This window comes from Oncorhynchus mykiss, chromosome 16 (assembly GCF_057628025.1).
Source record: "Oncorhynchus mykiss isolate SJ-2025 chromosome 16, ASM5762802v1, whole genome shotgun sequence".
Lineage (NCBI taxonomy): Eukaryota > Metazoa > Chordata > Actinopteri > Salmoniformes > Salmonidae > Oncorhynchus > Oncorhynchus mykiss.
This window is the reverse complement of record NC_143037.1, coordinates 866,503-1,154,860: the sequence shown is the minus strand read 5'-3', so window position 1 is coordinate 1,154,860 and position 288,358 is coordinate 866,503. Positions and strand designations below refer to the sequence as shown.

The 288,358-nt window shown below is 43.4% G+C and overlaps 2 protein-coding genes and 1 long non-coding RNA gene across 6 annotated transcripts; 2 read left to right on the top strand and 1 right to left on the bottom strand.

Annotated features, from left to right (window-relative positions):
• Positions 1-11,554: 11,554 nt before the first annotated feature.
• Positions 11,555-39,569, top strand: gpr137ba (G protein-coupled receptor 137Ba). Its single transcript, XM_021564564.3, has 7 exons — positions 11,555-12,790; positions 17,743-17,792; positions 25,407-25,629; positions 28,549-28,698; positions 31,571-31,699; positions 32,989-33,110; positions 38,850-39,569. Exons 1-7 carry the CDS (start codon positions 12,401-12,403, stop codon positions 38,917-38,919), a joined length of 1,134 nt encoding a protein of 377 aa, XP_021420239.1. The 5' UTR covers positions 11,555-12,400; the 3' UTR covers positions 38,920-39,569.
• A 13,546-nt stretch (positions 39,570-53,115) lies between these two features.
• On the bottom strand, positions 53,116-90,675 carry egln1a (egl-9 family hypoxia-inducible factor 1a). Of its 4 annotated transcripts, XR_016487075.1 has the most exons (6): positions 88,287-90,675; positions 60,186-60,305; positions 57,697-57,833; positions 55,950-56,017; positions 54,006-55,206; positions 53,116-53,200 (listed from the first exon to the last, which is right to left on the bottom strand). XR_016487075.1 is itself a non-coding variant. In XM_090201704.1 (5 exons), the coding sequence occupies exons 1-5, from the start codon at positions 89,040-89,042 to the stop codon at positions 55,151-55,153; spliced, it is 1,137 nt and encodes a 378-aa protein (XP_090057830.1). In that variant the 5' UTR covers positions 89,043-90,675; the 3' UTR covers positions 53,901-55,150. The 4 variants fall into 4 exon arrangements, 3 of the variants coding, with proteins under 3 accessions (XP_090057830.1, XP_090057831.1, XP_090057832.1); XM_090201704.1 differs by lacking the exon at positions 53,116-53,200 and having other exon boundaries at positions 53,901-55,206; XM_090201705.1 differs by lacking the exons at positions 53,116-53,200; positions 54,006-55,206; positions 55,950-56,017; positions 57,697-57,833 and adding an exon at positions 57,840-58,083.
• A 2,483-nt stretch (positions 90,676-93,158) lies between these two features.
• Positions 93,159-188,632, top strand: LOC149976523 (uncharacterized). Its single transcript, XR_016487074.1, has 3 exons — positions 93,159-93,661; positions 163,654-163,902; positions 186,241-188,632. It is a non-coding gene; the product is annotated as an uncharacterized LOC149976523 (long non-coding RNA).
• The last annotated feature ends 99,726 nt before the right edge of the window (positions 188,633-288,358 follow it).

Genomic DNA, 288,358 nt, shown 5'->3' with positions numbered 1-288,358 from the left:
CAGGCAGGCTCGAGGTTAGGCAGGCTACAGGTCAGGCAGGCTCGAGGTCAGGCAGGCTCGAGGTCAGGACAGCCTGAATGGTCAGGCAGGCTCGAGGTCAGGCAGGTTCGAGGTCAGGCAGGCTCGAGGTCAGGCAGGCTGAATGGTCAGGCAGGCTTGAGGTCAGGCAGGCTCGAGGTCAGGCAGGCTGAATGGTCAGGCAGGTTCGAGGTCACTCAGGGTCGAGGTCAGGCAGGCTGAATGGTCAGACAGTCTCGAGGTCAGGCAGGCTGAATGGTCAGGCAGGCTTGAGGTCAGGCAGGCTCGAGGTCAGGCAGGCTCGAGGTCAGGCAGGCTGAATGGTCAGGCAGGTTCGAGGTCACTCAGGCTCGAGGTCAGGCAGGCTGAATGGTCAGACAGTCTCGAGGTCAGGCAGGCTGAATGGTCAGGCAGGCTCGAGGTCAGGCAGGCTCGAGGTCAGGCAGGCTCGAGGTCAGGCAGGCTACAGGTCAGGCAGGCTACAGGTCAGGCAGGCTCGAGATCAGGCAGGCTCGAGGTCAGGACAGGCTGAATGGTCAGGCAGGCTCGAGGTCAGGCAGGCTCGAGGTCAGGCTGGCTTGAGGTCAGGCAGGCTCGATGTCAGGCAGGCTGAATGGTCAGGCAGGCTTGAGGTCAGGCACGCTCGAGGTCAGGCAGGCTGAATGGTCAGGCAGGTTCGAGGTCACTCAGGGTCGAGGTCAGGCAGGCTGAATGGTCAGACAGTCTCGAGGTCAGGCAGGCTGAATGGTCAGGCAGGCTTGAGGTCAGGCAGGCTCGAGGTCAGACAGTCTCGAGGTCAGGCAGGCTCGAGGTCAGGCAGGCTGAATGGTCAGGCAGGTTCGAGGTCACTCAGGCTCAAGTTCAGGCAGGCTGAATGGTCAGACAGTCTTGAGGTCAGGCAGGCTGAATGGTCAGGCAGGCTCGATTTCAGGCAGGCTACAGGTCAGGCAGGCTCGAGGTCAGGCAGGCTCGAGGTCAGGACAGGCTGAATGGTCAGGCAGGCTCGAGGTCAGGCAGGCTCGAGGTCAGGCAGGCTGAATGGTCAGGCAGGCTTGAGGTCAGGCATGCTCGAGGTCAGGCAGGTTCGAGGTCAGGCAGGCTGAATGGTCAGACAGTCTCGAGGTCAGGCAGGCTGAATGGTCAGGCAGGCTCGAGGTCAGGCAGGCTGAATGGTCAGGCAGGCTCAAGGTCAGGCAGGCTCAAGGTCAGGCAGGCTCAAGGTCAGGATAGGCTCAAGGTCAGGATAGGCTGAATGGTCAGGCAGGCTGAATGGTCAGGCAGGCTCGAGGTCAGGCAGGCTCGAGGTCAGGCAGGCTGAATGGTCAGGAAAGGCTGAATGGTCAGGATAGGCTGAATTGTCAGGCAGGCTGAATGGTCAGGCAGGCTCGAGGTCAGGCAGGCTCGAGGTCGGGCAGGCTCAAGGTCAGGCAGGCTTGAGGTCAGGCAGGCTAAAGGTCAGGCAGGCTCGAGGTCAGGCAGGCTCGAGGTCAGGCAGGCTCGAGGTCAGGACAGGCTGAATGGTCAGGCAGGCTTGAGGTCAGGCAGGCTGAATGGTAATGCTGGCTCGAGGTCAGGCAGGCTCGAGGTCAGGCAGGCTCGAGGTCAGGCAGGCTCGAGGTCAGGACAGGCTGAATGGTCAGGCAGGCTCGAGGTCAGGCAGGCTGAATGGTCAGGCAGGCTCGAGGTCAGGACAGGGTGAATGGTCACGCAGGCTTGAGGTCAGGCAGGCTCGAGGTCAGGCAGGCTGAATGGTCAGACAGGCTCGAGGTCAGGCAGGCTGAATGGTCAAGCAGGCTCGAGGTCAGGACAGGCTGAATGGTCAGGCAGGCTCGAGATCAGGCAGGCTGAATGGTCAGGCAGGCTCATGGTCAGGACAGGTTGAATGGTCAGGCAGGCTCGAGGTCCGGACAGGGTGAATGGTCAGGCAGGCTGAATGGTCAGGCAGGCACGAGATCAGGACAGGGTGAATGGTCAGGCAGGCTCGAGATCAGGACAGGGTGAATGGTCAGGCAGGCTCGAGGTCAGGACAGGGTGAATGGTCAGGCAGGCTGAATGGTCAGACAGTCTCGAGGTCAGGCAGGCTGAATGGTCAGGCAGGCTTGAGGTCAGGCAGGCTGAATGGTCAGGCAGGCTTGAGGTCAGGCAGGCTTGAGGTCAGGCCAGGCTGAATGGTCAGGCAGGCTCGAGGTCAGGCAGGCTCGAGGTCAGGCAGGCTCGAGGTCAGGCAGGCTCGAGGTCAGGCAGGCTCGAGGTCAGGCAGGCTGAATGGCCAGGCAGGCTCGAGGTCAGGCAGACTCAAGGTCAGGCAGGCTCGAGGTCAGGCAGGCTGAATGGTCAGGCATGCTCGAGATCAGGCAGGCTGAACGGTCAGACTGGCTCGAGGTCTGGAAGTCTGAATGGTCAGGCAGGCTCGAGGTCAGGACAGGGTGAATGGTCAGGCAGGCTTGAGGTCAGGACAGGATGAATGGTCAGGCAGGCACGAGATCAGGACAGGGTGAATGGTCAGGCAGGCTTGAGGTCAGGCAGGCTCGAGGGGTTATCAGTACAGAGTCAATGTGCAGGGTCACGAGGTAATTGATAACCAGGCTATGTACAAGGGGTTATCAGTACAGAGTCAATGTGCAGGGTCACGAGGTAATTGATAACTATGAATAAAGTGACAGACAGGTAACAGTAGCATCAGTGTATGTGAATGTGGTTCAAAGTTAGTGCAAATAGGATGAATAGAGATCATCCGGATAGCTATTTGGTTAACTATTTAACTAACTATTTAACTAACTATTTAACTAACGATTTAACTAACTATTTAACTAACGATTTAACTAACGATTTAACTAACTATTTAACTAACGATTTAACTAACTATTTAACTAACTATTTAACTAACGATTTAACTAACGATTTAACTAACTATTTAACTAACGATTTAACTAACGATTTAACTAACGATTTAACTAACGATTTAACTAACTATTTAACTAACTATTTAACTAATGATTTAACTAGGGGGGGGGGGGTTGACACTTCACACCCTGTCATAAATTACAGAAGGAGACTTTATCTCCCCCTCCAGTATTTGACTCAAGGAATGTTCTTTGTTTCACAGACAGTTTTCCCAGCAAAGCTCTAACGGTCAAACGTGAATACCGGAACAATAATTCTAACATAAGAATGTGGGGTATTGTCAGTGGGGAGCAAATGTTATGCTGGGTTTTATTTTGTGATGTCATTAAAAAGGTTCTCAAGGAAATACTGTAACTTGAAAAGTATGTACACTACAGGTATGAAGTCTCCATCCTTAACGTTGTGCATATAATATGAAGAATTCTGACATTCTTTTTTAAAGATAGGAATGTGATTTTAGGAGGTATAAGATAATCTATCTCTTATAAATTGTGCCACGCCCCGAACAGGTGTCAGACTGACGAGGTGAAGAAATAAACTAAGAAGAATCTCAAATATAAAATATATTGTGATTTGTTTAACCGTTTTTTGGTTCCTACATGACTCCATATGTGTTATTTCATTGTTTTGATGTCATCGCTATTATTCCACAATGTAGAACATAGTCAAAATAAAGTAAAACCCTGGAATGAGTAGGTTTGTCCAAACTTTTGACTGGTATTGTATATATTATGCATGCTAACATATTTGGCAATAATTATATCCAGCGTTTTACCATTGCACCATTTGATGTACAGTCACTTTCACTGTGGTTTGGAAGTGTGATAGAGTTCACAGCTGCTGATGTCTCATCATGATTGGTTAATCCCCATCATTTTCAACATTGTCAATGAGCGTCATCATCTTTCCTTTGTGGTACCTCAAACTGTCTTGACTACCAGCTGAGATAAACTTTCAGGAGCTGATTTCACTCCTGGCGCAGACTTCGTCTGGACAGTGTTTTAACATCAACCTACTCTGAGCTGGGAAGCCTTTGTTGTTGTTTTAAAGCAGGTTTTAACAGGATTCCTAGAGCCTTTTCCGAGGTGGTTTGTAGGATATGTTTTTAAATAACGTCAATCAAAGCCAAGATGCTGAGATTGTTTACAATCACTGTGGCTAAATAGTGAAGTTACACTGAAACGTTATGGTGACGTTGGAACCCCTCTGATTGAGTTGACATCATTCTGAGGTCAGTAATGTCCTGTAACGGTCAGACTGTTATTTATGAGTCGCCAAGGCACCACAGGGCTGCCATGTTGCCTGGGAACCAGTCCACTCCCACTGGGCAATTTTTTGTTGGTGAATCAACGTTGTTTCCACGTCATTTCAACAACAACAAAATCTATGTGATGGCGTAAACGTTTAAAACTGATAGGATTTTCAAAAAATGGATCGAAAACCGTGGACACAAGGGCAAAATCTCTCCCTCCCTCTCTGTCTCACTCTCTCTCTCCCGTTCTCTCTCTCTCTCTCTCCCGTTCTCTCTGTCTCTCTCTCTCCCGTTCTCTCTCTCTCTCCTCTCTCCCTCCCTCTCTCCCGTTCTCTCTGTCTCTCTCTCTCCCGTTCTCTCTCTCTCTCCTCTCTCCCTCCCTCTCTCTCTCCTCTCTCTCCCGTTCTCTCGGTGGCTCTCTCTCTGTCTCCCCTCATGTTTTTGTTGGACCACAGCCGTTGTCTTGTTTATAAATGCAACATTAAAGAGGAAGGGTGCAGATAAACACCCCCTCATTGTCCCAAATGGCAACCTATTCCCTATATAGTCCTTTTGGGCTCTGGTCTAAAGTAGTGCTTTAGATAGGGAATATGGTGAGGGCCCTGGTCTGAAGTAGTGCACTAGATAGGGAATATGGTGAGGGCCCTGGTCAAAGTACTGCTTTAGATAGGGAATATGGTGAGGGCCCTGGTCTAAAGTAGTGCACTAGATAGGGAATATGGTGCCATTTGGGACATATGGTTTCAAAACACATCTTCCTGTCAACACAGTTAGTAGACAGTAGAGACACATGATTTTGTACAGTATGAATCACATCCGCTGTGTAAATCTAAGAGATGTCGCAATTCTTCAGTGAACAACTGGAAAATACTTGATAAATATAGTGTATGTGATTCTTTATTAACCTGCATAGAGCCAATCAGAACAGAACTGCTCTCTTTACAGTTCTGGATGTCCTAACAGTATGTAAATAAAATGGGTAATCCCTCTTAACAGAAACTATCGATGGCAAATGCTATTCCCTATATAGTGCACTACTTTTGACCAAAGCCCAAAGGGCCAGCACCTAAAATGAACGCCTGCCACCTTCCAAATGTGTGTAGTAGATCTTGGCATTGGCTTCTACAGTGTGAGCGTTTCATACAATAGTCACGTCAAGTATGGCCACATGTACGCGTTGTGATTTATAGGTAAATAAATGCTGCATTAGCTGTTTTCTCAGTATTTGTGTCGTTTTGTTTCATGCTGGTAACGAACAAAGAATGTGAATCCTAACGTTATAGGTATCCCGCATCGCGCACCAACACTGTGAGTTACGTGTTGAAAGACTCGTTTTTAGAAGCAATGTGTGCAGGCATAAAAGTTGGTCTAATTTACTCGAAACTCTACTTAAGTGAGACTTTGTCCCTGTGTTTCTATTTACATAGTCTTCTTCATAAGCTAGGTTGCTGTTCGCCGTTTAGGTTTCCTTCCACTGCTAGCGAAGAGATAATGTCGCACACTTGAGGACAACACAGTCAATCTGCAAGGTCACCTTAAAGGGGCAGCTGAGCATCTTCCTCTGGGATATTTTGGTTAAAACACTAAGGTACATAATATTCAATTACATTGAAAAAAATACCACATTACTTCTTATTAGTAATACATTTATTGTATTAGAAACATTACTAAGCATGCTCATCATCATCCTATAATTTAACCCAAACAACTACCTCTTTCCCTACTGTATTTAATTAATTTATTTATTTTGCTCCTTTGCACCCCATTATTTTTATTTCTACTTTGCACATTCTTCCATTGCAAATCTACCATTCCAGTGTTTTACTTGCTATATTGTATTTACTTTGACACCATGGCCTTTTTTTGCCTTTACCTCCCTTATCTCACCTCATTTGCTCACATTGTATATAGACTTGTTTATACTGTATTATTGACTGTATGTTTGTTTTACTCCATGTGTAACTCTGTGTCGTTGTATGTGTCGAACTGCTTTGCTTTATCTTGGCCAGGTCGCAATTGTAAATGAGAACTTGTTCTCAACTTGCGTACCTGGTTAAATAAAGGTGAAATAAAATAAAAATAAATACATCTGTTTATTTGTATTTCTTTGTGTAATTACAGCGAAATATATATTTTGGCTGGTAAAAACATGGCTGTTATATATCTTATATCTAACTGCCCCAGTGGCTGGTATATATCTTATATCTAACTGCCCCAGTGGCTGGTATATATCTTATATCTAACTGCCCCAGTGGCTGGTATATATCTTATATCTAACTGCCCCAGTGGCTGGTATATGTTTTTTAATCTAACTGCCCCAGTGGCTGGTATATGTTTTTTAATCTAACTGCCCCAGTGGCTGGTATATATTTTTTAATCTAACTGCCCCAGTAGCTGGTATACTAAACAGTTTGTTTTAGGCTGTGCATAGGGCCCTTTTATAGTACTGCACATGCATACACACATGATAACATACGCACTATACACACACATACACATGGATTATGTGTTGTAAAAATGTAGAGTAGGGGCCTGAGGGCACACACTTAATGTGTTGATAAATATGTTGTGAATGTATTGTAAAGTTTTTTTTAATTGTATAACAGACTTAATTTTGCCGGACCCCAGGAAGAGTAGCTGCTGCCTTGACAGGAACTAATGGGGATCCATAATAAACCCCAGGAAGAGTAGCTGCTGCCTTGGCAGGAACTAATGGGGATCCATAATAAACCCCAGGAAGAGTAGCTGCTGTCTTGAAAGGAACTAATGGGGATCCATAATAAACCCCAGGAAGAGTAGCTGCTGCCTTGGCAGGAACTAATGGGGATCCATAATAAACCCCAGGAAGAGTAGCTGCTGTCTTGAAAGGAACTAATGGGGATCCATAATAAACCCCGGGAAGAGTAGCTGCTGCCTTGGCAGGAACTAATGGGGATCCATAATAAACCCCAGGAAGAGTAGCTGCTGCCTTGACAGGAACTAATGGGGATCCATAATAAACCCCAGGAAGAGTAGCTGCTGCCTTGACAGGAACTAATGGGGATCCATAATAAACCCCAGGAAGAGTAGCTGCTGCCTTGGCAGGAACTAATGGGGATCCATAATAAACCCCAGGAAGAGTAGCTGCTGTCTTGAAAGGAACTAATGGGGATTCATAATAAACCCCAGGAAGAGTAGCTGCTGCCTTGGCAGGAACTAATGGGGATCCATAATAAACCCCAGGAAGAGTAGCTGCTGTCTTGAAAGGAACTAATGGGGATCCATAATAAACCCCGGGAAGAGTAGCTGCTGCCTTGGCAGGAACTAATGGGGATCCATAATAAACCCCAGGAAGAGTAGCTGCTGCCTTGACAGGAACTAATGGGGATCCATAATAAACCCCAGGAAGAGTAGCTGCTGCCTTGACAGGAACTAATGGGGATCCATAATAAACCCCAGGAAGAGTAGCTGCTGCCTTGGCAGGAACTAATGGGGATCCATAATAAACCCCAGGAAGAGTAGCTGCTGCCTTGGCAGGAACTAATGGGGATCCATAATAAACCCTAGGAAGAGTAGCTGCTGTCTTGAAAGGAACTAATGGGGATCCATAATAAACCCCAGGAAGAGTAGCTGCTGTCTTGACAGGAACTAATGGGGATCCATAATAAACCCCAGGAAGAGTAGCTGCTGCTTTGGCAGGAACTAATGGGGATCCATAATAAACCCCAGGAAGAGTAGCTGCTGTCTTGAAAGGAACTAATGGGGATCCATAATAAACCCCGGGAAGAGTAGCTGCTGCCTTGGCAGGAACTAATGGGGATCCATAATAAACCCTGGGAAGAGTAGCTGCTGCCTTGGCAGGAACTAATGGGGATCCATAATAAACCCCAGGAAGAGTAGCTGCTGTCTTGAAAGGAACTAATGGGGATCCATAATAAACCCCGGGAAGAGTAGCTGCTGCCTTGGCAGGAACTAATGGGGATCCATAATAAACCCCAGGAAGAGTAGCTGCTGCCTTGACAGGAACTAATGGGGATCCATAATAAACCCCAGGAAGAGTAGCTGCTGCCTTGACAGGAACTAATGGGGATCCATAATAAACCCCAGGAAGAGTAGCTGCTGCCTTGGCAGGAACTAATGGGGATCCATAATAAACCCCAGGAAGAGTAGCTGCTGCCTTGGCAGGAACTAATGGGGATCCATAATAAACCCTAGGAAGAGTAGCTGCTGTCTTGAAAGGAACTAATGGGGATCCATAATAAACCCCAGGAAGAGTAGCTGCTGTCTTGACAGGAACTAATGGGGATCCATAATAAACCCCAGGAAGAGTAGCTGCTGCTTTGGCAGGAACTAATGGGGATCCATAATAAACCCCAGGAAGAGTAGCTGCTGTCTTGAAAGGAACTAATGGGGATCCATAATAAACCCCGGGAAGAGTAGCTGCTGCCTTGGCAGGAACTAATGGGGATCCATAATAAACCCTGGGAAGAGTAGCTGCTGCCTTGGCAGGAACTAATGGGGATCCATAATAAACCCCAGGAAGAGTAGCTGCTGCCTTGGTAGGAACTAATGGGGATCCATAATAAACCCTGGGAAGAGTAGCTGCTGCCTTGGCAGGAACTAATGGGGATCCATAATAAACCCCAGGAAGAGTAGCTGCTGCCTTGGCAGGAACTAATGGGGATCCATAATAAACCCCAGGAAGAGTAGCTGCTGCCTTGGCAGGAACTAATGGGGATCCATAAAAAACCCCAGGAAGAGTAGCTGCTGCCTTGGCAGGAACTAATGGGGATCCATAATAAACCCCAGGAAGAGTAGCTGCTGCCTTGGCAGGAACTAATGGGGATCCATAATAAACCCCAGGAAGAGTAGCTGCTGCCTTGGCAGGAACTAATGGGGATACATAACAAACCCCAGGAAGAGTAGCTGCTGTCTTGACAGGAACTAATGGGGATCCATAATAAACCCTGGGAAGAGTAGCTGCTGCCTTGGCAGGAACTAATGGGGATCCATAATAAACCCCAGGAAGAGTAGCTGCTGCCTTGGCAGAAACTAATGGGGATCCATAATAAACCCCAGGAAGAGTAGCTGCTGCCTTGGCAGGAACTAATGGGGATCCATAATAAACCCCAGGAAGAATAGCTGCTGCCTTGGCAGGAACTAATGGGGATACATAACAAACCCCAGAAAGAGTAGCTGCTGCCTTGGCAGGAACTAACGGGGATCCATAATAAATACAATTACAAAAAATACGAAGGGAAGAAAGTGCCAATTGGTAGGGAGACCTTGAGTGTCTATACGAGCGCAGGAAAATGAATGACCAGGGCCTCATTCCTGCTGTCTGTCGTCTGAGCAATGAACGTTTCTGAGACAGTAAACATTTACTGACCGAGTCAAAGGTCATTTGAACTGACCTGTAGACCATGACTGTCCTGACATTCACATGCCCCTGTCGTCCTGTGACACGAAAATATACCAACCATAACAAACCCTGCTCCTGCTAGCGTTCTGTACTCTCTGGACAGCCCAAAGCACTCTGGGTTGGAGAGAGACCCTCCCGCTAACACAGTCCCCTGGTCCGAGTTCCCCTGCTCCTGGTCATGCCTCTGTAATTCATCTGGCCGGTTTCCCGGACACATTAAGTCTAGTCCTGGAGAGTAGTTTAGACTGAGTCAGTACAGAACCCTGAAAGCAAAGTAGGTTCTATGTAATGAATGTTCTACTGCAACCACAATAGAACCGGAATCACACAAAGAGAGAGACATAAGAGCACAACAAATACATGTTTGGTTGGCTTTGTGAAACAAAATATTATCTTCATGATAATAAAGCCATCCGATCTGGGGCGGCTCCGAGTTCAGTCAGTCAGTGGTGGGAAGCTCCAGTCCCAGGGGACTTCAGTCAGTGGTGGGAAGCTCCAGTCCCACGGGAGTTCAGTCAGTCAGTGTGGGAAGCTCCAGTCCCAGGGGAGTTCAGTCAGTGGTGGGAAGCTCCAGTCCCAGGGGACTTCAGTCAGTCAGTGGTGGGAAGCTCCAGTCCCAGGGGAGTTCAGTCAGTCAGTGGTGGGAAGCTCCAGTCCCAGGGGAGTTCAGTCAGTCAGTGGTGGGAAGCTCCAGTCCCAGAGGAGTTCAGTCAGTCAGTGGTGGGAAGCTCCAGTCCCAGGGGTGTTCAGTCAGTCAGTGGTGGGAAGCTCCAGTCCCAGGGGAGTTCAGTCAGTCAGTGGTTGGAAGCTCCAGTCCCAGGGGTGTTCAGTCAGTCAGTGGTGGGAAGCTCCAGTCCCAGGGGAGTTCAGTCAGTGGTGGGAAGCTCCAATCCCAGGGGAGTTCAGTCAGTCAGTGGCAGGAAGCTCCAGTCCCAGGGGAGTTCAGTCAGTCAGTGGTGGGAAGCTCCAGTCCCAGGGGAGTTCAGGCAGTCAGTGGTGGGAAGCTCCAGTCCCAGGGGAGTTCAAGCAGTCAGTGGTGGGAAGCACCAGTCCCAGAGGGGTTCAGTCAGTCAGTGGTGGGAAGCTCCAGTCCCAGGGGTGTTCAGTCAGTCAGTGGCAGGAAGCTCCAGTCCCAGGGGACTTCAGTCAGTCAGTGGTTGGAAGCTCCAGTCCCAGCGGAGTTCAGTCAGTCAGTGGTGGGAGCTCCAGTCCCAGAGGAGTTCAGTCAGTAGTGGGAAGCTCCAGTCCCAGGGGAGTTCAGTCAGTCAGTGGTGGGAAACTCCAGTCCCAGGGAGTTCAGTCGGTTAGTGGTGGGACGCTCCAGTCCCAGGGGTGTTCAGTCAGTCAGTGGTGGGAAGCTCCAGTCCCAGGGGAGTTCAGTCAGTGGTGGGAAGCTCCAATCCCAGGGGAGTTCAGTCAGTGGTGGGAAGCTCCAGTCCCAGGGGAGTTCAGTCAGTCAGTGGCAGGAAGCTCCAGTCCCAGGGGAGTTCAGTCAGTCAGTGGTGGGAAGCTCCAGTCCCAGGGGAGTTCAGGTAGTCAGTGGTGGGAAGCTCCAGTCCCAGGGGAGTTCAGGCAGTCAGTGGTGGGAAGCTCCAGTCCCAGGGGTGTTCAGTCAGTCAGTGGCAGGAAGCTCCAGTCCCAGGGGACTTCAGTCAGTCAGTGGTTGGAAGCTCCAGTCCCAGGGGAGTTCAGTCAGTCAGTGGTGGGAGCTCCAGTCCCAGAGGAGTTCAGTCAGTAGTGGGAAGCTCCAGTCCCAGGGGAGTTCAGTCAGTCAGTGGTGGGAAACTCCAGTCCCAGGGAGTTCAGTCGGTTAGTGGTGGGAAGCTCCAGTCCCAGAGGAGTTCAGTCAGTAGTGGGAAGCTCCAGTCCCAGGGGAGTTCAGTCAGTCAGTGGTGGGAAGCTCCAGTCCCAGAGGGGTTCAGTCAGTCAGTGGTGGGAAGCTCCAGTCCCAGGGGAGTTCAGTCGGTTAGTGGTGGGAAGCTCCAGTCCAGGGTTAAAGGTACAGTAGCCTGCGTCAGCTGAGTACGTAGCGTATAGCGTAATGAACCAGGGAATGGATTGCCCTCTTCCTCTCTCCCCACTTCTCTTCTCTCTCTAAACTCAAAGTCCAGCACAGCCTACTGTACTGTAACTGTAGCTTCCTGCCCACAGACCCAGCCTCCAGCCTGTCGCCTGACAAACACCTCATTCTCGACACAGATCATGTGCCTCAGCGTTCAGCCACTGGCTTGGCTCTCCTCTCCCTGCTGCAGGAAGTCTAGCTTGTTATTCTTTATACCCCCTCCTCCACCTCTCCTCTTCTCCTCCATTCGCCCTCCATTCTTTTCTTTCCTCTTAGAGCCTGACACCCCCATTCACTCACACCATTTCTCTCTGCGCATTCGCTCTCTCTGCCTCCTGCTCTGTTAGGCGAAAGAGAGAGAGCTGTGTCTGTGTTGTCGTGCTGTAGAAGACGGCTCGTGAGAGGAGGAACCGTCACAACAGTGCACCGAAGGAGAGGAAGAGAAGGAAGAAAGAAGAGGAGGAAAGGAGAGGCCCCCACTGCGGCTAGGAGATCCAGGGGCAGCCAAGTGAGAACCAGCCAGGGAAGGAAGAAGAGGCCCCCACTGTACCTAGGAGATCCAGGGAAAACCCTGGTAAAACCAGCCAGGGAGAGAAGAAGAGGCCCCCACTGTACCTAGGAGATCCAGGGGCAGCCAAGTGAGAACCAGCCAGGGAGGGAAGAAGAGGCCCCCACTGTACCTAGGAGATCCAGGGAAAACCCTGGTAAAACCAGCCAGGGAGAGAAGAAGAGGCCCCCACTGTACCTAGGAGATCCAGGGGCCATGGAGGCCCAGGTGAGGGATCTATCCCTCCTGTCTCCCCTGGGTACCAACGAGTCCCTCCCTCCCCCCACCTTGACCCCGGCTGTACCCCCTTACGTGAAGCTAGGTCTCACTGTGGTCTACACTGTCTTCTACTCCCTGCTGTTCCTCTTCATCTATGTACAGCTGTGGATGGTGCTGCGCTACAAACACAAGAGGTTCAGCTACCAGACAGTGTTTCTCTTCCTGTGTCTGCTGTGGGCTGCGTTGAGGGCCGTCCTCTTCTCCTTCTACTTCAGAAACTTTGTGACAGCCAACACTCTGGGACCATTCCCCTTCTGGCTGCTCTACTGTTACCCTGTATGCCTGCAGTTCTTCACCCTCAGCCTCATGAACCTCTATTTCGCACAGGTGAGTTTAGCACAGTTGAGTCAGTACACCCGTCTCTGTGTTGATCCTGCCTCTGTTTTAGCACATGTGAATGTAGTCCATGTGAAATAGCTAGCTAGTTAACTATGGCGCACTGGTAGCAAATCTATCGATATTTCAAGTCAACTGTGACTCAAGAATGGGTGGTGAGTGTTGTTGTGTGCCGACGGTCTCTGTTTTCGGCCCAGCTCTGGGCAGACAGGAAGCAACACTGTTACAAGTGGAGCAGATCCACATGTATGTGACCAGTCAAGTTGTAGGTTGTTGAGGCCAGAGATGAGACCATAGCTGTGTTCCAAAACCCATACCAACATACTGTATACGACATACTATATACTTTTAGCAGTGGCGACCCACAGTTTTGCATGTTATTCTAGCATTAATACGTGTCACATATCAGTTTGCAAACAATGTAAAAAAATCATCAACATAATTGAGTCAATAAAGCCACCTGCAGACTTGGTCTCTTCTCTGCTTTCCTGACTGAGGCAGCTCCAAAATGCAGGTGTTTCAGCCTAGATTAGTGCTTTCCTGACTGAGGCAGCTCCAAAATGCAGGCGTTTCAGCCTAGATCAGTGCTTTCCTGACTGAGGCAGCTCCAAAATGCAGGTGTTTCAGCCTAGATTAGTGCTTTCCTGACTGAGGCAGCTCCAAAATGCAGGTGTTTCAGCCTAGATCTGCTTTCTGTGGTGGTGGGACAGCCAGTGGAAAATACTGAGCGTAGGGGTTGGTAATGTTCTCTAGTTGCGCTGTGATTGGCTCAGCGTTCTGTCACTCATGGGGACACCATGTCACCGCAAAATCTAAGGGTAGAGCTCGAAAATTCAAGCGCCTTGGGTGCTGCCATAGAGTTGTATTAGGCGTGCCCATCCACGGAGGCTCAAGGTCATTGGCCACAGATACATTTACATCAAATCACATTATCTCCACAGCAGCTTTGATTGGACTGATCATGTCAACACCATACTTTCAAAATCTTAGCTAGTAAGCTAGCAGTCATCATCATGAATCAAGTCGACAATCTGCTGGAAAATCCTTGTCATATGAAGATAAATAATTAAGAGAAATTATAGATAAAACGTATTGGTGCTCATCAACTATTGGACATAAACATTACACAACAAGTTGGAAATCGCAACAATGAGTGGTTTGGAAGGAATCAGTGGCTTACTGCAAGCATTGCAAAGCAATCACTAGCCTGCTATTCAGTGGAGTGGGTGTGTGGTCCCAAGTCTGGGTTTAAGGGTCTCTTTTCCAAGGTTAAAGAAGATAAACATTCAACATTGGCCTTGCTGTCAATCCAGCATGACTTCTGCCGTGTCCAAAACAACTGGAAACTCAGAACTGGAAAATAAGACTTCGGTGAGTTCAAGACAACTGGGAACTTTGAAAGAAAAACAGCTCCGACTGGGAAAATTCATTTTGAACAGTCATCCAACTCGGAATTGCAAGTAGGGGACTCAAGCCTCTTTCTAGAGTGCTGACCTTAAGATCACTGAAGTCATGATTCGACCTTGTTTTCTTCAGTTCCCAGTTGTCTTGAAAGCACCATAAATCCAGAGAATGACAGACTTTGACAACAAAATTTGCCCACAAAGGACCGCCGCGCCACCTTCCTGTACAAAGTGAGTCCAAAAATGTATTGTAAGCTGCTGCATAAATGATGTAATATCCCAGGGATATATGTATACTGTCTGTAGCTAAGAAAGTAATACTAAGTGTATGTTGTGTAGTAAGCCCATGTGCCTCACCCTAATAATTCGGTCCCTTTTCCCCCTCATAGTTTCACCTACTGTTCTGACTTGGTTGTGCACATGTAGCCTATAGCCTGTTTTAGAGAAATGTAATCATTGAATATTGTAAGAGCTTTCATTGTCTGTTTATATGCCCCCTTTATTTATCCTATGGTTCTGACTTGGTGTACAGGAAGAATACTGTAAGAACAGCCCAGGTTCTGAATTCTGTCGCTGTACATTTCAAAAGTGCTGAACAAATAGTTATATTGACTACGTCCGTCCTGGCTCGCTCATTAATGTCTTAATCTAAATTACGGATTGCCTCTTATCCGCTTGCCGTTCCCTTATGCCATAGTTTGTACATCTCAATTGTCAGTAGAAACCACATTTGTTTAAGCAAGTCAGCCATATCAACTATGTTTTTTTGAAGGCAGTAAATGAGGCTGAATGAACTGTTTCGCTGCCAGACAAGGTTCCGCTGATAGTGTAGCAGTGGTAAGGTGTTGGGACTCTGCTGATAGCCAGGTGTGGCAGTGGTAAGGTGTTGGGACTCTGCTGTTGGGACTCTGCTGTTGGGACAGCTTTATGTAGGTCCTAACAGTTTGTGGGCACCGTTTGTCACCGTTATAGTGCAATTAATGTATTGTTTAGTGTTGTGTTGTGTAGTGGCTTTGTTGGCATAAAAATACAAATAAAGTGTTTGCCTCACCAAGATTTACATGCTAAAATCGTCCCCTGACTATTAGTTAATTTTAGTATACTGTAAATGAACGGTATTCTTTCAGCTGAGCGTACCAGCTTCACCTGTCTACCTGAAGTTGATGCTGTTGCTAAGCAACCTCTTGCTAGTTTGTTAGCATAACAAATTACTAGCTAGACATTTTACGACTTGGGGTATGTTCGTAAATTCACTCTGGATTGTCAGAATGCGCTCTGGGCGTTTGTAAATTCAAAGCGTTGTCAGATTGCCCTTAGGTAAATTCAGAGCGTTCAGAACGCACACTGGACACTCTGGCCAAGGAGTAGGGTTGATCTGAGCATTCTGACCTCACAACTGCAGTCAAGCACCCAAGCTAACTGGCTAACCTGCTAACTACTTCCAGACACAAATGAGAGAACACTTCACTCTGACCATTTTACTCGCCCTAGCAGAGCTGGCTAGGCTGTTTTCATGTTATCCAGAGCGTTGGTGACTGTAACTGTAATGCTGGCAAGAATTGACTTAATATTTTTTGCAGACCTTTACTGACACCGGCCATATTCATCCGGTGTTGAGCATTCATGAATTCATCCGTTGTTCTGCGCTCTGGCACACTCAGACAAGAGTGCTCTGACATCAGAGTAGATAGCCAGAGTGAATTTACAAACACACCCGAATGTCCATTGAGAACGCACAACAAACTATACCACTTAGCTAAGAATGACGTAAATAATCATGTCAATAAACGTTGGGTAGTTAGTTAGATAGCATATAGTTAATATACTGGCAAGTTCAATGTATTAGTAGCCAACTAGCGTTAGGTAGCTAGCTAACATACCAGTAATATACATACTGATTACTGCTGTAATGATATGCTTTGCAGTTCATAAGGACAGCGTAGCTAACAAACTGTCAGCCAACAAAATAATGTTTAACTTATTTGAAAAGTCATTACAGTATTACATTACTCAACATTTTGTTAACATTTGTAATAATTAGCTCTCGTTGCATATTTTCCGCCATTTTCTTCAAATCTGAAAATGTTGTGAAGCCACACCCATTTTCTGAAGAATTGCATTATGGGCCATAAAAGCAAGGAAATGTGTCCAATGCTTGTATACTTCGTATTTTGACAGATGTAGTACAACATCCGGGAACCTTTAGCATACTAATTACATCCATACTATGACTAATAAGCATACGACATAGTACATACTCATTTTACATCACAAATAGTACGGTTAGTGCATTACTATGCGTATTTGAACACAGCTCATGTCTCTCTGAGAGGTAAGGGGTCAGAGGTCAGGTGGCGAAGGCCACCATTTGGCACAGCAGTCAGACACAGACGCCGGAGCAAAGAGCTGCAACATAGTTTTGTCTAGTTTAGGATTTGTTCAAAGCTTGGCTTGTGAAATGCTCCATAAACTGAATTAGACTACAGAACACTTTACGATTCATCATTGTGCTGCTCAGACTGGAGTCCTATTGTGGCTAAAGGACCTGCTCAGACTGGAGTCCTATTGTGGCTAAAGGACCTGCTCAGACTGGAGTCCTATTGTGGCTAAAGGACCTGCTCAGACTGGAGTCCTATTGTGGCTAAAGGACCTGCTCAGACTGGAGTCCTATTGTGGCTATAGGACCTGCTCAGACTGGAGTCCTATTGTGGCTAAAGGACCTGCTCAGACTGGAGTCCTATTGTGGCTAAAGGACCTGCTCAGACTGGAGTTCTATTGTGGCTAAAGGACCTGCTCAGACTGGAGTCCTATTGTGGCTAAAGGACCTGCTCAGACTGGAGATGTTTGGTGGGAGAGAAAGAGTTGGGATGAGATGTTTGGTGGGAGAGAAAGAGAGTTGGGATGAGATGTTTGGTAGGAGAGAAAGAGAGTTGGGATGAGGTGTTTGGTGGGAGAGAGAGAGTTGGGATGAGATGTTTGGTGGGAGAGAAAGAGAGTTGGGATGACATGTTTGGTAGGAGAGAAAGAGAGTTGGGATGAGATGTTTGGTGGGAGAGAAAGAGAGTTGGGATGAGATGTTTGGTGGGAGAGAAAGAGAGTTGGGATGAGATGTTTGGTAGGAGAGAAAGAGAGTTAGTTTGAAGACTAGGAACATGTCTCACTCCTACAACAGAAGCATTACTTGTATCAGTCAGTGGCTCTAGCAGATGTTAGTGGCTCTAGCAGATGTTAGTGGCTCTAGCAGATGTTAGTTGCTCTAGCAGATGTCAGTGGCTCTAGCAGGGTCAAGAGACACTCCAACTGGTACTGCTGTGATGCCTAGCAACTGTAACTGAGCAACTGTAGCTTAAGGCCGTTCTACTTCTTTGAACTCAGCTATTCTGAACCCAGAGGTTTCAAAGGAATGTTTGGTGTCTTTAGGACAGAGAGAAAGCAGAAGTGAGAAAGCCTTGTTTTTTTCGTCCCTTTCAACAGAGAAACACAGAACATGCGATACAGTAGAATATATATGAGGTTTAAAGGACATTTGTCTTTCTACAGGTTGTGTTCAAGGCAAAATCGAAACATGCACCAGAGCTTCTGAAATACAGGTACGATTTAATAAACACTAAGCACCATTCAACATACAATAATGTTCCATCCTACCGACACTATGCATACTGAAGTATGTGGACACCCCCTGTAAATTACTGTATTCGGCTATTTCAGCCACACCAGTTGCTCACAGGTGTATAATATCGAGCACCCAGCCATGCAATCTCCATAGACAAACGTTGGCAGTATAATGGCCTTACTGAAGAGCTCAGTGACTTTCAACATGGCACCATCATAGGATGCCACCTTTCCAACAAGTCAGCTTGTCAAATTTCTACCCTGCTAGTGCTGTAAGTGCTGCTTTGTGAAGTGGAAACATCTAGGAGCAACAACGGCTCAGCCGCGAAATGGTAGGCCACACAAGCTCACAGAACGGGACCACCGAGTGCTGAAGTACGTAGCCCGTATAAATCGTCTGTCCTCGGTTGCAACACTCACTACTGAGTTCCAAACTGCCTCTGGAAGCTTCATGAAATGGGTTTCCGTGGCCGAGCAGCCGCACACAAGCCTAAGATCACCATGTGCAATACCAAGCATTAGCTGGAGTGGTGTAAAGCTCACCGCCATTGGACTCTGGAGCAGAGGAAACACGTTCTCTGGAGTGATGAATCACGCTTCACCCTCAGGCAGTCAGACAGACAAATCTGGGTTTAGCAGATGCCAGGAGAACGCTATCTGCCCCAATGCATAGTACCAACTGTAAAATTTGATGGAGGAGGAATAATGGTCTGGGTCTGTTTTTAATGGTTCAGGCCCCTTAATTCCAGTGAAGGGAAATCTTACCGCTACAGCATACAATGACATTCTAGATGATTCTGTTGCAACAGTTTGGGGAAGGCCCTTTCCTGTTTCAGCATGACAATGCCCCCCGTGCACAAAGCGAGGTCTATAAGGAAATGGTTAGTTGAGATCAGTGTAGAAGAACTTGACTGGCCTGCACAGAGTCCTGACCTCAACCCTATTGAACACCTTTGGTAAGAATTGGAACGCTGACTGCAAGCCAGACCTAATCGCCCAACATCAGTGCCCTAATATTCTTGTGCACTAATGCTCTTGTGGCTGAAACGAAGAAAGTCCCCGCAGCAATTTTCCAACATCTAGTGGAAAGCCTTCCCAGAAGAGTGGAGGCTGTCATAGCAGCAATGTTCCTACATCTAGTGGAAAGCCTTCCCAGAAGAGTGGAGGCTGTTATAGCAGCAATGTTCCTACATCTAGTGGAAAACCTTCCCAGAAGAGTGGAGGCTGTTATAGCAGCAATGTTCCAACATCTAGTGGAAAGCCTTCCCAGAAGAGTGGAGGCTGTTATAGCAGCAATGTTCCTACATCTAGTGGAAAGCCTTCCCAGAAGAGTGCAAGCTGTTATAGCAGCAATGTTCCTACATCTAGTGGAAAGTCTTCCCAGAAGAGTGGAGGCTGTTATAGCAGCCATGGGGGGCAGCCAACTCCATATTAATGCCTATGATTTTGGAACGAGACGTTCGACAGGCAGGTGTCCACATACTTTTGGTCATGTAGTGTACTGTTCTCTACTCTATAGTCCCTCTGTCCTCTGTCCTCTGTCCTCTGAACCTTACTGTTCTATACTCTATAGTCCCTCTGTCCTCTGAACCGTACTGTTCTATACTCTATAGTCCCTCTGTCCTCTGTCTTCTGACCCTTACTGTTCTATACTCTATAGTCCCTCTGTCCTCTGTCTTCTGAACCTTACTGTTCTATACTCTATAGTCCCTCTGTCCTCTGAACCGTACTGTTCTATACTCTATAGTCCCTCTGTCCTCTGTCCTCTGAACCTTACTGTTCTATACTCTATAGTCCCTCTGTCCTCTGAACCTTACTGTTCTATACTCTATAGTCCCTCTGTCCTCTGAACCTTACTGTTCTATACTCTATAGTCCCTCTGTCCTCTGAACCTTACTGTTCTATACTCTATAGTCCCTCTGTCCTCTGTCTTCTGAACCTTACTGTTCTATACTCTATAGTCCCTCTGTCCTCTGAACCTTACTGTTCTATACTCTATAGTCCCTCTGTCCTCTGAACCTTACTGTTCTATACTCTATAGTCCCTCTGTCCTCTGTCTTCTGAACCTTACTGCTCTATACTCTATAGTCCCTCTGTCCTCTGAACCTTACTGTTCTATACTCTATAGTCCCTCTGTCCTCTGAACCTTACTGTTCTATACTCTATAGTCCCTCTGTCCTCTGAACCTTACTGTTCTATACTCTATAGTCCCTCTGTCCTCTGTCTTCTGAACCTTACTGCTCTATACTCTATAGTCCCTCTGTCCTCTGAACCTTACTGTTCTATACTCTATAGTCCCTCTGTCCTCTGACCCTTACTGTTCTATACTCTATAGTCCCTCTGTCCTCTGAACCGTACTGTTCTATACTCTATAGTCCCTCTGTCCTCTGAACCGTACTGTTCTATACTCTATAGTCCCTCTGTCCTCTGAACCGTACTGTTCTATACTCTATAGTCCCTCTGTCCTCTGAACCTTACTGTTCTATACTCTATAGTCCCTCTGTCCTCTGTCTTCTGAACCTTACTGTTCTATACTCTATAGTCCCTCTGTCTTCTGAACCTTACTGTTCTATACTCTATAGTCCCTCTGTCCTCTGAACCGTACTGTTCTATACTCTATAGTCCCTCTGTCCTCTGAACCGTACTGTTCTATACTCTATAGTCCCTCTGTCCTCTGACCCTTACTGTTCTATACTCTATAGTCCCTCTGTCCTCTGAACCGTACTGTTCTATACTCTATAGTCCCTCTGTCCTCTGAACCGTACTGTTCTATACTCTATAGTCCCTCTGTCCTCTGAACCGTACTGTTCTATACTCTATAGTCCCTCTGTCCTCTGACCCTTACTGTTCTATACTCTATAGTCCCTCTGTCCTCTGAACCGTACTGTTCTATACTCTATAGTCCCTCTGTCCTCTGAACCGTACTGTTCTATACTCTATAGTCCCTCTGTCCTCTGAACCGTACTGTTCTATACTCTATAGTCCCTCTGTCCTCTGAACCTTACTGTTCTATACTCTATAGTCCCTCTGTCCTCTGTCTTCTGAACCTTACTGTTCTATACTCTATAGTCCCTCTGTCTTCTGAACCTTACTGTTCTATACTCTATAGTCCCTCTGTCCTCTGAACCGTACTGTTCTATACTCTATAGTCCCTCTGTCCTCTGAACCGTACTGTTCTATACTCTATAGTCCCTCTGTCCTCTGACCCTTACTGTTCTATACTCTATAGTCCCTCTGTCCTCTGAACCGTACTGTTCTATACTCTATAGTCCCTCTGTCCTCTGAACCGTACTGTTCTATACTCTATAGTCCCTCTGTCCTCTGAACCTTACTGCTCTATACTCTAAATCAAAAATCAAATCAAAATCAAATCCAATTTTTATTTGTCACATACACATGGTTAGCAGATGTTAATGCGAGTGTAGCGAAATGCTTGTGCTTCTAGTTCCGACAATGCAGTAATAACAAGTAATCTAACTAACAATTCCAAAACTACTGTCTTGTACACAGTGTAAGGGGATAAAGAATATGTACATAAGGATATATGAATGAGTGATGGTACAGAGCAGCATAGGCAAGATACAGTAGATGGTATCGGGTACAGTATATACAAATGAGATGAGTATGTAAACAAAGTGGCATAGTATAGTATAAAGTGGCTAGTGATACATGTATTACATAAGGATACCGTCGATGATATAGAGTACAGTATATACGTATGCATATGAGATGAATAATGTAGGGTAAGTAACATTTATATAAGGTAGCATTGTTTAAAGTGGCTAGTGATATATTTACATCATTTCCCATCAATTCCCATTATTAAAGTGGCTGGAGTTGAGTCAGTGTCAGTGTTAGTGGTGGCTGTTTAACAGTCTGATGGCCTTGAGATAGAAGCTGTTTTTCAGTCTCTCGGTCCCAGCTTTGATGCACCTGTACCTGTATAGTCCCTCTGTCCTCTGTCCTCTGAACCTTACTGTTCTATACTCTATAGTCCCTCTGTCTTCTGAACCTTACTGTTCTATACTCTATAGTCCCTCTGTCCTCTGAACCGTACTGTTCTATACTCTATAGTCCCTCTGTCCTCTGACCCTTACTGTTCTATACTCTATAGTCCCTCTGTCCTCTGAACCTTACTGTTCTATACTCTATAGTCCCTCTGTCCTCTGAACCTTACTGCTCTATACTCTATAGTCCCTCTGTTCTCTGTCCTCTGAACCTTACTGTTCTATACTCTATAGTCCCTCTGTCCTCTGAACCTTACTGTTCTATATTCTATAGTCCCTCTGTCTTCTGAACCTTACTGTTCTATACTCTATAGTCCCTCTGTCCTCTGAACCTTACTGTTCTATACTCTATAGTCCCTCTGTCCTCTGAACCTTACTGTTCTATACTCTATAGTCCCTCTGTCCTCTGACCCTTACTGTTCTATACTCTATAGTCCCTCTGTCCTCTGACCCTTACTGTTCTATACTCTATAGTCCCTCTGTCCTCTGTCTTCTGAACCTTACTGTTCTATACTCTATAGTCCCTCTGTCCTCTGAACCTTACTGTTCTATACTCTATAGTCCCTCTGTCCTCTGAACCTTACTGCTCTATACTCTATAGTCCCTCTGTCCTCTGAACCTTACTGTTCTATACTCTATAGTCCCTCTGTCCTCTGAACCTTACTGTTCTATACTCTATAGTCCCTCTGTCTTCTGAACCTTACTGTTCTATACTCTATAGTCCCTCTGTCCTCTGTCTTCTGAACCTTACTGTTCTATACTCTATAGTCCCTCTGTCCTCTGAACCTTACTGTTCTATACTCTATAGTCCCTCTGTCCTCTGAACCTTACTGTTCTATACTCTATAGTCCCTCTGTCTTCTGAACCTTACTGTTCTATACTCTATAGTCCCTCTGTCTTCTGAACCTTACTGTTCTATACTCTATAGTCCCTCTGTCTTCTGAACCTTACTGTTCTATACTCTATAGTCCCTCTGTCTTCTGAACCTTACTGTTCTATACTCTATAGTCCCTCTGTCTTCTGAACCTTACTGTTCTATACTCTATAGTCCCTCTGTCCTCTGAACCTTACTGTTCTATACTCTATAGTCCCTCTGTCCTCTGTCCTCTGAACCTTACTGTTCTATACTCTATAGTCCCTCTGTCTTCTGTCTTCTGAACCTTACTGTTCTATACTCTATAGTCCCTCTGTCTTCTGAACCTTACTGTTCTATACTCTATAGTCCCTCTGTCCTCTGAACCTTACTGTTCTATACTCTATAGTCCCTCTGTCCTCTGAACCTTACTGTTCTATACTCTATAGTCCCTCTGTCCTCTGAACCTTACTGTTCTATACTCTATAGTCCCTCTGTCTTCTGAACCTTACTGTTCTATACTCTATAGTCCCTCTGTCCTCTGAACCTTACTGTTCTATACTCTATAGTCCCTCTGTCCTCTGTCCTCTGTCCTCTGAACCTTACTGTTCTATACTCTATAGTCCCTCTGTCCTCTGAACCGTACTGTTCTATACTCTATAGTCCCTCTGTCCTCTGTCTTCTGAACCTTACTGTTCTATACTCTATAGTCCCTCTGTCCTCTGAACCTTACTGTTCTATACTCTATAGTCCCTCTGTCCTCTGTCCTCTGAACCTTACTGTTCTATACTCTATAGTCCCTCTGTCCTCTGAACCTTACTGTTCTATACTCTATAGTCCCTCTGTCCTCTGAACCTTACTGTTCTATACTCTATAGTCCCTCTGTCCTCTGTCTTCTGAACCTTACTGTTCTATACTCTATAGTCCCTCTGTCCTCTGAACCTTACTGTTCTATACTCTATAGTCCCTCTGTCCTCTGAACCGTACTGTTCTATACTCTATAGTCCCTCTGTCTTCTGAACCTTACTGTTCTATACTCTATAGTCCATCTGTCTTCTGAACCTTACTGTTCTATACTCTATAGTCCCTCTGTCCTCTGAACCTTACTGTTCTATACTCTATAGTTCCTCTGTCCTCTGTCTTCTGAACCTTACTGTTCTATACTCTATAGTCCCTCTGTCCTCTGAACCTTACTGTTCTATACTCTATAGTCCCTCTGTCTTCTGAACCTTACTGTTCTATACTCTATAGTCCCTCTGTCCTCTGTCCTCTGAACCTTGCTGTTCTATACTCTATAGTCCCTCTGTCTTCTGAACCTTACTGTTCTATACTCTATAGTCCCTCTGTCCTCTGAACCTTACTGTTCTATACTCTATAGTCCCTCTGTCTTCTGAACCTTACTGTTCTATACTCTATAGTCCCTCTGTCTTCTGAACCTTACTGTTCTATACTCTATAGTCCCTCTGTCTTCTGAACCTTACTGTTCTATACTCTATAGTCCCTCTGTCTTCTGAACCTTACTGTTCTATACTCTATAGTCCCTCTGTCTTCTGAACCTTACTGTTCTATACTCTATAGTCCCTCTGTCCTCTGAACCTTACTGTTCTATACTCTATAGTCCCTCTGTCCTCTGTCCTCTGAACCTTACTGTTCTATACTCTATAGTCCCTCTGTCTTCTGTCTTCTGAACCTTACTGTTCTATACTCTATAGTCCCTCTGTCTTCTGAACCTTACTGTTCTATACTCTATAGTCCCTCTGTCCTCTGAACCTTACTGTTCTATACTCTATAGTCCCTCTGTCCTCTGAACCTTACTGTTCTATACTCTATAGTCCCTCTGTCCTCTGAACCTTACTGTTCTATACTCTATAGTCCCTCTGTCTTCTGAACCTTACTGTTCTATACTCTATAGTCCCTCTGTCCTCTGAACCTTACTGTTCTATACTCTATAGTCCCTCTGTCCTCTGTCTTCTGAACCGTACTGTTCTATACTCTATAGTCCCTCTGTCCTCTGTCCTCTGTCCTCTGAACCTTACTGTTCTATACTCTATAGTCCCTCTGTCCTCTGAACCGTACTGTTCTATACTCTATAGTCCCTCTGTCCTCTGTCTTCTGAACCTTACTGTTCTATACTCTATAGTCCCTCTGTCCTCTGAACCTTACTGTTCTATACTCTATAGTCCCTCTGTCCTCTGTCCTCTGAACCTTACTGTTCTATACTCTATAGTCCCTCTGTCCTCTGAACCTTACTGTTCTATACTCTATAGTCCCTCTGTCCTCTGAACCTTACTGTTCTATACTCTATAGTCCCTCTGTCCTCTGTCTTCTGAACCTTACTGTTCTATACTCTATAGTCCCTCTGTCCTCTGAACCTTACTGTTCTATACTCTATAGTCCCTCTGTCCTCTGAACCGTACTGTTCTATACTCTATAGTCCCTCTGTCTTCTGAACCTTACTGTTCTATACTCTATAGTCCCTCTGTCTTCTGAACCTTACTGTTCTATACTCTATAGTCCCTCTGTCCTCTGAACCTTACTGTTCTATACTCTATAGTCCCTCTGTCCTCTGTCTTCTGCTCTGCTTCATCTTTGGAGTGTAGGCTGGGTTACTGTAAAGCGTTTGGTGACAACTGCTGATGTAAAAGGGCATTATCAATCAATCAATTTGACCTCTACACCCATCGTTCAGCTTTGACCTCAGACCTCTAACAATGTTACTTCCTGTCCCCCAGGTTACCCCTGTACCTCCTCTTCCTGTCCATCAGTATGGTCTTCCTGGTAGTAAACCTGACCTGTGCCCTGCTAGTGAGGATGAGCACCACAGAGACCCAGACCATTGTACTGATCAGAGTAGCCATCAACGATACACTGTTTGTCCTGTGTGCCATCTCCCTCTCCCTCTGCCTCTACAAGATCGCCAAGATGTCCCTGGCTAATATCTACCTGGAGTCCAAGGTAAGAGATGTACACACACACCAATCCTTGGTTGAAATGCATGTGGATTTGAGTATCTGGTAATCATAATACTTGTTTAGTGTGTATCTGGTAATCATAGTACTTGTTTAGTGTGTATTTGAGTATCTGGTAATCATAATACTTGTTTAGTGTGTATTTGAGTATCTGGTAATCATAATACTTGTTTAGTGTGTATTTGAGTATCTGGTAATCACAATACTTGTTTAGTGTGTATCTGGTAATCATAATACTTGTTTAGTGTGTATTTGAGTATCTGGGAATCATAATACTTGTTTAGTGTGTATCTGAGTATCTGGTAATCATAATACTTGTTTAGTGTGTATTTGAGTATCTGGTAATCATAATACTTGTTTAGTGTGTATTTGAGTATCTGGTAATCATAATACTTGTTTAGTGTGTATTTGAGTGTCTGGTAATCATAATACTTGTTTAGTGTGTATTTGAGTATCTGGTAATCATAATACTTGTTTAGTGTGTATTTGAGTATCTGGTAATCATAGTACTTGTTTAGTGTGTATTTGAGTATCTGGTAATCATATCACTTGTTTAGTGTGTATTTGGTAATCATAATACTTGTTCAGTGTGTATTTGAGTATCTGGTTAGCACTTGTTTAGTGTGTATTTGAGTATCTGGTAATAATAATACTTGTTTAGTGTGTATCTGAGTATCTGGTAATCATGATACTTGTTTAGTGTGTATTTGAGTATCTGGTAATCATAATACTTGTTTAGTGTGTATCTGAGTATCTGGTAATCATAATACTTGTTTAGTGTGTATTTGAGTATCTGGTAATCATAATACTTGTTTAGTGTGTATCTGGTAATAATAATACTTGTTTAGTGTGTATCTGAGTATCTGGTAATAATAATACTTGTTTAGTGTGTATCTGAGTATCTGGTAATCATAATACTTGTTTAGTGTGTATTTGAGTATCTGGTAATCATAATACTTGTTTAGTGTGTATTTGAGTATCTGGTAATCATAATACTAGTTTAGTGTGTATCTGAGTATCTGGTAATCATAATACTAGTTTAGTGTGTATCTGGTAATAATAATACTTGTTTAGTGTGTATCTGAGTATCTGGTAATAATAATACTTGTTTAGTGTGTATCTGAGTATCTGGTAATCATAATAGCTGTTTAGTGTGTATCTGAGTATCTGGTAATCATAATACTTGTTTAGTGTGTATCTGAGTATCTGGTAATCATAATACTTGTTTAGTGTGTATCTGGTAATAATAATACTTGTTTAGTGTGTATCTGAGTATCTGGTAATAATAATACTTGTTTAGTGTGTATCTGAGTATCTGGTAATCATAATACTTGTTTAGTGTGTATCTGAGTATCTGGTAATCATAATACTTGTTTAGTGTGTATCTGAGTATCTGGTAATCATAATACTTGTTTAGTGTGTATTTGAGTATCTGGTAATCATAATACTTGTTTAGTGTGTATTTGAGTATCTGGTAATCATAATACTTGTTTAGTGTGTATTTGGTAATCATAACACTAGTTTAGTGTGTATCTGAGTGTCTGGTAATCATAATACTAGTTTAGTGTGTATTTGAGTATCTGGTAATCATAATACTTGTTTAGTGTGTATCTGGTTATCATAATACTTGTTTAGTGTGTATTTGAGTATCTGGTAATCATAATACTTGTTTAGTGTGTATCTGGTAATCATAATACTTGTTTAGTGTGTATTTGAGTATCTGGTAATCATAATACTTGTTTAGTGTGTATTTGAGTATCTGGTAATAATAATACTTGTTTAGTGTGGATTTGAGTATCTGGTAATAATAATACTTGTTTAGTGTGTATCTGAGTATCTGGTAATCATAATACTTGTTTAGTGTGTATTTGAGTATCTGGTAATCATAATACTTGTTTAGTGTGTATTTGAGTATCTGGTAATCATAATACTTGTTTAGTGTGTATTTGAGTATCTGGTAATCATAATACTTGTTTAGTGTGTATTTGAGTATCTGGTAATCATAATACTTGTTTAGTGTGTATTTGGTAATCATAACACTAGTTTAGTGTGTATCTGAGTGTCTGGTAATCATAATACTAGTTTAGTGTGTATTTGAGTATCTGGTAATCATAATACTTGTTTAGTGTGTATCTGGTTATCATAATACTTGTTTAGTGTGTATTTGAGTATCTGGTAATCATAATACTTGTTTAGTGTGTATCTGGTAATCATAATACTTGTTTAGTGTGTATTTGAGTATCTGGTAATCATAATACTTGTTTAGTGTGTATCTGAGTATCTGGTAATCATAATACTTGTTTAGTGTGTATTTGAGTATCTGGTAATAATAATACTTGTTTAGTGTGTATTTGAGTATCTGGTAATCATAATACTTGTTTAGTGTGTATTTGAGTATCTGGTAATCATAATACTTGTTTAGTGTGTATTTGAGTATCTTTGTACTTTTTAAGCATTTGTACATCGTTATGACATTTCTAATGTCTTTATTGTTTTGAAGCTTCTGTACGTTTCATGTTTACTGTTAATTTTTATTGTTTATTTAACTTTTGTATATCATCTACCTCACTTGCTTTGGCAATGTTAACACATGTTTCCCATGTCAATAAAGCTCCTTGGGTTGAATTGAGTGAGTGCACTTGCTTACACATGACGAGAGCCTGCCCTGCGCCCTGCTGAGTGTGCTGCTGTAGGCACGGCTGTGTGAGCATCGAGAATCAAATGGCACAGTTGGGTAGTTGACGTGTACCAGCTTCTCTAACCTGGTCCCAGATTCGTTGGTATTGTCTGGCCTACTCGTTGAGGACCATAGGAGATGTCAGGACAAACAGATCTGGGACCAGGTTCTATGATTCACACAAAGCTAAAACTATTGCTATCTGAGACAGTGTGTTTTATTTCCCAGGGAACCTCATTGTGCCAGGTGACAGCTATAGGAGCCACAGTCACCCTGCTGTACACATCCAGAGCCTGTTACAACCTGCTGGTTCTGGCCCTCACCAACGTTAAGAGCATCAACTCCTTCGACTACGACTGGTACAATGTATCTGACCAGGTAATACTGTACGACAGTGTCTTTTCTGGGCCTCGGGACCAAAAAGATGCACGTTTTTGTCACGACACACATAATTCCTCTAATCAAGGTTGAAGGAAGTCTAGTGGTTAATAACTGAAAGGACGTTGGTTCGAATCCGCGAGCAGACTACATGAAAAATCTGTTGATGTGCCCTTGAGCAAGGCACTTAACCCTAGTTGCTCATGTAAGTCGCTCTGGATAAGAGGTGACTAAGTCATTTAAGCGTGCCGGCCCAGTATCGTCCTCAGAACAGGTGCAGAGCAGCTTTACGGACAGATTTACATCTCTCCCTGTCCCAGTCTGATCTCCCCACATCCTTCAACATCTCTCCCTGTCCCAGTCTGCTCTCCCCACATCCTTCAACATCTCTCCCTGTCCCAGTCTGCTCTCCCCACATCCTTCAACATCTCTCCCTGTCCCAGTCTGCTCTCCCCACATCCTTCAACATCTCTCCCTGTCCCAGTCTGCTGTCCCCACATCCTTCAACATCTCTCCCTGTCCCAGTCTGCTTTCCCCACATCCTTCAACATCTCTCCCTGTCCCAGTCTGCTCTCCCCACATCCTTCAACATCTCTCCCTGTCCCAGTCTGCTGTCCCCACATCCTTCAACATCTCTCCCTGTCCCAGTCTGCTTTCCCCACATCCTTCAACATCTCTCCCTGTCCCAGTCTGCTCTCCCCACATCCTTCAACATCTCTCCCTGTCCCAGTCTGCTGTCCCCACATCCTTCAACATCTCTCCCTGTCCCAGTCTGCTCTCCCCACATCCTTCAACATCTCTCCCTGTCCCAGTCTGCTGTCCCCACATCCTTCAACATCTCTCCCTGTCCCAGTCTGCTCTCCCCACATAGACATGGTCTAGGATCAGGTCTTAAAGCCTCTCTGAGTAGGAGTGCTGGTCTAGGATCAGGTCTTAAAGCCTCTCAGTGTTCGGGTACTGGTCTAGGATCAGGTCTTAAAGCCTCTCAGTGTAGGGGTACTGGTCTAGGATCAGGTCTTAAAGCCTCTCAGTGTAGGGGTACTGGTCTAGGATCAGGTCTTAAAGCCTCTCAGTGTAGGGGTACTGGTCTAGGATCAGGTCTTAAAGCCTCTCTGAGTAGGAGTGCTGGTCTAGGATCAGGTCTTAAAGCCTCTCAGTGTTCGGGTACTGGTCTAGGATCAGGTCTTAAAGCCTCTCAGTGTAGGGGTACTGGTCTAGGATCAGGTCTTAAAGCCTCTCAGTGTAGGGGTACTGGTCTAGGATCAGGTCTTAAAGCCTCTCAGTGTAGGGGTACTGGTCTAGGATCAGGTCTTAAAGCCTCTCAGTGTAGGGGTACTGGTCTAGGATCAGGTCTTCCCTGGCCATAATCCTATTCATTATGATCTAAAAGGGAAAACTGGTCCTAGATCAGCACTCCTATATTCTGAAGCTCAATTCAATCCGTATTTCGGACGTTCAGCATTACAGTCTGATTGAAATGTAAAGGCAGTGTTCCCAGCATCAGCGGTGACTGGATTCATGTTAAATGCTGCATATGTAATTCATGTTAAATGCTGAATATATTAAATGCTGCATATGTAATTCATGTTAAATGCTGAATATATTAAATGCTGCATATGTAATTCATGTTAAACGCTGAATATATTAAATGCTGCGTATGTAATTCATGTTAAACGCTGCATATGTAATTCATGTTAAACGCTGCATATGTAATTCATGTTAAATGCTGCATATGTAATTCATGTTAAACGCTGCATATGTAATTCATGTTAAATGCTGCGTATGTAATTCATGTTAAATGCTGCATATGTAATTCATGTTAAACGCTGCATATGTAATTCATGTTAAATGCTGCATATGTAATTCATGTTAAACGCTGCATATGTAATTCATGTTAAACGCTGAATATATTAAACGCTGCATATGTAATTCATGTTAAATGCTGAATATATTAAATGCTGCATATGTAATTCATGTTAAATGCTGAATATATTAAACGCTGCATATGTAATTCATGTTAAATGCTGAATATATTAAATGCTGCATATGTAATTCATGTTAAATGCTGAATATATTAAACGCTGCATATGTAATTCATGTTAAATGCTGAATATATTAAACGCTGCATATGTAATTCATGTTAAATGCTGAATATATTAAATGCTGCATATGTAATTCATGTTAAATGCTGAATATATTAAACGCTGCATATGTAATTCATGTTAAATGCTGAATATATTAAACGCTGCATATGTAATTCATGTTAAATGCTGAATATATTAAATGCTGCATATGTAATTCATGTTAAATGCTGAATATATTAAACGCTGCATATGTAATTCATGTTAAATGCTGAATATATTAAATGCTGCATATGTAATTCATGTTAAATGCTGAATATATTAAACGCTGCATATGTAATTCATGTTAAATGCTGAATATATTAAACGCTGCATATGTAATTCATGTTAAATGCTGAATATATTAAATGCTGCATATGTAATTCATGTTAAATGCTGAATATATTAAATGCTGCATATGTAATTCATGTTAAATGCTGAATATATTAAATGCTGCATATGTAATTCATGTTAAATGCTGAATATATTAAACGCTGCATATGTAATTCATGTTAAACGCTGAATATATTAAATGCTGCATATGTAATTCATGTTAAATGCTGAATATATTAAATGCTGCATAAGTAATTCATGTTAAATGCTGAATGTAATTCAAGCCCTTAGTTTATATAGGATCCAGACTGAATAGAGGAAGCCCTTAGTTTATACAGGATGTTGTGGTTGACTGTGTTTATACTGAGCTTATCTGACTTCAGACTCTAACATTACATCCTGTCTGTGTGGTGTCTCAGGCAGACCTGCAGTCGACCCTGGGAGACGCGGGGTACATTGTGTTTGGGGTGATTCTGTTTGTCTGGGAGCTGCTGCCAACCTCTCTGGTCGTCTACTTCTTCAGGGTCCGACAGCCTCACCAGGACAAGGTGAGGAGTGTGTGTGTGTGCGTGCCAATGACATGGACGTTGATTAGGCAGATCCCCGTTGGGTTAAATGTGGAAGACACGTATGGGTTCAACTAAGTAGGTTTCCCCTTTCCCGATACACTGTACTGTTCATTGGTTAAAACGTGTTTTGTCTTTCCCGATACACTGTACTGTTCATTGGTTAAAACGTGTTTTGTCTTTCCCGATACACTGTACTGTTCATTGGTTAAAACGTGTTTGTCTTTCCCGATACACTGTACTGTTCATTGGTTAAAACGTGTTTTGTCTTTTCCCAATACACTGTACTGTTCATTGGTTAAAACGTGTTCTGTCTTTCCTAATACACACACACACACACACACACACACACACACACACACACACACACACACACACACACACACACACACACACACACACACACACACACACACACACACACACACACACACACACAGAGGACCAGGATAAGCAGCAGTGTAAGGCCCCTGGATGGACAGCAATTCTCTTCTTGCAACTGCTCAAAATCTCCTTGCAACTGCTTTGCTCAAGGGCACGATGGCAGGAGAGGGTTTACTGTGAACTGTTCTATACAGGGTCAAGTACAGCTGAATGCCAGTCAGGAAGCACACTGAAACTCTCCTTCCAATGTTCTTCAATGCTTTTCAATAAGGGAAATGTGGAATTGTAATAGGTTTACTTGACCCCTAACCCTGGTACTATCCACTGACCCAAAAGGCTGGTTTCCTGGACACAGATAAGGGAAATGTGGAATTGGAATAGGTTTACTTGACCCCTAACCCTGGTACTATCCACTGACCCAAAAGGCTGGTTTCCTGGACACAGATAAGGGAAATGTGGAATTGGAATAGGTTTACTTGACCCCTAACCCTGGTACTATCCACTGACCCAAAAGGCTGGTTTCCTGGACACAGATAAGGGAAATGTGGAATTGGAATAGGTTTACTTGACCCCTAACCCTGGTACTATCCACTGGTTTCCTGGACACAGATTAATCCTAGTTAGACTAAAAAGCATGTTCAATGGAAATTCTTCATTTAGTGTGATTTTAGTCTAATACTAGGGGTGATTTGTGTCTGGGACAGAGTGGGTTTAGTATCATAGAAATCTTGAACTAGAACACCCCCTAGCCATACCCTGACCTACGACACCATAGAGAACCAAGGGCTCTCATTGGTCAGGGCGTGACAAGGTGTGATTTGTGTCTGGGACAGAATGGGTTTAGTATGATAGGAATTTGACGGATATCTGGTTTTGTTGTTCTCCAGAGTGGGACGGGACTCCCAGGACACGTCTTCTCGTCCAGGGCCTATTTCTTTGACAACCCTCGACGTTATGACAGTGATGACGACCTGGTATGGAGCATCATCCCTCAGGATGTACAGGCCAGGTACATGAACAACAGACAATCAATCAAATTGTATTTGTCACATGCGCCGAATACAACAGGTGTAGTAGACTTCGCAGTGAAATGCTGAATACAACAGGTGTAGTAGACCTTATAGTGAAATGCTGAATACAGCAGGTGTAGTAGACCTTACAGTGAAATGCTGAATACAACAGGTGTAGTAGACCTTACAGTGAAATGCTGAATACAACAGGTGTAGTAGACTTCGCAGTGAAATGCTGAATACAACAGGTGTAGTAGACCTCACAGTGAAATGCTGAATACAACAGGTGTAGTAGACCTTACAATGAAATGCTGAATACAACAGGTGTAGTAGACCTTACAGTGAAATGCTGAATACAACATGTGTAGTAGACCTCACAGTGAAATGCTGAATACAACATGTGTAGTAGACCTCACAGTGAAATGCTGAATACAACAGGTGTAGTAGACCTTACAGTGAAATGCTGAATACAACAGGTGTAGTAGACCTCCCAGTGAAATGCTGAATACAACAGGTGTAGTAGACTTCGCAGTGAAATGCTGAATACAACAGGTGTAGTAGACCTTATAGTGAAATGCTGAATACAGCAGGTGTAGTAGACCTTACAGTGAAATGCTGAATACAACAGGTGTAGTAGACCTTACAGTGAAATGCTGAATACAACAGGTGTAGTAGACCTTACAGTGAAATGCTGAATACAACAGGTGTAGTAGACCTCACAGTGAAATGCTGAATACAACAGGTGTAGTAGACCTTACAGTGAAATACTGAATACAACAGGTGTAGTAGACCTTACAGTGAAATGCTGAATACAACAAGTGTCGTAGACCTCACAGTGAAATGCTGAATACAACAGGTGTAGTAGACCTCACAGTGAAATGCTGAATATAACAGGTGTAGTAGACCTCACAGTGAAATGCTGAATACAACAGGTGTAGTAGACCTCACATTGAAATGCTGAATACAACAGGTGTAGTAGACCTCACAGTGAAATGCTGAATACAACAGGTGTAGTAGACCTCACAGTGAAATGCTGAATACAACAGGTGTAGTAGACCTCACAGTGAAATGCTGAATACAACAGGTGTAGTAGACCTTACAGTGAAATGCTGAATACAACAGGTGTAGTAGACTTCGCAGTGAAATGCTGAATACAACAGGTGTAGTAGACCTTACAGTGAAATGCTGAATACAACAGGTGTAGTAGACCTTACAGTGAAATGCTGAATACAACAGGTGTAGTAGACTTCGCAGTGAAATGCTGAATACAACAGGTGTAGTAGACCTTACAGTGAAATGCTGAATACAACAGGTGTAGTAGACCTTACAGTGAAATGCTGAATACAACAGGTGTAGTAGACCTTACAGTGAAATGCTGAATACAACAGGTGTAGTAGACCCCACAGTGAAATGCCGAATACAACAGGTGTAGTAGACCTTACAGCGAAATGCTGAATACAACAGGTGTAGTAGACCTCCCAGTGAAATGCTGAATACAACAGGTGTAGTAGACCTTACAGTGAAATGCTGAATACAACAGGTGTAGTAGACCTTACAGTGAAATGCTGAATACAACAGGTGTAGTAGACCTCACAGTGAAATGCTGAATACAACAGGTGTAGTAGACTTCGCAGTGAAATGCTGAATACAACAGGTGTAGTAGACCTTACAGTGAAATGCTGAATACAACAGGTGTAGTAGACCTTACAGTGAAATGCTGAATACAACAGGTGTAGTAGACTTCACAGTGAAATGCTGAATACAACAGGTGTAGTAGACCTTACAGTGAAATGCTGAATACAACAGGTGTAGTAGACCTTACAGTGAAATGCTGAATACAACAGGTGTAGTAGACCTCCCAGTGAAATGCTGAATACAACAGGTGTAGTAGACCTTACAGTGAAATGCTGAATACAACAGGTGTAGTAGACCTTACAGTGAAATGCTGAATACAACAGGTGTAGTAGACCTCACACTGAAATGCTGAATACAACAGGTGTAGTAGACCTCACAGTGAAATGCTGAATACAACAGGTGTAGTAGACCTCACAGTGAAATGATGAATACAACAGGTGTAGTAGACCTCCCAGTGAAATGCTGAATACAACAGGTGTAGTAGACCTCACAGTGAAATGCTGAATACAGCAGGTGTAGTAGACCTCACAGTGAAATGCTGAATACAACAGGTGTAGTAGACCTTACAGTGAAATGCTGAATACAACAGGTGTAGTAGACCTCACAGTGAAATGCTGAATACAACAGGTGTAGTAGACCTTACAGTGAAATGCTGGACATTTTCACTTAGGGGTGTACTCACTTTTGTTGCCAGCGGTTTAGACATTAATGGCTGTGTGTTGAGTTATTTTGAGGGGATAGCAAATTTACACTGTTATACAAGCTGTACACTCACTACTTTGCATTGTTGCAAAGTGTCATTTCTTCAGTGTTGTCACATGAAAAGATGTACTCAAATATTGACAAAAATGTGAGGGGTGTACTCACTTTTGTGATATACTGTATATATAGATAATTTGTTAGTCCAAAAATGGATGCCGACAGCAGTCGCACCATTGGAAGACATAGCTTGGACTGTAGCCTACAGTGGTTAGAGTGTTGTGCGGTAGGTAGCCTAGTGGTTAGAGCGTTGGGCGGCAGGTAGCCTAGTGGTTAGAGTGTAGGGGCGGCAGGTAGCCTGGTGGTTAGAGCGTTGTGCGGTAGGTAGCCTAGTGGTTAGAGCGTTGGGCGGCAGGTAGCCTAGTGGTTAGAGTGTAGGGACGGCAGGTTGCCTGGTGGTTAGAGTGTAGGGTCAGCAGGTAGCCTAGTAGTTAGAGCGTTGGGCGGCAGGTAGCCTAGTGGTTAGAGCGTTGGGCGGCAGGTAGCCTAGTAGTTAGAGCGTTGGGCGGCAGGTAGCCTAGTGGTTAGAGTGTAGGGGCGGCAGGTACCCTAGTGGTTAGAGCGTTGGGCGGCAGGTAGCCTAGTGGTTAGAGCGTTGGGCGGCAGGTAGCCTAGTGGTTAGAGCGTTGGGCGGCAGGTAGCCTAGTAGTTAGAGCGTTGGGCGGCAGGTAGCCTAGTGGTTAGAGTGTAGGGGCGGCAGGTACCCTAGTGGTTAGAGCGTTGGGCGGCAGGTAGCCTAGTGGTTAGAGCGTTGGGCGGCAGGTAGCCTAGTGGTTAGAGCGTTGGGCGGCAGGTAGCCTAGTGGTTAGAGTGTAGGGTCAGCAGGTAGCCTAGTGGTTAGAGTGTAGGGTCAGCAGGTATCCTGGTGGTTAGAGTGTAGGGTCAGCAGGTAGCCTAGTGGTTAGAGTGTAGGGTCAGCAGGTATCCTGGTGGTTAGAGTGTAGGGTCAGCAGGTAGCCTAGTGGTTAGAGTGTAGGGTCAGCAGGTAGCCTAGTGGTTAGAGTGTAGGGTCAGCAGGTAGCCTAGTGGTTAGAGTGTAGGGTCAGCAGGTATCCTGGTGGTTAGAGTGTAGGGTCAGCAGGTAGCCTAGTGGTTAGAGCGTTGGGCGGCAGGTAGCCTAGTGGTTAGAGCGTTGGGCGGCAGGTAGCCTAGTAGTTAGAGCGTTGGGCGGCAGGTAGCCTAGTGGTTAGAGTGTAGGGGCGGCAGGTACCCTAGTGGTTAGAGCGTTGGGCGGCAGGTAGCCTAGTGGTTAGAGCGTTGGGCGGCAGGTAGCCTAGTGGTTAGAGCGTTGGGCGGCAGGTAGCCTAGTGGTTAGAGTGTAGGGTCAGCAGGTAGCCTAGTGGTTAGAGTGTAGGGTCAGCAGGTATCCTGGTGGTTAGAGTGTAGGGTCAGCAGGTAGCCTAGTGGTTAGAGTGTAGGGTCAGCAGGTATCCTGGTGGTTAGAGTGTAGGGTCAGCAGGTAGCCTAGTGGTTAGAGTGTAGGGTCAGCAGGTAGCCTAGTGGTTAGAGTGTAGGGTCAGCAGGTAGCCTAGTGGTTAGAGTGTAGGGTCAGCAGGTATCCTGGTGGTTAGAGTGTAGGGTCAGCAGGTAGCCTAGTGGTTAGAGCGTTGGGCGGCAGGTAGCCTAGTGGTTAGAGCGTTGGGCGGCAGGTAGCCTAGTGGTTAGAGCGTTGGGCGGCAGGTAGCCTAGTAGTTAGAGCGTTGGGCGGCAGGTAGCCTAGTGGTTAGAGTGTAGGGGCGGCAGGTACCCTAGTGGTTAGAGCGTTGGGCGGCAGGTAGCCTAGTGGTTAGAGCGTTGGGCGGCAGGTAGCCTAGTGGTTAGAGCGTTGGGCGGCAGGTAGCCTAGTGGTTAGAGTGTAGGGTCAGCAGGTAGCCTAGTGGTTAGAGTGTAGGGTCAGCAGGTATCCTGGTGGTTAGAGTGTAGGGTCAGCAGGTAGCCTAGTGGTTAGAGTGTAGGGTCAGCAGGTATCCTGGTGGTTAGAGTGTAGGGTCAGCAGGTAGCCTAGTGGTTAGAGTGTAGGGTCAGCAGGTAGCCTAGTGGTTAGAGTGTAGGGTCAGCAGGTAGCCTAGTGGTTAGAGTGTAGGGTCAGCAGGTATCCTGGTGGTTAGAGTGTAGGGTCAGCAGGTAGCCTAGTGGTTAGAGCGTTGGGCGGCAGGTAGCCTAGTGGTTAGAGCGTTGGGCGGCAGGTAGCCTAGTGGTTAGAGCGTTGGGCGGCAGGTAGCCTAGTGGTTAGAGCGTTGGGCGGCAGGTAGCCTAGTGGTTAGAGTGTAGGGTCAGCAGGTAGCCTAGTGGTTAGAGCGTTGGGCGGCAGGTAGCCTAGTGGTTAGAGTGTAGGGTCAGCAGGTAGCCTAGTGGTTAGAGTGTAGGGTCAGCAGGTAGCCTAGTGGTTAGAGTGTAGGGTCAGCAGGTAGCCTAGTGGTTAGAGTGTAGGGTCAGCAGGTAGCCTAGTGGTTAGAGTGTAGGGTCAGCGGGTATCCCAGTAGTTTTGGAATTGTTAGTTAGATTACTTGTTATTACTGCATTGTCGGAACTAGAAGCACAAGCATTTCGCTACACTCGCATTAACATCTGCTAACCATGTGTATGTGACAAATAAAATGTGATTTGATTTGTGATTTGATTTGATTAGAGTGTAGGGTCAGCAGGTAGCCTAGTGGTTAGAGCGTTGGGCGGCAGGTAGCCTAGTGGTTAGAGCGTTGGGCGGCAGGTAGCCTAGTGGTTAGAGCGTTGGGAGTGAGTCTGGGGTTTCTGGGATAATGCCATGAGCCATGACCAGCCTTTCAAAGGACTTCATGGCTACAGATGTGAGTGCTACCGGTCGGTAGTCATTTAGGCAGGTTACCTTAGTGTTCTTGGGCACAGGGACTATGGTGGTCTACTTGAAACATGTAGGAATTACAGACTCGGTCAGCCAGTTGATCAGCACATGCTCTGAGTACACATCCTGGTAATCCGTCTGACTCTGTGGCCTAGTGAATGTTTAAAGGTCTTACTCACATTGGCTATGGAGCGCGTGATCACACAGTCACACACCAGGGACATAAAAACACAGACAACCAGGTGAACACAAATACACACATGCTGCTGTCAGGTATTACACGTTTTAATATCGAAGTGAGGACCGTGACATGCCTGTGGAGAAGCAAGGACCGGGCTTTCCAATAGAGCTTAGATACATACTGACACCGCATCTCAATTAGTAGAAGTTCTGATCTAGGATCAGATCTCCCCCGTCCATCTTTTTCATCTTACAGGGCAAAACTGATCCTAGATCAGAACTCCTACCGTGAGACTTTGTGAATATGGGCCCAGGAATGTAATGTTTGTTTTGTCTTTGTCCTCAGTTTGACAGCAGACAGCTATGATTGCAGCAGCAGCACAGCCCTGCCCCCAGAGGAGCTCAACCCTTATTGAAGACTTTCTATTGGCCCTGAACCTTATTTAAGAGCTCTGATTGGTCCGGAACTTTTACAAGAGCTCCTATTGGTCCGGAGCTCTTTTTGAAGTCTTCCTGCTGGCCCTGTCTCTTTTTTTGCACACGCCTACACTGATGACCTCACACCCGAGGGCCTCGGATCGAGACACGGGGGTGAATATCATCAAGGACTTTATTCATTCTATTTTCTACTATTTTGATAAATAAAGTCAACATATTTTCTAAAGGGCAGTAAGTATTGAGATGATGGTCTTAGGGGGCATACATAACTTGCACAAACAAATATGAATATGTAAAAAGGTTTATTATCAAGGTGTACAACATTGGCAGCTATGAGCTGAATTGCACTGTACAGCCCATCTGAATATGCATTACCTGAATTCACTATTTTAAAAACATGTTTACTGTATGCAATTATTCATTTACAGGTATTTCCTAATCTTGTATGTAAAATGTATCCATTTATATTCTCAATGTCTCCTTTTCATGTTTTTAACACAAGCAGCTAAAATTGTTCATAGGCATTAGTTATCTTTGTTGAGGGAGGAGATGTACTGTACATGTGTTCTGGTCTTTACAATCCTCTCTCACATTGCAGTCTCCATAATAAAACAACTATTTTATAAAACACCTTGATTGTGCTTTAGGACAGTGTGGTGGAACATTCTAATTCTATAGGTGGAACATTCTAATTCTATAGGTGGAACATTCTAATTCTATAGGTGGAACACATTCTAATTCTATAGGTGTAACACATTCTAATTCTAGAGGTTGAACAATCTAATTCTATAGGTTATAGGTGGAACAATCTAATTCTATAGGTTATAGGTGGAACAATCCAATTCTATAGGTGGAACAATCTAATTCTATAGGTTATAGGTGGAACAATCTAATTCTATAGGTTATAGGTGGAACAATCTAATTCTATAGGTGGAACATTCTAATTCTATAGGTGGAACACATTCTAATTCTATAGGTGGAACACATTCTAATTCTATAGGTGTAACACATTCTAATTCTAGAGGTGGAACAATCTAATTCTATAGGTTATAGGTGGAACAATCTAATTCTATAGGTGGAACATTCTAATTATATAGGTGGAACATTCTAATTCTATAGGTGGAACACATTCTAATTCTAGAGGTGGAACACATTATAATTCTATAGGTGGAACACATTCTAATTCTATAGGTGGAACATTCTAATTCTATAGGTGGAACATTCTAATTCTATAGGTGGAACACATTCTAATTCTATAGGTGGAACACATTCTAATTCTATAGGTGGAACACATCCTAATTCTATAGGTGGAACATTCTAATTATATAGGTGGAACACATTCTAATTCTATAGGTGGAACATTCTAATTCTACAGGTGGAACACATTCTAATTCTATAGGTGGAAAACATTCTAATTCTAAAGGTGGAACACATTCTAATTCTATAGGTGGAACACATTCTAATCCTATAGGTGGAAAACATTCTAATTCTATAGATGGAACACATTACATGGGTGGAACAAATTCTGATTCTATAGATGGAACACATTACATGGGTGGAACAAATTCTGATTCTATAGGTTGAAGATGTTTTTTTCTGTCTTCAAGACCCTACCAGCAACAGTCTGTGATAGTCACTGCTGGGAACCTGCACTCTGAGAACCACTCGTAAAGAAAACCACTGAATACAGTCCATACATGTGGTCAGACAGGAATCTGTCTCTTCAGCCCTTTCCCAAGGATCATAGTCTGTTTAAAAAGACATTTAGTTCTGACAGAGTCAGCATACTGTCGCCACATTTCTGCTTGATGTCTGAGCAATGAATCAACAGAAACATGGATCAAGTGTAACGGACAATCAATCCAGCAAGTCCTTTACAGAAGTACAACATTCATACTAGTCTGGAATTGTGATTGGCATTAACAATATAGTTGTAATTGGCATTAACAATACAGATGTAATTGGCATTAACAATACAGATGTAATTGGCATTAACAATACAGATGTAATTGGCATTAACAATCCAGATGTAATTGGCATTAACAATACAGATGTAATTGGCATTAACAATACAGATGTAATTGGCATTAACAATACAGATGTAATTGGCATTAACAATACAGATGTAATTGGCATTAACAATACAGATGTAATTGGCATTAACAATCCAGATGTAATTGGCATTAACAATACAGATGTAATTGGCATTAACAATACAGATGTAATTGGCATTAACAATACAGATGTAATTGGCATTAACAATCCAGATGTAATTGGCATTAACAATACAGATGTAATTGGCATTAACAATACAGATGTAATTGGCATTAACAATCCAGATGTAATTGGCATTAACAATACAGATGTAATTGGCATTAACAATACAGATGTAATTGGCATTAACAATCCAGATGTAATTGGCATTAACAATCCAGATGTAATTGGCATTAACAATACAGATGTAATTGGCATTAACAATACAGATGTAATTGGCATTAACAATACAGATGTAATTGGCATTAACAATCCAGATGTAATTGGCATTAACAATACAGATGTAATTGGCATTAACAATACAGATGTAATTGGCATTAACAATCCAGATGTAATTGGCATTAACAATACAGATGTAATTGGCATTAACAATACAGATGTAATTGGCATTAACAATACAGATGTAATTGGCATTAACAATACAGATGTAATTGGCATTAACAATACAGATGTAATTGGCATTAACAATACAGATGTAATTGGCATTAACAATACAGATGTAATTGGCATTAACAATACAGATGTAATTGGCATTAACAATACAGATGTAATTGGCATTAACAATACAGATGTAATTGGCATTAACAATACATGAAAAGTTCAGATTGAGAATACGTTGAATGGTTGTAGTAAATAGTGCTTGCAGTAATGACATTGACCGTAATGTGTGAGATGGTTAACTGTTAAGTCTGGTGGATAAATAGAGTATTATTGTTTCACCTAGCAACAACCCTGAACAACAAGCCTGATGTGGAATACGAAAGCACATGTCTCCACTGTGAAGAGCCTGCAGTTAGATGACAGACCAACACAGAGGACTGGCTGCACACAGATAACAACAGTAACAGTATACAACAGCTCCCTGTTGACTAAGTTAGCCCAGAGCAGTGCTGCCATCTGCAGGCTGGAGTTGATCAGTCAGTTAAAGATGACTATGTCAGCCCAGAGCAGTGCTGCCATCTGCAGGCTGGAGTCCATCAGTCAGTTAAAGATGACTATGTCAGCCCAGAGTCCATCAGTCAGTTAAAGATGACTATGTCAGCCCAGAGTCCATCAGTCAGTTAAAGATGACTATGTCAGCCCAGAGTCTATCAGTCAGTTAAAGATGACTATGTCAGCCCAGAGTCTATCAGTCAGTTAAAGATGACTATGTCAGCCCAGAGCAGTGCTGCCATCTGCAGGCTGGAGTCCATCAGTCAGTTAAAGATGACTATGTCAGCCCAGAGCAGTGCTGCCATCTGCAGGCTGGAGTCCATCAGTCAGTTAAAGATGACTATGTCAGTCCAGAGCAGTGCTGCCATCTGCAGGCTGGTGTCGATCAGTCAGTTAAAGTTGACTATGTCAGCCCAGAGCAGTGCTGCCATCTGCAGGCTGGAGTCCATCAGTCAGTTAAAGATGACTATGTCAGTCCAGAGCAGTGCTGCCATCTGCAGGCTGGTGTCGATCAGTCAGTTAAAGATGACTATGTCAGCCCAGAGCAGTGCTGATCAGTCAGTTAAAGATGACCATGTCAGCCCAGAGCAGTGCTGCCATCTGCAGGCTGGAGTCCATCAGTCAGTTAAAGATGACTATGTCAGCCCAGAGCAGTGCTGCCATCTGCAGGCTGGAGTCCATCAGTCAGTTAAAGATGACTATGTCAGTCCAGAGCAGTGCTGCCATCTGCAGGCTAGAGTCTATCAGTCAAATTCAAAATATGTTTCATAAAATGTCTCATAATCATTTAATATTTATTGTACTTTGATATTGTACAAACAATTATTGTAAATCCTGGCAAGAAGGGAGGGGTAGAGAGAGGGAAGAAGGAGGAGGGATAGAGAGAGGGAGGGATAGAGAGAGGGAGGGGAGGGATAGAGAGAGGGAAGAAGGGAGAGGGAGGGAGAGAGAGAGGGAAGAAGGGGAGGGAGGGAGAGAGAGAAGGAAGAAGGGAGAGGGAGGGAGGGAGAGGGATAGGGATGGAGGGAGAGAGGGAGGGATATGGAGAGGGAGGGATAGAGAGAGGGAAGAAGGGGGAGGGAGGGAGAGAGGGAGGGATAGAGAGAGGGAAGAAGGGGGTGGGAGGGAGAGGGGGAGGGATAGAGAGAGGGAGGGGGAGGGATAGAGAGAGTGAGGAGGAGGAGTGAAAGAAAGAGGGAGTGGGTAGGGAGAGGGAGGGGGTAGGGAGGAATAGAGAGAAGGGGTGAGAGGGAGAGAAAGAGAAGGAAGGAGGGACTGAGAGAGGGAAGGAGGGGGAGGGATGGATAGAGAGAGGGAGGTGGGAGGGATAGAGAGAGAGAAAGAGGGGACAGGGAGGGATAGAGAGAGGGAGGTGGGAGGGATAGAGAGAGGGAAGAGTGAAGGATAGAGAGAAGGAAGGGGAGGGATGGAGAGGGGGGTAGGGTGAGGAGGGAGGGAGGCAGGGATAGAGAGAGGGAGGGATAGAGAGTGGGAGGGAGGGATAGAGGGAGGGGCAGGGAGGGATAGATGGAGGGGGGAGGGATAGGGAGAGAGAGGGAAGAGTTGCCCTCTAGTACATATTAAGATAAACTGAAGGGAAGAGGTGACCTCTAGTACATATTAAGATAAGTATGTTAACTGGGATATTCGGGACGGTAGCGTCCCACCACGCCAACAGCCAGTGAAAGTGCAGGGCGCCAAATTCAAAACAACAAAAATCTCATAATTAAAATTCCTCAAGCATACAAGTATTTTACACCATTTTTAAGATACAATTCTCGTTAATCCAGCCACAGTATCTGATTTCAAAAAGGCTTTCCAGCGAAAGCACCTCAAACGATTATGTTAGGTCACCACCAAGTCATAGAAAAACACAGCCATTTTTCCAGCCAAAGAGAGGAGTCACAAAAAGCAGAAATCTAGATACAATGAATCACTAACCTTTGATGATCTTCATCAGATGACACTCATAGGACTTCATGTTACACAATACATGTATGTTTTGTTCGATAATGTGCATATTTATGTCCAAAAATCAAATTTTACATTGGCGTGTTATGTTCAGTAGTTCCAAAACATGCAGTGATTTTGCAGAGAGCCACATCAATTCACAGAAATACTAAAAATAAACATTGATAAAAGATACAACTATTATACATGGAACTTTAGATAAACTTCTCCTTAATGCAACCGCTGTGTCAGATTTGAAAAAACTTTACGGAAAAAGCAAACCATGCAATAATCTGAGTACGGCGCTCAGAGCCCAAACCAGCCAAAGAAATATCCGCCATGTTGTGTAGTCAACATTAGTCAGAAATAGCATTATAAATATTCACTTACCTTTGATGATCTTCATCAGAATGCACTCCCAGGAATCCCAGTTCCACAATAACTGACTCAAAGAGCCCTTATGAGCCCCTCCTTTACAGTAGAAGCCTCAAACAAGTTTCTAAAGACTGTTGACATCTAGTGGAAGCCTTAGGAAGTGACCAATGACCAATATCCCACTGTATCTTCAATAGGGAATGAGTTGAAAAACGACCAACCTCACATTTTCCTGGTTGGATTTTTTCTCAGGTTTTCGCCTGCCATATGAGTTCTGTTTTACTCACAGACATCATTCAAACAGGTTTAGATGCATATTCCAGATTTAACGGCTGAGTAGCAGGCAGTTTACTCTGGGCACCTTATTCATCCAAGCTACTCAATACAGCCCCCCAGTCACCAAGAAGGTAAGAAGTCCATGGGCACACGTGATCATTAACAATACAGGGGCAGCAGAAGACCCCAAAGAGGTGGAATTAACGGAGGATGCAGTAAGACATGTGGATAGAGAAATACATCTACATTCTGGTCATTTGGCAGACGCTCTTATCCAGAGCGTATCACAGTCATTATATTCAACTACGGTAGGTAAGACAACCACATATCAGTCATTACATTACAACTAAGGTAGGATAGACAACCACATATGTCATTACATTACAACTAAGGTAGGATAGACAACCACATATCAGTCATTACATTACAACTAAGGTAGGATAGACAACCACATATCAGTCATTACATTACAACTAAGGTAACGTACATTACATCTAAAGTAATTACATCGGACTCCTCTTCACAACGAGATCCTCTTCAACATGACTCTGTGTCTCCGGTTCTTCTCTGACCTCAGTAAGACCCAGTCCCTCTTCTTTATGGCTACCAGAGCCCACAGTGATGACTTCATCCAGTATACGCCCAGAGTGGGAGACTAACAGGTAATATAATTATAATAATATATAATTATAATAATAGATAATAATAGTAATAATATATCATATAAATAATATATAAATAATATATAATATAAATAATAGTCATTATAGTAATCATTATCATAATAATATAATAATAATAGTAACCATTACCATAATAATAATATAAAATTAATAATAATAATAATGGTAATAATAATAATAATTATATGGTAATGCATATAATAAAATAATAGTAATAATAATACTTAATATAATATAAATAATGATAATAGTAATCATTATAATAATATAAATAATAATAATTGTAATCATTATCATAGTAATAAAATAATAAGAATAGTAATACTAATAATTATAATATATAATGTATTAATAATACTGCATAGAATATATAACAATAATAATAGTATAATACACTGAGTATACAAAACATTAGGAACACCTTAATATTGAGTTGCACCCCCTTTTGCCCTTAGAACAGCCTCAATTCACCAGGGCATGGACTCCACAAGGTGTCAAAAGCGTTCCACATGAATGCTGGCCCAAGTTGACAACAATGCTTCCCACTGCAGCGTTGCAGTTCTTGACACACTCTAACACAAAGCACCTACTACCATACCCTGTTCAAAGGCACTGAAATCTTTTTTCTTGACAGGTAATATAATAATAATAATAATATACTAATATATAATTATAATAATTGTTAATAATAGTAATAATGTATAATACAACTAATTATAAATGGCACACATACACAATCCAGGCCTCTCTTGTCTCAATGCTTAAAAATCCTTCTTTAAACCTCTATGGGATCGGTGTCCCCCCCGCGGGACGGTTGAGCTAACGTAGGCTAATGTGATTAGCATGAGGTTGTAAGTAACAAGAACATTTCTCAGGACATAGACATGTCTTATATGGGCTGAAAGCTTACATTCTTGTTAATCTAACTACACTGTCCAATTTATAGTAGCTATTACAGTGAAAAAATACCATGCTATTTGAGGAGAGTGCACGACAACAAAAACCTTTATCATGGCAACTGGTTTGATACATTCACCTCTGAAGGTAAATAATTTACTTACATTCAGTAATCTTGCTCTGATTTGTCATCCTTCAGGTCTCAGAGATAAATAGTAGCATAGTTTTGTTTAATAAAATCATTTTTTATATTAAAATGTATGAACTGGGTTCTACAGTTTGAACACCTGCTGTGTCATATATGTACAATCATGCATGCGTACATTTCTGGACACAGGGCACCAGGGAGCTGACTTCTGGGGCCTGCCTGACCCCCTGGCTTGCTGGACCTGGGACTCCTCCACGGGGCTGACCCAGCTGGTGTTATTTTTAGGGGTCAGCTTTAATATTGCAGCTAGATTGTGGCTTCTATCAATGTAAATGTCTGCATCATTTCCAAACTCCTGTATGTATTTTTTGTAAGTATTTGTAATATTATTTTTAATATATATATATATATATTTAAATATATTTTCCTTCTTTATTATTTTCCCCTATCCTACCACCTCTACCCTACCACCCCTATCCTACCACCCCTATCCTAATTGGAGTAAACTAATTAAATATATTTCTCTTATTTATTATTTTCCCATATCCTACCACCCCTATCCTAATTGGAGTAAACTAATTAAATATATTTCTCTTATTTATTATTTTCCCCTATCCTACCACCCCTATACTACCACCCCTATACTACCACCCCTATACTACCACCCCTAACCTACCACCCCTATCCTACCACCCCTATCCCTACCACCCCTATTCTACCACCCATCCCTTAATTTGGTTAAACTAACGGCCAACAATACTTAGGTTTCTACTTCCAGTTTATACATACATTTTACAGATAGTTTAACATTAGTTATCTGTTTTTTCTTTTTAGTCCCAGCCTTCAGCTACCCTCAACCATTGTTCCCTCAAATTGTTTTCCGTCACTGAGCAAATTTCAGGTCTGCTGAGCACAAACTTGAACGTTGTTTCCAGCATTTACTGTGAAGTTTTAACTACAGTTTTAACTATGGCCAAGTAGGCTACTGTGACTATTTGATCATAATGCCTACCATCAAAAACAATGGAGAAAATGCATTACATAACATGGTAATTTTAACATGGTAATAGCTGTTCTATCATTCAGCCTACATCAGCAGCCAATGTGTGGTGTTCAACATTCCATGAGACTTTTGGAAAAAACATGCATGGCTTGACATTAACCTGTTTATCCACTTGTAAGGAGGTGACTTAAAATGTGTTTGATGCAAGAAACCACTTTACAAAATAAAATGCATTATTATTCCCATACCATTATTACAGAAAATCAGACAAATTATGCTACCCTCTGCCTATTAGCTACTTATCTTACTCAAGCCTGTCTCAAAATACAACACTGCCCCTTTAAGAGAAAAAAAGCTTCTGTCGAAAAGATCTCAGTTTGTCTCTGTGAATGGTTTGTCCTTTGACAAATCAACTGTAAATGTAGGTGTTCCTCAAGGTTCCGTTTTAGGACCACTATTGTTACATTCAGTAATCAGGGGGTTCTGCCAGCCTGTCCTTAATCCAACAGCCAGAAGGAGCGAGCCAATCAAGATATGGAGACGGCACTCCGGTGTCTGGTTTCCAGTAATTCCACCACCTGGAGTCAGCAACTGGTCTGGTTGGAATATACACTCTCCCCTGCTCAGCTACTGGACTCTCCCCCTTCGTATGCCCCATGGGGTATTAGCCTCCGCTCTTCCCAGAGCAAGAAGTTGAGGTCAACATACCTTCAGCCCATATGTTCGTCCGCCGCTGTCGGCGTACCTGGAAAAGAGCTCGGTCGGCTCTTCGACAAGCGGATGACCACCGGACTTCGGCTCCCTGCTATCGTATCGGGCAGAGGGTATGGTTGTCCACTCGGGACCTTCCCCATTTCTAGAGTCCTTAGTCCCACTGCTGTTATACTGTACCCTCCGTGTTCACCCTACTTTTCACGTGTCCAGGATTAAGTTCTTGTCTCACATTCATGTGTCTTCTGTTTCTAGGCCCATCCCTCCCCCGGTGTCATTGATGGCCAGCCAGCGTACACGGTGAGATGCCTCCTGAGGGTTCGACCACAGGGCAGTGGTTTCCAGTACCTGGTTGACTGGGAGTGTTATGGCCCGAAGGAGAGGTGCTGGGTTCCCGCTAAAGACATCCTGGACCCGGACCTCATAGCTGATTTTCACCACCGACACCCCAGTCACCCTGATCTATTTCACCAGTCTTCGTGATTGTCTCAACCCACCTCCAGGTGTCACCTGTTTCCTCATTAGCCCCTGGGTATTTATTCCTGTGTTCCCTGTTTGTCTGTCTAGTTTTGTCAAGTCAACCAGCGTGTGATGTCCGTGCTCCTGCTTTTTCTTATCTCTCTTTTGCTAGTTCTCCCAGTTTTGACCCTTGCCTGCCTTGACTTTGTACCCACCTGCCTGACCATTCTGCCTGCCTTGACTCTGAACCCACCTGCCTGACCATACTGCCTGCCTTGACTCTGAACCCACCTGCCTGACCATTCTGCCTGCCTTGACTCTGAACCCACCTGCCTGACCATTCTGCCTGCCTTGACTCTGAACCCACCTGCCTGACCATACTGCCTGCCCTGACCTCGAGCCTGCCTGCCACTCTATCTCCTGGACTCTGACCTTGTTATGATAATTTTGCCTGTCCACGACCAATCTCTTGCCTGCCCCTTGGATTATAATAAATATCAGAGACTCGAACCATCTACCTTCCATGTCTGTATCTGGGTCCCGCCCTGTGCAGTTATAATTATACTGTGTTACGCACGCCTCTATGAAGAGGGAACGCAACACCCTGCTACAACTAAACTCTCCGTGAAGTGAAAAATGTATGGACTGTATGTGCGAGTAAGGATGACAACAGGCAGAATGTGGTAACGTTTACAAGGACTTTATTCCTTTACACGGTAATATGGGGAAAAGGGGCTGGACGGAACCAAAGCAAAGAAAGTAAATCTCAAAGCCCCCCCTCTCCTTATCTTACCTGCCTACCCACCTAATTTAGCACCACCTGGTGCCCTAACCAAAATACAGGGGGTGGTCCGCCCAGGTCTTACCTAGTGTGCCTAGACAGTGAATATACTACGGGTATATGTATGCCTGCGGGCCTCTTGCCTAAGCACTCCCAAGGTGCCTTCCCCTTTCCCCCTGGGAACAAATTAAACAGAATATTAAACAATTTCACAAACAAACTAAAAAACAAAGGACATCACATAAGCTCTACCTGAGCAACAAACTCACAGAACATACCAACTTCCCAGCAATGAACTCCCATCAAAATCAACCTCTAGCAAAATCTCTCTATCACAATCAATCGCTCTGCAATGACCTCCCAGCAAATCGCACTGCAATGACCTCCCAGCAAATCTCACTGCAATCCCTACCTCCAAAATCTCTCTAGCAAAATCTCTCTATGCAATGACCTCCCAGCAATGACCTCCCAGCAATGACCTCCCAGCAATGACCTCCCAGCAATGACCTCCCAGCAAATCTCTCCCAGCAATCCCTACCTCCAAAATCTCTCTCTCCTGAACAGACCACTGGCTTTTATATAGCTTCAGAATGAACTGGAGACAGCTGTGTCTTGACGAGGGGGCGGGGTCAGCTCTCCAATTAGCCCTGGAGTCGACCAATCAGCTGCTTGAGGGATTTCAGGAAGCCATTTCCTGAAATAAAACACATGCAAATACACAAACTACAACACATAAACTGGGGAACGTAACATACTGTATTAACTATACTAGAAATGAGATATGGACAGAACATGTATTATATTAAGTGCTTCTTTTTGACTTTAAAAATCACTTTTTTGTGCTTTATAAAAATATAGTTTTTGTTGTTGTTGAGTAATTTGATGTAAAATGTATTGTATAATATTAAAGTACTTATTTTACACTATTTGACTGTGCGTCTCTGGAACTCAAAATGGTTTCACATTTGTAATTAATATATACTTTGTAATTAATATATACTTTGTAATTGTATTTATTAAGATCCCCATTAGTTCCTGCCAAGGCAGCAGCTTCTCTTCCTGGGTTTATTATGGTTCCCCATTAGTTCCTGTCAAGGCAGCAGCTACTCTTCCTGGGTTTATTATGGATCCCCATTAGTTTCTGCCAAGGCAGCAGCTAATCTTCCTGGGGTTTATTATGGATCCCCATTAGTTCCTGCCAAGGCAGCAGCTACTCTTCCTGGGTTTATTATGGATCCCCATTAGTTCCTGCCAAGGCAGCAACTACTCTTCCTGGGGTTTATTATGGATCCCCATTAGTTCCTGCCAAGGCAGCAGCTACTCTTCCTGGGTTTATTATGGATCCCCATTAGTTCCTGCCAAGGCAGCAGCTACTCTTCCTGGGTTTATTATGGATCCCCATTAGTTCCTGCCAAGGCAGCAACTACTCTTCCTGGGGTTTATTATGGATCCCCATTAGTTTCTGCCAAGGCAGCAGCTAATCTTCCTGGGGTTTATTATGGATCCCCATTAGTTCCTGCCAAGGCAGCAGCTACTCTTCCTGGGGTTTATTATGGATCCCCATTAGTTCCTGCCAAGGCAGAAGCTGCTCTTCCTGGGGTTTATTATGGATCCCCATTAGTTCCTGCCAAGGCAGCAGCTACTCTTCCTGGGGTTTATTATGGATCCCCATTAGTTCCTGCCAAGGCAGCAGCTACTCTTCCTGGGGTTTATTATGGATCCCCATTAGTTCCTGCCAAGGCATCAGCTACTCTTCCTGGGTTTATTATGGATCCCCATTAGTTCCTGCCGAGGCAGTAGCTTCTCTTCCTGGGGTCCGACAAAATTAAGTCAGGTACACAATTTAAAAAACATTCATAACAGATTTCACAACATACTAAATGTGTGCCCTGATGTCCCTACTCCACTACCACATATCTACAACACAAAATCCATGTGTACGTATGTGTATAGTGTGTATGTTATCATGTGTGTATGCATGTGTCTGTGTCTATGTTTGTGTCTCTTCACAGTCCCCGCTGTTCCATAAGGTGTATTTTTATGTTTTTTAAATCTGATTCTACTTCTGCATCAGTTACCTGATGTGGAATATAGTTCCATGTAGTCATGGCTCTATGTAGTACTGTGGAATAGAGTTCCATGTAGTCATGGCTCTATGTAGCACTGTGGAATAGAGTTCCATGTAGTCATGGCTCTATGTAGTACTGTGGAATAGAGTTCCATGTAGTCATGGCTCTATGTAGTACTGTGTGCCTCCCATCGTCTCTTCTGGACTTGGGGACTGTGAAGAGACCTCTGGTGGCATGTCTTGTGGGGTATGCATGGGTGTCCGAGCTGTGTGCTAGTAGTTTAAACAGGCAGCTTGGTTCATTCAACATGTCAATACCTCTCACAAATACCAGTAGTTATGAAGTCAATCTCTCCTAAAGATGGGAAAAAAGGAAGGGGCCTAGACAGCTGCCCTGGGGAATTCCTGATTTTACCGGTTATGTTGGAGGCTTCCATTAAAGAACACCCTCTGTGTTCTGTTAGACAGGTAACTCTTTATCCACATTATAGCGGGGGGTGTAAAGCCATAACACACACGTTTTTCCAGCAGTAGACTGATTAATAATGTCAAAAGCCGCACTGAAGTCTAACAAGACAGCCCCCACAATAATTGTCAAAAGGGGCTCCTGAGTGGCGCAGCGGTCTAAGGCACTGCATCGCAGTGCTAGAGGCGTCACTACAGATCCTGGTTCGATTCCAGGCTGTATCACAACCGTCCGTGATTGGGAGTCCCATAGGAGGGCACAGCATGGTTAGGGTTTGGCTGAGGTCGGCCGTCATTGTAAATAAGATATTTTTTCTAACTGACTTGCATGGTTAAATAAAGATAAAAAAAAAAAAGCTGCACTGAAGTAATTTGTGTAGGTACTTGTTGAGTGTCCTTCCCTATAAGCGTGCTGAAAGTTTGTTAATTTGTTTACTGTAAAATAGCATTGTATCTGGTCAAACACTATTTTTTCCAAAAGTTTACTAAGGGTTGGTAACAGGCTGATTGGTTGGCTATTTGAGCCAGTAAAGGGGGCTTTACTATTCTCAGGTAGCAGAATTAAGTTTGCTTCCCTCCAGGCCTGAGGGGACACACTTTTTGGTAGGCTTAAATTGAAAATATGGCAAATAGGAGTGGCAATATCGTCCGCTATTATCCTCAGTACATTAAAACTGTTAGTTGGTATTGGTGAACTCGATTAGTTCACATGAACACAATCATAATTTCATTCCTCTAAACAAATGACATCTTTCATTCCATGATTGTGATGGAGCTGACTACAGTATGTTCCCAGAAAGTCAGTGAGCTCAAGTCTTGATTCTACCTTTAGTTGGCAGAATGGGACAACTAAAGGAACTCCTACTGGTACAGTATGTCATCAACCAAGCATCATTTGTTGCACATCAAAAGAGAGAAAGAGAGTGAGAGAGGAGGGAGAGAGCGAGAGAGCGAGAGAGGAGGAAGAGAGCGAGAGAGGAGGGAGAGAGCGAGAGAGGAGGGAGAGGAGGGAGAGAGCGAGAGAGGAGGGGGGTAGAGCGAGAGAAGAGGGAGAGAGCGAGAGAGGAGGGAGAGAGGGAGAGAGCGAGAGAGGAGCGAGAGAGGCACTTCACTGTGCAGTGACTGAAGATACATAAAACATGAGACAAAAATACGGTCAAATTTTTTTTTTATTGAGGTCTCTTCTCATGTTATCAAAAACCTTTAAAAATAGGATCTCTTCATGTTATCAAAAACCTTTAAAAATAGGATCTCTTCATGTTATCAAAAACCTTTAAAAATAGGATCTCTTCATGTTATCAAAAACCTTTAAAAATAGGATCTCTTCATGTTATCAAAAACCTTTAAAAATAGGATCTCTTCATGTTATCAAAAACCTTTAAAAATAGGATCTCTTCATGTTATCAAAAACCTTTAAAAATAGGATCTCTTCATGTTATCAAAAACCTTTAAAAATAGGATCTCTTCATGTTATCAAAAACCTTTAAAAATAGGATCTCTTCATGTTATCAAAAACCTTTAAAAATAGGATCTCTTCATGTTATCAAAAACCTTTAAAAATAGGATCTCTTCATGTTATCAAAAACCTTTAAAAATAGGATCTCTTCATGTTATCAAAAACCTTTAAAAATAGGATCTCTTCATGTTATCAAAAACCTTTAAAAATAGGATCTCTTCATGTTATCAAAAACCTTTAAAAATAGGATCTCTTCATGTTATCAAAAACCTTTAAAAATAGGATCTCTTCATGTTATCAAAAACCTTTAAAAATAGGATCTCTTCATGTTATCAAAAACCTTTAAAAATAGGATCTCTTCATGTTATCAAAAACCTTTAAAAATAGGATCTCTTCATGTTATCAAAAACCTTTAAAAATAGGATCTCTTCATGTTATCAAAAACCTTTAAAAATAGGATCTCTTCATGTTATCAAAAACCTTTAAAAATAGGATCTCTTCATGTTATCAAAAACCTTTAAAAATAGGATCTCTTCATGTTATCAAAAACCTTTAAAAATAGGATCTCTTCATGTTATCAAAAACTAGTTTAATTGAGATCTCTCCTCATTTAATTAAAAAACCTCCACAAGCTCTTTGAACAAAAAGCTTAAAACAGCTTATTCCTTGTAAACAGCATCAACACAACAAGCAAAACACCGTGGGTCCATACTTACGAACTCTGAATGAACCCTTAAACCTTTTTATAAACTAAGTTAGCTGTCCCAATTAGAAGCCTTGCTTCCGAGACGCACTCGCAATACGGTTAACTCAGAGTTCGTCAGTATGGACTCTGTACCTTTAAGGAATCAACCACAAAACCAGAACATGGTAAAATACAACAGAATGACAGTCTCTCAGGGGTCGGTTGGTTCCTGAAGCTCAATACCAGGACATGGTAAAGACTACAGAATGACAGTCTCTCAGGGGTCGGTTGGATCCCGAAGCTCAATACCAGAACATGGTAAAATACAACAGAATGACAGTCTCTCAGGGGTCGGTTGGTTCCTGAAGCTCAATACCAGGACATGGTAAAGACTACAGAATGACAGTCTCTCAGGGGTCGGTTGGTTCCTGAAGCTCAATACCAGGACATGGTAAAGACTACAGAATGAGTCTCTCAGGGGTCGGTTGGTTCCTGAAGCTCAAAGCTTTCTCTAAATGGCAGCTTCTTTTTTCTCAGCATTGTCTTCACCAAAAAGCCACAGACTTTGTCCCAAATGGAACCGTTTTCCCTACAGAGTGCACTACATTTGACCAGGACCCATAGCTTAGTCCTGGAATAAAAAGCTAGTTCAATGGATATTCTCCATTAAGCATCTATTTTTTGGTCACTAGTGCACTATGTAGGAAATAGGGTCCCTTTTGGGCCACAAGCAGAGAAGGGACAGTCTCTCCTTGCAGTACTGTGACATCATGACATTCAAGGTCAGTTGTGGAATCAGTCCACCCGTAGAGCTCCAGAAAACTTAAAGAAATACTCTCTCTCTCTCTTACGCTTACACCCTCTCTCTTGGTTTAGGCCTCTCCCTTTCTCATGGATTAGCACTTCATGGCTGGAGGGGGGGGGGGGGGTCTTGGCTGGTAGATTGGGTGTCTCCTCTCCCCTCTCTGCTCCGCTCCGGTCTCCTCCTCTCTCTCCCCTCCCTCCTCCCCTCCCCTTCTCTCTTTTTCTCCGCTCTCCTCTCTCACTAGCTGGGGTCTGATGGTTTGTTCAGTTCCACCTTCACTCCTTTCTCTCCAGCTCCTGGAAACACACAGAGACAGACAGACAGACAGACAGACAGACAGACAGACAGACAGACAGACAGACAGACAGACAGACAGACAGACAGACAGACAGACAGACAGACAGACAGACAGACAGACAGAGGTCAGAGGCTGACAGTGAGATGATTCTCCTAGGTTTGTGGAAAGGTGTTTAACATAAAACTTGAATTAAACGCAGAGTCTCAAACAGCCGCCTGTCCCTTTTAAAAGCTGGGCATCGGCACAGATTTCAGCAATAAACAACTGTTTAAAATAAACACCGGGTCGAAGTAACGTGTTTACCAGGTTACCATGGACACAACTATTATATTTCCACAGGCATGTGCATTAAAAACATTTGTAAAAAAAATTCTGTCGTTGTTGCTAGCCATGGCGCCACCAAAAACAAAACAGCCCGTCTCTAAATAGAAGCCCGTCTCTAAATAGAAGCCAGTCTCTAAATAGAAGCCAGTCTCTAAATAGAAGCCCGTCTCTAAATAGAAGCCCGTCTCTAAATAGAAGCCCGTCTCAAATAGAAGCCCGTCTCTAAATAGAAGCCCGTCTCTAAATAGAAGCCTGTCTCTAAATAGAAGCCTGTCTCTAAATAGAAGCCTGTCTCTAAATAGAAGCCTGTCTCAAATAAGCGCCTGTTGTGTTCAATCATTGACTTAAATAAATGCCTGGGCAATTAATGAAAGTTTTACAGTACATACAGTGATATCCTCATAGTAAGAGGTTTACCTGTTAAGTATTTCTCTTTAGCCCTGGCTCGCTCATCAGCATCAAAATACCACACTGTGATGGCATACCTGGAGAGGAAGAGGTCAGAATTTACATCTCTGGGAGGGAGACACCAGAGATAATAGACCAAGTTCTGGACAGGTGAGACAGGTGATATAGGTTATACAGGTGAGGGTGTGTTATAAAGGTGTTTTAAGAAAAGTTAAAGGTGTGTTATACAGGTGTGTTTTAAGAAAAGTTATAAAGGTGAGTTATAAAGGTGTGTTATAAGAAAAGTTAAAGGTGTGTTATAAGGTGTGTTATAAAGGTGTGTTATAAAGGTGTGTTATAAAGGTGCGTTATAAAGGTGTGTTATAAAGGTGTGTTATTAGAAAAGTTAAAGGTGTGTTATAAAGGTGTGTTATAAAGGTGTGTTAAGAAAAGTTAAAGGTGTGTTATTAGAAAAATTAAAGGTGTATTATAAGATGTTATACGATGCGTTATACGGGTGTTATTAAGGTGCGTTATAAAGGTGTGTTAAGAAAAGTTAAAGGTGTGTTATTAGAAAAGTTAAAGGTGTGTTATAAAGGTGTGTTATAAAGGTGTGTTATAAGAAAAGTTAACGGTGTGTTATAAGGTGTGTTATAAAGGTGTGTTAAAAAAGTTAAAGGTGTGTTATTAGAAAAATTAAAGGTGTGTTATAAGGTGTGTTATAAGATGAGTTATACGGGTGTTATAAAGGTTAGTTATACAGGTGAGTTATACAGGTGCGTTATAAAGGTGTGTTATAAGATGAGTTATAAAGATGTGTTAAGAAAAGTTAAAGGTGTGTTATAAGATGAGTTAAAGGTGTGTTATAAGATGAGATAAAGGTGTGTTATAAGATGAGATAAAAGTGTGTTATAAGATGAGTTATAAAGGTGTGTTATAAGATGAGTTATAAAGGTGTGTTATAAGATGTGTTATAAAGGTGTGTTATAAGATGAGTTAAAGGTGTGTTATAAGATGAGTTATAAAGGTGCGTTATAAGATGAGTTATAAAGGTGCGTTATAAGATGAGTTATAAAGGTGTGTTATAAGATGTGTTATAAAGGTGTGTTATAAGATGAGTTAAAGGTGTGTTATAAGATGAGTTATAAAGGTGTGTTATAAGATGTGTTATAAAGGTGTGTTATAAGATGAGTTAAAGGTGTGTTATAAGATGAGTTATAAAGGTGTGTTATAAGATGAGTTAAAGGTGTGTTATAAGATGAGTTAAAGGTGTGTTATAAGATGTGTTATAAGATGAGTTATAAAGGTGTGTTATAAGATGTGTTATAAAGGTGTGTTATAAGATGAGTTAAAGGTGTGTTATAAGATGAGTTATAAAGGTGTGTTATAAGATGAGTTAAAGGTGTGTTATAAGATGAGATAAAGGTGTGTTATAAGATGAGTTATAAAGGTGTGTTATAAGATGTGTTATAAAGGTGTGTTATAAGATGAGTTAAAGGTGTGTTATAAGATGAGTTAAAGGTGTGTTATAAGGTGTGTTATAAGATGTGTTATAAAGGTGTGTTATAAGATGAGTTAAAGGTGTTTTATAAGATGTGTTATAAAGGTGTTATAAGATGAGTTAAAGGTGTGTTATAAGATGAGTTATAAAGGTGTGTTATAAGATGAGTTAAAGGTGTGTTATAAGGTGTGTTAAAGGTGTGTTATAAGATGAGTCAGTTTAACTTGACCAGGTTGTTATTTTAGTTAGTTTAACTTGACCAGGTAAGGTACTAACCTGATAGCGTGGGCGGGCTGGACCTCGTGTGGGTTCCGTCTGTCTGACCAGAAAAACAGCAACCGGTCAAACTTAGGCTCGATGTCGGCGAACTGAGCTTTACCCTCTGGGAAGATACGCAGAACACCCCCATGTTCCTGGAACAGAACATATCAATCAAATAATCAATCAGAACACCCCCATGTTCCTGGAACAGAACATATCAATCAAATAATCAATCAGAACACCCCCATGTTCCTGGAACAGAACATATCAATCAAATAATCAATCAGAACACCCCCATGTTCCTGGAACAGAACATATCAATCAAATAATCAATCAGAACACCCCCATGTTCCTGGAACAGAACATATCAATCAAATAATCAATCAGAACACCCCCATGTTCCTGGAACAGAACAGATGTGAGAACAGACCACAACAATAGAATGACAGATGACACATGTATTTAGTACTCTGCTATAGAAAGAAATGGGTTTGACTACAAGGTCAACAGACAGATCATAGCAGCACTAAGAGCAACAAACTGTTTGAAAGGATGAGAAGGCCATTTAAAGGACCTACGGCTGAATCAGTTACAAACATGGAACTAGAAAAGAGAAGAAAAAGACCGTTCCACCTTCTGGGTCTGTGTTCCAAATGGCTCCCTAGTCCCTTAAGAATGAACTACTGTTGACCAGGAAGTGACAGTCTAGGGAATAGGGTGCCATTTGGGACACTCAGGTGGAGGAGGACTTAGGGAGGAGAGCTGTGGATAGGAAGCGGTGTGGGAACGGTCTTTCCTGCTGAGCAATCAGAAGAATAATCTAACAGGAAAAGAGTTAGTTTGGATATTTAATACCTTGGTATCTCAGTCTCTGTGCTAGAGGGTTAATTTCAGTATAACTGTAGACAGTAATATTTAATACCTTGGTATCTCAGTCTCTGTGCTAGAGGGTTCATTTCAGTATAACTGTAGACAGTAATATTTAATACCTTGGTATCTCAGTCTCTGTGCTAGAGGGTTCATTTCAGTATAAATGGAGACAGTAATATTTAATACCTTGGTATCTCAGTCTCTGTGCTAGAGGGTTCATTTCAGTATAATGGTAGACAGTAATATTTAATACCTTGGTATCTCAGTCTCTGTGCTAGAGGGTTCATTTCAGTATAACTGTAGACAGTAATATTTAATACCTTGGTATCTCAGTCTCTGTGCTAGAGGGTTCATTTCAGTATAATGGTAGACAGTAATATTTAATACCTTGGTATCTCAGTCTCTGTGCTAGAGGGTTTATTTCAGTATAATGGTAGACAGTAATATTTAATACCTTGGTATCTCAGTCTCTGTGCTAGAGGGTTCATTTCAGTATAACTGTAGACAGTAATATACCTTGGTGTCCCAGTCTCTGTGCTAGAGGGTTCATTTCAGTATAAATGGAGACAGTAATATTTAATACCTTGGTATCTCAGTCTCTGTGCTAGAGGGTTCATTTCAGTATAATGGTAGACAGTAATATTTAATACCTTGGTATCTCAGTGCTAGAGGGTTCATTTCAGTATAATGGTAGACAGTAATATTTAATACCTTGGTATCTCAGTCTCTGTGCTAGAGGGTTCATTTCAGTATAACGGTAGACAGTAATATGTAATACCTTGGTATCTCAGTCTCTGTGCTAGAGGGTTCATTTCAGTATAACTGGAGACAGTAATATTTAATACCTTGGTATCTCAGTCTCTGTGCTAGAGGGTTCATTTCAGTATAACTGGAGACAGTAATATTTAATACCTTGGTATCTCAGTCTCTGTGCTAGAGGGTTCATTTCAGTATAACTGGAGACAGTAATATTTAATACCTTGGTATCTCAGTCTCTGTGCTAGAGGGTTCATTTCAGTATAACGGTAGACAGTAATACTTAATACCTTGGTATCTCAGTCTCTGTGCTAGAGGGTTCATTTCAGTATAACTGGAGACAGTAATATTTAATACCTTGGTATCTCAGTCTCTGTGCTAGAGGGTTCATTTCAGTATAACGGTAGACAGTAATACTTAATACCTTGGTATCTCAGTCTCTGTGCTAGAGGGTTCATTTCAGTATAACTGGAGACAGTAATATTTAATACCTTGGTATCTCAGTCTCTGTGCTAGAGGGTTCATTGCAGTATAACTGGAGACAGTAATATACCTTGGTATCTCAGTCTCTGTGCTAGAGGGTTCATTGCAGTATAACTGGAGACAGTAATATACCTTGGTATCTCAGTCTCTGTGCTAGAGGGTTCATTTCAGTATAACTGTAGACAGTAATACTTAATACCTTGGTATCTCAGTCTCTGTGCTAGAGGGTTCATTTCAGTATAACGGTAGACAGTAATACCTAATACCTTGGTATCTCAGTCTCTGTGCTAGAGGGTTCATTTCAGTATAACGGTAGACAGTAATACTTAATACCTTGGTATCTCAGTCTCTGTGCTAGAGGGTTCATTTCAGTATAACTGGAGACAGTAATATACCTTGGTGTCCCAGTCTTTATTTAGGTAGTATATACAGGTGACACATCGCCCGTCTCCGTTCGGATTGTCCACATGGCGTACGTATCCGGTCCCGTTGCCTGGGTAACACGCCACCATCGCCTAGACAACAGAACAGAAACATTATGATGATTGCCTTGGAAGGAGATGATTAGTCCTGACACTCTTAAGAACGTGATACCATTACTCATGCCAACATTAACTGTCCCTCACGATTAGACCTAGGAAGGTGACCCACACACACTCCCGCTATGAATGTTACACCCTCCGTTATTGATGTTACAGTCTAAAATAGACATTCAAATAAAAATAATTTGGAATGTTTAAAAAAAAATGTCAACGGAAGTTGCAGAACCTTAGAATTGCATAATTATAGGTAGACACCACCCCCTGACAGGTAGACACCACCCCCTGACAGGTAGACACCACCCCCTGACAGGTAGACACCACCCCCTGACAGGTAGACACCACCCCCTGACAGGAAGCCTGAATAGTAGACAAGCCAGACACCACACCCTGACAGGTAGACACCATCCCCTGACAGGTAGACACCACACCCTGACAGGTAGACACCACACCCTAACAGGAAGCCTGAATAGTAGACAAGCCAGACACCACACCCTGACAGGTAGACACCACCCCCTGACAGGTAGACACCACCCCCTGACAGGAAGCCTGAATAGTAGACAAGCCAGACACCACACCCTGACAGGTAGACACCATCCCCTGACAGGTAGACACCACACCCTGACAGGTAGACACCACACCCTAACAGGAAGCCTGAATAGTAGACAAGCCAGACACCACACCCTAAATGAACCTATTGATGCACAAATATGTTTTTCTAGTACATGCCCCCATGCAGTCTTTTAATTGTAGATTTAAAAGCTCACTGTGTGAAAATAACTCCAAATATATGTTGTATCATTTATTTTCCCTGAGCCTCCTTTGGCCATGCTCAGTCTGATCATGTGGGCTTGATGATACACATTTAAATATATTTACATACACAGCCCTGATGGCAGATAGGATCATCTAGACCAGGGGTCCAGAGCCTGCTGCTCTTCTGTTCTACCTGGTAATTCATTGCACCTACCTGGTGTCCCAGGTCTAAATGAGTCCCTGATTAAAGGGGAATCACCTGCCTGGTGTCCCAGGTCTAAATGAGTCCCTGATTAAAGGGGAATCACCTGCCTGGTGTCCCAGGTCTAAATGAGTCCCTGATTAAAGGGGAATCACCTGCCTGGTGTCCCAGGTCTAAATGAGTCCCTGATTAAAGGGGAATCACCTACCTGGTGTCCCAGGTCTAAATGAGTCCCTTGATTAAAGGGGAATCACCTACCTGGTGTCCCAGGTCTAAATGAGTCCCTGATTAAAGGGGAATCACCTACCTGGTGTCCCAGGTCTAAATGAGTCCCTGATTAAAGGGGAATCACCTACCTGGTGTCCCAGGTCTAAATGAGTCCCTGATTAAAGGGGAATCACCTACCTGGTGTCCCAGGTCTAAATGAGTCCCTGATTAAAGGGGAATCACCTACCTGGTGTCCCAGGTCTAAATGAGTCCCTGATTAAAGGAGAATCACCTACCTGGTGTCCCAGGTCTAAATGAGTCCCTGATTAAAGGGGAATCACCTGCCTGGTCCGTAAATGCTAACTTTGAGACATGTATGCATAAATATGATGTTTTAACCTTCTTTTAAACACTTAAACCAGTATTTTTACACAAGATATGAGCCTTGTGAAATGTCCTAGGCTACATCAACAGATGGAATCGCTTTACATATACGGAAAAGAAAGATTTGACATGATTAGTCTCGGTGTGTTACGAGCCCAGGGAGGCTAGTCTGCTATAATGCCATGGTAATAATACTGTTTCTATGATGTTGGTGTAACCGGATAGAGGAACATGGACTAACACGCAGACAGGCGAGGTGCTTCATGACGACTGAACAAGTCTCTGTTCCAGGAACATCCTGAGCTCCTCTGTCTGCGTTGTGCACGTGGCTTCTTCTGGGTTAAACTAGGTGCATATACAATTTCATGCAAACCTCCAAGATTTATGGGTGAAGTCACATCCAAATCCTACAATATCGTGTTTGTTTTGAAACACACTGCAGTTGCTCTCTAAACGTAACCAATGTTGTACTAAAGATACACTATATCTACAGCAGTATGTGAAGACCCCTTCACACGAGTGGAGCCACACTACATCAGCCACAGCCGTTGCTGACAGGTGTATAATATCGAGCACAGAGCCATGTAATCTCCATAGACAAATATGGGATTGGCGGATGCCAGGAGAACTACCTATCCGAAATGCATAGTGCCAACTGTAAAGTTTGGTGGAGGAGGAATAATGGTCTGGGTCTGTTTTTAATGGTTCGGGCTAGGCCTCCTTCAGCATGACATCGCCCCCGTGCACAAAAGCGAGGGCCTTACAGAAAAGGTTTGTCGAGATCGGTGTGGAAGAACTTGACTGGCCTGCTGAGAGTGACCTAAGCCCCATCAAACACCTTAAGTATGAATTGGAACGCTGACTACGAGCCAGGCCCAATCGCTCAACATCAGTACCCGGCCTCACTGATGCTCTTGTGACTGAATGGAAGCAAGTCCCCACAGCAATGTTCCTACATCTAGTGGAAAGCCTTCCCAGAAGACTGGAGGCTGTTATAGCAGCAATGTTCCAACATCTAGTGGAAAGCCTTCCCAGAAGAGTGGAGGCTGTTATAGCAGCAATGTTCCAACATCTAGTGGAAAGCCTTCCCAGAAGAGTGGAGGCTGTTATAGCAGCAATGTTCCAACATCTAGTGGAAAGCCTTCCCAGAAGAGTGGAGGCTGTTGTAGCAGCAATGTTCCAACATCTAGTGGAAAGCCTTCCCAGAAGAGTGGAGGCTGTTATAGCAGCAAAGGGGGGACCAACTCCATATTAACACCCATGATTTTAGAATGAGATGTCCGACGAGCATGTGTCCACATACTTTTAAAGGTTAGATGCTCTGTCTCAAGAGTTAAATGTCTAATGATTAGTAGCTCTGTCTCAGAGTTAAATGTGTTTAATGGTTAGTAGCTCTGTGTCAGAGTTAAATGTCTAATGATTAGTAGCTCTGTCTCAGAGTTAAATGTCTAATGATTAGTAGCTCTGTGTCAGAGTTAAATGTCTAATGATTAGTAGCTCTGTCTCAGAGTTAAATGTCTAATGATTAGTAGCTCTGTGTCAGAGTTAAATGTCTAATGATTAGTAGCTCTGTGTCAGAGTTAAATGTCTAATGATTAGTAGCTCTGTCTCAGAGTTAAATGTGTTTAATGGTTAGTAGCTCTGTGTCAGAGTTAAATGTCTAATGATTAGTAGCTCTGTCTCAGAGTTAAATGTCTAATGATTAGTAGCTCTGTGTCAGAGTTAAATGTCTAATGATTAGTAGCTCTGTGTCAGAGTTATATGTCTAATGATTAGTAGCTCTGTCTCAGAGTTATATGTCTAATGGTTAGTAGCTCTGTCTCAGAGTTATATGTCTAATGATTAGTAGCTCTGTGTCAGAGTTATATGTCTAATGATTAGTAGCTCTGTGTCAGAGTTATATGTGTTTAATGATTAGTAGCTCTGTGTCAGAGTTAAATGTCTAATGATTAGTAGCTCTGTCTCAGAGTTATATGTCTAATGATTAGTAGCTCTGTGTCAGAGTTATATGTCTAATGATTAGTAGCTCTGTCTCAGAGTTATATGTCTAATGATTAGTAGCTCTGTGTCAGAGTTATATGTGTTTAATGATTAGTAGCTCTGTCTCAGAGTTATATGTGTTTAACAACCTCTTCCTCAACAGACGAAGAAGCTGATGAGGACTACAGGAAACAGAACAGACCCCATTCACATCGACGGGGCTGTAGTGGATTGGGTCGAGAGCTTCAAGTTTCTCGGTGTCCACATCACTTTTTTCCATTTCACCTTTATTTAACCAGGTAGGCTAGTTGAGAACAAGTTCTCATTTACAACTGCGACGTGGCCAAGATAAAGCGTAGCAGTGTGAACAGACAACACAGAGTACTTCCGGATTGGATTTTTCTCAGGCTTTCACCTGCAACATTTTTCTGTTATACTCACAGACAATATTTTTCAGTTTTGGAAACTTAAGCTGTCAATCATATGCATATTCTAGCATCTTGTCCTGACAAAATATCCCGTTAACTACGGGAATGTTTTTTTTCTCAAAAAATGAAAATACTGCCCCCTAGTCACAAAAGGTTTTAATAGACCAGGTCATATTCACTGAGTGGTTTAATAGACCAGGTCATATTCACTGAGTGGTTTAATAGACCAGGTCATATCCACTGAGAGGTTTAATAGACCAGGTCATATCCACTGAGGGGTTTAATAGACCAGGTCATATTCATATCCACTGCGGGGTTTAATAGACCAGGTCATATTCATATCCACTGAGGGGTTTAATAGACCAGGTCATATCCACTGAGAGGTTTAATAGACCAGGTCATATTCACTGAGGGGTTTAATAGACCAGGTCATATTCATATCCACTGAGTGGTTTAATAGACCAGGTCATATTCACTGAGTGGTTTAATAGACCAGGTCATATTCATATTCACTGAGGGGTTTAATAGACCAGGTCATATCCACTGAGAGGTTTAATAGACCAGGTCATATTCACTGAGGGGTTTAATAGACCAGGTCATATTCATATCCACTGAGTGGTTTAATAGACCAGGTCATATTCACTGAGTGGTTTAATAGACCAGGTCATATTCACTGAGGGGTTTAATAGACCAGGTCATATTCATATCCACTGCGGGGTTTAATAGACCAGGTCATATTCATATCCACTGAGGGGTTTAATAGACCAGGTCATATTCATATCCACTGAGGGGTTTAATAGACCAGGTCATATTCACTGAGGGGTTTAATAGACCAGGTCATATACATATCCACTGAGGGGTTTAATAGACCAGGTCATATTCACTGAGGGGTTTAATAGACCAGGTCATATCCACTGAGGGGTTTAATAGACCAGGTCATATTCATATCCACTGAGGGGTTTAATAGACCAGGTCATATTCATATCCACTGAGGGGTTTAATAGACCAGGTCATATTCATATCCACTGAGGGGTTTAATAGACCAGGTCATATTCACTGAGGGGTTTAATAGACCAGGTCATATTCATATCCACTGAGTGGTTTAATAGACCAGGTCATATTCACTGAGGGGTTTAATAGACCAGGTCATATTCACTGAGGGGTTTAATAGACCAGGTCATATTCACTGAGTGGTTTAATAGACCAGGTCATATTCACTGAGGGGTTTAATAGACCAGGTCATATTCACTGAGGGGTTTAATAGACCAGGTCATATCCACTGAGTGGTTTAATAGACCAGGTCATATTCATATCCACTGAGGGGTTTAATAGACCAGGTCATATTCACTGAGGGGTTTAATAGACCAGGTCATATTCACTGAGGGGTTTAATAGACCAGGTCATATTCAATGAGTGGTTTAATAGACCAGGTCATATTCACTGAGGGGTTTAATAGACCAGGTCATATACACTGAGGGGTTTAATAGACCAGGTCATATCCACTGAGGGGTTTAATAGACCAGGTCATATTCATATCCACTGAGTGGTTTAATAGACCAGGTCATATTCACTGAGGGGTTTAATAGACCAGGTCATATTCATATCCACTGAGGGGTTTAATAGACCAGGTCATATTCACTGAGGGGTTTAATAGACCAGGTCATATTCACTGAGGGGTTTAATAGACCAGGTCATATTCATATCCACTGAGTGGTTTAATAGACCAGGTCATATTCACTGAGGGGTTTAATAGACCAGGTCATATCCACTGAGTGGTTTAATAGACCAGGTCATATTCACTGAGGGGTTTAATAGACCAGGTCATATTCACTGAGGGGTTTAATAGACCAGGTCATATTCACTGAGGGGTTTAATAGACCAGGTCATATTCATATCCACTGAGGGGTTTAATAGACCAGGTCATATTCATATCCACTGAGTGGTTTAACAGACCAGGTCATATTCACTGAGGGGTTTAATAGACCAGGTCATATTCACTGAGTGGTTTAATAGACCAGGTCATATTCACTGAGTGGTTTAATAGACCAGGTCATATTCACTGAGGGGTTTAATAGACCAGGTCATATTCACTGAGGGGTTTAATAGACCAGGTCATATTCACTGAGTGGTTTAATAGACCAGGTCATATTCACTGAGGGGTTTAATAGACCAGGTCATATTCATATTCACTGAGGGGTTTAATAGACCAGGTCATATTCACTGAGGGGTTTAATAGACCAGGTCATATTCACTGAGGGGTTTAATAGACCAGGTCATATTCATATCCACTGAGTGGTTTAATAGACCAGGTCATATTCACTGAGGGGTTTAATAGACCAGGTCATATCCACTGAGTGGTTTAATAGACCAGGTCATATTCACTGAGGGGTTTAATAGACCAGGTCATATTCACTGAGGGGTTTAATAGACCAGGTCATATTCACTGAGGGGTTTAATAGACCAGGTCATATTCATATCCACTGAGGGGTTTAATAGACCAGGTCATATTCATATCCACTGAGTGGTTTAACAGACCAGGTCATATTCATATCCACTGAGAGGTTTAATAGACCAGGTCATATCCACTGAGTGGTTTAATAGACCAGGTCATATCCACTGAGGGGTTAAATAGACCAGGTCATATCCACTGAGTGGTTTAATAGACCAGGTCATATTCACTGAGTGGTTTAATAGACCAGGTCATATTCATATCCACTGAGAGGTTTAATAGACCAGGTCATATCCACTGAGTGGTTTAATAGACCAGGTCATATCCACTGAGGGGTTAAATAGACCAGGTCATATCCACTGAGTGGTTTAATAGACCAGGTCATATTCACTGAGTGGTTAAATAGACCAGGTCATATCCACTGAGTGGTTTAATAGACCAGGTCATATCCACTGAGGGGTTTAATAGACCAGGTCATATCCACTGAGTGGTTTAATAGACCAGGTCATATTCACTGAGTGGTTTAATAGACCAGGTCATATACACTGAGGGGTTAAATAGACCAGGTCATATTAATATTCACTGAGGGGTTTAATAGACCAGGTCATATTCACTGAGGGGTTTAATAGACCAGGTCATATTCACTGAGGGGTTTAATAGACCAGTTCATATTCACTGAGGGGTTTAATAGACCAGGTCATATTCATATCCACTGAGGGGTTTAATAGACCAGGTCATATCCACTGAGTGGTTTAATAGACCAGGTCATATTCACTGAGGGGTTTAATAGACCAGGTCATATTCACTGAGGGGTTTAATAGACCAGGTCATATTCACTGAGGGGTTTAATAGACCAGGTCATATTCATATCCACTGAGTGGTTTAATAGACCAGGTCATATCCACTGAGGGGTTTAATAGACCAGGTCATATTCATATCCACTGAGGGGTTTAATAGACCAGGTCATATTCATATCCACTGAGGGGTTTAATAGACCAGGTCATATTCATATTCACTGAGTAGTTTAATAGACCAGGTCATATTCATATCCACTGAGGGGTTTAATAGACCAGGTCATATCCACTGAGGGGTTTAATAGACCAGGTCATATCCACTGAGGGGTTTAATAGACCAGGTCATATCCACTGAGGGGTTTAATAGACCAGGTCATATTCATATTCACTGAGGGGTTTAATAGACCAGGTCATATCCACTGAGGGGTTTAATAGACCAGGTCATATTCACTGAGGGGTTTAATAGACCAGGTCATATCCACTGAGTGGTTTAATAGACCAGGTCATATCCACTGAGGGGTTTAATAGACCAGGTCATATCCACTGAGTGGTTTAATAGACCAGGTCATATTCACTGAGTGGTTTAATAGACCAGGTCATATACACTGAGGGGTTTAATAGACCAGGTCATATCCACTGAGGGGTTAAATAGACCAGGTCATATTAATATTCACTGAGTGGTTTAATAGACCAGGTCATATCCACTGAGGGGTTTAATAGACCAGGTCATATACACTGAGGGGTTTAATAGACCAGGTCATATTCACTGAGGGGTTTAATAGACCAGGTCATATTCACTGAGGGGTTTAATAGACCAGTTCATATTCACTGAGGGGTTTAATAGACCAGGTCATATTCATATCCACTGAGGGGTTTAATAGACCAGGTCATATCCACTGAGTGGTTTAATAGACCAGGTCATATTCACTGAGGGGTTTAATAGACCAGGTCATATTCACTGAGGGGTTTAATAGACCAGGTCATATTCACTGAGGGGTTTAATAGACCAGGTCATATTCATATCCACTGAGTGGTTTAATAGACCAGGTCATATCCACTGAGGGGTTTAATAGACCAGGTCATATTCATATCCACTGAGGGGTTTAATAGACCAGGTCATATTCATATCCACTGAGGGGTTTAATAGACCAGGTCATATTCATATTCACTGAGTAGTTTAATAGACCAGGTCATATTCACTGAGGGGTTTAATAGACCAGGTCAAATCCACTGAGGGGTTTAATAGACCAGGTCATATCCACTGAGTGGTTTAATAGACCAGGTCATATTCATATCCACTGAGGGGTTTAACAGACCAGGTCATATTCACTGAGGGGTTTAATAGACCAGGTCATATTCATATCCACTGAGGGGTTTAATAGACCAGGTCATATTCACTGAGGGGTTTAATAGACCAGGTCATATTCATATCCACTGAGGGGTTTAATAGACCAGGTCATATCCACTGAGGGGTTTAATAGACCAGGTCATATTCACTGAGGGGTTTAATAGACCAGGTCATATCCACTGAGGGGTTTAATAGACCAGGTCATATCCACTGAGGGGTTTAATAGACCAGGTCATATCCACTGAGGGGTTTAATAGACCAGGTCATATCCACTGAGGGGTTTAATAGACCAGGTCATATTCACTGAGTGGTTTAATAGACCAGGTCATATTCATATTCACTGAGTGGTTTAATAGACCAGGTCATATTCACTGAGGGGTTTAATAGACCAGGTCATATTCACTGAGGGGTTTAATAGACCAGGTCATATTCACTGAGGGGTTTAATAGACCAGGTCATATTCACTGAGGGGTTTAATAGACCAGGTCATATTCATATCCACTGAGTGGTTTAATAGACCAGGTCATATTCACTGAGGGGTTTAATAGACCAGGTCATATCCACTGAGTGGTTTAATAGACCAGGTCATATTCACTGAGGGGTTTAATAGACCAGGTCATATTCACTGAGGGGTTTAATAGACCAGGTCATATTCACTGAGGGGTTTAATAGACCAGGTCATATTCATATCCACTGAGGGGTTTAATAGACCAGGTCATATTCATATCCACTGAGTGGTTTAATAGACCAGGTCATATTCACTGAGGGGTTTAATAGACCAGGTCATATTCATATCCATTGAGTGGTTTAATAGACCAGGTCATATCCACTGAGGGATTTAATAGACCAGGTCATATTCATTTCCACTGAGGGGTTTAATAGACCAGGTCATATTCACTGAGGGGTTTAATAGACCAGGTCATATCCACTGAGGGATTTAATAGACCAGGTCATATTTATTTCCACTGAGGGGTTTAATAGACCAGGTCATATTCACTGAGGGGTTTAATAGACCAGGTCATATTCATATCCACTGAGTGGTTTAATAGACCAGGTCATATTCACTGAGTGGTTTAATAGACCAGGTCATATTCATATCCACTGAGTGGTTTAATAGACCAGGTCATATTCATATCCACTGAGTGGTTTAATAGACCAGGTCATATTCACTGAGTGGTTTAATAGACCAGGTCATATTCACTGAGGGGTTTAATAGACCAGGTCATATTCATATCCACTGAGTGGTTTAATAGACCAGGTCAAATCCACTGAGGGGTTTAATAGACCAGGTCATATCCACTGAGTGGTTTAATAGACCAGGTCATATTCATATCCACTGAGTGGTTTAATAGACCAGGTCAAATCCACTGAGGGGTTTAATAGACCAGGTCATATCCACTGAGTGGTTTAATAGACCAGGTCAAATCCACTGAGGGGTTTAATAGACCAGGTGATATCCACTGAGTGGTTTAATAGACCAGGTCAAATTCACTGAGGGGGTTTAATAGACCAGGTCATATTCATATCCACTGAGTGGTTTAATAGACCAGGTCATATCCACTGAGTGGTTTAATAGACCAGGTCATATTCATATCCACTGAGGGGTTTAATAGACCAGGTCATATTCACTGAGGGGTTTAATAGACCAGGTCATATTCATATCCACTGAGTGGTTTAATAGACCAGGTCATATTCAATGAGGGATTTAATAGACCAGGTCATATCCACTGAGTGGTTTAATAGACCAGGTCATATTCACTGAGGGGGTTTAATAGACCAGGTCATATCCACTGAGGGGGTTTAATAGACCAGGTCATATCCACTGAGTGGTTTAATAGACCAGGTCATATCCACTGAGTGGTTTAATAGACCAGGTCATATCCACTGAGGGGTTTAATAGACCAGGTCATATTCATATCCACTGAGGGGTTTAATAGACCAGGTCATATTCACTGAGTGGTTTAATAGACCAGGTCATATTCATATCCACTGAGTGGTTTAATAGACCAGGTCATATTCACTGAGTGGTTTAATAGACCAGGTTATATTCACTGAGGGGTTTAATAGACCAGGTCATATTCATATCCACTGAGGGGTTTAATAGACCAGGTCATATTCACTGAGGGGTTTAATAGACCAGGTCATATTCATATCCACTGAGGGGTTTAATAGACCAGGTCATATCCACTGAGGGGTTTAATAGACCAGGTCATATTCATATCCACTGAGTGGTTTAATAGACCAGGTCATATTCACTGAGTGGTTTAATAGACCAGGTCATATTCATATCCACTGAGGGGTTTAATAGACCAGGTCATATTCATATCCACTGAGTGGTTTAACAGATCAGGTCATATCCACTGAGAGGTTTAATAGACCAGGTCATATTCATATCCACTGAGTGGTTTAATAGACCAGGTCATATCCACTGAGGGGTTTAATAGACCAGGTCATATCCACTGAGTGGTTTAATAGACCAGGTCATATTCATATCCACTGAGTGGTTTAATAGACCAGGTCATATTCATATCCACTGAGTGGTTTAACAGATCAGGTCATATCCACTGAGAGGTTTAATAGACCAGGTCATATACACTGAGGGGTTTAATAGACCAGGTCATATCCACTGAGGGGTTTAATAGACCAGGTCATATACACTGAGGGGTTTAATAGACCAGGTCATATCCACTGAGGGGTTAAATAGACCAGGTCATATCCACTGAGGGGTTTAATAGACCAGGTCATATACACTGAGGGGTTTAATAGACCAGGTCATATTAATATTCACTGAGGGGTTTAATAGACCAGGTCATATTGACTGAGGGGTTTAATAGACCAGGTCATATTCACTGAGGGGTTTAATAGACCAGGTCATATTCATATTCACTGAGGGGTTTAATAGACCAGGTCATATTCATATCCACTGAGGGGTTTAATAGACCAGGTCATATTCACTGAGGGGTTTAATAGACCAGGTCATATTCACTGAGGGGTTTAATAGACCAGGTCATATTCACTGAGGGGTTTAATAGACCAGGTCATATTCATATTCACTGAGGGGTTTAATAGACCAGGTCATATTCGCTGAGGGGTTTAATAGACCAGGTCATATTCATATCCACTGAGGGGTTTAATAGACCAGGTCATATTCACTGAGGGGTTTAATAGACCAGGTCATATTCACCGAGGGGTTTAATAGACCAGGTCATATTCACTGAGGGGTTTAATAGACCAGGTCATATCCACTGAGTGGTTTAATAGACCAGGTCATATCCACTGAGGGGTTTAATAGACCAAGTCATATTCATATCCACTGAGTGGTTTAATAGACCAGGTCATATTCACTGAGTGGTTTAATAGACCAGGTCATATCCACTGAGTGGTTTAATAGACCAGGTCATATCCACTGAGGGGTTTAATAGACCAGGTCATATCCACTGAGGGGTTTAATAGACCAGGTCATATCCACTGAGTGGTTTAATAGACCAGGTCATATCCACTGAGTGGTTTAATAGACCAGGTCATATTCATATCCACTGAGGGGTTTAATAGACCAGGTCATATTCATATTCACTGAGGGGTTTAATAGACCAGGTCATATCCACTGAGTGGTTTAATAGACCAGGTCATATTCATATCCACTGAGGGGTTTAATAGACCAGGTCATATTCATATTCACTGAGGGGTTTAATAGACCAGGTCATATCCACTGAGGGGTTTAATAGACCAGGTCATATTCACTGAGGGGTTTAATAGACCAGGTCATATACACTGAGGGGTTTAATAGACCAGGTCATATCCACTGAGTGGTTTAATAGACCAGGTCATATTCATATCCACTGAGGGGTTTAATAGACCAGGTCATATTCATATCCACTGAGGGGTTTAATAGACCAGGTCATACTCATATCCACTGAGTGGTTTAATAGACCAGGTCATATCCAATGAGTGGTTTAATAGACCAGGTCATATCCACTGAGGGGTTTAATACACCAGGTCATATTCATATTCACTGAGGGGTTTAATAGACCAGGTCATATTCACTGAGTGGTTTAATAGACCAGGTCATATTCACTGAGGGGTTTAATAGACCAGGTCATATCCACTGAGGGGTTTAATAGACCAGGTCATATTCACTGAGGGGTTTAATAGACCAGGTCATATTCACTGAGGGGTTTAATAGACCAGGTCATATCCACTGAGTGGTTTAATAGACCAGGTCATATTCACTGAGGGGTTTAATAGACCAGGTCATATTCACTGAGGGGTTTAATAGACCAGGTCATATTCATATTCACTGAGGGGTTTAATAGACCAGGTCATATCCATATCCACTGAGGGGTTTAATAGACCAGGTCATATTCATATTCACTGAGGGGTTTAATAGACCAGGTCATATTCATATTCACTGAGTGGTTTAATAGACCAGGTCATATTCATATCCACTGAGGGGTTTAATAGACCAGGTCATATTCACTGAGGGGTTTAATAGACCAGGTCATATTCATATTCACTGAGGGGTTTAATAGACCAGGTCATATTCACTGAGGGGTTTAATAGACCAGGTCATATTCACTGAGGGGTTTAATAGACCAGGTCATATTCATATTCACTGAGGGGTTTAATAGACCAGGTCATATCCATATTCACTGAGGGGTTTAATAGACCAGGTCATATTCATATTCACTGAGGGGTTTAATAGACCAGGTCATATTCATATTCACTGAGTGGTTTAATAGACCAGGTCATATTCATATCCACTGAGGGGTTTAATAGACCAGGTCATATTCACTGAGGGGTTTAATAGACCAGGTCATATTCATATTCACTGAGGGGTTTAATAGACCAGGTCATATTCACTGAGGGGTTTAATAGACCAGGTCATATTCACTGAGGGGTTTAATAGACCAGGTCATATTCATATTCACTGAGGGGTTTAATAGACCAGGTCATATCCACTGAGGGGTTTAATAGACCAGGTCATATTCACTGAGGGGTTTAATAGACCAGGTCATATTCATATTCACTGAGGGGTTTAATAGACCAGGTCATATCCACTGAGGGGTTTAATAGACCAGGTCATATTCATATCCACTGAGTGGTTTAATAGACCAGGTCAAATCCACTGAGGGGTTTAATAGACCAGGTCATATTCATATCCACTGAGTGGTTTAATAGACCAGGTCATATCCACTGAGGGGTTTAATAGACCAGGTCATATTCACTGAGGGGTTTAATAGACCAGGTCATATTCATATCCACTGAGTGGTTTAATAGACCAGGTCATATTCACTGAGGGGTTTAATAGACCAGGTCATATTCATATCCACTGAGTGGTTTAATAGACCAGGTCATATTCATATCCACTGAGGGGTTTAATAGACCAGGTCATATCCACTGAGTGGTTTAATAGACCAGGTCATATTCACTGAGGGGTTTAATAGACCAGGTCATATCCACTGAGGGGTTTAATAGACCAGGTCATATTCATATTCACTGAGTGGTTTAATAGACCAGGTCAAATCCACTGAGGGGTTTAATAGACCAGGTCATATACACTGAGGGGTTTAATAGACCAGGTCATATCCACTGAGTGGTTTAATAGACCAGGTCATATTCACTGAGGGGTTTAATAGACCAGGTCATATTCACTGAGGGGTTTAATAGACCAGGTCATATTCATATTCACTGAGTGGTTTAATAGACCAGGTCAAATCCACTGAGGGGTTTAATAGACCAGGTCATATACACTGAGGGGTTTAATAGACCAGGTCATATCCACTGAGGGGTTTAATAGACCAGGTCATATTCATATCCACTGAGTGGTTTAATAGACCAGGTCATATTCACTGAGGGGTTTAATAGACCAGGTCATATTCACTGAGGGGTTTAATAGACCAGGTCATATTCATATCCACTGAGTGGTTTAATAGACCAGGTCATATTCACTGAGGGGTTTAATAGACCAGGTTATATCCACTGAGGGGTTTAATAGACCAGGTCATATTCATATCCACTGAGTGGTTTAATAGACCAGGTCATATCCACTTAGGGGTTTAATAGACCAGGTCATATCCACTGAGGGGTTTAATAGACCAGGTCATATTCACTGAGGGGTTTAATAGACCAGGTCATATTCATATCCACTGAGGGGTTTAATAGACCAGGTCATATTAACTGAGGGGTTTAATAGACCAGGTCATATCCACTGAGGGGTTTAATAGACCAGGTCATATTCACTGAGGGGTTTAATAGACCAGGTCATATCCACTGAGGGGTTTAATAGACCAGGTCATATTCACTGAGGGGTTTAATAGACCAGGTCATATCCACTGAGGGGTTTAATAGACCAGGTCATATTCACTGAGGGGTTTAATAGACCAGGTCATATTCACTGAGGGGTTTAATAGACCAGGTCATATCCACTGAGGGGTTTAATAGACCAGGTCATATTCACTGAGGGGTTTAATAGACCAGGTCATATCCACTGAGGGGTTTAATAGACCAGGTCATATCCACTGAGGGGTTTAATAGACCAGGTCATATCCACTTAGTGGTTTAATAGACCAGGTCATATTCACTGAGGGGTTTAATAGACCAGGTCATATACACTGAGGGGTTTAATAGACCAGGTCATATTCACTGAGGGGTTTAATAGACCAGGTCATATTCACTGAGGGGTTTAATAGACCAGGTCATATCCACTGAGGGGTTTAATAGACCAGGTCATATCCACTGAGGGGTTTAATAGACCAGGTCATATTCATATCCACTGAGGGGTTTAATAGACCAGGTCATATCCACTGAGTGGTTTAATAGACCAGGTCATATTCATATCCACTGAGGGGTTTAATAGACCAGGTCATATCCACTGAGGGGTTTAATAGACCAGGTCATATCCACTGAGTGGTTTAATAGACCAGGTCATATTCATATTCACTGAGTGGTTTAATAGACCAGGTCATATCCACTGAGGGGTTTAATAGACCAGGTCATATTCATATCCACTGAGTGGTTTAATAGACCAGGTCATATTCACTGAGGGGTTTAATAGACCAGGTCATATTCACTGAGTGGTTTAATAGACCAGGTCATATTCATATCCACTGAGTGGTTTAATAGACCAGTTCATATCCACTGAGGGGTTTAATAGACCAGGTCATATTCATATCCACTGAGGGGTTTAATAGACCAGGTCATATTCACTGAGGGGTTTAATAGACCAGGTCATATCCACTGAGGGGTTTAATAGACCAGGTCATATCCACTGAGGGGTTTAATAGACCAGGTCATATCCACTGAGGGGTTTAATAGACCAGGTCATATTCATATCCACTGAGGGGTTTAATAGACCAGGTCATATCCACTGAGGGGTTTAATAGACCAGGTCATATCCACTGAGGGGTTTAATAGACCAGGTCATATTCACTGAGGGGTTTAATAGACCAGGTCAAATCCACTGAGGGGTTTAATAGACCAGGTCAAAACCACTGAGGGGTTTAATAGACCAGGTCATATTCACTGAGGGGTTTAATAGACCAGGTCATATACACTGAGGGGTTTAATAGACCAGGTCATATTCATATCCACTGAGGGGTTTAATAGACCAGGTCATATTAACTGAGGGGTTTAATAGACCAGGTCATATCCACTGAGGGGTTTAATAGACCAGGTCATATCCACTGAGGGGTTTAATAGACCAGGTCATATTCACTGAGGGGTTTAATAGACCAGGTCATATCCACTGAGGGGTTTAATAGACCAGGTCATATTCACTGAGGGGTTTAATAGACCAGGTCATATCCACTGAGGGGTTTAATAGACCAGGTCATATTCACTGAGGGGTTTAATAGACCAGGTCATATTCACTGAGGGGTTTAATAGACCAGGTCATATCCACTGAGGGGTTTAATAGACCAGGTCATATTCACTGAGGGGTTTAATAGACCAGGTCATATCCACTGAGGGGTTTAATAGACCAGGTCATATCCACTGAGGGGTTTAATAGACCAGGTCATATCCACTTAGTGGTTTAATAGACCAGGTCATATTCACTGAGGGGTTTAATAGACCAGGTCATATACACTGAGGGGTTTAATAGACCAGGTCATATTCACTGAGGGGTTTAATAGACCAGGTCATATTCACTGAGGGGTTTAATAGACCAGGTCATATCCACTGAGGGGTTTAATAGACCAGGTCATATCCACTGAGGGGTTTAATAGACCAGGTCATATTCATATCCACTGAGGGGTTTAATAGACCAGGTCATATCCACTGAGTGGTTTAATAGACCAGGTCATATTCATATCCACTGAGGGGTTTAATAGACCAGGTCATATCCACTGAGGGGTTTAATAGACCAGGTCATATCCACTGAGTGGTTTAATAGACCAGGTCATATTCATATTCACTGAGTGGTTTAATAGACCAGGTCATATCCACTGAGGGGTTTAATAGACCAGGTCATATTCATATCCACTGAGTGGTTTAATAGACCAGGTCATATTCACTGAGGGGTTTAATAGACCAGGTCATATTCACTGAGTGGTTTAATAGACCAGGTCATATTCATATCCACTGAGTGGTTTAATAGACCAGTTCATATCCACTGAGGGGTTTAATAGACCAGGTCATATTCATATCCACTGAGGGGTTTAATAGACCAGGTCATATTCACTGAGGGGTTTAATAGACCAGGTCATATCCACTGAGGGGTTTAATAGACCAGGTCATATCCACTGAGGGGTTTAATAGACCAGGTCATATCCACTGAGGGGTTTAATAGACCAGGTCATATTCATATCCACTGAGGGGTTTAATAGACCAGGTCATATCCACTGAGGGGTTTAATAGACCAGGTCATATCCACTGAGGGGTTTAATAGACCAGGTCATATTCACTGAGGGGTTTAATAGACCAGGTCAAATCCACTGAGGGGTTTAATAGACCAGGTCATATTCACTGAGGGGTTTAATAGACCAGGTCATATCCACTGAGGGGTTTAATAGACCAGGTCATATCCACTGAGGGGTTTAATAGACCAGGTCATATTCACTGAGGGGTTTAATAGACCAGGTCATATTCACTGAGGGGTTTAATAGACCAGGTCATATTCACTGAGGGGTTTAATAGACCAGGTCATATACACTGAGTGGTTTAATAGACCAGGTCATATTCATATCCACTGAGTGGTTTAATAGACCAGGTCATATTCATATTCACTGAGTGGTTTAATAGACCAGGTCATATCCACTGAGGGGTTTAATAGACCAGGTCATATTCATATCCACTGAGTGGTTTAATAGACCAGGTCATATTCACTGAGGGGTTTAATAGACCAGGTCATATCCACTGAGTGGTTTAATAGACCAGGTCATATTCATATTCACTGAGTGGTTTAATAGACCAGGTCATATCCACTGAGGGGTTTAATAGACCAGGTCATATTCATATCCACTGAGTGGTTTAATAGACCAGGTCATATTCACTGAGGGGTTTAATAGACCAGGTCATATTCATATCCACTGAGGGGTTTAATAGACCAGGTCATATTCACTGAGGGGTTTAATAGACCAGGTCATATCCACTGAGTGGTTTAATAGACCAGGTCATATTCATATCCACTGAGGGGTTTAATAGACCAGGTCATATTCATATCCACTGAGTGGTTTAATAGACCAGGTCATATTCATATCCACTGAGTGGTTTAATAGACCAGGTCATATTCATATCCACTGAGGGGTTTAATAGACCAGGTCATATTCACTGAGGGGTTTAATAGACCAGGTCATATTCATATCCACTGAGGGGTTTAATAGACCAGGTCATATTCATATCCACTGAGGGGTTTAATAGACCAGGTCATATCCACTGAGGGGTTTAATAGACCAGGTCATATTCACTGAGGGGTTTAATAGACCAGGTCATATTCATATCCACTGAGGGGTTTAATAGACCAGGTCATATTCACTGAGGGGTTTAATAGACCAGGTCATATTCATATTAACTGAGGGGTTTAATAGACCAGGTCATATTCACTGAGGGGTTTAAAAGACCAGGTCATATTCATATCCACTGAGTGGTTTAATAGACCAGGTCATATTCACTGAGGGGTTTAATAGACCAGGTCATATTCATATTAACTGAGGGGTTTAATAGACCAGGTCATATCCACTGAGGGGTTTAATAGACCAGGTCATATTCATATCCACTGAGGGGTTTAATAGACAAGGTCATATCCACTGAGGGGTTTAATAGACCAGGTCATATTCATATCCACTGAGGGGTTTAATAGACCAGGTCATATTCATATCCACTGAGTGGTTTAATAGACCAGGTCATATCCACTGAGTGGTTTAATAGACCAGGTCATATCCACTGAGGGGTTTAATAGACCAGGTCATATTCATATCCACTCAGGGGTTTAATAGACCAGGTCATATTCATATCCACTGAGGGGTTTAATAGACCAGGTCATATTCACTGAGGGGTTTAATAGACCAGGTCATATTCATATCCACTGAGGGGTTTAATAGACCAGGTCATATCCACTGAGGGGTTTAATAGACCAGGTCATATTCATATCCACTCAGGGGTTTAATAGACCAGGTCATATTCATATCCACTGAGGGGTTTAATAGACCAGGTCATATTCACTGAGGGGTTTAATAGACCAGGTCATATTCATATCCACTGAGGGGTTTAATAGACCAGGTCATATTCACAGAGGGGTTTAATAGACCAGGTAATATTCATATCCACTGAGGGGTTTAATAGACCAGGTCATATCCACTGAGGGGTTTAATAGACCAGGTCATATCCACTGAGTGGTTTAATAGACCAGGTCATATTCATATCCACTGAGGGGTTTAATAGACCAGGTCATATCCACTGAGGGGTTTAATAGACCAGGTCATATTCACTGAGGGGTTTAATAGACCAGGTCATATACACTGAGGGGTTTAATAGACCAGGTCATATCCACTGAGGGGTTTAATAGACCAGGTCATATCCACTTAGTGGTTTAATAGACCAGGTCATATTCACTGAGGGGTTTAATAGACCAGGTCATATACACTGAGGGGTTTAATAGACCAGGTCATATTCACTGAGGGGTTTAATAGACCAGGTCATATTCACTGAGGGGTTTAATAGACCAGGTCATATCCACTGAGGGGTTTAATAGACCAGGTCATATTCACTGAGGGGTTTAATAGACCAGGTCATATCCACTGAGGGGTTTAATAGACCAGGTCATATTCATATCCACTGAGGGGTTTAATAGACCAGGTCATATTCACTGAGGGGTTTAATAGACCAGGTCATATCCACTGAGGGGTTTAATAGACCAGGTCATATTCATATTCACTGAGGGGTTTAATAGACCAGGTCATATTCACTGAGGGGTTTAATAGACCAGGTCATATCCACTGAGGGGTTTAATAGACCAGGTCATATCCACTGAGGGGTTTAATAGACCAGGTCATATTCATATCCACTGAGGGGTTTAATAGACCAGGTCATATTCATATCCACTGAGGGGTTTAATAGACCAGGTCATATTCACTGAGGGGTTTAATAGACCAGGTCATATCCACTGAGTGGTTTAATAGACCAGGTTATATTCACTGAGGGGTTTAATAGACCAGGTCATATCCACTGAGTGGTTTAATAGACCAGGTCATATTCATATCCACTGAGTGGTTTAATAGACCAGGTCATATTCATATCCACTGAGTGGTTTAATAGACCAGGTCATATCCACTGAGTGGTTTAATAGACCAGGTCATATTCATATTCACTGAGTGGTTTAATAGACCAGGTCATATTCATATCCACTGAGTGGTTTAATAGACCAGGTCAAATTCACTGAGGGGTTTAATAGACCAGGTCATATCCACTGAGGGGTTTAATAGACCAGGTCATATCCACTGAGGGGTTTAATAGACCAGGTCATATCCACTGAGGGGTTTAATAGACCAGGTCATATTCATATTCACTGAGTGGTTTAATAGACCAGGTCAAATCCACTGAGGGGTTTAATAGACCAGGTCATATACACTGAGGGGTTTAATAGACCAGGTCATATCCACTGAGTGGTTTAATAGACCAGGTCATATTCACTGAGGGGTTTAATAGACCAGGTCATATTCACTGAGGGGTTTAATAGACCAGGTCATATTCACTGAGGGGTTTAATAGACCAGGTCATATCCACTGAGGGGTTTAATAGACCAGGTCATATTCACTGAGGGGTTTAATAGACCAGGTCATATCCACTGAGGGGTTTAATAGACCAGGTCATATTCATATCCACTGAGGGGTTTAATAGACCAGGTCATATTCACTGAGGGGTTTAATAGACCAGGTCATATCCACTGAGGGGTTTAATAGACCAGGTCATATCCACTGAGGGGTTTAATAGACCAGGTCATATTCATATCCACTGAGGGGTTTAATAGACCAGGTCATATTCATATCCACTGAGGGGTTTAATAGACCAGGTCATATTCACTGAGGGGTTTAATAGACCAGGTCATATCCACTGAGTGGTTTAATAGACCAGGTTATATTCACTGAGGGGTTTAATAGACCAGGTCATATCCACTGAGTGGTTTAATAGACCAGGTCATATTCATATCCACTGAGTGGTTTAATAGACCAGGTCATATTCATATCCACTGAGTGGTTTAATAGACCAGGTCATATCCACTGAGTGGTTTAATAGACCAGGTCATATTCATATTCACTGAGTGGTTTAATAGACCAGGTCATATTCATATCCACTGAGTGGTTTAATAGACCAGGTCAAATTCACTGAGGGGTTTAATAGACCAGGTCATATCCACTGAGGGGTTTAATAGACCAGGTCATATCCACTGAGGGGTTTAATAGACCAGGTCATATCCACTGAGGGGTTTAATAGACCAGGTCATATTCATATTCACTGAGTGGTTTAATAGACCAGGTCAAATCCACTGAGGGGTTTAATAGACCAGGTCATATACACTGAGGGGTTTAATAGACCAGGTCATATCCACTGAGTGGTTTAATAGACCAGGTCATATTCACTGAGGGGTTTAATAGACCAGGTCATATTCACTGAGGGGTTTAATAGACCAGGTCATATTCATATTCACTGAGTGGTTTAATAGACCAGGTCAAATCCACTGAGGGGTTTAATAGACCAGGTCATATACACTGAGGGGTTTAATAGACCAGGTCATATCCACTGAGGGGTTTAATAGACCAGGTCATATTCATATCCACTGAGTGGTTTAATAGACCAGGTCATATTCACTGAGGGGTTTAATAGACCAGGTCATATTCACTGAGGGGTTTAATAGACCAGGTCATATTCATATCCACTGAGTGGTTTAATAGACCAGGTCATATTCACTGAGGGGTTTAATAGACCAGGTCATATCCACTGAGGGGTTTAATAGACCAGGTCATATTCATATCCACTGAGTGGTTTAATAGACCAGGTCATATCCACTTAGGGGTTTAATAGACCAGGTCATATCCACTGAGGGGTTTAATAGACCAGGTCATATTCACTGAGGGGTTTAATAGACCAGGTCATATTCATATCCACTGAGGGGTTTAATAGACCAGGTCATATTAACTGAGGGGTTTAATAGACCAGGTCATATCCACTGAGGGGTTTAATAGACCAGGTCATATCCACTGAGGGGTTTAATAGACCAGGTCATATTCACTGAGGGGTTTAATAGACCAGGTCATATCCACTGAGGGGTTTAATAGACCAGGTCATATTCACTGAGGGGTTTAATAGACCAGGTCATATCCACTGAGGGGTTTAATAGACCAGGTCATATTCACTGAGGGGTTTAATAGACCAGGTCATATTCACTGAGGGGTTTAATAGACCAGGTCATATCCACTGAGGGGTTTAATAGACCAGGTCATATTCACTGAGGGGTTTAATAGACCAGGTCATATCCACTGAGGGGTTTAATAGACCAGGTCATATCCACTGAGGGGTTTAATAGACCAGGTCATATCCACTTAGTGGTTTAATAGACCAGGTCATATTCACTGAGGGGTTTAATAGACCAGGTCATATACACTGAGGGGTTTAATAGACCAGGTCATATTCACTGAGGGGTTTAATAGACCAGGTCATATTCACTGAGGGGTTTAATAGACCAGGTCATATCCACTGAGGGGTTTAATAAACCAGGTCATATCCACTGAGGGGTTTAATAGACCAGGTCATATTCATATCCACTGAGGGGTTTAATAGACCAGGTCATATCCACTGAGTGGTTTAATAGACCAGGTCATATTCATATCCACTGAGGGGTTTAATAGACCAGGTCATATCCACTGAGGGGTTTAATAGACCAGGTCATATCCACTGAGTGGTTTAATAGACCAGGTCATATTCATATTCACTGAGTGGTTTAATAGACCAGGTCATATCCACTGAGGGGTTTAATAGACCAGGTCATATTCATATCCACTGAGTGGTTTAATAGACCAGGTCATATTCACTGAGGGGTTTAATAGACCAGGTCATATTCACTGAGTGGTTTAATAGACCAGGTCATATCCACTGAGTGGTTTAATAGACCAGTTCATATCCACTGAGGGGTTTAATAGACCAGGTCATATTCATATCCACTGAGGGGTTTAATAGACCAGGTCATATTCACTGAGGGGTTTAATAGACCAGGTCATATCCACTGAGGGGTTTAATAGACCAGGTCATATCCACTGAGGGGTTTAATAGACCAGGTCATATCCACTGAGGGGTTTAATAGACCAGGTCATATTCATATCCACTGAGGGGTTTAATAGACCAGGTCATATCCACTGAGGGGTTTAATAGACCAGGTCATATCCACTGAGGGGTTTAATAGACCAGGTCATATTCACTGAGGGGTTTAATAGACCAGGTCAAATCCACTGAGGGGTTTAATAGACCAGGTCAAAACCACTGAGGGGTTTAATAGACCAGGTCATATTCACTGAGGGGTTTAATAGACCAGGTCATATACACTGAGTGGTTTAATAGACCAGGTCATATTCATATCCACTGAGTGGTTTAATAGACCAGGTCATATTCACTGAGGGGTTTAATAGACCAGGTCATATCCACTGAGGGGTTTAATAGACCAGGTCATATTCACTGAGGGGTTTAATAGACCAGGTCATATCCACTGAGGGGTTTAATAGACCAGGTCATATCCACTGAGGGGTTTAATAGACCAGGTCATATCCACTTAGTGGTTTAATAGACCAGGTCATATTCACTGAGGGGTTTAATAGACCAGGTCATATACACTGAGGGGTTTAATAGACCAGGTCATATTCACTGAGGGGTTTAATAGACCAGGTCATATTCACTGAGGGGTTTAATAGACCAGGTCATATCCACTGAGGGGTTTAATAAACCAGGTCATATCCACTGAGGGGTTTAATAGACCAGGTCATATTCATATCCACTGAGGGGTTTAATAGACCAGGTCATATCCACTGAGTGGTTTAATAGACCAGGTCATATTCATATCCACTGAGGGGTTTAATAGACCAGGTCATATCCACTGAGGGGTTTAATAGACCAGGTCATATCCACTGAGTGGTTTAATAGACCAGGTCATATTCATATTCACTGAGTGGTTTAATAGACCAGGTCATATCCACTGAGGGGTTTAATAGACCAGGTCATATTCATATCCACTGAGTGGTTTAATAGACCAGGTCATATTCACTGAGGGGTTTAATAGACCAGGTCATATTCACTGAGTGGTTTAATAGACCAGGTCATATCCACTGAGTGGTTTAATAGACCAGTTCATATCCACTGAGGGGTTTAATAGACCAGGTCATATTCATATCCACTGAGGGGTTTAATAGACCAGGTCATATTCACTGAGGGGTTTAATAGACCAGGTCATATCCACTGAGGGGTTTAATAGACCAGGTCATATCCACTGAGGGGTTTAATAGACCAGGTCATATCCACTGAGGGGTTTAATAGACCAGGTCATATTCATATCCACTGAGGGGTTTAATAGACCAGGTCATATCCACTGAGGGGTTTAATAGACCAGGTCATATCCACTGAGGGGTTTAATAGACCAGGTCATATTCACTGAGGGGTTTAATAGACCAGGTCAAATCCACTGAGGGGTTTAATAGACCAGGTCAAAACCACTGAGGGGTTTAATAGACCAGGTCATATTCACTGAGGGGTTTAATAGACCAGGTCATATACACTGAGTGGTTTAATAGACCAGGTCATATTCATATCCACTGAGTGGTTTAATAGACCAGGTCATATTCATATTCACTGAGTGGTTTAATAGACCAGGTCATATCCACTGAGGGGTTTAATAGACCAGGTCATATTCATATCCACTGAGTGGTTTAATAGACCAGGTCATATTCACTGAGGGGTTTAATAGACCAGGTCATATCCACTGAGTGGTTTAATAGACCAGGTCATATTCATATTCACTGAGTGGTTTAATAGACCAGGTCATATCCACTGAGGGGTTTAATAGACCAGGTCATATTCATATCCACTGAGTGGTTTAATAGACCAGGTCATATTCACTGAGGGGTTTAATAGACCAGGTCATATTCATATCCACTGAGGGGTTTAATAGACCAGGTCATATTCATATCCACTGAGGGGTTTAATAGACCAGGTCATATCCACTGAGTGGTTTAATAGACCAGGTCATATTCATATCCACTGAGGGGTTTAATAGACCAGGTCATATTCATATCCACTGAGTGGTTTAATAGACCAGGTCATATTCATATCCACTGAGTGGTTTAATAGACCAGGTCATATTCATATCCACTGAGGGGTTTAATAGACCAGGTCATATTCACTGAGGGGTTTAATAGACCAGGTCATATTCATATCCACTGAGGGGTTTAATAGACCAGGTCATATTCATATCCACTGAGGGGTTTAATAGACCAGGTCATATCCACTGAGGGGTTTAATAGACCAGGTCATATTCACTGAGGGGTTTAATAGACCAGGTCATATTCATATTAACTGAGGGGTTTAATAGACCAGGTCATATTCACTGAGGGGTTTAAAAGACCAGGTCATATTCATATCCACTGAGTGGTTTAATAGACCAGGTCATATTCACTGAGGGGTTTAATAGACCAGGTCATATTCATATTAACTGAGGGGTTTAATAGACCAGGTCATATCCACTGAGGGGTTTAATAGACCAGGTCATATTCATATCCACTGAGGGGTTTAATAGACAAGGTCATATCCACTGAGGGGTTTAATAGACCAGGTCATATTCATATCCACTGAGGGGTTTAATAGACCAGGTCATATTCATATCCACTGAGTGGTTTAATAGACCAGGTCATATCCACTGAGTGGTTTAATAGACCAGGTCATATCCACTGAGGGGTTTAATAGACCAGGTCATATTCATATCCACTCAGGGGTTTAATAGACCAGGTCATATTCATATCCACTGAGGGGTTTAATAGACCAGGTCATATTCACTGAGGGGTTTAATAGACCAGGTCATATTCATATCCACTGAGGGGTTTAATAGACCAGGTCATATCCACTGAGGGGTTTAATAGACCAGGTCATATTCATATCCACTCAGGGGTTTAATAGACCAGGTCATATTCATATCCACTGAGGGGTTTAATAGACCAGGTCATATTCACTGAGGGGTTTAATAGACCAGGTCATATTCATATCCACTGAGGGGTTTAATAGACCAGGTCATATTCACTGAGGGGTTTAATAGACCAGGTCATATTCATATCCACTGAGGGGTTTAATAGACCAGGTCATATCCACTGAGGGGTTTAATAGACCAGGTCATATCCACTGAGTGGTTTAATAGACCAGGTCATATTCATATCCACTGAGGGGTTTAATAGACCAGGTCATATCCATTGAGGGGTTTAATAGACCAGGTCATATTCACTGAGGGGTTTAATAGACCAGGTCATATACACTGAGGGGTTTAATAGACCAGGTCATATCCACTGAGGGGTTTAATAGACCAGGTCATATCCACTTAGTGGTTTAATAGACCAGGTCATATTCACTGAGGGGTTTAATAGACCAGGTCATATACACTGAGGGGTTTAATAGACCAGGTCATATTCACTGAGGGGTTTAATAGACCAGGTCATATCCACTGAGGGGTTTAATAGACCAGGTCATATTCATATCCACTGAGGGGTTTAATAGACCAGGTCATATTCATATCCACTGAGGGGTTTAATAGACCAGGTCATATTCACTGAGGGGTTTAATAGACCAGGTCATATCCACTGAGTGGTTTAATAGACCAGGTTATATTCACTGAGGGGTTTAATAGACCAGGTCATATCCACTGAGTGGTTTAATAGACCAGGTCATATTCATATCCACTGAGTGGTTTAATAGACCAGGTCATATTCATATCCACTGAGTGGTTTAATAGACCAGGTCATATCCACTGAGTGGTTTAATAGACCAGGTTATATTCACTGAGGGGTTTAATAGACCAGGTCATATCCACTGAGTGGTTTAATAGACCAGGTCATATTCATATCCACTGAGTGGTTTAATAGACCAGGTCATATTCATATCCACTGAGGGGTTTAATAGACCAGGTCATATCTACTATTGTAACCACACCGTGTGTGCATACCAAACGGTCATGCTATTGTAACCACACCGTGTGTGCATACCAAACGGTCATTCTATTGCAACCACACCGTGTGTGCATACCAAACGGCACCCCATATTGTGGATTACATTTGACCAGGGTCTATAGGGCTCTACGGCGGCAGGGAGCATAGCAGGTAAGAGCGTTGGGCCAGTTGATGGTTCGAATCCCTTAATGGACTAGGTGAAGAATCTGCCGATGTGCCCATGACCAAGGTACCTAAACCTAAACGGTAATGGATACGAGCACCATTATAATGTAAAGGGCCAGAGTGCCATTTGGGAAACAGCCTCGGCTATTGCATGACATATGGGCCAAGATAACGATTATAAATACCCAGGTTTGAAATCACTCTGCCATTTCCTGGTTGTTAAAATTCTAATAGTTCGACTAATTTCAGTTTGTGTGACAAAACAAGCAAGTATAGGGAAGAGAATCATTGTACCATCTAAACAAAAACACTGTGAAATAAATTGAACATATGCAAAAACATATTTTCAGCTGTATTGTCGGTGGGGTACAAAACCGAAAGTAGAAGACACAAAAACTACACGTAATGGTGTGCATAGAAATTACACACACATAAACAGAGCTACAGCATCTTAAACTTGCTTTCAATGAGAATGACAGATCTATAACTTACTAGTCTATGTGAATTTGATCGGGTTTGACAAAACGTTTCATAGTGCAGCTTTAACTTAACCTGGCTACTTACTTTAGTCCTTCCATTTATTGTAAAGTTTCCCAGCTGACCATTACAATGTCTGACCAGATCATCCATCCGGCTCATGAGGAAGCAGATCTTCTCACATCCGGTCTCTCGGCCCTCGATCCATGTGATCTTATCTCCCCTAATGTCTTTAGTGGAGTCCGTTTTCTGACTGACCAACTGACCGTCGGTAAACTTCCCGGTTTTATGCAACAATTTGACGTCTTCCAAGATGGCCAGCCCCGTTTCACCGCCTAGGAAATTGTCAACAACACATATCCCATGCTTTATCATACACGGGACGATGTACTCAATGGCGAGATTCTGAGGCGTGGACCGGGTGGTGGTCTGTCCGTTGGGTTTGGTGTTCGACCCGCCCGGTTTCCCGACCGAGGAGCCAGCGCACTCTGCGTTAGTTATAAAACCTTTCATTCTTGTCTCTCCGCTCGGAGATGCGGTGTTGTCGGGTTGGACGCGTGTCTTTAGTTGTGGTGACGGTAGTGTCTGTCCCTCTATCCCCCCTGACGGTGCCTGAGGTTCAGCAGACTTCTGTTTTGAAACCTGTGGTTTTACCTCGGATTCTTTACAATTCACCTTGTGCATTTTCCAGTGCTGCTTCTGGTGCTCCTTGCTGCAGTAAAACGAGTTTCGACACCGGCCGCACTTCAGGAGATTCTCCATTTTCCCACAAAGTTCACAATACTGTCTTTCTCGCTCCAAGTCCAGAGCAGTCTGAGCTGCAGTCTTAAGTTTAGTCTCCATGTTTGCAGTTAGAAGTAACGTTAGCTAACCTGTGTGTTACGGTCTTTAAATCCAATCATTTACACGCGTCCTGTTACTGATTTAGTTTGGGAGTGATCCACACACAGATCGAGCCCAGCCTGCCACGCCACACCGAGTGAAACGGATAATTTCATCACACGTATTCCGTTGTTTACTTTATTTTACACGGTAATAAGAGTTTAGGTGCGTTCGAGCCCAACATTTGGATAATTCCAGTGTTCGGGACGTTTTGTAGCACGGAGCCATCGATCAGACTGTGTCGCAAACCGCCGTCAGTGTTACGACGCCTTATCTCTCTCGGAGCGTATTATTTACGCAGATTCTGTTACAAAACCTTTCTTAAACGGAAGCGAACAAAACGGGGCGGGATATACCTGCATTTGTCCAATAGAAACTCTAGTTTTAGTTGCAACTCGGAATGATAACGATTACGCCTCTGGGCTGCGTTTCGTATGTTTTTACGTTCTGAAACGGTGCTGTACTGAACGACCAGTTGAAAAAAGGGTCGGGGAACACAGTCGACATCGCCACTTCCCTTTAAATACGTTACTCCTTGCTTCAAGTCACGCCTCGCCACACCCACCAAATGGCAGCAAACCTACCACAAAGTATGTTCAAGAACGTACAAGAACGTTTTGGAGAAACGTCGTTAAATACAAACAGTTGCACAACGTAGCAAACGTTCCAGCGAACTGAACGCACCCATGATGTCAACAACGAAACCTGCCCGCTGGTCCAATGTCAGCAGCTGGTCCTCCTCCATTTAAACCTGCAGTGTGGAACTTTTTGGGAGACGACCAAATTCACATAGAAATGCGAGTTACAGATGTGTCATTCATTGAAAGCAAGTCTAAGAAGCGGTGTATTTGTTCTATGTGCTCTATTTCTATAATTCCATTTCTTAAGTTTCGTTTTTTGCATCGTTTACTTTTGATTCTGGACAAGAGCTTCAAAAAGCTGAAAATACAATCTTTTTGGTTATGGAAAATATATTTCACCACGGTTTAGATGGTTCAATGATTCTCTACACTAGACTTGCTTGTTTTGTCAGATAAACTGAAATTAGACTATTAGAATTTTAGCCGAAAAGGTGCCAAGATGGCGGCTTGAACAGATGCTTTTATACCGAGATCCGTACCAAACTTCAGAAAGATTGTGAATAAAACAAGTTTACAGTCATTACTATTTTTATTTGTTCAAGATATAAGACCTTTCCTGTTACCGGAATAATAATTGGATCATTTATTTCAGCATGTCTATGCAAAGTCATGACAAAAGAAGAAAGGAAGAAGTTAGCCGTTCTATTGCTAAACAACAAGAGAGAAACGTGCTTATAGACAACTGCCACAACTACGCTTGGCCTATGGATAATATCATGCTTTCGAATGCTGAAGATGACGAATTCCCCTCTTTACCGGTTACTCCGTGCAAACCTCCACCCTCCAAAAAACCCAACATGAACTCTGACATCGTGGCTACCCTCTCCTTACTCATCAACTCCAGGTGTGACGCCATTGAGAAAATGGTAGGCGCGAACACCATGGTTATCGAAGGCTTGAAAAAGACTGTGGAGTTTGCATGTGGTGAAATCAAGGATGTGAAAACGAGAGTGGCAAAAGTTGAAAAAAGTGTGGAAAAGGTGGAAAAGAATGACAATGTCTACCATAGACGTCTCACTGATCTGGAACAATACACAAGAAAATGGAACCTGAGACGCTACGGCTTGCCAGAGGTGGAGAATGAAGATGGAACCTGAGACTACGGCTTGCCAGAGGTGGAGAATGAAGATGGAACCTGAGACTACGGCTTGCAAGAGGTGGAGAATGAAGATGGAACCTGAGACTCTACGGCTTGCCAGAGGTGGAGAATGAAGATGGAACCTGAGACTACGGCTTGCCAGAGATGGAGAATGAAGATGGAACCTGAGACTCTATGGCTTGCCAGAGGTGGAGAATGAAGATGGAACCTGAGACTCTACGGCTTGCCAGAGGTGGAGAATGAAGATGGAACCTGAGACTCGACGGCTTGCCAGAGGTGGAGAATGAAGATGGAACCTGAGACTACGGCTTGCCAGAGGTGGAGAATGAAGATGGAACCTGAGACTCTATGGCTTGCCAGAGGTGGAGAATGAAGATGGAACCTGAGACTCTACGGCTTGCCAGAGGTGGAGAATGAAGATGGAACCTGAGACTCTACGGTTTGCCAGAGGTGGAGAATGAAGATGGAACCTGAGACTCTACGGCTTGCCAGAGGTGGAGAATGAAGATGGAACCTGAGACTCTACGGCTTGCCAGAGGTGGAGAATGAAGATGGAACCTGAGACTCTATGGCTTGCCAGAGGTGGAGAATGAAGATGGAACCTGAGACTCTACGGCTTGCCAGAGGTGGAGAATGAAGATGGAACCTGAGACTCTATGGCTTGCCAGAGATGGAGAATGAAGATGGAACCTGAGACTCTATGGCTTGCCAGAGGTGGAGAATGAAGATGGAACCTGAGACTCTACGGCTTGCCAGAGGTGGAGAATGAAGATGGAACCTGAGACTCTATGGCTTGCCAGAGGTGGAGAATGAAGATGGAACCTGAGACTCTACGGCTTGACAGAGGTGGAGAATGAAGATGGAACCTGAGACTACGGCTTGCCAGAGGTGGAGAATGAAGATGGAACCTGAGACTCTACGGCTTGCCAGAGGTGGAGAATGAAAATGGAACCTGAGACTACGGCTTGCCAGAGGTGGAGAATGAAGATGGAACCTGAGACTCTACGGCTTGCCAGAGGTGGAGAATGAAGATGGAACCTGAGACTACGGCTTGCCAGAGGTGGAGAATGAAGATGGAACCTGAGACTCTATGGCTTGCCAGAGGTGGAGAATGAAGATGGAACCTGAGACTCTACGGCTTGCCAGAGGTGGAGAATGAAGATGGAACCTGAGACTCTATGGCTTGCCAGAGGTGGAGAATGAAGATGGAACCTGAGACTCTACGGCTTGCCAGAGGTGGAGAATGAAGATGGAACCTGAGACTCGACGGCTTGCCAGAGGTGGAGAATGAAGATGGAACCTGAGACTCTACGGCTTGCCAGAGGTGGAGAATGAAGATGGAACCTGAGACTCTACGGCTTGCCAGAGGTGCAGAATGAAGATGGAACCTGAGACTCTACGGTTTGCCAGAGGTGGAGAATGAAGATGGAACCTGAGACTCTACGGCTTGCCAGAGGTGGAGAATGAAGATGGAACCTGAGACTCTACGGCTTGCCAGAGGTGGAGAATGAAGATGGAACCTGAGACTCTACGGCTTGCCAGAGGTGGAGAATGAAGATGGAACCTGAGACTCTATGGCTTGCCAGAGGTGGAGAATGAAGATGGAACCTGAGACTCTACGGCTTGCCAGAGGTGGAGAATGAAGATGGAACCTGAGACTCTACGGCTTGCCAGAGGTGGAGAATGAAGATGGAACCTGAGACTCTATGGCTTGCCAGAGGTGGAGAATGAAGATGGAACCTGAGACTCTACGGCTTGCCAGAGGTGGAGAATGAAGATGGAACCTGAGACTACGGCTTGCCAGAGGTGGAGAATGAAGATGGAACCTGAGACTCTACGGCTTGCCAGAGGTGGAGAATGAAAATGGAACCTGAGACTACGGCTTGCCAGAGGTGGAGAATGAAGATGGAACCTGAGACTCTACGGCTTGCCAGAGGTGGAGAATGAAGATGGAACCTGAGACTACGGCTTGCCAGAGGTGGAGAATGAAGATGGAACCTGAGACTCTATGGCTTGCCAGAGGTGGAGAATGAAGATGGAACCTGAGACTCTACGGCTTGCCAGAGGTGGAGAATGAAGATGGAACCTGAGACTCTATGGCTTGCCAGAGGTGGAGAATGAAGATGGAACCTGAGACTCTACGGCTTGCCAGAGGTGGAGAATGAAGATGGAACCTGAGACTCGACGGCTTGCCAGAGGTGGAGAATGAAGATGGAACCTGAGACTCTACGGCTTGCCAGAGGTGGAGAATGAAGATGGAACCTGAGACTCTACGGCTTGCCAGAGGTGCAGAATGAAGATGGAACCTGAGACTCTACGGTTTGCCAGAGGTGGAGAATGAAGATGGAACCTGAGACTCTACGGCTTGCCAGAGGTGGAGAATGAAGATGGAACCTGAGACTCTACGGCTTGCCAGAGGTGGAGAATGAAGATGGAACCTGAGACTCTACGGCTTGCCAGAGGTGGAGAATGAAGATGGAACCTGAGACTCTATGGCTTGCCAGAGGTGGAGAATGAAGATGGAACCTGAGACTCTACGGCTTGCCAGAGGTGGAGAATGAAGATGGAACCTGAGACTACGGCTTGCCAGAGGTGGAGAATGAAGATGGAACCTGAGACTCTACGGCTTGCCAGAGGTGGAGAATGAAGATGGAACCTGAGACTCTACGGCTTGCCAGAGGTGGAGAATGAAGATGTGCGAGGAGAGGCTATCCGTTTCTGCCAAGAAGTTTTGCCTGCAGAGAAGAACAAAGTTGGTGATACCATCGACGTTGTGCATCGCCTCGGCAAGAAGCAACAACAAAACGATTCAAGACCACTCTGTATCATCATCATTGGTGGTAATATTCTACACTCTGTGACCCCTTTGGTGGTAATATTCTACACTCTGTGACCCCTTTGGTGGTAATATTCTACACTCTGTGACCCCTTTGGTGGTAATATTCTACACTCTGTGACCCCTTTGGTGGTAATATTCTACACTCTGTGACCCCTTTTGTGGTAATATTCTACACTCTGTGACCCCTTTGGTGGTAATATTCTACACTCTGTGACCCCTTTGGTGGTAATATTCTACACTCGGAATGTGACCCCTTTGGTCACTTTATTTGTCTTGTGATCAATTACAATGACATTACACTCATTACTGTAAACTTCTACAGGTACAATACCAAACATGAGAATGATCAGTTACAATGACATTACGCTCATTACTGTAAACTTCTACGGGTACAACACCAAACATGAGAATGATCAGTTACAATAATATTACACTCAGTACTGTAAACTTCTACGGGTACAATACCAAACATGAGAATGATCAGCTACAATGACATTACACTCATTACTGTAAACTTCTATGGGTACAATACCAAACATGAGAATGATCAGTTACAATGATATTACACTCATTACTGTAAACTTCTACGGGTACAATACCAAACATGAAAATGATCAGTTACAATGATATTACACTCATTACTGTAAACTTCTATGGGTACAATACCAAACATGAGAATGATCAGTTACAATGATATTACACTCATTACTGTAAACTTCTACGGGTACAACACCAAACATGAGAATGATCAGCTACAATGATATTACACTCATTACTGTAAACTTCTACGGGTACAATACCAAACATGAGAATGATCAGTTACAATGACATTACACTCATTACTGTAAACTTCTACGGGTACAACACCAAACATGAGAATGATCAGCTACAATGATATTACGCTCATTACTGTAAACCTCTACGGGTACAACACCAAACATTTTTTATGTATTTTATTTGACCTTTATTTAACCAGGCAAGTCAGTTAAGTTAAGTTTAAAAATTCTTATTTTCAATGACGGCCTAGGAACAGTGGGTTAACTGCCTGTTCAGGGGCAGAACGACAGATTTGTACCTTGTCAGCTCGGGGACTTGCAACCTTCCGGTTACTAGTCCAACGCTCTAACCACTAGGCTACCCTGCCACCCCTACACTCTAACCACTAGGCTACCCTGCCGCCCATACTGTCTAACCACTAGGCTACCCTGCCACCCATACTGTCTAACCACTAGGCTACCCTGCCGCCCATACTGTCTAACCACTAGGCTACCCTGCCACCCCAGGGTAGGGGAGAATGATGTGAATGATGAGTTGCTTGAATCTATAGAGAAACATATGCTTCATTGGTTATCTACATTTCCCAATTTGTTATTATTGATAGGAGGGGACTTGAACATTACAATAGATAATTCAACTGATAGATGGCCCCCAGGTAGGCCAACCAATCAGAATTTGGGTTTAATACTTTTCATGGAAAAGCTTGATATATGGAGAGAGAGGTTTCTGGCCAACAGATCATTCACTTGGAGTAACAAAACAGGTTCCAGACAATCGAGAATAGATTTTGGGCTCATATCCAAATGTATTGATGGTGAGTGTGTTACTACACATATTTGTACTACTCCCCTCACAGACCATAGGGCCATTTACATTGATATCAAAATATTTACCCCTGATACTAACCTTGGCAGAGCATCCTACTGGAAGCTAAATAGCTCATTATTAAATAATGATATAGTTAAGTTTGAGGTTAAAGATCTGCTCTCACACTTTTGGGAAAGGGCTTGTGAAGAAAAATCTTATTGCAAGAACTGGGAGCTCTTTAAATTTGAGGTGTCTAAATATCTTAGAAAATATGCTAGTAATCTTGCTAAGACCAGAAGAGCTGAGAAGGAAAAGGTGATAATTAAGGTAACTTCAATTTCTCAGAGGTCCCCAGCCGACCTCTCGTGGGAGGAGAAGATGGAACTAATTGAGTTACAAAATAAACTGGATAATATATATAGATTAAAAGCAGAAGGAGCCTTTATTAGATCTAGGAAAAAATGGATTGAGGAGGGAGATCAGAATTCATCCTATTTCTTTAGACTTGAGAAATTCCACTCTACAAATAACACTATCCATAAGTTAAACATTGATGGTGTTATTACAGATGACCAAAAATTAATCACTAAATACTGTAGCAATTTTAGCAAAAGAAAATTGTATAGCTCAACTTACTGTCAGAATCCACAGATATGTTTTTTAACTCACTGAACTTCCTGAATAATGTTCACTATCAGTGATACAGAATCTAAACAGTGTGATGAACCCATCAAAGTTGAAGAGATTTTAGAGTCTATCAAACATCTAAAGAACAATAAATCAGCAGGTGTTGATGGAATTACATCAGAATTTTACAAATTATTTTCTGAACAAGTAGCTCCCTTCCTATTTGAAGTCTTTTTAGAGAGTATTAAAAACAATGTTCTCCCTCCTACAATGACCCAGGGGTTAATAACACTGATACCTAAACCTAAAAAATAAGTGCTGCTCATCGATAACTGGCGTCCAATTTGTCTTCTTAATAATGACTATAAGATATTAGCCTTACTACTTGAAAAAATAATTAAACAAGTCCTGGATGAAATCATTGATGAAACGCAGTCTGGCTTCATGAGGAACAGACATATTTCTAACAATGTCAGACTAGTATTAGACATACTTGACTACTCAGACCTAGGACTGAGGATAGCTTCATATTATTTTTTAGATTTTTATAAAGCATTTGACACAGTAGAGCATCAGTTTCTCTTCCACTCCCTTGAGAGACTTGGCTTTGGGGATTTTGTCTGTAAGGCAATTAAGACTCTCTTTGCAAATGGTCTATCAAATTGAAATATGGCAGCTCACCTAGATTTGAGTAAAAGAGAGGAATTAGGCAAGGTTGTCCTATCTCTCCTTACCTGTTTTTATTAATCACCCAACTTCTTGCAAATTCTTTAAATAATAGTCCTGTACAAGGTATTTTCATAGCTGGTAGAGAAATTATTATAAGCCAGCTGGCTGATGATACTACACTTTTTCTGAAAGACGCTAACCAAATTCCCATATCAATCAATGTGATACAATCCTTTTCCAAAGCGTCTGGTCTGTATCTTAGCATTAATAAATGTGAACTCATAGCTGTCAAAGATTGTGTGACACCTTCATATTATGGTATTCCAGTAAAAGAAGAACTTACATATTTAGGCAGAACCATTACAAAGGATCAGAAGTCTAAAGGCTTACTACATTTTAACCCTCTTATTAAAAATACCCAGAAGAAGCTAAATCAATGGCTACAGATATATTGAATATTGACAAAATTCCAGTGAAACTTTCTGCTTTTCATCAGTAGGTTTTCTTGTCATGGTCCTTAATTTATAAACACAATTTTTCTCCACACAGATATTATATATGGAATGATCGGCATATATTGTATAAAAATACTTCTATGTTTTTAGAATATTGGTTCCGAAATAATATCCTATTGGTGAGCCAACTGGTAAATGCAGAGGGTCTTTTACTCAGTTATAAAGAATTCGTATCCCTTTACAAGGTCCCTGTAACACCTAAAGATTTTGCAATTGTTTTAGATGCCATTCCCTCAGGTGTTGCTCTGTTATTCAGGAACGTGTCAAGACCTGACCCTCAGAGCCTACCTTCTATTGACCCTGTTGACTCATCAGTAGGAAAGATTTGTTTATCTTTTGGTCCATTCAACAACAGAGCGATACGATCCTTGTTTCAGCAGGATGTTGTATCTATCTATACCTTATGTCATGCCTTATTGGAATGGATTTATTGACAATATATGTTGGAAAGAAGTTTGGATGTTGCCACACACATACCTACTTGTTAACAAAATGAAGGAAGTTCCCTTTAAAATTATTCATCAATATTATCCTGCCAACCACTATATGAAGAAGTTTAAGGAAAACATCAACTCAAATTGCTCATTTTGTAATGACCACCCAGAAACAGTGTTGCATCTTTTTTGACATTGTGTTCATGTAAGAAAACTGTGGCAAGACATCAGTAGATTTATAATTGAACACGTTTATGAAGATTTTACACTATTGTGGAGAGATGTACTGCTTGGATTATTTACCTACGATATAAATAAGCTGAAACATTATGTAATTAATTTCATTATTCTTTTGGCCAAATTTCATATACACAAATGTAAATTTACAAACAAAAAAAATACATTTTCTTACCCTACAAAAAGAAATGGAACTGTATTTTAAGACAGTTAAATACTCTACTAACAAAACAACTGTTAGAATTGTAAGTCATGTCCCTAAAGGTCCTTGTGTAATTGTAATGTGATATTGTACCCCCTAGCTCGATTGTCCATTGTTTAAAATCTATATATACTTGTGTTCTGTATTGATTTGTTGTTAATAAAATATATATATATTAGAATTGTAATGTTGGTGTGAGGTAGTCAACCTGTAATGTTGGTGCTCTGTAGTCAACCTGTAATGCTCTGTAGTCAACCTGTAATTTTGGTGCTCTGTAGTCAACCTGTAATGTTGGTGTGTGGTAGTCAACCTGTAATGTTGGTGCTCTGTAGTCAACCTGTAATGTTGGTGCTCTGTAGTCAACCTGTAATGTTGGTGTTCTGTAGTCAACCTGTAATGTTGGTGTTCTGTAGTCAACCTGTAATGTTGGTGTTCTGTAGACAACCTGTAATGTTGATGCTCTGTAGTCAACCTTTAATGTTGGTGTTCTGTAGTCAACCTGTAATGTTGGTGCTCTGTAGTCAACCTGTAATGTTGGTGCTCTGTAGTCAACCTGTAATGCTCTGTAGTCAACCTGTAATGTTGGTCTCTGTCGTCAACTTGTAATGTTGGTGTTCTGTACTCAACCTGTAATGTTGGTGTTTTGTAGTCAACCTGTAATGTTGGTGCTCTGTAGTCAACCTGTAATGTTGGTGTTCTGTAGTCAACCTTTAATGTTGGTGTTCTGTAGTCAACCTGTAATGTTGGTGCTCTGTAGTCAACCTGTAATGTTGGTGCTCTGTAGTCAACCTGTAATGTTGGTGTTCTGTAGTCAACCTGTAATGTTGGTGTTCTGTAGTCAACCTGTAATGCTCTGTAGTCAACCTGTAATGTTGGTGCTCTGTAGTCAACCTGTAATGTTGGTGTTCTGTAGTCAACCTTTAATGTTGGTGCTCTGTAGTCAACCTGTAATGTTGGTGCTCTGTAGTCAACCTGTAATGTTGGTGTTCTGTAGTCAACCTGTAATGTTGGTGCTCTGTAGTCAACCTGTAATGTTGGTGCTCTGTAGTCAACCTGTAATGTTGGTGTTCTGTAGTCAACCTGTAATATTGGTGCTCTGTAGTCAACCTGTAATGTTGGTGCTCTGTAGTCAACCTGTAATGTTGGTGCTCTGTAGTCAACCTGTAATGTTGGTGCTCTGTAGTCAACCTGTAATGTTGGTGCTCTGTAGTCAACCTGTAATGTTGGTGCTCTGTAGTCAACCTGTAATGTTGGTGCTCTGTAGTCAACCTGTAATGTTGGTGTTCTGTAGTCAACCTGTAATATTGGTGCTCTGTAGTCAACCTGTAATGTTGGTGCTCTGTAGTCAACCTGTAATGTTGGTGCTCTGTAGTCAACCTGTAATGTTGGTGCTCTGTAGTCAACCTGTAATGTTGGTGCTCTGTAGTCAACCTGTAATGTTGGTGCTCTGTAGTCAACCTGTAATGTTGGTGCTCTGTAGTCAACCTGTAATGTTGGTGCTCAGTCGTCTGAACAGAGGTTTTATTATATAGGTTATATAGGTGAACAGATATTTTATTATATAGGTGAAATATAGGCACTGATACTTTTGTAATCTATTTTGAAAGTCACCAAAAGTTGCCAGATACATTTTTCATTGGACACCAGGATATACACCATAAACTTAACAACTATAAACATATAATTAATTATTTTAATGTTTATCACAATTATAAATCTTATCAAACCTGACAATTTCTATTGTACCAAAACTACTTTCCCCAAAATGCATCTATGTATGTATGTATGTAAGTTGTACAAAAGCCCCAAAAGAACGGGTTGCCCCTAGGAATGCCGGAAAATTAGAATACACCAAAGCTTCTTGTTTACTATTCGATATTATATAATACTGTAACGACCCTGGGTTCAGCGTGGAAATCGAAATGCGGCAGAGTCGATAGCGCTCCGGACCCCGGGCTAGAAGGTCGAGGGTTCGAGACCTGCTCCCTGCCTGTTTCATTGCAATACTATACACATTATATGAAGGTGTTACATACGCCTCTTGGAGGGGGGAACGCCCCACCCCACTACATCTCAACTTCAGTGTTGCCAATTTAGCGACTTTGTCGCTATATTTAGCGAGTATTTAGACCCCTCTATTAACAAATTTTTTAAAAAAGCGACTAGTGACCTTTTCTGGTGTTATTGGAGACTCTGACGTGAAAGCACGTATCGTTTTTACTCTTCTCAACGAGCAGCCCGTCCCAAAGCACTCACAGGCGACCAAGTCCTCACACAGCAGTCAGAGCAGGAGATCTTCACCCCTCCGTGTCCAGACTGCAAATGAATCGCGCATGCGGGAAGCCACCGCTGGCTGATCCCGCCCTGGCTTACATTCAAGGCAGGATGAAAATGTAAAAACAAAAAAATTAAATAAAAAACGAAGTAGCTCTGCCCGAGTGTCTCTTTTGGGTCACTTTTGCCGGACCCAAGCCCGGATAAATGAGGAGGGTTGGAATTGTGAGGTAAAAAAAACCAAGAATCGACAGAAAGTTCATTTGTAGTTCTAAACATATTTATGGTGTTTTTTTTCCTAACTTTTTGTCTCTCCCATGACGTTATTCCTCTCTCCCATGACGTTATTCCTCTCTCCCATGACGTTATTCCTCTCTCCCACGACGTTATTAGTCTCTCCCACGACGTTATTCGTCTCTCCCACGACGTTATTCGTCTCTCCCACGACGTTATTCCTCTCTCCCACGACGTTATTCCTCTCTCCCATGACGTTATTCCTCTCTCCCATGACGTTATTCCTCTCTCCCATGACGTTATTCCTCTCTCCCACGACGTTATTCCTCTCTCCCACGACGTTATTCCTCTCTCCCATGACGTTATTCCTCTCTCCCATGACGTTATTCCTCTCTCCCACGACGTTATTCCTCTCTCCCACGACGTTATTCCTCTCTCCCACGACGTTATTCCTCTCTCCCATGACGTTATTCCTCTCTCCCATGACGTTATTCCTCTCTCCCACGACATTATTCCTCTCTCCCACGACGTTATTCCTCTCTCCCACGACGTTATTCCTCTCTCCCACGACGTTATTCCTCTCTCCCACGACGTTATTCCTCTCTCCCACGACGTTATTCCTCTCTCCCATGACGTTATTCCTCTCTCCCATGACGTTATTCGTCTCTCCCACGACGTTATTCCTCTCTCCCATGACGTTATTCCTCTCTCCCACGACGTTATTCCTCTCTCCCACGACGTTATTCCTCTCTCCCATGACGTTATTCCTCTCTCCCATGACGTTATTCCTCTCTCCCATGACGTTATTCCTCTCTCCCACGACGTTATTCGTCTCTCCCACGACGTTATTCCTCTCTCCCATGACGTTATTCCTCTCTCCCACGACGTTATTCCTCTCTCCCACGACGTTATTCCTCTCTCCCACGACGTTATTCCTCTCTCCCATGACGTTATTCCTCTCTCCCATGACGTTATCCCACGACGTTATTCGTCTCTCCCACGACGTTATTCCTCTCTCCCATGACGTTATTCGTCTCTCCCATGACGTTATTCCTCTCTCCCACGACGTTATTCCTCTCTCCCATGACGTTATTCCTCTCTCCCACGACGTTATTCCTCTCTCCCACGACGTTATTCCTCTCTCCCATGACGTTATTCCTCTCTCCCATGACGTTATCCCTCTCTCCCACGACGTTATTCCTCTCTCCCACGACGTTATTCCTCTCTCCCACGACGTTATTCCTCTCTCCCATGACGTTATTCCTCTCTCCCACGACGTTATTCCTCTCTCCCACGACGTTATTCCTCTCTCCCACGACGTTATCCCACAACGTTATTCCTCTCTCCCATGACGTTATTCCTCTCTCCCACGACGTTATTCCTCTCTCCCACGACGTTATTCCTCTCTCCCATGACGTTATTCCTCTCTCCCACGACGTTATTCCTCTCTCCCATGACGTTATTCCTCTCTCCCACGACGTTATTCCTCTCTCCCACGACGTTATTCCTCTCTCCCACGACGTTATTCCTCTCTCCCACGACGTTATTCCTCTCTCCCACGACGTTATTCCTCTCTCCCACGACGTTATTCCTCTCTCCCATGACGTTATTCCTCTCTCCCACGACGTTATTCCTCTCTCCCACGACGTTATTCCTCTCTCCCACGACGTTATTCCTCTCTCCCACGACGTTATTCCTCTCTCCCACGACGTTATTCCTCTCTCCCACGACGTTATTCCTCTCTCCCACGACGTTATTCCTCTCTCCCACGACGTTATTCCTCTCTCCCACGACGTTATTCCTCTCTCCCACGACGTTATTCGTCTCTCCCACGACGTTATTCCTCTCTCCCATGACGTTATTCCTCTCTCCCACGACGTTATTCCTCTCTCCCACGACGTTATTCCTCTCTCCCATGACGTTATTCCTCTCTCCCACGACGTTATTCCTCTCTCCCACGACGTTATTCCTCTCTCCCATGACGTTATTCGTCTCTCCCACGACGTTATTCCTCTCTCCCACGACGTTATCCCTCTCTCCCATGACGTTATTCCTCTCTCCCATGACGTTATTCCTCTCTCCCACGACGTTATTCCTCTCTCCCACGACGTTATTCCTCTCTCCCATGACGTTATTCCTCTCTCCCACGACGTTATTCGTCTCTCCCACGACGTTATTCCTCTCTCCCATGACGTTATTCCTCTCTCCCACGACGTTATTCCTCTCTCCCACGACGTTATTCCTCTCTCCCACGACGTTATTCCTCTCTCCCACGACGTTATTCCTCTCTCCCACGACGTTATTCGTCTCTCCCACGACGTTATTCCTCTCTCCCACGACGTTATTCCTCTCTCCCACGACGTTATTCCTCTCTCCCATGACGTTATTCCTCTCTCCCACGACGTTATTCCTCTCTCCCACGATGTTATTCCTCTCTCCCACGACGTTATTCCTCTCTCCCATGACGTTATTCCTCTCTCCCACGACGTTATTCCTCTCTCCCACGACGTTATTCCTCTCTCCCACGACGTTATTCCTCTCTCCCACGACGTTATTCCTCTCTCCCACGACGTTATTCCTCTCTCCCACGACGTTATTCCTCTCTCCCATGACGTTATTCCTCTCTCCCACGACGTTATTCCTCTCTCCCATGACGTTATTCCTCTCTCCCACGACGTTATTCCTCTCTCCCATGACGTTATTCGTCTCTCCCATGACGTTATTCCTCTCTCCCACGACGTTATTCCTCTCTCCCACGACGTTATTCCTCTCTCCCATGACGTTATTCCTCTCTCCCACGACGTTATTCGTCTCTCCCACGACGTTATTCCTCTCTCCCACGACGTTATTCCTCTCTCCCACGACGTTATTCCTCTCTCCCATGACGTTATTCCTCTCTCCCATGACGTTATTCCTCTCTCCCACGACGTTATTCCTCTCTCCCATGACGTTATTCCTCTCTCCCATGACGTTATTCCTCTCTCCCACGACGTTATTCCTCTCTCCCACGACGTTATTCCTCTCTCCCACGACGTTATTCCTCTCTCCCATGACGTTATTCCTCTCTCCCATGACGTTATTCCTCTCTCCCACGACGTTATTCCTCTCTCCCATGACGTTATTCCTCTCTCCCACGACGTTATTCCTCTCTCCCACGACGTTATTCCTCTCTCCCACGACGTTATTCCTCTCTCCCACGACGTTATTCCTCTCTCCCACGACGTTATTCCTCTCTCCCACGACGTTATTCCTCTCTCCCACGACGTTATTCCTCTCTCCCACGACGTTATTCCTCTCTCCCACGACGTTATTCCTCTCTCCCACAGCGTCCATCACAATTACATGCACATGGCCAATTATGCAAATTAGGTGATGCTGTCATTTAGCGACTTTTAGGACAGCCAATAGCTACTTTCCTTACTGAGGAGTTAGCTACATTGCTCAACTCCCCGTGGAGTGAAAAAAGGTATGTGATCGTAGGTGCGGGGAAGGACGACAGAAGCAAAGAAAAATACCTTTTACAGGGAATTTATTATTCCTACACGCGGTAAGGTAAAAGGGGCTGGACGGAAACAAAGCAAAGAAAGTAAAAGTTAGAGTCCCCTCTCCTACCTTCCCACTACTTACCTAACCTACCCTCTCCTACCTTCCCACTACTTACCTAACCTACCCTCTCCTACCTTCCCACTACTTACCTAACCTACCCTCTCCTACCTTCCCACTACTTACCTAACCTACCCTCTCCTACCTTCCCACTACTTACCTAACCTACCCTCTCCTACCTTCCCACTACTTACCTAACCTACCCTCTCCTACCTTCCCACTACTTACCTAACCTTTAGCACCACCTGGCGCCCTAACCAAAATACAGGGGGTGGTCCGCCCAGGTCTTACCTAGTGTGCAGAGACAGTAAATACTACGGGTAATGTATGCCCGCAGGCCACTTGCCTAAACACTCCCAAGGTGCCTTCCCCCCGGGAACAAATTAAACAGAATAATTTACCAATACTTATATGAACAAATTCAATAACCCAAAACACTAAGTCCTATGGGCATACACCTCCCTCTGAAGAAGCGGCTACAAAATAATTTCCACAAAACTTTACTGACCGCCGCAACAATCAACACAGGACATAACAGGAAGCTCTCTCGCCTGGGGAAGGAACACTGGCTTTTATCAAGCTGGAGAAGGAGTTGGTAATTGTCACGGCCGTTGAAAGAACTCGACCAAGGTGCAGCGTGGTGAGCGTACATTTTATTTATTAGAATGAAAAGACGCCGAACAAAAACAATAAACACTACAAAACCAACCGTGAAGCTAAGGGCTATGTGCCATAAACAAAGTCACCTACCCACCAAGACAGGTGGAAAAAGGGCTTCCTAAGTATGGTTCCCAATCAGAGACAACGATAGATCCCTGATTGAGAACCGTACCCGGCCAAAACAAAGAAATACAAAACATAGAAAAATGAACATAGAATGCCCACCCAAATCACACCCTGTCTAAACCAAAATAGAGACATAAAAAGCTCTCTAAGGTCAGGGCGTGACAGTAATTGCAGAGACAAGCTGTATCCCCTGACGAGAGGGAGGGGTCAGAGCGCCAATCAGCGATGGGGTTGACCAATCAGCTGCTTAGAATCCAGGAAGTTATCCTGAAATACACACATACAAACCCCACAACAACACAGAAACTGGAGAATGTAACATAAGGTTATTCAGGAATCTTCTTGTAGCCTTCTGTGCTTCTGAAAATATATTTTATGACTCAATAACTCAATGTTATTTTTGTTCAACGTTCCTGTCCGATAATATTATTATATAGAAGTTATGAGCTCGAAGGTAAACACATTAATTCTTAACAGTATGATGTGTAATTTCGCTATGGTTTGGATTTGATGCGGGGCATAAACTGCAGACGATTCCTAATTTCTCATCAATCCAGTGCCACGTGAAATTCACATAGCTAGCTAGCTCGCTTACTATTTTTGTTCCATAACGCCTTGCTATATTGCCAAATAAAACAGGAATATTTAATCTCCCTGTCTCTCTCAGGTGAACGGTGTCCTCGGATGAGGAAGACTGATGAAACTCAGAAAACAAAAGAAAGTGACACTGGCGCTAACCTGACCTCAACCGACCTGCATTCACCTGATTAGATACCTTTCTGTCTTACCTTGGGCTGCACTGATTGATGTGAGAAATCATTTTAGATTCAGCCCAGAGTTCACTCCTCCTCTCATCCCCTCTCATTCAGAATAATGTATTAACTTAACCCTTACCTAAACCATTCAGAATTAATGTCTTAACTTAACCCTTACCTAAACCATTCAGAATTAATGTCTTAACTTAACCCTTACCTTAACTATTCAGAATTAATGTCTTAACATAACCCTTACCAAACCTATTCAGAATTAATGTCTTAACTTAACCCTTACCTAAACCATTCAGAATTAATGTCTTAACTTAACCCTTACCTAAACCATTCAGAATTAATGTCTTAACTTAACCCTTACCTAAACCATTCAGAATTAATGTCTTAACTTAACCCTTACCTTAACTATTCAGAATTAATGTCTTAACTAACTTAACCCTTACCTAAACTATTCAGAATTAATGTCTTAACTTAACCCTTACCTTAACTATTCAGAATTACTGTCTTAACTTAACCCTTAACTTAACCATTCAGAAGTAATGTCTTAACATAACCCTTACCAAACCTATTCAGAATAATGTCTTAACTTAACCCTTACCTTAACCCTTACCTAACCTATTCAGAATAATATCTTAACTTAACCCTTACCTTAACTATTCAGAATTAATGTCTTAACTTAACCCTTACCAAACCTATTCAGAATAATGTCTTAACTTAACCCTTACCTTAACCCTTACCTAACCTATTCAGAATAATGTCTTAACTTAACCCTTACCTTAACCCTTACCTAACCTATTCAGAATAATATCTTAACTTAACCCTTACCTTAACCATTCAGAATTAATGTCTTAACTTAACCCTTACCTTAACCATTCAGAATTAATGTCTTAACTTAACCCTTACCTAAACTATTCATAATTAATGTCTTAACTTAACCCTTACCTTAACTATTCAGAAGTAATGTCTTAACTTAACCCTTACCTTAACCATTCAGAAGTAATGTCTTAACTTAACCCTTACCTAAACTATTCAGAATTAATGTCTTAACTTAACTACCAAAATGTGATTTTTATCCCCCCAAACGTTTAATACTGAAGTCAAACCTTGAGATCTTGTTGTAATAACAGGAAGTTAGTCAGGTGGGGCTGAAACCCTGTGTATTGCTACTGGAAGGGTTTAGCTGAATAACACAGACCTCCAGGATGACAGTTTAGCTGAATAACACAGACCTACAGGATGACAGTTTAGCTGAATAACTCAGACCTCCGGGATGACAGTTTAGCTGAATAACACAGACCACCAGGATGACAGTTTAGCTGAATAACGCAGACCTCCAGGATGACAGTTTAGCTGAATAACGCAGACCTCCAGGATGACAGTTTAGCTGAATAACACAGACCTCCAGGATGACAGTTTTGCTGAATAACACAGATCTCCAGGATGACAGTTTAGCTGAATAACACAGACCTCCAGGATGACAGTTTAGCTGAATAACTGAACAGCGCTGCCAGGATCCTAACATAACATAATTATCTTTTATTTCTTATGTTTTTGTCCTGTTACAGGGATGTTGTGAAGAGTGACAGAGGGAAGGAAACCTTCCAGGTCCACTGCAAATGAAATAGCGTCTGCTGCAGGCGAAACTTACGTAGAGATACCAGGTCTACCTGGTAGAGGGGCGTAGAGATACCAGGCCTACCTGGTAGAGGGGCGTAGAGATACCAGGCCTACCTGGTAGAGGGGCATAGAGATACCAGGCCTACCTGGTAGAGGGGCATAGAAATACCAGGCCTACCTGGTAGAGAGGCGTAGAGATACCAGGTCTACCTGGTAGAGGGGCGTAGAGATACCAGGTCTACCTGGTAGAGGGGCGTAGAGATACCAGGCCTACCTGGTAGAGAGGCGTAGAGATACCAGGCCTACTTGGTAGAGGGGCGTAGAGATACCAGGCCTACCTGGTAGAGGGGCGTAGAGATACCAGGCCTACCTGGTAGAGTGGCGTAGAGATACCAGGCCTACCTGGTAGAGGGGCGTAGAGATACCAGGCCTACCTGGTAGAGGTAGATCAATATAAATCATAAAGGTACCTAATATTTCATCATATACATTAATATTGAATATATTTACACAAACGTACATGGAGCTCTGTATGTTCTGTCTTTTACACAAATATGTCCAAATTGGCTCTAACAGCAGTATCTGTGTAACTGGAGGCATGAGGAAGTTTAGTGATTCTGCGCCACGCCTTGCTATACACTATTTCCACCTCTTCTGCCCACTGCCTTCTCTCTTCTCTGTCTGACAGCTGCAGTACACACAGTCACCACATGGGGCTGCTAGAGAGCCTTCTCTGTCTGACAGCTGCAGTACACACAGTCACCACATGGGGCTGCTAGAGAGCCTTCTCTGTCTGACAGCTGCAGTACACACAGTCACCACAAGGGGCTGCTAGAGAGCCTTCTCTGTCTGACAGCTGCAGTACACACAGTCACCACATGGGGATGCTAGAGAGCCTTCTCTGTCTGACAGCTGCAGTACACAGTCACCACACGGGGCACATGACACGTGAAAGAGAGGTTTTGTATTATAGTAGTTATTTAAGAAGAAACGTATTCTTGCTTGTGAAATGGGCTGATTCGTTTAGATTTGGTTCAGTCTGGTTATTATCAAACGCTTTCTCAGAGGTTCTACAGGAATACTAGGCTGGTCCCAAATGGCACCCTATTCCCGATGAAGTGGACTCTTGATCACAACCCTGGTCTAAAGTAGTGCACTACTACCCTATAGGCCCTGGTCTAAAGTAGTGCACTACTACCCTATAGGTCCTGGTCTGAAGTAGTGCACTTCTACCCTATAGGCCCTGGTCTAAAGTAGAGAACTACTATGGAATAGGGTGCCATTTGGGACTAAATCTCTCTTTGGAGTCTCTTTCCACAGACACCTGTTGTGTTCTTAACCTTTTACTCAGAGTCCCATTCTTCTACTGTCAAATAGTGACATTTAAAACCAATCCCACTCTGGTATCCTGCTGCTATTCTGGCTTCTGGTAGAAGAATATAGTGCTTTGGTCTCTGGTCACACACATGTCTAATGGCCTCTGTTCTGACAGAGAAAGCTGCTGCTGCTGTACTGACTTCTGATATAACACACTGCTTTGATGGAACAAGGAGAAATGGTCCTTTTCTGTTGAAATGCCACGTTGAATAATAGATCATATTAATAGACAGACAGGAGTTTATAATAGATGATAGAAACAGACAGACAGGAGTTTATAATAGATGATAGAAACAGACAGACAGGAGTTTATAATAGATGATAGAAACAGACAGACAGGAGTTTATAATAGATGATAGAAACAGACAGACAGGAGTTTATAATAGATGATAGAAACAGACAGACAGGAGTTTATAATAGATGATAGAAACAGACAGACAGGAGTTTATAATAGATGATAGAAACAGACAGACAGGAGTTTATAATAGATGATAGAAACAGATAGACAGGAGTTTCTAATAGATGATAGAAACAGACAGACAGGAGTTTATAATAGATGATAGAAACAGACAGACAGAAGGCAGGAGGGGATCATTGGGAAACACAGGCGTCGTCACTGAGTTAGTTACTACAAAGACAGAGCAGTCGTTGTGAAGAATAGAAGCCTTCAGTATAATGGTGACAGTCTCATGGACCTACTGTAATAAAAAGCAAGGTTGTTGGCTTTGTCCCCTGCTAGTATAAATCCTCTTTGTCCCCTGCTAGTATAAGTCCTCTTTGTCCCCTGCTAGTATAAGTCCTCTTTGTCCCCTGCTAGTATAAGTCCTCTTTGTCCCCTGCTAGTATAAGTCCTCTTTGTCCCCTGCTAGTATAAATTCTCTTTGTCCCCTGCTAGTATAAGTCCTCTTTGTCCCCTGCTAGTATAAATCCTCTTTGTCCCCTGCTAGTATAAGTCCTCTTTGTCCCCTGCTAGTATAAGTCCTCTTTGTCCCCTGCTAGTATAAGTCCTCTTTGTCCCCTGCTAGAATAAATCCTCTTTGTCCCCTGCTAGTATAAGTCCTCTTTGTCCCCTGCTAGTATAAATCCTCTTTGTCCCCTGCTAGTATAAGTCCTCTTTGTCCCCTGCTAGTATAAGTCCTCTTTGTCCCCTGCTAGTATAATACCAGCATAAACAGAAACATAACCCTAACCTTAACCCTAACCTTAACCCTAACCTTAACCTTAACCTTAACCCTAACCTTAACCTTAACCCTAACCCTAACCTTAACCCTAACCGTAACCTTAACCTTAACCTTAACCCTAACCTTAACCTTAACCTTAACCCTTACCTTAACCTCCATAACTCTCCCGGTAGAACTCTGGACCAGGTACTGACTCCTGACCTTGGCAAACAGCCCACACATATCCTTATCACTTTCCCGATCCTGTGTCCGTATCCCAATCCCCCCCATCCTAACCCTCAGACCTTCCCCTGTTCCTATTCCCCCAACAGACACAGAACCCCAGATTATACCCATTATCAGCACCTTCTCAGACATAAACAGACTCCTTCATTCCAGACTCAAAGTCTCTTTCACCCAAACACAACGCACATTCCCCCCACTTCAGGAATTCATACCCATATCAGCTTTCCCCCCACTTCAGGAATTCAGACCCATATCAGCATTCTCCCCACTTCAGGAATTCAGACCCATATCAGCTTAAGGGATCTCTTAATTTTTGCTAAATTTTCCAATAAACCCACTCCTAAACTACCCATTGAACAACGATATTATAGACAACTTTCACACATTCAAAACCCACAACCTCTAGTCCTATCTCACAACTCATGACCATTCAAAGCACCAATATTGTCTACGCCATAACATGCACATTATGCCTCAACATTTATATAGGAGAAACCGGTCACAGTCTTGACACGCCTCAAACAGCACCTCTACACAATTGGAAAAAACATATTACAAACACACCTGGTCAAACATGTTCAAATCCACCCTCCCTCCTCCCTCCACATTACCGGTCTGGAGACTAAATCCACCCTGCCACCTCCCTCCACATTAACGGTCTGGAGACTAAATCCACCATGCCACCTCCCTCCACGTTACCGGTCTGGAGACTAAATCCACCCTCCCACCTCCCTCCGCGTTACCGGTCTGGAGACTAAATCCACCCTCCCACCTCCCTCCACATTACCGGTCTGGAGACTAAATCCACCATGCCACCTCCCTCCACGTTACCGGTCTGGAGACTAAATCCACCCTCCCACCTCCCTCCGCGTTACGGTCTGGAGACTAAATCCACCCTCCCACCTCCCTCCGCGTTACGGTCTGGAGACTAAATCCACCCTCCCACCTCCCTCCACATTACCGGTCTGGAGACTAAATCCACCCTCCCACCTCCCTCCACATTACCGGTCTGGAGACGAAATCCACCCTGCCATCTCCCTCCACATTACCGGTCTGGAGACTAAATCCACCCTGTCACCTCCCTCCACATTACCGGTCTGGAGACTAAATCCACCCTGCCACCTCCCTCCACATTACCGGTCTGGAGACTAAATCCACCCTCCCACCTCCATCCGCGTTACCGGTCTGGAGACCAAATCCACCCTCCCACCTCCCTCCACGTTACCGGTCTGGAGACTAAATTCACCCTGCCACCTCCCTCCACGTTACCGATCTGGAGACTAAATCCACCCTCCCACCTCCCTCCACATTACCGGTCTGGAGACTAAATCCACCCTGCCACCTCCCTCCACGTTACCGGTCTGGAGACTAAATCCACCCTCCCTCCTCCCTCCACATTACCGGTCTGGAGACTAAATCCACCCTCCCTCCTCCCTCCACATTACCGATCTGGAGACTAAATCCACCCTCCCTCCTCCCTCCACATTACCGGTCTGGAGACTAAATCCAACCTCCCTCCTCCCTCCACATTACCGGTCTGGAGACTAAATCCACCCTCCCTCCTCCCTCCACATTACCGGTCTGGAGACTAAATCCACCCTCCCTCCTCCCTCCGCGTTACCGGTCTGGAGACTAAATCCACCCTCCCACCTCCCTCCGCGTTACGGTCTGGAGACTAAATCCACCCTCCCACCTCCCTCCGCGTTACGGTCTGGAGACTAAATCCACCCTCCCACCTCCCTCCACATTACCGGTCTGGAGACTAAATCCACCCTCCCACCTCCCTCCACATTACCGGTCTGGAGACGAAATCCACCCTGCCATCTCCCTCCACATTACCGGTCTGGAGACTAAATCCACCCTGTCACCTCCCTCCACATTACCGGTCTGGAGACTAAATCCACCCTGCCACCTCCCTCCACATTACCGGTCTGGAGACTAAATCCACCCTCCCACCTCCATCCGCGTTACCGGTCTGGAGACCAAATCCACCCTCCCACCTCCCTCCACGTTACCGGTCTGGAGACTAAATTCACCCTGCCACCTCCCTCCACGTTACCGATCTGGAGACTAAATCCACCCTCCCACCTCCCTCCACATTACCGGTCTGGAGACTAAATCCACCCTGCCACCTCCCTCCACGTTACCGGTCTGGAGACTAAATCCACCCTCCCTCCTCCCTCCACATTACCGGTCTGGAGACTAAATCCACCCTCCCTCCTCCCTCCACATTACCGATCTGGAGACTAAATCCACCCTCCCTCCTCCCTCCACATTACCGGTCTGGAGACTAAATCCACCCTGCCACCTCCCTCCACATTACCGGTCTGGAGACTAAATCCACCCTGCCACCTCCCTCCACATTACCGGTCTGGAGACTAAATCCACCCTGCCACCTCCCTCCACATTACCGGTCTGGAGACTAAATCCACCCTGCCACCTCCCTCCACATTACCGGTCTGGAGACTAAATCCACCCTGCCACCTCCCTCCACATTACCGGTCTGGAGACTAAATCCACCCTGCCACCTCCCTCCACATTACCGGTCTGGAGACTAAATCCACCCTGCCACCTCCCTCCACATTACCGGTCTGGAGACTAAATCCACCCTGCCACCTCCCTCCACATTACCGGTCTGGAGACTAAATCCACCCTGCCACCTCCCTCCACATTACCGGTTTGGAGACTAAATCCACCCTGTCACCTCCCTCCACATTACCGGTCTGGAGACTAAATCCACCCTGCCACCTCCCTCCACATTACCGGTCTGGAGACTAAATCCACCCTGCCACCTCCCTCCACATTACCGGTCTGGAGACTAAATCCACCCTGCCACCTCCCTCCACATTACCGGTCTGGAGAATAAATCCACCCTGCCACCTCCCTCCACGTTACCTGTCTGGAGACTAAATCCACCCTGCCACCTCCCTCCACATTACCGGTCTGGAGACTAAATCCATCCTGCCACCTCCCTCCACATTACCGGTCTGGAGACTAAATCCACCCTGCCACCTCCCTCCACATTACCGGTCTGGAGACTAAATCCACCCTCCCACCTCCCTCCGCTTTACCAGTCTGGAGACTAAATCCACCCTCCCACCTCCCTCCACATTACCGGTCTGGAGACTAAATCCACCCTGCCACCTCCCTCCACATTACCGGTCTGGAGACTAAATCCACCCTGCCACCTCCCTCCACATTACTGGTCTGGAGACGAAATCCACCCTCCCTCCTCCCTCCACATTACCGGTCTGGAGACCAACGTAAGACCTTGCCTTCACTGGGAATGAATACTAAGGAGTAGTATAAAGCACTGACAGTGGGAGGGGGTGAGGGCCCAACTAAGAGAGCTGGAGGAGGAGGAGCCACGACACGAGGAGGAGCTTCAATAAAAAAGATTATATTTGATTGCTCAATCTTGTCTTTTTTTATGATTTTATTATATACTTTAAACATTTTTTTTTTATTAAACTTGTTTACCCTCAAGTACTTTATTGACATTTGTCTTCCTCCTGTTGTTGAACTGTGATGGCTGACTCCTCAAAGCTTTCGGTCTCTCATGTTCTCTCACCCTCTCCAGACCGGTCTGATGTAAAATATAGAAACAGGGCAGGAAGTTGCAATAGGCCCATGCAAACCAAGGTTTGATACCAGCATAAACAGAAACCCTCTTATATCTAACACTAATTCTAACCTTAACCCTAAACTCACTAGAATTAGCATTTGACCTCATGGGGACCAACAACATGTCCCCAGTTGGTCAAATTTTTGTTTGTTTAATTTTCTTGTGAGGATTTCTGGTCCCCACAAATATAGTTAAACACGTCCACACACACACACACACATACACACACACACACACACACACACACACACACACACACACACACACACACACACACACACACACACACACACACACACACACACACACACACACACACACTCCCCCTGGAGCTTGCTTGTGTGATCCTGTTTTGAATATTTGTAATTTTTCTCAGATGAAAATGATTCCTTACCATCAAATGGCTAATGGTTTCAGAGGGGGTATTATGGAAAGACCTTATCTGGTTATAGAACAACAATAAGGTGTTCTGGAAAGACCTTATCTTATTATAGAACAACAATAAGGTGTTCTGGAAAGACCTTATCTGGTTATAGAACAACAATAAGGTGTTCTGGAAAGACCTTATCTGGTTATAGAACAACAATAAGGTGTTCTGGAAAGGCCTTGTCTGGTTATAGAACGACGATAAGGTGTTCTGGAAAGACCTTATCTGGTTATAGAACAACAATAAGGTGTTCTGGAAAGACCTTATCTGGTTATAGAACAACAATAAGGTGTTCTGGAAAGACCTTATCTGGTTATAGAACAACAATAAGGTGTTCTGGAAAGACCTTATCTGGTTATAGAACAACGATGTTCTGGAAAGACCTTATCTGGTTATAGAACAACAATAAGGTGTTCTGGAAAGGCCTTATCTGGTTATAGAACAACAATAAGGTGTTCTGGAAAGGCCTTATCTGGTTATAGAACGACGATAAGGTGTTCTGGAAAGACCTTATCTGGTTATAGAACGACGATAAGGTGTTCTGGAAAGGCCTTATCTGGTTATAGAACGACGATAAGGTGTTCTGGAAAGACCTTATCTGGTTATAGAACAACAATAAGGTGTTCTGGAAAGGCCTTATCTGGTTATAGAACAACAATAAGGTGTTCTGGAAAGACCTTATCTGGTTATAGAACAACAATAAGGTGTTCTGGAAAGGCCTTATCTGGTTATAGAACGACGATAAGGTGTTCTGGAAAGACCTTATCTGGTTATAGAACGACGATAAGGTGTTCTGGAAAGGCCTTATCTGGTTATAGAACGACGATAAGGTGTTCTGGAAAGACCTTATCTGGTTATAGAACAACAATAAGGTGTTCTGGAATGGCCTTATTTGGTTATAGAACGACGATAAGGTGTTCTGGAAAGACCTTATCTGGTTATAGAACAACAATAAGGTGTTCTGGAAAGACCTTATCTGGTTATAGAACAACAATAAGGTGTTCTGGAAAGACCTTATCTGGTTATAGAACAACAATAAGGTGTTCTGGAAAGACCTTATCTGGTTATAGAACGACGATAAGGTGTTCTGGAAAGGCCTTGTCTGGTTATAGAACAACAATAAGGTGTTCTGGAAAGACCTTGTCTGGTTATAGAACAACAATAAGGTGTTCTGGAAAGACCTTATCTGGTTATATAACAACAATAAGGTGTTCTGGAAAGGCCTTATCTGGTTATAGAACAACAATAAGGTGTTCTGGAAAGGCCTTATCTGGTTATAGAACAACAATAAGGTGTTCTGGAAAGACCTTATCTGGTTATAGAACAACAATAAGGTGTTCTGGAAAGGCCTTGTCTGGTTATAGAACAACAATAAGGTGTTCTGGAAAGACCTTATCTGGTTATAGAACAACAATAAGGTGTTCTGGAAAGACCTTATCTGGTTATATAACAACAATAAGGTGTTCTGGAAAGGCCTTATCTGGTTATAGAACAACAATAAGGTGTTCTGGAAAGGCCTTATCTGGTTATAGAACAACAATAAGGTGTTCTGGAAAGACCTTATCTGGTTATAGAACAACAATAAGGTGTTCTGGAAAGACCTTATCTGGTTATAGAACAACAATAAGGTGTTCTGGAAAGGCCTTATCTGGTTATAGAACAACAATAAGGTGTTCTGGAAAGACCTTATCTGGTTATAGAACGACGATAAGGTGTTCTGGAAAGACCTTATCTGGTTATAGAACAACAATAAGGTGTTCTGGAAAGGCCTTATCTGGTTATAGAACAACAATAAGGTGTTCTGGAAAGGCCTTATCTGGTTATAGAACAACAATAAGGTGTTCTGGAAAGACCTTATCTGGTTATAGAACGACGATAAGGTGTTCTGGAAAGACCTTGTCTGGTTATAGAACGACGATAAGGTGTTCTGGAAAGGCCTTATCTGGTTATAGAACAACAATAAGGTGTTCTGGAAAGACCTTATCTGGTTATAGAACGACGATAAGGTGTTCTGGAAAGACCTTGTCTGGTTATAGAACGACGATAAGGTGTTCTGGAATGGCCTTGTCCTGTTCTCTCTGGGTAAAGATGTTATGTATCTCCGTCTGAGTGGCGTGACCTGCAACCTACCGTCTGCCTGATCATTTTACATCTGACAAATCTCCTCAACTTCAAGTGCAACGATAACAACTCCCTCTGATTGAAATGATAGGTCTCAGACTGGAGAGACTTGACAGATCACAGACTGGAGAGACTTGACAGATCACAGACTGGAGAGACGTGACAGATCACAGACTGGAGAGACGTGACAGATCACAGACTGGAGAGACGTGACAGATCACAGACTGGAGAGACTTGACAGATCACAGACTGGAGAGACTTGTCCAGTCTGAGATCTAGGGTCATGTCTGGTGACCTTGGGTCATGTCTGGTTATATAGGGTCATGTCTGGTGATCTAGGGTCATGTCTGGTGATCTAGGGTCATGTCTGGTGATCTTGGATCATGTCTGGTTATATAGGGTCATGTCTGGTGATCTAGGGTTATGTCTGGTGATCTAGGGTCATGTCTCGTGATCTTGGGTCATGTCTGGTTATATAGGGTCATGTCTGGTGATCTAGGGTTATGTCTGGTGATCTAGGGTCATGTCTGGTGATCTTGGGTCATGTCTGATTATATAGGGTCTAGAGGTCGATGAAAGCTGGTGGTTCCTTTAAACATGAGACTTCAATATTCCCAGGTAAGAGGTTTTAGGTTGTAGTTATTATAGGAATTATAGGACTATTTCCCTCTATACCATTTGTATTTCATTAATATTTGACTATTGGATGTTCTTATAAGAACTTTAGTATTGCCAGTGTAACAGTATAGCGTCCGTCCCTCTCCTCGCTCCTCCCTGGGCTCGAACCAGCAACACAACGATAACAGCCACCATCGAAGCAGCGTTACCCATGCAGAGCAAGGGGAACAACCACTCCAAGGCTCAGAGCGTGTGACATTTGAAACGCTATTAGCACACACCCCGCTTAACTAGCTAGCCATTTCACATCGGTTACACCAGCCTAATCTCGGGAGTTGATAGGCTTGAAGTCATAAACAGCTGCTGGCAAACGCACAAAAGTGCTGTTTGAATGAATGCTTACGAGCCTGCTGCTGCCTACCACCGCTCAGTCAGACTGCTCTATCAAATCATAGACATAGTTATAACATAATAACACACAGAAATATGAGCCTTAGGCCATTAATATGGTTGAATCAGGAAACTATCATCTCGAAAACAAGATCTTTATTCTTTCAGTGAAATACGGAACCGTTCCGTATTTTATTGTAATGGGTGGCATTCATAAGTCTAAATATTCCTGTTACATTGCACAACCTTCAATGTTATGTCATAATTACGTACAATTCTGGCAAATAGGTAGGTAGACCAAACTGTTGCATATACACTGACTCTGCGTGCAATGAACACAAGTTTAAGTTTAAGATAAGTTTAAGATAAGTTTAATGCTAGCTAGCAACTTACCTTGGCTTACTGCATTCGTGTAACAAGCAGTCTCCTTGTGGAGTGCAACGAGAGGCAGGTGGTTAGAGCGTTGGACTAGTTAACTGTAAGGTTGCAAGATTGAATCCCCGAGCTGACAAGGTGAAAATCTGTCGTTCTGCCTCGTTCCTAGGCGGTCATTGAAAATAAGAATGTGTTCTTAACTGACTTGCCTAGTTAAATAAAGATTAAATAAAGATGTAAAAAAATATATTAAGAAAAGGCCAAATTGGTGTCCAAAAATACAGATTTCCGGGTGGTGTAGGTGTCCTGGAGGGCAGGTAGTTTGCCCCCGGTGATGCGTTGTGCAGACCTCACTAACCTCTGGAGAGCCTTACGGTTGTGGGCGGAGCAGTTGCCGTACCAGGCGGTGATACAGCCCGAAAGGATGCTCTCAATTGTGCATCTGTAGAAGTTTGTGAGTGCTTTTGGTGACAAGCCAAATTTCTTCAGCCTCCTGAGGTTGAAGAAGCGCTGCTGCGCGTGTGAGGTGAGGTTATTTTCCTGACACCACACTCCGAGGGCCCTCACCACCTCCCTGTAGGCCGTCTCGTCGTTGTTGGTAATCAAGCCTACCACTGTTGTGTCGTCCGCAAACTTGATTATTGAGTTGGAGGCGTGCGTGGCCACGCAGTCGTGGGTGAACAGGGAGTACAGGAGAGGGCTCAGAACGCACCCTTGTGGGGCCCCAGTGTTGAGGATCAGCGGGGTGGAAATGTTGTTGCCTACCCTCACCACCTGGGGGCGGCCCGTCAGGAAGTCCAGTACCCAGTAGCACAGGGCGGGGTCGAGACCCACTGTCTCGAGCTTGATGACGAGCTTGGAGGGTACTATGGTGTTAAATGCCGAGCTGTAGTCGATGAACAGCATTCTCACATAGGTATTCCTCTTGTCCAGATGGGTTAGGGCAGTGTGCAGTGTGGTTGAGATTGCATCGTCTGTGGACCTATTTGGGCGGTAAGCAAATTGGAGTGGGTCTAGGGTGTCAGGTAGGGTGGAGGTGATATGGTCCTTGACTAGTCTCTCAAAGCACTTCATGATGACGGAAGTGAGTGCTACGGGGCGGTAGTCGTTTAGCTCAGTTACCTTAGCTTTCTTGGGAACAGGAACAATGGTGGCCCTCTTGAAGCATGTGGGAACAACAGACTGGGATAGGGATTGATTGAATATGTCCGTAAACACACCAGCCAGCTGGTCTGCGCATGCTCTGAGGGCGCGGCTGGGGATGTCGTCTGGGCCTGCAGCCTTGCGAGGGTTGACACGTTTGACACGGGAGCAAGACATCCTGGTCCGTGACGGGGCTGGTTTTCTTTTTGTAATCCGTGATTGACTGTAGACCCTGCCACATACCTCTTGTGTCTGAGCCGTTGAATTGAGATTCTACTTTGTCTCTATACTGACGCTTAGCTTGTTTGATTGCCTTGCGGAGGGAATAGTTACACTGTTTGTATTTGGTCATGTTTCCGGTCACCTTGCCCTGATTAAAAGCAGTGGTTCGGGCTTTCAGTTTCACGCGAATGCTGCCATCAATCGACGGTTTCTGGTTTGGGAATGATTTAATCGTTGCTATGGGAACGACATCTTCAACGAACGTTCTAATGAACTCGCTCACCGAATCAGCGTATTCGTCAATGTTGTTGTCTGACGCAATACGAAACATATCCCAGTCCACGTGATGGAAGCAGTCTTGGAGTGTGGAATCAGATTGGTCGGGACCAGCGTTGAACGGACCTCAGCGCGGGAGCTTCTTTTTTTAGTTTCTGTCTGTAGGCAGGGATCAACAAAATGGAGTCGTGGTCAGCTTTTCCGAAAGGAGGGCGGGGCAGGGCCTTATATGCGTCGCGGAAGTTAGAATAGCAATGATCCAAGGTTTTTCCAGTCCTGGTTGCGCAATCGATATGCTGATAAAATTTAGGGAGTCTTGTTTTCAGATTAGCCTTGTTAAAATCCCCAGCTACAATGAATGCAGCCTCCGGATAAATGGATTCCAGTTTGCAAAGAGTCAAATAAAGTTTGTTCAGAGCCATCGATGTGTCTGCTTGGGGGGGAATATATACGACTGTGATTATAATCGAAGAGAATTCCCTTGGTAGATAATGCGGTCGACATTTGATTGTGAGGAATTCTAAATCAGGTCAACAGAAGGACTTGAGTTCCTGTATGTTGTTATGATCACACCACGTCACGTTAACCATGAAGCATACGCCCCCGCCCCTCTTCTTACCAGAAAGATGTTTGTTTCTGTCTGCGCGATGCGTGGAGAAACCAGCTGGCTGCACCGACTCCGATAGCGTCTCTCCAGTGAGCCATGTTTCCGTGAAGCAAAGAACGTTACAGTCTCTGATGTCCCTCTGGAATGCTACCCTTGCTCGGATTTCATCAACCTTGTTGTCAAGAGACTGGACATTGGCGAGAAGAATGCTAGGGAGTGGTGCACGATGTGCCCGTCTCCGGAGTCTGACCAGAAGACCGCTCCGTTTCCCCCTTTTACGAAGTCGTTTTTTTGGGTCGCCGGCTGGGATCCATTCCGTTGTCCTGGGTGAAAGGCAGAACACAGGATCCGCTTCGCGAAAGTCATATTCTTGGTCGTACTGATGGTGAGTTGACGCTGCTCTTATGTTCAGTAGTTCTTCTCGACTGTATGTAATGAAACCTAAGATGACCTAGGGTACCAATGTAAGAAATAACACGTAAAAAAACAAAAAACTGCATAGTTTCCTAGGAACGCGAAGCGAGGCGGCCATCTCTGTCGGCGCCGGAAGTACTATCATGTCTACATCATGTCATGTCCACGTCATGTCTACATCATGTCTACATCATGTCATGTCCACGTCATGTCTACATCATGTTATGTCTACGTCATGTCTACATCATGTTATGTCTACGTCATGTCTACATCATGTTATGTCTACGTCATGTCTACATCATGTCTACATCATGTCATGTCCACGTCATGTCTACATCATGTTATGTCTACATCATGTCTACATCATGTCTACATCATGTCATGTCCACGTCATGTCTACATCATGTTATGTCTCTGTCATGTCTACGTCATGTCTACGTCATGTCTACATCATGTCTACGTCATGTCTACATCATGTCCACGTCATGTCTACATCATGTCTACATCATGTCATGTCTACATCATGTCTACATCATGTCTACATCATGTCATGTCTACGTCATGTCATGTCTGCACCATGTCATGTCTACATCATGTCTACGTCATGTCTACATCATGTCCACGTCATGTCTACATCATGTCATGTCTACATCATGTCTACGTCATGTCTACATCATGTCTACATCATGTCCACGTCATGTCTACATCATGTCTACATCATGTCATTTCTACATCATGTCTACATCATGTCTACATCATGTCATGTCTACGTCATGTCATGTCTACATCATGTCATGTCTACATCATGTCTACGTCATGTCTACATCATGTCCACGTCATGTCTACGTCATGTCTACGTCATGTTACTCATATGCCTGACTCTGATGTTGATGGACCATTGTTAGATACACTAGCTTCATAACATTCCTCCTGTCTTCCTCTTCCCTTGTAGGAACACTGAGTCTGTCCATAACATTCCTCCTGTCTTCATCTTCCCTTGTAGGAACACTGAGTCTGTCCATAACATTCCTCCTGTCTTCCTCTTCCCTTGTAGGAGCACTGAGTCTGTCCATAACATTCCTCCAGTCTTCCTCTTCCCTTGTAGGAACACTGAGTTTGTCCATAACATTCCTCCTGTCTTCCTCTTCCCTTGTAGGAACACTGAGTCTGTCCATAACATTCCTCCAGTCTTCATCTTCCCTTGTAGGAACACTGAGTCTGTCCATAACATTCCTCCTGTCTTCCTCTTCCCTTGTAGGAACACTGAGTCTGTCCATAACATTCCTCCTGTCTTCCTCTTCCCTTGTAGGAACACTGAGTCTGTCCATAACATTCCTCCTGTCTTCCTCTTCCCTTGCAGGAACACTGAGTCTGTCCATAACATTCCTCCCGTCTTCCTCTTCCCTTGTAGGAACACTGAGTTTGTCCATAACATTCCTCCTGTCTTCCTCTTCCCTTGTAGGAACACTGAGTCTGTCCATAACATTCCTCCTGTCTTCCTCTTCCCTTGTAGGAACACTGAGTTTGTCCATAACATTCCTCCTGTTTTCCTCTTCCATTCTAGGAACACTGAGTTTGTCCATAACATTCCTCATGTCTTCCTCTTCCCTTGTAGGAACACTGAGTCTGTCCATAACATTCCTCCTGTCTTCATCTTCCCTTGTAGCAACACTGAGTCTGTCCATAACATTCCTCCAGTCTTCCTCTTCCCTTGTAGGAACACTGAGTTTGTCCATAACATTCCTCCTGTCTTCATCTTCCCTTGTAGGAACACTGAGTCTGTCCATAACATTCCTCCTGTCTTCCTCTTCCCTTGTAGGAACACTGAGTCTGTCCATAACATTCCTCCAGTCTTCATCTTCCCTTGTAGGAACACTGAGTTTGTCCATAACATTCCTCCTGTCTTCATCTTCCCTTGTAGGAACACTGAGTCTGTCCATAACATTCCTCCAGTCTTCCTCTTCCCTTGTAGGAACACTGAGTCTGTCCATAACATTCCCCCTGTCTTCCTCTTCCCTTGTAGGAACACTGAGTCTGTCCATAACATTCCTCCCGTCTTCATCTTCCCTTGTAGGAACACTGAGTCTGTCCATAACATTCCTCCAGTCTTCATCTTCCCTTGTAGGAACACTGAGTTTGTCCATAACATTCCTCCTGTCTTCATCTTCCCTTGTAGGAACACTGAGTCTGTCCATAACATTCCTCCTGTCTTCATCTTCCCTTGTAGCAACACTGAGTCTGTCCATAACATTCCTCCAGTCTTCCTCTTCCCTTGTAGGAACACTGAGTTTGTCCATAACATTCCTCCTGTCTTCATCTTCCCTTGTAGGAACACTGAGTCTGTCCATAACATTCCTCCTGTCTTCCTCTTCCCTTGTAGGAACACTGAGTTTGTCCATAACATTCCTCCTGTCTTCATCTTCCCTTGTAGGAACACTGAGTCTGTCCATAACATTCCTCCAGTCTTCCTCTTCCCTTGTAGGAACACTGAGTTTGTCCATAACATTCCTCCTGTCTTCATCTTCCCTTGTAGGAACACTGAGTCTGTCCATAACATTCCTCCTGTCTTCTTCTTCCCTTGTAGGAACACTGAGTCTGTCCATAACATTCCTCCTGTCTTCATCTTCCCTTGTAGGAACACTGAGTTTGTCCATAACATTCCTCCTGTCTTCATCTTCCCTTGTAGGAACACTGAGTCTGTCCATAACATTCCTCCTGTCTTCCTCTTCCCTTGTAGGAACACTGAGTCTGTCCATAACATTCCTCCTGTCTTCCTCTTCCCTTGTAGGAACACTGAGTCTGTCCATAACATTCCTCCTGTCTTCATTTTCCCTTGTAGGAACACTGAGTTTGTCCATAACATTCCTCCTGTCTTCATCTTCCCTTGTAGGAACACTGAGTCTGTCCATAACATTCCTCCTGTCTTCCTCTTCCCTTGTAGGAACACTGAGTTTGTCCATAACATTCCTCCTGTCTTCATCTTCCCTTGTAGGAACACTGAGTCTGTCCATAACATTCCTCCTGTCTTCATCTTCCCTTGTAGGAACACTAAGTCTGTCCATAACATTCCTCCAGTCTTCCTCTTCCCTTGTAGGAACACTAAGTCTGTCCATTAAAGATGCTGCGACTAAAGTACGGCTCAGTTTACGTTAGCATTTTACTCATTTATCAGATTCTGTATTGGTCACCATGACGCTATTCTGTGCTATGAGGGAAACTCCCATTTTACAGAATGCTTTATGAGCGCTGTGTGAGCGTGTGAGCGCTGTGTGAGCGTGTTTGAGCGCTGTGTGAGCGCTGTGTGAACGCTGTGTGAGCGCTGTGTGAACGCTGTGTGAGCTCTGTGTGACCGCTGTGTGAGCGCTGTGTGAACGCTGTGTGAGCTCTGTGTGAACGCTGTGTGAGCGCTGTGTGAACGCTGTGTGAGCGCTGTGTGAACGCTGTGTGAGCGCTGTGTGAATGTGAGTTGTTTATGAACAGAGTACTAGGGAGGCTTGATGCTAGATACAGTACAGTAACACTACAGTACTAATGTGTCTGTCAGTCTCTGTTTCTCAGCCAGATACAGTACATTAAGACTACAGTACTAATGGGTCTGTCAGTCTCTGTTACTCAGCTAGATACAGTACAGTAACACTACAGTACTAATGGGAATGTCAGTCTCTGTTTCTCAGCTAGATACAGTACAGTAACATTACAGTACTAATGTGTCTGTCAGTCTCTGTTTCTCAGCTAGATACAGTACATTAAGACTACAGTACTAATGGGTCTGTCAGTCTCTGTTTCTCAGCCAGATACAGTACATTAAGACTACAGTACTAATGTGTCTGTCAGTCTCTGTTTCTCAGCCAGATACAGTACATTAAGAGTACAGTACTAATGGGTCTGTCAGTCTCTGTTTCTCAGCCAGTTACAGTACAGTAACACTACAGTATTAATGGGTCTGTCAGTCTCTGTTTCTCAGCTAAATACAGTACATTAAGACTACAGTACTAATGGGTCTGTCAGTCTCTGTTTCTCAGCTAGATACAGTACATTAAGACTACAGTACTAATGGGTCTGCCAGTCTCTGTTTCTCAGCCAGATACAGTACATTAAGACTACTGTATTAATGGGTCTGTCAGTCTCTGTTTCTCAGCCAGATACAGTACAGTAACACTACAGTATTAATGGGTCTGTCAGTCTATGTTTCTCAGCTAAATACAGTACATTAAGACTACAGTACTAATGGGTCTGTCAGTCTCTGTTTCTCAGCCAGATACAGTACATTAAGACTACTGTATTAATGGGTCTGTCAGTCTCTGTTACTCAGCTAGATACAGTACATTAAGACTACAGTACTAATGGGTCTGTCAGTCTCTGTTTCTCAGCCAGATACAGTACATTAAGACTACTGTATTAATGGGTCTGTCAGTCTCTGTTACTCAGCTAGATACAGTACATTAAGACTACTGTATTAATGGGTCTGTCAGTCTCTGTTACCCAGCTAGATACAGTACATTAAGACTACAGTACCAATGGGAATGTCAGTCTCTGTTTCTCAGCTAGATACAGTACATTAAGACTACAGTATTAATGTGGGAGGGTATGTGTGTGTCACCTTGACTGCTCTCTGTGTGTTAGATCCTCCTTCCTCTCTCTCCTCTCTGTCTCAGGAGAAGTCTCAGCTATATTAGATCGCCCAGAGCTGTGTAAGCATCATGAAATTGCCACTTTGGCCGTCATGCCCCCAGGCACTCTCTCTCACGCAGTGTGTGTGTTGGGGGTGGGGACGGGGGGTGCTGTATGTGTCCATTTCTGCCTGCTTCTGCCTGCTTGTATGGCTGTTCTACTGTGTGTCTATGGTGGTGTGAGTTGTGTTCTTCTCTCTGTGTGTGTCGATGGTGGTGTGAGTTGTGTTCTCTCTGTGTATGCTGTCTGCCTGTTATAGTGGGGTGAGCAGTTTCCCCTCAGACACAAATCTGTGTTAGAAGCAGCAGAAAGCTGTCAGTGCTTGTGAAGGAGGGGAGGGAAGGAGGGAGGAGGGAAGGAGGGAAGGAGGGAGGGAGGGAGGGAAGGAGGGAGGAGGGAGGGAGGGAGGGAAGGACGGAAGGAAGGAGGAGGGAGGGAAGAGCAAGGAGGGAGGGAAGGAGGGAAGAAGGGAAGAGCGAGGAGGGAGGGAGGGAAGGAGGGAGGAGGGAAGGAGGGAAGGAGGAGGAGGGAAGGAGGGGAGGAGGGAAGGAGGAAAGGAGGGAGGAGGGAGGAGGGAGGGAAGGAGCGAGGGAAGGAGGGAGGGAGGAGGGAAGGAGGAGGGATGGAGGAGGAGGGAGGAGGGAGGGAGGAGGGAAGGAGGGAGGAGGACAGTAGGAGAGAGGTCCTCAATGTCAGGTTGCCCTCCAGATGGCTTTGCGTCCCAAATGGCACCCTATTCCCTATATAGTACACTACTTTAGACAGTTGTCCCAATCAGCCTTAGCACTACATAGGTAATAGGGTGCTATTTGGGAAGCTGAGAGTTTTTAGTTCTTTTGCTATAGTAAATGTTTGGAGGCCAAATGGTATCTATGATCGTATGCTATCCATTCATGTTTTTGGTATGATATTGTTATATCTGAGATTTAACCAATGATATCAGGCCACAGGCCGTGATTACAGACACCTGTGTGTGTCTTTTGACACGATATAAACTAGTCACCCCGCAGTGTTTGTCATCATACCCTGATGAAGACATCTTGTCTGTCGAAAGGTTGGATATTAGGTTATTAAATTATTACATCTGAGCTCCTAGAGTGTGAGGCTCTCCTTTAATCTGTCAATAGTTCTCTATATATGTCTTGGAAACATGTTCAGGTCCTATGAGGCAGGCTGTGGTAGAGATTATTCAGGCTGTGGTAGTGTTCATTCAGGCTGTGGTAGTGTTCATTCAGGCTGTGGTAGTGTTCATTCAGGCTGTGGTAGTGTTCATTCAGGCTGTGGTAGTGTTTATTCAGGCTGTGGTAGTGTTCATTCAGGCTGTGGTAGTGTTCATTCAGGCTGTGGCAGTGTTTATTCAGGCTGTGGCAGTGTTCATTCAGGCTGGGGTAGTGTTCATTCAGGCTGTGGTAGTGTTTATTCAGGCTGTGGTAGTGTTCATTCAGGCTGTGGTAGTGTTCATTCAGGCTGTGGTAGTGTTTATTCAGGCTGTGGTAGTGTTTATTCAGGCTGTGGTAGTGTTCATTCAGGCTGTGGTAGTGTTCATTCAGGCTGTGGGAGTGTTTATTCAGGTTGTGGTAGTGTTCATTCAGGCTGTGGTAGTGTTCATTCAGGCAGTGGCAGTGTTCATTCAGGCTGGGGTAGTGTTCATTCAGGCTGTGGTAGTGTTCATTCAGGTTGTGGTTGTGTTCATTCAGGCTGTGGTAGTGTTCATTCAGGCTGTGGTAGTGTTTATTCAGGCTGTGGTAGTGTTTATTCAGGCTGTGGTAGTGTTCATTCAGGCTGTGGTAGTGTTCATTCAGGCTGTGGGAGTGTTCATTCAGGTTGTGGTAGTGTTCATTCAGGCTGTGGTAGTGTTCATTCAGGCAGTGGTAGTGTTCATTCAGGCTGTGGTAGTGTTCATTCAGGCTGTGGTAGTGTTCATTCAGGTTGTGGTTGTGTTCATTCAGGCTGTGGTAGTGTTCATTCAGGTTGTGGTTGTGTTCATTCAGGCTGTGGTAGTGTTAGTGAGGGAGATATGAGTCTCCAGCTTCAGAGATTTTTGCAGTTCGTTCCAGTCATTGGCAGCAGAGAACTGGAAGGAAAGATGACCAAAGGAGGAATTGGCTTTGGGGGTGACCAGTGAGATCTACCTGCTGGAGCGAGTGCTACGAGTGGGTGCTGCTATGGTGACCAGTGAGCTGAGATACGGTGGGGCTTTACCTAGCAGAGACTTGTGGATGACCTGTAGCCAGTGGGTTTGGCGACGAGTATGAAGCGAGGGCCAACCAACGAGAGCGTACAGGTTGCAATGGTGGGTAGTGTATGGGGCTTTGGTAACAAAATGGATGGAACTGTGATAGATTGCATCCAGTTTGTTGAGTACAGTGTTGGAGTCTATTTTATTGATGACATCACCGAAGTCGAGGATCGGTAGGATAGTCAGTTTTACGAGGGTATGTTTGGCAGCATGAGTGAAGGATGCTTTGTTGCGATATAGGAAGCCAATTCTAGATTTAATTTTGGATTGGAGATGCTTAATGCGAGTCTGGAAGGAGAGTATACAGTCTAACCAGACTCCTAGGTATTTGTAGTTGTCCACGTATTCTAAGTCAGAGCTGTCCAGAGTAGTGATGCTGGACAGGCGAGCAGGTGCGGGCAGTGATTGGTTGAATAGCATGCATTTAGTTTTACTTGCGTTTAAGAGCTGTTGGAGGCCATGGAAGGAGAGTTGTATGGCATTGAAGCTCGTTTGGAGGTTAGTTAACACAGTGTCCAAAGAGGGGCCAGAAGTATACAGAGTGGTGTCGTCTGCGTAGAGGTGTACCTGAGAATCACCAGCAGCAAGAGCAACATCATTGATGTATACAGAGAAGAGAGTCGGCCCGAGAATTTAACCCTGTGGCACCCCTATAGAGACTGCCAGGTCCGGACCACAGGCCCTCCGATTTGACACACTGAACTCTATCAGAGAAGTAGTTGGTAAACAAGGCGAGGCAATCATTTGAGAAACCAATGCTGTTGAGTCTGCCAATAAGAATGTTGTGATTGTCGAAAGCCTTGGCCAGGTCGATGAATATGAATATGAATATGAAAAGACAGGTTGAACAGGCTAGTAATAGGCGTTGCAACAATTTCGGCAGATAATTTTAGAAAGAGAGGGTCCAGATTGTCTAGCCCGGCTGATTTGTAGGGTCCAGATTTTGTAGCTCTTTCAGAACATCAGCTATCTGGATTTGGGTAAGAAGAAATTGTGGGGGCTTTGGCGGGTTGCTGTGGCAGTTGACCGGAGTAGGGATAGCCAGGTGGAAAGCATGGCTAGCCGTAGAAAAATGCTTATTGAAATTCTCAATTATAGTGGATTTATCGGTGATGACAGTGTCTCCTAGCCTCAGAGCAGTGGGCAGCTGGGAGGAGATGCTCTTATTCTCCATGGACTGTACAGTATCCCAGAACTTTTTGGAGTTAGTACTACAGGATGCAAATTTCTGTTTGAAAAATCGAGCCTTAGCTTTCCTAACTGCCTGTGTATATTTGTTCCTAACTTCCCTGAAAAGTTGCATATCACGGGGGCTATTCGATGCTAATGCAGAACGCCACAGGATGTTTTTGTGCTGGTCAAGGGCAGACAGGTCTGGAGTGAACCAAGGACTTTATCTATTCCTAGTTCTACATTTTTAGAATGTGGCATGCTTATTTAAGATGGTGAGGAAGGCACTTTTAAAGAATAGCCAGGCATCATCTACTGTTGTTGCTCTTTTGCACCCCCAGTATCTCTACTTGCACATCATCATCTGCACATCTATCACTCCAGTGTTAATGCTACATTGTAATTATTTCACCACTATAGCCTATTTATTGCCTTACCTCCCTAATCGTACTACATTTGCACACACTGTATACAGATTTTTCTATTGTTTTATTGACTGTACATTTGCTTATCCCATTTGTAACTCTGTGTTGTTGTTTTTGTCACACTGCTTTGCTTTATCTTGTTCTCAACTAGCCTACCTGGTTAAATAAAGGTGAAATATTGGGATACAATCTTGAAACCTCTGATCATGACTATGGAGGGAAACTCCTAGTTGTTGTGATTCTCCATTCCATATTGTCCATTTGACTTTGACCTGTCCTGTTTTTAGGATATTTTGCTTTGCTAACACGACAGCTCATTTGTTCTTTTTTGATGGAGCACCTTTCAGGCTATTTGATTGGTGAAACCTGCGTGATGTAAAAAAAGTGTCAGTCTCGTTACTGTCCTACATTTTATCTCCAGCCTGTAGTCTACAGAAAAGGATCCTCTTTCTACCACATCTGCTACATGATTTATTCTAGATCATTCTTTTTGACGGAATGTTGGTGGAGCGCTGCAGCGATGCCTCTCTCCAATAGCTGAGACATGGAAAATATGTTGAGCCCCTGCCTTTGACAAAGCGGCCCTGCTTATCAAAGAGCGGCATCAGCACTCACCTAAAAAGCCCATATGCCACTGGTTGAGAGAAATTGTCATTGTTTTTGGCCAAAATTATGTGAAATTGTATGTGTTGTTCTTGGAGGTGACTCTTGGTCAGTTTAGCTCAGAAAATTCCTCCCTGGTCAATCTGATACCATAAGCGGCCGCCTAATCCTGCCTGATGATCGAGCCATGCCTCTATATCATATCATAATCACATCAATAAATTGGTTATAACACACTCTGAACACCGTAACACATGACAGCAAAGTGGATGCAGAGGACGTGACAAATAAACTCAAAACAGGGAATGTTTACTGGTTGCTCAGGAGGTAAAGGGGAAGTCAGATGTGTGGAATACATTTGACTAGTTGTGGAAAATACTGGAGATCAAGAAAAAGAAGGTGAGGAGCAAGTACTGTGTACAATTATGTGTATTATGTCAAACATGTGCGGTTAGATTACAATATACATTTTCGGACTGTTTGGAACAATGTAAACAACACTAAATAAAGTATAGAAGCGTACCAGAGAGTCTGTTCTAATGTTTTTTTTTGCTCAGCCTTTATTAGAGCAAAGACTAAAGACAGTCACATACCATTTGTTCATGCAATTTCCTAAATGGAACGGTTTATTTATTGTTTAAGCTAATTATTCAAGGCTCGTTTTATTTTATTTAAAACAAAAATGCTTCATTGAATTTCAAATCATGAATGACTCATATGCTGTGTGATGACATAAATTAATGATAATGACATGGTGCTTCTATACAGAGTCTACTAATTAATTATTGATTGATACAGTAGCCTATGTAAGTATTGAAATTTAGGCCTCAGTTTCAGTATTAAGACTAAACAAGATGTGCTCTAAGGTCTACAGCTCCAAGATGGTTCTACCAGGCTGCTATACTAAGTCTACTAATGATACTGACATGGTGGTTCTACCAGGCTGCTATACTAAGTCTACTAATGATAATGACATGGTGGTTCTATACTAAGTCTACTAATGATAATGACATGGTGGTTCTATACTAAGTCTACTAATGATAATGACATGATGGTTCTATACTAAGTCTACTAATGATAATGACATGGTGGTTCTATACTAAGTCTACTAATGATAATGACATGGTGGTTCTATACTAAGTCTAATGATAATGATGTGGTTCTATACTAACTCTACTAATGATAATGACATGGTGGTTCTATACTAAGTCTACTAATGATAATGACATGGTGGTTCTATACTAAGTCTAATGATAATGATGTGGTTCTATACTAAGTCTACTAATGATACTGACATGGTGGTTCTATACTAAGTCTACTAATGATAATGACATGGTGGTTCTATACTAAGTCTACTAATGATAATGACATGGTGGTTCTATACTAAGTCTACTAATGATAATGACATGGTGGTTCTATACTAAGTCTACTAATGATAATGACATGGTGGTTCTATACTAAGTCTACTAATGATAATGACATGGTGGTTCTATACTAAGTCTACTAATGATAATGACATGGTGGTTCTATACTAAGTCTACTAATGATACTGACATGGTGGTTCTATACTAAGTCTACTAATGATAATGACATGGTGGTTCTATACTAAGTCTACTAATGATAATGACATGGTGGTTCTATACTAAGTCTACTAATGATAATGATGTGGTTCTATACTAAGTCTACTAATGATAATGACATGGTGGTTCTATACTAAGTCTACTAATGATAATTACATGGTGGTTCTATACAGAGTCTACTAATAATAATGACATGGTGGTTCTATACTAAGTCTACTAATGATAATGGCATGGTGGTTCTATACTACTAATGATAATGACATGGTGGTTCTATACTAAGTCTACTAATGATAATGACATAGTGGTCCTATACTAAGTCTACTAATGATAATGACATGGTGGTTCTATAATAAGTCTACTAATGATAATGATGTGGTTCTATACTAAGTCTACTAATGATAATGACATGGTGGTTCTATACTAAGTCTACTAATGATAATGACATGGTGGTTCTATACTAAGTCTACTAATGATAATGACATGGTGGTTCTATACTAAGTCTACTAATGATAATGACATGGTGGTTCTATACTAAGTCTACTAATGATAATGACATGGTGGTTCTATACTAAGTCTACTAATGATAATGACATGGTGGTTCTATACTAAGTCTACTAATGATAATGACATGGTGGTTCTATACTAAGTCTAATGATAATGATGTGGTTCTATACTAAGTCTACTAATGATAATGGCATGGTGGTTCTATACTAACTCTACTAATGATAATGACATGGTGGTTCTATACTAAGTCTAATGATAATGATGTGGTTCTATACTAACTCTACTAATGATAATGACATGGTGGTTCTATACTAAGTCTAATGATAATGATGTGGTTCTATACTAAGTCTACTAATGATACTGACATGGTGGTTCTATACTAAGTCTACTAATGATAATGACATGGTGGTTCTATACTAAGTCTACTAATGATAATTACATGGTGGTTCTATACAGAGTCTACTAATGATAGTGATGTGGTTCTATACTAAGTCTACTAATGATAATGACATGGTGGTTCTATACTAAGTCTACTAATGATAATGCAATGATGGTTCTATACTAAGTCTACTAATGATAATGACATGGTGGTTCTATACGAAGTCTACTAATGATAATTACATGGTGGTTCTATACAGAGTCTACTAATAATAATGACATGGTGGTTCTATACTAAGTCTACTAATGATAATGGCATGGTGGTTCTATACTACTAATGATAATGACATGGTGGTTCTATACTAAGTCTACTAATGATAATGACATAGTGGTCCTATACTAAGTCTACTAATGATAATGACATGGTGGTTCTATACTAAGTCTACTAATGATAATGATGTGGTTCTATACTAAGTCTACTAATGATAATGACATGGTGGTTCTATACTAAGTCTACTAATGATAATGACATGGGGGTTCTATACGAAGTCTACTAATGATAATGACATGGTGGTTCTATACTAAGTCTACTAATGATAATGACATGGTGGTTCTATACTAAGTCTACTAATGATAATGACATGGTGGTTCTATACTAAGTCTACTAATGATAATGATGTGGTTCTATACTAAGTCTACTAATGATAATGATGTGGTTCTATACTAAGTCTACTAATGATAATGATGTGGTTCTATACTAAGTCTACTAATGATAATGACATGGGGGTTCTATACTAAGTCTACTAATGATAATGACATGGTGGTTCTATACTAAGTTTACTAATGATAATGACATGGTGGTTCTAGACTAAGTCTACTAATGATAATGACATGGTGGTTCTATACTAAGTTTACTAATGATAATGACATGGTGGTTCTATACTAAGTCTACTAATGATAATGACATGGTGGTTCTATACTAAGTCTACTAATGATAATGACATGGTGGTTCTATACTAAGTCTACTAATGATAATGACATAGTGGTCCTATACTAAGTCTACTAATGATAATGACATGGTGGTTCTATACTAAGTCTACTAATGATAATGACATGGTGGTTCTATACTAAGTCTACTAATGATAATGACATGGTGGTTCTATACTAAGTCTACTAATGATAATGACATGGTGGTTCTATACTAAGTCTACTAATGATAATGACATGGTGGTTCTATACTAAGTCTACTAATGATAATGACATGGTGGTTCTATACTAAGTCTACTAATGATAATGACATGGTGGTTCTATACTAAGTCTACTAATGATAATGACATGGTGGTTCTATACTAAGTCTACTAATGATAATGACATGGTGGTTCTATACTAAGTCTAATGATAATGATGTGGTTCTATACTAAGTCTACTAATGATAATGACATGGTGGTTCTATACTAACTCTACTAATGATAATGACATGGTGGTTCTATACTAAGTCTAATGATAATGATGTGGTTCTATACTAACTCTACTAATGATAATGACATGGTGGTTCTATACTAAGTCTAATGATAATGATGTGGTTCTATACTAAGTCTACTAATGATACTGACATGGTGGTTCTATACTAAGTCTACTAATGATAATGACATGGTGGTTCTATACTAAGTCTACTAATGATAATGACATGGTGGTTCTATACTAAGTCTACTAATGATAATGCAATGATGGTTCTATACTAAGTCTACTAATGATAATGACATGGTGGTTCTATACTAAGTCTACTAATGATAATTACATGGTGGTTCTATACAGAGTCTACTAAGAATAATGACATGGTGGTTCTATACTACTAATGATAATGACATGGTGGTTCTATACTAAGTCTACTAATGATAATGACATAGTGGTCCTATACTAAGTCTACTAATGATAATGACATGGTGGTTCTATACTAAGTCTACTAATGATAATGATGTGGTTCTATACTAAGTCTACTAATGATAATGACATGGTGGTTCTATACTAAGTCTACTAATGATAATGACATGGGGGTTCTATACGAAGTCTACTAATGATAATGACATGGTGGTTCTATACTAAGTCTACTAATGATAATGACATGGTGGTTCTATACTAAGTCTACTAATGATAATGACATGGTGGTTCTATACTAAGTCTACTAATGATAATGATGTGGTTCTATACTAAGTCTACTAATGATAATGATGTGGTTCTATACTAAGTCTACTAATGATAATGATGTGGTTCTATACTAAGTCTACTAATGATAATGACATGGGGGTTCTATACTAAGTCTACTAATGATAATGACATGGTGGTTCTATACTAAGTTTACTAATGATAATGACATGGTGGTTCTAGACTAAGTCTACTAATGATAATGACATGGTGGTTCTATACTAAGTTTACTAATGATAATGACATGGTGGTTCTATACTAAGTCTACTAATGATAATGACATGGTGGTTCTATACTAAGTCTACTAATGATAATGACATGGTGGTTCTATACTAAGTCTACTAATGATAATGACATGGTGGTTCTATACTAAGTCTACTAATGATAATGACATAGTGGTCCTATACTAAGTCTACTAATGATAATGACATGGTGGTTCTATACTAAGTCTACTAATGATAATGACATGGTGGTTCTATACTAAGTCTACTAATGATAATGACATGGTGGTTCTATACTAAGTCTACTAATGATAATGACATGGTGGTTCTATACTAAGTCTACTAATGATAATGACATGGTGGTTCTATACTAAGTCTACTAATGATAATGACATGGTGGTTCTATACTAAGTCTACTAATGATAATGACATGGTGGTTCTATACTAAGTCTACTAGTGATAATGACATGGTGGTTCTATACTAAGTCTACTAATGATAATGACATGGTGGTTCTATACTAAGTCTAATGATAATGATGTGGTTCTATACTAAGTCTACTAATGATAATGACATGGTGGTTCTATACTAACTCTACTAATGATAATGACATGGTGGTTCTATACTAAGTCTAATGATAATGATGTGGTTCTATACTAACTCTACTAATGATAATGACATGGTGGTTCTATACTAAGTCTAATGATAATGATGTGGTTCTATACTAAGTCTACTAATGATACTGACATGGTGGTTCTATACTAAGTCTACTAATGATAATGACATGGTGGTTCTATACTAAGTCTACTAATGATAATTACATGGTGGTTCTATACAGAGTCTACTAATGATAGTGATGTGGTTCTATACTAAGTCTACTAATGATAATGACATGGTGGTTCTATACTAAGTCTACTAATGATAATGCAATGATGGTTCTATACTAAGTCTACTAATGATAATGACATGGTGGTTCTATACTAAGTCTACTAATGATAATTACATGGTGGTTCTATACAGAGTCTACTAATAATAATGACATGGTGGTTCTATACTAAGTCTACTAATGATAATGACATGGTGGTTCTATACTACTAATGATAATGACATGGTGGTTCTATACTAAGTCTACTAATGATAATGACATGGGGGTTCTATACTAAGTCTACTAATGATAATGACATGGTGGTTCTATACTAAGTCTACTAATGATAATGACATGGTGGTTCTATACTAAGTCTACTAATGATAATGACATGGTGGTTCTATACTAAGTCTACTAATGATAATGATGTGGTTCTATACTAAGTCTACTAATGATAATGATGTGGTTCTATACTAAGTCTACTAATGATAATGATGTGGTTCTATACTAAGTCTACTAATGATAATGACATGGGGGTTCTATACTAAGTCTACTAATGATAATGACATGGTGGTTCTATACTAAGTTTACTAATGATAATGACATGGTGGTTCTAGACTAAGTCTACTAATGATAATGACATGGTGGTTCTATACTAAGTTTACTAATGATAATGACATGGTGGTTCTATACTAAGTCTACTAATGATAATGACATGGTGGTTCTATACTAAGTCTACTAATGATAATGACATGGTGGTTCTATACTAAGTCTACTAATGATAATGACATGGTGGTTCTATACTAAGTCTACTAATGACAATGACATGGTGGTTCTATACTAAGTCTACTAATGATAATGACATGGTGGTTCTATACTAAGTCTACTAATGATAATGACATGGTGGTTCTAGACTAAGTCTACTAATGATAATGACATGGTGGTTCTATACTAAGTCTACTAATGATAATGACATGGTGGTTCTAGACTAAGTCTACTAATGATAATGACATGGTGGTTCTATACTAAGTCTACTAATGATAATGACATGGTGGTTCTAGACTAAGTCTACTAATCATAATGACATGGTGGTTCTATACTAAGTCTACTAATGATACTGACATGGTGGTTCTATACTAAGTCTACTAATGATAATGACATGGTGGTTCTATACTAAGTCTACTAATGATAATGACATGGTGGTTCTATACTAAGTCTACTAATGATAATGACATAGTGGTCCTATACTAAGTCTACTAATGATAATGACATGGTGGTTCTATACTAAGTCTACTAATGATAATGACATGGTGGTTCTATACTAAGTCTACTAATGATAATGACATGGTGGTTCTATACTAAGTCTACTAATGATAATGACATGGTGGTTCTATACTAAGTCTACTAATGATAATGACATGGTGGTTCTATACTAAGTCTACTAATGATAATGACATGGTGGTTCTATACTAAGTCTACTAATGATAATGACATGGTGGTTCTATACTAAGTCTACTAGTGATAATGACATGGTGGTTCTATACTAAGTCTACTAATGATAATGACATGGTGGTTCTATACTAAGTCTAATGATAATGATGTGGTTCTATACTAAGTCTACTAATGATAATGACATGGTGGTTCTATACTAACTCTACTAATGATAATGACATGGTGGTTCTATACTAAGTCTAATGATAATGATGTGGTTCTATACTAACTCTACTAATGATAATGACATGGTGGTTCTATACTAAGTCTAATGATAATGATGTGGTTCTATACTAAGTCTACTAATGATACTGACATGGTGGTTCTATACTAAGTCTACTAATGATAATGACATGGTGGTTCTATACTAAGTCTACTAATGATAATTACATGGTGGTTCTATACAGAGTCTACTAATGATAGTGATGTGGTTCTATACTAAGTCTACTAATGATAATGACATGGTGGTTCTATACTAAGTCTACTAATGATAATGCAATGATGGTTCTATACTAAGTCTACTAATGATAATGACATGGTGGTTCTATACTAAGTCTACTAATGATAATTACATGGTGGTTCTATACAGAGTCTACTAATAATAATGACATGGTGGTTCTATACTAAGTCTACTAATGATAATGACATGGTGGTTCTATACTACTAATGATAATGACATGGTGGTTCTATACTAAGTCTACTAATGATAATGACATGGGGGTTCTATACTAAGTCTACTAATGATAATGACATGGTGGTTCTATACTAAGTCTACTAATGATAATGACATGGTGGTTCTATACTAAGTCTACTAATGATAATGACATGGTGGTTCTATACTAAGTCTACTAATGATAATGATGTGGTTCTATACTAAGTCTACTAATGATAATGATGTGGTTCTATACTAAGTCTACTAATGATAATGATGTGGTTCTATACTAAGTCTACTAATGATAATGACATGGGGGTTCTATACTAAGTCTACTAATGATAATGACATGGTGGTTCTATACTAAGTTTACTAATGATAATGACATGGTGGTTCTAGACTAAGTCTACTAATGATAATGACATGGTGGTTCTATACTAAGTTTACTAATGATAATGACATGGTGGTTCTATACTAAGTCTACTAATGATAATGACATGGTGGTTCTATACTAAGTCTACTAATGATAATGACATGGTGGTTCTATACTAAGTCTACTAATGATAATGACATGGTGGTTCTATACTAAGTCTACTAATGACAATGACATGGTGGTTCTATACTAAGTCTACTAATGATAATGACATGGTGGTTCTATACTAAGTCTACTAATGATAATGACATGGTGGTTCTAGACTAAGTCTACTAATGATAATGACATGGTGGTTCTATACTAAGTCTACTAATGATAATGACATGGTGGTTCTAGACTAAGTCTACTAATGATAATGACATGGTGGTTCTATACTAAGTCTACTAATGATAATGACATGGTGGTTCTAGACTAAGTCTACTAATCATAATGACATGGTGGTTCTATACTAAGTCTACTAATGATACTGACATGGTGGTTCTGTACTAAGTCTACTAATGATAATGACATGGTGGTTCTATACTAAGTCTACTAATGATACTGACATGGTGGTTCTGTACTAAGTCTACTAATGATAATGACATGACTTATTATAATAGTAGCAGTAAAAATTATTATTATTATTATTATACATATGCTTCCAACTGCTGCCTCCGCCATATTGAAATCCTTAGATCAGAGAAAGCCTGCATGTCCTGATCTTCTTGATCCCTGCTTTTTAAATCCGGCAGCTGATTTCATAGCTGAACCACTTACATATCTGTTCAATCTAAACCTGGAATGTAATGAAATTCCAAAGATCTGGAAATCAGCATTTGTCCTACCACTTTTAAAAGGTGTAGAGCCAACTTTTTTGAATCATTATAGGCCAATCTCAAAGCTGTCTCCCCTGGCGAAAATACTTGAAACCCTTGTGAGTGAACAACTAAACTAGCTTTTATGTACTAATTCTATTTTATCAATGTACCAATCGGGCTTCAGGAAGAAGCATAGCACAATTACAGCAGCCATGAAGGTTTTAAATGATACCACTGAAGCCCTTGACAAAAAACAGCACTGTGTCTCACTTTTTGTTGATCACTCTAAGGCTTTAGATACAATTGATCATGCTATACTGAGGCAGAGATGTAGGTATTTCGGAGCATGAAGTTGCATGGTTTGCTAACTATCTGTCTGATATAACTCAGTGCACTCAATTTTATGGGCTCATGTCTGTTAAATTGTCTGTAATGGTGTGCCCCAAGGCTCTGGACTTGGTCCTCTCTTATTCACTATTTATATAAATGATGTGCAAAATGCGCAACTCCACTTTTATGCTGATGATACTGTTATTTATTGTTGTGCCTCGTCTCTTACAAAAGCTTTCCAGAACTTGCAAACTGCTTTTTATACTGTTCAACATACCTTGTGTCAATTGAAGCTTATCCTCAATACTGACAAAACTAAACTAATGGTGTTTTCTAAAGCAAGAAATAGACCTCTGAACCTTTCACCTATTACTACCTGCCAGGACAATGAAATTGAGACTGTAACCTCATATAAATATCTTGGAATTTTAATTGATGACTTTATTTTTCTTTTAAATGGTATATTCAATCATTTACAAATTAATTTAAACTGAAGTTGGGATTTATTTTTTTCTCTGTTGAGTTCTTAATTATTTTAGAAATGACTGACTGATGTGGATATGCAATCAGAGGTGTACAGTTATTTTATAGAAGTGGGAGAATCTTCGATTCATTAATTTGGGTTCTGATAGGAATTCCCCTGTTTCAGATTCAATAGATACTATATCAGTGTAACGGTTTTCTTCCGCTGAAGGAGAGGAGGACCAAAATGCAGCGTGATTAGAGTTCAACATATTTAATAAAGACCATACACCAGAACACTACAAGAATACAAAACAACACATTTGAAAACCGAAACAGTCCTATCTGGTGCAATGACACAAAGACAGAAGACAATCACCCACAAAATACCCAAAGAACATGGCTGCCTAAATATGGTTCTCAATCAGAGACAACGATAAACACATGCCTCTAATGAGACCCAATCTAGGCAACCATAGACTTCCATAAACAACTAGACCAGAAAACACCCCATACAAAACCCCTAGACCAGGGAAAACACATAAATCCCCCATGTCACACCCTGATCTAACCAAAATAATAAAGAAAACAAAGATAACTAAGGCCAGGGCGTGACAATCAGCAAATTGATCATTACTGCGTAGCTTGTTGGCCAGTAAACGACTGGGACGATTACCATGGAAGTAATGGTTGAGTCTAACTCGATGGATGGCAAATTCTGCTCTCTGTCTTATCAATAAATGGTGTTCTGTTTTATAATTAGAAAGAGTAACAGCTACCTGGTATGAAAATAGTGTTTTGTTGAGATAGCTCTAACACAGTTAACAACATTTCCATCTTCTTTAACTGTGTTTGTATCTGTTGTTAACTGTCGTGTCTTTGGCATCATTACAAGTGAACACTGTTATTTTATCAAATCAATTCTCTGTAATTATTTTTTATTTTTTTATTTCACCTTTATTTAACCAGGTAAGCCAGTTGAGAACAAGTTCTCATTTACAACTCCAACCTGGCCAAGATAAAGCAAAGCAGTGCGACAAAAACAACAACACAGAGTTACACATAAACAAACGTACATTCAGTAACACAAACGAAAATCAGAAAGATCTATATACAGTGTGTTCAAATGTAGAATGGTAGGGAGGTAGGCAATAAATAGGCCCTAAAGGCAAAAAATTATTACAATTTAGCATTAACACTGGAGTGATATATGTGCAGATGATGATGTGCAAGTAGAGATACTGGGGTGCAAAAGACCAAGAGGGTAAGTAATAATATGGGGATGAGGTAGTTGGGTGGGCTATTTACAGATTGGCTGTGTACAGATACAGTGATCGGTAAGCTGCTCTGACAACTGATGCTGAAAGTTAGAGGGGGAGATATAAGACTCCAGCTTCAGTGATTTTTGAAATTCGTTCCAGTCATTGGCAGTCAATGGCGGACAAAGGAAGTGTTGGCTTTGGGGATGACCAGTGAAATATACCTGCTGGAGCGCGTGCTACGGGTGGGTGTTGCTATGGTGACCAGTGAGCTGAGATAAGGCGGGGCTTATTATTACGTGATCAAACTAATCATGTAAATGTAATTAACTAGGACATCGGGGCATCAAGGAAATTTCTTCTGATTACAAAGTTAGAATTTTCCGAATATAACTCTTCAGAAATTTTAATATCTGATCAATTGGTCTTCTATTAATGATTTATTCTGTCTCATTCCAAACGTTGTAAATTGTTGGTTATCTGCACGAACCCAGCCTAAACTATGAATCATCCATACACCAATTGGCTAAATAATTTATTTACTAACTTAATATTCACAGAAATGTACAAACAAACAAACAGTATATATGGTTACAAGGATAGGGAAGATCCCCCAGTGGGCTAAGCCGATATGACGGCTTGGTGGACAAAGGGTCGTGGGTGTGGACTGGGAAGGGGGTGTGGACTGGGAAGTGGGTGTGGACTGGGAAGTGGGTGTGGACTGGGAAGTGGGTGTGGACTGGGAAGGGGGTGTGGACTGGGAAGGGGGTGTGGACTGGGAAGGGTGGGAAAGACAAAAGGGCTCACAACACACAGTTGATAATTATATTAATTGAAATGCTAATCCTTTGCACATGAACGTTCACTCATTCGGGAATAATTGCAATCAATATTTACGCTCAGGTGTCGTGACCTTCTCTGTTGGATTCCAGTCCGTCTGCTGGAGAGTTCGTCTCTCTTTCTGTTTCCCTGAAGATCAGGGTCTTTTGTGATTAGAATGGACACTTCAGAGTACCATTCAGAAATTTTCTCATAGAATATATGTTTTGGTGATTGTCGGTATTCGCGTCCCAGGTTTACATAAATTCTAGCTGCAGACTAGTAATTAGTGTCTAAGATTTGCTCTTATTCTGTTGGGATCGATAGTCTCAGAGTTCAACCATTTCCCGCCGTGTAGCCAATGCTCCATGTGGTGTGGTTAGGAATTTAATAACTATTCGCAATCACAGCTCACACTGTGGGTTTGCTTAGTCAGCTTACACCGAGGTATGCGTCATCTGAAGAGGATTACCTCAGGAGGCGATTATATTCGTAACAATAGGAAAGGGCTGTTCCATGACGCCAGATCATGTCTGTGCTCACGGGCCAATGACTTAGTGAAACTTTAAAGGGAATACAATTATCTCACTTAAAGGTTTAACATCACATCACATCATTTCACAAATAGTTGCATCTTTACTCATTAATTTTATACAATAATTAGATGCAACCCCATAAAGGAGAAATGTACACATTCAGAGATATAGTTATGTGTATTTCCTGTCCTCTCTGAGGTCACAAAATGAAACACACTTGTCACACTCGTCCCTTAAGTGTCAATGGACCATTCCCACCTTCTCACAAATGGACATATCATTTCAAATTCCCATTTTGGTGATTTAGGAGTTCGGCCACGTGAAATCCTTTTCTCTCTCTGTGTCTCTCTCTCTGCATGACCAGGGGGAGAGAGTTTCCGCCAGGAATTTATGGCCTGAGATAACAGAACCTGGGTGTAGGAGAGAATGAGAGAGGGGGGAAGCCACGATCTATAACCAGAAAGGGCCACGATATGACATAACTGTGTTAGAGCATTCTCAACAAACACTCTTCAGACCAGGTAGCTATTACTCTCTCCAAAGTCAAGACAGAACTCCATTTATTGACATTGTTTGTGCATCAGGTGTGTTTCTTGAAGCATTGCTACAGTATATCATTATGGTTCCTAGGGTATTAACACAGCTGGAACATGTAATAGGTGAGTTTAGGCCTTTCAACTTCCAAGAGAATAGCTAGCATTGCCATTGTTTTAAAGAAAATAATGTATTATTAATGATGTAATTATCTTTAGTGTTAACCCCCCCCAGATTCTATTTGGGATGTCGAGTCTTATGTTCCTTTTGATGGCATTGAAGGCCCTTCTTGCCTTGTCTCTTAGATCGTTCACAGCCTTGTGGAAGTTACCTGTGGTGTTGATTTTTAGGCTGAGGTAGGAATAATTATTTGTGTGCTCTAGGGCAATGGTGTCTAGATATAATTAGTATTTGTTGTCCTGGCAGCTGGACCTTGTTTTGGAACACTGTTATTTTTGTCTTACTGAGATTTACTGTCAGGGCCCAGGTCTGACATAATCTTTGCAGAATATCTAGATGCTGCTGTAGTTTTGTACATTTTGTGCCACTGGGGAATTATGTTTTTTTTAAAACAGTTACAGAGTTTAATTCGGTGTGATAGGAGAAATCTGACACTGTAGTTATTCCACAATACTAACCTGAGAGTGAAAAGAAGGAAGCCTGTAGTTACTCCACAATACTAACCTGATTGACAGAGTGAAAAGAAGGAAGCCTGTACAGAATAACACTTGCATCCTGTTTCACAAGGCATTAAAGTAAAACTGCAAAGTATGGGACAAAGTGTTATGTTTAGGGCAAATCAAATACAACACATTACTGAGTACCACTCTCCATATTTTCAACCATAGTGGTGGCTGCATCATGTTATGGTTATTCTTGTAATCGTTAAGGACTGGGGAGATTTTCAGGATAAAAAACTTGGAGCTAAGCACAAGTAAAATCCTAGAGGAAAACCTGGTTCAGTTTCCTTTCCACGAGACACTGGGAAATTAATTCACCTGTCAGCAGGGAAATAACCTAAAACACAAGGCCAAATCTACACTGGGAGATGAATTCACCTGTCAGTAGAACAATAACCGAAAACACAAGGTCAAATCTACACGAGAGTTGCTTACCAAGAAGACAGTTAATGTTCCTGATAGAGAGAGTTACAGTTTTGACTTAAATCTACTGTTTTTACTTAAATGGTTGTCTAGCAATGATCAATAACCAATTTGAGAGAGCTTGAACAACTTAGAAAATAATAATTGGCAAGTGTTGCACAATCCAGGTGTGGAAAGCTTTTAGGTCGTGTCTACACTTGACACTTACATGCTACTTCTGCTATCAGAATACGGAGATCGCATTGAAAAGACCGGTCTAGACGCACAAAAGGTAGCTCTGTGGTCTGATTGTGTTCAGATCTGTCTGTCCACTTCAGGAGCTGGTCAGGGATGCATTGTGTGAGGATTTCTCCTCAGTCTGGATGCAATCAGGCTGCCGAAAGTGCCTACATAAGGGGACATCATCAGCACTCCTCCCACAAGTCTCCAGAAAACATGTGTTTTGGGACCAAGAGGCACCTTTTCATAATAACGTTGAAGGAAATGTGTTCCTAGCGTGTCAGGAACGTGTTTTGCTCTCTCATCATCTCTCTCTCTAGATATAGAGGCACTAAGGGAGCAATGTTCTCTCTCTCTCTCTCTCTCTCTCTCTCTCTCTCTCTCTCTCTCTCTCCCGATATAGAGGCACTAGGGGAGCAATGTTCTCTCTCTCTCTCTCTCTCTCTCTCTCTCTCTCGATATAGAAGCACTAGGGGAGCAATGTTCTCTCTCTCTCTCGATAAAGAAGCACTAGGGGAGCAATGTTCCCTCTCTCTCTCTCTCTCTCTCTCTCTCTTGATATAGAAGCACTAGGGGGCAATGTTCCACCATTACTGTAGGAATTAATCGTCTGATTTTGTGTGTGTGTGTGTGTGTGTGTGTGTGTGTGTGTGGTGGGGTGGGGTGGGGGGGGGGCAGCAAATAGGCATCCAAGTGATTTTCCCACTTCACTTTAAAGAGAGAGAGAGACAGACAGACACTCTGAGCCTGGGGGAGAGAACAATCTCTAATGGTTGGGCCATTACTGTCACCAGCTGGCAGAGGGGGGGTAAAGGGAGAGGAGAGAGAGGGAGAGGAATGAAGGGAGTAGGGAGACAGAGAGCAGGGTGAGAGGAAAGAGAGGGAGAGGAATGAAGGGAGTAGGGAGACAGAGAGCAGGGGGAGAGGAGAGAGGGGAGGGGGGGGGAGGAATGATAGGAGTAGAGAGATAGAGAGCAGGGATAGATAGGAGAGAGGGCAGGGGAGGAATGAAGGGAGTAGAGAGATAGAAAGCAGGGATAGATAGGAGAGAGGGCAGGGGAGGAATGAAGGGAGTAGATAGATAGAGAGCAGGGATAGAGAGGAGAGAGGGCAGGGGAGGAATGAAGGTAGTAGAGAGATAGAGAGCGATGATAAAGAGCGGAGGGAGAGGAGAGAGGGGAGGAGAGGAATGAAGGGAGTAGAGAGATAGAGAGCAGGGGTAGATAGGAGAGAGGGGAGGGGAGGAATGAAGGGAGTAGAGAGATAGAGAGCAGGGATAGAGAGGAGAGAGGGCAGGGGAGGAATGAAGGTAGTAGAGAGATAGAGAGCGAGGATAAAGAGCGGAGGGAGAGGAGAGAGGGGAGGGGAGGAATGAAGGTAGTAGAGAGATAGAGAGCGGGGGTAGAGAGGAGAGAGGGGAGGGGAGGGGAGGGGAGGGGAGGAATGAAGGGAGTGGAGAGATAGAGAGCGGGGGGAGAGGAGAGAGACAGGGGAGGATGGGAGTAGAGAGATAGAGAGCGGGGGTAGAGAGGAGAGAGGGGAGAGGAGGGGAGGGGAGGAATGATAGGAGTAGAGAGATAGAGAGCGGGGGTAGAGAGGAGAGAGGGGAGAGGAGGGGAGGGGAGGAATGATAGGAGTAGAGAGATAGAGAGCGGGGGGAGAGGAGAGAGACAGGGGAGGATGGGAGTAGAGAGAGAGATCCACCCACTGTGTTATAATAGGACAGACACACTCTCTCCTCAATCAAATGGACTGAATGTGAAGTCAAGATATGGTTATCCTGTCATGTTGTTAAAGAACATTAGTGTATGGTAAGATTGGGTTAACTGCGTTAATGTTCTTTAACATGGTAGGATAACCAGGTCTTACCATACACTAATGTTCTTTAACATGGTAGGATACCAGGTCTTACCATACACTAATGTTCTTTAACATGGTAGGATACCCAGGTCTTACCATTTCACTACCACTGTAGTGAAAATATCAATCGTCTTGCTGTCAGTTCGACACACTTATTATGGTGTTGAAGTAGAGAGATGGTTAGAAGACTGTGTAGTGATGATTCCAAACCGGTTCACATCCAAGATGGTTAGAAGACTATGTGATGATGATTCCAAACCGGTTCACATCCAAGATGGTTAGAAGACTATGTAGTGATGATTCCAAACCGGTTCACATCCAAGATGGTTAGAAGACTGTGTAGTGATGATTCCAAACCTCTCTGTGTGTCACCCTGGGGATCAGTATGCTGATGATGGATGCCATCCCATAATAGGGCTTAAATCCTAGTACACATCTGGACCCCAGCGGCGTATCCATGGAGACTAAACACACAAATAAATAATTGAAATATGAAAAATCTGACAAAACAACCCCAGCATGAGTCTGAAAGACCTCAAGGGCTTTAAAACAGATTTAACCTAGTGTTAATGTGAATCAGGCCTCAAGGTCTTCAAGCCAGATATAACCTAGTGTTAATTTGAATCCGGCCTAATTTGAATCAGGCCTTAAAGCCAGATATAACCTAATGTTAATTTGAATCAGGCCTAATTTGAATCAGGCCTTAAAGACAGATTTCACCTAGTGTTAATGTGAAGCTATGGATCTGTCCAGTTAGTTATCAGCTGTCTATTTTACATGTTAATGCTGACTGATCTGGCACTGATTCTGGTCTAATCTATATTTCAATGCTGACTGATCTGGCTCTGATTCTGCTCTAGCCTATATTTCAATGCTGACTCATCTGGCTCTGATTCTGCTCTAGCCTATATTTCAATGCTGACTGATCTGGCTCTGATTCTGCTCTAGCCTATATTTCAATGCTGACTGATCTGGCTCTGATTCTGCTCTAGCCTATATTTCAATACTAACTGATCTGACTCGGATTCTGCTCTAATCTTTGGAGACATTTAGTGTCTGACTTATATGGATTGTCTTCCTGGCTGTTCCAGCATCCAACCCCTTCCTCCCCCACGCCTCCTCTTTATAAATAGATTATATCTTCCTGGCTGTTCCAGCATCCCTCCTCTTCCTTCCCTCCCCCTCCTCTGTATAAGTTGATTATATCTTCATGGCAGTTCCAGCATCCCTCCCCTTCCTTCCCTACCCCTCCTCTATATAAATATAACTTGAAAATAAGCACAACAATATTTTTTCTCTAAAATGTTGCGCACAAATGTGTTTACATCCCTGTTAGTGAGCATTTCTCCTTTGCCAAGATAATCCATCCACCTGACAGGTGTGGCATATCAAGAAGCTAACTCAACAGTATGATTATTACACAGGTGCACCTTGTGCTGAGGACAATAAAAGGCCACTCTGAAATGTTTTGTCACACAACACAATGCCACAGATGTCTCAAGTTTTAAGGGGGCGTGCAATTGGCATGCTGACTGTTGGAATGTCAATCAGAGCTGTTGCCAGATAATTTAATGTTATTTTCTCAACGATAAGCCGCCTCCAACATGGTTTCAGAGAAGTTGGCAGTACGTCCAACTGGCCTCACAACCGCAGACCACGTGTATGGCGTTGTGTGGGCGAGCGGTTTGCTGATGTCCATGTTGTGAACAGAGTGCCCCATGGTGGCAGAGGGGTTATGGTATGGGCAGGCAGGCATAAGCTACAGACAACGATGGCAATACTGCAATACTGGCCCACTGTCGTGACAGTTCCCTCCAATATCCAGCTACTTCGCACAGCCATTGAAGAGGAGTGGGACAACATTACACAGGCCACAATCAACAGCCTGATCAACTCTATGTGAAGGAGATGTGTCACGTTGCATGAGGAAAAAAGTGGCCACACCAGATACTGACTGGTTTTCTGATCCACACCCCTACATATCTGTATTCCCAGTTATGTGAAATGCATAGATTAAGGCCTAATACCTCTAGAGGACCGGCATGTTGAGCTCAGAAAAAAACAAACTAAATGGAATTTAAGTAATTTGTGGTTTAAAAAAAGCTCTTTGGGCTAGGCGTCCCACCTCGACAACATCCGGTGAAATTGCAGAGCGCGAAATTTCAAAATATAAAAAACGTAATATTAAACATTCATGAAAATGCATGTGTCTTACATCGTTTAATAGCTTAACGCCTTGTTAATCCAACCTCATTGTCAGATTTTAAAAATACTTTATGGCGAAAGCATGCCATGCGATTATCTGAGGACAGCGCCCCACAGACACCAGCATTAAAAGCATTTTTCAAACCAGCAGAGGCGTCACAAAAATCAGAAATAGCGATAAAATAAATCACTTACCTTTGAAGATCTTCCTCTGTTTTCAATCACAAGGGTCCCAGCTACACAACAAATGGGGGTTTTGTTCGATAAAGTCCTTCTTTACTTTTTCCGGTAAACTTCATCCAAACAAGTCAAACAATGTTTCTAATCAATCTTCAGGTACCCTAATATGTAAATAAATGATACAATTGAAGACAGAATGTAGTATGTTCAATACCGGAGATAAATAACGAAGTGCGCGCCCTCATCCACGCGCGCCACAAGACTACAGTCCTAATGAGAGACACCTTGAAAAACTACAACTACTAGTTCATTTAAAAAAAAAGAAGCTTAAAACCCTTTCTAAAGACTGTTGACTCCCAGTGGAAGCCATAGGAACTGCAATGTGGGAGGAATTCCTTTAATTATCCCATAGACAAGCATTGGAATGGCCTGTGACCTCAAAAAAAAATTTCCAGATGGATTCTCCTTGGGTTTTTGCCTGCGTATCAGTTCTGTTATACTCACAGACATTATAGTTTTAGAAACTTCAGAGTGTTTTACATCTAATGCTACCAATTATATACATATCCTAGCTTCTGGGCCTGAGTAACAGGCAGTTTACTTTGGGCACGTCAGTCAGACAGGAAGTGGAGAACAATAGACCCTAGCCTGAATAAGTTTCAATCGGGGCCTGTTCGGCCCTCCTTTTCCTATAGTCCACGATCAGTTACTTTGTCTTCATCACGTTGAAGGAGAGGTTGTTGTCCTGGCACCACACTGCCAGGTCTCTGACCTCCTCCCTATAGGCTGTCTCATCGTTGTCAGTGATCAGACCTACCACTGTTGTGTCATCAGCAAACTTAATGATGGTGTTTGAGTCATGTTTAGCCACACGGTCGTGGGTGAACAGGGAGTACAGGAGGGGACTAACCACACACCCCTGAGGGGTCCCCGTGTTGAGGATCAGTGTGGCAGATGTGTTGTTGCCTACCCTTACCAACTGGGGGAGGCCTGTCAGGAAGGCCAGGATCCAGTTGCAGAGGGAGGTGTTTAGTTCCAGGGTCCTTAGCTTTTTGGGCACTATGGTGTTGAACGCTGAGCTGTGGTCAATGAACAGCATTCTCACATTGGTGTTCATTTTGTCCAGGTGGGAAAGGGCAGTGTGGAGTGTGATTGAGATTGTGTCATTTGTGGATCTGTTGGGGCGGTATGCAAATTGGAGTGGGTCTAGGGTTTCCGTGATGATGGTGTTGATGTGAGCCATGACCAGCCTTTCAAAGCACTTCATCGCTACCGACGTGAGTGCTACAGGGCGGTAATTATTTAGGCAGGTTACCTTCGCTTTCTTGAGCACAGGGACTATGGTGGTCTGCTTGAAACATGTAGGTATTACATACTCGGTCAGGGAGATGTTGAAAATGTCAGTGAAGACACTTGCCAGTTGGTCCGTCTATGCTTTGCGTACACGCCCTGGTAATCCGTCTGGCCCTGCGGCTTTGTGAATGTTGACCTGTTTGAAGGTATTGCTCACATCGGCTATGGAGAACGTGATCAGGCAGTCATCTGGAATTAGCTGTTGCCCTCATGCATGCTTCAGTGTTGCTTGCCTCGAAGCGAGCATTAAAGGCATTTAGCTCATCTGGTAGGCTCGTGTTACTGGGCAGCTCAGGACTGGGTTTCCCTTTGTAGTCTGTTATAGTTTGCAAGCCCTGCCACATCCGACAAGTGCCAGAGCCGGTGTAGCAGGATTCAATCTTGGTCCTGTATTGACACTTTGCCTGTTTGATGGCTCGTCTAAGGGCATAGCAGGATTTCTTATTAGTGTCTGGATTAGTGAAAGTGGCAGCTCTAGCCTTTAGCTTGGTGCGGATGTTGCCTGTAATCCATGGCTTCTGGTTGGGATATGTACGTACGGTCACCGTGGGGACAATGTCGCCGATGCACTTATTGATGAAGCCGGTCACTGAGGTGGTGAACACCGCATGAATCCCGGAACATATTACAGTCTGTGCTGCAAAACAGTCCTGTAGCGTAGCATCCGGGGTCATTTGACCACTACAATATTGAGTGAGTCACTGGTACTTCCTGCTTTAGTTTTTGAATGTAAGCAGGAATCAGGAGGATAGTATTACAGTCAGATTTCCCAAATGAAGGGTGAGGGATAGCTTTTTTTCTGTGTGGAGTAAAGGTGGTCTAGAGTTTTTTCCCTGTGGTTGCACATTTAACATGCTGGTTGAAATTAGGTAAAACTGATTTAAGTTTCCCTGCATTATATTCCCCGGCCACTAGGAGCACCGCCTCTGGATGAGCATTCTGTTGTTTGCTTATGGCCTTCCTGAGTGCGGTCTTAGTGCCAGCATCGGTTTGTGGTGGTAAATAGACTGCTACGAATAATATAGATGAGAAATCTCTGGGTAGATGTTGTGATCTACAGCTTATTGTGAGGTACTCCACCTTTGGTGAGCAATACCTCGAGACTTCTTTAATATTAGGCATCATCTGTTTTTGATAGATAGACACACACCCCCTCCCCCATCTTACCAGATGTAGATGTCCTGCCGATGTGTTAGTGTTGTTGAGTAGCATCAGCCTCGTATAGCTGGTAATGTGTTTGTGTTTTTGAGTTGCATCAGCCTCGTATAGCTGGTAATGTGTTTGTGTTGTTGTGTAGCATCAGCCTCATATAGCTGGTAATGTGTTTGTGTTGTTGAGTAGCATCAGCCTCGTATAGCTGGTGATGTGTTTGTGTTGTTGAGTAGCATCAGCCTCGTATAGCTGGCAAGGTGTTAGGGTTGTTGAGTAGCATCAGCCTCGTATAGCTGGCAATGTGTTTGTGTTGTTGAGTAGCATCAGCCTCGTATAGCTGGCAATGTGTTTGTGTTGTTGAGTAGCATCAGCCTCGTATAGCTGGCAATGTGTTTGTGTTGTTGAGTAGCATCAGCCTCGTATAGCTGGTAATGTGTTTGTGTTGTTGAGTTGGGTTAGGTTTTATGACTTTGCGGCTGTGCATATCTGCCTCCAGTACAAGATTAATGATAAAAAACACTGACCTGAATAGCTGTAGCTGGTAATGTGTTATGGCTTGTGAGGTATTAGCTGTTAGCTGTGAGGGTGACATGCCCCAGACTTGTTGCTGATGTCTGTTCTGAGAATAGACCTAGTGAATGTTAGTTACAACGTGTTAGGGTTGTTGGTGACTTCTTAATCATGAATACTAACTACATTATCCTGATGGTAGTTGTAATGTGTTAGGGTTGTTGATGACTTCTTAATCATGAATACTAACCACATTATCCTGATGGTAGTTACAACGTGTTAGGGTTGTTGATGACTTCTTAATCATGAATACTAACCACATTATCCTGATGGTAGTTACAACGTGTTAGGGTTGTTGGTGACTTCTTAATCATGAATACTAACTACATTATCCTGATGGTAGTTGTAATGTGTTAGGGTTGTTGATGACTTCTTAATCATGAATACTAACCACATTATCCTGATGGTAGTTACAACGTGTTAGGGTTGTTGATGACTTCTTAATCATGAATACTAACCACATTATCCTGATGGTAGTTACAACGTGTTAGGGTTGTTGATGACTTCTTAATTAAACGTGAATACTAACCACATTATCCTGATGGTAGTTATAATGTGTTAGGGTTGTTGATGACTTCTTAAACGTGAATACTAACTACATTATCCTGATGGTAGTTATAATGTGTTAGGGTTGTTGAGTAGCATCAGCCTCGTATAGCTGGTGATGTGTTTGTGTTGTTGAGTAGCATCAGCCTCGTATAGCTGGCAAGGTGTTAGGGTTGTTGAGTAGCATCAGCCTCGTATAGCTGGTAATGTGTTTGTGTTGTTGAGTAGCATCAGCCTCATATAGCTGGTAATGTGTTTGTGTTGTTGAGTAGCATCAGCCTCGTATAGCTGGTAATGTGTTTGTGTTGTTGAGTTGGGTTAGGTTTTATGACTTTGCGGCTGTGCATATCTGCCTCCAGTACAAGATTAATGATAAAAAACACTGACCTGAATAGCTGTAGCTGGTAATGTGTTATGGCTTGTGAGGTATTAGCTGTTAGCTGTGAGGGTGACATGCCCCAGACTTGTTGCTGATGTCTGTTCTGAGAATAGACCTAGTGAATGTTAGTTACAACGTGTTAGGGTTGTTGGTGACTTCTTAATCATGAATACTAACCACATTATCCTGATGGTAGTTACAACGTGTTAGGGTTGTTGATGACTTCTTAAATGTGAATACTAACCACATTATCCTGATGGTAGTTATAATGTGTTAGGGTTGTTGATGACTTCTTAATTAAATGTGAATACTAACCACATTATCCTGATGGTAGTTATAATTTGTTAGGGTTGTTGATGACTTCTTAAACGTGAATACTAACTACATTATCCTGATGGTAGTTACAACGTGTTAGGGTTGTTGATGACTTCTTAATCATGAATACTAACCACATTATCCTGATGGTAGTTGTAATGTGTTAGGGTTGTTGGTGACTTCTTAATCATGAATACTAACTACATTATCCTGATGGTAGTTGTAATGTGTTAGGGTTGTTGATGACTTTTTAAACGTGAATACTAACTACATTATCCTGATGGTAGTTGTAATGTGTTAGGGTTGTTGATGACTTCTTAATCATGAATACTAACCACATTATCCTGATGGTAGTTACAACGTGTTAGGGTTGTTGATGACTTCTTAATCATGAATACTAACCACATTATCCTGATGGTAGTTACAACGTGTTAGGGTTGTTGATGACTTCTTAATCATGAATACTAACCACATTATCCTGATGGTAGTTATGTGTTAGGGTTGTTGATGACTTCTTAAACGTGAATACTAACTACATTATCCTGATGGTAGTTATAATGTGTTAGGGTTGTTGATGACTTCTTAAACGTGAATACTAACTACATTATCCTGATGGTAGTTATAATGTGTTAGGGTTGTTGATGACTTCTTAAACGTGAATACTAACTACATTATCCTGATGGTAGTTACAACGTGATAGGGTTGTTGGTGACTTCTTAAACGTGAATACTAACCACATTATCCTGATGGTAGTTATAATGTGTTAGGGTTGTTGATGACTTCTTAATTAAACGTGAATACTAACTACATTATCCTGATGGTAGTTATAATGTGTTAGGGTTGTTGATGACTTCCTAAACGTGAATACTAACTACATTATCCTGATGGTAGTTATAATGTGTTAGGGTTGTTGATGACTTCCTAAACGTGAATACTAACTACATTATCCTGATGGTAGTTATAATGTGTTAGGGTTGTTGATGACTTCTTAATTAAACGTGAATACTAACCACATTATCCTGATGGTAGTTACAACGTGTTAGGGTTGTTGATGACTTCTTAATTAAACGTGAATACTAACCACATTATCCTGATGGTAGTTACAACGTGTTAGGGTTGTTGATGACTTCTTAATTAAACGTGAATACTAACCACATTATCCTGATGGTAGTTACAACGTGTTAGGGTTGTTGATGACTTCTTAATTAAACGTGAATACTAACCACATTATCCTGATGGTAGTTATAATGTGTTAGGGTTGTTGATGACTTCTTAAACGTGAATACTAACTACATTATCCTGATGGTAGTTATAATGTGTTAGGGTTGTTGATGACTTCTTAATTAAACGTGAATACTAACCACATTATCCTGATGGTAGTTATAATGTGTTAGGGTTGTTGATGACTTCTTAAACGTGAATACTAACTACATTATCCTGATGGTAGTTATAATGTGTTAGGGTTGTTGATGACTTCTTAATTAAACGTGAATACTAACCACATTATCCTGATGGTAGTTACAACGTGTTAGGGTTGTTGATGACTTCTTAATTAAACGTGAATACTAACCACATTATCCTGATGGTAGTTACAACGTGTTAGGGTTGTTGATGACTTCTTAATTAAACGTGAATACTAACCACATTATCCTGATGGTAGTTACAACGTGTTAGGGTTGTTGATGACTTCTTAATTAAACGTGAATACTAACCACATTATCCTGATGGTAGTTATAATGTGTTAGGGTTGTTGATGACTTCTTAAACGTGAATACTAACTACATTATCCTGATGGTAGTTATAATGTGTTAGGGTTGTTGATGACTTCTTAATTAAACGTGAATACTAACCACATTATCCTGATGGTAGTTATAATGTGTTAGGGTTGTTGATGACTTCTTAAACGTGAATACTAACTACATTATCCTGATGGTAGTTATAATGTGTTAGGGTTGTTGATGACTTCTTAATTAAACGTGAATACTAACCACATTATCCTGATGGTAGTTATAATGTGTTAGGGTTGTTGATGACTTCTTAAACGTGAATACTAACTACATTATCCTGATGGTAGTTACAACGTGTTAGGGTTGTTGATGACTTCTTAATTAAACGTGAATACTAACCACATTATCCTGATGGTAGTTATAATGTGTTAGGGTTGTTGATGACTTCTTAAACGTGAATACTAACTACATTATCCTGATGGTAGTTATAATGTGTTAGGGTTGTTGATGACTTCTTAATTAAACGTGAATACTAACCACATTATCCTGATGGTAGTTATAATGTGTTAGGGTTGTTGATGACTTCTTAAACGTGAATACTAACCACATTATCCTGATGGTAGTTACAACGTGATAGGGTTGTTGGTGATTTACGAGCTGCATCTTGCGGTAGTTTTCCACAGTATCCAGAGGTTATAATTGGATGGGAGGTAAATGAATCAGAGAAAATGAGAGGAGACTCAGCAGGTGATGTGACAGAAGGAGAGGAGTGTTGAAGAGGGGCTTTTAGGACTGTGAGAGCTCTGCTCTGTTCCTCGTCTACCAAGATTCAATCATCAGGAAACCCAATGTTCTAATGCATCCTTTAGCTAAGAAATGATCTGCTTTTTGAAAGAACATCCCATCTATTTCTAACATAACTAACACCATCAGAGTGTCATCTCAGCTAGGGCATTGGAAAGATCCAGAAAGTACTGTGTCTTTTGTTACACTACATGACCAAAAGTATGTGGACACGTGCTCTTCAAACATCTCATTCCAAAATCATGGCCATTAATATGGAGTGGCTGCTATAACGTCCTCCACTATTCTGGGAAGGCTTTCCACTAGATGTTGGAGTATTGGGGCAGCAGTGTAGCCTAGTGGTTAGAGTGTTGTACTAGTAACCGGAAGGTTGCAAGATCGAATCCCCGAGCTGACAAGGTAAAAGTCTACCCCTGTTCTACCCCTGAACATGGCAGTTAACCCACTGTTCCTAGGATGTAATTGAAAATAAGATGTTTTTCTTAACGGACTTGCCTAGTTAAATAAAGGTAAAATATTGCTACTGGGACTTTCTTCCATTCAGCCACATGATCATTAGTGAGGTCGGACTCTGATGTTGGGCGATTAGGCCTGGCTCACAGTTGACGTTCCAATTCATTTCAAAGTTGTTCGATGGGGTTGAGTTCAGGGCTCTGCGAAGGCCAGTTAAGTTTTTCCACACCAATCTCGACAGAATATTTCTGTATGGACCTCGCTTTGTGCACGGGGGCATTGTCATTCTGAAACAAGAAAGGGCCTTTCCTAAACTTTTGCCACAAATTTGGAAGGACAGAACGGTCTAGAATGTCATTGTATGCTGTAGCGTTAAGATTTCCCTTCACTGGAACTAAGGGGCTTGGCCCGAACCACGAAAAACAGCCCCAGACCACCAAACTTTCAGTTGGCACTATGCTTTAGGGCAGGGAGAGTTCTGGAAAGATAGAGGGAGAAAAAGATAGGGGAGAGAGAGCGGTTGAAAGAGTGATAGAGATGGGAGAGATACAGAGAGAGAGAGAGAGAGAGAGAGAAAGATAGGGGAGAAAGTTAGAAGAGATGGAGGGGGAGAAAAATAGGGTGAGAGCGGTAGAGGAAGATGAGAGAGAGAGAGAGAAAGTGGAGAGAAATATAGGAGAGAGAGAGAAAGTGGAGGGAAATATAGGAGAGAGAAATATAGGAGAGAGAGAGAGAGAGAGAGAGAGAGAGAGAGAGAGAGAGAGAGAGAGAGAGAGAGAGAGAGAGGGAGAAAGATGGCTGAAATAGCTGAATCCACTCATTTGAAGGGTTGTCCACATACGTAGTCTATATTACAGTGACCTCATGTAATGTATATTACTGTGACCTCATGTAGTGTATATTACTGTGACCTCATGTAGTGTATATTACTGTGACCTCATGTAGTGTATATTACTGTGACCTCATGTAGTGTATATTACTGTGACCTCATGTAGTGTATATTACTGTGACCTCATGTAGTGTATATTACTGTGACCTCATGTAGTGTATATTACTGTGACCTCATGTAGTGTATATTACTGTGACCTCTTGTAGTGTATATTACTGTGACCTCATGCAGTGTATATTACTGTGACCTCATGTAATGTATATTACTGTGACCTCATGTAGTGTATATTACTGTGACCTCATGTAGTGTATATTACAAGGCTTATAAACCAGAACAAAACCTTAAGTTATATAAGCATTATTTCAGGAGTACAATTTTCAGGTTCCCAATTTGTAATGTCATTTTCAAACATGCACTTTTACAGCTCTGTGAATCCTTTGGGAAGCAGTGGTCTGGCTGTTTTTAGAGCTGTGTGGATCCTTTGGGAAGCACTGGTCTGGCTGTTTTTAGAGCTCTGTGAATCCTTTGGGAAGCAGTGGTCTGGCTGTTTTTAGAGCTGTGTGGATCCTTTGGGAAGCAGTGGTCTGGCTGTTTTTAGACCTCTGTGAATCCTTTGGGAAGCAGTGGTCTGGCTGTTTTTAGACCTCTGTGAATCCTTTGGGAAGCACTGGTCTAGCTGTTTTAAGTTGTACACAAAGGATATTTTTTTCTTTATGCAGAGTCTCAATTTGGTGTTTGTCCCATTTTGTAAATTCTTGGTTGGTGAGTGGACTCAAGCCCTCACAACCATAAAGGGCAATGGGTTCTATAACTGATTCAAGTATTTTTAGCCAGATCCTTCTTGATATGTAAAATTGTATGTTCCTTTTGACAGCATGGAAGCCCCTTCTTGCCTTGTCTCTCAGCTTTTTCACAGCTTTGTTGAAGTTACCTGTGGAGTTGATGTTGAGGTTGAGGTATATGTTAGTTTTTTGTGTACTCTAGAGCAACGGTGTCTAGATGGAATTTGTTTTAGTGGTCCTGGCAACTGGATTTGTTTTGGAACACAGTTATTTTTGTCTTACTGAGATTTACTGTCAGGGCCCACGTCTGACAGAATCTGAGCAGAATATCTAGATGCTGCTGTAGGCCCTCCTTGGTTGGGGACAGAAGCACCAGATCATCAGCAAATAGCAGACATTTGACTTCAGATTCTAGTAGGGCGAGGCCGGGTGCTGCAGACTATTCTAGTGCCCTCGCCAATTCGCTGATTATATATGTTTAATAGGGTGGGGCTTAAGCTGCATCCCTGTCTCATCCCCATGGCCTTGTGGAAAGAAATGTGTGTGTTTTTTGCCAGTTTTAACCGCACACTTGATGTTTATGTAAATTAATTTTATAATGTTGTTTGTTTTTCCCCAACACTACTTTCCCTGAATTTGTATAGCAGACCCTCATGCCAAATTGAGTTGAAAGCTGTTTTGAAATCAACAAAGCATGAGAATACTTTGCCTTTGATTTGGTTTGTTTGTTTGTCAATTAGGGAGTGCAAGGTGAATACATGGTCTGTCATACGGTGATTTGGCAAAACGCCAATTTGACATTTGCTCAGTACATTGTTTTCACTAAGGAAACGTAAGGACATCTCTCTCAGCAGACAAAACATTGCAAACTGCTAGCAGCAAAGTAGATTGATCACGAAAGTCAGAAAAGCAATAAAATGAATCGCTTACCTTTGATGATCTTCGGATGTTTGCACTCACGAGACTCCCAGTTAAAAGCAGAAATATAGATACAATTAATCACTAACCTTTGATGATCTTCATCAGATGACACTCATAGGACATCATGTTACACAATACATGAATGTTTTGTTCGATAATGTGCATATTTATATCCCAAAATCTCTGTTTACATTGGCGTGTTACGTGCAGTAATGTTTTGATTCCAAAACATCTGGTGATTTTGCAGAAATACTCATAATAAACATTGATAAAAGATACAAGTGTTATTCACAGAATTAAAGATAGACTTATCCTTAACTTCTTATGGTATAGGGGATGCTGACGTCCCACTTGGGCAAAAAAACAGGGAAAATGCAGCGCGGCAAATAAGAAAAAAATGATATAAAAATCTAACTTTCATTAAATCACACATGTAAGATACTACATTAAAGCTACACTCATTGTGAATCCAGCCAACATGTCAGATTTTTAAAAGGCTTTTCGGCGAAAGCATAAGAAGCTATTATCTGATGATAGTACAACAGTAAACAAAGAGAGTAGCATATTTCAACCCTGCAAGCGCTACACAAAACGCAGAAATAAAATATAAAACATGCCTTACCTATGACGAGCTTCTTTTGTCGGCACTCCAATATGTCCCATAAACATCACAATTGGTCCTTTTGTTCGATTAATTCCATCCATATATATATCCAAAATGTCAATTTATTTGGCGCGTTTGATCCAGAAAAAAACAGCTTCCAAATTGCGCAACGTCACTACAAAATATTTCAAAAGTTGCCAATAAACTTTGCCAAAATATTTCAAACTACTTTTGTAATACAACTTTAGGTATTTTTAAACGTTAATAATCGATCAAATTGAAGACGGGTCTATCTGTGTTCAATACAGGAACACAACAAACCAAGCTACTTTTCAAGTCTTGTGCAACTCTCAACAGTGTTACGCAGTTCCCAGATGGCCGTACTTCTTCATTGCACAAAGAAATAACCTCAACCAAATTCCAAAGACTGGTGACATCCAGTGGAAGCGGTAGGAACTGAAAACAAGTTCCTAAGAAATATTGTTTGCCGATGAGACCTCACTGAACAAACAGAGACCTCAAAAAATAAAAAATAAACAATCTGAACGGTTAGTCCTGAGGGTTTTGCCTGCTACATAAGTTCTGTTATACTCACAGACATGATTCAAACACTTTAAGAAACTTCAGAGTGTTTGCTATCCAAATCTAATAATATGCATATCTTATATTTTTGGCATGAGTAGTAGGAAGTTGAAATTGGTTACGCTATTTATCCAAAAGTGAAAATGCTGCCCCCTATACCTTAAGAAGTTAATGCAACCGCTGTGTCAGATTTCAAAAAAACTTTACGGAAAAAGCATCATTTGAGAACTGCGCTCAGAGCCCCAATCTAGCCAAAGAAATACCCGCCATGTTGGAGTCAACAGAAGTATAAATATAAGTATAAATATTCACTTACCTTTGATGATCTTCATCAGAAGGCACTCCCAGGAATCCCAGTTCGACAATAAATTATTTGTTCCATAAAGTCCATCATTTATGTCTAAATAGCCACTTGTTGTTAGCGTATTCAGAACCAGTAATCCATCTTCATGAGCATTTCATCCAGACAAAAACTCAAAAAGTTCCGTTACAGGTCGTAGAAACAAGTCAAACGATGTATGGAATCAATCTTTAGGACGTTTTTAACATAAATCATCTAAGGTTCCAACTGGAGAATTTCATTGTCTGAAGAAAAGTACTGGAACGAGAGCATACTCTGTCGGGAGCGCGTGTCATGAGACCACTCACTAAAAGAGTTCTTATGAGCCCCTCCTTTATAGTAGAAACCTAAAACTAGGATCTAAAGACTGCAACATCGAGTGGAAGCCCTAGGAAGTTATCTACAGACTGTACATCTCTCTTTCTTTCTGTCTTTCTCTCAGTTTAATTCAATTTCAGGGCTTTATTGTCATGGGAAACGTATGTTTACATTGCCAAAGCAAGTTAAGTAGATAATAAACAATAGCGGACTAAACAATAAAAACGAACAGTAAATATTACACTCATAGAAGAATAATGACATTTCAAGTATCATATTATAGCTACAGTTGAAGTCTGAAGTTTACATACACTTAGGTTGAAGACTAGTTTTTCAACCACTCCACAAATGTTTTGTTAACAAACTATACTTTTGGCAAGTCGGTTAGGACACCTACTTTGTGCATGACACAAGTAATTTTTCCAACAATTGTTTACAGACAGATTATTTCACTTATAATTCAATGTATCACAATTCCAGTGGGTCAGACGTTTACCTACACTAGGTTGACTGTGCCTTTAAACAGCTTGGAAAATTCCAGAAAATTGTGTCATGGCTTTAGAAGCTTCTGATATGAGTCAGTCGTCATACCGCTCAGGAAGGAGACGCATTCTGTCTCCTAGAGATGAATTTACATTGGTGCGAAAAGTGCAAATCAATCACAGAACAACAGCAAAGGACCTTGTGAAGATGCTGGAGGAAACAGGTACAAAAGTATCTATATCCACAGTAAAACAAGTCCTATATCGACATAACCTGAAAGGCCGCACAGCAAGGAAGAAGCCACTGCTCCGAAACCACCATAAAAAAAGCCAGACCACGGTTTGCAACTGCACATGGGGACAGTGTAATTAATATCAAAGACTTGTTCTTATTCTGTCGGTATCGATAGTCTAAGAGTATAACCACGTGGTATGGTTAAACAATTCTACAACCTTTAGCCATCTCATAATTGAGGTAAGCTTGATCTACAACCTTAGTCCTCCCCTAATGGAGAAAAACATGGTCTACTGATAATTTCTCAAAGTTGGGTTTTATTCAGAATGGCAGAAGAGGGCTGTCCCAGGATGTCTGACCCTAACTGGGCTCAGGGGCGGTCCAGGAGGTCTGACCCTAACTGGGCTCAGGGGCGGTCCCAGGATGTCTGACCCTAACTGGGCTCAGGGGCGGTCCAGGAGGTCTGACCTTAACTGGACTCAGGGGCGGTCCCAGGATGTCTGACCCTAACTGGGCTCAGGGGCGGTCCAGGATGTCTGACCCTAACTGGGCTCAGGGGCGGTCCAGGATGTCTGACCCTAACTGGGATCAGGGGCGGTCCCAGGATGTCTGACCCTAACTGGGCTCAGGGGCGGTCCCAGGATGTCTGACCCTAACTGGGCTCAGGGGCGGTCCAGGAGGTCTGACCCTAACTGGGCTCAGGGGCGGTCCCAGGATGTCTGACCCTAACTGGGCTCAGGGGCGGTCCAGGATGTCTGACCCTAACTGGGCTCAGGGGCGGTCCCAGGATGTCTGACCCTAACTGGGCTCAGGGGCGGTCCCAGGATGTCTGACCCTAACTGGGCTCAGGGGCGGTCCAGGAGGTCTGACCCTAACTGGGCTCAGGGGCGGTCCCAGGATGTCTGACCCTAACTGGGCTCAGGGGCGGTCCCAGGATGTCTGACCCTAACTGGGCTCAGGGGCTGTCCCAGGAGGCCTGACCCTAACTGGGCTCAGGGGCGGTCCCAGGATGTCTGACCCTAACTGGGCTCAGGGGCGGTCCCAGGATGTCTGACCCTAACTGGGCTCAGGGGCGGTCCAGGATGTCTGACCCTAACTGGGCTCAGGGGCGGTCCAGGATGTCTGACCCTAACTCGGCTCAGGGGCGGTCCAGGAGGTCTGACCCTAACTGGGCTCAGGGGCGGTCCAGGAGGTCTGACCCTAACTGGGCTCAGGGGCGGTCCAGGAGGTCTGACCCTAACTGGGCTCAGGGGCGGTCCAGGAGGTCTGACCCTAACTGGGCTCAGGGGCGGTCCCAGGATGTCTGGCCCTAACTGGGCTCAGGGCTGTCCCAGGAGGCCTGACCCTAACTGGGCTCAGGGGCGGTCCCAGGATGTCTGACCCTAACTGGGCTCAGGGCTGTCCCAGGATGCCTGACCCTAACTGGGCTCAGGGGCGGTGCTCTGATTTAGTTCAAATCTAAAGGGAATTGTATTTTTCATCATTAAACAGTCCAACATCATATTACACCATTATACAAACAGTATCATCCTCACTCATTCATCTTATACAACAATTAGATGTAAACCTCATATCTGAGGCTATTATACAAACAGTATCATACTCACTCATTCATCTAATACAACAATTAGATGTAAACCTCATATCTGAGGTTATTATATAAACAGCGTTATGGTAATATGGCCGCACCGTCTCCTATGAGCTTCCCCAAGTTGTAACAAACGGACCAGTTCGTAGCTGGATTCTTCACCCATCTTTTACACTTTCTCTGGAACATGACATTTGTTCGTACCTCAAGTTCTGTGAGGTGGAAGGATTTCCCTTTGTCCTCTGTGAAAAGTTTACCCTCTCTCTATAACTGTGTGTCCATGAGGCAATTTTTTCCTTAGGAATTTACGACCTCACTCTGCCCACAGCAGTCTGGTTGTAGAAGCAGAGAGCGGGGGATGGTGCTCGCTGTACTCAAAGAGGGCAACGTCATGACAGGAGTCTATCAAAATGGAAATAGTTTTCGAATTCTTTGTGGGTCTGTGTAATCTGAGGAAAATATGTTACTCTAATATGGTTAGGCATTTGGCAGGAGGTTGGGACATGCAGGTCAGTTTCCACCAGAAAGATGACCGATGAATGTTAGAACAGACAGAGGACAGATAAGTGTTGAATAAATGAATGTTAGAACAGACAGAGGACAGAGAAGTGTTGAATAGATTTATGTTAGAACAGACAGAGGACAGAGAAGTGTTGAATAAATGAATGTTAGAATGGACAGAGGACAGAGAAGTGTTGAATAGATTTATGTTAGAACAGACAGAGGACAGATAAGTGTTGAATAAATGAATGTTAGAACAGACAGAGGACAGAGAAGTGTTGAATAGATTTATGTTAGAACAGAGAGAGGACAGAGAAGTGTTGAATAAATGAATGTTAGAATGGACAGAGGACAGAGAAGTGTTGAATAAATGAATGTTAGAACAGACAGAGGACAGAGAAGTGTTGAATAGATTTATGTTAGAATGGACAGAGGACAGAGAAGTGTTGGTGCCGTGGTAGTGGTAGTGATAGTGTTATCACCAGGGAGGGATGATGAGAGGAGAGGAGAGGAGAGGAGAGGAGAAGAGAGGAGAGGAGAGGAGAGGAGAGGAGAGGAGAGAAGAGAAGAGAAGAGAAGAGAAGAGAGGAGAGGAGAGGAGAGGAGAGGAGAGGAGAGGAGAGGAGAGGAGAGGAGAGGAGAGGGGGGAGATGAGGGGAGAGGAGAGAGAGAGGGACCAGTCTAGCTCCTCCATGTGCTGCTGGTGTTATGTCGGGTCTCCTTAGAGACGGACGGATGGTGTTATTTCTGGTCTCCTTGGAGACGGACAGAGGGTGTTAGAAAAGCAATTATCTCGGTCTTTAGCCTCCACCAGGATGTGGTTTACACCGTAGCAGGTTTGTTGGTGTTTCCACTGGTAATGTATGTGAATATAATCAACACATAATGACACCTGGAAACAGAATATGACTCATATTTAACATCAACTTGTTGTGAGCATCTTTCAAATAACTCACATAGCCGTTTTTGGAGAGCTTTTTACCTCCAATTTTTGATGACTTGGGGGAATGCTTACCATTTCTTATTTAGCGTGTTTGGAGACCCCCAGTCACCATCTGACAAGGCGGAGAAAATAACTCAGGATGTCAGTGTTTTATTCTATTCTTTTCTATTTGTGGCCGTGTGATGATTTGTTTGTCTCTCTTTGTATGTGTCTCTCTCTCTAGTTGTGACTGTCCCCCCTGGAGCGTGTCTGGGAGGCTGATCTAGAAGCCTGTCACCTCCTCCTGCGAGGCCTCCAGCTGCGTACACCTTTTTGGAATGGTCCGGACCTTGAGGACCCCACGACACTGGTACGACCCAGTGCACAGCGAGCCACTAAACAGGAAGCAGACCTGCAAGAGTGTGCCATGTTGACAGCTGTGGGGGGTTGCTGGTCCCACGAGGCCAACCTACAGAACTCAGAGGTCACCAAGGTAACGAACGCAGCGACCTATTCGCCCCCTGAGTTCTGGTCAGAAGCAGCACTGTATAATGAATGTATTATTGAGGTTCATCTCCTGGCTGCATACCAATATAACGTTTAAGGGGAGGTTTACTTACAGTGGTAGCAGTGACTGCATTTCAATGGAAAGAAATATATGTTTTTATGAAGTGTAATGTTGAGGTGTGGTTATCAACTTTGGGGTTTTATTTATTCGTAGAGCTATACAATACTGTAAATACATGTAGCCATATTTATCCAGGAAGATGAGAGTAACATCTGGTCTGCTATACATGTAACCTGACCTTTAAGTACCTTTGCAAAACATTGCAAGTATAGTAATTAAGTCATGTTCGTATTTATACAGATAGTGGTTATATACATTCCGACTATCATGTAATTATCCAGGAGGAGGAGATGAGGGAAACTTGTGGTCTGGAACCTCTGACTCACAGTCCTCTAACTCACAGTCCTCTATCTCACAGTCCTCTAACTCACAGTCCTCTGACTCACAGTTCTCTAACTCACAGTCCTCTGACTCACAGTCCTCTGACTCACAGTTCTCTGACTCACAGTCCTCTGACTCACAGTCCTCTGACTCACAGTCCTCTGACTCACAGTCCTCTAACTCACAGTCCTCTAACTCACAGTCCTCTGACTCACAGTCCTCTGACTCACAGTCCTCTAACTCCCAGTCCTCTGACTCACAGTCCTCTGACTCACAGTCCTCTAACTCACAGTCCTCTGACTCACAGTCCTCTGACTCACAGTCCTCTGACTCACAGTCCTCTAACTCACAGTCCTCTGACTCACAGTCCTCTAACTCACAGTCCTCTGACTCACAGTCCTCTAACTCACAGTCCTCTGACTCACAGTCCTCTGACTCACAGTCCTCTAACTCACAGTCCTCTGACTCACAGTCCTCTGACTCACAGTCCTCTGACTCACAGTCCTCTGACTCACAGTCCTCTAACTCACAGTCCTCTGACTCACAGTCCTCTGACTCACAGTCCTCTGACTCACAGTCCTCTAACTCACAGTCCTCTGACTCACAGTCCTCTAACTCACAGTCCTCTGACTCACAGTCCTCTAACTCACAGTCCTCTGACTCACAGTCCTCTGACTCACAGTCCTCTAACTCACAGTCCTCTGACTCACAGTCCTCTGACTCACAGTCCTCTGACTCACAGTCCTCTAACTCACAGTCCTCTAATTCACAGTCCTCTGACTCACAGTCCTCTGACTCACAGTCCTCTAACTCACAGTCCTCTAACTCACAGTCCTCTGACTCACAGTCCTCTTAATATGGATGAAAACGTGACTTGATCTCAAAGAGCCTCTGCAAAGTCCCGTTAGCACACAGTCATCAGCAGTTTTACATTGGTGTAGTCAGCAACACAGTGTACTACTGAAAACACGCGAGTTGACTACAGTTAGACACATTGCTCTTCTTCCTGTTGGCATAGAGAGCATTGATGGAGAAAGAAATAGGCTTTTACATTTTGGGAAGATTTTGGCTGTCACCAGGGAGAGGGGAGGAGAGGAGAGGACAGGAGAGAAGGGGAGAGGAGAGGAGAAGACAGGAGAGAAGGGGAGAGGAGAGGGGAGGAGAGGAGAGGACAGGAGAGAAGGGGAGAGAAGGGGAGAGGAGAGGAAAGGACAGGAGAGAAGGGGAGAGGGGAGGAAGGGGAGAGGAGAGGACAGGACAGAAGAGGAGAGAAGGGGAAAGGAGAGGAGAGGACAGGAGAGAAGGGGAGAGGAGAGGAGAGGACAGGAGAGAAGGGGAGAGGAGAGGACAGGACAGGACAGGAGAGAAGGGGAGAGAAGGGGAGAGGGGAGGATAGGAGAGAAGGGGAGAGAAGGGGAGAGGAGAGGATAGGACAGGAGAGAATGGGAGAGGAGAGGAGAGGACAGGACAAGAGAGAAGGGGAGAGAAGGGGAGGATAGGAGAGAAGGAGAGAGAAGGGGAGAGGAGAGGACAGGAGAGAATGGGAGAGAAGGGGAGAGGAGAGGACAGGAGAGAAGGGGAGAGAAGGGGAGAGGAGAGGACAGGAGAGAAGGGGAGAGAAGGGGAGAGGACAGGACAGGAGAGAAGGGGAGAGGACAGGACAGGAGAGAAGGGGACAGAAGGGGAGAGGAGAGGACAGGACAAGAGAGAAGGGGAGAGAAGGGGAGAGGAGAGGACAGGACAGGAGAGGAAGAAGGGGAGAGAAGGGGAGAGGAGAGGACAGGACAGGAGAGAAGGGGAGTGAAGGGGTGAGGAGAGGACAGGACAGGAGAGAAGGGGAGAGAAGGGGTGAGGAGAGGAGATGAGGAGAGAAGAGGAGATGAGGAGAGGAGGAGTGGAGGAGATGAGAGGAGAGTACACTAATGTAATAATGTACCACTGATAGTGTTATCACCAGGGAGTTGACATAGCTTGTATCCCTTGTCCTAACAGTTGACTTGGCTGGTAACCCTTGTCCTAACAGTTGACTTAGCTGTTATCCCTTGTCCTAACACTTGACTTAGCTGGTATCGCTTGTCCTAACAGTTGACTTAGCTTGTATCTCTTGTCCTAACAGTTGACATAGCTGGTATCCCTTGTCCTAACAGTAGACTTAGCTTGTATCCCTTGTCCTAACAGTTGACTTAGTTTATATCCCTTGTCCTAACAGTAGACTTAGCTGTTATCCCTTGTCCTAACAGTAGACTTAGCTGGTATCCCTTGTCCTAACAGTAGACTTAGCTGGTATCCCTTGTCCTAACAGTAGACTTAGCTGTTATCCCTTGTCCTAACAGTAGACTTAGCTGGTATCCCTTGTCCTAACAGTAGACTTAGTTTACATCCCTTGTCCTAACAGTAGACTTAGCTGGTATCCCTTGTCCTAACAGTAGACTTAGCTGGTATCCCTTGTCCTAACAGTAGACTTCTCTTGCTTGACCCACTTTGACCTACCTTGTTGACTTGTAGTGAGTAATAGTCTCCGGTTTTGTCTTCATTGTGTCCCTGTCGCCTTGTCAGTCTTCATCATCATTGTGGAGAACAATGGCTGTGCAGGTGCCTTATTTTGCCCAGAGGGAGGGAGCTCCCATCTCACTTTGTTCATGGTGCCATCCATTATCTGGGTGTTGTCAGCTGGGCTTGTTGTTGCCTGTTGACTGTCACATCTGTACTGGAATTTATCAGCTAACAAATAAGCAACAAACAGGCCCCCACTCAATCTGCTGCCAGTCAAATCAGACAAGGATAACTAGATTTAACAAACATTTTACCTCACAATTCTAAGCTAGGAAGTGTAACTGGTTTTCATCCAGCTGACCAGCTAGTTAAATATTCAAAAAACTATCTAAAACAAAAAACGAGCTAGCTCGCAAAATTAGCCTGGTTTTGTTTAGCATGCACCCCAGCGTGGATATTTCTGTGGGTTAAATGACAAACTGACCACAGTATGTATTCATCTATCGTGATCAAATGTTGTCGTGCGGAAACATTTTAGACGTGAATGGCCAACATTTCATCACAAAATGGGAATTGATTTTCTTTCACTTCATTTGGAAAACGGTCAACATGTTTTCCAAAACATTTTAGAAGTGCAGACTGATCACATGACCTGATTGGATGATTCCTAAACACTGGCCATTAAATGGCGTTGCCGATCACAGATCCCCAGATTACAACAAGTTGCTCATTGTCAATGGAAAAATGTTGTTGCAACCATTGCTGGCAACATTGCTCACAAATATTTCCCCCCAAAATTGGCAATGTACCGTGGCCTATCTTATACTGACCATACAAGACAGCTGTTTTAGTAGCCACATCAACTACATTTGATCTCAACCTTTAAAGGGATACTTTGTAATTTTGGCAATAAAGCCCTTTATCTACATCCCCAGAGGCAGATAATCTTGCGGATACAATTTTTATTGTACACATTTTCCAACAACTTAGACTAAAAATGAAATCTTAGTCTACTTCTCTGCTTTTCAGATATAACATCGGAACACTTCTTCCACTGTCACAAAAATGTTTTTAAAGCACTAAGTAATAGTAATATAATTGAATGTAAAATGACCATGTAGTTGTTATTAAGTAAGTTTGTTTAGTTTCTTTTTGTTTACTCAACTTTTCAGGCCAAGTGTTACCTGAACCCCCAAACTTGAAATTATGTGTATGGGTACTCTCATATGTTCATTCTGTAAATTATTGTTTTGGCAGTGCTGAGCGATTAGTGCTTTTTGAGGTTGGTCCATATTTTTTAAATCACCGTTTTCAATACTTTTTTTAAACATTAAATGCATTATGAAATAATTACATTAAAACTACTTTAGAGGATTTTAATGGAAACTATAAAGCCAAAAATAGTGAACATTCAATTGCCAGAACATTTAAAATATGTCATTGTCTCTGTCAGGTCCACATTGGGTAGATATCCATAGAAAAATAGGAAAATACTATGAAATAATACAATATTTCAGTTGTGTTTATTACTTAGTTTTTATTTGATGACTTCATTATTTTTCATTCCTTAAAGTCATCATCTCATCTCTGGTCAGGCAGCAGCAGCCAGACAACGTTGTCCTCTCCATACTGTACTGTCTGTAGCCCTCTGTCTGTAGTCCTTTGTCTGTAGTCTTCTCTGGTCAGGCAGTAGCAGCGAGACAACGCTGTCCTCTCCATACTGTACTGTCTGTAGTCCTCTGTCTGTAGTCCTCTCTGGTCAGGCAGCAGCAGCCAGACAACGTTGTCCTCTCCATACTGTACTGTCTGTAGCCCTCTGTCTGTAGTCCTTTGTCTGTAGTCTTCTCTGGTCAGGCAGTAGCAGCGAGACAACGCTGTCCTCTCCATACTGTACTGTCTGTAGCCCTCTGTCTGTAGTCCTCTCTGGTCAGACAGTAGCAGCCAGACAACGCTGTCCTCTCCATACTGTACTGTCTGTAGTCCTCTGTCTGTAGTCCTTTGTCTGTAGTCTTCTCTGGTCAGGCAGTAGCAGCCAGACAACGTTGTCCTCTCCATACTGTACTGTCTGTAGCCCTCTGTCTGTAGTCCTCTGTCTGTAGTCCTCTGTCTGTAGTCCTCTCTGGTCAGGCAGTAGCAGCGAGACAACGCTGTCCTCTCCATACTGTACTGTCTGTAGCCCTCTGTCTGTAGTCCTCTCTGGTCAGGCAGTAGCAGCCAGACAACGTTGTCCTCTCCATACTGTACTGTCTGAAGTCCTCTGTCTGTAGTCCTCTGTCTGTAGTCCTCTGTCTGTAGTCATCATCTCATCTCTACTCAGGCAGTAGCAGCCAGACAACGTTGTCCTCTCCATACTGTACTGTCTGTAGTCCTCTGTCTGTAGTCCTCTGTCTGTAGTCTTCTCTGGTCAGGCAGTAGCAGCCAGACAACGTTGTCATCCTCATACTGTACTGTCTGTAGCCCTCTGTCTGTAGTCCTCTGTCTGTAGTCCTCTGTAGTCTTCTCTGGTCAGGCAGTAGCAGCCAGACAACGTTGTCCTCTCCATACTGTACTGTCTGTAGTCCTCTGTCTGTAGTCCTCTGTCTGTAGTCTTCTCTGGTCAGGCAGTAGCAGCGAGACAACGCTGTCCTCTCCATACTGTACTGTCTGTAGCCCTCTGTCTGTAGTCCTCTCTGGTCAGGCAGTAGCAGCCAGACAACGCTGTCCTCTCCATACTGTACTGTCTGTAGTCCTCTGTCTGTAGTCCTCTGTCTGTAGTCTTCTCTGGTCAGGCAGTAGCAGCCAGACAACGTTGTCCTCTCCATATTGTACTGTCTATAGTCCTCTGTCTGTAGTCCTCTGTCTGTAGTCCTCTGTCTGTAGCCTTCTGTTGGTAGCCCTCTGTCTGTAGTCCTCTGTCTGTAGTCCTCTGTCTGTAGCCTTCTGTCTGTGGTCCTCTGTCTGTAGTCCTCTGTCTGTAGTCCTCTGTCTATAGCCCTTTGTCTGTAGCCCTCTGTCTGTAGTCCTCTGTCTGTAGTCCTCTATCTGTAGTCCTCTGTCTGTAGTCCTCTGTCTGTAGTCCTCTGTCTATAGTCATCTGTCTATAGTCCTCTGTCTGTAGTCCTCTGTCTGTAGTCATCTGTCTATAGTCCTCTGTCTGTAGCCCTCTGTCTATAGTCCTCTGTCTGTAGCCCTCTGTCTATAGTCCTCTGTCTGTGGCCCTCTGTCTGTAGCCCTCTGTCTGTAGCCCTCTGTCTGTAGTCCTCTGTCTGTAGCCATCCTATTTAGCTAGTCTGCCTCAGTATGCTGCAGAGCTATCTGACTAAACCATTTAACATCTGTCTGTAGCCCTCTGTCTGTAGTCCTCTGTCTGTAGCCCTCTGTCTGTAGCCCTCTGTCTGTAGCCCTCTGTCTGTAGTCCTCTGTCTGTAGCCATCCTATTTAGCTAGTCTGCCTCAGTATGCTGCAGAGCTATCTGACTAAACCATTTAACATCTGTCTGTAGCCCTCTGTCTGTAGTCCTCTGTCTGTAGCCCTCTGTCTGTAGCCCTCTGTCTGTAGTCCTCTGTCTGTAGCCATCCTATTTAGCTAGTCTGCCTCAGTATGCTGCAGCGCTATCTGACTAAACCATTTAACTTGTTCTTCCAAGTAGAACAAGTACAATGATAAGGTATACCTCTCTCTTGTTGTGTTGTGTACATTCTTCTCTCATAAGGTGAATGCACTCTTGTGTGTTTCTAACCTAAATAAACAGGTGTAAAAGTGTATTAATCTCTGTCCAAACCAGAGATAACAAGTCGCAATGGATTACGGTCAATGTAGTTAATTACCACGTTTCTGCATTAAACTAGGTTGAATATTTGTTTAAAGAAAACTACAACTCCCTTCAACCCAATGTCCAACGTAGTTCTTGACTTGATTTCTCTTGCTAATTATTTGGTTTCTCGCAAGAAGGTTTCTCGCTCTCAAAAAACGGAACTAAATGGAATTAAAGTAATGAACCGACATCGGTCACTTAAGTTGTTTAATCAAATTAGTTTAATAACAACAACAAACAACAACATTTCAGTTAATCACTTAGCACTCCTCACTTAGCACTCCTCACTTAGCACTCCTTAATCACTTAGCACTCCTTAATCACTTAGCACTCCTCACTTAGCACTCCTCACTTAGCACTCCTTAATGACTTAGCACTCCTTAATCACTTAGCACTCCTTAATCACTTAGCACTCCTTAATCACTTAGCACTCCTCACTTAGCACTCCTTAATCACTTAGCACTCCTTAATCACTTAGCACTCCTTAATCACTTAGCACTCCTCACTTAGCACTCCTTAATCACTTAGCACTCCTTAATCACTTAGCACTCCATATTTGACTCGTTGACATACATCATTACTTTGTTCATTTATATAGTAGTTATTATTTAGCATGTCCTCACCTGGGATTTGAACTCACAAAACATCATGGTTCATGATCTTCCTCCTGCTCCCAATTGAACACTTCTGAGAGATTCTTGAGCGGCACCTGAGACAGTGTTTTCCACCACCATCAACAAGACACCAAATGATGGAATTTCTCATGGAAGAAGGGTGTCACATCCCTCCAATAGAGTTCCAGACACTTGTAGAATCTATGCCGAGGTACTTTGAAGCTGTTCTGGCTCTTGGTGGCCCAATGCCCTATTAAAGACTTGCTCTAGTACTTTGGAAACCAAGAAAGTATTTTTTAAACCTCCCGCTTTGGGCTGGATATGTAAATGTGTAGTTCCATACATAATCTATGAGCAGAATTACTGTCTCACCTCAATTAGCCATGAAATCCCTAGTTTCAAAGCGACTGTTTTATTAAATCTGTGCCACATTTTCGTGTAGGCCAGCCCCCTAGCAATTTGAGTTCTAGCCAATGAGCTTCAGCCCCTCGCATTACAGTGACCGCTAGCAAGAGGCCTGCCCAGCATTATCCAATGATGTTGCAGGGTGGGCCCAACAGCTCAGTGGACACAGCAGAGAGAGACGGAGAGCGTGGTGCATGTACACTATATACACACAAGTATGTGGACACCCCTTCAAATTAGTGGATTCGGCGTATAAAGGTGTATAAAATCGAGCACACAGCCATGCAATCTCCATAGACAAACATTTTTAGTAGAATGGCCCGTACTGAAGAGCTCAGTGACTTTCAACGTGGCACCGTTCCAACAAGTCAATTCGTTAAATTTGGTGTTATTGGAAGTGGAAACTTCTAGGAGCAACAACGGCTCAGTCCCGAAGTGGTAAGCCACACAAGCTCAAAAACGGGACAGCCAAGCGCTGAAGCGTGTAGCACATAAAAATTATTTGTCCTCGGTTGCAACACTCACTATCAGTTCCCAACTGCCTCTAAAAGCTACGTCAGCAAAATAACTGTTCGTCGGGACCTTCATGAAATGGGTTTCCATGGCTGTACACAAGTCTAAGATCACCATGCTTAATGCCAAGCGTCGGCTGGAGTGGTGTAAAGCTCGCTGCCATTGGACAGATCTGGGTTTGGCGGATGCCAGGAGAACGCTACCTGCCCCAATGCATAGTGCCAACTGTAAAGGTCTGGGGCTGTTTTCATGTTTCGGGCCCCGTAGATCCAATGAAGGGAAATCTTTTTTTATTTTTATAATATGTTTATTATTTTACAATAAAAAATCTAATAAAAAAGACAGCAATACTAACAATGACATTCATTGTACTGTTGAATGGGATGGCACATTTAGAGGACAAAACAAAACTTAACTCACACATACACAAAATAAAACAAAATCCTATTAGGTGGTCCATGTATAAGAAGACAGCATATAGTCATTACAAGCAGTGTAGTTAAGCCAAAAATAAATACTGAGTGGAGTACAGCACAGAGTAGCAGCAGATCGTCAACCCAGTTATGAAGCGGGACTAGGCCATTTATCCAGTATCGGCTGACTTATTTTGTAAAACATTGGACTTCTATTGGAGGTATTGTATCGAATCTTTTCCATATGTATTACATTCCCTAAATCCCGTAACCACATTTCAAAGGTAGGTACAGTCTCCAATTTCCAAAATTGCAATATGAGCCTCTTGGCTAATAGAGTACAAAGAGAGACAGCCTTCCCTTCCTGGTTATTCCCATCAACTGTACCAAACAGAGCGATCAATGGGTCTGGGGCTAGAACTCTATCGAAGGCTTTAGATAAGTAATCAAAAATGAGAGCCCAGTAAACATGTAACTTAGGACATGTCCAGAATAAGTGGGTCAACGTCCCCTCATCCTGCTTGCACCTCTCACACAGTGGTGAGGTGTCCGGGAATATTTTATGCAGTTTTACTTTTGAGTAATGTAACCTGTGTATCACCTTAAACTGTACAAGGTTGTGTCTGGCATTCACTGAACTGTGGTTTATATTCCTGAGAGCTTCTACCCAGTCCTCATCTGAGATTTCTGACCCAAGTTCTTGTTCCCAAGCAATTTTAATGGTGTCTGTGGATACCTCTATGAGGGCCTATAGCACATCATACAGTCTAGAGACCGACCCTTTTAATAGTGTCTGTGGATACCTCTATGAGGGCCTATAGCACATCATACAGTCTAGAGACCGACCCTTTTAATAGTGTCTGTGGATACCTCTATGAGGGCCTGTAGCACATCATACAGTCTAGAGACCGACCCTTTTAATAGTGTCTGTGGATACCTCTATGGGGGCCTGTAGCACATCATACAGTCTAGAGACCGACCCTTTTAATAGTGTCTGTGGATACCTCTATGAGGGCCTATAGCACATCATACAGTCTAGAGACCGACCCTTTTAATAGTGTCTGTGGATACCTCTATGAGGGCCTATAGCACATCATACAGTCTAGAGACCGACCCTTTGAATGGGGTTCGATAAGGATTAAGCTATCTAATGTAGGACTATTTGGCTTCATGCCATACTGTGGGATATGTGTCCTTACGAAATTCCTGATTTGGAGGTATCTGAAAAAATGTGTTGTTGGCATGTTGAACTTTCCCTGTAATTGTTGAAATGAAGCTAACTGACCATCTATGTATAGATTACCAATTGTTGTGAGTCCAGACCATAACTACAGTACCCTAGAGGACTCCTGTATCCAGACCATAACTACAGTACCGTAGAGGACTCCTGTATACAGACCATAACTACAGTACTGTAGAGGACTCCTGTATCCAGACCATAACTACAGTACCGTAGAGGACTCCTGTATCCAGACCATAACTACAGTACTGTAGAGGACTCCTGTATCCAGACCATAACTACAGTACCGTAGAGGACTCCTGTATCCAGACCATAACTACAGTACCCTAGAGGACTCCTGTATCCAGACCATAACTACAGTACCCTAGAGGACTCCTGTATCCAGACCATAACTACAGTACTGTAGAGGACTCCTGTATCCAGACCATAACTACAGTACCGTAAAGGACTCCTGTATCCAGACCATAACTACAGTACTGTAGAGGACTCCTGTATCCAGACCATAACTACAGTACCGTAGAGGACTCCTGTATCCAGACCATAACTACAGTACTGTAGAGGACTCCTGTATCCAGACCATAACTACAGTACCGTAGAGGACTCCTGTATCCAGACCATAACTACAGTACCGTAGAGGACTCCTGTATCCAGACCATAACTACAGTACCCTAGAGGACTCCTGTATCCAGACCATAACTACAGTACTGTAGAGGACTCCTGTATCCAGACCATAACTACAGTACTGTAGAGGACTCCTGTATCCAGACCATAACTACAGTACCCTAGAGGACTCCTGTATCCAGACCATAACTACAGTACTGTAGAGGACTCCTGTATCCAGACCATAACTACAGTACCCTAGAGGACTCCTGTATCCAGACCATAACTACAGTACCGTAGAGGACTCCTGTATCCAGACCATAATTTCCTGACGGGCCACCCCCAGGTGGTGAGGGTAGGTAACAACATCTCCACCCCGCTGATCCTCAACACTGGGGCCCCACAAGGGTGCGTTCTCATCCCTCTCCTGTACTCCCTGTTCACCCACGGTTGTGTGGCCATGTATGCCTCCAACTCAATCATCAAGTTTGCAGACGACACTACTGTGTTAGGCTTGAATACCAACAACGACGAGACAGCCTACAGGGAGGAGGTGAGGGCCCTCGGAGTGTGGTGTCAGGAAAATAACCTCTCACTCAACGGCAACAAAACAAAGGAGATGATCGTGGACTTCAGGAAACAGTAGAGGGAGCACCCCCCTATCCACATCGACGGGACAGTAGTGGAGAAGGTGGAAAGTTTCAAGTTCCTCAGCGTACACATCACAGACAAACTGAATTGGTCCACCCACCCAGACAGCATCGTGAAGAAGGCGCAGCAGCGCCTCTTCAACCTCAGGAGGCTGAAGAAATTGGCTTGTCACCAAAAAAACTCACAAACTTTTACAGATGCACAATCGAGAGCATCGTGTCGGGCTGTATCACCGCCTGGTACGGCAACTGCCAACATACTGATTCAACTCCAGCTCAATTTAATAATGGAAAATGTATGCAAAAAATGTATCACTAGACAATTTAAACATTGCCACTTAATATAATGTTTACATACCCTACATTACTCATCTCACATGTGTATACTGTACTCAATACCATCTACTGCATCTTGCCTATGCTGTTCTGTACCATCACTCATTCATATATCTTTATGTACATATTCTTCATCCCTTTACACTTATGTGTATAAGGTAGTTGTTGTAGAATTGTTAGGTTAGATTACTCGTTGGTTATTACTGCATTGTCGGAACTAGAAGCACAAGCATTTCGCTACACTCGCATTAACATCTGCTAACCATGTGTATGTGACAAATACCGTAGAGCGTATCCAGGCTCACAAAGCCATGCAGGGAAGGGCATTAATATTTTGCATTATTTTAATTAGAAGTTAATTAGGAATGAAATAATTATATGTTAGTGTGTTTCCCTGTAAGCTCTAATCAATAAGTTAGAACATAATGAGTTCCTGTATTATAATACAACAACAATAACACTGTAAATAAGGAGGACAACATACAGCTGAGAAGTGTGTGGGTGGGTGTTTAGATGTGCATGTTTAGATGTGTGTGTGTGTGGGTGGGTGTTTAGATGTGTGTGTGGGAGGGTGTGGGTGTTTAGATGCGTGGGGGTGTTTAGATGTGTGTGTGTGTGTGGGGGGGATGTTTAGATGTGTGTGTGTGTGTGTGTGTGTGTGTGGGGGGGTATTTAGATGTGTGTGTGTGGGTGTTTAGATGTGTGTGTGTGTGTGTGTGTGGGTGTTTAGATTTGTGTGTGTGTGTGGGTGTTTAGATGTGTGTGTGTGTGTGTGTGTAGGTGTTTAGATGTGTGTGTGTGTGTTTGTGAGTGTTTAGATGTGTGTGTGTGTGTGTGTGGGTGCGTGTTTAGATGTGTGTGTGGGTGGGTGTGTGTTTAGATGTGTGTGTGTATGTGGGTGTTTAGATGTGTGTGTGTGGGTGTGTGGGTGTGTGGGTGCGTGTGTGTTTAGATGTGTGTGTGGGGGTGTGTGGGGGTATTTAGATGTGTGTGTGTGTGTGTGTGGGGGTATTTAGATGTGTGTGTGTGGGTGTGTGGGGGTATTTAGATGTGTGTGTGTGGGTGTGTGGGGGTATTTAGATGTGTGTGTGTGTGTGTGTGTGGGTGGGGGGGGTGTTTAGATGTGTGTGTATGTGTGTGTGGGTGGGTGGGTGTTTAGATGTGTGTGTGGGTGGGTGTTTAGATGTGTGTGTGTGGGTGCGTGTTTAGATGTGTGTGTGTGGGTGTTTAGATGTGTGTGTGTGGGTGTTTAGATGTGTGTGTGTGTGTGTGGGTGCGTGTTTAGATGTGTGTGTGGGTGCGTGTTTAGATGTGTGTGTGTGGGTGCGTGTTTAGATGTGTGTGTGGGTGCGTGTTTAGATGTGTGTGTGTGAGTGTGTGCGTGTTTAGATGTGTGTGTGTGGGTGCGTGTTTAGATGTGTGTGTGGGTGCGTGTTTAGATGTGTTTAGATGTGTGTGTGTGCGTGTTTAGATGTGTGTGTGGGTACATTTTTATAAGTGTGTGTGTGTGTGTGTGTGGGTGGGTGCGTGTTTAGATGTGTTTGTGTGTGGGGGTGCTGAAGTTAATGCTAATGTTATTGGTAAAGCCAATGCTGAAGTTAATGCTAATGCTATTGCAGTCAGAGACCAGCAGGCTATGTTCATTGGAACCATGAGGACGTTTGGACCTCTGACCTCCACTATAACACCTGACAACTATGACATTGTTTGATCAATAGTTACAACCATCTATATGAAACGCCTTTCAAAGCAATCACACATACAAACACTCACGCACAAACAATCACATTCGCGCACGTACACACACACGCACAAGCGCACGCACACACAAAAGTCTCCAGTCCTGTCTGACCTCTCTCTCCCTGTCTACATCTGTCACACCCTGATCTGTTTCACCTGTCCTTGTTATTGTCTCCACCCCCTCCAGGTGTCACCTGTTTTCCCCAGTCTATTTAATCCTGTGTTTCCTGTCTCTGTACGAGTGTATTTATCCCTGTGTTTCCTGTCTCTCTGTACCAGTGTATTTATCCCTGTGTTTCCTGTCTCTCTGTACCAGTATATTTATCCCTGTGTTTCCTGTCTCTGTACGAGTGTATTTATCCCTGTGTTTCCTGTCTCTCTGTACCAGTGTATTTATCCCTGTGTTTCCTGTCTCTCTCTACCAGTGTATTTATCCCTGTGTTTCCTGTCTCTCTCTACCAGTGTATTTATCCCTGTGTTTCCTGTCTCTCTGTACCAGTGTATTTATCACTGTGTTTCCTGTCTCTCTGTACCAGTGTATTTATCCCTGTGTTTCCTGTCTCTCTGTACCAGTGTATTTATCCCTGTGTTTCCTGTCTTTCTGTACCAGTGAACTTATCCCTGTGTTTCCTGTCTCTCTGTCCCAGTGTATTTATCCCTGTGTTTCCTGTCTCTCTCTACCAGTGTATTTATCCCTGTGTTTCCTGTCTCTCTCTACCAGTGTATTTATCCCTGTGTTTCCTGTCTCTCTGTACCAGTGTATTTATCCCTGTGTTTCCTGTCTCTCTGTACCAGTGTATTTATCCCTGTGTTTCCTCTCTTTCTGTACCAGTGAACTTATCCCTGTGTTTCCTGTCTCTCTGTCCCAGTGTATTTATCCCTGTGTTTCCTGTCTCTCTGTGCCAGTGTATTTATCCCTGTGTTTCCTGTCTCTCTGTACCAGTGTATTTATCCCTGTGTTTCCTGTCTCTGTACCAGTGTATTTATCCCTGTGTTTCCTGTCTCTCTGTACCAGTGTATTTATCCCTGTGTTTCCTGTCTCTTTGTACCAGTGTATTTATCCCTGTGTTTCCTGTCTCTCTGTACCAGTGTATTTATCCCTGTGTTTCCTGTCTCTCTGTACCAGTGTATTTATCCTTGTGTTTCTCTGTACCAGTGTATTTATCCTTGTGCTTCTCTGTACCAGTGTATTTATCCCTGTGTTTCCTGTCTCTCTGTACCAGTGTATTTATCCCTGTGTTTCCTGTCTCTCTGTACCAGTGTATTAATTCCTGTGTTTCCTGTCTCTCCGTACCAGTGTATTTATCCCTGTGTTTCCTGTGTTTCCTGTCCCAGTGTATTTATCCCTGTTTTCTGTCTCTCTGTGCCAGTTTGTCTCGTATGTCCAAGTCAACCAGCGTGTTTTTCCCACTACTCCTGCCTTTTCTGAACTCTATTTGCTAGTCTTCCCGGTTCTGACCCTTGCCTGTTTCTGGACTTTGTACCCACCTGCCTGACCATTCTGCCTGCCTTGACCTCGAGCCTGCCTGCCACTCTATACCTCCTGGACTCTGAACTGGTTTTGACATTTTTGCCTGTCCACGACCATTCCCTTGCCTACCCCTTTGGATTAATAAACATTGTTAGACTCCAACCATCTGCCTCCTGTCTGCATTTGGGTCTCACCTTTTGCCTTGATACACATCCCTCAGTCTCCTATCCTGTCTGACCTCTCCCTCCATGTCCACATCCCTCAGTCTCCTGTCCTGTCTGACCTGTCCACATCCCTCAGTCTCCCCCTCTCTCTCCCTGTCCATACGGTCTGTGTGACCTGTCTGTATGTAAACTAATAGATGTCTAGAGGACTGTTAACATGTACTAATAGATACCTAGAGGGCTATTAACATGTACGAATAGATACCTAGAGGACTGTTAACATGTACTAATAGATACCTAGAGGACTATTAACATGTACTAATAGATACCTAGAGGACTGTTAACATGTTGTACTAACATATACCTAGAGGACTGTTAACATGTTGTACTAACATATACCTAGAGGACTGTTAACATGTACTAATAGATATCTAGAGGACTATTAACATGTACTAATAGATACCTAGAGGACTGTTAACATGTACTAATAGATACCTAGAGGACTGCTAACATGTATTTATAGATACCTAGAGGACTGTTAACATGTACTAATAGATACCTAGAGGACTGTTAACATGTACTAATAGATACCTAGAGGACTGTTAACATGTACTAATAGATACCTAGAGGACTGTTAACATGTACTAATAGATACCTAGAGGACTGTTAACATGTACTAATAGATACCTAGAGGACTATTAACATGTACTAATAGATACCTAGAGGACTGTTAATATGTACTAATAGACACCTAGAGGACTGTTAATAACGTACTAATAGATACCTAGAGGACTATTAACATGTACTAATAGATACCTAGAGGACTGTTAACATGTACTAATAGATACCTAGAGGACTATTAACATGTACTAATAGATACCTAGAGGACTGTTAACATGTTGTACTAATAGATACCTAGAGGACTGTTAACATGTACTAATATATACCTAGAGGACTGTTAACATGTACTAATAGATACCTAGAGGACTGTTAACATGTACTAATATAACCCTAAATGACTGTTTTTATGTACTAATAGATACCTAGAGGACTGTTAACATGTACTAATAGAACCCTAAAGGACTGTTAACATGTACTAATAGAACCCTAAAGGACTATTAACATGTACTAATATATACCTAGAGGACTGTTAACATGTACTAATAGAACCATAAAGGACTATTAACATGTACTAATATATACCTAGAGGACTGTTAACATGTTGTACTAATAGATACCTAGAGAACTGTTAACATGTTGTACTAATAGATACCTAGATGACTGTTAACATGTTGTACTAATAGATACCTAGAGGACTGTTAACATGTACTAATAGAACCCTAAAGGACTGTCATTATGTACTAATAGTGTTTGTGGTTTGGGCACTCATGATGATGGATCCAGAGCATATTGAGTGATTGTTCCAAATTCCAGTTTGTTCCACATGTATCTAACCATCATCTTCTTCTTCTGCCTCTTCCTTCTCTGACATGCTGACTACACCGGGCACCGCGTGCATCTGCGTTCCCCATCGTGCTCATGTTGATTTTGTCTATCCGTACACTATCAGCAGCGGGGGGCCGGAAGTAACACAACAAATATGTTTAGACTGCAAATTGACTGCAGGAAGCCTAAACAGATATATTATTTGGCCAAATATAATCATTTGGAGACATTGCCCTTCGTAGGGTGCCGTCTTTCGAATGAGATGTTAAACTGAGTGTCCTGACTCTCTGTCGTCATTCAAATCCCATGGCACTTATTGTATGACTAGGAGTGTTCACTCCGGTGTCATGGCTTAATTCCCAACCTGGCCACATTCCATCATGGCCACCTAATTATCCCCCATTCCTAATTGCCATATGTAATTTCTCACCTCTCCACCTCTTAGCGAATGTGTGGTGAGAATTCTGGCACAAAAATGGTCGCCGTGCATCACCCAGGTGGTGATTCACAAATGGTCGCCGTGCATCACCCAGGTGGTGATTCACAAATGGTCGCCGTGCATCACCCAAGTGGTGATACACAAATGGTCGCCGTGCAGGTCGCTGTGCATCACCCAGGTGGTGATTCACAAATGGTCGCCGTGCATCACTCAGGTTACACATCGATGGTGGATGAGGTGTTTCCCACTACTATGTAAAGCTCTTTGATTACCTTCAGGAAAGCGCTGTACAAATCCAGTCACTCTTAATGCATTCGATCACAAATGTATCTCTGTAATGCATGGCCAAATTTGGGAACAGATTTGCAATATAAAAATAACTTGCAGCTGTTTTTCCAGACGAGTCTCTTTTATCCAATAATGAAAATTCAACAACAACAACAAAAAATACACTATATACGTACATACGCATGTGTACACCCCTTCAAGTTAGTGGATTCTGCTATTTCAGCCACATCAGTTGCTCACAGGTATATACTATTGTGCACAGTAGAATGGCCTTACTGAAGAACTCAGAGACTTTCAATGTGGTACAATCATAGGATGCCACCTTTCGAGCAACAACGGCTCAGGCGCGAAGTGGTAAGCCACACAAGCCCACAGAACGGGACTGCCGAGTGCTGAAGCGTGTAGCTTGTATAAATCGTCTGTCCTCGATTGCAACACTCACTACCGAGTTCCAACCTGCCTCTAGAAGCAACGTCAGTACAATAACTGTTCGTCAGGAACTTCATGAAATGGTTTTCCATGGCCGAGCAGCTGCATACAAACCTAAGATCACCATGGGCAATGCCAAGCATTGGCTTGAGTGGTGTAAAGCTTGCCACCATTGGACTCTGGAGCAGTGGAAACATGTTCTCTGGTGTGATGAATCGCACTCCATCATCTGGCAGTCTGACGGACAAATCTGGGTTTGGTGGATGCCAGGAGAATGCTACCTGCCCAAATGCATAGTGCCAACTGTAAAGTTAGGTGGCGGAATAATGGTCTGGGGCTGTTTTTCATGGTTCAGGCCCCTTCGTTCCAGAGAAAGGAAATCTTAAGGCTATAGCATACAATGACATTCTAGATGATTCTGTGTTCCAACTTTGTGGCAACAGTTTGGGGAAGGCCCTTTCCTGTTTCAGAATGACAATGCCCCCGTGCACATTGCTCTTGTGGCTGAATGGAAGCAAGTCCCCGCAGAAATGTTCCAACATCTAGTGGAAAGCCTTCCCGTAAGAGTGGAGGCTGTTATAGCAGAAATGTTCCTACATCTAGTGGAAAGCCTTCCCAGAAGAGTGAAGGCTGTTACAGCAGCAATGTTCCAACATCTAGTGGAAAGCCTTCCCAGAAGAGTGGAGGCTGTTATAGCAACAATGTTCCTACATCTAATGGAAAGCCTTCCCAGAAGAGTGAAGGCTGTTATAGCAGCAATGTTCCTACATCTAGTTGAAAGTCTTCCCAGAAGAGTGGGGGATGTTATAGCAGCAAAGGGGGAATGGACGCCATACTAATACCCATGATTTTGGTATGAGATGTTTGAAGAGCAGGTGTCCACATACTTTTGGCCATGTAGTGGAACAAATAAAACAGCACTTTCAACAATCAACAAAATAACATTTGAAAAATGGAAATACTAGTAATTTTCTTGCAAATTTTCTCACATGAATATTGGCTTTGGAGGGTTTCTGTATATAAAAAAGCATACAGCACACATGCTATTCACATTCAGCTTGCCAGCTAGCTAGTGAGCTTCATACCAGGGGATGAACATCGGGTTGTTATACTTCACCTGGTCTTCTCTCTCCAGACCGCATCTCTCCAGACCGCATCTGTCCAGACCGCATCTCTCCAGACCGCATCTCTCCAGACCGCATCTCTCCAGACCACATCTCTCCAGACCGCATCTCTCCAGACCACATCTCTCCAGACCACATCTCTCCAGACCACATCTCTCCAGACCGCATCTCTCCAGACCACATCTCTCCAGACCGCATCTCTCCAGACCGCATCTCTCCAGACCACATCTCTCCAGACCACATCTCTCCAGACCGCATCTCTCCAGACCACATCTCTCCAGACCACATCTCTCCAGACCGCATCTCTCCAGACCACATCTCTCCAGACCGCATCTCTCCAGACCGCATCTGTCCAGACCGCATCTCTCCAGACCACATCTCTCCAGACCGCATCTGTCCAGACCACATCTCTCCAGACCGCATCTCTCCAGACCACATCTCTCCAGACCACATCTGTCCAGACCGCATCTCCCCAGACCGCATCTGTCCAGACCACATCTCTCCAGACCACATCTGTCCAGACCACATCTGTCCAGACCACATCTGTCCAGACCGCATCTCTCCAGACCGCATCTCTCCAGACCACATCTCTCCAGACCACATCTCTCCAGACCACATATCTCCAGACCGCATCTGTCCAGACCGCATCTGTCCAGACCGCATCTGTCCAGACCGCATCCTTCCAGACCGCATCTCTCCAGACCGCATCTGTCCAGACCGCATCTGTCCAGACCGCATCTGTCCAGACCGCATCTGTCCAGACCACATCTCTCCAGACCGCATCTGTCCAGACCGCATCTGTCCAGACCGCATCTGTCCAGACCGCATCCTTCCAGACCGCATCTGTCCAGACCGCATCTGTCCAGACCGCATCTGTCCAGACCGCATCCTTCCAGACCACATCTCTCCAGACCGCATCTGTCCAGACCGCATCTCTCCAGACCGCATCTCTCCAGACCGCATCTGTCCAGACCGCATCCTTCCAGACCACATCTGTCCAGACCACATCTCTCCAGACCGCATCTCTCCAGACCACATCTCTCCAGACCGCATCTCTCCAGACCACATCTGTCCAGACCACATCTCTCCAGACCACATCTGTCCAGACCACATCTGTCCAGACCACATCTGTCCAGACCACATCTCTCCAGACCACATCTTCTTTCACTGGATCCTTGTAGAATTTTGCAGACTGGTCATATAAAAGTGTGTACTTCTCTACTTCCACGATAAATCTCTCCACATCGATCTTTCAAGCACCCATGTTGGCTGTTGTTTACAGGAAGTATGGGAAGTATGCTCATTGTGAGAACCAATTAATTTATGGGTGAGGCGGGACTTGCAGCAAGCTGCCATCGTGCGCATGTTGATTTAGTCCATCCGTACAAAACGGGATCAGGACACGCAGGTTGAATATCAAAACAACCTCTGAACCGACTGTATTCATTTAGGGATCAGTCGAAAACACATGAAACATTCATGGGCATTTATTTAGCTAGTGTCAGTAATACTCCCTCTCTGGCCTCTAGGTCAACAGACAGTTGATTATTACACACACCTGTCACAATCGTCATGCGCACCAGCACTTATTGACACTCACCTGGACTCCATCACCTCCTTGATTACCTGCCCTATGTATGTCTCTCCCTTTGGTTCCTTCTCTATATATGTCTCTCCCTTTGGTTCCTGCCCTATATATGTCTCTCCCTTTGGTTCCTTCCCTATATATATGTCACTACACATGGTTCCTTCTCTATTTATGTCACTCCCTTTGGTTACTTCCCTATATATGTCACTCCCTTTGGTTCCTTCCCTATTTATGTCACTCCCTTTGGTTCCTGCCCTATATATGTCTCTCCCTTTGGTTCCTTCCCTATATATATGTCACTCCCTTTGGTTTCTTCTCTATATATGTCACTCCCTTTGGTTCCATCCCTATATATGTCACTCCCTTAGTTCCTTCCCTATTTATGTCACTCCCTTTGGTTCCTTCTCTATTTATGTCACTACCCTTGGTTCCTTTCCTATATATGTCACTCCCTTTAGTTCCTTCTCTATTTATGTCACTCCCTTTGGTTCCTTCCCTATATATGTCACTCCCGTTGGTTCCTTCCCTATATATGTCACTCCCTTTGGTTCCTTCCCTGTTTCTTGCTTTGTTTGTTCATTTATTAAATGTATTCACTCCCTCAACTTGCTTTCCGACTCAGAGTACATCGTTACAGCCAGAAACAGATAGTGTTAACATAAATTAAATTATATAATTACAGAATAACGCCTCACCTAAGGGAAGCATCAGGGAGTCTTTGTTTATATGGCTCGTCTCACTCCCACGCCTCAACCGGCTCGTCTGACTCCCACGCCTCAGCCGGCTCGTCTGACTCCCACGCCTCAGCCGGCTCGTCTGACTCCCACGCCTCAGCCGGCTCGTCTGACTCCCACGCCTCAACCGGCTCATCCGACTCCCACGCCTCAGCCGGCTCGTCTCACTCCCACGCCTCAACCGGTTCATCCGACTCCCACGCCTCAGCCGGCTCGTCTCCCACGCCTCAACCGGTTCATCCGACTCCCACGCCTCAACCGGCTCGTCTCACTCCCACGCCTCAACCGGTTCATCTCACTCCCACGCCTCAACCGGTTCATCCGACTTCCACGCCTCAGCCGGCTCGTCTCACTCCCACGCCTCAACCGGTTCATCCGACTCCCACGCCTCAGCCGGCTCGTCTGACTCCCACGCCTCAACCGGCTCATCCGACTCCCACGTCTCAACCGGCTCGTCTCACTCCCACGCCTCAACCGGTTCATCTCACTCCCACGCCTCAACCAGTTCATCCGACTTCCACGCCTCAGCCGGCTCGTCTCCCACGCCTCAGCCGGCTCGTCTCACTCCCACGCCTCAGCCGGCTCGTCTCACTCCCACGCCTCAGCTGGCTCGTCGGGCTCCCACGCCTCAACCGGCTCGTCTCACTCCCACGCCTCAGCCGGCTCGTCTCACTCCCACGCCTCAGCCGGCTCGTCTCACTCCCACGCCTCAGCCGGCTCGTCTCACTCCCACGCCTCAGCTGGCTCGTCGGGCTCGTCGTGTTGCGTCCGCGAGTGTTGCTGATCACACCACCCGTGTTGTGGTGTGATCAGCAACGCTCGCGGACGCAACACGGGTGGTGTGATCAGCAACGCTCGCGGACGCAACACGGGTGGTGTGATCAGCAACGCTCGCGGACGCAACACGGGTGGTGTGATCAGCAACGCTCGCGGACGCAACACGGGTGGTGTGATCAGCAACGCTCCCTCCCTCCCTCCCTCTCTTCCACTCTTATCTCCCTCCCTCCCTCTCTTCCACTCTTATCTCCCTCCCTCCCTCCCTCCCTCCCTCCCTCCCTCCCTCCCTCCCTTCTTATCTCCCCTCCCTCCCTCCCTCTCTTCCACTCTTATCTCCCTCCCTTCCCATCTCCTTCACTCCTCTCCTCTCCCTGCCTGGCTGCCATGTACTCTCTCCACACACCTGCCTTGTCTAGACATAACACATGCAGGCATGCAGACATGCACGCTCACACACACAACCTTCATTTGTTTGTTCCTCTCCTCCAAGACACAGTCAGTGAGACAGTACTGATTAGTGACAGACAAACCTCTTCTCTCATCCCCCCACCTCTCTCTCTCTCGTTCTCTCTCTCTCTCTCTCTCTCTCGCTCTCTCTCTCACTCCTTTCTCCTCTACTCTCCAGGACCAGTGCAGTGAAGCAGCAGGGCTAACAGCAGACCTGACTATAGAGTTGACAGACCAGTGTGAGGAGATCAGTGATAGGCTGTTGATTCTGGAGGATGACCTCCAGACAGCCATACAGAACAAAGACCCGGCACTCACTCATATCCTTTACCTCTTACTGTAGAAAGAGATATCATATGTTTTTCTCTTAAAAGATTTCTGTCAAAATTATTGGCACCTTTTAAATATTCTTATTAATAAAGAGATGTAAATTGAATCTACATTAAGTTAATTTCAGCGTAAAGGAACCCTATTGTTGGCCTTCCATAGCTTCCTGTTCCACTGCTTCCTGTTTCACTGCTTCCTGTTTCACTGTAGTATAAAAATGAAGCAACACGCCTGTAAAATCCCTTCATCATCCATCATCATCGAAAAGGCAAGGAACTCACAAACGAAAAGCAACAAAATGTTGTTGACCTTCATACATCAGGCAATGGGGGAAAAAAAGAAGTGAAAACAGCAAATATACAATTTAACGCTATTATGGAAACAATTTAGAAGTTTGAAACCAAAAAGATGGTTAGAGAGAAATACGATTCTATTTGCGACTTATTTCCATTCGCAATGTGGATTCATTTCCCTTTGTAATGAGGACTCATTTCCCTTCCGTAAAGGACACGATGGGAGACAGAAAGCTGGCTTCAAGCACAAGGCACAGCAGGTGTTTATTTGTAAAGGACCACAGGAGGAGGCAGGTAGCTGGGTTCAGGGGCAGGCAGAAGGTCATACAAAATGGGTCCAAAAAGGCAACAGTACAGGCAGGGAAAAGGCTAGTATTGTCATCCGGGAGATCAGGCAATAGGTTGATAACAGGAAATCCGGCTAAAGTACAGGCAGGGAATAGGCAAAAGGCATCGTTAGTGAGGCAGGCAAAAACTATCATACACAGCAGGAGTAAACCACGGAGAAATCAGAGCTCTGAAAGACGTGTGCCACAAAACAAACAATAACTGAACTAAATAGTGTGTGATGATGACATATAGGTATGTGAACAGGTGATTAGAATTCAGGTGATTGGGATCTGGAGAGTGAGCTGCGTTCAGGGGATCTATGTGTTTGTGAGTTGGAAGCAGACTTTACATCTTCGTAATGAGGATTCATTTCCCTCGTAATGAGGATTCATATCCCTTCGTAACAAGGATTAATTTCCCTTCGTAATGAGGATTTATTTCCCTTGTAATGAGGATTCATATCCCTTCGTAACAAAGATTAATTTCCCTTCGTAATGGGGATTAATTTCCCTTCGTAATGAGGATTAATTTCCCTTCGTAATGGGGATTAATTTAGCTTTGTAACGAGGATTAATTTCCCTTAGTAACGAGGATTAATTTCCTTTCGTAACGAGGATTCATTTCCTTTCGTAATGGGGATTAATTTCCCTTCGTAACGAGGATTAATTTCCCTTCGTAACGAGGATTAATTTCCCTTCGTAACGAGGATTATTGTCCCTTTGTAACGAGGATTATTGTCCCTTTGTAACGAGGATTAATTTCCCTTCGTAATGAGGAAGCTGATTGGAAAGAAAATATTACTATGCATTTTTTTTCTCTCCGTCTCTTGGCTCCTATACACAGAGTTTATTAAAAGAGAGGGGAAGGTAATATTTCAATGTTGAGTCTAGTAGGAGAAACCTTGTTCTGTATGTATGTCAGAGCTCATTCCTTGCACGAGGCCTGACAAGACTATTCCCACTATCTACCTGTCCCAAATTATCAACAATATTATTTGGTTCTAGAAATGAATCTTCCCAAAGGAGCCGGGGAAAGACACAGACACAAATACAGATATAGAGACTGACGGAAATGGACCCAGACCCCAGACGCAGTCCAGCCCCATAGCCCAGTGGCAGTTCTCTGTCTACATGTGTATCTAAAACATTTGGACATGCTGTAGGATAAGGGCATGTTTTTTACAGAGTACTCAGATACCGATTTAGTAAATGGAACAGAAAAACAGTCCACTGTGCCTGAATCAGCTTATTGTCTGAGATGGCGTAACCATGGTGACCAAAAGGCCAAACCACTCTTCCTCTCGGGCTGGAATCCTTCAACCTATCATGAAAGGATGGATGAGGATGGAGAGGCGACAGTCGAGAAAGAGAAGGAGAGAGACAGATTCATGGATGGATACTACACTTTAGAGACATGTTTTTGTTAAGGTCCATAAATGTACAGAATTTACAGATTGTCAACATTATATTGAACATCATCTTTACATTGTCATCAATATAAAACTTTCCAGCTTTTGTTGAAGGACCTGAAATTACATATTTTTACTTAATTGTGTCCGTTCCTAAACTTACAGATACATGATGTCATCTTTACATTTGACGGCACCTGTAGAGATACAGAAAATTATATTAGTCCTGTGGTGTCCAGATACAGAACATTATATTAGTCCGGTAGAGATACAGAACATTATATTAGTCCTGTGGTGTCCAGATACAGAACATTATATTAGTCCGGTAGAGATACAGAACATTATATTAGTCCTGTGGTGTCCAGATACAGAACATTATATTAGTCCTGTGGTGTCCAGATACAGAACATTATATTAGTCCTGTGGTGTCCAGATACAGAACATTATATTAGTCCGGTAGAGATACAGAACATTATATTAGTTCTGTAGAGATACAGAACATTATATTAGTCCTGTGGTGTCCAGATACAGAACATTATATTAGTCCGGTAGAGATACAGAACATTATATTAGTCCTGTAGAGATACAGAACATTATATTAGTCCTGTAGAGATACAGAACATTATATTAGTCCTGTAGAGATACAGAACATTATATCAGTCCTGTGATGTCCAGATACAGAACATTATATTAGTCCTGTGGTGTCCAGATACAGAACATTATATTAGTCCTGTAGAGATAGAGAACATTATATTGGTCCTGTAGAGATACAGAACATTATATTAGTCCTGTGGTGTCCAGATACTGAACATTATATTAGTCCTGAAGATATCCCTCTAGTGGTGTGGGGGCTGTGCTTTGGCAAAGTGGGTGGGGTTATAACCTTCCTGTTTGGCCCTGTCTGGGGGTGTCCTCAGATGGGGCCACAGTGTCTCCTGACCCCTCCTGTCTCAGCCTCCAGTATTTATGCTGCAGTAGTTCATGTGTCGGGGGGCTAGGGTCAGTTTGTTATATCTGGAGTACTTCTCCTGTCCTATTCGGTGTCCTGTGTGAATTTAAGTGTGCTCTCTCTAATTCTCTCTTTCTCTCTTTCTTTCTCTCTCTCGAAGGACCTGAGCCCTAGGACCATGCCTCAGGACTACCTGACATGATGACTCCTTGCTGTCCCCAGTCCACCTGGCTGTGCTGCTGCTCCAGTTTCAACTGTTCTGCCTCATTATTATTCGACAATGCTGGTGATTTATGAACATTTGAACATCTTGGCCATGTTCTGATACAGAACATTATATTAGTCCTGTAGAGATACAGAAAATTATATTAGTCCTGTAGAGATACAGAACATTATATTAGTCCTGTAGAGATACAGAACATTATATTAGTTATGTGGTGCCCAGATACAGAATATTATATTAGTCCTGTAGAGATACAGAACATTATTTTAGTCCTGTGGTGTCCAGATACAGAACATTATATTAGTTATGTGGTGCCCAGATACAGAACATTATATTAGTTATGTGGTGTCCAGATACAGAACATTATATTAGTTATGTGGTGCCCAGATACAGAATATTATATTAGTCCTGTAGAGATACAGAACATTATTTTAGTCCTGTGGTGTCCAGATACAGAACATTATATTAGTCCTGTAGAGATACATAACATTATATTAGTCCTGTAGAGATACAGAACATTATATTAGTCCTGTAGAGATACAGAAAATTATATTAGTCCTGTGGTGTCCAGATACAGAACATTATATTAGTTATGTGGTGCCCAGATACAGAATATTATATTAGTCCTGTAGAGATACAGAACATTATATTAGTCCTGTAGAGATACAGAACATTATATTAGTCCTGTGGTGTCCAGATGCAGAACATTATATTAGTCCTGTAGAGATACAGAAAATTATATTAGTCCTGTGGTGTCCAGATACAGAACATTATATTAGTTATGTGGTGCCCAGATACAGAATATTATATTAGTCCTGTAGAGATACAGAACATTATTTTAGTCCTGTGGTGTCCAGATACATAACATTATATTAGTCCTGTAGAGATACAGAACATTATATTTGTCCTGTAGAGATACAGAACATTATATTAGTTCTGTGGTGTCCAGATACAGAACATTATATTAGTTATGTGGTGCCCAGATACAGAATATTATATTAGTCCTGTAGAGATACAGAACATTATTTTAGTCCTGTGGTGTCCAGATACATAACATTATATTAGTCCTGTAGAGATACAGAACATTATATTTGTCCTGTAGAGATACAGAACATTATATTAGTTCTGTGGTGTCCAGATACAGAACATTATATTAGTTATGTGGTGCCCAGATACAGAATATTATATTAGTCCTGTAGAGATACAGAACATTATTTTAGTCCTGTGGTGTCCAGATACATAACATTATATTAGTCTTGTAGAGATACAGAACATTATATTAGTCCTGTAGAGATACAGAACATTATATTAGTCCTGTGGTGTCCAGATACAGAACATTATATTAGTCCTGTAGAGAGACAGAACATTATATTAGTCCTGTGGTGTCCAGATACAGAACATTATATTAGTCCTGTGGTGTCCAGATACAGAACATTATATTAGTCCTGTAGAGAGACAGAACATTATATTAGTCCTGTGGTGTCCAGATACAGAACATTATATTAGTCCTGTAAAGATACAGAACATTATATTAGTTATGTGGTGTCCAGATACAGAATATTATATTAGTCCTGTAGATATATAGAACATTATATTAGTCCTGTAGAGATACAGAACATTATATTAGTCCTGTAGAGATACAGAACATTATATTAGTCCTGTGGTGTCCAGATACAGAACATTATATTAGTCCTGTAGAGAGACAGAACATTATATTAGTCCTGTGGTGTCCAGATACAGAATATTATATTAGTCCTGTAGATATATAGAACATTATATTAGTCCTGTAGAGATACAGAACATTATATTAGTCCTGTAGAGATACAGAACATTATATTAGTCCTGTGGTGTCCAGATACAGAACATTATATTAGTCCTGTAGAGAGACAGAACATTATATTAGTCCTGTGGTGTCCAGATACAGAACATTATATTAGTCCTGTAAAGATACAGAACATTATATTAGTTATGTGGTGTCCAGATACAGAATATTATATTAGTCCTGTAGATATATAGAACATTATATTAGTCCTGTAGAGATACAGAACATTATATTAGTCCTGTAGTGTCCCGATACAGAACATTATATTAGTCCTGTAGAGATACAGAACATTATATTAGTCATCTGGTGTCCAGATACAGAACATTATATTAGTCCTGTAGAGAGACAGAACATTATATTAGTCCTGTGGTGTCCAGATACATAACATTATATTAGTCCTGTAGTGTCCAGATACAGAACATTATATTAGTCCTGTAGAGAGACAGAACATTATATTAGTCCTGTGGTGTCCAGATACAGAACATTATATTAGTCCTGTAGAGATACTGAACATTATTTTAGTCCTGTGGTGTCCAGATACAGAACATTATGTTAGTCCTGTGTTGTCCAGATACAGAACATTATATTAGTCCTGTAGAGATACAGAACATTATATTAGTCCTGTAGAGATACAGAACATTATTTTAGTCCTGTGGTGTCCAGATACAGAACATTATATTAGTCCTGTAGAGATACAGAACATTATATTAGTCCTGTGGTGTCCAGATACAGAACATTATATTAGTCCTGTGGTGTCCAGATACAGAACATTATATTAGTCCTGTGGTGTCCAGATACAGAACATTATATTAGTCCTGTGGTGTCCAGATACAGAACATTATATTAGTCCTGTAGAGATACAGAACATTATATTAGTCCTGTGGTGTCCAGATACAGAACATTATATTAGTCCTGTGGTGTCCAGCCTGTAGAAGTGTCTCTGATCTATTTAGTCTCTCCATTATTCATGAAGCTCTTTAAGACTTCTTAATAATGAATGACAAAAATCTGGGCAAAACGAGCCACCCATGTGTGTGTGTGTCTGTGTGTATATATATGTATCCATGCCTGCGTGTGTGTGTGTGCCGCGAGGCTGTGAAGAATCTCTTTTTCTCTACTATCAGAACACTCACACCATTATTTATGTCTCTGTCTCACATGGCACCCTATTACCTATGTAGTACACTACCTTTGACCAGGGCCCATAGGTCTCTGATCAAAGGTAGTGCAGTAAATAGGGATTAGGGTGTCATTTGGGACGCATATTTAGTCTTTAAGTAGGTTAAACAATCCCTCTTTGATGAGAGCCTTCAATAGGACTGAATAATTTAGCATGCCTGGCCCATCTGGTGTGTGTTTGATCCTTTGACTGCTTCATTGAGCTGGAGTGGAGATGACAGGAGACGAGGCCATGAATTATTGGACTGATTTCAGGATGTGAATGCATCAATCAGAGTCTGGTTGCAGAGTGAAGATGGATGAATGTCTTCTTCAGGGAAAACACAGGGCCTCTATCTACATCTGCTATTATCAACACTATGGGATACCATCATCTCTATAGGGTACCATCATCTCTATACCACCATCATCTCTGTTGTAGGATACCATCATCTTTGTAAATACCATCATCTCTATAGGATACCATCATCTCTGTTGTAGGATACCATCATCTCTGTAAATATCATCATCTCCATAGGATACCATATTTTCTGTAGGATACCATCATCTCTGTAGGATACCATCATCTTTGTTCTGGGATACCATCATCTCTGTTGTGGGATACCATCATCTCTGTTGTGGGATACCATCATCTCTATAGGATACCATCATCTCTGTAGGATACCATCATCTCTGTTGTGGGATAGCATCACTTCTGTAGCATACCATCATCTCTGTTGTGGGATACCATCATCTCTGTTGTGGGATACCATCATCTCTGTTGTGGGATACCATCATTTCTGTAGGATACCATCATCTCTGTAGGATACCATCATCTCTGTTGTGGGATACCATCATCTCTGTAGGATACCATCACCTCTGTAGGATACCATCATTTCTGTAGGATACCATCATCTCTGTAGGATACCATCATCTCTGTTGTGGGATACCATCATCTCTGTAGGATACCATCATCTCTGTTGTGGGATACCATCATCTTTGTAGGATACCATCATCTCTGTTGTGGGATACCATCATCTCTTTAGGATACCATCATCTCTCTTATGGGATACCATCATTTCTGTAGGATACCATCATCTCTGTAGGATACCATCATCTCTGTTGTAGGATACCATCATCTCTGTAGGATACCATCATCTCTGTTGTGGGATACCATCATCTCTTTAGGATACCATCATCTCTGTTATGGGATACCATCATCCCTGTAGGATACCATCATCTCTGTAGGATACCATCATCTCTGTTGTGGGTTACCGTCATCTCTGTAAATACCATCATCTCTGTAGGATACCATCATCTCTGTTGTGGGATACCATCATCTCTGTAGGATACCATCATCTCTGTTGTGGGTTACTGTCATCTCTGTAAATACCATCATCTCTGTAGGATACCATATTCTCTGTTGTGGGATACCATCATCTCTGTAGGATACCATCATCTCTGTTGTGGGATACCATCATTTCTGTAGGATACCATCATCTCTGTTGTGGGATACCATTATCTCTGTTTGGGGGATACCATCATCTCTGTAGGATACCATCATCTCTGTAAATACCATCATCTCTGTAGGATACCATCATCTCTGTTGTGGGATACTATCATCTCTGTTGTGGGATACCATCATCTCTGTTGTGGGATACCATCATCTCTGTTGTGGGATACCATCATCTCTGTTGTGTGATACCATTATCTCTGTAGGATACCATTATTTCTATGGTAGTGTCCATCATCTCTGTAGGATACCATCATTTCTATGGTAGGGTCCATCATCTCTGTAGGATACCATCATCTCTGTAGGATACCATCATTTCTATGGTAGGGTCCATCATCTCTGTAGGATACCATCATCTTTGAGCTTGTGACCAATAACATTTAATTTGATTTGATTTGCAGGACTTGCTTTTTCTGAGTGTTGTGTCCAAAAAGCAGAGCATCTCTTTAATACAGACAGACCTCCCACCATCTTTAAAACCATTGAATCTATATGTTTTGACCATGACAGTTTTCAATCTAAGGTATCACCAAGTAATTTAGTCTGCTCAACTTGTTCAACAGCCACACAAATTTTTTTTGTCATTTGTACGTGATACGGGTCCCACAAAATGCTTACTTGCATGTTCCTTCTGGACAATGCAACAGCAATACGAAATACTGGTGCAGGAGGTGGGATGTGAAAGCTTCTCTACAGACCATGCTGATAGGAGGAAGAGGGTCACTCCCTGACCTTAGAGATCCTTATTTATTATCTATGTTTGGTTAGGTCAGGGTGTGACTCGGGTGGGAAAATCTACGTTTTCTATTTCTTTGTTGTTTTTGCCTAGTGTGGTTCCCAATCAGAGGCAGCTGTCTATCGTTGTCTCTGATTTTTTATTTAACCAGGTAGGCTAGTTGAGAACAAGTTCTCATTTACAACTGCGACCTAGCCAAGATAAAGCATAGCAGGGTAAACAGACAACAACACATAGTTACACATGGAGTAAACAATTAACAAGTCAATAACACAGTAGAAAAAAAGGAGTCTATATACATTGTGTGCAAAAGGCATGAGGAGGTAGGCAATAAATAGGCCATAAGAGCGGATAATTACAGATGGTAATAAATGATAAATGATCAGATGGTCATGTGCAGGTAGAGATACTGGTGTGCAAAAGAGCAGAAAAGTAAATAAATTAAAACAATATGGGGATGAGGTAGGTAGATTGGGTGGGCTATTTACCGATGGACTATGTACAGCTGCAGCGATCGGTTAGCTGCTCAGATAGCAGATGTTTAAAGTTGGTGAGGGAGATAAAAGTCTCCAACTTCAGCGATTTTTGCAATTCGTTCCAGTCACAGGCGGCAGAGAACTGGAAGGAAAGGCGGCCAAATGAGGTGTTGGCTTTAGGGATGATCAGTGAGATACACCTGCTGGAGCGCGTGCTACGGGTGGGTGTTGCCGTTGTAACCAGTGAACTGAGATAAGGCGGAGCTTTACCTAGCATGGACTTGTAGATGACCTGAAGCCAGTGGGTCTGGCGACGAATATGTAGCGAGGGCCAGCCGACTAGAGCATACAGGTCGCAGTGGTGGGTGGTATAAGGTGCTTTAGTAACAAAACGGATGGCACTGTGATAAACTGCATCCAGTTTGCTGAGTAGAGTATTGGAAGCTATTTTGTAGATAACATCGCCGAAGTCGAGGATCGGTAGGATAGTCAGTTTTACTAGGGTAAGTTTGGCGGCGTGAGTGAAGGAGGCTTTGTTGCGAAACAGAAAGCCGACTCTAGATTTGATTTTCGATTGGAGATGTTTGATATGAGTCTGGAAGGAGAGTTTACAGTCTAGCCAAACACCTAGGTACTTATAGATGTCCACATATTCTATGTCAGAACCATCCATGGTGGTGATGCTAGTCGGGCGTGCGGGTGCAGGCAGCGAACTGTTGAAAAGCATGCATTTGGTTTTACTAGCATTTAAGAGCAGTTGGAGGCCACAGAAGGAGTGTTGTATGGCATTGAAGCTCGTTTGGAGGTTAGATAGCCCAGTGTCCAAAGAAGGGCCAGAAGTATACAGAATGGTGTCGTCTGCGTAGAGGTGGATCAGGGAATCGCCCGCAGCAAGAGCAACATCATTGATATATACAGAGAAAAGAGTCTGCCCGAGTATTGAACCCTGTGGCACCCCCATAGAGACTGCCAGAGGACCGGACAACATGCCCTCCTATTTGACACACTGAACTCTGTCTGCAAAGTACTTGGTGAACCAGGCAAGGCAGTCATTAGAAAAACCAATACTGAGTCTGCTGATAAGAATATGGTGATTGACAGAGTCGAAAGCCTTGGCCAGGTCGATGAAGACGACTACACAGTACTGTCTTTTATCGATGGCGGTTATAATATCGTTTAGTACCTTGAGGTGCACCCGTGACCGGCTCGGAAACCAGATTGCACAGCAGAGAAGATACGGTGGGATTCGAGATGGTCAGTGATCTGTTTGTTGACTTGGCTTTCGAAGACCTTAGATAGGCAGGGCAGAATGGATATAGGTCTGCAACAGTTTGGGTCCAGGGTGTCTCCCCCTTTGAAGAGGGGGATGACCGCGGCAGCTTTCCAATCCTTGGGGATCTCAGACAATATGAAAGAGAGGTTGAACAGGCTGGTAATAGGGGTTGCGACAATGGCGGCGGATAGTTTCAGAAATAGAGGGTCCAGATTGTCAAGCACAGCTGATTTGTACGGGTCCAAGTTTTGCAGCTCTTTCAGTACATCTGCTATCTGGATTTGGGTAAAGGAGAAGCTGGGGAGGCTTGGGCGAGTAGCTGTGGGGGTGGGGGGGGGGGGGGGGGGTGCGGGGGGCGGAGCTATTGGCCGAGGTTGGAGTAGCCAGGAGGAAGTTATGGCCAGCCGTTGAGAAATGCTTGTTGAATATTTAGATTACCATGGATTTATTGGTGGTGACTGTGTTACCTAGCCTCAGTGCAGTGGGCAGCTGGGAGGAGGTGCTCGTGTTCTCCATGGACTTTACAGTGTCCCAGAACTTTTTGGAGTTAGAGCTAGATGATGCAAATTTCTGCTTGAAAAAGCTGGCCTTTGCTACTGCGTGTATTGGCCTTTGCTACTGCGTGTATTGGTTCCTTACTTCCCTGAACAGTTGCATGTCGCGGGGACTATTTGATGCTATTGCAGTCCGCCACAGGATGATTTTGTGCTGGTCGAGGTCAGTCAGGTCTGGAGTGAACCAAGGGCTATAATAGTTCTTAGTTCTGCATTTTTTGAACGGAGCATGCTTATCTAAGATGGTGAGGAAGTTACTTTTAAAGAATGACCAGGCATCCTCAACTGACGGGATGCGGTCAATATCCTTCCAGGATACCCGGGCCAGGTCGATTAGAAAGGCCTGCTCGCAGAAGTGTTTTAGGGAGCGTTTGACAGTGATGAGCGGTGGTCGTTTGACTGCGGACCCGTAGGATTGGGGATCATATATAAGTTGTGATTTTCCGTTTGGGTTTTGTGGGATCTTGTTTTCTGTTTAGTGTCTGACGGAACTGTTCACTTTCATTTTTGAATTTGTTATTTTTGTTTGAGTATTTCTTAAAAGTAAATATCATGAACACTTTCCACGCTGCGCTTTGGTCCACTCTTCCTTCCACAGACGACGAGCGTTACAAAGAGGAGGAGGAAGACATCATGGAGCAGGAGGTGGGAGATGTGAAAGCTTCTCTACAGACCATTCTGACACAGGTTAACCAGGAGGAAGAGGAGGAGGATGAGGAAGACATCATGGAGGAGGAGATTGATGAATAGAAGAAAGAAGAGGAAGAACACTACTTCAGGGATAGCTGGGAGATTTGACACCGAAGAGGAAGACCACTACTTCAGGGATAGCTGGGAGATTTGACACCGAAGAGGAAGACCACTACTTCAGGGATAGCTGGGAGATTTGACACTGAAGAGGAAGACCACTACTTCAGGGATAGCTGGGAGATTTGACACTGAAGAGGAAGACCACTACTTCAGGGATAGCTGGGAGATTTGACACTGAAGAGGAAGACCACTACTTCAGGGATAGCTGGGAGATTTGACACCGAAGAGGAAGACCACTACTTCAGGGATAGCTGGGAGATTTGACACTGAAGAGGAAGACCAGTACTTCAGGGATAGCTGGGAGATTTGACACCGAAGAGGAAGAACACTACTTCAGGGATAGCTGGGAGATTTGACACTGAAGAGGAAGACCAGTACTTCAGGGATAGCTGGGAGATTTGACACCGAAGAGGAAGAACACTACTTCAGGGATAGCTGGGAGATTTGACACTGAAGAGGAAGACCAGTACTTCAGGGATAGCTGGGAGATTTGACACCGAAGAGGAAGAACACTACTTCAGGGATAGCTGGGAGATTTGACACTGAAGAGGAAGACCACTACTTCAGGGATAGCTGGGAGATTTGACACCGAAGAGGAAGACCACTACTTCAGGGATAGCTGGGAGATTTGACACCGAAGAGGAAGACCAGTACTTGACACTGGGGTTTGGGGGTCTCCTGTGTTCTATTATGTTCTCTGCAGAACACATGACCCCACCATATCCATCTCCTGAACAATCACCCTCTGTTGTGTTGCTAGACAATTATAAATTGCAGAGAGATTTGACTATATACCAGCCTCAGTTATATTTCTTCAGTTATGTCCAAAAACACATTCCAATATTTTTACATTATGTTAAGACACTGATACAAATCTTGTCAGTTTTAAATATGCTTGTGGTAGCAGTCTAATTTGGAATAAAATCATTTGAATACATGTTTTTGTTTGTTTACTATGTGTAGACATATTGTTATATGTTGATAAGAATCGTGTGGTTTCTAAATCTTTTGACAGCTCCAGTTAGGTTAACCAGGCTGAAAAAGCAGCGCCTTAAAACGCTAGACAATCAGATTAAAAAATTATATTATTGCTACAAGAGATTGAGACTGTTTCTCATAACGTTTTATATTACTGTTTGAAACAGCTATTTATAATGATAATGTTGAGCATTCCATGCCAATAATTGTTGACTATTCCATTTTGATTATGTTGAGCATTCCATTTGGATTATGTTGAGCATTCCATTTGGATTATGTTGAGCATTCCATTTGGATTATGTTGAGGTTTCCATTTTGATTATGTTGAGCATTCCATTTTGATTATGTTGAGCATTCCATTTTGATTATGTTGAGCATTCCATTTTGATTATGTTGAGCATTCAATTTTAATTATGTTGAGCAATCCATCCCAATAATGTTGAGCATTCAATTTTAATTATGTTGAGCAATCCATCCCAATAATGTTGAGAACTCCATTTGGATTATGTTGAGCATTCCATTTTGATTATGTTGAGAATTCCATTTAGATTATATTGAGCATTCCATCCCTATAATCTTAAGCATTCCATTTTGATTATTTTGGGCTTTCCGTTTTGATTATGTTGAGCAAGCCATTTTGATTATGTTGAGCATTCCATTTTGATTATGTTGAGCAATCCATCCCATTAATGCTGAGCATTCCATGTTGATTATGTTTCGCTTTCCATTAGATTATGTTGAGTATTCCATTTAGATTATGTTGAGCAATCCATTTTGATTATGTTGAGCTTTCCATTTTGATTATGTTGAGCATTCCATTTTGATCATGTTGAGCATTCCATCTTGATTATGTTGAGCATTCCATTTTGATTATGTTGAGCTTTCCATTTTGATTATGTTGAGCATTCCATTTTGATCATGTTGAGCTTTCCATTTTGATTATGTTGAGCATTCCATTTTGATCATGTTGAGCATTCCATTTTGATTATGTTGAGAATTCCATTTTGATTATGTTGAGCATTCCATTTTGATTATGTTAAGCATTCCATTTTGATTATGTTGAGCAATCCATCCCAATGTATCAATTGATTGTGTGTTTGTGATGCTAAATGCTAATCAGAGGATTGTGTGTGTTTGATGGTAAATGTTAAAAGTTGCTTCTTTCATAACTCATTACGATGATTGGACTACAGAATGTTTTCTTTTAGTCCATGCTATGACCTCTTCTGTGTGGTGCTACAGAGGAGAGGAGGAAGCTAACTTGAATCCTTTATACTTCTCTTCTGTCCGGTCTGTGTCGCTAGTTAAGGAACTGTGAATACTGGTAAGACACTTTTATCTCTATACTGTATAAGATTCTGACTGTGTTAGCTTGGCAGTAACAATATACCTTTTAATTTAATAGAACCAGTCCAACCTTTAGCTGGTATGATGTATATCAAGCTAGTGTGTTGTACTGAGTGGAAAATGTACACTGGCAAAGAAAGGTTCTTAGTCACTACTGTTTCTTCACTATTGTCTTTAAAAAGCACTTTCTTTGTTATTAGTTTGTTGTCTTTGTTGCTTTAATTTGATAAATTGATTATTCTGTGAGAGACAATGAGGATGCCACCACGGAGCTACGTGTTCCTTTCTCTGGGTACCACTTATTGTGACTGTGCTCTTGCTACAACCAGTCTTTGGATTAAAATAAACCTAGCAGCAGTGACATGGCACTTTCCCCGACTGTTAAAGGTCATTTATGTTTGAGCTGACATCCACAATGTTAACTGCGAATGCAATCTCTGCGAACGTCAGGGAAACTGCTTGTCAAGTGCGACGTGTGTGCATTATGGTTTGATTTAATCCCAGCCTGTGTCTGTTGCTCCCATTAACCATTGTTGTTGCTGTTGTTTACAACCCAGTCCTCTATATTGCATGGATTCCAATCATGTTGTACCATCTCACTAAATACAGCATGTACCATTTAACTCCATACGCTGCTATTTCTGTTTTCTTCATGACAGGGAGGGTGGTCAGATTCAACTCCAGGTATCATTGATACAAATGCTGTGATGAAATTTTGTGTAAAACAATGAATTTCAAGATTATCTGCGCTGTATGTTTAGCTAGCTAGCCAGACGGTTTAAGTGGAATTATAAAAAATAAAATAGAATTAACTGCCAATATGCAAATATTCCATTCAAACAATGCAGGCAATCCACAGCCATACACGGGCTGAAATCAGTTGACGACAGGACTTAGACAAGTTGTAAAGGCAACTTACTGATATTGTATCATATTATGCCAACAAAACAAAAACTGATACATTTATTGTCTGTTTACATATATTTTAGAGGCAATTTTTTTGCAGACAATTGGAATAAAACCTGTGCAAACTGTATTTATGGAGAATGATCACGGTCTGGAGCCCCTGCTGGCAACGTGTCTGGAAGCCTGTCAAGGGATTTCAAACACAGCTGAGTGGTATGGGGCTTCCTCCTCAGAACAATGGGTCTTCACATCTCTGCCAGCCTACAGGCAGACTGCTTGCCAGGTCCTGCTGCCTGCCAGGCTGCCCGTAGCTGCCACATCCATCATCCTGAAGACGGCTTTAACAACTAGCCCCTGGCACCAACCACCAGACACACAAGCCCAGTCTGGACAGACTGGTAAACCCCCTCCCTCCTCATAGCCTCCTCTTCAACTATCCAGCTCTTGGCACCAACCACCAGACACTAGCCTGGACCAGACCAGCCCGGTAACCTCCTCCTCCTAGCACCAACACCAGCCCAGCCTGGAACAGACCAGACCGGTAACCTCCTCTTCCTGGCACCAACACCAGGCCAGCCTGGACCAGACCAGACCAGTAACCTCCTCTTCAAACATCCAGCCCCTGGCACCAGCACCAACACCAGCCCAGCCTGGACCAGACCAGACCGGTAACCTCCTCTTCCTGGCACCAACACCAGGCCAGCCTGGACCAGAGCAGACCGGTAACCTCCTCCTCAAACATCCAGCTCCTGGCACCAACCTTGAGACACTAGCAGACCAGACCGGTAACCTCCTCCTCAAACATCCAGCTCCTGGCACAAACACCAGCCCAGCCTGGACCAGACCAGACCGGTAACCTCCTCCTCCTAGCACCAACACCAGCCCAGCCTGGACCAGACCAGACCGGTAACCTCCTCCTCAAACATTCAGCTCCTGGCACCAACACCAGCCCAGCCTGGAACAGACCAGACCGGTAACCTCCTCCTCCTGGCACCAACACCAGCCCAGCCTGGATGGTCTGGTATCCCCCTCCTTATAACCCCCTGCCCAACATGAATCGGAAAAGACCATCGCTTCACATTTATAACCATTTAAAATGTATAACAGGCCCCGACTAGGACTCAAACCAAGGTCTAGCGACAGTCAACAGGCCCCGAACAGGACTCAAACCAAGGTCCAGCGACAGTCAACAGGCCCCGAAAAGGACTCAAACCAAGGTCCAGTACCAGTCAACAGGCCCTGAACAGGACTCAAACCAAGGTCCAGTGACTGTCAACAGGCCCTGAACAGGACTCAAACCAAGGTCCAGTAACAGTCAACAGGCCCCGAACAGGACTCAAACCAAGGTCCAGCGACAGTCAACAGGCCCCTGAACAGGACTCAAACCAAGGTCCAGTGACTGTCAACAGGCCCCGACTAGGACTCTAACCAAGGTCCAGTGACTGTCAACAGGCCCCGTCTAGGACTCAAACCAAGGTCCAGCGACAGTCAACAGGCCCCTGAACAGGACTCAAACCAAGGTCCAGCGACTGTCAACAGGCCCTGACTAGGACTCTAACCAAGGTCCAGTAACAGTCAACAGGCCCCGAACAGGACTCTAACCAAGGTCCAGTAACAGTCAACAGGCCCTGAACTGGACTCAAACCAAGGTCCAGCGACTGTCAACTAGCCCTGAACAGGACTCAAACCAAGGTCCAGTGACTGTCAACAGGCCCTGACTAGGACTCTAACCAAGGTCCAGTAACAGTCAACAGACCCCGAACAGGACTCAAACCAAGGTCCAGTAACATTTAACAGGCCCCTGAACAGGACTCAAACCAAGGTCCAGCGACTGTCAACAGGCCCCAACTAGGACTCAAACCAAGGTCCAGCGACAGTCAACAGGCCCCGAACAGGACTCAAACCAAGGTCCAGCGACTGTCAACAGGCCCTGACTAGGACTCAAACCAAGGTCCAGCGACTGTCAACAGGCCCTGACTAGGACTCTAACCAAGGTCCAGTGACTGTCGACAGGCCCCAAACAGGACTCAAACCAAGGTCCATTAACAGTCAACAGGCCCCGAACAGGACTCAAACCAAGGTCCAGCGACTGTCAACCGGCCCTGACTAGGACTCTAACCAAGGTCCAGTAACAGTCAACAGGCCCCAAACAGGACTCAAACCAAGGTCCAGTAACAGTCAACAGGCCCCGAACAGGACTCAAACCAAGGTCCAGCGACTGTCAACAGGCCCTGACTAGGACTCTAACCAAGGTCCAGTAACAGTCAACAGGCCCCAAACAGGACTCAAACCAAGGTCCAGTAACAGTCAACAGGCCCCGAACAGGACTCAAACCAAGGTCCAGCGACTGTCAACAGGCCCTGACTAGGACTCTAACCAAGGTCCAGTGACTGTCAACAGGCCCCGAACAGGACTCAAACCAAGGTCCAGTAACAGTCAACAGGCCCCGAACAGGACTCAAACCAAGGTCCAGCGACTGTCAACAGCCTGGCCTTTCTAGGGAGTTTTTCCTAGCCACCGTGCTTCTACACCTGCATTGCTTGCTGTTTTGGGTTTTAGCCTGGGTTTCTGTACAGCACTTTGACATATCAGCTGATGTAAGAAGGGTTTTATAAATACATTTGATTTGATTAGCATGAGGTTGTAACTAACAAGAACATTTCCCAGGACATAGACATATCTGATATGGGCAGAAATCTTACATTCTTGTTAATCCAACTGCACTGTCCAATTTACAGTAGCTATTACAGTGAAATAATACCATGCTATTGTTTTTTTTACATTAACAATTATTAATAAACAAATTAGGCACATTTGGGGAGTCTTGATACAAATGTTTTAACAGAAATACAATGGTTCATTGGATCAGTCTAAAACTTTGCACATACACTGATGCCATCTAGTGTCCAAAATCTAAATTGCACCTGGGCTGGAATAATACGGGGTGGCAGTTAGCCTAGTGGTTAGAGCGTTGGACTGGTAACCAAAAGGTTGCAAGATCGATTCCCCGAGCTGACAAGGTAAAAATCTGTCATTCTGCCCCTGAACAAGGCAGTTAACCCACTGTTCCTAGGCTGTCATTGAAAACAATAATTAGTTCTTAAATGACTTGCCTAGATAAATAAAGGTCAATTTAAAATATACATAATATATTATGGCCTTTCTCTTGCATTTCAAAAATGATGGTACAGAAGAACGGTTGTTTTTTTCTTTTGTATTATCTTTTACCAGATCTATTGTGTTATATTCTACTATATTCCTTTCGCATTTCCATAAACTTCAACGTGTTTCCTTTCAAATGGTACCAAGAATATGCATATCCTTGCTTCAGGGCCTAAGCAGTTAGATTTGGGTATGTAATTTTAGGAGAAAATTGAAAATCAAGAGGATTAACATTCACAGAGCTACACCTCCTCTGGCTTAGACAACCCCCCACCACAGGCACAACCAGACATTGATTGATTGGAGACAGCTTGTGTCAATTACAGAACATTTCCTAGAATTCCTGACCTGCAGCAAAACTGGTGGACAGTGCTAGAAATATTGGTAAAAGGGCCTGAAAAACTCCTGGCCCTAACTCTAATCCAATCAAGTACAGGCTTAACTGAGTGAACAACAGAGACAGAATCCAATATGGAATTTTATGAAATAGTTTGAGGTATGGCCTCGTCTCCGAGGACAGATGGTGTGATGACAGGTAGTCCTTTGTTGGTCCTCGAAGCAAGGATAGAAGTAATTTAGCTCATCTTGTAGGCTCGTGTCACTGGGCAGCTCTCAACTCTGCTTCTCCTTGTAGTCTGTAATAGTTTAAAACCCTTACCACATGCGACGAGCCCTGCCACGTCCGTTGATACGTTTGTGTTCAATCCCACTATAATGATACGTTTGTGTTCAATCCCACTATGATGATACGTTTGTGTTCAATCCCACTATGATGATACGTTTGTGTTCAATCCCACTATGATGATACGTTTGTGTTCAATCCCACTATGATGATACGTTTGTGTTCAATCCCACTATAATGATACGTTTGTATTCAATCCCACTATGATGATACGTTTGTATTCAATCCCACTATAATGATACGTTTGTATTCAATCCCACTATGATGATACGTTTGTATTCAATCCCACTATGATGATACGTTTGTATTCAATCCCACTATGATGATACGTTTGTGTTCAATCCCACTATAATGATACGTTTGTGTTCAATCCCACTATAATGATACGTTTGTATTCAATCCCACTATAATGATACGTTTGTGTTCAATCCCACTATGATGATACGTTTGTGTTCAATCCCACTATGATGACATGTTTGTGTTCAATCCCACTATGATGACATGTTTGTATTCAATCCCACTATAATGATACGTTTGTATTCAATCCCACTATGATGATACGTTTGTGTTCAATCCCACTATGATGATACGTTTGTGTTCAATCCCACTATGATGACACGTTTGTATTCAATCCCACTATGATGATACGTTTGTGTTCAATCCCACTATGATGACACGTTTGTATTCAATCCCACTATGATGATACGTTTGTGTTCAATCCCACTATGATGACATGTTTGTGTTCAATCCCACTATAATGACACGTTTGTGTTCAATCCCACTATGATGATACGTTTGTATTCAATCCCACTATGATGATACGTTTGTGTTCAATCCCACTATAATGACACGTTTGTGTTCAATCCCACTATGATGACACGTTAGTATTCAATCCCACTATGATGATACGTTTGTGTTCAATCCCACTATGATGACACGTTTGTATTCAATCCCACTATGATGATACGTTTGTGTTCAATCCCACTATAATGACACGTTTGTGTTCAATCCCACTATGATGATACGTTTGTATTCAATCCCACTATGATGACACGTTTGTGTTCAATCCCACTATAATGACATGTTTGTGTTCAATCCCACTATGATGATACGTTTGTATTCAATCCCACTATGATGATACGTTTGTGTTCAATCCCACTATAATGACATGTTTGTGTTCAATCCCACTATAATGACATGTTTGTGTTCAATCCCACTATAATGACATGTTTGTGTTCAATCCCACTATAATGACACGTTTGTATTCAATCCCACTATAATGACATGTTTGTGTTCAATCCCACTATAATGACACGTTTGTGTTCAATCCCACTATAATGACATGTTTGTATTCAATCCCACTATAATGACATGTTTGTGTTCAATCCCACTATAATGACACGTTTGTATTCAATCCCACTATAATGACATGTTTGTGTTCAATCCCACTATAATGACACGTTTGTGTTCAATCCCACTATGATGACATGTTTGTATTCAATCCCACTATGATGATACGTTAGTATTCAATCCCACTATGATGATACGTTTGTGTTCAATCCCACTATAATGATACGTTTGTGTTCAATCCCACTATGATGACACGTTTGTATTCAATCCCACTATGATGACACGTTTGTATTCAATCCCACTATGATGATACGTTTGTGTTCAATCCCACTATGATGATACGTTTGTGTTCAATCCCACTATAATGACATGTTTGTATTCAATCCCACTATAATGACATGTTTGTGTTCAATCCCACTATAATGACACGTTTGTATTCAATCCCACTATAATGACATGTTTGTGTTCAATCCCACTATAATGACACGTTTGTGTTCAATCCCACTATAATGACATGTTTGTATTCAATCCCACTATAATGACATGTTTGTGTTCAATCCCACTATAATGACACGTTTGTATTCAATCCCACTATAATGACATGTTTGTGTTCAATCCCACTATAATGACACGTTTGTGTTCAATCCCACTATGATGACATGTTTGTATTCAATCCCACTATGATGATACGTTAGTATTCAATCCCACTATGATGATACGTTTGTGTTCAATCCCACTATAATGATACGTTTGTGTTCAATCCCACTATGATGATACGTTTGTATTCAATCCCACTATGATGACACGTTTGTATTCAATCCCACTATGATGATACGTTTGTATTCAATCCCACTATAATGACATGTTTGTGTTCAATCCCACTATGATGATACGTTAGTATTCAATCCCACTATAATGACATGTTTGTGTTCAATCCCACTATAATGACATGTTTGTGTTCAATCCCACTATGCCACTAGAACAGGAAATAGAGGGAAATATGTTCTGCTTAAGGGTGAGGTTAAACTAGCATTCAGAACATCCTTCCTGATTGCAAAGATGAGGTTAACGAGCATTCAGAACATTCTTCCTGATTGTAAAGATGAGGTTAACGATTCAGAACATCCTTCCTGATTGAACTTTGTTAACTACATTATATGACAAATGGATTATGGTATCTATGTGAAAATATCCCAGTACTGTTTAAATATAACTGCTGTTATATAATGTAAGGTCAATGTAAGCAGGAAAAACAGAACTAGACAATAATTTGTGCCAGGTGTGATATCCCTCCTAAATAGCTCGGGCGAATGTCCCCATTGACCCCGTAAGGCCAGCAGGCTAGTCTTTTCTTATTTATAAAAAAAAAAAGTTGTATTTCTTATTTCTTACTATTGTTATTTGTATTGGTGCGTAACTGTTATGAAAGTTGTATTGTCAATCTTGTTTTGTATTTAAACGCCACTTTAAATGTGTACATGACACTGCAACAAAATTTGCCCATGGGGACTATAAAGTCAGTAAGTAAGTAAGTAACTGTACATTTCGGTGTTCCTCAAGGTTCCATTTTAGGACCACTATTGTTTTCACTATATATTTTACCTCTTGGGGATGTCATTCGAAAACGTAATGTTAACTTCCACTGCTATGCGGATGACACACAGCTGTACATTTCAATGAAACATGGCGAAGCCCCAAAATTGCCCTCACTAGAAGGATGTGTTTCAGACATAAGGAAGTGGATGGCTGCAAACATTCTACTTTTAAACTCTGACAAAACAGGTATGCTTGTTTTAGGTCCCAAGAAACAAAGAGATCTTCTGTTGAATCTGACAATTAATATTGATGGTTGTACAGTCGTCTCAAATAAAACTGTGAAGGACCTCGGCGTTACTCTGGAACCTAATCTCTCTTTGACGAACATATCAAGACTGTTTCAAGGACAGCTTTTTTCCATCTACGTAGCATTGCAAAAATCAGAAACTTTCTGTCCAAAAATGATGCAGAAAAATTAATCCAAGCTTTTGTCACTTCTAGGTTAGACTACTCCAATGCTCTACTTTCCGGCTACCCGGATAAAGCACTAAATAAACTTCAGTTAGTGCTAAATAAGGCTGCTAGAATCCTGACTAGAACCAAAACAAACTATCATATTACTCCAGTGCTAGCCTCCCTACACTGGCTTCCTGTTAAGGCTAGGGCTGATTTCAAGGTTTTACTGCTAACCTACAAAGCATTACATGGGCTTGCTCCTACCTATCTTTCTGATTTGGTCCTGCCGTACATACCTACACGTGCGCTACGGTCCCAAGACGAAGGCCTCCCAATTGTCCCTAGAATTTCTAAGCAAACAGCTGGAGGAAAGGCTTTCTCCTACAGAGCTCAATTTTTATGGAATGGTCTTCCTACCCATGTGAGAGACGCAGAGTCTCTAAGTCTCTTTAAGTCTTTACTGAAGACTCATCTCTTCAGTGGGTCTTATGATTGAGAGTAGTCTGGCCCAAGAGTGTGAAGGTGAACGGAAAGGCTCTGGAGCAACAAACCGCCCTTGCTGTCTCTGCCTGGCCGGTTCCCCTCTCTCCACTGGGATTTTCTGCCTCTAACCCTATTACAGGGGATGAGTCACTGGCTTACAGGTGCTCTTTCATGCCGTCCCTAGGAGGGGTGCGTCACTTGAGTGGATTGAGTCACTGACGTGATCTTCCTGTCTGGGTTGGCGCCTCCCCTTGGTTGTGCCGTGGCGGAGATCTTTGTGGGCTATACTCTGCCTTGTCTCAGGATGGTAAGTTGGTGGTTGAAGATATCCGTCTAGTGGTGTGGGGGCTGTGCTTTGGCAAACTGGGTGGGGATATATCCTTCCTGTTTGGCCCTGTCCGGGGGTATCATCGGATGGGGCCACAGTGTCTCCTGACCCCTCCTGTCTCAGCCACCAGTATTTATGCTGCAGTAGTTGATGTGCAGGGGGGCTAGGGTCAGTCTGTTATATCTGGAGTACTTCTCCTGTCTTATTCAGTGTCCTGTGTGAATTTAAGTATGCTCTCTCTAATTCTCTCTTTCTTTCTCTCTCTCGGAGGACCTGAGCCCTAGGACCATGCCTCAGGACTACCTAGCATGATGATTCCTTGCTATCCCCAGTCCACCTGGCTGTGCTGCTGTTCCAGTTTCAACTGTTCTGCCTGCGGCTATGGAACCCTGACCTGTTCACCGGACGTGCTACCTGTCCCAGACCTGCTGTTTTCAACTCTCTAGAGACACTACTCTGATGGATTATGCCATGAACAACTAAACACATCATCTCTGGGAAATAATAACTACAGAAGATGAATATTTGTCCAATGGTCAACAGTTAACCCCATAACCTTACTGCAGGCAAAATGTTGTGCTGAGCAATCGTGCTATGTACTGTATGATTGGCAAATCTCTGGGCAAATCTCTGGACCTCCGCTAGCCATAATGTTGGAGTTTAACATCATTTATACCTGGCACTGACATGTGTCTTTTGTGCTGGCTTGTCCACATTCTGATCGTGCCCACATTTTTGGAAACATGTCTACATGGTATTAAAATGTGGCTGTTATCTGTCCACTGTGTCTGCATTGTGACCAGTTTTCCTGGTCCCTTCCTGTATGCAAATTATTTGACAGCTATTCTTTCAAAAAAGAATACAGTATGTATTTATTTATTCAAGACACATATTGATACCTCAAGTCAATGGTTCCACCTGTCAATGATTTTAGAAAGTGGGATAATGATGATGTGAATGGTTTCACTGTCCAGATCTGTCAACACTTGTAAGAAATCCTGACACAATTCTACCTCCAGAGGTAGTCAGGAAGATCTGCTAACAATCAGAACACAATGCATTGTTTAATCATCTGTGGGCACAATTAGAATGTGGTCAAGATCAGGACAAAGGACACATGGTAGAACCAGGTATAAACGGGGTTCTAGTTTTTTAAAGAAAAACTAAATGATTAGGTGGAACAAACATGTAACCTTTGTGATATCTCAATAATAGCTACAGATTATTATTTCCCCTTGTTAAATACTTAACCTGGTAATCTCTCTGTGCCTGGTCAGACATGTTCCATCTATTTAACGTCTGTTCTAGGAGCAGCACAGTCTCTGGGGGTTAGCCCAGCACATCTAGTTTCTGAGAAAATGATTATGTCTCTTGATGGAGAAACTAAGTTATGTAGCAAAGAGAGAGAGAGAGATATCAGTCCATGGATCCTGGTTTCTGCTGTCAGGTGCCACCAACACACTAATGAAGATAGATGGAGGAATACAGACGTGCTGCGTACTGTGATATAAAGTGATACGGAAAGGACGTCTCTCCATGCTACATCGCTCTAAACTTCATCGACAGGAGTAGTAGGAAGGAGCCATATTCAACCACAGCCCAAAAGAAAATTCACAAAGGACCAGCTGAAGCATGTTGGGCACTTGTGGTCCTTGGAGACAGATAGCTCATTTTATAATCACTTACTTACTGCTGTACACAGCTTTTCCCACTATGACAAAGACAAGGATATTAATGCTAACAAGTACAAAGTTTGGCTGATGAGTCCTGTTTTGCTGGTTCCCTTAGTTGGCCAGTGTTTTCATGAGGAGTGTTTTCCTGGTTCCCTCAGTTGGCCAGTCCTCTCATGAGGAGTGTTTTCCTGGTTCCCTCAGTTGGCCAGTGTTTTCATGAGTCCTATTTTGCTGGTTCCCTCAGTTGGCCAGTGTTTTCATGAGTCGTGTTTTGCTGGTTCCCTCAGTTGGCCAGTGTTTTCATGAGTCCTGTTTTGCTGGTTCCCTCAGTTGGCCAGTGTTTTCATGAGTCCTATTTTGCTGGTTCCCTCAGTTGGCCAGTGTTTTCATGAGTCCTGTTTTGCTGGTTCCCTCAGTTGGCCAGTGTTTTCATGAGTCCTGTTTTGCTGGTTCCCTCAGTTGGCTAGTCCTCTCATGAGGAGTGTTTTCCTGGTTCCCTCAGTTGGCCAGTGTTTTCATGAGTCGTGTTTTCCTGGTTCCCTCAGTTGATTAGTCTTCTCATGAGGAGTGTTTTGCTGGTTCCTTCAGAGTTGGCCATTGCTCTCTTGCCCACCTAACATACCAAGGTCTCTGATTGGGTCATATGACAAAGGTCCACCTTTGATTCAACCAGTGAATAGGAATCTTATTGGTGGTATCTTCCTGAGAACCCAGTTCAACACGGGTTCTGTTTGCAGTGAACGTGTTACTTAGTAACAACTTCAGTTGATCGATTTGAATTAAAATTCCAAAATGTCATGGTGAAACACCAAACAGCTAATTGTTGTAAGGATTACTGTGGGAGTTTGGGGACAATAATCAAACTGCTAATCACTGCTATTCTTACTATATGTAACAGAAAGCCTACGTAGATACATGATTATTTGAAGTGGCAGTTAAGACGCGAGACAGATGCTTTTGTTCACACACACACGACATTCAGACTCTGTTAGCTAACGTTAGCTAATGTTTGAGGCTAACACAAAAAAAATGGAATATGTTAGCAAACGTTCGCGCCTGACACAAAACAAATGGAATTTGTTAGCTAATGTTCACAGCTAACACAAAACAAATGGAATTTGTTAGCTAATGTTCACGGCTAACACAAAACAAATTGAATTTGTTAGCTAATGTTCACGGCTAACACAAAACAAATGGAATTTGTTAGCTAATGTTTGAGGCTAATACAAAACAAATGGAATTTGTTAGCTAATGTTTTCAGGCTAACACAGAACAAATTGAATTTTTTTGCCAATGTTTGAGGCTAACACAAAACAAATGGAATTTGTTAGCTAATGTTTTCAGGCTAACACAGAACAAATTGAATTTTTTTGCCAATGTTTGAGGCTAAAACAAAACAAATGGAATTTGTTAGCTAATGTTCACGGCTAACACAAAACAAATGGAATTTGTTAGCTAATGTTTGAGGCTAAAACAAAACAAATGGAATTTGTTAGCTAATGTTTTCAGGCTAACACAAAACAAATGGAATTTCTTAGCCAATGTTTGTGGCTAACACAAAACAAATGGAATATGATAGCTAATGTTCACAAACTATTTCCCTTGTTGAACACACCTGAGGTGTAATTTCAAATGACCTATAAATAACAATAATCTTCCCAGGCAGACAGGCTCACTGTTCTTTTCTCTGTGTGTTATTAAACCCAATCTGACTGGTAATATGTTCTAGCCAGGCAGCAGACTGCCTAATTTTTGAGCAGAGAAGTCACAAATTGTACCCTATTCCCTATGTTAGGCACTACTTTTGACAAAGGCCCATAGGGAATTGGCTGCCATTTGGGACTTTTCAATCCCAATGATATTTACTAACGATCAATAGCTTTGACTAATCCCTGAGGTTTGTAAGACCATGGTTATAATAATAATTAGTCAAAGACTCAGCTTATGCAAAAGGTTAGTACAGTTTATTCAGAGAAGGTTCTAAAGTCAAGAATACAAAGACATTCATTTTATAGCTGTGCACATACTTCCATACAAACAGTAGGTATCTTACGCACATACTTCCACACAAACAGTAGGTATCCTACGCACATACTTCCACACAAACAGTAGGTATCCTACGCACATACTTCCACACAAACAGTAGTTATCCTACGCACATACTTCCACACAAACAGTAGGTATCCTACGCACATACTTCCACACAAACAGTAGGTATCCTACGCACATACTTCCACACAAACAGTAGGTATCCTACCTACATACTTCCACACAAACAGTAGGTATCCTACCTACATACTTCCACACAAACAGTAGGTATCCTACCTACATACTTCCACACAAACAGTAGGTATCCTACCTACATACTTCCACACAAACAGTAGGTATCCTACCTACATACTTCCACACAAACAGTAGGTATCCTACCTACATACGTCCACACAAACAGTAGGTATCCTACCTACATACTTCCACACAAACAGTAGGTATCCTACGCACATACTTCCACACCAACAGTAGGTATCCTACCTACATACTTCCACACAAACAGTAGGTATCCTACGCACATACTTCCACACCAACAGTAGGTATCCTACCTACATACTTCCACACCAACAGTAGGTATCCTACCTACATACTTCCACACAAACAGTAGGTATCCTACCTACATACTTCCACACAAACAGTAGGTATCCTACCTACATACTTCCACACAAACAGTAGGTATCCTACCTACATACTTCCACACAAACAGTAGGTATCCTACCTACATACGTCCACACAAACAGTAGGTATCCTACCTACATACTTCCACACAAACAGTAGGTATCCTACACACATACTGTATCACTACCCAGCCAACAAAGATTAAGGAGACCGTGAGAAGTACTCCCTGTCCTCCCTCAAGCCAGGTCGGCACCGAATTTTGCTCAGACAGTCTGGGTTTTACCACCATACAGATATATTGTTTTACCCTAATTCTGGCTAAAACTATACAAAACCGTCAGATAATAATATTGAGATTCTAATCAATTTCATACAATTATAATGTTTCAGAGTGGAATTATTTCATCATTATCTTTCAACATTTAAATGACTTTAACAGGACTCCATCAGAATGGTTCATGGTCATGGCTCTCAGTAATATGAAACCTGTCTCACCTCATACCTGTCCCACCTCAGATGATTTCTCATCTCAGTAATATGAAACCTGTCTCACTTCACACCTGTCTCACCTCACACCTGTCCCACCTCAGATGATTTCTCATCTCATTAATTTGACACCTGTCTCACATCACACCTGTCTCACCCTTCTCTCTTTGTAGTGGGGTCTGGTAAATATTATAATAAGGATGAATTCAGGATGATGAAATGGGAAGGCAGCAATGTGTCTGTGTGTCTCTGCCATAAAGACAGTCTTAGCTCTCTGCTTGTGCCCGCAGGGTGTTACAGTGGCCCTGATAAGGCACTCTGGTGAACTGGAGATTGGCACAGGGACCAGCATAGAGGATGTTGCATAGTGTGTGGTTAACATGACGATTTTACAGTAGAACACATCTACACTCTGAAAAGTAGAGAAATGGGGAGTACCATGGTATTAATATAGAGGACAGAGTTGTCTCCTCTGTCAGGATCTCCTAGTACCATGGTATTAATATAGAGGACAGAGTTGTCTGTCAGGATCTCCTAGTACCATGGTAATAATATAGAGGACAGAGTTGTCTCCTCTGTCAGGATCTACCAGTACCATGGTATTAATATAGAGGACAGAGTGGTCTGTCAGGATCTCCTAGTACCATGGTATTAACACCACTCTCAGGATGTTTTTCATATTGTTCATCTTTTGCTTATTTAATGTTATCTTTAATCTGTTTTTTATTATGTGGTTTGTGCTTGTTGTGCGCTTTCCTTACCATTCATTACTCTGGATATTCTTTGTTCCTTACTGTAAGAGTCAAATAAACATATTAGAAAACATAGGCAACAACAAAACAACATCAGTTTTTCTCAGAGTTTATCCCCCCTTATTTAGTCCTATTCATAATGACATAGACAGCTTTTTTTCTGGATGCTAAAATGAATTACCTTCTATAAGAATAATGGACCACGATCTCTGTGTAGTTTCCCTCCTGGAATAGTTTATTCAGTCTAAGAAATAAACGACTTTTCAGTGGCTGTGTTTTACTGATAAACAGTAATGAACAATCCATGGATGGGAAGTCTGTGCCCGAGTGGAGGAGCCAGAAGGAACAGAAAGACTGGCCTCCGCTTCACACAGTGGGTCAGTTGGCCTGGGTCTCAAATACCCTATACCCTATGTAGTTCTCTACGGGCATTGGTCAAAAGTAGTGCACTAAATAAGGAATAGGGTGCCATTTTGGATCCAAACTTGGAGTAGTTTCCCTCTCCCAGCATGCTGCATGGTGACCTCAGGGCCGTGTCAGAGCCACAGAGCTCATGGTGTTTATAGATGGGTCCTCCAGTCTACTTCCTGCCCATGCTTTAGACCCCAGGAGACCACACTTCCTCTCACAGCCAACAAAATTACCCTGAACTATGTGTGGGCTGAACCAATGGGGGAAAGACCAACGTGTGAGATGGAGGACACCCAGCAGGAAACGGCAACTCCTCGCCTGTCCCCCTGGGAGCTCTATATGAACTAACCCTCAGTACCTGGGACAGATCAACAGATCTATAAGAACTAACCCTCAGTACCTGGGAAAGTCCAACAGATCTATATGAACTAACCCTCAGTGCCTGGGAAAGGCCAACAGATCTATAAGAACTAACCCTCAGTACCTGGGAAAGATCAACAGATCTATAAGAACGAACCCTCAGTACCTGGGAAAGGCCAACAGATCTATAAGAACTAACCCTCAGTACCTGGGAAATATAAACATATCTATATGAACTAACCCTCAGTACCTGGGAAAGATCAACAGATCTATATGAACTAACCCTCAGTACCTGGGATAGATCAACAGATCTATATGAACTAACCCTCAGTACCTGGGAAAGGCCAACAGATCTATATGAACTAACCCTCAGTACCTGGGAAAGGCCAACAGATCTATATGAACTAACCCTCAGTACCTGGGAAAGGCCAACAGATCTATAAGAACTAACCCTCAGTACCTGGGAAATATAAACATATCTATATGAACTAACCCTCAGTACCTGGGATAGATCAACAGATCTATATGAACTAACCCTCAGTACCTGGGAAAGGCCAACAGATCTATAAGAACGAACCCTCAGTACCTGGGAAAGGCCAACAGATCTATAAGAACTAACCCTCAGTACCTGGGAAAGGCCAACAGATCTATATGAACTAACCCTCAGTACCTGGGATAGATCAACAGATCTATATGAACTAACCCTCAGTACCTGGGAAATATAAACAGATCTATATGAACTAACCCTCAGTACCTGGGAAAGATCAACAGATCTATATGAACTAACCCTCAGTACCTGGGAAATATAAACATATCTATATGAACTAACCCTCAGTACCTGGGATAGATCAACAGATCTATATGAACTAACCCTCAGTACCTGGGATAGATCAACAGATCTATATGAACTAACCCTCAGTACCTGGGATAGATCAACAGATCTATATGAACTAACCCTCAGTACCTGGGAAATATAAACATATCTATATGAACTAACCCTCAGTACCTGGGAAAGATCAACAGATCTATATGAACTAACCCTCAGTACCTGGGATAGATCAACAGATCTATATGAACTAACCCTCAGTACCTGGGAAAGGCCAGCAGATCTATATGAACTAACCCTCAGTACCTGGGATAGATCAACAGATCTATATGAACTAACCCTCAGTACCTGGGAAAGATCAACAGATCTATATGAACTAACCCTCAGTACCTGGGAAAGATCAACAGATCTATATGAACTAACCCTCAGTACCTGGGAAATATAAACATATCTATATGAACTAACCCTCAGTACCTGGGATAGATCAACAGATCTATATGAACTAACCCTCAGTACCTGGGATAGATCAACAGATCTATATGAACTAACCCTCAGTACCTGGGATAGATCAACATATCTATATGAACTAACCCTCAGTACCTGGGAAATATAAACATATCTATATGAACTAACCCTCAGTACCTGGGATAGATCAACAGATCTATATGAACTAACCCTCAGTACCTGGGAAAGATCAACAGATCTATATGAACTAACCCTCAGTACCTGGGATAGATCAACAGATCTATATGAACTAACCCTCAGTACCTGGGATAGATCAACAGATCTATATGAACTAACCCTCAGTACCTGGGATAGATCAACAGATCTATATGAACTAACCCTCAGTACCTGGGAAAGGCCAACAGATCTATATGAACTAACCCTCAGTACCTGGGAAAGGCCAACAGATCTATATGAACTAACCCTCAGTACCTGGGATAGATCAACAGATCTATATGAACTAACCCTCAGTACCTGGGAAAGGCCAACAGATCTATATGAACTAACCCTCAGTACCTGGGAAATATAAACATATCTATATGAACTAACCCTCAGTACCTGGGATAGATCAACAGATCTATATGAACTAACCCTCAGTACCTGGGAAAGATCAACAGATCTATATGAACTAACCCTCAGTACCTGGGAAATATAAACATATCTATATGAACTAACCCTCAGTACCTGGGATAGATCAACAGATCTATATGAACTAACCCTCAGTACCTGGGATAGATCAACAGATCTATATGAACTAACCCTCAGTACCTGGGATAGATCAACAGATCTATATGAACTAACCCTCAGTACCTGGGAAATATAAACATATCTATATGAACTAACCCTCAGTACCTGGGAAAGGCCAGCAGATCTATATGAACTAACACTGCTCTGTGCTTAGGACTCAGACAAAACTAGCAGACTGGGAGAACTGACTGAGATAACAGATCATACAGTATTGGGCTTTCTCTATGAGGAGATCTGGGCTTTCTCTATGGGCATACAGTACAGGGCTTTCTCTATGGGCAGTACTGGGCTTTCTCTGTGAGTAGTTCTGGGCTTTCTCTATGGGTAAGCAGTACACATACTTTCTCTATGGGCAGTACTGGGCTTTCGCTGTGGGCAGTACTGTTCTTTTTCTGTGAATAAACACTGCTGGGCATTCTCTATTGGCAGTTCTGGGCTTACTCTGTAGATTTTCAGTACTGGGCTTTCTCTATGGCTGTTACTGAGCTTTCTTTGTGGGCAGTACTGGGCTTTCTCTGTGAGGTGTTCTGGACTTTCTCTATGGACATACAGTACTGGGCTTTCTCTATGGGCAGTTCTGGGCTTTTTCAGTGGATATACATTACTGAGATTTCTCTGTAGATATACTGTACTGAGGTTTCTCTGTAGGCAGTACGGGGCTTTCTCTATAGGTGTACAGTACTGGGTTTTCTCTATGGGCAGAACTGGGATTTCTCTATGGGTATACAGTACTGGGCTTTCTCTATGGGCTATATTAGGCTTTTTCTATGGGTATACAGTACTGGGTTTTCTCTATGGGCAGTACTGGGCTTTCTCTATGGGTAGTATTAGGCTTTTTCTATGGCATACAGTACTGGGTTTTCTCTATGGGTATACAGTACTGGGCTTTATCTATGGGCAGTATTAGGCTTTCTCTATGGTATACAGTACTTTGTTTTCTCTATGGGCAGTACTGGGCTTTCTCTATGGGTAGTATTAGGCTTTCTCTATGGTATACAGTACTGGGATTTCTCTATGGTTATACGGTACTGAGCTTTCTCTATGGATATACGGGGCTTTCTCTATGGATATACGGTACTGGGCTTTCTCTATGGTTATACGGTACTGGGCTTTCTCTATGGTTATACGGTACTGGGCTTTCTCTATGGTTATACGGTACTGGGCTTTCTCTATGGTTATACGGTACTGGGCTTTCTCTATGGTTATGTGGTACTGGGCTTTCTCTATGGATATACGGTACTGGGCTTTCGCTGTGGTTATACGGTACTGGGCTTTCTCTATGGTTATACGGTACTGGGCTTTCTCTATGGTTATACGGTACTGGGCTTTCTCTATGGATATACGGTACTGGGCTTTCTCTATGGTATACAGTACTGGGTTTTCTCTATGTGCAGTACTGGGATTTCTCTATGGTTATACGGTACTGGGCTTTCGATGCGGATATACGGTACTGGGCATTCTCTATGGTTATACGGTACTGGGCTTTCTCTATGGATATATGGTACTGGGCTTTCTCTATGGTTATACGGTACTGGGCTTTCTCTATGGTTATACGGTACTGGGCTTTCTCTATGGTTATACGGTACTGGGCTTTCTCTATGGTTATACGGCAATGGGCTTTCTCTATGGTTATGTGGTACTGGGCTTTATCTATGGATATACGGTACTGGGCTTTCGCTGTGGTTATACGGTACTGGGCTTTCTCTATGGTTATACGGTACTGGGCTTTCTCTATGGTTATACGGTACTGGGCTTTCTCTATGGTTATACGGTACTGGGCTTTCTCTATGGATATACGGTACTGGGCTTTCTCTATGGTTATACGGTACTGGGCTTTCTCTATGGTTATACGGTACTGGGCTTTCTCTATGGTTATACGGTACTGGGCTTTCTCTATGGATATACGGTACTGGGCTTTCTCTATGGTATACAGTACTGGGTTTTCTCTATGTGCAGTACTGGGATTTCTCTATGGTTATACGGTACTGGGCTTTCTATGCGGATATACGGTACTGGGCATTCTCTATGGTTATACGGTACTGAGCTTTCTCTATGGATATACGGTACTGGGATTTCTCTATGGATATACGGTACTGGGCTTTCTCTATGGTTATACGGTACTGGGCTTTCTCTATGGTTATATGGTACTGGGCTTTCTCTATGGTTATACGGTACTGGGCTTTCTCTATGGTTATACGGTACTGGGCTTTCTCTATGGTTATACGGTACTGGGCTTTCTCTATGGATATACGATACTGGGCTTTCGCTGTGGTTATACGGTACTGGGCTTTCTCTATGGTTATACGGTACTGGGCTTTCTCTATGGATATACGGTACTGGGCTTTCTCTATGGTTATACGGTACTGGGCTTTCTCTATGGATATACGGTACTGGGCTTTCTCTATGGTTATACGGTCCTGGGCTTTCTCTATGGTTATACGGTACTGGGCTTTCTCTATGGTTATACGGTACTGGGCTTTCTCTATGGTTATTCGGTACTGGGCTTTCTCTATGGATATACGGTACTGGGCTTTCTCTATGGTTATACGGTACTGGGCTTTCTCTATGGTTATACGGTACTGGGCTTTCTCTATGGTGATACGGTACTGGGCTTTCTCTATGGATATACGGTACTGGGCTTTCTCTATGGTATACAGTACTGGGTTTTCTCTATGTGCAGTACTGGGATTTCTCTATGGTTATACGGTACTGGGCTTTCTATGCGGATATACGGTACTGGGCATTCTCTATGGTTATACGGTACTGAGCTTTCTCTATGGATATACGGTACTGGGATTTCTCTATGGATATACGGTACTGGGCTTTCTCTATGGTTATACGGTACTGGGCTTTCTCTATGGTTATATGGTACTGGGCTTTCTCTATGGTTATACGGTACTGGGCTTTCTCTATGGTTATACGGTACTGGGCTTTCTCTATGGTTATACGGTACTGGGCTTTCTCTATGGATATACGATACTGGGCTTTCGCTGTGGTTATACGGTACTGGGCTTTCTCTATGGTTATACGGTACTGGGCTTTCTCTATGGATATACGGTACTGGGCTTTCTCTATGGTTATACGGTACTGGGCTTTCTCTATGGATATACGGTACTGGGCTTTCTCTATGGTATACAGTACTGGGTTTTCTCTATGTGCAGTACTGGGATTTCTCTATGGTTATACGGTACTGGGCTTTCTATGCGGATATACGGTACTGGGCATTCTCTATGGTTATACGGTACTGGGCTTTCTCTATGGATATATGGTACTGGGCTTTCTCTATGGTTATACGGTACTGGGCTTTCTCTATGGTTATACGGTACTGGGCTTTCTCTATGGTTATACGGTACTGGGCTTTCTCTATGGTTATACGTTACTGGGCTTTCTCTATGGTTATGTGGTACTGGGCTTTCTCTATGGATATACGGTACTGGGCTTTCGCTGTGGTTATACGGTACTGGGCTTTCTCTATGGTTATACGGTACTGGGCTTTCTCTATGGATATACGGTACCGGGCTTTCTCTATGGTTATACGGTACTGGGCTTTCTCTATGGATATACGGTACTGGGCTTTCTCTATGGTTATACGGTACTGGGCTTTCTCTATGGTTATACGGTACTGGGCTTTCTCTATGGTTATACGGTACTGGGCTTTCTCTATGGATATACGGTACTGGGCTTTCTCTATGGTATACAGTACTGGGTTTTCTCTATGTGCAGTACTGGGATTTCTCTATGGTTATACGGTACTGGGCTTTCTATGCGGATATACGGTACTGGGCATTCTCTATGGTTATACGGTACTGAGCTTTCTCTATGGATATACGGTACTGGGATTTCTCTATGGATATACGGTACTGGGCTTTCTCTATGGTTATACGGTACTGGGCTTTCTCTATGGTTATATGGTACTGGGCTTTCTCTATGGTTATACGGTACTGGGCTTTCTCTATGGTTATACGGTACTGGGCTTTCTCTATGGATATACGATACTGGGCTTTCGCTGTGGTTATACGGTACTGGGCTTTCTCTATGGTTATACGGTACTGGGTTTTCTCTATGGATATACGGTACTGGGCTTTCTCTATGGTTATACGGTACTGGGCTTTCTCTATGGTTATACGGTACTGGGCTTTCTCTATGGTTATACGGTACTGGGCTTTCTCTATGGTTATACGGTACTGGGCTTTCTCTATGGATATACGATACTGGGCTTTCGCTGTGGTTATACGGTACTGGGCTTTCTCTATGGTTATACGGTACTGGGCTTTCTCTATGGATATACGGTACTGGGCTTTCTCTATGGTTATACGGTACTGGGCTTTCTCTATGGATATACGGTACTGGGCTTTCTCTATGGTATACAGTACTGGGTTTTCTCTATGTGCAGTACTGGGATTTCTCTATGGTTATACGGTACTGGGCTTTCTATGCGGATATACGGTACTGGGCATTCTCTATGGTTATACGGTACTGGGCTTTCTCTATGGATATATGGTACTGGGCTTTCTCTATGGTTATACGGTACTGGGCTTTCTCTATGGTTATACGGTACTGGGCTTTCTCTATGGTTATACGGTACTGGGCTTTCTCTATGGTTATACGTTACTGGGCTTTCTCTATGGTTATGTGGTACTGGGCTTTCTCTATGGATATACGGTACTGGGCTTTCGCTGTGGTTATACGGTACTGGGCTTTCTCTATGGTTATACGGTACTGGGCTTTCTCTATGGATATACGGTACCGGGCTTTCTCTATGGTTATACGGTACTGGGCTTTCTCTATGGATATACGGTACTGGGCTTTCTCTATGGTTATACGGTACTGGGCTTTCTCTATGGTTATACGGTACTGGGCTTTCTCTATGGTTATACGGTACTGGGCTTTCTCTATGGATATACGGTACTGGGCTTTCTCTATGGTATACAGTACTGGGTTTTCTCTATGTGCAGTACTGGGATTTCTCTATGGTTATACGGTACTGGGCTTTCTATGCGGATATACGGTACTGGGCATTCTCTATGGTTATACGGTACTGAGCTTTCTCTATGGATATACGGTACTGGGATTTCTCTATGGATATACGGTACTGGGCTTTCTCTATGGTTATACGGTACTGGGCTTTCTCTATGGTTATATGGTACTGGGCTTTCTCTATGGTTATACGGTACTGGGCTTTCTCTATGGTTATACGGTACTGGGCTTTCTCTATGGATATACGATACTGGGCTTTCGCTGTGGTTATACGGTACTGGGCTTTCTCTATGGTTATACGGTACTGGGTTTTCTCTATGGATATACGGTACTGGGCTTTCTCTATGGTTATACGGTACTGGGCTTTCTCTATGGATATACGGTACTGGGCTTTCTCTATGGTTATACGGTACTGGGCTTTCTCTATGGTTATACGGTACTGGGCTTTCTCTATGGTTATACGGTACTGGGCTTTCTCTATGGTTATTCGGTACTGGGCTTTCTCTATGGATATACGGTACTGGGCTTTCTCTATGGTTATACGGTACTGGGCTTTCTCTATGGTTATACGGTACTGGGCTTTCTCTATGGTTATACGGTAATGGGCTTTCTCTATGAATATACAGTACTGGGCTTTCTCTATGGTATACAGTACTGGGTTTTCTCTATGTGCAGTACTGGGATTTCTCTATGGTTATACGGTACTGGGCTTTCTATGCGGATATACGGTACTGGGCATTCTCTATGGTTATACGGTACTGAGCTTTCTCTATGGATATACGGTACTGGGATTTCTCTATGGATATACGGTACTGGGCTTTCTCTATGGTTATACGGTACTGGGCTTTCTCTATGGTTATATGGTACTGGGCTTTCTCTATGGTTATACGGTACTGGGCTTTCTCTATGGTTATATGGTACTGGGCTTTCTCTATGGTTATACGGTACTGGGCTTTCTCTATGGATATACGATACTGGGCTTTCGCTGTGGTTATACGGTACTGGGCTTTCTCTATGGTTATACGGTACTGGGCTTTCTCTATGGATATACGGTACTGGGCTTTCTCTATGGTTATACGGTACTGGGCTTTCTCTATGGATATACGGTACTGGGCTTTCTCTATGGTTATACGGTACTGGGCTTTCTCTATGGTTATACGGTACTGGGCTTTCTCTATGGTTATTCGGTACTGGGCTTTCTCTATGGTTATACGGTACTGGGCTTTCTCTATGGATATACGGTACTGGGCTTTCTCTATGGTATACAGTACTGGGTTTTCTCTATGTGCAGTACTGGGATTTCTCTATGGTTATACGGTACTGGGCTTTCTATGCGGATATGCGGTACTGGGCATTCTCTATGGTTATACGGTACTGGGCTTTCTCTATGGATATATGGTACTGGGCTTTCTCTATGGTTATACGGTACTGGGCTTTCTCTATGGATGTACGGTACTGGGCTTTCTCTATGGTTATACGGTACTGGCCTTTCTCTATGGATATACGGTACTTGGTTTTCTATGCGGATATACGGTACTGGGCTTTCTCTATGGATATACGGTACTGGGCTTTCTCTATGGATATATGGTACTGGGCTTTCTCTATGGTTATACGGTACTGGGCTTTCTCTATGGTTATACGGTACTGGGCTTTCTCTATGGTTATACGGTACTGGGCTTTCTCTATGGTTATACGGCAATGGGCTTTCTCTATGGTTATGTGGTACTGGGCTTTATCTATGGATATACGGTACTGGGCTTTCGCTGTGGTTATACGGTACTGGGCTTTCTCTATGGTTATACGGTACTGGGCTTTCTCTATGGTTATACGGTACTGGGCTTTCTCTATGGTTATACGGTACTGGGCTTTCTCTATGGATATACGGTACTGGGCTTTCTCTATGGTTATACGGTACTGGGCTTTCTCTATGGTTATACGGTACTGGGCTTTCTCTATGGTTATACGGTACTGGGCTTTCTCTATGGATATACGGTACTGGGCTTTCTCTATGGTATACAGTACTGGGTTTTCTCTATGTGCAGTACTGGGATTTCTCTATGGTTATACGGTACTGGGCTTTCTATGCGGATATACGGTACTGGGCATTCTCTATGGTTATACGGTACTGAGCTTTCTCTATGGATATACGGTACTGGGATTTCTCTATGGATATACGGTACTGGGCTTTCTCTATGGTTATACGGTACTGGGCTTTCTCTATGGTTATATGGTACTGGGCTTTCTCTATGGTTATACGGTACTGGGCTTTCTCTATGGTTATACGGTACTGGGCTTTCTCTATGGTTATACGGTACTGGGCTTTCTCTATGGATATACGATACTGGGCTTTCGCTGTGGTTATACGGTACTGGGCTTTCTCTATGGTTATACGGTACTGGGCTTTCTCTATGGATATACGGTACTGGGCTTTCTCTATGGTTATACGGTACTGGGCTTTCTCTATGGATATACGGTACTGGGCTTTCTCTATGGTTATACGGTCCTGGGCTTTCTCTATGGTTATACGGTACTGGGCTTTCTCTATGGTTATACGGTACTGGGCTTTCTCTATGGTTATTCGGTACTGGGCTTTCTCTATGGATATACGGTACTGGGCTTTCTCTATGGTTATACGGTACTGGGCTTTCTCTATGGTTATACGGTACTGGGCTTTCTCTATGGTGATACGGTACTGGGCTTTCTCTATGGATATACGGTACTGGGCTTTCTCTATGGTATACAGTACTGGGTTTTCTCTATGTGCAGTACTGGGATTTCTCTATGGTTATACGGTACTGGGCTTTCTATGCGGATATACGGTACTGGGCATTCTCTATGGTTATACGGTACTGAGCTTTCTCTATGGATATACGGTACTGGGATTTCTCTATGGATATACGGTACTGGGCTTTCTCTATGGTTATACGGTACTGGGCTTTCTCTATGGTTATATGGTACTGGGCTTTCTCTATGGTTATACGGTACTGGGCTTTCTCTATGGTTATACGGTACTGGGCTTTCTCTATGGTTATACGGTACTGGGCTTTCTCTATGGATATACGATACTGGGCTTTCGCTGTGGTTATACGGTACTGGGCTTTCTCTATGGTTATACGGTACTGGGCTTTCTCTATGGATATACGGTACTGGGCTTTCTCTATGGTTATACGGTACTGGGCTTTCTCTATGGATATACGGTACTGGGCTTTCTCTATGGTATACAGTACTGGGTTTTCTCTATGTGCAGTACTGGGATTTCTCTATGGTTATACGGTACTGGGCTTTCTATGCGGATATACGGTACTGGGCATTCTCTATGGTTATACGGTACTGGGCTTTCTCTATGGATATATGGTACTGGGCTTTCTCTATGGTTATACGGTACTGGGCTTTCTCTATGGTTATACGGTACTGGGCTTTCTCTATGGTTATACGGTACTGGGCTTTCTCTATGGTTATACGTTACTGGGCTTTCTCTATGGTTATGTGGTACTGGGCTTTCTCTATGGATATACGGTACTGGGCTTTCGCTGTGGTTATACGGTACTGGGCTTTCTCTATGGTTATACGGTACTGGGCTTTCTCTATGGATATACGGTACCGGGCTTTCTCTATGGTTATACGGTACTGGGCTTTCTCTATGGATATACGGTACTGGGCTTTCTCTATGGTTATACGGTACTGGGCTTTCTCTATGGTTATACGGTACTGGGCTTTCTCTATGGTTATACGGTACTGGGCTTTCTCTATGGATATACGGTACTGGGCTTTCTCTATGGTATACAGTACTGGGTTTTCTCTATGTGCAGTACTGGGATTTCTCTATGGTTATACGGTACTGGGCTTTCTATGCGGATATACGGTACTGGGCATTCTCTATGGTTATACGGTACTGAGCTTTCTCTATGGATATACGGTACTGGGATTTCTCTATGGATATACGGTACTGGGCTTTCTCTATGGTTATACGGTACTGGGCTTTCTCTATGGTTATATGGTACTGGGCTTTCTCTATGGTTATACGGTACTGGGCTTTCTCTATGGTTATACGGTACTGGGCTTTCTCTATGGATATACGATACTGGGCTTTCGCTGTGGTTATACGGTACTGGGCTTTCTCTATGGTTATACGGTACTGGGTTTTCTCTATGGATATACGGTACTGGGCTTTCTCTATGGTTATACGGTACTGGGCTTTCTCTATGGTTATACGGTACTGGGCTTTCTCTATGGTTATACGGTACTGGGCTTTCTCTATGGTTATACGGTACTGGGCTTTCTCTATGGATATACGATACTGGGCTTTCGCTGTGGTTATACGGTACTGGGCTTTCTCTATGGTTATACGGTACTGGGCTTTCTCTATGGATATACGGTACTGGGCTTTCTCTATGGTTATACGGTACTGGGCTTTCTCTATGGATATACGGTACTGGGCTTTCTCTATGGTATACAGTACTGGGTTTTCTCTATGTGCAGTACTGGGATTTCTCTATGGTTATACGGTACTGGGCTTTCTATGCGGATATACGGTACTGGGCATTCTCTATGGTTATACGGTACTGGGCTTTCTCTATGGATATATGGTACTGGGCTTTCTCTATGGTTATACGGTACTGGGCTTTCTCTATGGTTATACGGTACTGGGCTTTCTCTATGGTTATACGGTACTGGGCTTTCTCTATGGTTATACGTTACTGGGCTTTCTCTATGGTTATGTGGTACTGGGCTTTCTCTATGGATATACGGTACTGGGCTTTCGCTGTGGTTATACGGTACTGGGCTTTCTCTATGGTTATACGGTACTGGGCTTTCTCTATGGATATACGGTACCGGGCTTTCTCTATGGTTATACGGTACTGGGCTTTCTCTATGGATATACGGTACTGGGCTTTCTCTATGGTTATACGGTACTGGGCTTTCTCTATGGTTATACGGTACTGGGCTTTCTCTATGGTTATACGGTACTGGGCTTTCTCTATGGATATACGGTACTGGGCTTTCTCTATGGTATACAGTACTGGGTTTTCTCTATGTGCAGTACTGGGATTTCTCTATGGTTATACGGTACTGGGCTTTCTATGCGGATATACGGTACTGGGCATTCTCTATGGTTATACGGTACTGAGCTTTCTCTATGGATATACGGTACTGGGATTTCTCTATGGATATACGGTACTGGGCTTTCTCTATGGTTATACGGTACTGGGCTTTCTCTATGGTTATATGGTACTGGGCTTTCTCTATGGTTATACGGTACTGGGCTTTCTCTATGGTTATACGGTACTGGGCTTTCTCTATGGATATACGATACTGGGCTTTCGCTGTGGTTATACGGTACTGGGCTTTCTCTATGGTTATACGGTACTGGGTTTTCTCTATGGATATACGGTACTGGGCTTTCTCTATGGTTATACGGTACTGGGCTTTCTCTATGGATATACGGTACTGGGCTTTCTCTATGGTTATACGGTACTGGGCTTTCTCTATGGTTATACGGTACTGGGCTTTCTCTATGGTTATACGGTACTGGGCTTTCTCTATGGTTATTCGGTACTGGGCTTTCTCTATGGATATACGGTACTGGGCTTTCTCTATGGTTATACGGTACTGGGCTTTCTCTATGGTTATACGGTACTGGGCTTTCTCTATGGTTATACGGTAATGGGCTTTCTCTATGAATATACAGTACTGGGCTTTCTCTATGGTATACAGTACTGGGTTTTCTCTATGTGCAGTACTGGGATTTCTCTATGGTTATACGGTACTGGGTTTTCTATGCGGATATACGGTACTGGGCATTCTCTATGGTTATACGGTACTGAGCTTTCTCTATGGATATACGGTACTGGGATTTCTCTATGGATATACGGTACTGGGCTTTCTCTATGGTTATACGGTACTGGGCTTTCTCTATGGTTATATGGTACTGGGCTTTCTCTATGGTTATACGGTACTGGGCTTTCTCTATGGTTATATGGTACTGGGCTTTCTCTATGGTTATACGGTACTGGGCTTTCTCTATGGATATACGATACTGGGCTTTCGCTGTGGTTATACGGTACTGGGCTTTCTCTATGGTTATACGGTACTGGGCTTTCTCTATGGATATACGGTACTGGGCTTTCTCTATGGTTATACGGTACTGGGCTTTCTCTATGGATATACGGTACTGGGCTTTCTCTATGGTTATACGGTACTGGGCTTTCTCTATGGTTATACGGTACTGGGCTTTCTCTATGGTTATTCGGTACTGGGCTTTCTCTATGGTTATACGGTACTGGGCTTTCTCTATGGATATACGGTACTGGGCTTTCTCTATGGTATACAGTACTGGGTTTTCTCTATGTGCAGTACTGGGATTTCTCTATGGTTATACGGTACTGGGCTTTCTATGCGGATATGCGGTACTGGGCATTCTCTATGGTTATACGGTACTGGGCTTTCTCTATGGATATATGGTACTGGGCTTTCTCTATGGTTATACGGTACTGGGCTTTCTCTATGGATGTACGGTACTGGGCTTTCTCTATGGTTATACGGTACTGGCCTTTCTCTATGGATATACGGTACTTGGTTTTCTATGCGGATATACGGTACTGGGCTTTCTCTATGGATATACGGTACTGGGCTTTCTATGCGGATATACGGTACTTGGCTTTCTCTGCGGATATACGGTACTGGGAGTTCTCTGTGGCATTCTCTGTACTGGGTTTTCTCTATCTGTTTATATTATTTGGATTTCTCTATGGGTATACATGACTGGGTTTTTCTATTGGCAGTACTGGGCTTTCTATGGGTGTGCATTACTGGGCTTTCTCTATGCTTGTACAGTACTGGGCTTTTTCTATGGGTATACGGTACCTGGCTTTCTCTGTGGTCAGTGCTGGGATTTCTCTGTTGGTATACAGGCTTTTTCTATGGGCAGTACTTCACTGTGTCTATGGGTATACAGTATTGGGATATATATATGTGTGTACAGTACTGGGCTTTCTCTATTGGTAGTATTAGGCTTTCTCTATGAGTATACAGTACTGGGCCTTCTCTATGGACAGTTCTGGACTTTCTCTATGGGTGTACAGTATTGAGCTTTGTCTTTGGATGTACAGCACTGGGCTTTCTTTATTTGTATATAGTGCTGGGCTTTCTCTACGGGCAATACTGGGCTTTCTCTAGGTTTATACACTAATGGGCTTTCTCTATGGATATACAATACTGGGCTTTCTCCATGGATATACAATACTGGGCTTTCTCTACTTTATTGTACTGTGCATTCTGTATGGATATACACTACTGGGCTTTCTCTATGGATATACATTACTGGGCTTTCTCTATGGGTATACATTTTGGGCTGCCTATATTGGTAGTGCTGGGCTTTCTATATGGTTAAACAGTTCTGGGCTTTCTATATGGATATACAGCACTGGGCTTTCTCGTTGGTAAGTGCTGGGCTTTCACTGTGGATATACAGTACTGGGCTTTCTTTATTTTTATGCAGTGAGGGGCTTTCTATAGGGTATACAGTTATGGACTTATGAGTATACAGGTATGTGCTTTCTCTATGGGCAGTACTGGGCTTTCTCTATTGGTAGTATTAGGCTTTCTCTATGGGTATACAGTACTGGGCTTTCTCTATGGGTATACATTTTGGGCTGCCTATATTGGCAGTGCTGGGCTTTCTATATGGTTAAACAGTTCTGGGCTTTCTATATGGATATACAGCACTGGGATTTCTTTATTTGTATGCAGTGATGGGCTTTCTATAGGGTATACAGTTATGGACTTATGAGTATACAGGTCTGTGCTTTCTCTATGGGCAGTACTTGGCCTTCTCTAGCATCCCAATAAATCTCATTAAAAAATGTGGTTCCTTATTGAGCATGTTTACTTTAAAACTCTGTTTTATCTATGAATGTCTCTGTCAGTCACATGACTGTATCCAAGGCAACCCACAGAGGTCTGTGAGTTCACAGAATGAGGAAGGAAAATTGTCTGCCTCTGTCATGCTGATTTGTTGGTCATGTAGAATTCTAGCAACATACCCGAAAATGCTGTCAAATGAAGTCGCTCCTGTTGTCCTGAGCGGTCATGATGAGTCAGTCTGTTTAAAGAGATTTAGTTTTATGTCAGAGTTCCACTTGTCATGAATATCATTGATGTTGCTTTGGCAAAATAAAATTTCTGTTGTTTTGGGAATACTTATTTTTAGCTTTAAAACAACTGTTTTTGTACAAACAATTTTGGAAATAACTTTTTTATTTTTTTTATTTTTTATTTTTTAGGCTGAGGAAACAGATGACATCAGTCAGAAGATCCCGATAACCTAATTCATTTCTACTGTATTTCTTCAGTCAGTAAGATAAGGAGTCTGTTGGTATCGAATACAATGCTACTGTGAAAAGAGGGTAACACCCTCAGACCATTTCAGGACCTTATGAGAAACTTAAAAAAATCCTTAACAAAATCTAAATTCCTTACCTAAAACCTTGATTTTCGACAAAATGACATGAATGCATAATTACAACCAAGGACTATAAAGAAAACACTTCTAACAAACCAAAACCTGGAAATACCATCCGACCCAAAACTGAGTGAGTAATGTTCAGTCTGAAGTTACTACTGAAGCCACAAAGTAATAGACAGTAATCGCTAGGTAATTTTGTTATACAAAGTAAAGCAAATAATGCTACCAAGCTGCTAGGACAGAACAGACCTGGCTGCAACTTCAATTAGCACTGAAGTGTGAAGTGAGATGTGTGAAAACCCTTGAGCCCAACAATGGCAGGAGAGTTTCACAGCCTCCTCCACCCAAATGCAGAAGCCACTGGCTCCATGGATTATCCCAGTACCCCTTGGATACTTAAAATAACACATAACAAAGTCCAGTAATAATACATTTAAAAAAAAAATTAAAATGCAAAATTCCATCTAGAAGCTGACGCCGTAGAGCACACAAAAAACTAGACTTACCTCGGCCTTAACATCAGCACCACAGCTAACTTCCACAAAGCTGTGAATGATCTGAGAGACAAGGCAAGAAGGGCCTTCTACGCCGTTAAAAGGAACATAAAATTCGACATCCCAATTAGAACCTGGCTAAAAATACTTGAATCAGTTATATAACCCATTACCCTTCATGATTGAGAGGTCTGGGGTCCACTCATCAACCAAGAATTCACAAAATGGGACAAACACCAAATGGAGACTCCGCAAAAACATCATCCCTGTACAACATAAAATACAAATTACTGAATGCTGAGAAAGGAGATGTTAAATTCTACAACCACCTAAAAGGAAGAAATTCCCAAACCTTCCATAACAAAGCCTTCACCTACAGAGAGGTTAACCAGGAGAAGAGTCCCCTAAGCAAGCTGGTGCTGGGGCTCTGTTCACAAACACAAACACACCCCACAGAGCCCCAGGACAGCAGCACAATTAAACCCAACCAAATCATGAGAAAACAAAAAGATAATTACGTGACACATGGAAAGAATGAACAAAAACAGATTAAACTGGAATGCTATTTGGCCCTAAACAGAGAGTACACCGTGTCAGAATACCTGTGTGACTGACCCAAATTTAAGGAAAGCTTTGACTATGTATAGATTCAGTGAGCATAGCCTTGCTATTGAGTGAGGCCGCCGTAGGCTGACCTGGCTCTCAAGAGATAACAGACTATGTGCACACTGTCCACAAAATGAGGTGGAAACTGAGCTGCGCTTCCTAATCTATGACCATATTAGAGACACATATTTCCCTTGAAAACAAATCCAATTTCGATAACCTCCCATATCAGTAAGGACTGACGCAGAACCGGGTATGCAAAGATAAACTAACATTAATCCTGAAGCAGGGAACAGACAGATATAGGGAAGGTAATGACACAGGTGACTGAGTCCAGGTGAGTCCAGTAATCACTGATGCCCATGACTGGGGAAGGCAGGTGTGATTACTGATGGTGGCAGCAGTGCGTAATGCTAGGGAGCCTGGCGCCTTCGAGCGCCAGGGAGGGGAGTGGGCGCATGCGTAACAGTACTCCTCTCCCTCTAGGGGCGCCACTCGGCATTCCACCTGGGCGAGCCTGATGGGCCAGCCGAGGCACGGGTGCTGGAAAAAGCCGGCTCGGCGTAAAGTCCCGACGAACCAGCAGAGGCGTGGGAGCCTGGCTTGCTGGCTGAGGCGTAGGAGCCTGGCGATCCGGCTGGGGCGTGGGAGCCCGATGATCCGGCTGAGGCATAGTAGCCTGACAAGCTGGCTGGGTGTAAAAACCTGACAATCCGGCTGAGGCCTGATGTGGGATGAGCGCCTTCTGAGCCAACGGGGCAAGAGACCTCGAGCCGGCTAGGGCGTGGCAGTCCGATGAGCTGGTTTAGGCACCCCCGGTTCCATGGGCGGCGGCCCCCGGACCCGACATCACCACCAACCAGAAAGCCAGCACTCCCCGATGCTTCATAAGATGGCTTCAGGATTCTGTAAGGACCGACGCTGGAGAAGAGAAGCAGGCACGGAGAGTAGAACATGTAATATAGAACAAACATGACACAGGTGATTGAGTCCAGGTGAGTCCAATAATCGCTGATGCACATGACGGGGGAAGGCAGGTGTGCGTACTGATGGTGGTAGAAGTGCGTAATGCTGGGGAGTCTGACGCCTTTGAGCGCCAGGGAGGAGCGGGACCAGGCGTGACAATATCTATTGGCTGATGTCACGACTCCGACCGAAGGTGGCTGCCCTTCCTGTTCGGGTGGCGCTCGGCGGTCGTCGTCGCCGGCCTACTAGCTGCCACTGATTCTTTTCTCCGCCTCCTTATGTGTTTATTGATTACACCTGTTTTGAGTTGGTTGTATTAGTTGGGCTGGTTCTTTGTGATTAATTATTGTAACCTTTGTGTTTGGTGTAGCCGAACATGTTGGTTTATGTTCGTGGAGTTTGCTGGACTGTTTTCGTCCCCTGTGTCTGGGGCATTTGTCTTGGGCACCCAGTGTTTCATGTGTGCATTAAAAGAGCGCTATATTGAACTCTCTGTTTTCCTGCGTGAAAGTCAGGCTCACACTCCCGACACCCAGAATGTTACAGCTGAAATACCACAGTGTGCTATAACAGCATCAAGATGTGTGACCTGTTTCCACAAGAAAAGATTATAAATACCACACATATATGTTGATTTATTTATCATTTCCATATTGTTTCCATATTGTTATAACACTACATAGCCATAATATGACATTTGAAAAGTCTCTATTCTTTTGAAACTGTGTGTGTAATGTTCAATGTTCATTTTTTATTGTTTGTTTCCCATTTGTTTATTATCTATTTCATTTGCTTTGACAATGCAAACAGTGCCTTGCAAAAATATTCACCCCCTTGGCATTTTTCCTACTTTGTTGCCTTACAACCTGTAATTTAAATAGATATTTATTTGGATTTCATGTAATGGACAGACACAAAATGGTCCAAATTGGTGAAGTGAAATGAAAAAAAGTTTTAAAAAAAAATAAAAAAAAAATAAAAGAAATATCTAGTGCAACCAATTACCTTCAGATCATTAGTTAAAGTTAGTTAGTTATAGTCCACTTGTGTGCAATCTAAGTGTCACATTATCTCAGTATATATACACACCTGTTCTGAAAGGCCCCAGTTTTCAGCACCACTCAGCAAGGGGCACCACCAAGCAAGCGGCACCATGAAGACCAAGGAGCTCTTCTAACCGGTCAGGGACAAAGCTGTGGAGACGAACAGATCAGGGATGGGTTATAAAGAAATATCAAACTTTGAACATCCCATTAAATCCATTATAAAATGTTTTTTGAAAGAATATGGCACCACAACAAACCTGCCAAGAGAGGGCCACCCACCAAAACCTACGGCCCAGGCAAGGAGGGCATTAATCATTGAGGCAACAAAGAGACCAAAGATAAACCTGAAGGAGCTGCAAAGCTCCACAGCGGAGATTGGAGTGTCTGTCCATAGGACGACTTTAAGCCGTACACTCCACAGAGCTGGGCTTTATGGAAGAGTGGCCAGAGAAAAAGCCACTGCTTAAAATCTCATAAGGATCCACCCCTTTTATTCAATGTTTGGCCTAAAATGACACACCCAAATCTAAATACCCGTAGCTCAGGCCCTGAAGCAAGGATATGCATACTATTGGTGCCATTTGAAAGGAAACACTTTGAAGTTTGTGGAAATGTAAACGGAATGTAGGAGAATATAACACATTAGATCTGGTCAAAGAAAAAAACAACCGTTCTTTGGAATTCTTTTCTGTACCATCGTCTTTGAAATGCAAGAGAAAGGCCATAATGTATTATTCCAGCCCAGGCTCAATTTAGTTTAGCAGTGTATGTGCAAAGTTTTAGACTGATCCAATTAACCATTGCATTTCTGTTCAAACATTTGTATCAAGACTGCCCAAATGTGCCTAGTTTGTTTGTTAATAACTTTTCATGTTCAAAATTAGGCACTATCCTCAAACAATAGCATGGTATTCTTTCACTGTAATAGCTACTGTAAATTGGACAGTGTAGTTAGATTAACAAGAATTTAAGCTTTCTGCCAATATCAGCTATGTCTATGTTATGGGAAATGTTCTTGTTACTTACAACCTCATGCTAATCGCATTAGCCTATCTTTGTCACGCCCTGGCCATAGAGAGGCTTTTTATTCTCTATTTTTGTGTGACTAGGGTGGGTGTTCTATGTTCTTTTTTCTATGCTTTGGTATTTCTTTGTTTTTGGCCGGGTGTGGTTCTCAATCAGGGACAGCTGTCTGTCGTTGTCTCTGATCGAGAACCATACTTAGGCAGCCTGTTTTCCCACTATGGGTTGTGGGTAGTTGTTTTCTGTGTTTCACCATACAGAACTGTTTTGATTTTCATTGTTTCACTGTAGTTATTTCATTAAAATGGACACTTACCATGCTGCGTTTTGGTCCGATCTTTCATACTCCTCCTCAGATGAAGAAGATCGTTACAATCTTAGCTCAACTGTCCCATGTATTGGACACCGATCCGAAGTTAAAGAAAAAAAAATAAACAAACACCAAAAGCCATGTGGGAGACTCCCCAAACATATGGAAGAAGGTACTCTGGTCAGATGAGACTAAAATGTAGCTTTTTGGCCATCAAGGAAAACGCTATGTCTGGCGCAAACCCAACACCTCTCATCACCCCAATAACACCATTCCCACAGTGAAGCATGGTGGTGGCAGCATCATGCTGTGGGGATGGTTTTCATTGGCAGGGACTGGGAAACTGGTCAGAATTGAAGGAATGATGGATGGGGCTAAATAAACTGCTAAAGCAACACTCAAGTGGTTTAAGGGAAAACATTTACATGTCTTAGAATGGCCAAAGCCCAGACCTCAATCCAATTGAGAATCTGTGGTATGATTTACATCAGAGGAACCCATCCAACTTGAAGGAGCTGGAGCAGTTTTGCCTTGAAGAATGGACAAAAATCCCAGTGGCTAGATGTGCCAAGCTTATAGAGACATGTCCCAAGAGATGTGCAGCTATAATTGCTGCAAAAGGTGGCTCTACAATGTATTGGATTGGGGGGGGGGGGGTGAATAGTTATGCACGTTGAAGTTTTCAGTTTTTTTTTCTTATTTCTTGTTTGTTTCACAGTAAAAAATATTTTGCATCTTCAAAGTGGTAGGCATGTTGTGTAAATAAAATTATACAAACCCCCTTAATTAAAAATCTATTTTAATTCCAGGTTGTAAGTCAATGCCAAGGGGGATGAATACTTTGCAAGCCATTGTATGTTTCCCTTGCCAATAAAGCCTTTTGCATCGAATTCATTGAGTGAGGGAAAGAGAGAGCAGAGACAGAAACACACCCCTCTCATCCCACTTCCTTCCTATCTACATCCCATCCTGTCATTTCTCATGCAGATGTAAATTAGGCTACAGTAAATGTACCTGTTTCTGAGGAGACAGGCAGCTTTTTTCCCTCTCTCTCTTTCTATCCCCCTCTCTCCCTTTCTATCCCCCTCTCTCTTTCTATCCCCCTCTATCTCCGTCTCTCTCAATTTATCCCTCTCTCTCTTTCTCTCTCTCCCTATCTCTGCTTCAGCTCCCCCATTGTTCATCTGTGTCCTCTTTCTTTCCATCTCTAATCTGACAGAGAAACATGCTGGGAGAGAGTCTCATCAGAATTATTTTTAAATGCTTATTATTGCCAAGGGAGTTTCTTTCCTTAATAGCCAGTCAGCTGACAGTTTTCAGTCAGAGAGCAGAAGTACATGATTCATTTTGATTTTGAGCCATGGAAGCCCTAAAAAGAAGAATATTTAGACCAATTTAAGTTTATTAGGTCTCGCACTAGCAAGTATATCTCAACCCAGCCAGCCGTCACACACAAACATCCCCAGAGCACAACTTCTCTGAGTCAGTGAGCAGAACTGACACCTAGTCAACAGTAGATTAAGGACGTGTCATATTCCCTCTGAGGAGGTGGAATACATGAATATAGTGATGGATGATGGGAAGGTGAAATATGACGCCGCAGTGGATAGTTTTACGAGAGTATTCTGTTGTTATTTGTTATAAAACGTTTTAAGCAAATCATAACTTTTTTTTGTACATACTGTTTTGTCATCCTATGACTTAAAACAGCTTCTGGACATCAGAACATCACTACCCTCATTTTGAATGACAATTTCTACTTTGAGTCAGCAGCTGGGGATGTTCTACTTACTTAGGCCCTAATCCCCGGAACTCGAAGGAGGAAGAAAGGCAAACGAGCCGGAATCCTGACGAGACGTTCTATTGGCTAGTGTAAAATCACTAGAGAACAAACTGGACGAACTCCTATCAACGGGACCTGAAGAACTGTAATATTCTACATTTCTCTGAGTCGTGGCTGAACAAGGACATAGATAAATACATCTTGCTGGTTTTTCCATGCATGGTCTGGACCGGACGACAGCCTTGGATAAGATGAAGGGGAAGGTGTGTCTCTTTGTTAATGACAGCTGAGCTGGTGGGCGATCTCTAATCTTAAGGAAGTCTCAAGTTTTTGCTTGCCTAAGTTAGAGTTTCTCATGATTAGCTGTAGACCATACCATTTACCAAGAGAGTTCATCTACAGTATATTGTTCGTAGCTGTCAATTTACCACCATAAACTGAAGCTGGCAATAAAACTGCAATCAGGGCCATAAGCAAATAAGAAGTTGCAGAGGCGGTGGTTCTAGTGGCCGGTGATTTAAATGCAGGGAAACTGAAATCCTTTTTACCTCATTTTTACCAGCATGCTGGCTTCCGGGTTGGATGGGCATTGTGTCAAGAAGCAGTGCGGCTTGGTTGGGTTGTGTTTCAGAGGATGCATGGCTCTCGACCTTCACCTCTCCCGAGTCCGTACGGGTGTTGCAGCGATGAGACAAGACTGTAACTAGTTGGATACCATGAAATTGGGGGAAAAAAGGGTTGAGGAAAAAAAGAAGCTAAACAGCTTTGAGGAAAACACAGCTTATCACTAAGACTGTGAGGTCTCCTTCTCCGTTCTCTTTAAGTGTGTCAACCCCTGGAAGGCTGCTAGCCCAGACAGCACACCTATCCAGGTCCTCAGAGTGCAGACTCACTGGCTGGAGTGTTTACGGATACAGTTGAAGTCGGAAGTTTAGGTTGGAGTAATTAAAACTTGTTTTTCAACTACTTCACAAATTTCTTGTTTACAAACTATAGTTTGGGCAAGACGGTTAGGACATCTACTTTGCACATGACACAAGTAACTTTTCCAACAAAAGTTTACATAAAGAATGTTTCATTTATAATTCATTGTATCACAAATCCAGTGGGTCAGAAGTTTACAGAAATTAAGTTGACTGTGCCATTAAACAGCTTAGAAAATTCCAGAAAATTATGTCATTGCTTTAGAATCTTCTGATAGGCTAATTCCATAATTTGAGTCAATTGGAAGTGTACCTGTGGATGTATTTCAAGGCCTACCTTCAAACTCAGTGCCTCTTTACTTGACATCATGGGAAATCAAAAGACATCAGCCAAGACCTCAGAAAATAAATTGTAGACCTCCAAAAGTCTGGTTGATCCTTGGGAGAAATTTCCAAACGCCTGAAGGTACTACGTTCATCTGTACAAACAATAGTACGCAAGTATAAACACCATGGGACAACACAGCCGTCAAACCGCTCAGGAAGGAGACGCGTTCTGTCTCCTAGAGATAAAAGTACTTTGGTGCGAAAAGTGCAAATCAATCCCAGAACAACAGCAAAGGACCTTGTGAAGATGCAGGAGGTAAAACAGGTAAAAAAGTATCTATATCCACAGTAAAACGAGTCTTATATCGACATAAGCTGAAAGGCTGCTCAGCTAGGAAGAAGCCACTGCTCCAAAACCGCCATAAAAAAGCCAGACTACAGTTTGCATCTCCACATGGGGACAAAAGTTCGTAATTTTGGAGAAATGTCCTCTGGTCTGATGAAACAAAAATAGAACTGTTTGGCCATAATGACCATTGTTATGTTTAGAGGAAAAAGGGGGAGGCTTGCAAGCGGAAGAACACCATCTCAACTGTGAAGCACGGGGGTGGCAGCATCATGTTGTGGAGGTGCTTTGCTGTAGGAGGGACTGGTGCACTTCACAAAATAGATGGAATCATGAGAAGGAAAATTATGTGGATATATTGAAGTAACATCTCAAGACATTAGTCAGAAAGTTAAAGCTTGGTCGCAAATGGGTCTTCCAAATGGACAATGACCCCAAGCATACTTCCAAAAATGTGGCATGATGGCTTAAGGACACCAAAGTCAAGGTATTGGAGTGGCCATCACAAAGCCCTGACCTCAATCCTATAGAAAATGTATGGGCAGAACTGAAAAAAACATGTGCGAGCAAGGAGGCCTACAAACCTGATTCAGTTACGCTAGCTCTGTCAGGAGGAATGGGCCAAAATTCACCCAACCTATTGTGGCAATCTTGTGAAAGGCTACCAGAAACATTTGACCCAAGTTAAACAATTTAAAGGCAATGCTACCAAATACTAATTGAGTGTATGTAAACTTCTGACCTACTGCGAATGTGATGAAAGAAATAAAAGCTGAAATAAATCATCCTCTCTACTATTATTCTGACATTTCACATTCTTAAAATAAAGTGGTGATCCTAACTGACCTAACACAGGTAACTAAATGTCAGGAATTGTGAAAAACTTAGTTTAAATGTATTTGGCTAAGGTGTATGTAAACTTCCGACTTCAACTATATATTCAATCTCTCCTTATCCTAGTCTTTTGTCCCTACTTGCTTGCCTGTACCTAATAAATTGAATGTAACTGAACTAAATACCCTGTCATCATCAAGTGCTTTTTAAGGATCATATCCCCTCCCCTGACACCCGACACCCACTAAAGTTTGCATACCGCCCCAACAGATTAACAGACAGGGTTGGGTGGTTTACTTTCTAAACGCAATCCGTTACAGTTAATAAGTTACCTGTCCAAAATTGTAATCAGTAATGTAACTTTTGGATTATCCAAACTCAGTAATGTAATCTGATTACATTCATTTACTTTGAGATGACTTTCCCTTTGAGAGAAGAAGACATCTATGGATGTAAATGTTACTTTATGGGTTAGTTACGTAGGTTTCTTCTAAGGCTTTCTATTACGTATAATAATACAATTACATCTTTACATTAATATGTATTATTTTTCCAAACATGTCCAAACATGGATACTAACTACCCATCGCTTTCTACTACAATTATATCTTCACATTAAAAACCAAAGTCTATCAGAATCCCAGTCATTCCAATAAATGTTATCCTCCTTGATCTTCAATACATGGAAATATGTGTCACGGCTGTTGAAGGAAGAGGACCAAGGTGCAGCGTGGTAAGCGTACATTTTGTTTTTATTTTAAAAATGACGCCCGAACAAAACAATAAACACTTCAAAAACAAACCGTGAAGATAAAGGCTATGTGCCCTAAACAAAGTCAACTTCCCACGAAGAAAGGAGGGAAAAAGGGCTAGCTAAGTATGGTTCCCAATCAGAGACAACGATAGACAGCTGTCCCTGATTGAGAACCCCTACCCGACCAAAACAGAAATAGAAAATCATAGATAACAAAACATAGAATGCCCACCCCAAATCACACCCTGACCAAACCCAATAGAGACATTAAAAGGCTCTCTAAGGTCAGGGCATGACAATATGGAAGTATAGGTTAGCCAAATTGTTTTACCTTATTAAGCATGACTCCAGAAATAAGGATTTGTTAGCAAGCCCTACTCGGTTGTTTATGATTTTGTTGTCATGGAGGACTGATTGGGACTCATGAAAAATAAATGCTACAGCTGTTTAAAAAGGGCAAATCCACAGACGAAACATTAACAAAAGGGACGGCCCCGCCTCTGTTTTGATAAAAACCTACGGGATGAGCCTGGAGAAATGTAACTACTCTCAGATTAATAGACAGAGTTATAGATGCAAGGACTGACCATCCATGATATCAACATTATAGTTAGAACCATGTTATGAGGCTATACAGTGTTTGTTTACGTTTACAAGGTTTACAACATTGGAGTAAAACAAGCTTCTATTTTGGGTTCCTCTGTTTTAGAGGTGTTCAGAATACGTTTAAGGCTGGAGAAAGCTTGTTAGGCAATAAGAAAGCTTTGTTGTAGAGCTTTTAACATAAAATCCGGGGAGGGGCCAGCTGTGTATTAGACTGTATCATCTGCATATAAATGGATGAGAGAGCTTCGTACTACCGGAGCATGTTGTTGATGTAAATTGAGAAGCGTGTGGGGCCTAGGATCGAGCTTGGGGAACACCTCCAAAACAGAGATCATGTGGATTGGAACGAAGAATGCCCCTCTCCCCACAGGTGTTATTACTACCTCTGAGGGTTTAGAGCTTGAGGTAGTCACCTCATATAAGTACTTGGGAGTATGGCTAGACGGTACACTGTCCTTCTCTCAGCACATATCACAGCTACAGGCTAAAATTAAATCTAGACTTCGTTTCCTCTATCGTAATCGCTCCTCTTTCATCCCAGCTGCCAAACGAATCCTGATTCAGATGACCATCCTACCCATGCTAGATTAAGGAGACATCATTTGTAGATCGGCAGGTAAGGGTGCTCTCGAGCGGCTAGATGTTCTTTACCATTCAGCCATCAGATTTGCCACCCATGCTCCTCGTAGGACACATCACTGCACTCTATACTCCTCTGTAAACTGGTCATCTCTGTATACCTGTCGCAAGACACACTGGTTGATGCTTATTTATAAAACCCTCTTAGGCCTCACTTCCTCCTATCTGAGATATCTACTGCAGCCCTCATCTTCCACATACAACACCTGTTCTGCCAGTCACATTATGTTAAAGGTCCCCAAAGCACACACATCCCTGGGTCGCTCGTCTTTTCAGTTCGCTGCAGCTAGCGACTGGAACGAGCTGCAACAAACACTCAAAATGGACAGTTTTATCTCAATCTCTCTTCATTCAGACTCAATCATAGACACTCTTACTGACAGTTGTGGCTGCTTTGAGTTATTTATCGTTGTCTCTACCTTCTTGCTCTTTGTGCTGTTGTCTGTGCACAATAATGTTTGTACCATGTTTTATGCTGCTACCATGTTGTTATGTTGTGGGGCTACCATGCTGTGTTGTCATGTGTTGCTGCCTTGATATATTGTTGTCTTAGGTCTCTCTTTATGTAATGTTGTTTTGTCTCTCTTGTCATGATGTGTGTTTTCACGCTAGGGACATAAGCATTTCACTACACCTTCTCAACTAGCCTACCTGGTTAAATAAAGGTGAAATATATATATATATATTTTTAAACAATAAAGTGCTAGAGGTCATCAAGGGCTTCAGTAAGAGTACCAGAGGTTATCAAGGGCTACATTAAGAATACCAGAGGTCATCCAAGGCTTCAATAAGAGTACCAGAGGTCATCAAGGGCTTCAATAAGAGTACCAGAGGTCACACAGGGCTTCAATAAGAGTACCAGAGGTCACACAGGGCTTCAATAAGAGTACCAGAGGTCACACAGGGCTTCAATAAGAGTACCAGAGGTCACACAGGGCTTCAATAAGAGTACCAGAGGTCATCCAAGACTACAATAAGAGTACCAGAGGTCACACAGGGCTTCAATAAGAGTACCAGAGGTCACACAGGGCTTCAATAAGAGTACCAGAGGTCATCCAAAGCTACAATAAGAGTACCAGAGGTCATCCAAGGAGGCTACAATAGGAGTACCAGAGGTCATCCAAGGCTACAATAAGAGTACCAGAGATCACACAGGGCTTCAATAAAAGTACCAGAGGTCATCCAAGGCTTCAATAAGAGTACCAGAGGTCATCCAAGGCTTCAATAAGGGTACCAGAGGTCATCCAAGGCTACAATAAGAGTACCAGAGGTCATCTATGGCTTCAATAAGAGTACCAGAGGTCACACAGGGCTTCAATAAGAGTACCAGAGTGCAGGGTGGTAGCCTACCTTGTATATTAACTCAAATAATTATTTTCTGATGTATCTGGGAGATGTAAGTCATCGTTTGTTTAGTCATGGATGCCAATAGAGCGAGACTTCAGCCAGCTGTGTTGACTACTAGAGTACTAGCCTTGAGCCCGTAAGGCTCTGATCAAAGGGAGTGCACTAGAAATGGAAAAGAATGCAACTTCTGACATGATCCAAGCGTATCAGAATACCAGCCTCTAATGCACTGACCCCTGACCCTCTGTTCTGTCTCTGTGTTCCCTCCTTTCCAGGGAGAAAGGCAGGCACAGAGCACATGTACCACTTACAGCCCTGGGACACAGAGTAGCGCAGGCCTGATGGAACAATTGCCTGCCTGGGCACAAAACCTTTCAATGTGGAGGGACTTGACGGGATGTCATGAGGCTTGTTGTTCAGCATCCCCCCTTGTCGCTCTGTCTCTGTCTCAAATTCAAGATGCTTTATTTGCATGAAAAACATTGTGTCAATGTTGTCAAAGCAACAATGTACACAATATACATTGTAATAAAATAATTTAGAATAATAATATAACATTTTTGTAAAAAATAATAATAATAAATATAATAACAACAACAAAAATGATAGCAGTCAATAGAACTACCACCACCATCATCCCTACTACCACCACCATCACCCCTACTACCACCACCATCACCCCTACTACCACCACCATCATCCCTACTATTACCACCATCATCCCTACTACCACCACCATCATCCCTACTACCACCACCATCATCCCTACTACCACCACCATCACCCCTACTACCACCACCATCACCCCTACTACCACCACCATCATCCCTACTACCACCACCATCATCCCTACTACCACCACCATCACCCCTACTACCACCACCATCACCCCTACTACCACCACCATCATCCCTACTACCACCACCATCACCCCTACTACCACCACCATCACCCCTACTACCACCACCATCATCCCTACTACCACCACCATCATCCCTACTACCACCACCATCATCCCTACTACCACCACCATCATCCCTACTACCACCACCATCATCCCTACTACCACCACCATCATCCCTACTACCACCACCATCATCCCTACTACCACCACCATCACCCCTACTACCACCACCATCACCCCTACTACCACCACCATCACCCCTACTACCACCACCATCACCCCTACTACCACCACCATCACCCCTACTACCACCACCATCACCCCTACTACCACCACCATCACCCCTACTACCACCACCATCACCCCTACTACCACCACCATCATCCCTACTACCACCACCATCACCCCTACTACCACCACCATCACCCCTACTACCACCACCATCACCCCTACTACCACCACCATCACCCCTACTACCACCACCATCACCCCTACTACCACCACCATCACCCCTACTACCACCACCATCACCCCTACTACCACCACCATCACCCCTACTACCACCACCATCACCCCTACTACCACCACCATCACCCCTACTACCACCACCATCACCCCTACTACCACCACCATCACCCCTACTACCACCACCATCATCCCTACTACCACCACCATCACCCCTACTACCACCACCATCACCCCTACTACCACCACCATCACCCCTACTACCACCACCATCACCCCTACTACCACCACCATCACCCCTACTACCACCACCATCACCCCTACTACCACCACCATCATCCCTACTACCACCACCATCATCCCTACTACCACCACCATCACCCCTACTACCACCACCATCACCCCTACTACCACCACCATCACCCCTACTACCACCACCATCACCCCTACTACCACCACCATCATCCCTACTACCACCACCATCACCCCTACTACCACCACCATCACCCCTACTACCACCACCATCACCCCTACTACCACCACCATCACCCCTACTACCACCACCATCACCCCTACTACCACCACCATCACCCCTACTACCACCACCATCACCCCTACTACCACCACCATCACCCCTACTACCACCACCATCATCCCTACTACCACCACCATCACCCCTACTACCACCACCATCACCCCTACTACCACCACCATCACCCCTACTACCACCACCATCACCCCTACTACCACCACCATCACCCCTACTACCACCACCATCACCCCTACTATTACCACCATCATCCCTACTACCACCACCATCACCCCTACTATCACCACCATCACCCCTACTACCACCACCATCATCCCTACTACCACCACCATCACCCCTACTACCACCACCATCACCCCTACTATCACCACCATCACCCCTACTACCACCACCATCACCCCTACTACCACCACCATCACCCCTACTACCACCACCATCACCCCTACTACCACCACCATCACCCCTACTACCACCACCATCATCCCTACTACCACCACCATCATCCCTACTACCACCACCATCACCCCTACTACCACCACCATCATCCCTACTACCACCACCATCACCCCTACTACCACCACCATCACCCCTACTACCACCACCATCACCCCTACTACCACCACCATCACCCCTACTACCACCACCATCATCCCTACTACCACCACCATCACCCCTACTACCACCACCATCACCCCTACTACCACCACCATCACCCCTACTACCACCACCATCACCCCTACTACCACCACCATCACCCCTACTACCACCACCATCACCCCTACTACCACCACCATCATCCCTACTACCACCACCATCACCCCTACTACCACCACCATCATCCCTACTACCACCACCATCATCCCTACTACCACCACCATCACCCCTACTACCACCACCATCACCCCTACTACCACCACCATCACCCCTACTACCACCACCATCACCCCTACTACCACCACCATCATCCCTACTACCACCACCATCACCCCTACTACCACCACCATCACCCCTACTACCACCACCATCATCCCTACTACCACCACCATCATCCCTACTACCACCACCATCATCCCTACTACCACCACCATCACCCCTACTACCACCACCATCACCCCTACTACCACCACCATCATCCCTACTACCACCACCATCATCCCTACTACCACCACCATCACCCCTACTACCACCACCATCATCCCTACTACCACCACCATCACCCCTACTACCACCACCATCACCCCTACTACCACCACCATCACCCCTACTACCACCACCATCACCCCTACTACCACCACCATCATCCCTACTACCACCACCATCATCCCTACTACCACCACCATCATCCCTACTACCACCACCATCACCCCTACTACCACCACCATCACCCCTACTACCACCACCATCACCCCTACTACCACCACCATCACCCCTACTACCACCACCATCACCCCTACTACCACCACCATCATCCCTACTACCACCACCATCACCCCTACTACCACCACCATCACCCCTACTACCACCACCATCATCCCTACTACCACCACCATCATCCCTACTACCACCACCATCATCCCTACTACCACCACCATCACCCCTACTACCACCACCATCACCCCTACTACCACCACCATCATCCCTACTACCACCACCATCATCCCTACTACCACCACCATCACCCCTACTACCACCACCATCATCCCTACTACCACCACCATCACCCCTACTACCACCACCATCACCCCTACTACCACCACCATCACCCCTACTACCACCACCATCACCCCTACTACCACCACCATCATCCCTACTACCACCACCATCATCCCTACTACCACCACCATCATCCCTACTACCACCACCATCACCCCTACTACCACCACCATCACCCCTACTACCACCACCATCACCCCTACTACCACCACCATCACCCCTACTACCACCACCATCACCCCTACTACCACCACCATCACCCCTACTACCACCACCATCACCCCTACTACCACCACCATCACCCCTACTACCACCACCATCATCCCTACTACCACCACCATCACCCCTACTACCACCACCATCACCCCTACTACCACCACCATCATCCCTACTACCACCACCATCACCCCTACTACCACCACCATCACCCCTACTACCACCACCATCACCCCTACTACCACCACCATCATCCCTACTACCACCACCATCACCCCTACTACCACCACCATCACCCCTACTACCACCACCATCATCCCTACTACCACCACCATCACCCCTACTACCACCACCATCACCCCTACTACCACCACCATCACCCCTACTACCACCACCATCACCCCTACTACCACCACCATCACCCCTACTACCACCACCATCACCCCTACTACCACCACCATCACCCCTACTACCACCACCATCACCCCTACTACCACCACCATCACCCCTACTACCACCACCATCACCCCTACTACCACCACCATCACCCCTACTACCACCACCATCACCCCTACTACCACCACCATCACCCCTACTACCACCACCATCATCCCTACTACCACCACCATCACCCCTACTACCACCACCATCACCCTACTACCACCACCATCACCCTACTACCACCACCATCACCCCTACTACCACCACCATCATCCCTACTACCACCACCATCACCCCTACTACCACCACCATCACCCCTACTACCACCACCATCACCCCTACTACCATCACCATCACCCCTACTACCACCACCATCACCCCTACTACCACCACCATCACCCCTACTACCACCACCATCACCCCTACTACCACCACCATCACCCCTACTACCACCACCATCACCCCTACTACCACCACCATCACCCCTACTACCACCACCATCACCCCTACTACCACCACCATCACCCCTACTACCACCACCATCACCCCTACTACCACCACCATCACCCCTACTACCACCACCATCACCCCTACTACCACCACCATCACCCCTACTACCACCACCATCACCCCTACTACCACCACCATCATCCCTACTACCACCACCATCACCCCTACTACCACCACCATCATCCCTACTACCACCACCATCACCCCTACTACCACCACCATCATCCCTACTACCACCACCATCACCCCTACTACCACCACCATCACCCCTACTACCACCACCATCATCCCTACTACCACCACCATCACCCCTACTACCACCACCATCACCCCTACTACCACCACCATCACCCCTACTACCACCACCATCATCCCTACTACCACCACCATCACCCCTACTACCACCACCATCACCCCTACTACCACCACCATCACCCCTACTACCACCACCATCACCCCTACTACCACCACCATCACCCCTACTATTACCACCATCACCCCTACTACCACCACCATCACCCCTACTACCACTACCATCACCCCTACTACCACCACCATCATCCCTACTACCACCACCATCACCCCTACTATTACCACCATCACCCCTACTACCACCACCATCACCCCTACTACCACCACCATCACCCCTACTACCACCACCATCACCCCTACTACCACCACCATCACCCCTACTACCACCACCATCACCCCTACTACCACCACCATCACCCCTACTACCACCACCATCACCCCTACTACCACCACCATCACCCCTACTACCACCACCATCACCCCTACTACCACCACCATCACCCCTACTACCACCACCATCACCCCTACTACCACCACCATCACCCCTACTACCACCACCATCACCCCTACTACCACCACCATCATCCCTACTACCACCACCATCATCCCTACTACCACCACCATCATCCCTACTACCACCACCATCACCCCTACTACCACCACCATCACCCTACTACCACCACCATCATCCCTACTACCACCACCATCATCCCTACTACCACCACCATCATCCCTACTACCACCACCATCATCCCTACTACCACCACCATCATCCCTACTACCACCACCATCATCCCTACTACCACCACCATCACCCCTACTACCACCACCATCACCCTACTACCACCACCATCATCCCTACTACCACCACCATCATCCCTACTACCACCACCATCATCCCTACTACCACCACCATCACCCCTACTACCACCACCATCACCCTACTACCACCACCATCATCCCTACTACCACCACCATCATCCCTACTACCACCACCATCACCCCTACTACCACCACCATCACCCTACTACCACCACCATCATCCCTACTACCACCACCATCATCCCTACTACCACCACCATCACCCTACTACCACCACCATCATCCCTACTACCACCACCATCATCCCTACTACCACCACCATCATCCCTACTACCACCACCATCATCCCTACTACCACCACCATCATCCCTACTACCACCACCATCATCCCTACTACCACCACCATCATCCCTACTACCACCACCATCATCCCTACTACCACCACCATCATCCCTACTACCACCACCATCATCCCTACTACCACCACCATCATCCCTACTACCACCACCATCACCCTACTACCACCACCATCATCCCTACTACCACCACCATCATCCCTACTACCACCACCATCACCCTACTACCACCACCATCATCCCTACTACCACCACCATCATCCCTACTACCACCACCATCACCCCTACTACCACCACCATCATCCCTACTACCACCACCATCATCCCTACTACCACCACCATCATCCCTACTACCACCACCATCACCCCTACTACCACCACCATCATCCCTACTACCACCACCATCATCCCTACTACCACCACCATCACCCCTACTACCACCACCATCATCCCTACTACCACCAACCTTCATCCCTACTACCACCACCATCATCCCTACTACCACCACCATCATCCCTACTACCACCACCATCATCCCTACTACCACCACCATCATCCCTACTACCACCACCATCATCCCTACTACCACCACCATCACCCCTACTACCACCACCATCACCCCTACTACCACCACCATCATCCCTACTACCACCACCATCATCCCTACTACCACCACCATCATCCCTACTACCATCACCATCATCCCTACTACCATCACCATCATCCCTACTACCACCACCATCATCCCTACTACCACCACCATCACCCCTACTACCACCACCATCACCCCTACTACCACCACCATCATCCCTACTACCACCACCATCATCCCTACTACCATCACCATCACCCCTACTACCATCACCATCACCCCTACTACCACCACCATCACCCCTACTATCACCACCATCACCCCTACTACCACCACCATCACCCCTACTATTACCACCATCACCCCTACTACCACCACCATCACCCCTACTATTACCACCATCACCCCTACTACCACCTCCATCACCCCTACTACCACCACCATCACCCCTACTACCACCACCATCACCCCTACTACCACCACCATCATCCCTACTACCACCACCATCACCCCTACTATTACCACCATCACCCCTACTATTACCACCATCACCCCTACTACCACCACCATCACCCCTACTACCACCACCATCACCCCTACTACCACCACCATCACCCCTACTACCACCACCATCACCCCTACTACCACCACCATCACCCCTACTACCACCACCATCACCCCTACTACCACCACCATCATCCCTACTACCACCACCATCATCCCTACTACCATCACCATCACCCCTACTACCATCACCATCACCCCTACTACCACCACCATCACCCCTACTATCACCACCATCACCCCTACTACCACCACCATCACCCCTACTATTACCACCATCACCCCTACTACCACCACCATCACCCCTACTATTACCACCATCACCCCTACTACCACCACCATCACCCCTACTACCACCACCATCACCCCTACTACCACCACCATCACCCCTACTATTACCACCATCACCCCTACTACCACCACCATCACCCCTACTACCACTACCATCACCCCTACTATTACCACCATCACCCCTACTACCACCACCATCATTCCTACTACCACCACCATCACCCCTACTACCACCACCATCATCCCTACTACCACCACCATCACCCCTACTATCACCACCATCACCCCTACTACCACCACCATCACCCCTACTACCACCACCATCACCCCTACTACCACCACCATCACCCCTACTACCACCACCATCACCCCTACTACCACCACCATCACCCCTACTACCACCACCATCACCCCTACTACCACCACCATCACCCCTACTACCACCACCATCACCCCTACTACCACCACCATCACTAAACTGCTATCACCACCATCACCCCTACTACCACCACCATCACCCCTACTACCACCACCATCACCCCTACTACCACCACCATCACCCCTACTACCACCACCATCACCCCTACTACCACCACCATCACCCCTACTACCACTACCATCACCCCTACTATTACCACCATCACCCCTACTACCACCACCATCATCCCTACTACCACCACCATCACCCCTACTACCACCAACATCACCCCTACTACCACCACCATCACCCCTACTACCACCACCATCACCCCTACTACCACCACCATCACCCCTACTATCACCACCATCACCAATACTACCACCACCATCATCCCTACTACCACCACCATCACCCCTACTACCACCACCATCACCCCTACTACCACCACCATCACCCCTACTATCACCACCATCACCCCTACTACCACCACCATCACCCCTACTACCACCACCATCACCCCTACTACCACTACCATCACCCCTACTATCACCACCATCACCCCTACTACCACCACCATCACTAAACTGCTATCACCACCATCATCCCTACTACCACCACCATCACCCCTACTACCACCACCATCATCCCTACTACCACCACCATCACCCCTACTACCACCACCATCACCCCTACTACCACCACCATCACCCCTACTACCACCACCATCACCCCTACTACCACCACCATCACCCCTACTACCACCACCATCACCCCTACTACCACCACCATCACCCCTACTACCACCACCATCATCCCTACTACCACCACCATCACCCCTACTACCACCACCATCACCCCTACTACCACCACCATCACCCCTACTATTACCACCATCACCCCTACTACCACCACCATCACCAATACTACCACCACCATCACCCCTACTACCACCACCATCACCACAACTAACACCACCATCACCCCTACTACCACCACCATCACCCCTACTACCACCACCATCACCCCTACTACCATCACCATCATCCCTACTACCACCACCATCACCCCTACTACCACCACCATCACCCCTACTACCACCACCATCACCCCTACTACCATCACCATCATCCCTACTACCATCACCCCTACTACCACCACCATCACCCCTACTACCATCACCATCATCCCTACTACCACCACCATCACCCCTACTACCACCACCATCACCCCTACTACCACCACCATCACCCCTACTACCACCACCATCACCCCTACTACCACCACCATCACCCCTACTACCACCACCATCACCCCTACTACCACCACCATCATCCCTACTACCACCACCATCATCCCTACTACCATCACCATCACCCCTACTACCATCACCATCACCCCTACTACCACCACCATCACCCCTACTATCACCACCATCACCCCTACTACCACCACCATCACCCCTACTACCACCACCATCACCCCTACTACCACCACCATCACCCCTACTATTACCACCATCACCCCTACTACCACCACCATCACCCCTACTACCACTACCATCACCCCTACTATTACCACCATCACCCCTACTACCACCACCATCATTCCTACTACCACCACCATCACCCCTACTACCACCACCATCATCCCTACTACCACCACCATCACCCCTACTATCACCACCATCACCCCTACTACCACCACCATCACCCCTACTACCACCACCATCACCCCTACTACCACCACCATCACCCCTACTACCACCACCATCACCCCTACTACCACCACCATCACCCCTACTACCACCACCATCACCCCTACTACCACCACCATCACCCCTACTACCACCACCATCACCCCTACTACCACCACCATCACCCCTACTATCACCACCATCACCCCTACTACCACCACCATCACTAAACTGCTATCGACACCATCACCCCTACTACCACCACCATCACCCCTACTACCACCACCATCACCCCTACTACCACCACCATCACCCCTACTACCACCACCATCACCCCTACTACCACCACCATCACCCCTACTACCACTACCATCACCCCTACTATTACCACCATCACCCCTACTACCACCACCATCATCCCTACTACCACCACCATCACCCCTACTACCACCAACATCACCCCTACTACCACCACCATCACCCCTACTACCACCACCATCACCCCTACTACCACCACCATCACCCCTACTATCACCACCATCACCAATACTACCACCACCATCATCCCTACTACCACCACCATCACCCCTACTACCACCACCATCACCCCTACTACCACCACCATCACCCCTACTATCACCACCATCACCCCTACTACCACCACCATCACCCCTACTACCACCACCATCACTAAACTGCTATCACCACCATCATCCCTACTACCACCACCATCACCCCTACTACCACCACCATCATCCCTACTACCACCACCATCACCCGTACTACCACCACCATCACCCCTACTACCACCACCATCACCCCTACTACCACCACCATCACCCCTACTACCACCACCATCACCCCTACTACCACCACCATCACCCCTACTACCACCACCATCACCCCTACTACCACCACCATCATCCCTACTACCACCACCATCACCCCTACTACCACCACCATCACCCCTACTACCACCACCATCACCCCTACTATTACCACCATCACCCCTACTACCACCACCATCACCAATACTACCACCACCATCACCCCTACTACCACCACCATCACCACAACTAACACCACCATCACCCCTACTACCACCACCATCACCCCTACTACCACCACCATCACCCCTACTACCATCACCCCTACTACCACCACCATCACCCCTACTACCACCACCATCACCCCTACTACCACCACCATCACCCCTACAACACCAGCTGACTGAGAGGGCTCGTTTCTGGGCTCAGCTTGTTTGGTTAGGTCCAAGAATAGACCTTTGTGCCAAAAAAATGCTTTTTTAAAGTCATTAAAGCAAGCAAAGATTTTGCCCTCTTTTTTCTGGTGGACATGTTTATTAATTAGTGTGTGTATGGTCAGAAGTGTGATGTCTGGGGAGAAAGCCAATATGACATTTACATGTTGAATTTTTTCCTAGAAGAAAGGTTTGGATTCTTGATTTCAAAATGTTAAAGAAAACCTTTCCCAAGTTGCTGTTTACGCACATTCCCCTGTAATTATTAGGGTCTGATTTGTCTCCAATTTTGTGGATAGGAGAGATGAGCCCCTGGTTCCAGAATTCAGGAAAGTAGCCATAAGTTAGTACCATGTTGAACATTTTATAGATTTTATGTTTTCATTTATTTCTTGTGTTATTGGCATTTGTGGAAAAAAACAGTAAAATACTACTTGAGTAAAAGTCTAAAAGTGTTTGGTTTTAAATATACTTAAGTATCAAAAGTAGAAGTAAAAGTATAAATAATTTATAGTTACTTATATTAAGCAAAGCAGCCGGCACCATATCCTTGTTTTTAACATTTACAGATAGCCAACACTCAGACATAATTTACCAAAGTTGCATTTGTGTTTAGTGAGTCCACCAAGAACATAGGCAGTAGAGATGACCACTTGTTCTCTTGATAAGTGCGTGAATTTCACAATTTTCCTGTCCTGCTGTCACGCCCTGACCTTAGTTACTTTTTTATGTCTCTATTTTGATTTGGTCGGGTATATATTTTCTTTAGGAATGTAGTGAAGGAAAAGTAAAAGTTGTCCAAAATATAAAGAGTACAGTACAGATACCTACAAAAACTACTTAAGTACTTTAAAGTATTTTTACTTAACTTCTCTGCGCATGGAACCCGCTAGCGGGCTGACATTCCACAACATACGATGATCGCTACATAAATAGTCATATTAAACATTCACGAAAATACAGGTGTCTCACATGTATCGAAAGCCTAGAAATCCAACTGCGTTGTCAGATTTAAAAAAGGATTTACTGCAAAAGAATACGATGCGATTATCTGAGCATAGAGCCCCATAAAAAACAACAATTTTAACCAGCACAGGCGTAACATAATCACAAACTGCATTAAAATAAATAGTTTACCTTTGACGATCTTCGTCTGTTCGCAATTCCAATGCTCATTGTTACACAATGAATTATCTTTTGTTTGATAAAATCCATTTTTATAGCCTAACAGGAAACATTTTGTGAACCGCTTGTGTCGTGAATTCCGTCTCATTCCATTTTCGACGACACATTCCAGGTAAATAACCCACACAAAACGTGACTTTTCCAGTCATGTTTGGTTTCACTGCAATCAACTGGTTTGTTTGTAACACAATCAAACCTGATGGGCCATTTCAAGGGGACGTATTGACTGAAAGAAACCGATTTGAAGACAACAAGTCATGACATCACTGTGCACCAATGATTTGCCCGCTGTTTCGTTGATTGACTGTCTTTTAACCCAATGACCACTGATCGTCTTGAAATCTAGCTGGGTAGATAGCCAATGAGCTGAGGTAAACAGCAATAGGTCATGTTTATGTGTTGCAAGACCAACCCATGTAGTAAGCTCCAGCGTAAAGAGAGTCATTCGCTATTGAAGTTTCATACCGGAAGGAGAAACACATATTACGCACTGCATTGTTTGGTAAACGCGCAGATTCAGCTGTTTATATATCAATCATTATGGCGACTAAGTCAGGGAAAGCAAAATCTAAGTCTAGATATACAGATGTACACACAATTTTAGAATAAATTGATTGGGAAAGCGAGACAGAGATTGTTGTAGGACGATTCATTTAGCGATTGTGGAGGAATATTTTTTGAACGGGAGAGGACATCGTTTTGGACTGGTAATTCTTATCATGCTAATGCCCTTGTTTGAAATTAATAATATAAAATATTATTTGTGATTTGTTTTAATTTTAGAAGCAATATATAAACATGTAATGTCATGAAATGTGAGATATGTGTGTCTGCCACCCCACCCCAACCCACATGAAATAGCCTATTTGAGGCTGTTGAGGGGAGGGCAGGCCCACAACAATGGCCAAAGTGAAATGGAGACAGTAGATACAGCTGGTCTGTTGTAATAAAATAAAGACAGAAGATCTAGCTGGTCTGTCATAATATAATAGAGACAGTAGATCTAGCTGAAATGTCACAATATAATAGAGACAGTAGATCTAGCTGAAATGTCATAATATAAAAGAGACAGTAGATCTAGCAGGTCATACTAATATATTCAACCTTATGTTCCCTGTACTCTAAAAATATATATGTTTATTATACCTGTTGATACAGTGCTCATATGTGAAACTATTCTAACTGAACATTTTCTTTCACAGTGACACTGACTCCAAATGGGAGCCCCCAGGGCCAAGGTTTCCATCCCCCACTGAAGCTGGTTCATCCAGCTCCTGCCACAAGTGGTGTTCATCTGCTCAAATTTATTTCTGCAGGCATGGATGTACCTCAGGGCCAAAAGGGCACAACATGGAGGCGTCGCTGTGTTCTTTGAAAAATTAAGTCCCCCATCACCTGCTCCACATGCTTGGTGACCCTCTGCATTACAGCAGAAAGAGACTGCTATGGCACCTGGCATCAGCAGCACAATATTGTATAGAGCTTTGGCAAAGTGGGTGGGGTTATATCCTTTCTGTTTGGCCCTGTCCAGGGGTCTAATCGGATGGGGCCACAGTGTCTCCTGACCCCTCCTGTCTCAGTCTCCAGTATTTATGCTGCAGTAGTTTATGTGTCGGGGGGCTAGGGTCAGTTTGTTATATCTGGAGTACTTCTTCTGTCTTGTCCGGTGTCCTGTGTGAATTTAAGTATGCTCACTCTAATTCTCTCTTTCTCTCGGAGGAGGACCTGAGCCCTAGGACCATGCGTCTGGACCACCTGGTATGATGACTCTTTGCTGTCCCCAGTCCACCTGGCCTTGCTGCTGTTCCAGTTTCAACTGTTCTGCCTGCGGCTATGGAACCCTAAACTGTTCATTTTTACTCTTGACGTGCTGTCCTGTTGCACCCTCTACAACCACTGTGATCTCTACCCGGCACAGCCAGAAGAGGACTGGCCACCCCTCATGGTTCCTCTCTAGGTTTCTTCCTAGGTTTTTGCCTTTCTAGGGAGGTTGTCCTAGCCACCGTGCTTCTACACCTGCATTGCTTGCTGTTTGGGGTTTTAGGCTGGGGCTATATGAATAGATTTGATTTGGTAGAGGATTGAGGGTCTTCCAAATATTGAAAGTGTGTAAATAGTTACCCATGTTATTTTGTAAATATATATATATTTTTTCATATATTTTTTTATCAGTAATTATTTTTCTTCACATTTTTTTCCCTAATTTTTTTTTGGGGGGTGTGTTAGAATACCATTTTGGCATTTTGTATATAGTTATTTGTTTCAAAATGTATACCTTCACCAATTTGGCCACTTGGGTACATTTGGGCTACTTGTGTGGGACACCTGGGTGACTTCATGATAAATGTCATGTAGCAAACTCATTTTGGAAGTTATCATTCTGAAACTTTGCACAAGTACTGCTGCCCTCTTATATGTTTCACTGAAATTGTCCCCATTCCTATCTGAATGTTTGTTTTGTCTTGTTCATTTTAAAGATGATGATACAAAAATAAAATAAAAAACGTATGTTTTTTTTCATTGTTTTAACTAAACCAGATCTATTGTGTTATATTCTCCTACATTCAATTCACATTTACGCAAACTTCAGAGTGTTTTCTTTCAAATGGTACCAAGAATATGCATATCCTTGGTTCTGTGCCTGAGCTACAGGCTGTTAGATTTGGGTAGGTCTTCAGGCGGAAATTGCACAAAGCAGGGGGGTAGAGTCACTGGCTTACAGGGGCTGAGTCACTGGCTTACTGGTGCTCTTCCATGCCGTCCCTAGGAGGGGTGCGTCACTTGAGTCGGTTGAGTCACTGATGTGATCTTCCTGTCCGTTTGTTTCTTTTGTAGAATTATTCGTCTCTCTCTCTGTGGTGGTTAGAATGGATAGTTCAGAGTGACATTCATTCATTCATTCATGTCGTTATGGATAGGTGTTCCGGCGGTTGTCGGTCTTCGTGTTCAATGATACCAAATTCCTAGCTGCAAACTAGTAAGTAATATCAAAGACTTGTTCTTATTCTGTCGGTATCGATAGTCTAAGAGTTTAACCACGTGGTATGGTTAAAAGATTCAGCCATCTACTCAAACCTTGGCCCACTCGTTATCGAGGTAAGCTGGTCTGCAACCTTTGTCCTCTCGTGATTGAGAGAAACATGTTGAGAAATTGTCAAAGTTGGGGTTTTATTCGGGAGTTGCAGAAAAGGGCCTGTCCCAGGATCATGGGCGGTCCTCTGATTTAGTTCAACACAAAAGGGAATTGGAGTTTCCTTCATTAAACAGTCCAAAATCACATTACGCAATTTTACAAACACTATCATCCTCACTCATTCATCTTATACAACAATTAGATGTAAACCTCATATCTGAGGCTATTATATAAACAGCGTTATGGTAATGTGGTTGCACCGTCTCCCATTAGTTTTACAAACTTGTACCGAACGGACCAGTTCGTAGTTGGATTCTTCACCGATCTTTTCTACCTTCTCCGGAACATAAATGTTGTTCGGACCTCAAGTTCTGTGAGGTGGAAGAAATTCCTTTGTTCTCTATGAAACTTCACTCTGTGTCTTATACTGTGTGGCCATGAGGAGATCATCTCCTCCCAGAATTTACGACATCAGCTGATGTAAGAAGGGCTTTATAAATACATTTGAATGAAATGTGATTGTTTTTTATTGCCCATTCATTGTCTGTTAGAGACACAGTAGTGCATTGGGACCCAAAAGCATAATCAGTGCTCTAACTCCCCCTTTGATCGTTAGGTCAAATCTGGTCTGTGATAGGACTGTGGTTTTTCACACCTAGCTCGGCTATTAGGCTATTCTTTAGTAAAGGTTGAATAGTCTATTGTTCTCTATTGAGCTATTTGCTCCCCTCCCCAACTTGAAACAAATGGATGTATTTTTGTCAAGAGCAAAACTTTTTTTATTTTCAATCAAAAATAATTGTTCTGAAAGCAAAAACGAGGCTTCAAAGTTTAAAAAAAATGCAATAAAATATTTTGTAATAGAAAGCAAAACTTTATGCACTTTATTCCCCCAAAATATTTAGAGAACAAAAAATATATTTGAAAACAAAACAGGCAATTTTTTGAGTGTCAGTTTGGCTTCAACCAATACTGTTCTGCCTTTCTTTCTGACACAAAGGAAGTCACAGCGAACACCTATGAAGAAGGATTGTGTGATGATGGCATCTCAGGTAAACAGCACTGGGCGTTCTTTCATCCAGCTTTTACATAGCTAGTAGTTAGCTCCTACGATTTAGTGTCGGTTCATAACATTCTACTATATTACATAGATACGTACATACATACCATAGAATGATAAATCATGCAATGATTATTCTCAAGCTAACCAAAAACATTTAGCTACGAATGCCTGTTCTCGCCATGTTCAGTTGAATTCATCTAACTTTCTTTCATTACAACTCATAAGCAGGCCATGTCCTATTTGTTTCATAGTCGATATGTAATCAGATTTCATGACAGTGTGACGGTTAGCTTTTTTTTACAGAAGGATGAAAGAACACAATATGTATGTCAGGGAATGCTATTCTGATATGTCAGATGAAGAGTTAGACCGTAAAGTCAGGTCCAATAAGGCAAGAATTCCCCATGCGGGCTTTAGAATGGTCAAAGGAAGTCTAAGATCAATGGGTCATCGTGTACAATGGAGCAGAGTTAGGGAGTCTTTGTAGTGTTTAGATGGTGCCCCATGCAGGCTTTTAAGATGGGCCATCGTGTACAATGGAGAAGAGTTATGGAGTCTTCGTAGCATTTAGATAGTGCCCCATGCCGGCTTTAAGATGGTAAAAGGAAGTCTAAGATCAATGGGTCATCGTGTACAATGGAGCAGAGTTAGGGAGTCTTCGTAGCATTTAGATAGTGCCCCATGCCGGCTTTAAGATGGTAAAAGGAAGTCTAAGATCAATGGGTCATCGTGTACAATGGAGCAGAGTTATGGAGTCTTCGTAGCAATTAGATGGTGCCCCATGCCGGCTTTAAGATGGTCAAAGGAAGTCTAAGATCAATGGGTCATCGTGTACAATGGAGCAGAGTTAGGGAGTCTTCGTAGCGTTTAGATGGTGCCCCATGCGGGCTTTAGAATGGTCAAAGGAAGTCTAAGATCAATGGGTCATCGTATACAATGGAGCAGAGTTAGGGAGTCTTCGTAGCGTTTGGATGGTGCCCCATGTGGGCTTTAAGCTGGGCCATCGTGTACAATGGAGAAGAGTTATGGAGTCTTTGCAGCATGTAGATGGTGCCCCATGCCGGCTTTAAGATGAGTCATCGTGTACAATGGAGAAGAGTTAGGGAGTCTTCGTAGCGTTTAGATGGTGCCCCATGCAGGCTTTAAGATGGGTCATTGTGTACAATGGAGCAGAGTTAGGGAGTCTCCGTAGCGTTTAGATGGTGCCCCATGCCGGCTTTAAGATGGGTCATCGTGTACAATGGCGAAGAGTTAGGGAGTCTTCGCAGCGTTTAGATGGTGCCCCATGCGGGCTTTAAGATGGGCGATTGTGTACAATGGAGAAGAGTTATGGAGTCTTTGCAGCATTTAGATGGTGCCCCATGCGGGCTTTAGAATGGTTAAAGGAAGTCTCAGATCAATGGGTCATCGTGTACAATGGAGAAGAGTTAGGGAGTCTTCGTAGCGTGTAGATGGTGCAGGTATCATTGTCAGAACCTGGCTTCGTTGCATTTCTCTGCAAAGCTACTCTGTTCCTGCACCCCTGTCTTTCATCCACACTGATACAAATCACACATTGACAAGGTACTAAGATGTATAATGTCTCCATCAAATCTAAGAAGATATTTTAACTTTTTTATTCTTATTTATTCGTAGACAAATTTTCAATGATGTATGAAATTGGAATATTACAAATTACAATATCAAACAAGATAATATAAATCATATTCATATTCATATTCATGTATATTCTTCTGCATATCAAATGATATATACATGAACTTAATTTCCTTTAAAGACTCAGACATAAGTTAGAATCTAAATATTGCACAAACAATACTTCATCAACTGATAATACATAAATAACGAAGCAGGTTAATAGGTTAAACATTTAACTTTTAATTCCAATGATTTTTTTCAAGATTCAACATTGTCATCTTTAGCGGTATAGATGGATTTTCAAGGAAGGTACGTCTATTATTTTGTGTACATATTGCATGTTTCCCACCACCTAATGAACAACCACAATACCAGTCTGGTGTAAAGGATATGTCCCATCACCTAATGAACAACCACAATACCAGTCTGGTGTAAAGGATATGTCCCATCACCTAATGAACAACCACAATACCAGTCTGGTGTAAAGGATATGTCCCATCACCTAATGAACAACCACAATACCAGTCTGGTGTAAAGGATATGTCCCATCACCTAATGAACAACCACAATACCAGTCTGGTGTAAAGGATATGTCCCATCACCTAATGAACAACCACAATACCAGTCTGGTGTAAAGGATATGTCCCATCACCTAATGAACAACCACAATACCAGTCTGGTGTAAAGGATATGTCCCATCACCTAATGAACAACCACAATACCAGTCTGGTGTAAAGGATATGTCCCATCACCTAATGAACAACCACAATACCAGTCTGGTGTAAAGGATATGTCCCATCACCTAATGAACAACCACAATACCAGTCTGGTGTAAAGGATATGTCCCATCACCTAATGAACAACCACAATACCAGTCTGGTGTAAAGGATATGTCCCATCACCTAATGAACAACCACAATACCAGTCTGGTGTAAAGGATATGTCCCATCACCTAATGAACAACCACAATACCAGTCTGGTGTAAAGAATATGTCCCATCACCTAATGAACAACCACAACACCAGTCTGGTGTAAAGAATGTATCCCATCACCTAATGAACAACCACAACACCAGTCTGGTGTAAAGGATATGTCCCACCACCTAATGAACAACCACAATACCAGTCTGGTGTAAAGGATATGTCCCATCACCTAATGAACAACCACAACAAAAGTCTGGTGTTCAGCATATGTCCCATCACCTAATGAACAACCACAACAACAGTCTGGTGTTCAGCATATGTCCCATCACCTAATGAACAACTACAATACCAGTCTGGTGTTAAGCATATGTCCCATCACCTAATGAAAAACCACAACACCAGTCTGGTGTTCAGCTTTCTGGGCTGTATTGACGTATCCTGAAAAATGTAGATATTTTCAGATGTTCCCTCTCCGAGGAACAGGCCGTGGACGCTTTATTGCTGAAAAGGTGTCCATAACCAGAGGTAATTAAACTGTTCTGTGTTCTTTTTCTCTCTTCCTCTCTGCCTGTCTCATTGTACATGGAACCTGTCTCACATGATTAACCAGAGGTAATTAAACTGTTCTGTGTTCTCTTTCTCTCTTCCTCTCTGCCTGTCTCGTTGTACATGGAACCTGTCTCACATGATTAACTAGAGGTAATTAAACTGTTCTGTGTTCTCTTTCTCTCTTCCTCTCTGCCTGTCTCGTTGTACATGGAACCTGTCTCACATGCTTAACCAGAGGTAATTAAACTGTTCTGTGTTCTCTTTCTCTCTTCCTCTCTGCCTGTCTCGTTGTACATGGAACCTGTCTCACATGCTTAACCAGAGGTAATTAAACTGTTCTGTGTTCTCTTTCTCTCTTCCTCTCTGCCTGTCTCGTTGTACATGGAACCTGTCTCACATGCTTAACTCGAGGTAATTAAACTGTTCTGTGTTCTCTTTCTCTCTTCCTCTCTGCCTGTCTCGTTGTACATGGAACCTGTCTCACATGATTAACCAGAGGTAATTAAACTGTTCTGTGTTCTCTTTCTCTCTTCCTCTCTGCCTGTCTCGTTGTACATGGAACCTGTCTCACATGATTAATAAACCCTTTAAGATGACATAAACACTCAGCCATTTTCCCTGGACTATAAATCCCCTGTTACTGCCAAGTGTATCGTCACTTAAAGTCACTAAAATAGATTTGTTTCTTTTATATATTCAGAGTCATACCTCTGTAATGCTGAGAGAAGATCTTATGTCAAGTGTTATTTATTGAAGTGTTGTGGTTGCAGGTTCACTTGGCACATCTAAAGCCTTTATTTTGGGGTGTTGCTATAGGCCACCAAGTGCTAACAGTCAGTATCTAAATAATATGTGTGAAATGCTTGATAGTGTATGTGATGTAAACAGAGAAGTCTACTTTCTTGGGGACCTGAACATCGACAGGTTTTCATCATGCTGTCCGCTCAACAGGAAGCTTCTCACTGTAAACAGTGTCTGTAATCTGGTTCAGGTTATTAATCAACCTACCAGGGTGTTTACAAACATTTCAGGAACAAGATCATCCACATGTATTGATCACATCTTTACTAATACTGTAGAACTTTGTTCTAAAGCTGTTTCCGTACCCATTGGATGCAGTGATCACAATATAGTGGCTATATACAGGAAAGACAAAGATCCACCAGCTGGGACCTAAAACAGTGTATAAGAGATCATACAAAAGATTTTGCTGAGACTCTTATGTGGATGATGTTAAACATATTTGTTGGTCAGATGTTATTAATGAGGAGCATCCAGACGCTGCACTTAATGAATTTATGAATTTATTTATATATTTTTTTTGCTTCTTCCAAATATTGATAATCATGCACCTGTTAAGAAACTGACTGTTAGAACTGTTAAGGCTCCATGGATTGATGAGGAATTTAAAAACTGTATGGTTGAAAGAGATGGGGCAAATGGAGTGGCTAATAAGTCTGGCTGCACATCTGACTGGCTGACTTACTGCAAATTGAGAAATGATGTGACTAAACAAAAAAAAAAAAAACTTTATTATGAAGACAGATCAATGACATAAAGAATGAGGTAAAAAACGTTGGAGTTCTTTAAATGACATTATGGGCAGAATGACAAATTCAACCCCATCTTTCATCCAATCAGATAGCTTATTCATCATTAAAACCATTTGATGTTGCCAATTATTTAATGATGATTTAATTGGCATTTTGGGCAACCTTAGGCAGGAAATACCCACAACGAACAGTGAGCAATTGTATTCATATATAAAAAAAATGTAAAAGTAAAGCAGTGCAAGTTTGAGTTTTGTAAAGTTATTGTGGGAAAGGTGGAAAAATGATTGTAATAATGACAAACCTCCTGGCATTGACAACTTAGATGGAAAGCTACTGAGGATGGTAGCTGTGTAACGAATCTCTTCTTCGTCTGAGGAAGAGTACGAAGGATCGGACCAATATGCAGCGTGGTAAGTGTCCATGTTCATTTATTAGACTGAACACACAAAACAAAATAACAAGGTGAATAAAAGAAACAAAACAGTTCTGTAAGGTGACATACACTAAACAGAAAACAACTACCCACAAATCATAGTGGGAACACAAGCTACCTAAGTATGGTTCTCAATCAGAGACAACTATATTTCCGTATTTCACTGAAAGAATAACCGTCTTGTTTTCGAGATGATAGTTTCTGGATTCGACCATATTAATGACCTAAGGCTCATATTTCTGTGTGTTATTATGTTATAATTAAGTCTATGATTTGATAGAGCAGTCTGACTGAGCGGTGGTAGGCAGCAGGCTCATAAGCATTCATTCAAACAGCAATTTCTTGCGTTTTGCCAGCAGCTCTTCGTTGTGCGTGAAGCATTGCGCTGTTTATGGCTTCAAGCCTATCAACTCCCGAGATTAGGCTGGTGTAACCGATGTGAAATGGCTAGCTAGTTAGCGGATGTATTATATTAAGTTAAAAGAAGTGTTCATTCAGTATTATTGTAATTGTCATTATTACAAATTAATTCAAAAATAAATCGTACGAATAATCGGTATCGGCTTTTTTTGGTCCTCCAATAATCGGTATCGGTATCGGCTTTTGAAAAATCATAATCGGTCGACATCTAGTCCTCAGATCCTCAAAAGGATCTCCATCTGCACCATCGAGAGCATCCTGACCTGTTGCATCACTGAGAGCCCTGAGGTTGTGGCCAGTGCAGTTGCCGTACCAGGCGGTGATACAGCCCCACAGGATGCTCTCAATTGTACATCTGTAAAAGTTTTAGAGTTTTTTAGGGGCCAAGCAAAATTTCTTCAGCCTCCTGAGATTGTTGTGGGTGGTCCATTTCAGTTTGTCAGTGATGTGTACGCCAAGGAACTTGAAGCTTTCCACCTTCTCCACTACGGTCCTGTCGATATGGATAAGGGGGTGCTTCTTCTCCTGTCTCCTGAAGTCCACGATCAGCTCCTGTGTTTTGTTGACGTTGAGTGAGAGGTTATTTTCCTGGCACCGTTCTCCCACGGCCCTCACCTTCCTTTTTTGATGAAGGACACGTTGAAAGGACACTTGAATGTACCCTGGAATAACTAACCCTAACCCCCTGGATACCCCATAATACCCCCACAATGTTGGAGTGAGGTTGATATGGTAGAAATAGTTTTATACTAAACAAATAGCATTTAGGGATGGCAAACATGTAATAGCACTGGAATTATCTAATTTACAGACATATGCCACTTTGGAGATGTTTAGGAACACTTGTAAATGTCACGTGACCACAGCTGACACCACTTAATAAAACATCTGTCCATTTCTAGTTGTCAGGTCTGTCAATCCCATTTTTTTCCTGATATTGTTCACATGTTGAGGAAGCCATGTGATGTGTTTCCAGCGCTAGTCATCAATAATCTAATTGTAGCATTTCAAAATAAAAGAACAATAAAATGTATTTTGTGTTGATCTTGATCTTGCTAGACAATCCGAATCCTCTCTTTCTAAAATTATCCGCCGCAATTGTTGCAAACCCTATTATTAGCCTGTTCAACATATTTTGTATCGTCTGAGACCCCCAAAGATTGGAAAGCTGCCGTGGCCATCACCCTCTTCAAAGGGGGAGACACTCTAGACCCAAACTGCTACAGACCTGTATCTATCCCACCCTGCCTTTCCAAGGTTTTCGAAAGCCAAGTTAACAAACAGATTACCGACGGATTCGAATCCCACTGTACCTTCCCCGCTATGCAATCTGGTTTCCAAGCTGGTTATGGGTGCACCTCAGCCACACTCAAAGACCTAAACGATATCATAACCCCCATCGATTAAAGACAATACTGTGCAGCCGTATTCATCAACCTGGCCAAGACCTTCGACTCTGTCAATCACCGCATTCTTATCGGCACACTCAACAGCCTTGGTATTTCAAATGATTGCCTCGCCTGGTTCACCAACTGCTTCTCAGACAGAGGTCAGTGTGTGAAATCGGAGGGCCTGTTGTCCGTACCTCTGGCAGTCTCTACGGGGGTACCACAAGGTTAAATTCTCGGGGTGACTTTTTTCTCTGTGTACATCAATGATGTCGTTCTTGCTGCTGGTGATTCTCTGATCCACCTCTACGCAGACGACACCATTCTGTATACTTCTGGCCCTTCTTTGGACACTGTGTTAACTTCTTATGGTATACGGACGCTTGCGTCCCACTTGGCCAAAAACCAGGGAAAATGCAGCGGGGCAAATTCAAATAAATTGATATAAAAATCAAACATTCATTAAATCACACATGTAAGATACTCAAATAAAGCTACTCTCATTGTGAATCCAGCCAACCTGTCAGATTTTAAAAAGGCTTTTCGGTGAAAGCATAAGAAGCTATTATCTGATGATAGCACAACAGTAAACAAAGAGGGTAGCATATTTCAACCCTGCAGGCGCTACACAAAACGCAGAAATAAAATATCAATCATGCCTTACCTTTGACGAGCTTCTTTTGTTGGCACTCCAATATATCCCATAAACATCACAATGTGTCCTTTTGTTCCATTAATTCCGTCCATATATATCCAAAATATCAATATATTTGGCGCGTTTGTTCCAGAAAAAAACTGTTTCCAAAATGCGCAATGTCACTACAAAATATTTTAAAAGTTGCCTATAAACTTTGCCAAAATATTTCAAACTACTTTTGTAATACAACTTTAGGTATTTTTAAACGTTGATAATCAATCAAATTGAAGACGGGTCTATCTGTGTTCAATACAGGAACACAACAAACCAAGCTACTTTTCAAGTCTTGCGCAACTCTCAAGAGTGTTACGCAGTTCCTAGATGGCCGTACTTCTTCATTGCACAAATGAATAACCTCAACCAAATTCCAAATACTGGTGACATCCAGTGGAAGCGGTAGGAACTAAAAACAAGTCCCTAAGAAATATCGTTTGCCAATGATAGCTCAGTGAACAGACAAAAATCTGAACGTTTAGTCCTCGGGGCTTTGCCTGCTACATAAGTTCTGTTATACTCACAGACATGATTCAAACCGTTTTAGAAACTTCAGAGTGTTTCTATCCATATCTACTAATAATATGCATATCTTATATTCTTGACAGGAAGTTGAAATTGGGCACGCTATTTATCCAAAAGTGAAAATGTTGCCCCCTATACCTTAAGAAGTTAACAAATCTCAAGACAAGCTTCAATGCCATACAACACTCCTACCGTGGCCTCCAACTGCTCTTAAATGCAAGTAAAACTAAATGCACACTCTTCAACCGATTGCTGCCCGCCCTTCAAGCATCACTACTCTGGACGGTTTGGACTTGGAATATGTGGACAACTACAAATACCTAGGTGTCTGGTTAGACTGTAAACTCTCCTTCCAGACTCACATTAAACATCTCCAATCCAAAATGAAATCTAGAATCTGCATCCTATTTCGTAACAATGCATCCTTCACTCATGCTGCCAAACGTACCCTCGTAAACCTGACTATCCTACCGATCCTCGACTTCGGCGATGCCATTCACAAAATAGCCTCCAACACTCTACCCAGCAAATTGAATGCAGTCTATCGCAGTGCCATCCGTTTTGTCACCAAAGCCCCATATACTACCCACCACTGCGACCTGTACGCTCTCGTTGGCTGGCCCTCGCTTCATATGAGTAGCAAAACCCACTCAAGTCATCTACAAGTCTTTGCTAGGTAAAGCCCCGCCTTATCTCAGCTCACTGGTCACCATAGCAACACCCACCCGTAGTGCAAGCTCCAGCAGGCATATTTCACTGGTCACCCCCAAAGCCAACTCCTTGTTTTGCCGCCTTTCCTTACAGTTCTCTGCTGCCAATGACTGGAACAAATGGCAAAAATCACTGAAGCTGGAGACTCATATCTCCCTCACTAACTTTAAGCATCAGCTGTCAGAGCAGTTTACAGATCATTGCACCTGTACATTGACCATCTGTAAATAGTGCATCCAACTACCTCATCCCCATATTGTTATTTATGTTTTTCTCCTTTGCACCCCAGTATCTCTACTTGCACATCATCATCTGCACATCTATCGCTCCAGTGTTTATTTGCTAAATTGTTATTTTTTTGCCGCTATGGCCAATTTATTGCCTTACCTCCCTAATCTTACTTCATTTGCACACACTGTATATATAATTTTCTATTGTGTTATTGACTGTACGTTTGTTTATTCCATGTGTAACTCTGTGTTGTTTGTGTCAAACTGCTTTGCTTTATCTTGGCCAGGTCACAGTTGTAAATGAGAACTTGTTCTCAACTAGCCTACCTGGTTAAATAAGATGAAAAGAAAGGTGAAAAGTTATTACCTGCTGCTCTCTGTATATAACCAGGTTATTACCTGCTGCTCTCTGTATATAACCATGTTATTACCTGTTACTCTCTGTATATAACCAGGTTATTACCTGCTGCTCTGTATATAGCCATGTTATTTCCTGGTACTTCCTGTATATTACCATGTTATTACCTGGTACTCCCTGTATATAGCCATGTTATTATCTGGTACTTCCTGCATATAGCCATGTTATTTCCTGGTACTTCCTGTATATAACCATGTTATTACCTGGTACTTCCTGTATATAGTCATGTTATTACCTGGTACTCCCTGTATATAGCCATGTTATTACCTGGTACTCCCTGTATATAGTCATGTTATTACCTGGTACTCCCTGTATATAGCCATGTTATTACCTGGTACTCCCTGTATATAGTAATGTTATTACCTGGATGGGAGGGAGAGATGGGAGAGAGAGATGGGAGAGAGAGATGGGGAGAGAGAGATGGGAGAGAGAGATGGGAGAGAGATATGGTAGACAGAGATGGGAGAGAGAGATGGGAGAGAGAGATGGGGAGAGAGAGATTATGAGAGCAAGAGAGTCGAAGAGAGAGATGGAGGCTGAGATGGAGAAGAGAGGACAGAGACAGCTAGTGGGAGAGTTGGGGTTTAATGTCTGACTTGGTTATTTTGTTATATTCTGACTAGTCAGGTGTTTTGTGGCTAGGTGCCTAAGGCAGAGCAGACAGCACAATTCCCTACCTGTGTCTCTATCTGTGTCCCAAATACACCCTATTCCCTATAGGGCCCATACGACTTTGGACAAAATAGTGCACTAAATAGGGAGTAGGGTGCCATTTGGGACACACAGTGTACAGAGCATAAGCAGACATGGCTGTCGGAGCTGATGGAGTCAGACTAGAGGAACCAGGTACCAGGTGGAGGGTTAGATTCAGCCTAATTGCCTCCTGCTCTGCTAACTCTGCTATCCCAAACCCATCTGCCTTAGACTCTCTCCACCTCAGAGCACAAGCAGACACATCCTGCTAGCTGACTGATGACTGAAACTTACCTCTGTCCACTCGTGGATTTAAATGTCTATTCCAAAGCCTTGTTTTTGCAACAGATTGACTGCAGTACTATAATAGAGACGGAGTCAATATCTCCTGCTATTTTGTTCTGGTTTTATCTGCCAGGTAATTAGACAGCTGTACAGTAGGTAGTGATGTCTCAAGGACAAAGGAAAGGGAATGAAGGCACTGTGTATAGTATAGTGTTATGGTGTTATAGTATTGTATAGTAGAATAGAGTTATAATGCAGTGTTATAGTTTTACCTTCATTTTATAACTAGGCAAGTCAGTTAAGAACAAATTCTTATTTTCAATGACGTCCTAGGAACAGCGGGATAACTGCCTGTTCAGGGGCAGAACGACAGATTTGTACCTTGTCAGCTCGGGGGTTTGAACTTACAACCTTCCAGTTACTAGTCCAACGCTAGTACAGTATAGTATTATAGTATAGTGTTATAGTATAGTGTTATAGTATAGTGTTACAGTATAGTGCAGTGTTGCAGTATAGTGTTACAGTATAGTGTTATAGTATAGTGTTACAGTATAGTGCAGTGTTGCAATATAGTGTTACAGTATAGTGTTATAGTATAGTGGTACAGTATACGTGTACAGTATAGTGGTAGGGTATAGTGTTACAGTATAGTGGTACAGTGTAGTGTTATAGTATATTATAGTATAGTTTTATAGTATAGTGTTACAGTATAGTGCAGTGTTGCAGTATAGTGTTATAGTATAGTGTTATAGTATAGTGTTACAGTAAAGTGTTATAGTATAGTGGTGCAGTATAGTGGTACAGTATAGTGTTATAGTATAGTGTTATAGTATAGTTTTATAGTATAGTGTTGCAGTATAGTGCAGTGTTGCAGTATAGTGTTATAGTACAGTGTTACAGTATAGTGGTATAGTATAGTTTTACAGTATAGTGCAGTGTTACAGTATAGTGGTACAGTATAGTGTTACAGTATAGTGGTACAGTATAGTGTTATAGTATAGTGTTACAGTATACTGTTACAGTATTGTGGTACAGTATAGTGTTATAGTATAGTGTTATAGTATAGTGTTACAGTATAGTGTTATAGTATAGTGTTACAGTATACTGTTACAGTATTGTGGTACAGTGTACTGTTACAGTATAGTGTTATAGTATTGTGGTACAGTATAGTGTTACAGTATAGTGTTATAGTATAGTGTTACAGTATACTGTTACAGTATTGTGGTACAGTATAGTGTTATAGTATACTGTTACAGTATTGTGGTACAGTATAGTGTTATAGTATAGTGTTATAGTATAGTGTTATAGTATAGTGTTATAGTATAGTGTTACAGTATAGTGTTACAGTATAATGTTACAGTATAGTGGTACAGTGTACTGTTACAGTATAGTGTTATAGTATAGTGTTATAGGATAGTGGTACAGTATAGTGGTACAGTATAGTGTTATAGTATAGTGGTACAGTATAGTGTTATAGTATAGTGTTACAGTATAGTGTTACAGTATAGTGTTACAGTATTGTGTTACAGTATTGTGTTACAGTATAGTGTTAAAATTCCTCCCAAAGAAAGCACACGAAACGATTATGTTAGGTCAGCACAGAAAACCATACAGCCATTTTCCAGCCAAGGAGAGGGCTCACAAAAGTCAGAAATAGCGATTAAATTAATCACTAACCTTTGATGATCTTCATCAGAGGGCACTCACAGGACTTCACGTTACACAATAAATGTGTGTTTTGTTCGATAAAGTTAATCTTTATGTCCAAAAACCTCATCTGAAATTGGTGTGTTATGATCAGAAATACATTGTCTCAAACAAACATCCTTTGAGAGCCACATCAAATTACAGAAATATTCATAATAAACATTGATGAAAGAGACAAGTGTTATAAATGGAAATATAGAAAAACTTCTCCTTAATGCAACCGCTGTGTCAGATTTCAAAAAGGCTTTACGGCGAAAGCACACCTTGCGATTATGTTAGGTCAACGCTAGTCACAGAAAAACATCCAGCCATTTTCCAAAGAAGGAGAGGTGTCAGAAAAGTCAGAAATAGCGTTATAAATATTCACTTACCTTTGATGAACTTGATCGTAATGCACTCCCAGTGTCACGATTCTTCAAAGTCGAACCCAGAAGCAGACCAGGACAAGGAGAGTAGGAAAAAGGTGAGTATTTATTTACAAGTGAATGGGTAGATATATCCAGGTGGTGTAGCGGGTAGCGGTGATGAGTTGATGGGAGTAAATAGGTGGATCCAATGGGGAAGCGGAATCTTCTGACGACCAGGCGGGAATGGGGTAAATGATCCGAGTGAGTAACTGAAGACAGAACAAACAGAGGTAAGTTCAAGGCAAGCAATACGTAACAAACAACAAAACAACTTCTATCCAACTTGAGGCTGATACTCTGGCACAACATACTGTTCATGGCTAACGATCCGGCAGGGAATGGATGTCAGGTCCGGGCTTATAAAGAGGAGAGATGATGATCAGGACCAGGTGTGCAGATAGCTGATGGGATACAGGTGCGGGTAATCAGAAACCCCAACTGGCTACATTGCCCGGCAACCAGACAGGGTGCGTTCCAGGACGCCGGAAAAACTCTCCAGGAAGAACATAGGCAAAAAACAGACTCAGGAAACGGGATTCGTGACAGTACCCCCCCTCCGACGAACGCCACCGGGCGGACTACCCGGAGCGCCAGGGTGGAGGCGGTAAAAGTCACGAAGCAGGTCATCGTCAAGGATCTGACGCCGAGGAATCCAACTCCTCTCCTCAGGACCATATCCTTCCCAATCCACTAAATACTGGAATCCTCGACCCCGCCGTCTGGAGTCCATGATGCGGCGCACCGTGTAGACAGGACCACCTCCGATCATCCGAGGAGGAGGAGGACGAGGAGGAGGGGGCAACAGAGGACTGAGGTGAACCGGCTTGAGGCAGGAGACATGAAAGGTGGGGTGTACTCGAAGCATTGCCGGCAATTTTAGTCGGACCACAGCAGGGTTAATGATTCTCTCCACCACGAACGGACCAATGAACTTTGGTGACAGTTTCCTCGACTCAGTCCGTAGAGGAAGATCCCGTGTAGCCAACCACACCTTATCTCCGATGGTATAAGCGGGAGCAGGAATACGGCGACGATTCGCCTGGATCTGATACCGGTCAGAAACTCTAAGGAGAATCTTCCTGGCCCGATGCCAGGGCCGGTGGCAACGACGAATGTGGGCCTGGACAGAAGGGACCGAAAGATCCCTCTCCTGAGAAGGAAACAAGGGAGGTTGGTATCCGTACAGGCATTGGAAGGGGGACATCCCAGTGGCAGATGAAGGAAGGGTATTATGGGCATACTCGACCCAGGGTAATTGAGATGACCAAGAGGTGGGATCAGAGGAGACAAGACAACGCAGCGTGGACTCCATCTTCTGGTTGGCTCTCTCCGCCTGACCATTAGATTGGGGGTGAAATCCAGATGTGAGACTGACTGTAGCTCCAATGGCCAAACAGAAGGATTTCCAGACAGCAGAGGTAAACTGAGGACCACGGTCAGAAACAATGTCACAGGGCAACCCGTGGACCCTGAACACCTCCCTAACCAGTATCTCGGACGTCTCAGTGGCAGAAGGCAGCTTGGAGAGGGGAACAAAGTGGGCAAACTTGCTGAATCTATCCACAATGGTCAGAATAACCGTGTTACCAACAGAAGAGGGCAACCCCGTGACAAAATCCAGGGCCAGATGCGACCAAGGTCGTCGGGGAATAGGTAGGGGGTGAAGAAGCCCAGAGCTGGCCCGATTGGTACTCTTATTCTGCGCACAAACAGGACAAGCGGCAACAAACCTCCGGGTATCTTCTCCCATGGCAGGCCACCAAAATCGTCTGCGCAGTAGCGCCATAGTCCGAGCAACACCAGGGTGACAAGCTTTCTTGCTGGCGTGGGACCACTGAAGGACAGCAGAACGAACCGACTCAGGCACGAACAACCGACCGGGTGGACCGTTACCGGGTCCGGGCTGTGTCCGAAGAGCCGCCATCACCTCCTCCTCAATCCTCCATGTAACGGCTCCCACGACAACGTTCTGGGGAAGAATCGTCTCAGTCTTGGCCTCACTCTCCTCCGTCTTGGAGAACATCCGGGACAGGGCGTCTGCCTTCCCGTTCTTCGACCCAGGTCGGAACGTCAGGGAAAAATTGAAGCGTCCAAAAAACAAAGCCCACCAGGCCTGACGAGAGTTGAGACGTTTAGCCGATTGCACGTAAGCCAGATTCTTGTGGTCAGTCCAGACCACAAACGGTTGCTCCGCTCCCTCCAACCAGTGACGCCACTCCTCCAAGGCAAGCTTCACAGCGAGAAGCTCCCGGTTACCCACATCGTAGTTTCTTTCAGCTGGAGAAAGACGACAAGAGTAGAAGGCGCAGGGATGGAGTTTACCGTCAGTGGAGCTACGCTGGGACAGGATGGCGCCCACCCCCACATCAGACGCATCCACCTCCACAACGAACTGACGGGAAGTGTCAGGTTGAGAGAGAATCGGGGCGTTGGTGAATCGGCTCTTCAAATCTAGAAATGCTCGGTCTGCCTCAGGAGACCAACAGAATTTTCTGGTGCAAGACGTCAGTACAGTTAAAGGGGCGGCCACCCGGCTGTAATCACGGATAAACCTCTGATAAAAATTTGCAAACCCCAGGAATCTCTGGAGCTGCAATCTCGAACCGGGCTGGACCCAATCCCGAACCGCCCGAACCTTCTCTTGGTCCATCTTGAGCTCTCCCCTGGAGATGATGTAACCGAGGAAGGACGTCGTGTGGGCGTGAAAATCACACTTCTCAGCCTTCACGAACAGACGGTTCTCCAATAACCGCTGCAGGACCTGCTTGACATGCTGAACGTGGCTAGAAAGCTCCTTCGAGAAGATGAGGATATCATCCAGGTAAACAAACACAAAAATACCAATCATATCTCTCAGAACGTCATTCACCATACTTTGGAACACAGCAGGAGCGTTGGTCAGTCCAAACGGCATCACCTGGTACTCGAAATGTCCCATCGGAGTATTGAACCCAGTCAACCACTCGTCTCCCTCCTTGATCCGAACCAAATGATAAGCATTACGTAAATCAAGCTTCGTAAAAACCGTAGCACCCTGTAAAGAATCGAAAGCCGAGCTCATCAAGGGCAGGGGATACTTGTTCTTGACCGTAATATCATTCAAACCCCGATAATCAATACACGGTCGAAGAGAGCCATCCTTCTTGCTCACAAAAAAAAATCCTGCTCCCAGAGGTGATGACGAGGGCCGAATGAGACCTGCAGCTAGAGACTCCTTGATGTAGGTCTCCAAGGCCTCACGTTCAGGTCGAGAGATACTGTATAACCGTCCCTTGGGTAAGGAAGCTCCAGGAAACAGATTAATCGCACAGTCATAAGGTCGGTGGGGAGGAAGGGACTGAGCCTTCTGTTTACTGAATACTTCACCCAACTCGTGATATGTTTCTGGAACCAGGGACAAATCAGGAGGAACAGAGTCACTGATCTGACTGGAAATGGCAGGAGAACAGGCAGTCCTAAGACAGTTAGCATGACAATCAATGCTCCAACTAGTTACCTTACCCGTCACCCAATCAAACGAGGGATTGTGTTCCTTCAGCCAGGGGTAACCAATAACCAGAGGAACATGGGGTGAGGACAGAATGAAGAAGGAGATAAACTCTGAATGATTCCCCGACAACAACATCTTAACCGGTTCAGTCCTCATAGTGATCCATGCCAGACTACTGCCGTTCAGAGTGGTTGCTTCAATGGCTTCCGGCAATTGCTCCTTAGAAAGCCCCAGCTGTTCCACCAAGTCGGCATCAATAAAGCTGCCATCGGCACCTGAATCGATAAAAGCGTTAATCTCTAAGCTCTGATCCTTATTCATAAGGGTCGCAGGAAAACGGGGTCTGACAGGATTCTGGAGAGGTTGAATCTGGCTCGCTAAAATTCCTCCCAAAACTAGCGAGCCGGGCAGTTTAACGAGCGCTGTGGACAAGTGGAGATGTAATGTCCTGAGCTACCACAGTAGAAACAGCTGTTGGTCTCACGTCTACGTTGGCGCTCCTCCTTAGTTAGCCCGTGTCGCCCCACTTGCATTGGTTCAGGATCTGGTGGCAAGACCCCTCCACTAATCCCGTGTGGGGAACAACGATCAATACGTTCTGGTTGACTTCCTGAACCGAATGGTAACCGAGTTGCTGATTGATTGGATGGGCCCCACTGCTTCTCCCTCCTTCTCTCTCGGACTCTATTATCTACCCGAATAGATAAAGTGACCAAGCTGTCTAGATCACTAGGCTCTGGATAGGATATCAGCTCGTCCTTGAGTTGCTCCGACAACCCCTGGTAAAAAGCCGCTTGTAGTGACTCCTCATTCCAACCACTCTCCACAGACAATGTCCTGAACTCGATCATAAAGTCTGCCACACTGCGAGCTCCTTGGCGAAGAGTGAACAAACGTTTAGCTGCGTCCTTACCTCGGACTGGATGATCAAAAAGCCTTCTCAGCTCTCCCGTGAATTCCTGGTATGAAGACATGCAGGTCCCCTGTCGTTCCCAAACGGCTGAAGCCCATTCCAGAGCTCTTCCACGCAGCAGTTCAATAACAAAGGCTATCCTAGCCTTGTCAGTGGCGTAAGAGTGGGGCTGCAGATCAAACACTAACCCACACTGCATAAGAAACGAACGGCATCTTCCCAAATCCCCTTCATATTTATCAGGCGTCGGTACCTTGGGTTCACGGAAGGAAAACGCATCAGGCACGGCAGGTAAGATGGGTGAAATAGGTGGTGAATGAATCGCCAGCAAACTGAGCTGATCCTGGATCTGTGTCAAGCTAGCAGATAATTTCTGGACTGCAACCGCTATCTCCTGTAGCTCCGTCTTGTGTTGTCCCAATGTCCTCCCCTGCTGGGTAATGGCATGGCAAACGGAATCCAGGTCCGCTGGGTTCATTCTGGGCCGGATCGTTCTGTCACGATTCTTCAAAGTCGAACCCAGAAGCAGAAAAGGACAAGGAGAGTAGGAAAAAGGTGAGTATTTATTTACAAGTGAATGTGTAGATATATCCAGGTGGTGTAGCGGGTAGCGGTGATGAGTTGATGGGAGTAAATAGGTGGATCCAATGGGGAAGCGGAATCTTCTGACGACCAGGCGGGAATGGGGTAAATGATCCGAGTGAGTAACTGAAGAAAGAACAAACAGAGGTAAGTTCAAGGCAAGCAATACGTAACAAACAACAAAACAACTTCTATCCAACTTGAGGCTGATACTCTGGCACAACATACTGTTCATGGCTAACGATCCGGCAGGGAATGGATGTCAGGTCCGGGCTTATAAAGAGGAGAGCTGATGATCAGGACCAGGTGTGCAGATAGCTGATGGGATACAGGTGCGGGTAATCAGAAACCCCAACTGGCTACATTGCCCGGCAACCAGACAGGGTGCGTTCCAGGACGCCGGAAAAACTCTCCAGGAAGAACATAGGCAAAAAACAGACTCAGGAAACGGGATTCGTGACACCCAGGAATCCCAGTTCTACCATAAATGTTTGTTTTGTTCGATAAAGTCCATTTATGTCCAAATACCTCCTTTTTGTTTGCGCGTTTAGCCCAGTAATACAAATGCATAATGTGCGATCACTTGTTCAGACGAAATGTCAAAAAATCTATTACATTTCGTAGAAACATGTCAAACGATGTATAGAATCAATATTTAAGAATATAAATCTTCAATAATGTCACAACCGGAGAAATCCTTTGTCTTTAGAAATGCAATGGAACGCAGCTAACTCTCACGGGTGTGCGCCTGACTTAGCTCATGGCCTTCTGCCAGACCTCTGGTTGAAACAGCTCTCTTTCTCTCCTACTTCACAGTAGAATCCTCAAACAAGGTTCTAAAGACTGTTGACAGACTTGTTTGCGCGTTTAGCCCAGTAATCCAAATGCATAATGTGCGATCACTTGTTCAGACGAAATGTCAAAAAAATCTATTACATTTCGTAGAAACATGTCAAATGATGTATAGAATCAATATTTAGGATGTTTTATTATAAATCTTCAAGAATGTTCCAACCGGAGAAATCCTTTGTCTTTAGAAATGCAATGGAACGCAGCTAGCTCTCACGGGTGTGCGCCTGACTTAGCTCATGGCCTGCCAGATCTCTGGTTGAAAGAGCTCTCTTTCTCTCCTCCTTCACAGTAGAATCCTCAAACAAGATTCTAAAGACTGTTGACATCTAGTGAAAGCCTTGGGAAGTGCAATATGACCCCATAGAACACTGTATATTCGATAGGCAATGACCTCAGATTTCCCACTTCCTGGTTGGATTCTTTCTCAGGTTTTTGACTGCTATATGAGTTATGTTATACTCACAGACATCATTCAAACAGTTTTAGAAACTTCAGAGTGTTTTCTCTCCAAATCTACCAATTATATGCATAATCTAGCTTTTGGGCCTGAGTAGCAGGTAGTTTACTCTGGGCACCTTTTTATCCAAGCTAGTTAATACTGCCCCACAGTCCCAAAGAAGTTATAGTGCAGTGTTATAATATGGTGTTGTACATTGTTTTGGTATTGTATAGTACATTGTTATAGTATAGTATTGTACAGTGTTATAGTACTGTGTAGTGTTATAGTATAGTGCAGTGTTATTGCATAGTATAGTGCAGTGGTATAGTGGAGTGTTATAGTATAGTATTATAGTATAGTGAATACTTTTAGTGTGTGTCTGTGGAGGAAGGAATTGCGTCCTGTGGAGAACTGTGTCCTTGGTTCATAGTGAGTCCTGTGGAGAACTGTGTCCTTGGTTCATAGTGAGTCATGTGGAGAACTGTGTCCTTGGTTCATAGTGAGTCCTGTGGAGAACTGTGTCCTTGGTTCATAGTGAGTCCTGTGGAGAACTGTGTCCTTGGTTCAAAGTGACTCCTGTGGAGAACTGTGTCCTTGGTTCATAGTGAGTCCTGTGGCGAACTCTGTCCTTGGTTCATAATGAGTCCTGTGGAGAACTGTGTCCTTGGTTCATAGTGAGAACTGTGTTCTTGGTTCATAGTGAGTCCTGTGGAGAACTGTGTGGAGAACTGTGTCCTTGGTTCATAGTGAGTCCTGTGGAGAACTGTGTTCTTGGTTCATAGTGAGTCCTATGGAGAACTGTGTCCTTGGTTCATAGTGAGAACTGTGTCCTTGGTTCATAGTGAGTCCTGTGGAGAACTGTGTTCTTGGTCCATAGTGAGTCCTGTGGAGAACTGTGTCCTTGGTTCATAGTGAGTCCTGTGGAGAACTGTGTTCTTGGTTCATAGCGAGTCCTGTGGAGAACTGTGTGGAGAACTGTGTCCTTGGTTCATAGTGAGTCCTGTGGAGAACTGTGTCCTTGGTTCATAGTGAGTCATGAGGAGAACTGTGTCCTTGGTTCATAGTGAGAACTGTGTCATTGGTTCATAATGAGTCCTGTGGAGAACTGTGTGGAGAACTGTGTCCTTGGTTCATAGTGAGTCCTGTGGAGAACTGTGTGGAGAACTGTGTCCTTGGTTCATAGTGAGTCCTGTGGAGAACTGTGTCCTTGGTTCATAGTGAGTCATGAGGAGAACTGTGTCCTTGGTTCATAGTGAGAACTGTGTCATTGGTTCATAATGAGTCCTGTGGAGAACTGTGTCCTTGGTTCATAGTGAGTCCTGTGGAGAACTGTGTCCTTGGTTCATAATGAGTCCTCTGGAGAACTGTGTCCTTGGTTCATAATGAGTCCTGTGGAGAACTGTGTCCTTGGTTCATAGTGAGTCCTGTGGAGAACTGTGTCGTTGGTTCATAGTGAGTCATGAGGAGAACTGTGTCCTTGGTTTATAATTAGTCCTGTGGAGAACAGTATCCTTGGTTCATTGGGAGTCCTGTGGAGAACTGTGTCCTTGGTTCATAGTGAGTCATGTGGAGAACTGTGTCCTTGGTTCATAGTGAGTCATGAGGAGAACTGTGTCCTTGGTTTATAATGAGTTCTGTGGAGAACTGTGTCCTTGGTTCATAGGGAGTCCTGTGGAGAACTGTGTCCTTGGTTCATAGTGAGTCATGTGGAGAACTGTGCTAACTCCCCTCCTTCAACTACCTCCCCTCTCCCCCCTCCCTCAGCTATCCCGTGCTATCCCCCTCTCCCCATCCCTCAGCTATCCGCCTCGACTCCCTCAGCTATCCAGTGCTACCACCCCTCCCTTAGTTATCCCGTGCTACACCCCTCCCTCAGCTATCCAGTGCTACCTCCCCTCCCTCAGCTATCCAGTGCTACCTCCCTCCCTCAGCTTTCCAATGCTACCACCCCTCTCCCAGCTACCACCCGTCCCTCAGCTACCTCCCCTCCCTCAGCTACCTCCACTCCTTCAACTACCTTCCCTCCCTCAGCTATCCTGTGCTACCTCACCTCCCTCAGCTTTCCCAAGCTACCACCCCTCTCCCAGCTACCTCCCCTCCCTCAACTACCTCCCCTCCCTCAGCTATCCCGTGCTACCTCACCTCCCTCAGCTATCCTGTGCTACCGCCCCTCCCTCGACTGCCTCCCCTCCCTCAGCTATCCAGTGCTTCCTCACCTCCCTCAGCTTTCCAATGCTACCACCCCTCTCCCAGCTACCTCCCCTCCCTCAGCTACCTCCACTCCTTCAACTACCTTCCCTCCCTCAGCTACCCGTGCTACCTCTCCTTCCTCAGCTACCCCGTGCTTCCTCCCCTCCCTCAACTACCTACCCTCCCTCAGCTATCCAGTGCTTCCTCACCTCCCTCAGCTTTCCAATGCTACCACCCCTCTCCCAGCTACCTCCCCTCCCTCAGCTACCTCCACTCCTTCAACTACCTTCCCTCCCTCAGCTATCCGTGCTACCTCTCCTTCCCCAGCTACCCCGTGCTTCCTCCCCTCCCTCAACTACCTCCCCTCCCTCAGCTATCCGTGCTACCTCTCCTCCCTCAGCTACTCCGTGCTTCCTCCCCTCCCTCAACTTCCTCCCCTCCCTCAGCTATCCCGTGCTACCTCCCCTCCCTCAGCTATCCTGTGCTACCTCCCCTCCCTCAGCTATCCTGTGCTACCTCTCTCAGCTATCCTGTGCTACCTCCCCTCCCTCGACTGCCTCCCCTCTGCACAACGTGTGCAGAGGTATAATGACAGGAGAGGAGCATCCAAAGCTAATGCCCTTGAAAGCTAATGCCCTTGAGATGTAGCTGCAGATGAATGAATGCTGTGTTATTATTCTGTAGAACACACACAGCAAAAGGCTTTTACTCTTCTGCTTCAACATCTATCAGTCTTGTCTTCTCTCCTCCCCTTCCTCTCCTCTCTTTCGGCCTTACACACATCATGGCCTGAATAGAAGTACACTCCCCATCTCCAGGGTATGTGGAGTGTGTGTACAGAGGTAAAACACAAACTTTTATCAAAACTCTCTAAGAAAACATATGGTGTTCCAGTTTCTCCTGGTCGGCGTCCTAAATGCCTCCATGGTGTTCCAGTTTCTCCTTGTCGGCATCCTAAATGCCTCCATGGTGTTCCAGTTTCTCCTGGTCGGCATCCTAAATGCCTCCACGGTGTTCCAGTTTCTCCTGGTCGGCATCCTAAATGCCTCCACGGTGTTCCAGTTTCTCCTGGTCGGCATCCTAAATGCCTCCACGGTGTTCCAGTTTCTCCTGCTCGTTATACTAAATGCCTCCACGGTGTTCCAGTTTCTCCTGGTCGGCATCCTAAATGCCTCCACGGTGTTCCAGTTTCTCCTGGTCGGCATCCTAAATGCCTCCATGGTGTTCCAGTTTCTCCTGGTCGGCATCCTAAATGCCTCCACGGTGTTCCAGTTTCTCCTGGTCGGCATCCTAAATGCCTCACGGTGTTCCAGTTTCTCCTGGTCGGCGTCCTAAATGCCTCCATGGTGTTCCAGTTTCTCCTGGTCGGCATCCTAAATGCCTCCATGGTGTTCCAGTTTCTCCTGGTCGGCATCCTAAATGCCTCCATGGTGTTCCAGTTTCTCCTGGTCGGCATCCTAAATGCCTCCATGGTGTTCCAGTTTCTCCTGGTCGGAGTCCTAAATGCCACCATATGTGACTGACTGGCTCAAATCGGTCTTATGTGCAGAATTATAATTTTTTTTTTTTACATAAGACAATGGTAGAGACTCAGAGTTACAAAATGGTGAATTTTTTTGCATTTTTTGAGGAACGAGGGGAAAGTAATTCTGCTTTGAAATTTGATAAACTTGTAATCTCACTTTTGAGAAAATGGCCTTTAGATGACTTGGTACCTACTGGAGAGCTCTCCTTTGTCTACACCCATTCAGCATTGTTCACACCCTCTTAACAGTGAGTACTGTAGTAAAGATTAAGTCGTAAAAGTAGTAGCCTACAATAAGGAACAATTCCATGTAAACAGAATTTTAGATATTTCATAAATATTAGATGAAGATTACCCAGACACACTTGTCTAAATTGATGGGTCATGTGAAAGAAATGCTATAAACCCCAGTCACATCTTGCAAAGTGGACGGGTCTCTACAGAAGGTACAGCCAAACGGTTAATTGTATATTAGCAATATCAGTGTCACGTATACTCCCTCTCAGGCCTCTAGGTTAACAGACAGCTGATTATTACACACACCTGTCACCCTCGTCAAACGCACCAGCACTTATTGACACTCACCTGGACTCCATCACCTCCTTGATTACCTGCCCTATGTACACTGCTCAAAAAAATAAAGGGAACACTTAAACAACACAATGTAACTCCAAGTCAATCACACTTCTGTGAAATCAAACTGTCCACTTAGGAAGCAACACTGATTGACAATACATTTCACATGCTGTTGTGCAAATGGAATAGACAACAGGTGGAAATTATAGGCAATTAGCAAGACACCCCCAATAAAGGAGTGATTCTGCAGGTGGTAACCACAGACCACTTTTCAGTTCCTATGCTTCCTGGCTGATGTTTTGGTCACTTTTGAATGCTGGCGGTGCTTTCACTCTAGTGGTAGCATGAGACTGAGTCTACAACCCACACAAGTGGCTCAGGTAGTGCAGCTCATCCAGGATGGGACATCAATGTGAGCTGTGGCAAGAAGGTTTGCTGTGTCTGTCAGCGTAGTGTCCAGAGCATGGAGGCGCTACCAGGAGACAGGCCAGTACATCAGGAGACGTGGAGGAGGCCGTAGGAGGGCAACAACCCAGCAGCAGGACCGCTACCTCCGCCTTTGTGCAAGGAGGAGCAGGAGGAGCACTGCCAGAGCCCTGCAAAATGACCTCCAGCAGGCAACAAATGTGCATGTGTCTGCTCAAACGGTCAGAAACAGACTCCATGAGGGTGGTATGAGGGCCCGACGTCCACAGGTGGGGGTTGTGCTTACAGCCCAACACCGTGCAGGACATTTGGCATTTGCCAGAGAACACCAAGATTGGAAAATTCGCCACTGGTGCCCTGTGCTCTTCACAGATGAAAGCAGATTCACACTGAGCTCGTGACAGACGTGACAGAGTCTGGAGACGCCGTGGAGAACGTTCTGCTGCCTGCAACATCCTCCAGCATGACCGGTTTGGCGGTAGGTCAGTCATGGTGTGGGGTGGCATTTCTTTGGGGGGCCGCACAGCCCTCCATGTGCTCGCCAGAGGTAGCTTGACTGCCATTAGGTACCGAGATGAGATCCTCAGACCCCTTGTGAGACCATATGCTGATGCGGTTGGCCCTGGGTTCCTCCTAATGCAAGACAATGCTAGACCTCATGTGGCTGGAGTGTGTAAGCAGTTCCTGCAAGAGGAAGGCATTGATGCTATGGACTGGCCCGCCCATTCCCCAGACCTGAATCCAATTGAGCACATCTGGGACATCATGTCTCGCTCCATCCACCAACGCCACATTGCACCACAGACTGTCCAGGAGTTGGCAGATGCTTTAGTCCAGGTCTGGGAGGAGAACCCTCAGGAGACCATCCGCCACCTCATCAGGAGCATGCCCAGGTGTTGTAGGGAGGTCATACAGGCACGTGGAGGCCACACACACTACTGAGCCTCATTTTGACTTGTTTTAAGGACATTACATCAAAGTTGGATCATCCTGTAGTTTGGTTTTCCACTTTAATTTAGAGTGTGACTCCAAAGCCAGACCTCCATGGGTTGATAAATTTGATTTCCATTGATCATTTTTGTGATCATTTTTGTGTGATTTTGTTGTCAGCACATTCAACTATGTAAAGAAAAAAGTATTTAATAAGAATATTTCATTCATTCAGATCTAGGATGTGTTATTTTAGTGTTCCCTTTATTTTTTTGAGCAGTGTACTTGACTAAAGGATTGGCAGGTCTGTTGTGGCTGACATCAGGGAGGACTTAACATTCCCTCTGTGTCATTAGATAGGTTTCATAAGGAGACAGCAGCCAAACTAGTGGCTGAGAACGAGCTGACAGGCCCCAGTTCTCCTCTGGCTGACAATTCTAAGGACACACAAACAAACAACACGGACGAACAGACACAAGGACATAGAAACTCATACGGGCGCACGCATGGAAACACACACTCACACAAGTCTAAGAAAAGCATAGTTGCCATCTTCCTCCTCCTCATGATCAGCAATGCCAGGAGACATCAGTCAGAAGAAGTATAGCAAAGGATAACTGAACCAAGGAGTGATGAAACCTGGGATGGTATCCAAAGATCTCTCTCTTTCGCTCTCTATCTCACTCTCTCTCAAATCAATTCAAAGAGATTCATTGACATGGGAAACATAAGTCAATAAACAATATAAAACGAAGAGTTAAGATTCACAGAAGTTTCAAAGGAATAGAAACATTTCAAATGTCATTATTTCTACCTACAGTGTTGTAACGATGTGCAAATAGTTAAATTACAGAAGGGAAAATAAATAAACTGTGTACCACGCCACAAGACCAGACACTGTGTACCACGCCACAGGACCAGACACTGTGTACCACGCCACAGGACCCGACACTGTGTACCACGCCACAAGACCAGACACTGTGTACCACGCCACAGGACCAGACACTGTGTACCACGCCACAGGACCAGACACTGTGTACCACGACACAGGACCAGACACTGTGTACCACACCACAGGACCAGCCACTGTGTACAACTCCACAGGACCAGCCACTGTGTACCACTCCACAGGACCAGCCACTGTGTACAACTCCACAGGAGCAGCCACTGTGTACCATGCCTCAGGACCAGCCCCTGTGTACCAGAGGGAGAGGGAGGAGAGGGAGGGGGAGGGGGAGAGGAGGAGGAGGTGTACGGAGAAGAGGAGGGGGATGAGGAGAGGGGAGAGGGAGAGGGAGGAGAGGGAGGGGGATGAGAGGGAGGGGGAGTGGAGGAGGAGGTGTACGGAGAAGAGGAGGGGGATGAGGAGGGGGAGAGGAGGAGGAGGTGTATGGAGAAGAGGAGGGGGATGAAGAGGGGGGAGAGGGAGAGGGAGGAGAGGGAGGGGGAGAGGAAGGAACACATATAGAGTGATAAAGTTCACACAGACACAGCGACAGACAACTATAGTGTCATTCCCATAATGCCTTTCCCTCCGCTCTCTGAACCATCAGACTGATAGACTACACCAAGAACAGTATAGATAGAGAAATGGAAGAATATACAGAGAGAGGTTAAAATACACTGTACAGAAAGGCAGAGAAAAGTGGAGACAGAGGGAGAGAGACAAAGAGAGAGAATGACACCAAAAATTGAGCCTGTGAAATGAATCTGTTCCTGGTGTCTGCCTTCCTTTGTGTCCCTGGAGGGAGTTCCTGTAAACACACAGACCATATTGGGCCAGATCTCAAGAGAGAGACTTATTTAGCCTTTTGTAACTATTTGCACATCAGTACAACACTCTATATAGACATAATTTGACATTTCAAATTTCTATTCCTTTGGAACTTTTGTGAGTGTAATGTTTACTGTTCATATGTATGGCAATGTAAACATATCTCTCCCTCGCCAATAAAACCCTTGGAATTGAATTAAGAGAGACAGAAAAGGAGGGAGGGCGGAAAGGAGGGAGGAGGGTAAGAGGGAGGGAGATCTGTGTTCAGCTTTTTGATCAACTCAGTGTTACAGTGAAGAGAGAGAACAAAAGAACTCATTCTCCCTCTGTCTTTCTCCACTCTTTCTCTCCTCCCTCCTCTTCTCTCTCTCCTCCCCCTCCTCTCTTTTCTCCTCCCCCCCTTCTCGTTTCTCCTCCCTCCTCTACTCTCTCCTCCCTCCTCTTCTCTCTCCTCCCTCCTTTTTTTTCTCCTCCCGCTCCTCTCTTTTCTCCCCCCTCCTCTCTTCCCCCCTCTCTTTTCTCCTCCCCCCTCTTCTCGTTTCTCCTCCCTCCTCTACTCTCTCCTCCCTCCTCTTCTCTCTCCTCCCTCCTCTTTTTTCTCCTCCCGCTCCTCTCTTTTCTCCCCCCCTCCTCTCTTCCCCCCTCTCTTTTCTCCTCCCCCCTCTTCTCGTTTCTCCTCCCTCCTCTACTCTCTCCTCCCTCCTCTTCTCTCTCCTCCCTCCTCTTTTTTCTCCTCCCGCTCCTCTCTTTTCTCCCCCCCTCCTCTCTTTCCCCCTCTCTTTTCTTCTCCCCCCTCCTCTCTTTTCTCTCCCCCCCTCCTCTTTTCTCCTCATCTCTTTCTCTCCTCTCTCATTAAGCTTTGGAACCTCAGACAGACTGTATCCATGTATTAGAGGTCTCAGACCTCACAGAACCCTTTTGTAACAGAAAACCACACAACCTTGCTCTAAATCTAACATCTTTTATCTCATTTTATATTGTTTTTTTGCCACCTCTTCCCGACACGTTCTCTGTGGATTTTTTGACTAGCTCCGATGCTCTCCTCGGTAATTCATACCCTTACAGTTTTTCCTCAACAAACTCTGAGCAGATGATCAGACATGTTAGATGTCCTCTCTATTCTGTTGTCCTGATGCTACGTGACACATTCTAATGTTACATGACAGACTGTGATGGTAGGCATTTTGTCTGAACAGAACATTGGGAGGGGCTGACATGCCAAAGCAATTTAATGCAACCTAACCTGATCTAAAGTATTGCACTATATATGTAATAGGGTTCCATTTGGGATGTACCAGCAGTCTAATGGCAGTCTTTCATCAGTCTTGTGGCTTGGGGGTAGAAGCTGGAAACCCCAGTGCTGAACAGGTTCACTTGGCAGACAACCAGGCAGTCCACCTGGCAGTACACCTGGCAGGCCACCAGGCAGTCCACCTGGCAGTACACCTGACTGTTCTCCTGGCAGTCTCCCTGGCTGTTCTCATGGCAGTCTACCTGGCTGTTCTCCTGGCAGTCCACCTGGCTGTTCTCCTGGCAGTCCACCTGGCAGTTCACCTGGCAGTACACCTGGCAGTCCACCTGGCTGTTTTCCTGGCAGTCCACATGGCAGTCTACCTGGCTGTATCCTGGCAGTGTACCTGGCTGTTCTCCTGGCAGTCCACCAGGCAGTCCACCTGGCTGTTTCTCCTGGCAGTCCACCTGGCTGTTCTCCTGGCAGTCCACCAGGAAGTCCACCTGCCTGTTCTCCTGGCAGTCCACCAGGCAGTCCACCTGGCTGTTTCTCCTGGCAGTCCACCTGGCTGTTCTCCTGGCAGTCCACCAGGAAGTCCACCTGCCTGTTCTCCTGGCAGTCCACCAGGCAGTCCACCTGTGCCAAAGGGGTTCAGCACCTGGAAGACACCAATGTGCCAACACATGTGTCCCAGCTGCAGCAGAGTTTTGCGGCTCACGCATTGGTCTCCACAGCCACATCCCTACCCCCGATCCACAAGAGAGGCATTCGTGATCATTGATATGGACAGAGGGCTAAGAGAGAGTGTTCTCCCAGATAGAGAACTGATGGCAGGAGAGGAGGGATGAAGAAGGAGAGGAAGACGAGACACAATAGTTAATTGGGGTTTGTTGAAGCATTTAACGATTCAGATATGTTCTGTTTGTTCTCTCTCTCTCTCTCTCTCTCTCTCTCTCCAAACGAATAAAGACATTTTAAATGTCATATGTTCAAAAATACAGTGTTGTAATCATGTGCAAATAGTTAAAGGACAAAAGGGAAAATAAATATGGGTTGCATTTACAATGGTGTTTGTTCTTCACTGGTTGCCCTTTTCTCGTGGCAACAGGTCACAAATCTTGCTGCTGTGATGGAACACTGTGGAATTTCACCCAGTAGATATGGGAGTTTATCAAAATGGGGTTGTTTTTTTATTCTTTGTGGGTCTGTGTAATCTGAGGGAAATATGTCTCTCTAATATGGGCATACATTTGGCAGGAGGTTAGGAAGTGCAACTCAGTTTCCACCAGGGATGTCAGATTAATGGATTAGGGGGGTCTGGGTGTACTCTCCCA

Bases quoted from the DNA above. Each gene is read 5' to 3' on its own strand.
- gpr137ba (XM_021564564.3), top strand. From the start codon at position 12,401: ATGGAGGCCCAGGTGAGGGATCTATCCCTCCTGTCTCCCCTGGGTACC. The intron at 12,791-17,742 runs GTGAGTTTAGCA...GTCTTTCTACAG, and splicing joins TGAACCTCTATTTCGCACAG to GTTGTGTTCAAGGCAAAATC. The intron at 17,793-25,406 runs GTACGATTTAAT...CCTGTCCCCCAG, and splicing joins CCAGAGCTTCTGAAATACAG to GTTACCCCTGTACCTCCTCT.
- egln1a (XM_090201704.1), bottom strand. From the start codon at position 89,042: ATGGAGACTAAACTTAAGACTGCAGCTCAGACTGCTCTGGACTTGGAG. The intron at 56,018-57,696 runs GTTAGTACCTTA...CTTCCTCTCCAG, and splicing joins CAGCCCGCCCACGCTATCAG to GTATGCCATCACAGTGTGGT. The intron at 55,207-55,949 runs GTAAACCTCTTA...GTGTGTTTCCAG, and splicing joins TAAAGAGAAATACTTAACAG to GAGCTGGAGAGAAAGGAGTG.